The 288358-nt window shown below is 39.2% G+C and overlaps 2 protein-coding genes and 1 long non-coding RNA gene across 5 annotated transcripts; 2 read left to right on the top strand and 1 right to left on the bottom strand.

The window, feature by feature from the left end:
* Window positions 1-13671: 13671 nt before the first annotated feature.
* On the bottom strand, window positions 13672-23903 carry LOC308611230 (ferritin light chain-like; the record flags this gene model as incomplete). The annotated part of the gene is made up of 2 exons (XM_081260097.1): window positions 13672-15086; window positions 23861-23903. The coding sequence occupies 2 exons, from the start codon at window positions 23901-23903 to the stop codon at window positions 14416-14418; spliced, it is 714 nt and encodes a 237-aa protein (XP_081116223.1). The 3' UTR covers window positions 13672-14415.
* Window positions 23904-60975: 37072 nt separating this feature from the next.
* LOC308611236 lies at window positions 60976-238288 on the top strand. 3 transcript variants are annotated; one of them, XR_014014803.1, is made up of 7 exons: window positions 60976-61290; window positions 65114-65170; window positions 100362-100426; window positions 198595-198700; window positions 215799-215925; window positions 232324-232545; window positions 237755-238288. It is a non-coding gene; the product is annotated as an uncharacterized lncRNA (long non-coding RNA). The 3 variants fall into 3 exon arrangements; XR_014014802.1 differs by lacking the exon at window positions 65114-65170; XR_014014801.1 differs by lacking the exons at window positions 65114-65170; window positions 215799-215925.
* A 14796-nt stretch (window positions 238289-253084) lies between these two features.
* On the top strand, window positions 253085-285063 carry LOC308611234 (putative spermatogenesis-associated protein 31C2; the record flags this gene model as incomplete). The annotated part of the gene is made up of 4 exons (XM_081260100.1): window positions 253085-253162; window positions 253518-253578; window positions 253807-254629; window positions 284995-285063. Exons 3-4 carry the CDS (start codon window positions 253937-253939, stop codon window positions 285061-285063), a joined length of 762 nt encoding a protein of 253 aa, XP_081116226.1. The 5' UTR covers window positions 253085-253162; window positions 253518-253578; window positions 253807-253936.
* Between the last annotated feature and the right edge of the window lie 3295 nt (window positions 285064-288358).

The raw sequence follows: 288358 nt of genomic DNA, 5'->3' as shown, positions 1-288358 counted from the left end.
ACTCGTGCCGTTCAGATCAGCCCTGCATTTGCGGATGCCCACAGCAATCTGGCTTCCATTCACCACGATTCAGGGAATATTCCAGAAGCAATTGCTTCTTATCGCACTGTTCTGAAGCTTCAACCTGATTTTTCTGATGCTTATTGTAATTTGGCTCATTGCCTGCAGGTTGTCTGTGATTGGACAGACTATGATGAGCGAATGAAGAAGTTGGTCAGCATTGTGGCTGACCAGTTGTAGAAGAATAGGTTGCCTTCTGTGCAGCCTCATCATAGTATGCTCTATCCTCTTTCTCATGGCTTCGGGAAGGCTATTGCTGAGAGGCATGGGAACCTCTGCTTGGCTAATATAAGTGTCCTTCATAAACCACCGTATGAACATCCAAAAGACTTGAAGCTCAGTGATGGTCGACTGCGTGTAGGATACGTGAGTTCTGACTTTGGGAATCATCCTACTTCTCATCTTATGCAGTCTATTCCAGGCATGCACAATCCTGATAAATTTGAGATACTCTGTTATGCCCTGAGCCCACATGATGGCACAAACTTCCGAGCGAAGGTGATGGCAGAAGCCAATCATTTCATTGATCTTTCTCAGATTCCATGCAATGGGAAAGCAGCTGATTGCATCCATCAAGATGGTATACACATCCTTCTAAATATGAATGGTTATACCAGGGGTGCTTGAAATGAACTCTTTGCTCTCAGGCCAGTTCCTATTCAGGCAATGTGGCTGGGGTACCCTGGGACTAGTGGCGTGCTTTTCATGGATTATATCATCACTGATCAGGAAACTTCACCTGCTGAAGTTGCTGAGCAGTATTCTGAGAAACCGGCTTATATGCCCCATACTTTCTTTATTGGTGATCATGCTAATATGTTCCCTCAGCTGAAGAAAAAAGCCGTCATCGATTTTAAGTCCAATGGGCACATTTATGACAATCGGATTGTGCTGAATGGCATCGACCTCCAAGCATTTCTTGATAGTCTATCAGATGTGCAAATAGTCAAGATGAAATGTCCTGATGGAGAAGACAACGCAGACAGAAGTAATACAACTCTTAATATGCCTGTCATTCCTATGAATACTGTTGCAGAAGCGGTTATTGAAATAAGATTAACAGAGGACAAATTCAGATTACAATTAATGGATTCAGTATAAGCAAGGGACTGGCAACTACCCTGATCAACAATAAGGCTGCCACTGGAGAGGAGGTTCCCCATACCATTATTGTAACCACACGTTCTCAGTACGGGTTACTGGAAGATGCCATTGTGTACTGTAACTTTAATCAGTTATACAAAATTGACCCATCTACTTTGCAGATGTGGGCAAATATTCTGAAGCGTGTTCCCAATAGTGTACTGTGGCTGTTGTGTTTTCCAGCAGCAGGAGAAGCTAATATTCAACAGTACGCACAAAATATGGGCCTTCCCCCGAACTGTATCATTTTTTCCCCTGTTGCTCCTAAAGAGGAACACGTTCGGAGAGGCCAGCTGGCTGATGTGTGCTTGGACACTCCACTCTGTAATGGACACACCACAGGGATGGACGTCCTTTGGGCAGGGACCCCCATGGTGACTATGCCAGGAGAGACTCTTGCTTCCCGAGTTGCAGCTTCCCAGCTCACTTGTTTAGGCTGTCTTGAGCTGATTGTTAAAAATAGACGAGAATATGAAGAGATAGCTGTGAAACTGGGAACTGATGTAGAATACCTGAAGAAAATTCGTGGCAAAGTCTGGAAGCAGAGAACATCTAGCCCTCTGTTCAACACCAAACAATACACGATGGAACTAGAGCGGCTCTATCTACAGATGTGGGAGCATTATGCAGCTGGCAACAAACCTGATCACATGATTAAGCCTGTTGAAGTCACTGAGTCGGCCTAAATAATGACTGTGTGCCCAGGAGAATTACCCCTGTAGCTGAGCCTCAACCTTCTGGGGGAAAGGGAACTACTTTTTCAATATCATGTTGCAGATGGGTGACACACAATGATAAGAAATAGCACAGCCAGACTTGCTTCCTGCATGATCATGACAGGGAGAGACACAAGAGATGGGAAACTGCTGTTCCACAAGGAGATTCCATCGAATTTTGCCGCAGCCAGGTGTCTGGAAGGTAAGTCTGGAAGGTCTGATCTCCCTTGGTCTTCCAGGGGATGGATGGTTAGTGTGGAAGGGAGATGGAGATTGCCCAGCCGTTTTGTGATTATCATGGATTGATTGAGTCTTCTGAATTAATTTTTTTCTTTCTATTTTGGGTATGGGAGCTTTTAAAAATGTTTGGTTTCAGGTATTTTTATTCATGTGAAGTGTATATGATTCTCTTGAGATAAGATATTAAGCTGAAATATTCCTTGTTTTAGTTTCTGAACTCTACAGATAAATGGGGACTTTGCTGGTGTAGTCTTTTTATAGGTTTTATAAACTGCTTGAGCCTATATCAGTCATTTTAGTGTCTGACATAACGTTTGGAACTCTCAGTGCTTTTTTGGTTTGTAGATGATGGCTTCAATTCTTTTTCTGGTCCGTTTCCTTCTTCCCTTCCCCCCACTGTAAAAATTCTCCTGTAACTTGGCTAACAAAAAACCAAGTCTGATTCAAAACCTCCCAGAGTGTTTCTCTTAAACACATCATCTGGTGCCAAATGAAGATTCTTAGGAGTGCTTATTAATTATGAAGGGCACAGTTGTGGTACTGTCACTGATGATAAAAATAATGGATTTTTGGCCTAGAGTTTTGTCCTATTTCACCAGTGTTTTACTGTTGACTGCCCCTCTATGTTGCTTCCAAAGGTGATAGTGTGTGATAAGATGTTTACTTTCATTTCTAAAGTTTGTTTTTTTTTTAGGTGAGTCCTGTTCTTCCTTTTTCTTTCAGCAGAAATGAAATTCCAGGTAAGTATAAGTATTCAAATATTTGATCAGTAATTCACAGTTATCTCCAGTACATTAAATAACTTTCATCAAAAAACATGTTATAGGTAAAAAGCTCTGAAGGACCAGCTATGTATATGATAATTATGTTTCAGGCCTTCTAGGGTATTATATGTAATAACTTGTCTTCTGGTCGTGGTCTTGAAGTCTTTATGGATTCAGCCTCAGTAGTAGCGAACTGCACTGCTACTTGGTTTGGAGTACAAATTAGGCTTTAACCCTCCTGGAGGTTGAGTTTTTGGTATTGAAAACCATAGGAATGAAATTATTGTATTTCAACAAAGGATCGAGGGCTTGAGGCTTAAAGAAGCCAACATATGTGTGGGAAGCAGTCAGCCTTGAGAGCACCTTCGGACATGCCAGGCATGCCGCTGCTGCTCGAAGGGACTGTCCCTACTTGTTCCCCTCCTTGTTCCAATCCATGGGAGATAAATCACCAGGGCCCAGAAATCAGAAAGAAAGTAGAATGAGACAAGCAAAGCTGTCTCCCCGCTGCACATGCAGGTTATTTTGGATGATTCTGGGTTTATGGGTTTTCTCCCAGGGAAGTTAACCTTGAGCCGAGACAGTCATTAGATAATGTAAACCACCGTCTGGCAACCTTCCCTTTTCTAGTCTATATAATCTGCACCTGTAGCATAATGAAACTTACCTTGCAACCATCAGTTGTCTTGGTCCTTCTGACCCCATTCGTTGGTGCTACTTCAGTTCCTTACCCCGTCCCTTCTGACCCTGGGCGGTGAAATCCTCTTTCTGAGGCTGGTCCATGGCAAGTGGCGCCCGAACAGGGACCTGAAGCGTGAAGTCAATTAAAAGGAAAAGAAAGTGCAGGTAAGAGAACCCTTATGCAAAATATGTGTGGCCACGAGTAAAAGTGAAACTAATAGAGGCATAAGGCAACAGTCAGAAGTAAAATAAGATGGGGCAAAAGGGCTCAAAGGAGCGTGAATTATTTGCTCAGGTTTTACTTTCGATGCTTATAGCTCGGGGTAATAAAGTTTCTACCTCAGAGTTGACTGAATTTTTGCAGCATATCCATGATGTATCTCCCTGGTTTCCTGATGGCGACTCTGTGACATAGAAATCTGGCCGAAAGTTGGAGAAGATTTAAAAAATTATTATGAGTCTCGAGGGCCTACTCATACTGCTGTTGTTACATTTAGTTTGTGGAATCTGATAAAAATATGTTTAGGTTCTTCTCATGATAGTGTTGATTTGAATGTAAAGTCAGAAAAACATAAGCCTCTGACAGAAGACAAGACTGTATTATCAGCTACTGTGTTGCCACTTCCTAAACTGAAAGAGCTAATTAATTTAAATATTTCAGTTGAAGAGGAACATTTTGACTTAACCGATGAGGCTTTTAAACATAAAAGAGAGAGAAAAAAAAACATAAAAGAGAGAATCATCCTGAGGATGATCTTCTAATGGCTATGATAGATAAGTCAGTGAAAAAGCTGCACATTAGTAAGGACTGTCTTCCTCAAAAATCTACATCTGTAAAAATGCTCCGTCTCTTGCAACGTGCTGTATAAGCAGCAATAAAACGAGGAGAAGATCCTATTTTCTGTTGTCCTGTCATAGAAAGACCTGATCCTAATAATCCTCAACAGGCTATTAGGGAGCATCAGGCTCTTCCTTTTAAAGTTTTGAAAGATTTGAAATCTGCTTGTGCTCAATATGGGCCCACTGCTCCTTTTACTACTGCTATGGTTGACACTATTGCAGGAGAAGCTCTTTCCCCCGCTGATTGGAAGTCTATTGCACGAGCTTGTTTAAATGGTGGAGATTATTTAATATGGAAGTTTGATTTTTATGAACGGGCTGCTGAAGAAGCAGAAAAGAATGCTACCCATGATATTCCAGTGGATTATCATATGCTGATTGGGGAAGGACCATATATTTCTTTACAAGATCAATTAACTTATACCTTTGTTGCTTATCCTCAAATAAATCATTTGGCATTACAAGGCTGGAGGAAATTACCTTCTACACACAAAACTGAGGATCTTTCAAAAATGAGACAGGGACCTGATGAACCATATGCTGATTTTGTAGATAGATTGTTACAGGCGGTGGGGAGACTCATTGTGGATGGACTCACTGGTACAATTGTAGTGAAGCAACTTGCTTTTGAAAACGCTAATAATGCATGTCAGGCTGCGATTCGACCTTGGAGAAAACGGGGAACGCTGGAGGATTATATTCGCCTTTGTGCAGACATTGGGCCTGCTTATATACAGGGTGCTGCTATGGCTGCAGCATTAACTAAAGTGAGGTTTAAAAACAATCAAAAGAGAACAAAGACTAGTTTTCAATGCGGAAAGGCAGGTCATTTTGCTGGAGAATGTGGATCTTTTCATTGTAACCCTGCTCCTTCCTTCCCTACTCAAAAACCTCCAGATGGTCAGAAAATCCCTGGTTTATGCCCTAAATGCAATAGGGGAAAATGTTGGGCACGAGATTGTCACTCAGTGGCCCACAGGGATGGGACACCACTGTTGGGAAACACCTCCCGGGGCCTTCCCCGGCCCCAACAAATAATAGGGGCAACGTCTGTGTATCCTCCTCAAACTATCAATCAGACATTAACCAAAAACAAAAACATACAATATCTTCGCTCTCCAGAGCAACAGCAGGAAGCACAGGACTGGACCTCAGTACCTCCGCCAGATATGTATTAGCTCCTGAAATGGGTCCTCAGGCCCTCTCTATGGGCATCTATGGACCTTTACCCAAGGGTTTGATTGGACTATTATTGGGAAGAAGTAGTGTCGCCATGAAGGGTTTAACTATTATGCCAGGACTCATAGACTCTGACTACGAAGGAGAAATAAAAATCATGGCACAAACTATTAAAAATATAATAACGATTTCTCCTGGTGATAAAATTGCACAATTGCTACTTTTGCCCTTTGTACCTCGTGGACAAATTTTACAACATCAAAAGAGAGAAACAAAGGCTTTTGGATCATCTAGTGCTGCCTACTGGATTCAGAAGATAGGGAAAGAACGTCCAGAAATGAAATGAACCATGAATGGAAAGTTTTTTTCCGGTTTGTTAGACACTGGAGCTGATGTCTCTGTTATGACGCAGATGTACTGGCCTAAACATTGGCCCGTTAGTCCTATTATTACAGAACTTCAAGGAATAGGACAGCGTTCTTCTCCTATGCAAAGTAGTCAGTTATTATTATGGCAAGATAGTGAGGGCCATTCAGGATACTTCCAGCCTTATGTTTTGCCTGGGCTGCCTTTAAACCTCTTGGGCCAAGATATATGAAAAGAAATGGGAGTATTACTTTATAGTCCAAATTCTCAAGTCTCTAATATGGTGTTGGATCAAGGATTTCTTCCCACAAAAAGGGCTGGGAACAAATCAAAAAGGAACTGTCTATCCTATTGATGTGAAAATAAAAAGTGATAGACAAGGTTTGGGTTTTTCTTAGGGGCCTTGGATTCTCCTCCACTCACTGCTGATCCAATTACTTGGCTGAGTGATGACCCTGTATGGGTGGACCAATGGCCCCTCACAAAGGAGAAATTAGAAGCTGCAGAACAATTAGTACTGGAACAATTAGGGCATTTAGAAATTTCCAGTAGTCCTTGGAATACTCCTATTTTTATTATCAAGAAAAAGTCTGGAAAATATAGGTTATTACAGGGTCTAAGAGCTGTTAATAAAACTATGCTAATAATGGGAGCTCTTCAACTAGGCCTACCCTCTCCAACAGCCATACCACACAATTATCATCTTTTAGTTATAGATTTAAAGATTGTTTTTTCACTATTCCTTTGTTTCCTGAAGATAGAAAACATTTTGCTTTTAGCTTGCCTTCCTTAAATTTTAAGGAACCCATGAGGAGATTTCAATGGAAAGTATTGCCTCAGGGCATGGCAAATAGTCCTACATATGCCAAATATATGTGGCTCAGGCCTTAACTCCTGTGAGAAAAAGGTTTCCAACGTTATATTCATACATTATATGGATGATATACTTTGAGCCACTGATAATATTTCTTGATTAGAGACTGCTTCTCAATTTTTACAACAATCCTTACAATCATTTGGCTTGGTCATTGCCTCAGAAAAAATTCAAAGACAATCTCCATTTTTCTATTTGGGAAAATATATTGATAACTCTACCATTAGGCCTCAAAAACTGCAAATTCGAGTTGATAATTTAAAAACATTAAATGATTTTCAAAAATTACTTGGAGATATTAATTGGCTAAGGCCTTCCTTAGAACTTACTGCTGCTCAGTTAGAGCCTTTACTTGATATTCTTAAAGGTGACTCAGATCCTTCTACTTCACGCTCTATGACTCCAGAGGATTTCAAGCTTCCCAAATAGTTAATAGAGCTATCAGCTCTGCACAGTTAACTCGAATACATACTCACCTGCCCATGTCTTTAGTTGTTTGTCCAACACCTCATGTGCCTACTGCCATCTTATGGCAAACTGTTGGAATTATTGAATGGATTCATATGAAAACTACATCCTCTAAAGTTATCAACCCTTATTATGAACTTGTTATTAAGTTAATAATGCAAGGTAGAACTAGATGCTTACAACTTATAGGTATAGAACCTTCTCAACTTATTATCCCTTATTCAGTTAGTCAACAAAATTGGCTTTTTCAACATAGTAATGAATGGGGTCTTGTTCTTGCAGGATTTTCAGGTACCTTGGAATGCCATTAGCCTGCTGATAAATTGATCCAATTCAGCAAACTTAACTCTTATATCTTTCCTTCTATAATTAGGCAACAGCCTATTCCTCATGTACCTTTGGTTTTTACAGACGGTTCTTCTTCAGGAGTGGCTACTGTAATCATTGACGACGGAACAAAACTCATTAAACAAACTTCCTTGACTTCAGCTCAACGTGTTGAACTGTATGCTGTCATTATGGCTTCTAAACATTTGCCTTCTATATCTTTTAATTTGTTTTCTGATAGTAAATATCTTATTAGCTTATTATTTCTTCTGGAGACTGCGACCAGAGGATATACTAATGACCCTGAATTATCATCCTCTTTTCGTTTGCTTCAACAGCTTATTCGTTCCCACGATGGTCCTGTTGCAGCTCTGCATATCCGTGCTCATTCTAACTTGTCTGGTCCATTGTCTAAAATGAATGCGACTGCAGATGTTTTAACTCGATCTAAACGTGATCTTTATCCTGTGCATTTTCCTCCCCAAAATAAAGTTAAAGTTACTCTTCCTCCTCAATCTCTTTTCCCTAAAGCAGGACATATCCCAATTTACTGTCCTCCTCCTTTCCCGTTTGTCATGCTGTCAAGAATGGCTAAGGTATTGCATTCATTATCTTCATACTGTTGATACTCATGGTCCATGTCCTGGACACCCTCATATTATGGTAAGTTATGATCAAACTGCTTCACAAGCAGCACAACAATCGCATGCTTTACACCATCAGTCGGCGGCTACATTACGCAAACAATTTTCCCTTACTCATGAAGCCACCCGACAAATTGTTAAGCAATGCCCACAATGCTTACCTCACCTTCCTGTTCCACATTATGGTGTTAATCCTCGTGGATTATTACCTAGTCATTTATGGCAAATGGATGTTACTCATATCCCGTCTTTTGGGAAATTACAGTTTGTTCATGTCACTATTGATACTTATTCTGGTTTCCTCTGTGCTACAGCACAGACCTGAGAAGCTACTAAACATGTTATCACTCATTTATTACACTGTTTTGCTTTCATGAACCTTCCCCAAATTATTAAAACAGATAATGGGCCCACTTACACTAGTGTTGCTTTTGCAACATTTTGTAATTCATTACAAATTACCAGTATTACAGGCATTCCATATAACCCTCAAGGACAAGGTATTATACAACGTGCAAATAGATTTTTAAAGCTAACTATTGAAAAAATAAAAATGGGGGAATTATATAGAACAACACTACATAACCTTATAAATCGTGCTCTGTTTATTTTAAATTTTCTCACCGTTGACAGGGGAAAGGTTGGTGGCTGAGCCAAGATTGGCCTTTCAATCTCTGGAGGTCCTCGGGAAAGATCCGCTAACCAGCACTTGGCGTGGTCCTGATCCTGTGTTGATTTGGGGATGTGGTCACGTGTGTATATTTCCCAGATCAGCTCCTGGACCTCTCTGGCTTCCTGAGCGCTTGCTTAGTCAAGCAAATAGATGGCTCGCCACAGCTCACAACTAGTTCAGAAGATGAAGAAGCTCTGCATCTCTCCCGAAAATTTGACAGTGTTGATTCAGAAAAAGAAGAAGAAGAGGAGACCACTTGCCAGGACGACTCAAAGGAGTGATGTTCCAACTTGGGGACAAATTAAACAATTGGTTTCACGAGCTCAAGGGTTAGTGAAACAACAGAATAATCCTGTTACACCTGTGACTTTATTTTTGGCTATGTTGGCAACCATTTCGTGTGTTCCCTCTGTTAATGCAGCAACTTACTGGGCCTATGTACCTGATCCTCCACTATTACAACCCATATCTTGGTCTGAAGCAGAGTTTCCTGTATTTTACAATGATACTGTTTATGGGCCTCTTATTGGGAATATAAAACAAACCAATATGTCTGTAAATTATACTAACTGGTTTAGTACCTATCCTGTCTGTCTTAGCCCATTGAATCTGGAAACTGGATGTGTAAAGGCTATTAGTTATGAGCATACAGATGTTTATGAGGGAACGGATCAGTGAATTAGTTTGTCAGGCTCTCCAGGCATCCTTCGTTTTACAGGAACCAACATTACTCTTACATGCCCGGCTACCAGCCGACGAGAGGATCTTAAGGATACCATCATTTGCTATAAAAATGGGCAACCTATTAATATTAGAGGTTGAATCTCATATGCCTCACCACTTAGGGATTCCGCTATTACTATAGCCAAGGTTACAGGTGAAGATTCAGGAAATTATTTGTGTATGAAGCGTTTACTTGGAGGACAAGGGATACTTATGGCTGGACATATGGTTACTGTTCTTAAGAGAAAATCAAAAAATCAATTTCCTCCTTTTATGACCATTAACTTTCCTGGATCCAATTTTGAATGTTGCAATGCATCTTGGAATAATAACCAAATATGGTGTACTATAGATTATACCAAGGGGTAAATTCTTATCTCTTCTGTTCCCGTCATAGATAGGTTTATCGCATTTCAAAAGAACTGGGATATATGGAAACTAGCTCTAACTTATTCCAATACACCTGTTATAACTTGTGTTGCTCCTCCATATACACTTTTGATTGGTTCTATTAACATTGGTAATTCTTCCAAAGGAGGGTATAATACTAACTGTGTTCATTGTATTTTTACAGTTGTATGTTCCCTTCTGCAGGAACACAATCTGTGCTTATACTAAAGCAACCCATATATGTTATGGTGCCTGTATATCTGAGAGAACCTTGGTATGAAGATACTGGAGTACAGGCATGGGTGGAACTCTCTAAAGCCTTGCAGAGGAGACGCTTTATTGGGTGGCTAATAGTAAGTTTACTTGCCTTGGCTGCTCTGTCTGCTACCGCGGCTACTGCCCGTCTTGCTCTTTCACAGAGTATTAATCATGCTCACTTTGCTAATCAATTATCTCAAAATACCAGTCTTGCTTTATCTTTACAAAGTCACATAGATTTACAGATGAATAACAAGTTAGATGAATTTAAAAACGCAATTTGGGGGATTTGAGATCAGATGGCAGCATTAAAATTGAGGATGCGTTTAGCTTGTCATGAAAAGTATACATGGATTTGTGTTACTCCTTACAAGTACAATGACTGTATTTGGGAATGGGAAAAAGTAAAAATGCATCTGCTGAGTGTTTGGTCAGATAATAATATTAGTCTTGATCTTAAGAAATTAAATGCTGAAATTCAGGATATACAAAATGCACATCTTGATGATATTTCACAAGAAGATGTAATTAAAACTTTACTGGACCATTTAAAGTGGTTAAACCCTCAGTCGTGGATTACTGGAGGGTTGTCAGGATTTATTACCCTGGCCATAATTTGCCTATTATTGATAATAATCTTCTCATGTCTGTTTCGTATCCTCATGCAACAATATACTACTCTCGGCACTACGCTTCATGGAATTATTTTGCAGCAAAAATTAAAAAATAAACAAGGGGGAACTGAGGGAAACAGTCAGCCTTGAGATCAGGCTACGGACATGCCAGGCATGCCGCTGCTGCTCGAAGAGACTGTCCCTACTTGTTCCCCTCCTTGTTCCAATCCATGGGAGATAAATCACCAGGGCCCAGAAATCAGAAAGAATGTAAAATGAGACAAGCAAAGCTGTCTCCCCCCTGCACATGCAGGTTATTTTGGATGATTCTGGGTTTATGGGTTTTCTCCCAGGGAAGTTAACCTTGATCCGAGACAGTCTATAGATAATGTAAACCACCATCTGGCAACCTTCCATTTCTAGTCTATATAATCTGCAACCGTAGCATAATAAAACTTGCCTTGCAACCATCAGTTGTCTTGGTCCTTCTGACCCCATTCGTCGGTGCTACTTCAGTTCCTTACCCCGTCCCTTCTGACCCTGGGCGGTGAAATCCTCTTTCTCCGGCTGGTCCGCGGCACATATGAATAGATGTTTTTGTCTTGCTGTACTGCACATATGCTGTCTAGTAACAGATATTTTGTCTGCTAGTTGTGTTGTAGATTATGTCTTTCCAAAGCGCTGAGGCAGTGCACCTATTCTGTAGTTGCAGCTGATGCCTGAATGTATCCTAGCTGACAAATTATTGATTAATAAGGACTTGAATTTCTAAAGATTTGTACTGTTAACCAAAATCTGAGCAAGGAGTCTCAAATGTAATTCTTAGCCAGAATTACATGTTAATGAACCATTTAACAGTGTAAATCAAGGAACATCAGTGTAGGGATTTCTTTTCATTTATTTTTTACCTGTTTGAAATATCAGGTAAAGGTTGGCAGCTTGGTTGCAGATGAACGGTCGTTTGAAGTTCACCAAACTACTTAATGTGGAAGTCTGTGGATAACAGACTTCCAACGCCCTCAAGGCTGTGACCTTGCAGCCATTTTACACAGCACATCATCATCCTATAGGGATGAACCTTTCCCTGGCCTGAAAAGTAGCCACTCTGTTGAAGCTTTGCTTATTGTAACAGGCTTTTGTTTCCAGGTTACATGTCTGTGGAAGACAATTCTGAATAGAGATATAGATATTACTGGAAACTAATTGTTTTTCTATTATACTCTGCTTTATCAAAAAAGTAAAACATTTAAATTGTGCTACAAAAATTCAGATGTTGTCTTGAAATCTTTAAACAATAAATGAATGATTTGCCCTTAAAAAAATGAATTAAGCAGTTAAGCTGTTGGTCCCACATCAGACAAATCATCCTTATACCTCCTGTCAATATTGTTAACAGAGACTGTTATTTTATGAATCCTTATGGTCCCGTGATTCTTTCTTTCATGTTTCAGGGCACAGCAGGTGAGAGAGTGGATTTGTTAAACTGGGTGGGTTTATCCTTCTTCTATGCGTTCATTCAATTTTATGTTCATTTACTTACTATACACATATGGCAATAGAAGCTGCTAAAGCAATCATTGCTATTCTGCAAAACAACAAGGCACAGAAGCAGATGTCTTATTTCCGAGATTTCTCCCCCCAGGATTATTGTGATTAAAGATACTTTCCCGCAATTTCCTGGAGAGGACAATGGGCTACTCCCTGGAGTTTTTTTAATGACTTGGAGAAAGGCTCAAATATGCCCCCATTATGGTAATCCACCCCAGGGGCAAACCACACAAGAATATTATGAATTTATTTTATTTTTCTATCCTTGCAAAGGTAATACTCAGCTCATTAGAATATGAAAACTATACTGTCAAATTTCAGAATTACATGGATGAAGAAAATCACCCAAGTGGCATCATATCATGTGTGTTATAGTTGTACTGACTATATTGACTATATTAAATATGTTGTGTTAACAATGTATTGTATAACTCTATATTGAAAAGGCAAAATGCCGTACCTTATTTCAGAGAAAATAATTATGTTGGCAAACCCCAAATTGTACATTGTAGACAGGTCCTAGGAAAAGAAGATTTAATTCATAGTGGACAAGAGGTTAGCTTCTGTTTTCAGCCATGTGCTATTTCAAGAATTAAACATCATGAATAATACAGGATATAAGAGGAATAGTCTAAAGACGGAAAAGCACATTTTGATCAGGAAAGAGAATTTAAGGCTTAAGTCTTTATTTTTTTTTAAGGAAAACTGCCTTATTACTATGAGATAAGAAAATTGTTTCCTTCTCTTCTTCCCTGCTTTCTTCTTCTTCTTTTCTTTAACCTTTTTTACTTTGGATATTTGAATATTTGGATATTTGACCTCTAAGCTGAGATGACTGGAAATGCCTCCTCTGGGCACTAAATGCTGACATCTCCTGATAAGAGGGAAGCTGCAAAGTAGAAGAATTGAAGGTCAGTATGTTGATATTGGTCTCAAGCGCATTGATGTACATTTGTGTATTGGGGAACGGGAGTGAAGCTTGAGAGTGGGCCAGTGGGGAGGGGTAAATATTTTGTGATGCTGTCTACCTATGGGCTTATAAAGTTTACAGCTGCATTAGGAGGACCAGCATTACCATTCGCATGAAAAGTAGGGCAGACGTGAGTTGCAAAAGCTTCTAGCCATACACATAGGGAAATACATAAATGATACACCTTATTGCATTCACCCATTCACCCTCCCCTGTTCACGCTAATTGGAAATTTCTATCCATTTCAGAGAAGTAACACAACTATCAATCATTTTCCCTGGCACGAATCTTCCAGGAGGAAGAAAATGGAACACACCTAGCAGCAGAGCTCACGCACTAGCCCATGTGTCTTAGATTTAATATCTGATCACTAGCTGGATTGAAGCCAAGAGGTGGTTCACAAAGTTGCTGCATGTTAGAATCACCTGGGGAACTCTGAGACCTCCCCGTGCCCAGGCTCCTTCCTAGACCTACTGAATCAAAATCTCTGGGGCTGGGACCCAGACACCAAAGTTTCTCTTAAAAGCTCTTTAGGGGAAGGGATATGGGAACAGATGTATATGTATAACTGATTCAGTTTGTTGTAAAGCAGAAACCAATTAAAAAAAATATTTAATACTAAAAAAAAAAAAAAACTCTTTAGGTAATTCATACGAGCAGCAAATCTTGAGAACCAGCCCAATAACGAGAACAAACGTATTTCACACAGATAAAGTGGGGCAATTCATATGTTAAAAGAACATGAATATATATATATATTTCTTTTTTTCTCTTTATTCTGTTTGTGTTTCAAATAGGCTTTTTTTTTCCTTCTGCAGAAAGCGTTATTGTTTCCATTTGGTCCAAGGCTTGGGAGAGGGCTCCAGGGCGGTTACAAAGCTGCCTAGTGTCTGCAGAGCTGGGCTTCAGGCAGAAGCTCTGACGCCAGAGGGGCTCCTCAGAGGCCGCTGGACTTCAGAGACTCCTGTTTGTGCTTGAGCGTGAGCCTTTCGAAAAGATACTCGCCCAGCACAGCCTGCGGACCAGCCAGCCTGCGGAGGTTGGTCAGGTGGTCGCCCATCTTCTTGATGAGTTTCAGGTGCTCCTCCAGGAAGCGGCTCTCCAGGAAGTCACAGAGGTGGGAGTCTGCGCGGGCAGGACGCAGGGCGCGCAGATCCGATAGTGCCTGGTTCAGGTTCTTCTCCCGAAGAATGGCGGCTTGCACAGTGTCCTGGGTTTTACCCCACTCATCTTGAGAAGGCTTCCGCGCATCCTGGAAGAGGGCGCGGCCGCAGCACTTGTTTTGCATTTTCAAGAGTCGCTGGGCGCCCTCACACTTCTCTTCAGCCAGTTGGCGAAAAATGTGGCCCCCATTGTCCAGAGTCCCACTGTTGCTGTGGAAATAGAAGCTTAGAGAGAGGTAAGTGTCCACAGATGCATGTTGAACAGGCGGTGGATGGCGGCCTCCACCTCGATGGAATAATTCTGACGAACCTGGGAACTCGTGGTTGATCAGTGATAAGGAGCTAAGCTCCCAAAACGGTGTTGGCCTGTCCTGGAGGCTGAGGATAGCTGAGTGGCTGATTCCAAAGGTTGCGACAGGAAGCAATGTTGGAGGGTGGTCGGGGGCTGGAGCAAGGAGCGTCCCTGGGTCTGTTCATTCCAAACACTGTTGAAGCCAAAGACAGATCTGCAGGACTGCCGAGTGCACTGCCTCAAATAGGCTTTGATATAAATGAACAAGAAGTCCAAGCAAGGACAAAACTTACCCTTCCCCCCACCAAAATAGCTGGTGATACTAGGATCTAGATCTGGGAAGGGATTCTTCCATTACTTTAACATTCCAAGCCACTAGAGCAGTGGTTCTCAAAGTATGGTCACCTTGTAACCAAGCAGTACCCTATGGGGCCTTCCTAGGACAGACCCATCCCCCATAGCCTCTGCTGTAGTTCCTCTCTGAAGTACTCAGGTAATAGTATCTCAGGCATATTTCTTGAGTTTTCAGATGCTAAAAACCACCACCCAATGGAAGAAATTAACTCTTTGATGATCATGAGCACACAGCCCCCAGACCTTATGGCACCTAAGGATGGATCATGTTACCTGCCCTGTGGCCTCAACATCAGCCAGTCAGATGATTGTGCACGAGCTGATCACATTCCCTGGGACGTCCCTCCCTCACGTGGCCTTTAAAAATGCTTTGCTGAAATCCTTTGGAGATTTCAGGGTTTTTGGAACACGGGCCACCCCTCTCCTTGCTCGATCCTGCAATAAACTTTTCTCTGCTCCAGACTGCAACCTTTCGGTTTGTTTGGCCTCACTGTGCTTCAGACACACGAACGTGCATTCGGTAACAACCTGACCAGCTTTACCAGCGTCCCCTGATAATGTGTCAGATATTCAAGTTTTAGGGCCCTGTCCCAGCCCTATGGAATCAGCAACTCTAGTGGGGCTCAGTGATCTCTGTTATAACTGGCCCTCCAGATGATTTTTATTCACCTTAAAGTTTGAAAATATCTGCATTGTCAGCTGCCAAAGCGTCCACCAGCAGGTGAAGGGGAGAGACGCCTGGAAAAGATAGGGAGTAGCCAAGGCAAGTACAGCAGCATTTGCCGTGGTAGTAATGGAGAATGCCTTTTCTCCACTGGTTGGCACAGACTAGTATCTGGGGGCAGTGGCAGGGTTATTTAGGATGCTTTACATTTCAATGTAGAGTGACCTCTGTCCTGGTTTGCCAGGGACTCCCCCTGTGTGAGCACTTAAAATCTCATCCTGGCAAACCCCTTAGCCCTGGATTTGAAAAACATGAAATTTGAAATAACATGAAATTTAGGGGAAACATGATCTAGGTTTTGGGCAAGTCACAAGTGCTAATTAAAGCTAAGCAAGTATGGACAACATCTAGCCTTCTTTACCCCTTTGCAGGAAGGTAAATCTGATTGGGTGAAAGAACTTATTGTTAAGAAATCTTTGTAGAAACATCCCCTTCTGCTTAGTCCGCTGGTTCTCACTTCTGGCTAGACAATGGCGTCGTCTGAGGAGATTTAAAATGATTTTATTGGTTTAGGATGACCAACTGTTGGTGTGAGGGTTTTTAAAAAGTGCTTCAGATGATTCTAATGTGCAGCCAAATTTAGGTGCCACTGCTTAAGCTTTTGAACCGCTGCTACATATTTTCACCTCATCTTCCTAATGAGAATATCCAACTGTAGTTGGTTTGGTTTTTTTTTTCTTTTTCTTTTTTTTAACTGTCTTCTTATAAGATTTACTGTCTTAAATAAGATTGAATGTACAGAAAATCCCGCTAGTCCATCTGGTATAGATGGATCCTTAGAGTAATATCGTTAAGATATATACCATTTAAGTATTGTGATTGGCCTTTTTAAAATTAACATATGCATTGAATTAGTACCATCTGTTTTGAAGTTGTCACGTTGGGTAGCTCTACCTCTAATCTGCTGCCATTGCTAAATATCTGGACACCTCTTATTAGGAATTGCTTTTAAACATCTTTCGGGGTTAAAACCAAGATTGCTGTATTATTTGTACTGGGACCACAAAAACCTCACAAAGATCCCCCGCTGTACTTCTACCCCCATCTCTAACCCTTGGCAACTTCTAATCTGTTCTCCATCTCCACAGTTTTGTTATTTTAAGAATAATATGTAAATATCATCATGAATTACTTAATCTTCGGAGATTGGCTTTTTAAAATTTTTCCCTCGGCATCATTCCCTTAAAGTTCATTTCAATTTTTGCATATATTAATAATTTGTTCCTTTTTGTAGCTCGGTAGTATTCTATCATAAGATTTTATCACAATTTGTTTCAACATTCATCCATTGAAAGACATTTGGGTAGTGGCCAGTTTTTGGCTGTTATAAATAAAACTGCTATGAACATTTATGTGTAAGTTTCTGTGGGAACTTATTTAAGTTTTTGTTTCTTTTGGATAAATGCTCAAGAGTACAATTACTGTGTTGTAGGGTGAATCTACTTTTAGGATTAAAAGAGACTGTCAAGCTGTTTCTCAGAGTGGCTAAACCATTTTATTTTCCCACCAGTGGTGTGATATCATTTTTCTATGTACTCGCCAGCATTTGATGTTGTCACTATACTTTAATTTTCGTTATTCTCTGATATCTCATTATGGTCTTAATTTGCATTTCCCTAATGGCTAATGATGTTGAGCATCTTTTCATGTGCTTCTTTGCCATGTGTATATTCTCTTCCATGAAATGTCTGTTCCTGTCTTTTGCCTATTTTCTAGTTGGGTTTTTTTAAGTTGTTTGGAGAGTTCTTTGTATATTATAGATACAAGTCATTTGTCTCATGTGGGATTTTCAAATATGTTTTCCCACTGTGTAATTTGAGTTTTCATCCACTTAAAATGATCTTCTATGAAGCATTTTTAACTCATTTTGATGAGATCCAATTTATCAATTTTTGCTTTTATTGATCATACTTTCGGTGTCAAGTCTAAGAATTATTCACATAGTTCTAGATGCCAAAGATTTTCTCCTATTTTTTTTCTAAAAATGTCCTGCTTTTACATTTAAGAATATGATCCACTTTGATTTAATTTTTGTGTAAGGTGTGGAGGTTTAGGTTAAGGTTCATTTTTTTTTTTTTTTAAAGATTTTTTTTGACAGTTTTCCTTTATTTATTTATTTATTTATGGCTGTGTTGGGTCTTCGTTTCTGTGCGAGGGCTTTCTCTAGTTGTGGCAAGCGGGGACCACTCTTCATCGCGGTGCGCGGGCCTCTCACTGTCGCGGCCTGTCTTGTTGCGGAGCACAGGCTCCAGACGCGCAGGCTCAGTAGCCGTGGCTCACGGGCCCAGTTGCTCTGCGGCATGTGGGATCTTCCCGGACCAGGGCTCAAACCCGTGTCCCCTGCATTGGCAGGCAGACTGTCAACCACTGCGCCACCAGGGAAGCCCCAAGGTTCATTTTTTGTTTGTTTGTTTTTGTCGAGGGATGTCCAACTGTTTCAGTACCATTTTTTGAAAAGTGTATTGTTCCTTGATAGCTTTCACACTGCTGTCAAAAACAAGTTAAATGTATTTATGTCAGACTATTTCTGGGTTCTCTATTCCATTCCATTGATCTGTGTATCTAACCTCCATCATTACTGCAAAATCTTGAAATGGGGTAGATTAATTCCTCCCATTTTAATCTTCCTTTACAAATTGTTTTAGCTATTCTTCAGCCTCTTCTTACCATATAAATCTTAGAATAAGCTTGTCTATATCCACAAAAACCTTGAGGGCATTTTAAGAGTAACTCTGTTAAGCCTCTTAACTTGGGGAGAATTGACATCTTTATTATGTTGTGTTTTCTAATCCATGAACAAGGTATGTCTCACTATTTGTTTGGGACTTTTAAATTTTTCTTCATCAGCATTTTGTAATTTTCAGTATAGAGGACCTATAAATGTCTTATTGGGCTTATATTTAAGTATTTATTTAGGTCAGATGTAAATGGCATCACATATTTTTATTTAAGCTTCTACACATTTGTTGTTAATATATAATTTGATAAAACTGTGTTGAGTTGTACTCTAAAACATTTACAAACTAATATTATTTCTCAAGCTTTTTGTGGATTCCTTGGTATTTTCTCCATTTAGATTATCATCTCCTCTTCAGATACCGTTTTACTTTTCCTTATTTAATATAATAGTATATATTACTATTCAACATTCAGTAGGATATATTCCTTCCTATTCAACGTAGTAGGAATAGTCCTTTTATCTTTTAAATAAATGTTTTAAAAATTTAACTTTTAAATTTATGTATTTATTTATTTTTGCTTTATTTTCTTACTAGAACCTCCATTAATATATTTAATAAAAGTGGTGAGGGCAGATATCAGTGCCTTGTTTCTGATCTTACAGAGAAAGCATTCAGTCTTTCACAGTTAAATATAATGTCGGTATAGGTTGTTTGTAGATCCTCTTTATGAGTTTCAGTATGTTCCTTTTCTATTCCTAGTTTGCTTGGGGTTTTTTTTCTTCTTTTTTTAATTTTTTAATTTTATTATTATTATTTTACAACTTTATTGGAGTATAATTGCTTCACAATGGTGTGTTAGTTTCTGTTTTATAACAAAGTGAATCAGTTATACATATACATATGTTCCCATATCTCTTCCCTCTTGCATCTCCCTCCCTCCCACCCTCCCTATCCCACCCCTCCAGGCAGTCACAAAGCACCGAGCTGATCTCCCTGTGCTGTGCGGCTACTTCCCACTAGCTATCTACCTTACGTTTGGTAGTGTATATATGTCCATGCCTCTCTCTCGCTTTGTCACAGCTTACCCTTTCCCCTCCCCATATTCTCAAGTCCATTCTCAAGTAGGTCTGTGTCTTTATTCCCGTTTTGCCCCTAGGTTCTTCATGACATATTTTTTCTTAGATTCCATATATATGTGTTAGCATACGGTATTTGGCTTTCTCTTTCTGACTTACTTCACTCTGTATGACAGACTCTAGGTCTATCCACCTCATTACAAATAGCTCAATTTTGTTTCTTTTTATGGCTGAGTAATATGTCATTGTATATATGTGCCAAATCATGAATGGGATTGGATTTTGTCAAATGCTTTCTCTGCATTAATGGATAGGATCACATGACTTTTCCCCCTTAATCTATTGGATATGGTGGATTACATTGTTTGATTTTCAAATATTTAACCAACTTTGCATAACTGGAATAAATACCACTTGGTCATGATATATTATTCTTTTTATATATTTCTGGATTTAATTTGCTAATATCTGGCTGAAGATTTTTACAGGCAATTTCATAAAACATATTGGTCTATAGTCTTCTTCTTTTTATACTATTCCTGTCTGGTTTTGGTATCAAGGTAATACTGGCTTCATAAAATTAATTAGGAACTGTTCCCTCTACTTCTATTTCTTATCAAATCATGTACAATTGGTTTTAATTCTTTAAGTCTTGGGTAAAAGTGAAACACCTAAGCCTGAATATTTCTTTTGGGAGTTTTTATATGAAAAATCAGTGTTTCTAATGGTTACAGGAAAATTGAGATTATCTATTTCATCTTGGCTGAGTTTTGGTAGTTTTGGGTGTAGAAGCATTGGCCCATTTCATCTACATTTTTGAATTTAGAGTGTAGACTTGTTCATAATAACTTGTCCCTTATTAACCTGCAGGATATGTCATGGTATCCCTGGTTGCATATCTGATATCTGTGATTTGTGCCATCTCTGTTTTTACCTTTATCAGTCTTGCTAGATCTTTATTGATTAAATTGTTTATTTCCAAGAACCAGCCTTTTGTTTCATTGATTTCCCCCCCCATTTTCCTGTTTTCAGTTTCATGGATGTCTGTTTCATCTTTATTATTTCCTTCTTTCTGCTTGTTTAGTGTTTTTTCCTCTTCCTTTTTTACTATTGTAGTATAGAACATGAGATTATTGCTTTGAAATATTTTATTTCCCAGTTTAGTTCTATAAACTTCCCTTTTAGCATTACTTTCACTTCATTCCACAAACTTGGATCTGTTATATCTCCATTTTCTTTTATTCTATGCATGAAAAATTTTTTCCTTGACACTGTCTTTTTCACCCATGAGTTATTTGGAATTGTGATGTTTAGTTTTCATGTGATTGAAGATTCTCCTGTTGTCTTTCTGTTATTGATTCCTAGTCTGATTGCATTATGGCTAGAGAACATACTCTCTATGATTTTAATTCTTTTAAATCTGCTAATGTTTTTTTTATCACCCAGTATATGGTATATGAGTGAATGTTCCACGGACACTTGAATATGTATTCTGCTCTTATTGAGTGTGTTCTTTAAATGTCAGTTATGCCCTGTTGATTGATGATGTTTTCAGTTCTTCCATATCCTTGCTGATTTTTCTGTCTGGTAGTTCTATAAATTGCTGTGTTGAAGTCTCAGATAATAATTGTGGATTTAAAATTTTCTCCTTTTACTACCTTTTTCAGTGTTTGCTTCATGTATTTTGAAGTTCTGTTGTTTGGTGCACACACATTTAGTATCCCTAGGTCATCTAGGTGGATTATTCCTGTTATCTTTATGTAATGACCCTGTTTGCCCCTAATAATTTCCTTTGCTCTGAAATCTACTTTATCTGATATTAATTTATCCATTCCTGCTTTTTCTGATTAATGTTCACATGATATATCATTTTCATCCTTTTACTCTGAACTACCTATATCATGATGTTTAAAGTAAGCTTCTTATAGACAGTATATACTTGGATCATGCTTGTGATTTTTTAATCTACTCTTCCAATCTCTGTCTTTGACTTGGTTACTTAGATCATTTACAGTTAATGTAATTATCGCTATGTTAAAGATTAGGTCTACCATTTTATTTTTTGTTTTGTCTTTTACCTTAGTTTCTCAATCTTGTGTTTCTCTTATTTTGCCTTCTTGTGGGTTACTTAAACATTTTTAATAAGCCCATTTTAATTTATTTATTTATAATCATTTGTGTATACTGTGTGTATAGTTTTCTTAGTGGTTGCTTTTGGCATTACAGTATACGTATGTAACTTATCATAGTCTACTGGAATCAGTGTTTTATTACTTCAAGTGAAGTTTCAAAATTTTACTTCCATTTAGGTCTCTTAATATTCCCCAGTTTTAAAGTATGATTTTCTGTAGTATTTCCTTTCTCTACATTGAGTACCACATCAGATGGTGTCCTAATTTTTGCTTGGACCATCATATAGTATTTAAGAAACTCATGAGACTAATGATAGTCTCTTCTATTTACCCCATTTGTTTTCACCCATTCCATTGTTCCCCTTTTCTTTCTGAAGTTCCCAGTGTTCTGTTTTTGTTTTTTTATGTTTTCATAAGTGTAGGTGATATCTGGTCTTTCCAGTGCCATTGGATATGAGTTTCAGGAAACCCTGAGCCTGGCTCACTTAATGCTGCTGAGTTGGAGGGTTTGTATATGTGGGGCCTGTTGGCTCAGCAGATGCTAGCCGATTACACTAATGTTGATGGGACTAGTGCCACAGGAGGATGGGTTCCCATTCAGGCTATGCTGCTGCTACAGTAGAACAAGGGCCCCACTACTCCAAGTGTGGGGCAGTGACCTGCTGCTGTCACTGCTTTGTATTAGGCTGCTTTTCCTCCGGTGTGTGATGGGATCCCATGGAAGCTGCTGCTGTTGCTGTCAATCACAATGTCAAATTCATTTCAGAAATACTTAAGTATAAATATATAGCCTGGCTCTTGTAGAACCTCTGTATTTGTTTTTTATTGCTTTCATACAAATTACCAAAAACTTAGTGACTCAAAACAAGGTAAATTTATTATCTTACAAGTCTGACATTGGTCTCAATTGAGTAAAGTAAAATTGTTGGCAGGATCGACAGACGAATGGATAAAGATGTGGCACAGGGATTCCCTGGTGGCGCAGTGGTTGGGAGTCCGCCTGCTGATGCAGGGGACACGGGTCATGCCCCGCTCCAGGAAGATACCACATGCTGCGGGGTGGCTGAGCCCATAATCCACGGCTGCTGAGCTGGTGCGTCCGGAGCCTGTGCTCCGCAACGGGAGAGGCCGCAACAGTGAGAAGCCCACTTACCATAAAAAAAAAAAAATGTGGCCCATATATAAAATGGAATATTACTCAGCCATAAAAAGAAATGAAATTGAGTTTTTTGTAGTGAGGTGGATTGACCTAGAGACTGTCATACAGAGTGAAGTAAGTCAGAAAGGGAAAAACAAATACCATATGCTAACACATATATATGGAATATAAAAAAAAAAGAAAAAATGGTTATGAAGAACCTAGGGGCAGGGCAGGAATAAAGATGCAGCCATAGAGAGTGGACTTGAGGACACAGGGAGGGGGAAGGGTTATCTGGGATGAAGTGAGAGAGTGGCATGGACATATATACACTACCAAATGTAAAATAGATAGCTAGTGGAAAGCAGCCACAAAGCACAGGGAGATCAGCTCTATGCTTTGTGTCCACCTAGAGGGGTGGGATAGGGAAGGGAGGGTGGTAGGGAGATGCAAGAGTGAGAGGATGTGGAGATATATGTATATGTATAGCTGATTGACTTTGTTATGAAGCAGAAACTAACACACCATTGTAAAGCAATTATACTCCAATATAGATGGTTAAAAAAGAAAACAAAAGTGTTGGCAGAGCTACATTCTTTTCTGGAGGCTCTTAGGGGTGTTTCTGTTCCCTGGACTTTTTCTGCTGCCAGCAGTCACTCATAGTCTTTGATTCAGAGTCCCCTTTCTCCACCTATAAAACCCAAAATGTTGCATCGCTGTGATTCTGCTTCTATTAAGTCATCTCTATCTTTCTCTTTCTACAGTTGGGAATGGTTTTCTGCTTTTAAGGACTCATGCAATTAGATTTGTTCCATGAGGTACTCCAGGATAATCTTTCTATCTCAAGGTCTATAACTTCCGTCATATCTGCAAAGTCCTCTTCACCATGTAAGGTAACATATTAATAGGTTCCAGGGATTAGGGTGAGGGCATTTTTAGGAGCCATTATGCTGCCTACCACACCCTTAACAAGTGACCTTGAGAAAATGACTGAGATTTTTAAAGCCTTGCTTTCCTCAAACATAAAATGGAAAGAAAGATAACTAGTTAATATCATGAAAGTGAAACAGTATATATGAAATCAACTAATTCAGAAAATAAGATTTCTTCTTTTTCTTTATGATTTACATGATTCTCAGAGTTCAGTTACTTGAAGAGTTACTTTTTTTTAAACAGAACTAAGGAATTTCAGGGTTCAGATGCTGTAAGATTGTCTGAATTATCTGAGTAACAATTAGCTAAGCACAGGTGTAAAGCATTTGATTTACTCCCTAGTGTTCTTTATCTTCTCCTCCCACTAAATGCATATCCCTTGTCTAGCTCCAGCCAGTAGAGTCAGAGCTTGTTTTACTGTTTAACTAAAGTTCAATTTAAATTCTCTCTACATCTCCAGATTCTCAGCCCTGGTTGCATATTCTATTCACTGGGGAGATTTCAAGAACTACTGATGTCAAATTTCTACCTATCATGGATATTTGAGGAGGGACCTGGAATGAAATGCTCTAGCTTATGGCTTTGGGCGCCAAATCATGTTACCTGTAGAAGGTATCTTCTAGGTATGAAAATAGCTCAGATAAGTCAAATTTCTCAGTAAGAGATGACAAAACTATGGCTTAGGTGGTAAATTTTCCATGTCAATTTGTCTGGGCCACCATGCGCAGTTATTTGGTCAAATATTATTCTGGATATTTCTGTGATGGCGTTTTTGTGTTTTTTTAATTATTTATTTATTTGTTTGTTTATTTATTTATATTTTTGGCTGCGTGGGGTCTTCGTTGCTGCCCGTGGGCTTTCTCTATTTGCAGCAAGTGAGGGCTACTCTTCGTTGTGGTGCACGGTTTTCTCATTGCGGTGCCTTCTCTTGTTGCAGAGCATGGGCTCTAGGTGCACGGGCTCAGTAGCTGTGGTGCATGGGCTTAGTTGGTCCACGGCATGTGGGATCTTCCCAGACCAGGGCTCAAACCCGTGTCCCCTGCATTTGCAGGCAGATCCTTAACCACTGTGCCACCAGGGTAGTCCCTGTGATGGTGTTTTTGGATGAAATTCATATTTAAATTGGTGGTGGACTTTGAGTAAAGCAGATTATCCTCCATAATATGGGTGGGCCTCATCCAATCAGTTAAAGTTCTAATAAAACAAAGACTGACTTCCCTGTGGCAAAAAGGAATTCTGCCAGAAGACTTACAGAAATTGAACTGCAACTCTTCCTAGAGTCTCTAGACAGCCTAACCTGCAGATTATGAATTTACCAAGCCTCTATTATTGTGTGAACCAATTGTTTAAAATCTCTCTCTCTCTTTCTCTATCTTTATATAGATATGGATATAGATCTAGGTATCAATATTGATATCTAGATCTATATCTATCAATATATATGGGCACATTGTATACACCTGCTGTTGGTTCTGTTTTTCTGGAGAAACTTGACTAACATAGTGGCCCATATAAATAAAAGGATGAACCCAAGTTCACCCAGGTAGAAAGTAGTACAATGAGAACTGGAACTTAAGGCCTCATGACTCATTCAGCTGTGAACACTGACCCAGAACTGGGGTCCGCAAACTCTGGCCCACTGATCAGATCTCGCTTGACTCCTGGTTTTGTGCATAACGTTTTGCTTGAACACAGCCACACCCATTCATTAAGGTATTGTGCATGGCTGTTTCTGTGCTACAGCAGCAGATAGGCAATTGCAACGGATACGTATGGTACACAAAATACAAAATATTTACTATCTGACCCTTTACAGAAAAGATCTGCTGACCCTTGCTCTAGGATGCCATCTGATTTCTGATAGCCCCGAGGAGAATAATTCATGCACATTGGGATAGATTGTTAATCTCATGTCCTCCTTATGTCAAAGATCTCTTAAGTGCTCACCCTTGCAATAGCCAGCTTGGGGAGCACTGTCTGAGGATGCAGAAATATTTCTTGTCAGGTCTTTCCAATCCACACTGCTCCCTGACTATGGTTCTTAAAACCTATTTTTGAAAAAAAATTTATTGGAGTATAGTTGATTTACAGTGTTGTGTTAGTTTCAGGTGTGCAGAAAAGTGAAACAGTTATACATATACATATACCCACTTTTTTTTTTTTTTTTTTTTTTTTTGTGGCACGCGGGCCTCTCACTGTTGTGGCCTCTCCTGTTGTGGAGCACAGGCTCCGGACGCGCACGCTCGATGGCCATGGCTCACGGGCCCAGCCGCTCCGCGGCATGTGAGATCTTCCCGGACTGGGGCACAAACCCGTGTCCCCTGCATCGGCAGGCGGACTCTCAACCACTGCGCCACCAGGGAAGCCCCACTTGTATTTTTTTTTAGAGTCGTTTCCAAATAGCCCATTACAGAGTATTGAGTGGAGTTCCCTGTGCTAATAAGAAGAGCAGGTTCTTATTAGTTATCTATTTTATGTAGAGTAGTGTGAATATTTCAGTCCCAATCTCCCATTTTAACCTCCCCTCCACAATCCCCTGGTAACCCTAAGTTTGTTTTCTACATCCATGCCTCTACTTCTAAAACCTGTCTATTTTAACCAACTACCACTCATTGCTTACTGTCTCTGGCTTCATGTACTTGATAATAAATCTACTTCTTGTTCTATCCTGGATGACATGTCCCAAGGACTGAGATAATATCTTATTCTACATAACTTGTCCTTGATATTGTCTATCTTGGGGTCTTCATCTATGTCCCAAAGAAGACAGTCACACTCTGTCTTCTAGTACTACTAATAATACCACATTTTAGGGCATGAATTTGACCCAGTGCACTGAACTATCCCTTTAGAAGCTGTATGCAACCTGTCACTGGGTTTTAGCACAGGGGTAGAACTCAGATTAGTGTTCATATTTAAACAAATCTACTTGACCAGAAATCTTTTGTCTCACCATTTATTTTATTACACAAGTAACTTCTCTCTTTGCATCTATGATGTAAATATTTTTAATTTCCTAAATTATCTGAAAAATTATTTAGAGCTTCCATTTTAGTAGGCATTGGAATTGCTGTGTTAGGACTATTGCATTATTTGATTTCCAAATGTTAAATTAGGCTTCAAGCTTTGGCCAAGAGTAGACAGGAAAGGGTTTAAAAAGAAATGAAGAGTGGGAAAGACTTCTGATGCAAGGGAGACTTAATAAAGATTTGATTTTGAATCAATAATTTAAAATAAAGGTTTGATTTTGAATCAATAATTTATGTCATTGCAAAATAGCTCCCTGGTAAAATTCAATTCTTTGGTAATCATTAACTACAGAAATTAACAATCAAAATATGCAGTGATCTTTTTCATTTTCTAAAAACAAACCTATATCTAGATGAGAGGAGAATTCATTTCATAACCCAGGCTCTGGACTTACGACTGCAAGTCCAGTCATCTTTCAACCGTACCTGCTAAGTTTCTGTCTAACTTCTTGAGCATGAGATAATGGCTTCAGCTTTCATCCCCTTCCTCAGTATATAGCTTGGTGACTATGAGTAAGGGATCTAAAACTTGAGAACTTGGGTTCAAATCTTGACTCTCAAATTTACTGGTTGAGTACTCTTGAGCATGTTATCTGTTTTTGCCTCAGTTTTCTCATCTATAAAATAGAGATAACATTATTTCTCTCAGCGAGTTGCTATGAGGGTTAAAAGAGAAAATTCAGGGCTTCCCTGGTGGCGCAGTGGTTGAGAGTCCGCCTGCCGATGCAGGGGACACGGGTTCGTGCCACGGTCCGGGAAGATCCCACATGCCGCGGAGCGGCTAGGCCCGTGAGCCATGGCTGCTGAGCCTGCGCATCCGGAGCTTGTGCTCCGCAACGGGAGAGGCCACAACAGTGAGAGGCCTGCATACTGCAAAAAAAAAAAAAAAAAAAAAGAGAAAATTCATACAATGCAAGAATTTATCAGTTCTTGGAACACAATAAATACTGAAAAGAAATGTTAGCCGTTATCAAGGGCCCCTCATTTTATGGATAATAGAGATTAGTTTATATAGGTCTAATATTTACATATACATAAACATTTTGTACTTATATGTGTGTATACATTCTTCTTAGAAATTGAGCGTCAACATTCACACCTAAAAGTATGTGCTCTGTGAAATGTAGATCTCCTGTGTACAGACACAGTGCTATAGTTATCTATTGCTACATAATAAAGAAGTCCAAACTTAGTGGTGAAACAAACAAAAATTTTAATATGCGCCCAGATTCTGTGGGTCAGCAATTCAAACAGTACACAGAGGAGATGGCTTGTCTCCACTCCATGACTGATGTCTGAAACCTCAGCTCATGAGGATTCAAATGGCTGGGCTGGAATCATCTAGATAATTTAATTCACATGTGTGGCCCTTGAGATGGGATGACTTGAAGACTGGGCCCAACAAGGACTGTTGCCTGGAGTGCCTATAGATGGCTGCCCATGTGGCTTGGACTTCTCATAACGTGGTAGTTAGGGTTCAAGATAGAGTATCCCAAGAATGAGTGTCCAGGGTTCAAGCATTCCACGAGACTCATGCAAAAGCTGCATGACCTTTTATGACCTAGTCTTAAATGTTACATAGCATCACTTTCATTACATACTAATGCAGGCGTTGGAGACCTTTTTCCATAAAGTGTCAGACACTCAATATTTTAGGCTTTACAAGCCGTACAGTCTCTTTTGCAACTACTTAGCTCTGCTGCTGTGATGTGAAAACAGAGACAAACAATACATATACTGAGGAACATGGCTGTGTTCCAATAAAGCTTCATTTATAAAAGCCGGTAGAGGCCTAGATTTGGCCCACCAGCCATAATTTACTGACCATAATTTACTCTATTGTTTGAAGCCATGGAAAGCCTGCCTAAATTCAAGGGAAAATGCACACATCTGGATGTGAAGAATGGCAACGAATCTAAGACCCTGTATTAAAACCACTACATAAGAGGATCTGTCTGCACACCTTGTTTCTCCCATGTATGGTGGATATGAGGTATTGGGACATCTTACATCTCTGTAAGCCTGGGTCAATGTCAAAGTTGGAATCTGAACTCAATGACCTTGATTTCTGGAATAATTGGTAACTCTAATGATGATTTCCTTACCCTCCTTACCCCAATAAATGTACCACAAAAGATAGATTTCAAGTAAACAGTTGCTTTATGGCAGATTTTTATTGTCTCCATTGACTGAATTATTCCATTTTGGTTGGAAAGCATGAGTTTTGTTTCTTTCCTAAAGAGATCTGCAACTTTTCAGATGTGGCATTTCACTCTACTGAGGGGATGATGTAGGGTTTTATAAACGGCAAAAGCAGGGCAGGCTGAGTTCACTCAGATCATACTAATGCTTACAGGAATAACCGAAACTGGAACACAGGCTTCCAGGTTTTCCTGTCCTGTGCTCTTTCCGCTAGGTGCCATTGTCTGCTGGGCCTGGCAGTAATAAGTTTTGACCTTTACCTCTCTATGCTATTGTGAAGTGGTTTTGGGCTTTGTTAGTTTTCTCATGAGTTAGTACTAAATTGTGTCCATAAAGTAGGCTGAATTCCTCAGGGAAGGATGCTAGCTGTTACTGTGTTATTACTGCAAATGTTGTGTTGGTGACCTTTTTTTCTTTTATTTTGTCCAGTTGTATCCTGAACTTAAAAGTTATACTATCCAAAATGAAAGATGTGCATCTGGTGGAAAACACTAATTTAAGGGATGAAAATTCCTGATGATTGCTTCAGTCAACCCTTAATACACACTGAGCTTCATTAGTAAATAGACAACTCTCAGACCTTTCCCTTGGAAGAGGTCACATAATCAGGCTTCGTGCTGATTTCGCATTCTGTTCGTTAGAGATGGAGGAAATTAGAGTAATTGGCTGGTACAGGGAAAGCACAAAGAACTTTCTTCTGTTTTTGTGACGCATCCCATAATAAGGGTTGAAAATGAGACTGGAGGTAAGAAAGTGAAACTCAGAAGAGCAAAGGAGAGAGGATATTGTTTCTTTGAAAATATTCTTTCAGTGTTGGCCCAGAAGAAATATGAAGCTGAGGAAATTTTTTTTTAAATGATGATTTTTGTGTTAACGATGTGAGTGTGGAATTAGTAGGAATCAGGAAGCAAGCATCCTTTTCCACCAAGGACTTGGGAGCAAATGAAACCATAAATGCTCCCCGCTCTTGGAAACCCTTTTGGAGCAGTAATCAGAGAAGGGTAAAGGCAAAGCCTCAGGGCAGAGGTGTTCAGAGCAAAGGGATAGGAGGAGAACAAAAGGAGAGTGGATATTTTTAGAGCTGTCATTTTGAAATTTACCTGCTTCTGATTCAGTGCTGCTTTGCTACTGTGTTGGTCCAGTGGAAATCCTCAAAGCAGGAGCAGCCCTATTTTAAAATAATCAGGTTAGAGCAAGTGACTTGAATCCAGGTCTCTTTAGCTCAAGAGCACAGAGGAGAGTGTGAGGAAAGAGTGAGGCCACAAGGAATTGTTCACTGGGTACATTTTCCCCAAACCTCACTAACTGGGAGAAACTGACCACTGGATTATGTGCCTTGAAGGAAAGCAAAAATGTTGAAAGCAAAGAGTGTGGAGCTTGTTTAGAAAGCAAGCTCTATCATTTGGTCACCTGCTGATGATAATAGCATTGGCTGAGACCTGACCATTTAGAATGAAGGCACTTCTGTAGGTAATAAGTTGCAGGAGGGCCAGAACTGAGTATGTCTGTTTCAGCATTTAGCATGGTTTAGCATCTTCGAGCCCGGTACATTATTGGCATATAGTAGACTTAAAAATGAATATTTGTGGATTGTCTGAATGAGTGGATGGATGTGTGTGATTCATATCCTATTTGCAGGTCCTATGCCCTACAGTGGATTTTCAGTGTCAGATTGTGAAAGTATTTATGACGGGGATTGGTATTGTTCCCTATCTAATGGATAAAGATTACACATCAAAGGACTTTACATTGACATCCCAAAAGCCTCATAGGAATTACTTAACAAAAAAATAAAATTGGATTCTGTATAATTTCTAATTTATAAGCTGGCCAGAACACTGGTATTTCAGCCAGTCCTCTGGTAGTTCCGATGATGTCCCCATGATGACCCAGGCATAATCAGAATGGCTTTAGGATTTGGGAGCCAAAATGTTCCTCAGTATTTACTGCTTTGCTAGTCCATTTAAGAAAATGGACTATTGAAAAAATAGCTTCAGACACAATATGGCATTTTATGATTTAGCATAAAATCCGAGAAATATAGAGGTTATCTGAAGCCTGCAATGGTAAAGTTCCCTCTGCTATTATTGATGTTTTTGTCTTTGAACAAAGATTCTACATCAGTAATGCTATATATATATATATATATATATATATATATATATATATATATATATATATATATATATATATATATATATATATATAATGCTCTTCAGGTTAATTTCCTATTCTCTCTAAGGAAGTAATTGGTTGGTTGGCATGAGAGATGGTGTGGCTTCCAAAGGTGAAAAGTATTATTTTGTTGTAATTTCCAGCTACCTAAGGATGGGAGAGGCCCAGGACACTGCAGTCAGTATATTATGTGGAGCAGGTTATATTGTGGTTTATTTATGAACTTTTACATGTTTATTTTCTATTCAAGTTTGTGTGCTCCTTTTTGAGTTTTGGTAGATAAGTGTTTTGTAACTTTGGAATATTTCGAGTTATATATATATAACTTTTATATATATATATTTTAACATAGTAGTTAAAGCCATGGAGAGTGTACTAGTCTACCTAGGTTCAAATTCTGGCTTTACCCTATGACTTTCCTGTGGCTTCCTCTGCTCACCTATTAAGAGGGAGTATAATAAGTCTGCTGTGGTGAGTTATATACTAAGTGCTATTTAAGCATTTGCTATAATGATTATGTATACTCGAAGGCAAGGAACTTGCCCCTTGATCGTCTCTGTATTCCTAGTGCTTCAGAATTCCTAGTGCTTTTCTAGTGCATTGTCTTAGGATAGAGATAGCTCAGTATAGTTCTTCTCACTATAAAGTACTGTTATGTTGAAAGTCTTTGCTTCTGTACTAATAATCTATGACATATCTGCTGAGGACAAGGAATAGTTTTAAAACTGCAATGGATAACAAAAGATTCTATGATGTAATGCCTTTATTATGTAATTATAAAACTAACAAATGATCATGGTAGGAAATTTGAAAACTCCTAGACAAAATAGAGATCAACAAAATTTGGAACTTTCAGAGTGTAGTGTTGTCCATGAATATTAGTGCTTGCATATTTTCCAGGACTTTAAGTAGACTCTGCTTCTTAAGAGTTTATTCATGATATTTTATTTTAATGATGTTTTCATCATAGGGACACACACACAAAGAAATCTGTTAAAAAAAAAAGAAGGACGTGTAAATCAGTGATGTTTCAGATAGCCACATGAAATAAAGTGAGAAAGGTCAACAAGCTGAAAGAATGTGGAGTAGCATCTCCTTAATTGCTTACATAATTCTGATAATGACCTCTTTGTGGATAAAGTAATTAATGGGGAATCTAATTCAAGAAAAATGTATGAACTTCAAGTCTTCTCGAAGCCAAGTATTTCTTTCCACAAAAGGTTACTTTCCACGGCCGTGCTTCCTCATTACTTGACAGGGAAAGAGTATTGTATGGCAAAGGGTCTTCCCGAAGGAGGGTGCTTCCCACACTGATTGTCATAAATGACTTCGGAATTACTGTTGCTGTATTACCAAAATCTTAAACTAGGCTATTTTAGACAAATGCGGTCCTTAGTTAATTTTTAGAGCTACAAACTGTCAGAAGGCTCCGAAATAACAATTGCCTGGCTATTCTTCAGGGTGATCACAATATGGTAATGACCTTGAGGTATCACTAAAAAGCAGGAAGGTGTGACTCTTCCTTTGGTTCCAGGGTGAAATGCGAGTTGGAGTTGGAGTTGGAAAAGAGGCCGACAACCCAGTGATAGAGAAGGAAATGTGAGGTCATTAGTGAAAAACCAGGTTTACGTTAAGGTGAAGAGGCATGAGGAAATGGTCAACTGTTACAGTATTACAAAGATCATCAAGAAGCATATCCATGAATGTGGTTTGTATTGCAATCTGCTGAGAAAGAGACAAATATCCTGGCCTGGACTTCATGGAGATTATATTTTATTGATTCTGATAATAGATTATTGTTGAAAAGGGCCTCCTATAAATTATAACCATGCAAAGGCAGCAAGATAATTTGTTTTTTCTTTATGTATGTGTTTCTCTTTCCTACTCACTTCTCTCTTAGGGGAAGATTAAATCACAAAAGACAAAAATGTCAAATCTCAGCTATTCATTTTCAAAATGATGTTTTTTCCAAATTCAAATGGAGGCAATAGGTTAACTGTTAAGATTTGTAAGACTCAAAAAGCTAGATTTTTACAAATTGTAGCCAAATTTTATTCCATAAATAATAGCTTTGGAAAGAATATGTGATGATGCAAAGTTGGAAAAAGCTGGTTTTTCTTCCGTAAATGACTTCACCGTGTTGGCAGAAGAGGCAGAGAAGAAATCAAAGGAATTAAACATGGGGTGAGTTTTTCTGATAGGGGACTCTAGTGCTTTAAAATAGACTAGATAATCCTCGGGATAATCTGAGGGTAGAATAGACCAGTGCCTCATTTCCAATCTGGTAACCTGGAAGAAAAGAGTGTATTTCCTTTGAGGTCTTGAGAGGTTTTTCTTCTGCTTTGTTTTGTTTTTGGTTCATTTTGTAATCAACCTTATTAAGGTATCATTTACATACAATAAAATGCAGACATTTTTAGTCAACGGTTCAGTGACTTTTAATTAATGTGTACATTTGTATAACTACCACCCCCATAAAGATCGGTAACAATTCTACAACCCTAGAGAGTTTCCTCCTAGGCTTTTGCAAAAGATCCCCATCTCCCACCCCAAGGCAACGACGGATCTGGTTTTTATCTTTAGAGATGAATTTTGCCCAGTTTAGAATTTAATGTAAGTTGAATAATACAGTAGGTGCCCTTTTGATCTGGCTTCACTTGCTCAGCGTATGGTTTTTGAGATTCATTCATGTAGGGATGTTTTAAACCAGGATGTTAGCCTGGGTGGCTCATGTTGTCTGAAGGCACCTATAGGTACATCTGAGTCTCTGGCATTGTCACTGTCTGTTCTTGGCTCAGTATTTTCAACTTTACTGAGAAGCACAAGGTTGAAGTAAGGAAGATCATTGTCAGTATAATGGAGGTGAAGTGGGTTCTGTTATATAATATCCTCAGCATAAATTGACCTGCTTGGAATCATTGTGTTGATAATCAACAAGGATACTCTTCCTCCAAAAACCTTGATACTATAAAACTTCTAAAGGGCACTGTCCTAGGACTCTTTTAGTTTTCATTTTTTGGGAAACATTTCTGGAAAATTCAAATGCTTACAACCTGAAAGAAGCAATTATTCACCTGAAGGCTAACTCTGCTAAAGTTGAGTTGTCCGACCTTTACATGCCGATAGAACCCAAATAGCCTTGCAAAACAATGCTCTCTTATTGGATATGAGCATGTAGATTGTTTAAGATGGACGTGTATATGCAGTAAAGTGAAAAAACAAAGAATCTTTGAGTTTCCCTTGCTGGGTTTGTTTTTTGTTTTTGTTTTTTTTTCATTTAAGTTTCTATAGCATATGCTAATAGTTTAGGGTAACCTCAGGTTAGTTTTAGGTCCACTCTTTACATAAATGTTGAAGTACTCCATACCCACCTTTTTTCTACCTTCCTTCTTTTCTTCCACCTTTCCCTTCTAACTTCTTATAATCTTAATCCTGCATTTGTTGAGGTGGCAATTAGTGTAGGAAAATTGAAAGCAGTGTGAAATTTTGCTGTTCAGAATGCATGTTGACCAAATTCTATATTGAGAAAAGGTCTGAATTTACCCACAGTAACCCATTCTCAGCGTCTCTGAATAAAGGCCATAGAAACTGGGCTATATATAATATCCTGACAGGTATGTAGAATTCATAGCAATTGCCCTCAAAGAGCTTACCTAGCGTAGATGCATATGAATGCATTTAACGATTGCTTTATTGGCAGCAGTGCCAACCTACACAGTGTCTATTTTGTTTTATATCATTATCATTACCTGCTGTTTACCACTGTGTACATTCCTAATGGTGTGGTTTCTATGGCTTGTGTATTTCACGGCCCAATAATATGTAATTTATTGCACACTTTAGTGTAGAAGATGGAGACTCCATAAATTTTCGTGTGCTCTTTGCACCCTTTGGAATGTATTACATTGGGATCAGGCAAAGTAATAAATTTATTTCAAATGTGCGTGATAGCTAAATATCAATTAGGACTGATGGGCAATATTTCACCTTCCAGCAACATAACAGTTTTTAAAGACTAAGCCATTGAATGTGGAGTTCCTGAACATGGGACTCAGTTCACTGGGATCCCTTCTTAGAAAAATAAAGGAAAACTTGAATTGGATATGTGTGGCTTATTCAAGTAGTAACTAATCAGTTACATTTTGGTTAACTTAATTTGTCACAATCGTTTGGTATTTTATTAACTCTCTTCCCCTTCATTCCCTGACTCTCACGTGAATGGATCATGCGTATCTTAAAACACACTAAGTCGTCTTCCATCCCTGTTAATCTAACTACAAAAGCACACTTTCCTTATCCAATGTAACTTACTGTCTCTTAGAGTAGCTGTGCTTTTAATTCTCTACAAAATTAAAACCAGCAAAGAGAAACATTTTCAAGGAGCCAGCACATTGTAGAGCTTTAGAAAGAAGACTTTAGAATTAAGGGCAACTATATCATTTTATAGCTAAAGCACCTGAGGCCTAAAGTAGGAAGGTAACCATGGAGGTCAGGGAAAGGGGTTGAAGATCAGGTTTCAAGCTGAGAAAGAGTCTACAGGGACTCAATCTGAGCAGGTCAAAAACTGAAATGAGACCACGAATGTTCTGGGAAGGCTGGCATCTGGCCTCAAGTGTGGGATTCAGACAGGGAGTGGGCCCGGGGGGAACTGAGCTTCTGCAGTAGGCAGAGAAGTCCACCTCATCTCCAGAAAGTGCCACTGACATCAGGGAGTTGAGGGGAAAGAGCAGTGAATTCCAGTCCACCTGAGAAAGCAGGCCAATCTGATTAACTCTGAATTTAGGCTTATTTCACATACTTGTTGAGAAAGAACTTGGACAAGAGCAAGTCCTGCACAGCCTTTTTAAATCCATGCCCAGTATTTTCTGGTGGAGCTGCTTAAACCCTCCAAGTGACTCCAGTATTTTAATTTCACTCTATATTTAATTCTGACAGTTCTATGATTGATTATTTACTTGGCAAATAAGTAGAGTCACAAAAGAGTGTGAATGTATTTTACAGGATGAGGATGGGCAGAGTGGAACAGTCTGGAATAGGACACCAATAAAAAGGGATCTTGGTACATAAAAGCGTCTATTAGAAATGGAGAGGAATTCGCAAGGAAATTAGTGCCTGACACCACACCCTTCTCTCTGCATGTTTAGAAGCTAGTTTCTAATTTTATTTTCATAGGAGATGTCCCTGTGATGAATTGTCTTTTACCTCCACACTATTAATCACATGGACATATTGTGAAGTTTATGGGAGAGAAAGTATTAGAATTTGTCTTGAAAACAGCTATAAACATTTCCTGGAACAATCTAGGGTAGAAGGAAAAGGAAAGGAAGGTGGAAACAAAGGAGAAAGACAGCTAATGATGCTGGAGTCTCTCGCTGGGATTTGTGGTATCTCTTATTGAAACTAAGTACAGAAAGTCAGAACTTGACTGATTCTTTCTTGATCATGGTTTGTTTTCATTTTTGTTTTTTTCTTGCTCTCTCATCAGTTATTCCAGCCAGTGCTATGTCATTTTCAGTTTCAGTAAGCATTTTCCATTTGCATTATTCATGCAAATGTTGATTGAACTGATGACCCCGAGTTATCACGGAAACATTAGATACACCAGTGGATACATTTCTTAATTTTAGAAAAAAATTACCAAGTGAAGGTTAAAATAACTCCTCTTAAATTTGTCATGTTAAAAAAACTCCTCCTAACATACAATACCTCATTGCCTAACAATGCCAGATAAATGAAGAATTCCTATGTATTCATGAATGCAGGCTAGTCTGTATATTTTTTGGCAGGTATGACCGTTACCGAGGGTAACGGCCTGGTTTGCTGGCCATGTCCTGTCTCCTAGAAAGTTGTAGTTTCTGTTGTCTTTAAGTTGGTCCATTGGATATCAGAGGTGAATTTATAAAACTATACTTCCCTTTACACTTACTTTGTTTTGTTTTGTTTTGTTTTACTTGAAGTATAGTTGATTGACAATGTTGTGTTTCAGGTGTACAGCCAAGTGATTCAGATATATATATTTCTTTTTCAGATCCTTTTCCATTATAGGTTATTACAAGGTATTGAACATAGTTGCCTGTGCTATACAGTAGGACCTCGTAGTTTATCTACTTTATATATAGTATACACTTACTTTGTGTGATCCAGGCTGGTCAGACCACATGATTATTTTCACTTCTGATATAATTTTTTCAGGTCCAACCTCAAATCTTTGATAAGAAGATATTTTAAAATAAGTTTAGCATGTGTGTGCTCTAAATCCAACAGTAGTTATTAGAGATATGGTTTTACACTAGGTATTCCTCTCTTTTTTGTTCTTGGCCAACCAATTGAAAATTAGCTTTTATTTTCTGGTTGGTTTGCTAGATGTTTATGACTATAATAAAAGTCTTAAATTTTGTCTCATATCTTAAAACACAATCTGAATTAGCAATGGATATTGTGCTATACATAGGGGCTGTGATATAAATATAGTTTCTAACTTCAAAAACATATAACCTAGAAAGGAACACAGGCACATATGCAGCAATTATGGCAACTGCATTTGTTTACTACGTGAAATAGTACTGAGATGGATAAAGTGCTAGCAAGCCTTGAACAGCCAAATCAGCTTCAAAAATAGTTGTGCAGTTCTTTAAAAATATTTTTAACATTTTTCCAGCTACATATAGAATATAACAGCATAAAAACGGTATGGGTTTTATTTTAAGTAGTTAAGCATTTTGACATCCTCATAATGAAATTAAATCCAGAAGGAGGTTTCTCTCCATGATCTCTTGAAATGGTCCTTGATCATCCACAATATTTCCCATCATCACAAAGGTGATACCAAGGGCAGGGAACTCCAACATTATTAAAGTATCATAAAGCAAAGTCAATTTTAAGAATATAATGTCCCCAAACTGATAAAGGTCTTGACAGATAATTTCAAGGGAAGCATAAATTATTTTCTGTTTGTCAGAGGGCAAAAATATTTAGATTGAGTAAATGAATGGTAGAGTTTTTGAGTGGAGTGTCCTTAAAATATTATGTAGATCTGTACTGTCAACAGATGCTAGCTACGTGGCATTATTTATATGTAAACAAATTTAAAAATAAGATTAAAAATTCAATTCCTCAGTTGCATTTGCCATATTTCAAAGATGTTTATTGGCTCCATGTAGCTATTGCATACTGCTTTGCATAGTCCAGGTATAGAATATTTTCATTATCACTAAAAATTCTATTGAGCAATACTAAAATTATACCCAGATATTCACAGAGAAGGCAACCAAGTCTCAAGGAAATAATATAACTTCCCCAAAGTCACACAGCTATGTTTTTAAAGAAAAACAAAATGACACAAAGGAAATAGTAACAGAGGCATTAAAGAAACCCAGTAAGTTTCTGGAGCAGTCAAAGTAGGGTTTAAAAGTGCATACTTAGCTGTTAGCAGGGTTGAAGCTCTTGATGGTTGGTAAGATCTACCTGCCTGAATTTGGACATTAGCATTTTATGCAATGAATTAAAAGCAAAAAATCATTTCAACGTGTGGCTGCCAGCTCCATATTTTTAGCCACTGCCGTGCTTCCAGATTATGTTTATCACTTTCATATACAGGGCACCAGTGTGAAATGTGATGGTGTATCTGACCCCAGAGAAATCAAGAAACCTTGTGGGGGTTATGGCTATATTTGAAAAGGTTGATTTTTTAAATGCATCATGCAGACTGGCCCTGTTTTAAAAGGGATTCCTGCCATCAAATAATCAAAATGTAAACTCTCTTCTCACCTTGCAAAAGTCAAAGATAGTCCCTGCATCTTTATTATTTCCTTGAAATCCAAATAGTATTTTTCCATTCCCTAACTTGTTTTCCTCACAGTGTGATCAACTATTGCCAAGGAAAGAAAGGTTAGATTTATCAGTCAAAGTTTGCTAAAGGCCCCCTAGGTAATTGAACGCTCAGGAGAAACAATCCTCATGTATTCTTTTTCTGTTGTTTCAATAGCTTTGTAAAGAGTCATTTCAGTATGTTTGGTTCTGTAGCAGAGGTTCGGTGAAGCGCTTATCTTCCTCAGAGGTCCAGAAAGCCTGCGAGTCTGCGGGTAAAGATGGGTAAAGAGAGAGAGGGAAGGAGGATAGAGAGTGGCTCAGGGCTGAGATAAGGACAGTGTTCTACAGCCTCCTGGGGTGAGGCTGGGGTGCACAGATACCCACAACTAATCTAGACAGAAACTGAATAATCAAGGGGACGACCACTGTGAAGTCATGTGGTCACCTCTCCCTCTAGAAATAAACATTGCCCTCAGTAAGTCTCCTCCCACCCCAGAAGAGCATTAGGAAGGTCTGGAGAGGGGGATTATTGGCAGAAATGGAAAAAGCAGATTGAAGGGATTAGCCTGGAGCACAGAGACCAAGAAACCCAAGCCAGTAGGTGGAAGGCAGACTTTTCATGGAAGTCTCCAGGCCCAAGTCAAGTTCTGGGACCACCAAGTACAAGTCAAAGAGTGCTCATTTAACCCCAAAGGGCCCCCATGGGAGTGGAGGAAGACTGGACAGAGAGGGAGAAGGGGCCAATGAAGGTACAGTATTTACTATGGGATTTAACTCCTGAAAGGCCTCCCAGTAGCTTCAGATCTGCTCAAGAATCCTTCATGTCCTGCTGGTTTGCAGTGAGTGGCTCACAGCTTCAAGGCCTCCTCTGCCAGCTAGAGAACTATTTCAACCATCCTGCCTCTATTTTGGACTGTAGCAATGCAGACAGGAAACCTGACCCCATTTTCAGGTTCTAAAGAGAAATTCTAAGTACCTGAAAGACTAAGGAACATGGTGGCTTTTATTTAAGATGGGGAGCTAGAGAGCACATACCTGGACTTGGGCCTGCAGCAGCACCAAATTGCACCAAGAGTTCCCTTTAGTTTCTCTCGCATCTCTGTTTCTCCTTTTCTCTCTGCTGGATTAGCCACGGGGACTCCAAGTTCTTCATTGTGTGGTCCCGGTACCAAGATTCTCCTGGGAATTATAAAGCTATTCACCTTCTACACCGAGCACTTCTTATTTTTTCCCCAGCGACGTTAAGTCATCCTTAAGAGGAGTCAGGTGCTAGCTCTTAAATATATTTTAGTCATCCCTTTGTACATTAAGTGCTCTTTCTTGGAGACTGCTCCTGACGTGGCATTCACCGTGCTCTCAGCTGGCCTCCTGAAGTTCTGCCCTGCCTTCCCCACCAGGTACAGTTCAGGAGCTGCCTACCTCAGGGTGATAGGTTATCTTCTAGTTGCTTTATTCCTGTCCCTTTTACATTTAGAGAATATAATTTGAATACATAAACTTCTCTGTGACCACAGCTTTATTTGCAACCCACAGGTTTTGTTATGGCATATTTTCATTATCATTCAATTAATAAAATTCTAACTCCCATTGCGACTTTATCTTTGACCTACATAATGATCAGAAGTATGTTTTTAATATCCAACTATTTGGTAAAATATTGGTTATATATTTTAAAATTTCTTGCTTATTCGGAGTCTTGTTTTATAACTGGAATATAGTCAATTTTATAAATGTGCCATGTGCACCTAAAAATTTCTGCGTAATATATATATTCCATCATTGTTGGTGCAGTGTTTTATGTAAATGTAGGCCAAAGTTTTTAATGATGGTATTCAGATCTTCTCTAATCTGCTGATTTGTTCTTGTGGTTCTACGTTACTGATCTAGGTAATTTAGATTTTTCTATTTCTACTTAGATTTTTGGAATTTCCCTTCATCTATTGCATTGAAGTTTAGATTTATAATATATTCCTTGTAAAGTAACAGTGGGTTTTATTATCCTGCCTTATCACCAGTGATACTTTTTGCTTTCAAATCTATGTTAACATTAAAAAATCTTCTTCAATTTTACTTATTGTTGTTAGGACATAAGTTTTGAATCCTTAATTTTCAATCTGACTCTTGTCTCTTGTAGGTGGCATAGAGTTAGGTTTTTTGTTTGTTTCAATAATCCTTGTCCTTTAATTTGAGTATTTACAGTTAATGTATTTTCTTATAGACCGTTTACTCCTCGTTTACTATTTGTCCCACCTTGTTATGTTCTTTTTGCTCTTCTTTCTTCCTTTTAGATTTCTTCAAATTCCATTTTCCTTTGTATTAGCTTGTTATTTTTACCTAAGTAGCAGTTACACATGTACCATGACTTATTAGCTCTTTTACTGCTTCTCAAGCAATGCTGAGATCTTAAATTTCTTTTACTACTTTTCCTCTTCCATTTGTTTTAATGCATTCTAATTTTTGATATATTTTATTATTACTCTTTTGTGCTGTTAGATTTTAGTTAGGTTTATCCACTTATTTATCCTTTCTGTTATACATAATTCTTTATAAATTCCTTATTTTCGTCTGTGATAATCTTCCTTCTACCTGCAGGTCTCCCTTTATAATTTAATTCAGTCAGTTCTGATGAGAACATATTTTCTAAATTTTGTTTATCTGCAAATTTCTTATTTCATCTTTCCTTCCAAACAACATTTTCTCTGCCTCTAGAATTCCCAATGGGCAGTTCTTTTCTTTAGCACTTAAAAGTGTTATTCCATTATTTTCTAGTATCCAGTTTCATTGAGAAGAAAGCTGTAATCTTAATCCTATTGTTCCTTTGAAAGTAATCTCTCTCTTTTTCCTCGGGCTGCTTTTAAGATGTCATGATTTTCTTTACTATTCATGAATTGTACTGTGGTGATCTTAGGTGTGCTTTTCTTTGTATTTGTTCTTGTTGCATTCTTTAGTGCTTATTGAATTTATGGCTCCACATATTCTTTTTAGTTTTAGAGAACTCTCAGCTGTTAATATTTCTGAAATATTGTTTTCATCCCAATCTCTCTCTCCTTTTTTCTTTGGACTCCAGTTTACACATATGATAAAAATGTTTACTGTGGCCCATATGTCTCAAATGCACTTTTGTGTACTTTTTATTCTTTTCGTTTCCCATGTTTTAGTCTTAATATTGTTACTACGCTATCTTCCAGTTCACTTACCTCTCTTTACCTGTGTCCAATCCACTACCGAGTTTTAAATTTCGTATAATTTTTAATTCTATCAGTTCAACTTCAATCAGTTTATAGTTTCTAGTTGTCAAGTTAAGTTCTCCACCTTGTCATCTATTTTCTTGAACTTGATAATATTTACCAAAATATGTATGAACTTTAATGTTTAGGTCATCTATGATTCTGATTCTGTTTTGTTTTTTATTCTAATTCTCCTTTTCTTGGTAGTCTTGGTGGTTCTTCAGTGAATACCAGACTTGGGATATGACAAGTTGTAGGGAACCTGAATGACGTTACAGTTGCCCTTTGAACAACCTGGGTTTGAACTGCACAGATCCACTTATACATGGATTTTTTTTCAATAAGTAATACAGTACTACATGATCTGTGGTTGGTTGAATCCTCAGATTCAGAACCACAGATAAGAAGGGCCGACCATAAAGTTATATGTGGATTTTTGACTGTACAGGGAGTCAGTGTCTCTAACCCTTACCTTGTTCACGGGTCAACTATATTTTCTTGAGGAGAGAGTTTCCTATTCTTAGGTAGGGAGCAGAGGGGAAGATCACCTCAGTCAATGGACCAACTTCATACTCATTTTCCTTCTTTATAAGGTTCAGTGTAGATGTTGCATCAACCTTCCTAACACACAGACACACACACACACACAGAGAGACAAACAGAGACACACACACACACACACACACATATGTAGAGACTTTCAATGTCCTAATTCATATCATTCGTTTTCCATTGGGCCACAAATCTTTCATAGGTTCTGAACCCCAATTTTGTCTCTTCAGCATTATGAGCCAACTAAGTCTTTGCTTTGACTTCAGTTAGCTTTTGTTTGACTTCTTAGCATCTTGCCTTATCTACCTATTATACATGGAAAATACTGCAAGGGAACACTGTTGCTGAATCCAGCTCTGTTCTCTGAATCTTTACTCTCTCTGTGATTTTGGTCCTTAAAATTCTAGCTGCCTTGTTATTTCTCAATTCCAACTCTGGTTTCCTTAGTCCTATGACATTGTCCTAAGATCTACTGGCTTTTCTACCTCTTAGGAGCCACATTTGGTTTCTCAGACTTTTGCTCTTCATCAGTAGTTTCTAAATGACTGGGCTAGAAAAGCATGTGCAGAATATTGTTCTCACTTCAGTGAGTTTCTTTCTCTATTTTACTTTTCTAGGTCATGGCTACCTCAGTAGCTTTCTAATGCTCACAGTCCAATGTTGCTTATGATTTATTTGGCCTTTCTAGTACGTTTTCCTAAGGTAAACTGATATAGTTGGAAACAGAAGTTTGTACCCACCATTTAAAAAATTCTGTTTTGTCTTTCTATGAATTCTCGTTTTGTCCCATCTTCTGTCACTTTTTCCTACCCAAACTTCCCATTCTCACCGATAGATTATTTTAAGATTAAAAATTAAGATTTTTAATTTTTAATTATTTTAATTTTTAATCTTATTTTAAGATTAAAAATTAAGGTAATATGATAATTTTGAAAGGAATTCATTTTGCTTTGAACAAGAACACAGATTGGTGAATGGAATACGGAAGGTTCTTTAAGAGCTTTCTCATCTCTAAGAGTAGTATCCAAGCATCGGTACCATTATAAGTTTGTCAACTATGGAATAAAGCAGTCTTTATAAAATCAGCATTATTCAATAATCTCAAAAACTGCTTCACTTTCCTGCTCATGCCATGAATGTCCAAATGTTCAATAGGAGCAGAGAATCATGGGATGGGACGTGGAGAAATGGCCTGTCATAGTAACTATAAATATTGGAAGAATGAAATTACAAATAAAGAGGGTTTTCTATGAATATATTTGAAGTGTTTGTTCCTAAAGAACTTCTAGAATAAGACTCAGAAGTTTAACATAGAAACACCTCTTGATAAGTATGAAACTCAGTAAAATTTATCTCATCATAGTTTTTTCTTTTGTGTTATGTGACTGTCAGAGTCACACAAAACTGTGTTTTTCTGGACTTCACAGATCTTCTTATTTTTACTATGGGATCAGTGACCCTACATTTTTGAAACGTGGTAAAATCATTAAAATTGGAACATTTCCCCAGAATCCAGGGCATGTGACTTACATTTCTGTAGAAGGCAATATTATATTTCTGTCTATTTCTGGGGTAAACATTTCCATACCTGCCAATCCAATTTGACTAATGTATCGTTTTTACAGTGCATTAGTGTAAATTAAATGGTAAATTCAGTCAAACTGTCATTTCATACATCAAAAAGGAAAATCAGTCAACACAACTGTCTGACTGAAATGAACGAAGAAACCAATTCAAGGCAAACAACTGTCCCAGTAGACTTGTATAAATACAGTAGTGGTGTCATGTGCAGAATTAATCTTCCCTCACCCTTAACTGGAGAACACTCTGCCAGCCAATTCAGTCACTCAAATGATACTGAATTATAATATTCCAGTTTCATTTACTTTCAGTTACTGGTGACTGCCCTTCCTTCTCCTTCATCTGTCCATCAGTGGAGAATGTCAGAGCAGGAGAATAGTAATATTGGCCTATTGTAATGTACTGTCTTGAATTCTACAGCTTCAAAATTCTTAGGCTAACTCAATGATCTTAAAGAGTCTGGTGCAGAAAGGATATGTGAGTTAAATCGCAGACCACTGGCTGACCCTTCCAGCACTAACACCCCTTATTCCTGGTTCTAATATATCACAGAATACTCAAGAGGAAGGTTTTGAGTGGTCAGCATAAATATGGCTCCAAAGCAGGCACATGGAAAGAAATGTTGTCAGCCCTGATCCACTTTAAAGTTGACTTGTCTTTTACTCATAAACCAGATTCAGTGTGAATTCTGTTCTGTTAAAGGTTAGAGAATCTGTTGGAGGAGTGTGGCCAATTCTTTTGAATTTTTTTACTCTCTAACTTATTGTTTTTTTAACATCTTTATTGGAGTATAATTGCTTTACAATGCTGTGTTAGTTTCTGCTTTGTAACAAAGTGAATCAGCTATACATATACATATATCCCCATATCTCCTCCCTCTTGTGTCTCCCTCCCACCCTCCGTACCCCACCCCTCTAGGTGGTCACCAAGCACCGAGTTGATCCCCCTGTGCTATGCAGCTGCTTCCCACTGGTATCTATTTTACATTTACATATATGTCCAAGCCACTCTGTTACTTCACCCCAGCTTACCCTTTCCCCTCCCCGTGTCCTTAAGTCCATTGTCTACGTCTGCGTCTTTATTCCGGTCCTGCCCCTAGGTTCTTCAGAACAATTATTTTTTCTTAGATTCTATATATCTGTGTTAGCATATGATATTTGTTTTTCTCTTTCTGACTTACTTCATTCTGTATGACAGTCTCTAGGTCCAACCACCTCACTGCAAATAACTCAATTTCATTTCTTTTTATGGCTGAGTAATATTCCATTGTATATATGTGCCACATCTTTAGCATTCATCTGTCGATGGACACTTAGGTTGTTTCCATGTCCTGGCGATTGTAAATACTGCCGCAATGAACATGGTGGTACATGTCTCTTCTAATTACGTTTTTTTAAGGGTATATGCCCAGTAGTGGGATTGCTGGGTCGTACAGTAGTTCTATTTTTAGTTTTTTAGGGAACCTCCATACTGTACTCCATAGTGGCTGTATCAATGTACATTCCCACCAACAGTGCAAGAGGGTTCCCTTTTCTCCACAGCCTCTCCAGCATTTATTGTTTGTAGATTTTTTGATGATGGCCATTCTGACTGGTCACACAAAGAACTTTGGCATGGTGTTCATCATCTAGCTTATCCTAACATGCAGACATTTATGAGAGTAAAGTCAGGTCTTTGCCAGAGTGGGTTGCTTATTTGGGCAACTGGGTCCAATCAAGAAGGACAAATGTAGGCTGCCAGAGTAAATAAGGAGAGGAAAAACAAAAAGAACGAGACATATCATTCATCAGTGATTTCCCCCCCAATATTCTTAGCCTCCACCTATCTCCATCTTACTGGTAAACAGGAAGTAGACTGAACTATCAGGTAAAAGGTCTCTACAGAAACTGAGGTAATATAGAAAATAAAAAAATAAAATATAAAATTGTAAATTTTCTTCCTAAGGATAATTGAGATGATACTTCAATAATAATATAAGATCAGGGGAAGTCTCAAGAAATTTTAGAAAATTTGGATAAAGTAAGAAAACATCTGTTCACCAGCATCCGAATGTTTGAGAGACACCAAGACATGTGGGCCAAGTTCTGGAGAGAAGGGAAACACAGACGCAAGCTTGACATTTGGTGCAGCTTTTCTCCTTGGGGCATTTGCTGATTCAACTCATACAGCCTAGGAGCTGAAAAGCCAAGGAGTTCAAAAGACTGTATCCACAGAAGCCAAACGGCAAGAGCTCAAGCTAAAAGCAACAACTAATGGAATGACAAGCTACACGTATCCTTAGTCTCACGGGGCTGGGGGAACCATTACATTTAAAGCGTAACAAATACAAGGGTAGTTGGGAATAGGGAGAATACAAACTTTCACATGGTAATCCCAAAGGGCAACACCGTAGAGGAAGGACAAGACAGAAATAGAGCACCCTTCACACAGACTGAAAAACAGCTTTGAATGAGCTCAAACTGAGAATGGACTAAGGTTTCCAGTCCCTATAGTAACTGTCTGCCATGGGCAAAAGGAAATCTTTTCAAGAGAACAATAACAACATCCAGAATGTGGAGGTATCTTTATAGTTTCCTAAAATAAGTTAAGCCCAATTTTAATATACAAAATAATTGGACATACCAGGAAAAAGACTAAATGATCAAAAGCTCAAAAAAAAAATAAAAGAAAGAAAGAAAAAAGACAATATAAATAGACAAGGAGGACAAGAGTTAGTAGGCTTTGGTTAAAAAACAAAAAACTATGATTAAACAAAGAAAATAGACACACGGCAAATATGCATATGAAAAGATGCTACACATTCCATGTCATCAGGGAATTTTAAATTAGAACAATAATGAGATACCACTACACACCTATTCAAATGGCTAAAATCCAAATACTGAAATACCAAAGTTGTTGACGATGCAGAACAACTGAAATTCTCATTTGCTGCTAGCAGGATACTTGGCAGTTTCTTACAAAACTAAACATACTTTTACCATACAGTGATCTAGTAATCATGCTCTTTGGTATTTACCCATAGGAACTGAAAAGTTATGTCCGCATAAAACCTGCACATGGATATTTATAACAGTTTCTTTCATAATTGCCAAAACTTGAAATCAACCAAATGTTTTTCAATAGGGGAATGGATAAACAAACTATGGTATATCGGTCCAAAGGAATAGCATTGAGCAATAAAGAGAAAAGGCTATGAAGCCATGAAAAGACATGGAAGAAGCTTAAATGCATATTGCTAAGTGAAAAAAAGCCAATCTGCAAAGGCTACATGCATATTATATGATTGCAGCTATATGAACTTTTAGGAAAAGGCCAAAGTGTGGAGACAGTCAAAAGATCAGTGGTTGCCAGAGGTTGTGGGGAGGGAGAAAAGGATGGGTGAAGCACGGAATTTTAAAGGCAAAGAAACTCCTGTGTATGGTTCTGTAATGGTGGATACAGGTTATTGCACATTTGTCAAAAAATCATATAATGTACAAAACAAAGAATGAAGTTTAAAGTAAACCATGGACATTAGTTAGTAATAATGTATCAATATGGGTTCATTAACTATAACAAATGTCTTACGCTAGTGTAAGATGTTAATAATAGGAGAAACTGGGTAGAGAGGTAAGGAGGTATGAGAACTCTGTCCTTTCTGTTTAATTTTTCTGTAAACCAGAAACTGCTCCGAAATAGTCTGTTAACTGAAAAAACAAATCTAGACCTGCATACAAAACTTGCACGTAAATCCAACCACAGCAGCATTATTCATAAGAGCCCCAAAGTGGAAATAACCCAAATGGCCATTTACTGTGAATGGGTAAATGAAACATAGTAATATCCACACCATGGAATATTATTCAGCCATAAAAAGACATCAAGTACTGATGCATGCTACAACATGGATGAACCTTGAAAACATGCTAAGTAATTGTATGATTCCATTTGTATGCAATGTCCAGTCTAGACAAATCTGTAGAGACAAAGTATATTAGTGGCTGCCTAGGGTTTGGAGAAATGGGGGAGTGAGTGACCTATAATAGATTCTTTTTCTTTTGGGGGGTGGATGAAAGTTCTAAAATTGATTGTGGTGGTGGATGCATAACACATTAAATTGTACACTTTAAATAATATGGAAAGTAAATTATATCTCAATGAAACTATTATTTAAAATTATGATTAATGTATTAAGAAAAGGACAACATGTACAATTTAAGCAAAAATTATCTGTGAAATGCAACAAAAAGAAACTTCTAGAATTAAAAAAGCTGAAATTAAACACTCAGAAGATCGGTTGAACAGTACCTTAGTCAAACAAAAGAAAGGATTACAAATGTCAATTAAAAAATAACTACACAAAAATTTGGAGGGAAAATGATGGAAAACAGAGAAATAAGTACTTAAGACATATAGAGTATATGTAAAACACTGTGTCTAGCCAGCCCCAAGTCACACAGCCTAGGAAGGAGACACACAGCCTACCTGAATCACAAGAACTTCTCCAAAGTAAAAATGAGGTTCTGATGCCAGAAGTGGAAGGAATGAATTACAAAGAAATATAACAATGGTAAACTATAATGTAGATATACATCGGTAAATACATAGGTTCCCTGGGGTTGTGATCTGGTACAACAATAAAAAAAAAAGATAACACTCATAGTAGAGGCTGCTAGATTCTGCTGAGGAAAATGTCCAGGGAGGGAAGAGTTGATTTATTTCATTATTTTTTTAGAGTCCACATATAAGTGACATCATGCACTATTTGTCTTTGTCTTATTTCACTTAGCATAGTGTCCTCCAGTTTTATCCATGTTGACTTAAATGATAGGATTTTCTTCTTTTCTAAGGTTGAATAATATTCTATTGTATATATATACCATATTTCCTTTATCCATTAATCTACTATGGACACTTAGGTTGTTTCCATACCTTGGCTCTTGTGCATAATGCTACAATGAACATGGGAGTACAGATATCTCTTCAAATCATGATGATGTTTCCTTTGGATATATACTCAGAAGTGGGAGTGAGGAAGAACTTATGACACAAATCGACCATGTGTAAAAGATGTTGTAGGAATGAAAAAGTCTGAACACCTAGGAAGAGTGTGGAGTATTTGGAAAGGTCATTGTTCCAGGTCATATAAAGTTTAAAATTAGGACATTTCAGTGAGCCTGTGTGCATGAAGGCTTGCTTATATTTTGGGATTTGAATACAGTGCAAAGAAGTGTTGCTAAATTTTCGATCAACATCAAAAAAAGGGTGGAAATGTTTTTTCTTTGATTATGAAACTACAGGAGAGGCAAGCCTAGAATTCTAGGCCCACTAGAATTTTCCCTGATGATAGTGCTAATTTAGGAGAAGAAGAAGGATCCAAGGCTATAGAACAATTTTGAAAGCAAAATAAGACTGCCGAGTCTTCACCCAGTGTATGAGATTAAGTTTTAATGGCATATGATGAAGTGGCCATGACACAGCCAGCAGAACTCGTTGAGTTGTTGAAAATGGCTCTTGAAGCTATAGGAAATGGACAGTAGACATAGAAAAAGAACAAGGTAAATCCCAAAGAGTGGAAGGACAAAATTAATCAAGAGAAAAGTCAAAAATAGAGAAGAAAAGCAGTAAACTTGACAAATAAAACCAAAAGCTTGTTCTTTAGAAAGACCAATACAATAAGCAATATTTGGCAAATATGATAGAGATGGGACTAGCTATAAAACAGAGTAATTTTTTTTAATTACAAAAGAATACTATGGTAGCTTTATACCAACACATTTGAAAATCTGGACAAAATGGCTGATTATTGATTAGTTACATGCAGCCATTATTTACAACTGTTTTGAGTAGAGAATACAAGAAGCTTTATGAAAATAGAAAATATAATCAAAGATATACACCTTAGAAAGACATGAGTTATTTTCCAATGTATATAAAAAATTAGAAGAGTCCTAATACAAAAATCAGATATGGGGCTTCCCTGGTGGCACAGTGGTTGAGAGTCCGCCTTCCGATGTAGGGGACACAGGTTCGTGCCCCGGTCCGGGAAGATCCCACATGCCATGGAGTGGCTAGACCCATGAGCCATGGCCGCTGAGCCTGCGCATCCAGAGCCTGTGATCCGCAACGGGAGAGGCCACAACATGGAGAGGCCCGCGTACCGCAAAAAAAAAAAAAAAAAGTGAGTGACAACTTAAATGATATATGGAATATTTTGCTGACTTACAAGAGCATGCAGAATTAACTATGACCCAGTTGAAATGTTAATTTTATTTTAATGTGTATGTTGGGGTGGAGTCTTCAAGGTGCCAGAAAACAAGCATTCACCCATCCTGTTTGGAACTGCAGCACACAGACACCTTCAGTTACCAGTTCTGTTTATTCCACAGAATCATCTTGAGAAAACATACTGTTTTTTATGGACCTGGTATATATCTTAATTAGTTTGAAGAATTTCCCAAATACCTGTTAATATGTAGTTCTCCAATTCCAATCTTGCCACATCCTGTACCAGTGACACAGCACATACGAGTTTTATTTCTCTTTCTTTCTCTGGGTTGTTCAGAACCCAACGAAAGAACAATGGAATGTCATCAAAGAGATCAGGATTCTTGACTCAGATTTACCATAAAATAATAGTGTCCTCTTGGGAAAATTATAGTTATTCTAGGCCCTTTTCCTTTTCTTTCCTTTGACAGAGCTGCACTAGATGACCCCAAGTAACATTGCACTCTTTGCAGTAGTAGCTTAGATGTTATTGGTTTTCTGAAACAAATGAAGACAATGACACATGAAACTGTGCAACATCTGTGTAACTATGTGTTCTTAGAGTTGCCTCCATTTTACAGATGATAAGATGGCTGAGCACAGAAGTAAATGTTTTGACCAGAGGTTCCAGAGTAGATGGAACTGAACCACAAGTTTCCTTCTTTCCTGAAGCTCACTTAGCCAAAACATAGGCTTCTGAATATTAAGCTGTAAAGCATATTATCAGTATGCTTTAAAAGAAGTGGTTCTTCTGGGATTTCCAATTAATAGCAGGAGGTTTTGAAATTCTTCAAAGATCATCTAATTTTGTGAGATTTACAGCTCTATTTTCCTGTCAAGCAAGTTGTATTAGTGCCAATCATCTGAGCTTCTGGATGCTTCTCTGAACCTCTTGAAGTTTTCTTCTTGTTATCTGAAATTCATGCCAGATAAGCCTTTTTCTAGAGCGTATATACAGACTTGTGTATTTTTATACAGAAAAGCGATGCAGTGAGTCAGGACGGGGGTTAAGCCCTCATTCTCAGAGTGGTATTGAGCTCCTGGTGAAATATAATCATCATTTCCTCAGAATCGAAAAGCAGTTATCTCTAGTTTTCAATCCCATTAACTATTTATACATTTATGTATGATACATGTATTTATTGTACCTACTAGGTGTGTTCTCTTTGGGAAGTACAAAGCTCTTTGAGACATAGGTTGTTCATTTTTTTGTTTTCCCACAAATACTGTGACCTTTTGAGCAGGAAGGTCTATATTTTACTAACATCTAGAACCAGCAGTTAACAAGGTGTCTAAGATGTAGTCAATAAATATGAAATACATAAATGAACACATTTTTAAGGAAGGGCCAGGACATGAACAAATAGAAATTTTTCATTTTCAGTCACAAAGAAACCAGAGATATAAAAATGATACAGACAACAAGTGCTACGGTCATTCAAAGAAGGCATAGAATAGATACAACAAGGATCTCCTCTATGGCACAGGGAACTCTACTCAATATTTTGTAATAACTTATAAGGGAAAAGAATGTGAAAAAGGAATCACTGTGCTGTACACCTGAAAGTAACACAACATTGTAAATCAACTATACTTAAATTAAAAAACAAAGAGACAACAACAACAACAAAAAACCAAAGAGGTCTTAGAAGTTTTTATGAGATTCCATAAGAGAAGCCATATGAGGATGGGAGAGACGGCTTTTGAATCAATTCAGAGGAGAAGTCACAGAGAAACTTGTCTTTGACCTGAACTTGAGTTTCCATTAAGATTGCAACGCAGGGATATTACAGATGAAGGTAATCACATAAACTTACTATACTGAAACTTGCAGAGGCTATGAGCATTGTTCAAGATCCCAAAGCAAGGGCATTGTGGAATCAGAATTTTAAGTGAGGCCTAATGAACTAAAAACAAACAAACAAAAGAACAAGCCCTTTCTGTGATACCATGTTGCCTTTGAAGTCATTCTATTGGTGGGTTGGTAGAAACTGGTTCCAGTGTTTCTGGTAGGAATGACTAGCTCTGTCCCCCCACTGTCCCCCGCCCCCGAGTTGATCCTCAAAGTTTCCTTTAGAATGGACTTGCTAAAATGCAGACCTGCAAGTCTTCATGACGCCTGTGTCCAATCATTTCTCCTGCCATTGCCTACTTCACTTCTGGATTGTATGAACAATTCACTGTCTTCTTTTATGCTTTTCCCTCCTCCAAGAATTCCTTTCTCCCTATGGGGCACCTGGGAAACCCACTTCGGTTTTCAAACCTCAGTTTACATATTATGTCTTTTGTGCAGTCTTCTTTTTAGTGTTGTGATCACACGCTCCTTTTTGCTACCCTTGCACTTCTGTGTGCCTGATTGCTGCACTCGCTACACTGTATTATAATTGTATTTTTTACATATCTCTGTCTTCTCCTGGGCAACATTCCTTGGGGCCAGGGACTACCTTTTTTCATCTATTGATGTTGCCTTAGCATGTTACTTGTTGTGAAGTAGTTAGTTATAAAAATGAGATTTGATTAAATTGAAAATTGTTATGTACATATTAGTTATTATCATTTACAGATATAACAGGAAAAAATATTAATGTTGGTGCTGAAAGTTCACTGCTAGTAAATGGTGGTGGTACTTGACTTCACATATTATTTTCCCCACTATTTTATATCTTTCTACCTGATATGTCTTCTTTATTTCCATCTATGTTTCTTTATTACTACACCAAGAAAAACAGGGATAAGGGTAGGGCTAGGCCATACTTGGCTGGAATAGTAAACAAATTGTGTGGGGGTTTTGGTGAGAAAATCCTGAAGCATACAGGTCTGCATCTTCCCTTTGCTGCATGTGGAGGGTTCTGCTTCTAAAGACTTTTATTAGCAACTAATCAAGATGGTTTTTTTTTTTTTTTTTTTTTTTTTTTTTTTTTTTTGTGGTACTTGGACCTCTCACTGTTGTGGCCTCTCCCATTGCGGAGCACAGGCTCCGGACGTGCAGGCTTAGCAACCATGGCTCACGGGCCCAGCCGCTCCGAGGCATGTAGGATCTTCCCGGACCACTGCGCCACCAGAGAAGCCCCATCAAGATGCTTTTGCACAAGGCTCCTGATAAGCTTTTGGTATACTAAGAGTAAATCAGAGTTAACGTAGCTTCTGATTTCTTTTACCTTGTCAATGTGGATGATCATTTTTTACTGCTGGGGGTGGTGGTGGTGGGGAGTGAGGGAATGTTCCTTTCCTGCTCCTGATGTTTTAGTCCTGTCAAGAGAGCTCGTAGGGTCCTATTAGCGCTGCTTCTTTACTGACTCTGCCCCAGGATGATCAAGTGACTTATATTGAAAGCTTGAAAAGAATTAAGCGTGCATGCTTGCCTTGACTAATTCTGTTCTCTCCCTTGAGAGTGTGAGTAAGTGTCTTCTGTTTCTCTCATTCTGTGTATTACTAGTTAGTAAATCTGCCCCATTCTGGGGTTCAGTTATGTGATCATTTCATTCAAACTGGATTCTCAAGCCAGGGTTATCAACAGTAACAGGAATATTCAGCCCTCCATCTTTTCTCTTATTTTCTAAGTTATGCCAAACCAAATGGAATTAAGGCATTGTAGCTGATGAAAGGTAATTAAAAGACCCTAACATTTGGTGCATTAGCTGGGAACACTGAGAAATAAAAAGGAGCAGACATTTTGGAGAGGAAAATGTCCATGTGGAAAATATTTTGGTACTGCCAAGGAAGGTATTCCAGTGCCTTGGTCTTTAATGTATGGTGGGATGTTGGGACCTTTGACTGTTTGAAAATATTTAAGTTTGTGCAGTAAACTGCTGAAGCCTAGAAAAGGTTTAAGACATGCTGTATTATTCTCCCGTGCTTATTGTAACAGACTACCACAAACTTGGACGCTTAACACAATAGAAATTCACTATCTCACAGTTGTAGAGGTCAGAAGTCTGATATCAAGGTGTCAGCAAGGCTGCTCTCCCTACAGATGCTTTAGGGGAGATTCTATCCCTTGCCTCTTTCAGCTTCTGGTGGTTGCCAGCTTCCTTGGCTTGAGGCCACATCACTCAGTTTTTGTCTCTGTCTTCACATCACCCCCTTTCGGTGTCTGTATCTTCTCTTTTGTGTGTCTCAAATGTCCCTCTGCCCTTCTTATATAATAAGGACAATTGTCATTTTATTTAGGACCCATCCAGATAATATAGGATGGAAATCCCATCTCAAGATCCTTAATGACATTTGCAAAAACATTTTTTTTCAAATGAGGTAACCGTCAAGGATGAGGACATGGATATATCCTTTTGGGGGCCACCATCCAACCCACTATACCAGCCGTAAGATACTTTGATTTTGGCTGATGGCTGCAGTTTATGGTGTGGGAAAGTGGCTGTTTCTTTAGAGCCACTTAAGTAAAGGTCTGACATAAAGAAAAGGGGCATTAGGGAGTTGCAGGTGACTGAGCAATACCTGGAGTGGAATGAATAAGGCACCTGGAGGGTTTTTAGTATACCTGGCACTTGACTTGAGAGTGTGCAGGAGTTTACAGGGCAGAAAAGTCTCAGGCAGCTGTCCATCAGCCAGCTGCTGCAATAGCAGCCACAGCCAACTGTACCCTTCAGGTACAGTTTTTCCCAAGCAGGCTTGACTGAGACAAAGACTCAATTGTAAGGAAAACATGTTTTATAGAACTTGTCGGCATTGACACATATGGTCTACCGTAGGCTCAAGTGACTCCCCTTACATGTGGACCCAAGCTGACACTGGATTTGTCAATTATGTTGGAGAAAGAAATGTTCTCTTAAAGGCAGCTGCCTTTGGTCTAGGCAGTTCCATAGCAGAAGGCAGTGAACATGGCCATGGCGGCATAGGACTGTCAAATCTACGCCTCAGAACTGGAGGTGTAATGTCACTAGACAGAACCCATAATTAGTTCAGTACTGCAGTATGAACCACAAGGTCATCAAACAGGAAGGATAGCTCAAGAGTCCACGTGTGATAGATGCTCAGGGCTGTGCACTGCACATGGCAAATTCACAGTGACAAATCAACGTCAGGCTAAAAGATTCCTCCTGGTTCGAAGTTCGCAGGTCAGAAATTTCAAAGAAATGGCATAGACTAATGGACATCCTAGTGAGGCTAAAACCAAAGAGACTTTCTCTTTCTCTCAAATGCCATTGAGTTTCTGCTATGTTCTTTGGTCAAATTCTGTACTGGATTCTGGGAACAAAAATGTGCCTAGTTTCACTCTTCTAGGAGTGGGGGATTGGCTTGCTTTTGAGATTGTTTTTAAATTTTGGGGATAGTGCTGTAAAATCAAATTGTATCGTAGTAACTCTTCAGACTCAGCATGGTTCATGAGAGGCTTGATAAACTGATAAAACAGCCAAGGCCCTGAGAGACCCAAACCCGTATCAGTCTGTTCTCTGTGTCTGTGAGTCTGTTTTTGTTTCATAGACAAGTTCATTTGTGCCGTATTTTAGATTTCACATATAAGTGAGATCATATATTTGTCTTTCTCTTCTGACTTACTTCACTTAGTGTGATAATCTCTAGGTCCATCCACGACGTTGCTGCAAATAGCATTATTTCATTCTTTTTATGGCTGAATAATATTCCATTGTATATATGTACCACATCTTCTTTATCCATTCATCCATCAGTGGACATTTAGGTAGTTTCCACGTCTTGGCTATTGTAAATAGTGCTGTAGTGAACATTGGGGTGCATGTATCTTTTCTTTCTTTCTTTCTTTCTCTTTCTTTCTTTCTTTTTTTTTTTTGTCACACGGCATGTGGGATCTTAGTTCCCTGGCCAGAGATGGAACCCATGCTCCCTGCACTGGAAGTACGGAGTCTTAACCACTGGACCACTAGGGAAATCCCAGGGTTGTATGTATATTTTTGAATTAGAGTTTTCTCCGGGTCTATGCCCAGGAGTGGAATTGCGGGACCCTATGGCAGCTGTATCTGTTCTCTGCACGTCTCACATCAACCACCTGCACTGCAATCCTTGCTCTCAATGTCATCTTCGGGGAACCCAACCTGTGACAGGGACCTTGACAAGAAGAAATGGCTCAGGGAAAAGCTACCTGCACAGGGAGGAGATAGAGGCCATTGACCCTGGGGTGTGGCGGGGAGCGTGGGCACAGAGATTTGTCATTTCACCCCTGATACTCAGCCCTCCTGGTTGCCCCACTCTAGGTCACCTCGGGATACAGAGGTGACCTGGTTAGAGTCCCTGCCTGTGCAGGAATCTAGGGGCACCAGCGGGTCTGAATAATATTAGTGCAGGGTCTCCCCCACGGCACTGGGGTTATTTGGGGCGGGTCATCCTCTGCTGGGGGCCCCTCCTGGGCACTGTGTGGGGTTCAGCAGCATCCCTGGCCCCACTCATTTGATTCCAGGGGCCTCTCCACCCCAGTTGTGACCACCACAGATTTTCCCAGACATCACCAAAAAACTGGGGGAGGCGGGGGCAGGATGGCCCTGGGTGAGGACAGCTGTGTTGAAGCAACCAGCCTGGCCCAGGGCAAGGTCTGCCCCAATCCCGTCAGAGCCTGCATTTAGAACTGCCCCTTCCCTCTCCCACCTCCCCTGCCCTGCAGTGGTCTCCGAGACATCATCCCCATGTAATCAATCACACCTTCTCAGTTTACTGTCCCCAGCACCTAGAGGAGTGTCTGATGTGTAGTAGATGCTTCATAAATACTTGCTGAATAAAGGAGTTGAATAAGGGATGAGTGGATGAATGAATGAAGGTTACCATGGAAGGAGGGGGGAGATTCCCTTTCTGGCTCTCGGGGGTTGGGAGATCAAGTGAAAGATCCGTCCTAAATAGGCTGACCAGCCTTCTGGGGTTCCCCAGGAATGAGGGTTTCCCCACAGTTCCAATGCTCAAACCTGAGCGGTCCTGGGCAAGCTGGGGGTGGGTGTTGGTCACCCTATGTAAACAGTAACAATTCCAACTGCAATAAGAATGGCCAAGGACCTCTAGGGTCTTACTGACCAGGCAGAGTTCTTTACCTGGCAGGGAAAGTGACACAGGAGGGAGGGAGGAGTCTAAGGAAGAACATCCCACACGACAATGTGTGCCAATAGTCCTGGGCCCAAGGTCACACCTGACCAGGGCTTGCTTTTTTTTTTTTTTCTAGTTTACTTTTTCCCACATGGGTATGCAATTGTCCAAATGTCATTTATTTAAAACTCCTTAATTTCCCCACTTTCTGTCATATCAAGTTCTCATATATCTCTTTCTGGACCTTTATTCTATACCATAGAGCTTTATGTCCCATTCTTGCACCACTAGGGCTGTTTCATCACTCTAACTTTATTTTTTATTCATTTATTTTTATGGCCGGGCCGTGCGGCATGTGGGATTTTATTTCCCTGACCAGGGATCGAACCCACGCCCCCTGCAGTGGAAATTCGGAGTCTTAATCACTGGACCTCCAAGGAAGTCCCCAGGGCTTGCTTTGACATCCATCGAATGGTGGCGGGTGGACACAGGGAGCAGCTGTCTGTGAGCCATCCTGTGTAGAAATGCAGGGTGGAGAGCAGGACAGCTGGAGCGGGAGGGGAAGAGGCGGAGGAGGGAGGGAGGGTGGGCGGGCGAGAGACAGACAGAGAGTTTCCGGAGACAATAGCTCTGGCCATGTCCTGGGGCATGAAAACTGAAAATAGCTCCTAGTGCCCGGAGCCTTGGAGCCGCAGCCTGTGAGCCAGGGTGACTGGCTCTCCTCCCTGGTGTGTGTGTGTGGGGGTAGCTCTGGGTTTCTCAGGCTGGGAATGAGGTGCACGGAGCAGGGACGGAGTAGGGACCCTTCTCTCTGGGACCTCGCGGGCCATCCTTAGCTCACAAAGCTGAGCCACTCCTGGCCCTACGAGTGGGGGGCTTATCCTCCTTGTCCACTGGATCACACCCCCTCACACACAACTTCCCCGTGTGTGCTCCCAGCAGCCAAGAGAATCTGTTTTTAAAAGATTTGGGGTTGGGGGGGTAAATATACAAACAAGAGCAGAATGCATACTTTTTCAGAATGGGAATGGCTCTGTGTAACCCCTCCCCCAGGGTAACCACAGTCCTGACCTCTAACACCCTTGACGAGTCAGCCTTGGTCTGGGCTTGCGGACTCACGGAAGCTACCTCATCCCCTCCTTCAGACCCCGTCTCTCCCTCGGCGTCTTTGTGAGAAGCACCTGGGGAAGTGGCTCTGCTAGGCTGTTCTGCTGCTAGAACTCCACCTGGGCTCCACCAGGCTCCAGCCCCCCGCCCTGTGCGCCTCTCTGACCCTGAGGCACCTCAACTGGTAGGAGCGGCATCACCTTCCCTCCCGGGACTTGTGACACTTAAGGGAGACACCGAAAAGACAAGCGTTTGGCTCCCTGGCTGGCAAAGAGCAGGTGCTCAATTGTCATAAGTGTCCGTATCAGTGAGGCTTCTCCAGACAAACAGAATCCATAGGGTGTGTGTGTGTATATACACACACACACATACATATGTACATGCATACAAAAATATACAGCTGTGTATATATGCAGTATGCATACAGACATATACACATATAGTATATGCAATACACACATACATATATACACACGTATATAAAATGCATCGTTTGTATATATACAGTATGTATACACACATACAATATACGTATACATATACACTATACATACACACATATCAAATGCATAGTTTGTATATATACAGTATGTACACATACATATAACATATGCAATAGACACACCTAGGTACATATATATCATACATATATACACACATACAAAGATATTTAGATGTGTATATATACAGTATACATACATATATAATATGTGCAATACACGTACATACATATAGACACATATATACACCTACATCTAAAAGCATGTAGCATAAAAATATATATGTACTGTACATATAAATTCATCGTATATATACATATATATCATATATATAAGATACATACACATACATATACACAATGTATACACACACATACACACCTATATGTAAATATGCGCATGTACATACACATATAAATACATATGCAAGTGTGTCTATATATAGTATATACATATATACATATAATACCTATGCAACATATACACATACAGGTATACAACATATATACACACCTATATATAAATATACACTGTATACATACATACGTACAGTGTACATATACTGTATATATACACACACCCACATATCAATATATGGGTGTGTGTATATATACAGCATGTTCACATTTATAATATGTATACTATATATATACACATACATACATGTATACAATATATACACACAAATATATAGGCTTGTATGTATACTGTATATAGTACTTACACATATAATACAAACGCACGCACATATAAACATGTGTATACATATATATAATATGTATACACACATATACAAATTAATAGGCTTGTATATATTCAGTATTTTTACATATATAGTTTTGTTTTAAAGCGTTGACTCATGTGGCTGTGAGGCAAGCAAGTCCGGGCAGGACTCTGGGCTGGAGACACAGGGAAGAGCTGATGTCCCAAGGCCATGGGAGGAACAGTTCCCTCTTTCTAGGGAACCTCATTTTTCTCTCCAGTCCTTCAACTGATGGACGAGGCCCACCCACGCCGCGGCCTTGACAGTCTCCTTTACGCAAAGTGGACCAATTTCAGTGTTAATCTCTTCTGAAAAATACCTTCCTGGCCACATCTGGAATAATGTTTGTGGTTGCCGGGGCCCCACGCAGTGCGCACATGAGATTAACCATCCCCATGGCGATGATGACACTTTATTTTCTCCCTTGAACATTGTCCCTACTATTCCAATTAAAATGGCAGTGCCATGAGGGCAGGGCATTTCCTTTTTTGCCAGTACTGAGCGTCCGCGGTCTGGTGCCTAGCATAGGCTAAATACACGGCATTTTTGTGAACAGAAGCCGGGATTCCAGCTGTCATATTTAATGAGGAATTATAGTCTTCTTATTGGGGGGGGGGGGTGTCACGGTACGTCAAGGGCGGGAGTCGAACCCGCCACCCCAGGCCCCGAGGGGTCTCCTCGGGTCCCCACTTCGGGCCAGTGGGTGTGGCTGGGGGCAGCCGAAGACGTGCGTGCGTGCGTGCGTGCGTGAGAGCGGGCGTGTCCAAAGGGTGGGCTGCGCGCGCCGCGAGTGGTTCGGCCCGGTCCCCGGCTCATTGTGCTCGCCTCACGCAGGCCTGAGTTCGCAACAGCGCTGGAGGCCCGGGGCCTGTGACCACAAAGAGGGAGCCGGGGGCCGGACGGGAGCGTGGCGGCGGCGGCTGAGGCCCAGGCCAGGCCCCCTCCCCTCACCGCCCGCCTGCCTGTTTGCCCCGCCCCCGCCGGCGGCGCCGCGCCCCTCCCCCAACCGCTAGATTAGCACGGTGCGGGGGCGGCGCGCGAAGACATGGGGGAGAAGCTGGAGCTGAGGCTGGAATCGCTCGTGGGGGCCGAGCCCGCCGTCTGCCTGTGGCCGCTGCCGGTCTACGTAAGTGCCACCCGTCCCCTCCTCCCGGACCCCCGCCTCTCTTCCCCCACGGCGCGCGCTGAGCCCACCGAGAAACGGAGCGACTCGAGTCGCCAGACCTCCTTTGGAGCCCCCCTTCCGGCCCCGCCGTGGTTCTCCGCGGCCGTTTCCAGCCCCCGCGCGCAGGGTGGGCAGAGGGGAGCCGGCGCCGGCCGGGGGCGCAGACTCGGCCGCGGGGACCCCGCGCTTCTGAGGGGCGCCCGAGCCGGTCTGCGGTTGGCTCTGCAGGGCTGGGGACCCCGTTCTCCCCGGGCCTGGACTGCCGGCGGGCTTGCCCTTCTGTACTTCAGGATTTGACATGTAGGGTTTCTTTTGCCTGGTAGTTTATTCTTAGCGCTGTCAACGTGCTTAGGTATTTTTTATTTTATTTTTGAGGGCACCCTTTCCTCCCTCTCTCCAGTTTTTTGTGTTTCTGTTTTGTTTTGTTTTAGTTAGGCATTTTGTCCCTCTGATCTTGAGTGGGTGGGCTGGCAGGACACTTGGAGAGGAGGCGTGCTGTCCCCTGATCTCGAGTGGCCTTTGGAAAATGACACGCCAAAGGGAAATTTACACACAAGTCCGGTGATTCCAGAAATGCAGGGTGTCCGGCCAGGTGGGCGTCCGGCCTCTCGTCCCCTGTGGCGGCGTGGTGCGCGTGTACCTTGTCTCAGGGTTTACGCTTGGGCCCCGCAGCCCACCTTCCGGAGGGAAAGCGCAGCGGGCGCCTTGGGCCGGCGCCTTTGGGGCGCCCTTTCGTGCGCTCAGCTTGCGGGGGACCGGCCTCCAGGCGACCCGGCGGGGAAGCCCGCGCGACCCGCGCGTGTGTGTCAGTTTTGTGGAAAGTGTGTCGCGGCCGGGGTCGGGACGCTGGGACCGCCTGGAGCCGATGTTGACTCCGAGCCCAGGTTCTCCGCAGTTATCTGAGGTCCGAGGGTTTCCAGCCCTCCACTGCGCACTGGCGCTTTCTATTTTTGCCCTTCCTGTGCCTGGAGGCGCGGCTGAGCCTGGGCTCTGGCTTTTCCGGTTGGGTAACTCCAGGCGGCCCGGGTGGGCGGCCTGAGCAGCAGTGGGCCGGGCGGGGAGACATGCCAGGGGAGGGAAACTGAAAGTGGGGAGAACCTTAAGAACTCCAGCTGATCCACTTGCCTCACCTCCCCGCCCCTCTTACTGCATTTGTCATGCAGGGGATGGCTGGCCGGCACATTTTTCAAACTGTAATAATTTGTGTCTCCTTAGTAGCCGTGAAGCATAGTTCACTTGTAGTGCACAGTTGTAGGAGTTTTGATCGCCATCAGGCGGCAGAGCAATCCTGTCATGCCATTTGCTGCCCTTTGGCGCCAGGGTGCCTCTAGCCTCTTGGCCACTAATCTCCTCTCCGTCCCTAAGGTTTTGGCTTTTCCAGAAAGTCAGATAAACGGAACAACAGCATGTAGCTTTTTGATTCTGGCTGCTTTGGCTCAGCAAAAGCTATGCGATATTCCTCCCGGGTTTGTTTTTTTGTTGTTGTTGTTTTAACTCTTTATTTAGTTAGTTATTTACTTGGCTGTGCTGGGTCTTAGTTGCGGCACATGGGATCTTCATTACCGTGTGCAGTATGTTTTAGTTGCGGCGTGGGGGATCTAGTTCCCTGAGCAGGGATGGACCCCGGGCCCCCTGCATTGGGAGTGTGGAGTCTTAGCCACTGGACCACCAGGGAAGTCCGTCATCCCTGTTGTTGCGGGTATGAGAAGCCACTCCTTTTTCTTGCTGTGTTGTATTCCATTTTCCGTTTGTCCATTCGCCTGCGGGTGGCAGGACTTGTGGGATGTTTCCAGTTTTGAGGGGATCATGAATAAAGCTGCTGTAAACATCCCAGGGCAGGTTTCCATGTGAACTTGGGTTTTTACCTCACTTGAGAAAATACTCAGGAGTGGGACTGGGGTCTGTGCTAAGTGTATGTTTAACAACTCTTCTGCATCTTAGAAATTGGTATTTTTGAATATTGGAAGAGTTTAGAAATCCACTGTGACCCAGCACCCAGGCACTTGAAACGAAGTTGAACGTTCCTCTGGAGATGGTCACGTTGTCCCCGTCACTGTCTTTTATTCGAGGCAGAGCGAGGCCACAGATGTGTAACCCTTGTAAGGAAGGCCTCGTGTGTCCAGGCCCTGGCAGGACCTGGCTTTCTGGTGGTGGGCAGTTCTGAAGTGGAGAGCGTCTTTCCCTTGCTGGCCAGACCTCGCTTGGCAGGGTGCGGGGTGTGCTGCCTGCCTGGCCGGGCGCTCTTTCTGCCGGTCAGCAGCCGTTCCTGGTGTGTCTGTCCTACTACCAGGCAGGCGGTCAGGGGCCCTAGTGACGTGCTCAGCGAGCCGCAGCCTTCCTAAAGCTTTGCGGGTAATGTCTGCTACCCTCCCATTTCCCTGCTGAGGAATTTTGCTTTCTCATGGGAAGTGAGGGGGCCAGTACTTCATAAGAGTTCCTATTATGTGATGACTCGATGCTGAATACATTAAGAAAATGGGCTCCTTCCAGAAGCTTAACTTCTCAGAAGGTCAGATTTCGCATGTGACTGCACGTTTGAAACGAGTGAGCTTGTTTGTTCATGGATTCATTCATTCTGCAGGCACCTCCTGGATATGTACAGTGAGTGTTCCAGGGGGCGCGGAGGACAGTAGACAGTATTCTTTTTTTTTTTTGATTTTTGAATTTTATTTTATTTTTTTATACAGCATGTTCTTATTAGTCATCAATTTTATACACATCAGTGTATACACGTCAATCCGAGTCGCCCAGTTCAGCACACCACCATCCCCACCCCCCTGCGGCTTTCCTCCCTTGGTGTCCATACGTTTGTTCTCTACATCTGTGTCTCAGCTTCTGCCCTGCAAAGTGGTTCATCTGTTTGAGACAGCTGAGACAGCTTTGTACTTCCCGCTTCCAGGGGCTCTCGTGTGGGCGCTGCGAAGCGGGGTTTTAGATGGTGCAAGGTGGAAGGTGGGCACTAGAACCGGTGCCCAGTGCCCGGGTGTGCGTGCGCTAGATGGGGCATGCGGCCTCGGACTCCTGCCGGCTCGGTGACCCCGGCCGAGTGCTCTAAGGCTTCTAGGTCTCAGTGTTCTCATCTGTAGCATGGGCTGAACAGGACTCACTCTCTCTGGAGGTTACAAGGTCTCACTGTGTTAATGCTTGTAGACCCTACAATGTAGGACTTAGGACAGTTTGGAGCATCGTTAATTGTTCCACAGATATTACCTGGTCTGTTGAACGACTTTGCCTGGTACACGCCAAAGCGATTAGGAAATTGGTATATCCCAGCTTCATTTCCTTTCCATTAAAACAGGGCTCAGGAAAAAAAATTCTGTTTTTCAGTAGTCGTATCATATAGTGGAAAGGGCACTGGTGTGAAGGCAGCTTAGGATTTGAATTCCAGGGCTTATGCTGTCTGTGGCCTGGGCAGGTTACTTTTGAACTGCAATCCCCACGCTTGTAAAATGACATTAAAAACCACTCTTTCTGTGGGTTCTTAGAATTAATTAAGCAGGTTATGTGTGTCAAGTAGCCTGGCACTTGAATGAGTTGTCAGAACCAAGGGCTGCTGGAGACGATGCTTCCGCCCTAGGTAATCTCCCCTTCTACTGGGCGGCAGGTAGACACAAGCACAGTAGTCAGTGCTCTGGAAGAAGTGAGTTCTGGTGCTACAGAGCACAGAATCTTTTTTTAAATTTAATTATTATTTTATATTGGAGGTTAGTTGATGTACAATGTTGTGTTAGTTTCAGGTGTACAGCAAAGTGGTTTACTTATTCATATATCCATTCCTTTTCAGATTCTTATCCCGTACAGTTTGTTCCAGGCTATGGAGTAGACTTCCCTGTGCTATGCGGTAGGTCCTTGTTGATTATCTGTTTTATACAGAGTCGTGTGTCTGTGTTAATCCCAAACTCCTAATGTATCCCTCCCCCCCCCACCTTTCCCCTTTGCAGAGCACAGAATCTTGGAAGGGAAAGTTCAGGGTAGGCTTCTTGGAGGAGGTGCCATCCTTTCTAAGGATATGTAGAAGCTCCTGGCGTGGCAGGAGGGAGCAGTGTGTGTCAAAGTTTGAGAAATATAAGAAAATATGGCAAAACTAAGGTATAGGACTAGAACTCAGGGTTTGGGAAAGAAATGAGAGTTGATACTGGAAACCTAGTGGGGCCCAACAGAACGGGGCCTTGTTTGTCCTGTCAGAAGTTTAGATGTTTATCCTGAAGGCTGTGGGAAACCCTAAAGAACGGTGAGATGGACTTCTGGTTTAGAGACTCACTTGGACCTCCATGTGCAAGGCACTTGATTGGGTGCAGGGTGAATTGTAATCTAAGGTTTCCACTTAAGTTATAAAAGGTTGGACTGGATTTTGCAGATCTGAGAGAGAATGGGTGGGGCCTGGTGACCAGTTAGAAAAGGGAGGGCAGCAAGCGTGGGTGACAGTTTACAGCTGCATCTTTTTGAGAGATATAGAGCACAGTAGGAAGGTATTGGGGGTTGGGAGAGGATCTTACTTCATCTTCAGTGCTTTAGAGGGGCCTGGTAGACAGGTCTGGGCCCAAGGTTCAGATCTGGGCTTTTGGGGAGGAGAGGTGTTTGAAGGCATGGGAGAGACTTAGGTTACCCACAAGAAGATCCAAAGAATCATAGGTCTGAGGGCTTTTTAAGTGGGTATACTGAGGAAGTTTATAAGCTGAAAGAAAGCAGCCAGCAGAGAAAGGGTGTGAAGATCTAGGAGAGGAAATGATTGTTCATTTGTTTTCAAAAAGCTGAATACTTATCGTGTGCCTGGCCCTTTTCTAGGATCTGGGGTTCTCACCATGTGTTACCTCTTCTTCAAGGACAGTTCAACTCATTCCCTGGTGAAGAGAAGTCAGATTATTCTTTGCATCCCATTCAGGTGTAGGAACTGTTCTGTACCTCTGAAGGGACTTTACTTAACGAGAGTAATAAGTTAGAAATCAAAAGAAATTAGAGCTGGAAGGGACCTTAAAAGCCACTGTACTTAATTTTGCCTAATATTTTACATTGATTGTAAGAAAAATGCAGAGCCCATTCTCTTCAGAATTCCTTCACTGAACTTTCTTTATGACTTTCATCCAGTGGGTCTAGCTTGTAAATTTTGGCCTCCTCCTAAATTTGCTTCTTCATCCACATTACATTTTGCCCCGACTATGGTAGAAACTCCTGGGTGGTTTCGCGGCCCCTGGTCTCAGTTCCTCTAAGTTCATCTGCCTACCCGGGTTGAGTGATCTTCTAACATGACAAGATATGCCTAAAATAATGCTGCTAATGGCTTGCCCACACAGAGTCAGTGCATACTAGCCGCCCAGCGTGTGCTCTGCACAGAGGCCTGTAGTCTGAACTGTGCTTTGCCAAGCCTCCTGGGGCTCTTTGCCCTGAGGAAGGGGAGCTTTTTGTGATCACTCTCTTTATCTAATTGGTTCTTCAGCTGCGGGGCGCCTTTTTCTCATCAGCGGAGGCACCCTTACTCAGCCAGTGGTAGCCCCAGGGCCTCATCACTTGTGGGATACAAGCCATGCTCTCTCCCAGGCTTGCTTGGGCCAACATCTCTATTTTTATTTCTGTCTCTTCTCACACTTGGACCGCTGGTCTTTAGTCATCCCCACCTGCAGTATTTACAGTGCCCAGCAGGTGTCAGGCTTGAGTGTATTTGCACAGGTGCTCCCTGTGCAGTTAATGCACCTCCTACTCCAACTCTGCATAGCCTCATCTTTCTAGACTGTACTCCAGGGTTATCATGAAGCCGTCACTTAGATATAACTTTTGGCCTCCATAGGCACTTCTGTGCTTTATGTCATGTGATTGAAATTTTGACTTTATAGATCTTCCTCCTTAATGAGGCTTTAAGGACAGGAGTCATTTCTAATCCTTAGCACAGAGCAGATGCTTTTTAAAGGTGATAAAATGTATGGTTTAAATGACTCATTTTACAATAATTTTGCTTTAGCTTCTGTTAGAAATAAAGTTTCCAGATGTTGTGTTCCTGCAATAAGAAATAAAGATGTGACCTTCCAGTTGTGTAAAGCTCATCAATGCTGTGTAAGTGCGTCAGGTGCGCTAAGGAACGTGGAGCCAAGTGGTCTAGTTGTGAGAGAGACTTAACTATGTTAACAAAGGTAAGCCTCCATTGTGTCCTGCCAACATTTGACAGTTGCTTTTGGGCAAACTAAATTTATAAAATTTTAAACTGTTCCTCCCCTTTAAAGGGATTGAATATTTGGCCACTTTGGTGCACCTGTGTCTTGTGAATTGTCCAATTGGAGATGGAGGTTTAGAAAGTGAATTTTAGTCTTGTTTAAGTCTCTTCCCATCAGACTGGTCTCGTGATTTCCTACACACCATGTTACTTCCTGTCTACCTTTCCTTGGTGTTGTTCATGCCTGGATTGTCTCCTGTACCTGCTCAAACCTTGGTCCATTCTCATTTGTACCATGGAAGTTTGTCATGCCGGATACTGTCAGAACTAATTTTACTTAAGTTTGTGTTAAGGTGCAAAGCACACGTTTTGTATATTATCTGTTTTTTGTGTTTGTTTATATTTTTATGGTTTCTCTTCAAGAAATATTATGAGTAGGGAAATAACAAGATGTAAAGAGAAAAAAGTCATCATTCTCTTTTAAGTTGTTAGAACATCTACCTGCAATCATAATGCACTGTGGTATGTGTTAAAATAGGAAATCTGTGTCATGTCCCGTAGGAGCAGGAAAGTCAGTGGTGTTAGTGGGGGTGTGTCATGGAAGTAATCACAAAGCAGGTGACTGCTGGTTGGGGTCCTGAAACATTAGTGTGTGTTCCCTGTGTCCAGTAGTGGTCTGGAGGGGTCAGGAAGCGTGTCTTTCAATTTGAGGGAACAGAGGGTTTGAGGTCCTCTCTGTTCTATTGCTCTAGTATAGTGTACTGCATAGCAGCTCATAAAATACTGGGTTTATAGTTGATATTTAAATCGCTGATTGATCATCAAGATTGGGATGATGTATCATTGGAAATGAAAATAGGAAGAGTCTTATGCTTTTTAGGTTTTTCCTTTTTTTCTGATGTCTCAGAAGGCTCTTTGACGGGGGACTTTTTATTCTCCCATACAATTCCATGAATACTTATACCCTGGCACTTATTTTAATGGCATTTTCAATTTATAAATGTCTCTGAAACACATACTGTAAACTATTTGAGGGTAATGACCATGGCCATTGATGGCACATCTTAAATGTGCATCGTGTTAATGTTTGAGTGTCAAGTGGTCTACCATCAGTGCTTCCTTCTTTCACCCAGTTTTCTTCCTCATTTCTTTCTCCAAATTTGTCTCATTTTTCTACTCTCCCTTTTGCTTCTCTATTCTTGCTTTCTCTTTCCCATTGCATGTGTCATTCTTCTTCTTCTTCTTCTCCTCCTTCTGACTTCATTATTACGGCCAACCAAAACCTTTTCTAGGATTGTCTCTATCTTCCTTTCCTCTTCTTTGCCATCCACAAACTCTTACAGAATATTCTTGCTTGACTCCGTTACTTCCTAGCAAACCCATGTACTTCCTGGTCACTTTAGAACATTGAAAAGTGTTGGAATTTTTAAAAATAGGTAATTATAATCAGTCTTCTTTCACCTCTGGCATAAGACTCTTCTTCCTCAATCTGACCATTCTTAAATCTAGAAGTACTCCAGCTCATTGGTCTCCCTTACCCCCATGTTTAGGCCAAAGAACTTGTGAAACCTTAGCCCTGTTTAATACTTGAATTTATCAAAACATAAGAGGGCTAATTCTGCCTAAGGGCACCAAAGAAGAATAAAGACGCCACAAATAAACGTTTAGTCCAGATTTATAGTGGACTCTTAAGTGCCTAGTTGAGTGCTAACCGTTAACTCACTTGAACAACAGGGAGGTCATGACACAAACTAACATGTTAATTGTATAGACACTTCACTTCACCATTCCTCAATGTAGCTGATAAACTGCATCCAGTTAGCTTAAATAACATGAATGATGAATTTCCCTGTGTATATAAATGGGGAGTTTCTAAAGTTTTCGTTTTCCCTTTGTACAACTACTGACTGCCACCTCGCTTGGTCAGTGCAATAGAAAATGATGACTAAGAAACACATTGTCTCAGTATCAGTGGACATTATGTCCTAGTAGTGTATAAAAATCTCAAAATTCTTAATCTAAAAGGTAGTTCTGCCAATCTTATATCCTTTTCCTTTGTTAATATAAATATCCAATCTATGAAGGTCTCAGTTTCCTTACTTAGAATATGAGGTGGATAGATTTGCTGATATCTAGAGACCTTTCCAATTTTAATATTCCCTAGTTATAAGGGCTGAGCCAAATACAATGGCTCCCTTAATCATTAACCTTGCTCATGATGAAAGTTATCAGCAAGTTCTACTTGTAAGAGATCAAACATTCATATAGATGTATATTGTAGCACATTGACTTTTACAGAACTCAAAGAAACACAACATAGTTACATTCATAGACTTAAGGTCACTGTGGTATACTTTACAATTTTTCTTTTCCCTAGTAAGGAAATGTAGATCCCTAGGAAGGGATTTCTTTCTCTGCCTTTCAGTAATGTAAGCCTTTTATTATCTCTTGGATCCTAAAAATGGGTAGGGTTTTGGCAGATGGAGCTTAGGACAGACATTCCAGGTAACAGGGACAACACGAGAAAGGGCAGAAGGAAGAATGGATTTTCAGAAAGACTTGATATCTTACATGATGAGAGCAGCGTTTCACAATCTCTGTCCTGCAGAACACTGGTTTTAGATGATGTTAATGTAGTTACAAGACAGAAGCATTTGAGAAGAGCTGTACTCTACATCCCGACATGAAATTCAAGTTTCACTTTGTTACATTACATACTCTGAAAAGTTTTGGAGGAAGGAATTGATTTATTTCTGTTTAATTCAGTCTTACTCACAGTTACTTGACAAACCTATATTCAGCTGATGGGACTGTATTTTGTGAAAGGCCAATCGGAGAAATGGTGAGATGGAGCTTAGGATATTTCTCTGTTGGGACAGGCATGTGATTATTTTTCTTATAATTCTTTACTGTTTGTCGTAACAATTGTTACTTTGCAGGAGTCAGGTTTTGTTTTTTTTTTACATCTTTATTGGAGTTTAATTGCTTTACAGTGTTGTGTTAGTTTCTGCTGTATAACAAAGTGAATCAGCTATATGCATACATATATCCCCAGGATTCAGTTTTAAGCCCTCTGTTTTTACCTGAGTTATTGGGACTCTTAGAAAGCTCAACAGTCCTGGAGTCTTCATCTCTGATGTAGTTTCCAGAGGCTCCTGGCACTTACCACTATTTTCTCTTGATTCTTTTCCTCCGGCTTCAGACTTCTTACGATTATGAGCTGATGGTTTTCTCAGCCTCTAGTGTCAAAACCAGCTACCTCACTCATCTTCATTGTCTCAGTTACAAGGTGTAATATTTCCCATGTTTATATGTGTCAAAATATACGTCAGGGATTGATACATAGCATATGCATAATAAAAATTGTATTTCTTTTTTTTCTTTGTTCAGAGGTATCCAAACACTGGCCAAGTTCTTAAATTGAAAGTAGAGTGATCTAACTTATTCAGCTCATCCAACCATCAATGTTGAATATTTGTCTTTTTTCTTACACATGTTTCTTGTATTCCAATTGTGACATTCTAGAGCACAGTGAGTACATTTATAACTTATTACTGCATTACTACCTTGGCTATTCCTTGACCAAAATTTACTTCACACAACTGACAGCCTAATTAACCTACTAGATTTTTTTTTAATGTACGCATACATTAAAAAAAATCTAGTAGGTTAACTTCATTGCTAATAACTGAATTTTTACATCTCTATGCACCCATGTATGCAACACCAGATCAAGATATTATAAAATATTTCTAACACCCTACACGGTTCTCTGTTACTTCTTTGTGTTCCATACTCTCCCAGGGCAACACCTAAGCTGACCTCTATCACCATATATGACATACATGGAAAGACACAGTGTGTATTCTTTGGTATCTGGCCTCTGGGTACATATCATTCTAATCAGTAGTTTATTGTTTTATTGTGTTTTCCTGATTTTTTAAACCTAGACATTCATACAGTGTCAAAGTACCACTGAGTTCTTCATATTATTATGCTGACCTCCATCTTCAGGGGCTTTCCACAGTCTTCCATGTGTCTTTCCACCTCCTTTCTCTTCCGTCTAATTATGTTTCATTTAACCAACCTCAGCCAGCCTTCCCCCATATTCCCCAACACGTAGCACTCCTGTGTTCAGCCAGTTTTGTCCCCTATTCCATAAGCCCTTTGTGCCATTCCTGACACTGTGCCTGTTCCCTGCCCGGAAGGCCTGTTCCCTACCCTCTATATACTTGTTCAAGACTCAGTTTAAATGCTACCTGTTCTGAGAAGTCTTCTCAGAAGAAGCCAGTACTTTTTGGAATCCTTCTTTAATGAAATCCCATAGCAAGTGTAATCTGTCCTCCCTGATCTGGTATTTAATTATCCATTGTTCCTATCATATAGTGTTTGTTTTCCTTGTGTGCTGTTATTATTTATTGAAGCAGATTACAGTGACTTGAACCAGGAACTGGGTCATTTTCCTCTTCATTTTAGCGCAAGTTTCTGTGATATGAAGTTAAACTCTTTTTCCCTCACTTCCCATTCACCCTCAGCAGTTGTTAAACATGAAGTACAAGTGAAACTTATTGGTTAACAGGTTTTTGTGGTCCTTGTTTCTGGTCCCTAGGTCTAAGCTGCACTTCTGTAGTGCTAATTTGACTGATTTCTTATTGTCACATAACTCAGGAATTAACTAAATCATTACAAATTTAGCTCCATATAAGATAGTATAAGAAAAACCCAGTGGATATCAAAAGTTTTGGCCTGGAGGAGAGTGTTGTATGAGTCCTAGTTTGGTGGGACTCACACTTAATGATTGAGCCTTCCAATATTCCACTGTAAGTAAGAAAGAGGTATGCAAATATATGGTTAATATTTAACAGTGTTGATAGAAAAGAGAAGAGAGAAAGGGACAACAGGTACTTTGAGGGCCTTTTGGAATTCATGAGCAATTATGATTGGATGGGGAAAAAGAAGAACCGTGGGCTAACCTCCCACAAGTGAGGTCAGGAAAGAGAGAAGGGCTCATCTGGTACGCAGGTAGAGAGGTTTGACCTACAGAATCTTAGAAAACCTCAACAATCTGAGCAGCGTTGGCAAGAGGCAAACTAAAGGGCTCACAAAAGTCTGCAAAAGTCTCACACAAAGAACTCTGGCATGGTGTTCATCATCTAGCTAATCCTAACATGCAGACATTTATGAGAGTAAAGTCAGGTCTTTACCAGAGTGGGTTTCTTATTTGGGCAACTGGGTCAAATGAAGAAAGGCAGGTGTAGGCTGCCAGAGTAATAAGTAAGGAGAGGAAAAACAAACAGAACGAGACATATCATTCATCAGTGATTTCCCCCCAGTATTCTTAGCCTCCACCTTATCTCCATCTTACTGCGAACACAGGAACTAGACCGAGCAGTGAGGTAAAAGGTCTCTACAGAAACTGAGGTAATATAGAAAATAAAACGTAAAATTGTACATTTTCTTCCTGGGGGTAGTTGAGACGACAGTTCAGTAATCGCATAAGGTCAGGCGACGTCTACAGGAATTGTAGCAAAGCTGGACAAAGCAAGGAAACATCTGTTCGCTGGCATCTGAACGTCAGGGAGACACCAAGACGTGTGGGCCGAGTTGTGGAGAGAAGGGAAACACAGACGCAAGCTTGACATTTGGTGCAGCTTTTCTCCTCTGGGCATTTGCTGATTCAGATCTTACAGCCTAGGAACTGAAAAGCCAAGGAGTTCAAAAGACTCTAACCACAGAAGCCAAAGGGCAACAGCTCAAGCTAAAGGCAACAACTAATGGAATGACAAGCTAAGTGTATCTTTAGTCTCACAGGGCTGTGGGAACCATCACATTTAAAGCGTAACAAATACAAGGGTAGTTGGGAATAGGGAGAATCCAAACTTTCACATGGTAATCCCAAAGGGCAACACCCGTAGGGAAGGACAAGACAGAAATAGACCAGCCTTCACACAGACTGAAAAATGGCTTTGAATGAGCTCAAACTGAGAATGGACTAAGGTTTCTAGTCCCTATAGTAACTGTCTGCCATGGGCCAAAGTAAATCTTTTCAAGAGAAAGATAACAACATCCAGAATGTGGAGGTATCTTTATAGTTTCCTAAAATAAGTTAAGCCCAATTTTAGTATAAAAAATAATTGGACATAACCAGGAAAAAGACTAAATGATCAAAAGTTCAAAAAAAAGAAGAAAGAGAGAAAAAAGACAACATAAATAGACACAGGAGGACAAGAGTTAGCAGGCCTTGGTTAAAAAAAAACAACAAAACTACTATGGTTAAACAAAGAAAATAGACACATGGCAAATAAGCATATGAAAAGATGCTACACATTCCATGTCATCAGTGAATTTTGAATTAGAACAATAATGAGATACCACTACACACCTATTTAAATGGCTGAAATCCCAAAACCGAAATACTGAAGTTGGTGATGATGCAGAACAATTGGAATTCTCATTTGTGGCTAGCGGGATACTTAGCAGTTTCTTACAAAATAAACGTACTTTTACCATACAGTGACCGAGTAATCCTGCTCTTTGGTATTTACCCATAGGAACGGAAAAGTTCTGAAAAGTTATGAAAGTAAGAGCCTTTACAGTGAGAAAATTCTATGATTCTATGGTTTTTCAACTGATTAATTTGTGTAGTTCATCCATTTTACTCATTGAATACACTTAAGTATATTGTTCCTTGAAATGGCCATTCAAAGTTGTTTCCTGTGCCACACACTATTATTGTTAGGGTTGGTCCTGTGTAAATCTTACCCCCACTGAATTAGTATTAACCCTAAACAAGCAACTTTCTTCCATAAGGAAACAAAAAAGAGGTTCAGAAATGTCCAAACAAAGGTTTTCTAAAACTGTGTTATCAAATCTTATTTATCAAAAAACTTCAAACATAGCAGTATGAGTTCCCATATACCCTTTACTCAGCTTCCCCAAATGTTAACATTTTATATTACTAGAGTATAATTATTGAAAGCAGAAAGTTTACATTGTCACAATGCTACTAACGATTTATAGACTCGTATTCAAATATTGCCTATTGTCTTGTGGTCCAGATTCAAATCTAGGATCCCTTATTGCATTTGCTTGTCATATCTCCCCATTCTTCTCTAATCTAGGATAGTTCCTCAGTCTTTTTTTGTCTGTTATGACCTTGAACTAATGGAAAATCCTAGCCAGTCATTTTGTAGAATTTTTCTCAAATAGGATTTGTTTGATATTTTCTCATGGTTAGACTGAGGATATGTATTTCTTGACAAGAACACTTCAGGAGAGATATGCCATTTTCAGTACATATTAGAGGTGCAAACAAATCTGTATGTCTCACTACTGGGGATGCTAACGTTGATGACTTAGTTATAATGATAGCTGCAAAATCACTATTTTTCCCTTTGTAATTATTTGAGATTGTTCAAATATTCTGCTTCTTGTTTAATTTTCCCATACTAATCTTAGCATCCATCAATAATTTTTGACTCCATCCTTTACTGTGGTGTTTGATGATTGTTCATTTTCTATTCCCATCATTCCCTCTACATTTATTAACTATAATTTGAGTATAAGAAAGAGCTGTTCTTCTTCTTCATTTATGTATTTATCTGGTTATTTGTTTATATATATACATACATCAGTGTGAACTTGTGGATATTTATTTTATTCTACGGGTTAAAATTTATTACTATCATTAATAGTTTTGTTTCTCAAAGTGTTCCATATTTGGTCACTGGTACTCCTTCCAGCTGTCTCCTATATTTTTCCTACATGGCCATACAATTTTTGGAGTAATATCTTACTTTCTGACACCACAAAATGCTCCAGACCCATCTTTTACTTTCCTCTGTCTCAGCCTTGAATCAGTCGTTTCTCCATGGAGTTCTTGTTTCTTGCATTAATAATGGTATTCAGAAACCAGAATCTTGGTATGAGGTGGATTTATCGCTGTCCAAGCTACCTCATTGTGTTTTCAGCAGAGAGAGCTAAAAATATATATACGAATACATAAAAATATACAAGTATCTCTATTTTCATATTATCTATCTGGGTGCGTGTGTATACACACACATTATCTATCATCTGTCTATCTACATATATATATATATATATATAACTTCAAATTGATATATGAATTCAAATTGATACCTTGATTCCAATCTAACACCACAGGGTTTATTCTAGCCTCCCTTACCCTTTCCTTATTTGTAGCTCTTTTCTTTAACAATTAGAAACCTGATTCTCATTATTTGCAGTCTATTTATTCATTTGCTCAATTCTGGAATACACATAAAATATTTAAAAATCATTAACCTGTACATGTGTGAAAAATAAGTTTACTAACAAGTTCAATATTTGTGTACATTTCTTTTTGTCTTTAGCTTTTCAGTATATATTGTGCATGGTTAATTACAGTATATTAAAATACTATTTTCCAAAGTTACTTAGGTTAGCTCTTTCCCACCTCCTTCAGTGTGTTTTTTTATCTTCTGCAGTGTGAGAAAATCCAGTACTTTGTGTTCAACTCAGACTACCAAACCAGAAGTTCTAGCAGAAAAGGTGATAATCCATATGTGCACTAAGATCCCCAGGTGATTCTTTTCATTGGAGAAATATGAGGAACACTGCTTGACGTCTCTACAGCTAAGATGTCTAAAATGAAACTTCAGTTATTCCTTCTTCCAAACTGTCCCATCCTGCAAATCTTTTCTTGCTCAGTGAATGGTGCCATGATTCACACAAAAAGTAACTCAATGCAAAAACCTGGGAATGGTCCTCAATTCCTTCCTTTTCTTCACTTTCTGCATCGACTGCATCATTAGGTCCTCTGGAATCTCATCTCTCTCTCTCTCATCACATTTATAATGTTTCTCTTCATCTTCATTGCCACCATCTTAGCCACTACCATTTCTCCTTTGCTCTACTTGAACAGCCTAGTGTCTACACAACTATCTTTTCATTTAATTGCTTTCTCTTGCATCTAAGATAAAGTCAAAATCCTTAGCCTTATAGATTCTGGCCTTGCCTTTTCTTGTAAGTTGTATTTTCATACTTATAAGTGCAGGCACACTCACACACATGTATTGTTGGTATTGTTAGTTTAGGTTTTGTTTGCCCTCCCATCCTAGCATGAGAAAATTAAGAAACAAAGTCAAACCAAAAAAAAAAACTTTAAAAATAAATTTGAATAATATCCTTTCCCTCCAGAACAATTCTCTAAAGCAGTATTACCATTAATGGCAGTACAGACCAGAATTTTTTCCCTTAGACATAAAGGCATGGTGAAGAAGTCTCATTAAAAACTGGAATCTAAGCTTTCAATGTCAAATTCTGTCTCTAACCTTCTGCAGTAAGCCATAATGATTAAAGTATAGGAATCTGAATCAGAGGTCTGGTTTAGTAGAATCTTTTTTGTAATAAGCTTTGTACCTTAGACAAGTCATTTACCTCTCCATTCCTTAATTTCTTCATTTATAAACGGAGATGTTAAGAGTATTGATATTCAAGGCTAATGAAAAAAGAATGCATCTGAGTACTGTATCAAACACTTTAAAAAGTAACCAGTTCAGGTTCTCTGCCCATTTTTAAATTGGAATATCTGGGGGGTTTTGATATTAAATTGTATGATTTCTTTAGATAATTTGGATATTAACTCTTTATCAGATATATCATTTGAAAAAATCTTCCATTCAGTAAGTTACCTTTTCATTTTGTGATGGTTTTCTCCTCTCTGCAAAAGCTTTTCAGTTTGATATAATAACACTTGTTTAATTTTACTTCTGTTGGCCATGCCTGAGGAGATAGACCCCCCAAAAATATTGCTAAGATTGATGTCAATGTATTTTTCCTAGGGGTTTTGTGGTTTCAGGTCTTAAATGTGAGTCTTTAATCCATTTTAAATTTATTTTTATGTATGGTATAAGGAAATAATTCAGTTTCACTCTTTTACAAGTAGTTGTCCAATTTTCCTAACACCATTTATTGTCTTTATTTCATTGTATGTTCTTGCCTCCTTTGTTGTAGATTAATTGATCACATAACTGTGGGTTCATTTCTGGGCTCCCTATTCTATTCCACTGACCTGTGTCTGTTGTTATGCTAATACCATAACGTTTTGATTACTATAGCTTTGTAGTATAGTCTGAGATCAGTGCATGTCATACCACCAGCTTTGTTTTCCTTTCTCAATATAGCTTTGGTTATTAGAGGTTGTTTGTTTGTTTGTTTGGATGATTCTATACAAATTTTAGGATTATTTGTTCTAATTCTGTGAAAAATGCCATTGGCATTTTGATAGGGGTTACATTGCTTTGGGAATACATACAAATGACCAAAAGACACATGAAAAGATGCTCAATATCACTAATCATCTGGGAAATGCAAATCAAAACCACAGTGAGATATCACCTTACACCTGTCAGAATGGCCATGATCAAAAAGGGAACCCTTGTGCACTGTTAGTGGGAATGTAAATTGGTGCAGCCACTATGGAAAACAGTACAGAGGTTCCCCCAAATGTTAAAAATAGAATTACCATATGATCCAACAATTCAACTTCTGAGTATCTATCCAAAGAAAACAAAAACACTAATAAGAAAGGATGTATGCACCCCTCTGTTCATTTGAGCATTACTTATAATAGCCAAGATATGGAAGAAACTAGTGTCCATAAATAGATGAATGGATAAAGAAGATGTGGTGTATATATACACATATATATAATGAAATATTACTTAGTCCTAAAAAAGAATGAAATATCTTCACTTGCAACAACATGGATTGACCTAGAGTACTAGGTGTGCTAAGTGAAATAAGTCAGACAGATAAGAACATATACTGTATGATTTCACTTATATGTGAAATCTAAAAAATAAAACAAAGAAAACCAAAGAGAAACAAACTTGTAGATACAGAGAACAAACTGGTGATTACTAGAGGGGAAGGGGGATAGGGGACTGAGAGAAATAGGTGAAGGGGATTAAGTGGTACAAATTTCCAGTTATAAAATAAATGTCTTGGGGATGCAATCTACCGCATAAGGAATCTAGTCAATAATACTGAAATAATTTTGTATGGTGATATATGGTTACTAGACTTATCATGGTGACCAATTCAAATGTATTTAGATGTTGGATCACTATGTTGAACACTTGAAACTAACATAATATTGTATGTCAACTCTACTTCAATAAAAAAGTGACCAGTTAACATTAATTGGTATTATAATTACATTTTCTCTGCATCAAGGCACATTTTATTGATTTTTTCATTATAAAGTATAAAAGTACCTTTTACTTTCAAGATGAGTTCTAAGATTACTTGGTAATGTTAATGTGGTAATTTAAAATATGTCTAGATATAATTTAATTTTAATTGCCTAACACAAATATGTCTGATATTCACCATTATGAATTCAAACCTATGAGTAAAGATGTCAAATGAGTCACCACAACATTTTTGTGTATTGCCTCTCATTGAACCCTAAATGCTAACAAGACTTTTTGTTGGAATGAGGGATCAAAGTTTTATACTCTTTAAGAACTAATGCCATAGCTGTTTTATTTTTATAAATAAAGCTCTTTCCGTTTACTTTTTAGTGTACAATTTTTGAATGGCCTGGAAAGAGAAAAATTATTCTTTGGGCTGACAAAAATGATAAAGAGGCTCATTGCTGATGAAGGGAAGAAGACAGAAGAATAGAGAAAGAAGGATTTGTTCCTCTTCCAAAAGGGGGGCAAGATACTAGAGCTTTCTGCAGGGAAACTGAAGCACACCTTTCTTTCTGAGATTTGAAAGGAAGAGATCCCCTACATTTAAATATCTAGAGTATATCTTCCATTTAAAAATGAACCTAGCTAATCATCCAGTGAGGAAGAAAAGAGTAAAATAGCCTTTGACCAAGTCCTTTCTGTGGTGTTAAATGCAACTAATTATAATGAATATCACATATCTAATGAGTTCAAGAATTCCCCTTGGAAGAATTGGTCTGTCCTTTACAAAAAAGAGAGTTCAAGTGAGTTATTTGCATTTGGTAGGGAAGCTCTACTGTCTAAATCATACTCATTTAAAGGTGAAGTTCAGGGCTTCCCTGGTGGTGCAGTGGCTGAGAGTCCGCCTGCCGATGCAGAGGACACAGGTTCGTGCCCCGGTTTGGGAAGATCCCGCATGCCGCAGAGCGGCTAGGCCCGTGAGCCATGGCCGCTGAGCCTGCGCGTCCGGAGCCTGTGCTCCGCAACAGGAGAGGCCACAACAGTGAGAGGCCCGTGTACCAAAAAAAAAAAAAAAAAGGTCCTGTTCAAAGTCTGCCATAATTTGTTATTATATATGTAATTTTTGAATGTAATATACAGTTACATATGTATATAACATCAACAAGAAAGTGACCCACTTTAGAGTCAAGAAAACATATAGGTGAAGTGTAAAAGGGTTGGAATAGATATACCATAACAGTAACAACAAAACAAACCAAGACAACAACAACAAAACTGGAGCAGCTAAGAAAATATCAGAAAAAAATATATTTTAAGACGAAAATTTTTACTAGAGACAAAGATATTTTAAACTCATAAAATGATTATACCATCTAGAATGTATAATAATTATAAACTTATATGCACCTAACAACAGAACTTCAAAATACAATGAAGCAAAATCGACACAATGGAAAAGAGAAACAGACAGTTCTACAATAGTAGTTGGATACTTTAATACCTTTCTTTCAATAGCAGAACAGACAGAAAATCAACAAGAAAATAAAAAACTTGCACAACATTATCAATCAACTAGACCTAACAGCCATCTATAAAACATTCCACCCAACAGCATCAGAATATACATTCTTTTCAAATGCACATGGATATACTATATGCTAGGCCATAAAACAAATTTCAGTACATTTTAAAGGATATAAACAATACAAAGAGCGCTCTCAGATGACAACAGAATGCAATAAGGAATCGTTAACAGAAAGAAATTTGTTGAAAATCACAAATGGAAATTAAACAATATATTCCTAAATAATTCATGGGTCAAGTAAGAACTCATAAGGGGAATTAGAAATAATTTGAGATGAATTAAAATGAAAGTATAACATATTAATACTTGATTGGTCACACATAGTCTTTTGAAAAGCAGAGGGGTTAGACAAAGAGATCTAAATTAATTACAAAATCATTTATTATTCTGGGAATAAAAAGAACTGGGCTTAGTCTCAGTTTTGCCTTTCTTTATCTTTGTGTCTGTTGATCATCTTGGAATAGTCATTACATAGTCAGAATACAGTTGCCATCTCAGGAATCAAATACTGTTATCTCTAGGGCTACCATAACAAGATACCACAAACTTGTTAGCTTAAAAGAACAGAAATGTATTTTATCACAGCTCTAGAAGCCAGAAGATCAAACTCAGAGTGTTGAGAGGGCCATGTTCTTTCTGCCTCAAGGGGAGGATCCTTCTTTGTCTTAACCAGATTCTGGTGGTGGCCATCAATCACTGGTGTTGGCGTTTTTTGATTTGCAGCTGCATCACTCTGGTCTCTTCCACTGTTGTCACATGGAATTGTCTCTGTGTGTTCCTGTCTCTGGAAACAATTTAAATAGAAATTTCTATTTTTAAAAAACAAACTGTTGATTACTATGCTCTATTTAGATAGTTCCTCTAACCCACACCCACCTCCATTTCCCCATATGTATTTGAGAAGGAAAGAGGAACTCCTGTGAGCTATCCTATTGGAAAAAATCAATGATACATTGTTTTACTAGAGATGTCTCTTACCTAAAATATTTGAATTAAATATAAAATCTGGGGAAATTATCACCCAGTTTCCCTCTTCTAGAGGCATGATCTAAAAGATAGGCAGCAGAATATTTTATACCCATGAGGTTTGCTGACATTATTGATTTGATCCAGAATCTGTATTTTCTCTCTAAAGAAAACAGTATTCTCTCTTTCCTTTCTTTAATTTATAATGTTGATGTCTTAAGATTATTGTCAGAGAGGATGCTTGTAGTTCAAATGATTTGGCTGTATTTCACCAGTATTATTACAAGATAGTCAAACAATGGCTGGGCTCCAGTATAGACCTCAGTCCCTTTGTTCCACTGGGATACGGATGTGAAAGCCAGTGTTTCCTTATATTCCAAAGACCAAATAAATAAAACAAATAAATAAACACACAAAAAAACCAAGTAAATGAAACTATCTTAAAACCAACTCTCTTTCCTTCCTCATCCATGTTAATTCTCTTCTACCTAAAATTACTTCCTGGAAGTGATTTTTATGTTTCTTAGAGCCTCTTTATGTATATATCCACACTAATGCATATAAAACTGTTCCTTTTAGATCTTTTACTTTTTCCATTTGAAGAATTATTTTCACATGTCATATAGAGTTTATCCATTGTCCTAGATATGCATTTTTCCTGTGTATTTGAGCATCATAGGAAGATAAATTCTACTCTTGAAAATGTTAACTGGTGACTGAGACACAGAAAGCTATTCTTCTTACCATTTTTCAATAGTGAGTAGTAGATTCTGTAGGGGTGGAATTTTAAGATGTAAGTATACTGTTTTTCTACACTCCAATTACGTTCCCCTTTTCATAGAAATTGACCAGTGAAGTGTCAGAATCCATGTACATACAATCCATTAAGTTATTAGATACAACGTTGGTCAGAAAAGCATACTGTGAAATGTTGCTTTTATTTAAACTCCCACTATTTTCACTCCATGGTTTCAAGATTTGACTTCTTTATTGCCCTCTGGTGGTGGGCTCTGTGAACTGCATATTTACGGGTCTGGTGCACATATCTTCCTGGAGGTATTCAACTCCTCAGGTACAAGCTAAAGAGTAGATGATAAGAAGCATTCAGATTTATTAAAACTAACTAAGAATATCAGTAGCCTGACTGTTGTTTCTAAAAATATAAAATATTTATCCTTCTGTTGTCAAACAACCATATTTCATGAAAAGAAGTATAAATCCTTTTTTGCTTGCAATAAAAGAACAATAATTGAAGGTATTCTTCATTTGGACCAAGTACCTTCTCTGAAAATATAAGTTCAAATAGGAGTTGAACTTTGCAAAATATTCTTTAGTAAATAAAACTCCACATATAATTTCAAATTATCATTTAATTTTACCTTAAATTTAAATATCTATATTGACTTAAATGGTGTACTCTGTAATTTTGGATGATTCCCTCCTTTATATCTTCTTCCTCTCTTCAACAAGTAAAATACATATGAATGCCTAACGTGAGGTAGGGTATTCTCTGTGAAATAATGATGTTGGTATACTTGATTTTGACTTAGCAGAGGGATTGAGCCTCTGTGTTGGTGAATTCTCCCCAGGTGGTGCGTGGGGAGAGGGTCAGGCATGTCTCTGTGCTCCTGAAGTTTTCTCTGTGAAACTGTCAACCTCCAATATCAGAAATAACTTCCTTCGTCAGAAGGGATTTTCAGACATTAAAAGTTTTCTATTAAAGTGCAAGTATTTTTAAAATCTATAAAATATAGGGCATTATAAATTTTCTTTAGTTACTACAAGCTGAATTTTAACTGAGAAGACTGGGGACTCCATGTATGTGTACATGCATGCATGCGTGCATGTTTGTGTGCTACACACGTGTGTGTGTGTGTGTGTGTGTGTGTGTGTGTGTGTGTGTGTGTAGGTCTACTGAGGATACAGAACATATTCTGGACATGAACGAGCAGTGGTGTATCAGAAGGGAAAAGAATATAAAGGACCAGCTTCACCTGCTTAATTTGTCCCCTGACCTGGTGTCATCTTATTTTCCACCATCCTTTGCTGATCTGTATACTAAATACCCAGGGTTCCTGGGTACCCCCAGGTACCTCTGTAAGTTTTACAAGCCTATCAATATCCCATGTACAGTGGATGGAACCTGGACTTTTTGCCCATCTAGTTTTCTTTTCCCTCAGAGTTTTCATTTGAGTTATGTCATGGGGTAGGTACTGTTGTGAAAATTTGTGCTCACTTGTTAAATAGAAACTACTTATTTAACTGTTTAAACAAATAAACAGTATCTTAAGTCAGTTGCACGGCACCTCCAGTCTCCGCAAAGCAGAGTTACTTTGGGACAGGAAGTTCTTTTAGTTTCCCCTTAAATCAAAATACAAAGTTATTGAGCAATTCTAGGACCAACCCTATAGTTGCAAACTTGGGAAGAGATCACAGGATTCTGTAATCGTCTGCTTATCCCCTTACTGGGACAGCAAATAGCTCAATAGTTCTTATACTGAAGTTAAAAGGAAGAAGAATACCGGAACAAAGTCTGCATTTAAAGTCTGTGTCTTATTTTTATTTTCTCTTGGCACATAGTAGCTAACCGTTAAATGTTCTCTTGATAAATATTAAAAACACACAAGATACTTCATATACTAGGGGTCATAAAATTTCAACTTTTCTTTTGGTGTAGGGGTTGATGATGAAAAGTTTGGAAACTTCTGATCCATGTTAATGTTCCTGCTTTGAGAACTGCAGGGCGCAGCTTTTAGGTGGAAAAAGTTGCCAAGAGGACCAGAAGTAGAATAAAGACATTTATGTAATTCTTCCTTATAATTTCATTTATTGGTTTTCAGCATCTAACTTTGAAAAGTTGCCTGAGGCTGCCTAGGGTCTGCAATAATGATCACAGCTGTGCTGTCCTACCCCCTCCCCACACGTGGGAACAGAGCCTCCCCAGCAGTGCTAATAGAGCCCCATGGCTTTCCGCCCACCTCGGTACTGCTCAAGGCAGTGGCTTTTTTCTACCAGCCTCACCCTTCTCCATTTGAATCTTTTTCTTCTTTCCAGTTTTATTGAGATGTAATTGACATATAACACTGTATAAGTTTAAGGTGTACAGCATCATAATTTGATACATGTATATATTGCAAAATGATTACCACAATAAGGTTAGTTAACACATCCATGACCTTACACAATTAATTACGTTTTGTGTGTGTGTGTGTGTGTGATGAGAACATGTAAGGTCTACTATCTCAGAAACTTTTGAGTATGCAATAGGGTGTTGTTAACTATAGTCACCATGCTGTACATCAGACTCCCAGGATTTATTCATCTTATAACTGGAAGGTTATACCCTTTGACCAACAACTCCCCATTTCCTCCACTCCCCAGCCCTTGATGGCCACCATTCTACTCGGTTTCTGTGAGAGCAGCTTTTTTAGATTACACGTAAAAGTGAGATTATGCAGTGTTTGTCTTTCTCTGACGTATTTCACTTAGCATAATGCCCTCAAGGTTCATCTAAGTTGTTGCAAATGGCAAGATTCCCTTATTTTTTAAGGCTGAATAACATTCCATTCTACATATGTGCCATATTTTCTTTATTCATTTGTCTGTCAATGGACACTATAGAAACAGAAACCCACTCAGTTCCTACAAGTGTCCAAGGTAACAATAGACAAAATATGGATGTTGGTGGGTGTAGATCCAGGCAGTAGGTTAGACTACATCCCACAGACAGGAAGGCCACTATTTTAGGAGGAGCTGCTTTGAATATGAATCAAATAATAATTGATTTATATGTCACCAGTTCAGAACTAACTCATCTGTTTTAGACACCTCACCATAGATATGAAATGAGAATGAGTGGAAAAGGAGGCTTCTGAAGGCAAACAGTCATAAAACCCATTATTCTTCTGTAAAAAGGAGACTATACAGTCTTACCTTTAGAACCTCAAATCAAACAAAGACATGTAGCAGCCTCAGTAGGATATAATCACCACAGAAGAAATACAAGCAGAAGGCAGAGGAAAAAGAAGTGCCATTTGGTATGGGAATAAATAGCTCTGTATGTCTCAAAAGCCTCCTATAAACATGTCTGGGTGTCAATATAGTGTAATAATTAATATCCATAAACCCTGAGTCTTAAGAAAAAAGAACTGTATCTTTTGCTTTCTTTTAGAAAGGGACAGAAAGGTAACTATATTTGCTTTAAGAAATACAGAGACTTAGTGCACTTAAATATTTGATCAAATAATTTTAAAAATGTTTCTTACAGTATACATCATTTTCTGATGAAACGGGTAAAATAAGGTTCTAGGGTGTGAGGCAGGCATGAGGTATTATACACATTTTCTTTTCTGTCCTTTTGTAGCTGAATATCCTTTTCCAGGCCTAAAGAAGTAGTAAAATTATGCATCTAAGATTGAATAAAAGGTTTCATAGACCTATTTTACATATATGCCATTAGATTTCCACAGAGTTATTTCAGGCTGCTGACAGGCTGCTTGCTTGAGCTGAGACCCCTCTAAACAAAGCCCAGGAAGAAACTAACAACTGTGAAAGCCAACTTATTTATTCTGTGAGTAACTTGGCTGCAGAGCAGACTAATTACCCCTTTAACCACACTGTTTGAACTCATTGTACTTATCTGGGAATCACTATTCTGAAAGTAGAGAAGGGGACTAGGGAAGTTAAAAGAGACAAAAGATGTAAATATGGTCTCTTTGCAGAATCTCAAAGGTCAGGCAACAGGCTTATTTCTGATGGTTTTAAAAAGAGAAGATGAGCTGTGGTTTAAAGGTCCACTTTGGAATTCAAGTTCTACCTCAGATGTAGCCTGAATGCTAGTCTCCACCTGGAGTGAATCACTGAAGGATCATTTCTCAGCACATAGTCAGTGTTTTTAAAATTTTCATATGATTTTATCCCAGTGAATAATATTGATGAGGGATTTTGAAACTATTAAATTCCGCCAAAGGACTTAATTTTGTAATGATACCAAACCTTGGAAAATAAAGGAAGTAGAGATTGGTGAATCCTTGACAAATGATTAGAGTTATAACTGATTGTTTCATAAGGAAAGATAGGGAATGGATCATTTAGGAACCTGAATGAATACTTGGAATCTCATCTATTTCTGTTAAAACTACAGGTTAGTTGAGCTCAAAAATGTAGGTATAAAAATTGTGTTTTTTGGTAATAAAATTTGTTTTAACCCTTCTCTCAATTATGCATTTAAATGTTGACCAATTCACAAGTAACTGTTTACCGTCAATGGATTGGCAAGTGGCTTTGGGATCATTCATTTTATAGTCTGGGATTTCCAGTGTTATCTTTATTTTCTCATGTATACTCTATTTCATACATTTTATTAGCAGTAGTAGTAGAAATAGTAGTAGTAGTATCATTATTATTTAGTTAGAGTAGAATTGTCTCTATAACTTCTTACGGTCAGACATATACTAAGCAACACACATTTTGAAAGCACTGGTGTTGGAGTAAATTCGATGTTGATGAGACTAGTCACTGCCCTTAAAGGAGCTTGTCTTCTAGTTGGAAAGATGTGACATATACAATAATCTGAGGCATTAAATAAATACATGGGTCTGAGGGCAGAAGATCCTGAAGGAAGCAAGCTGCAAAGAACTCATTTTGAATCCTGGCATTAATATTGGCAGATCTCCTCACACCTTTTTAGGACAGTTATAGACAAAGCAGGTAGGACTGGAGAATACACTACAATGGCCAAAATAAGATTTAATGTCATTTCAGCCTAGGGGATTCTTTCTAGGCTTTGAGTATATGATAATTTAAATGCCCCCTAAATAGTAAATTTACTTTAATGCTGACAATGTAGAAAAGATATTTTGCTGCAAAAGTATACACAGTAGTAACAAGTGGATTTTGGAAGAAACTAATATTTTGTCTTATACTACACTATTGCCCTAGACCTAGCAGCAGCCTTTACTCTTTGTTGTTTTCTTCTAAGACTAAAGAGCCTCTTTATTTTTTTCCACCAACAGATCTCAGAGCAATCTGAGTGCACTGGCCAGTTGGGACACAATTATCATTAGAATTCTTGGCTAGAGAAGAAAGCTCCTAATTTAAGAATGGCTTTTTGCCTCCTGAGAGCTCAGAAGAGCAAACTGCAAGCCATCTATATTTATAAAACATGTTTTAGTATGGGAAATTTCAAACATCTACAGAAGTAAAAAGAAAGAAGTAGAAACGTTCCTCAATTGTTCTCATCACATGTCCATTTCAGGCCAATACATTTTCTCTGTATCCTCTCTAACTACTACCACCATAATCCCCAGCAATTTTAAAGCAAATCCCAGGTTTCTTTTTCTCAGTGAAAACGTCAGTATACATATTTCTAAAATGCAAGAACTGCCCTTTTTAAGCTCAACTATGTCATTATCACACATCCGCAAATAATAATAATTCCTTAATATCACCAAATAGCCAGTCAGTTCATGTTTCCTTGATTGTCCTATAAATGTATTTTCATTTTAATAACCATTATTTATTTGATTGCTGATCCAAACACAATTTCTTTCAAAGTATAGGTTTAAAAGAACTCAATTTGCTCATTTTTCTTGCAAGTATTTGTCATTGAATTCAAAGCATTCATCCAGTAGGGTTCCCAACTGTCTGGATTATGCGGATTGCATCCCCTTTATGCTTATATATTTATCATGCTCCTTTGGCCCATGTATTTACTGTCAGTTGGTAGTTAGATCTAGAGCACTGACATAATTCAGGTGTGATTTTTTGTCAAGTTTACTTCATAGATAATATTGATGAATTCCAAAAGGAACTATAAAGTGTCTGTCTTACTGTGACGTTGCGGCCATTAATGATCAATGTCTAGATCCATTAATTTCTTAAGGGTACCAAATGGTGATATTCTACTAATTAGATTATTATTCATTTACTAGCTAGAAGATGATTTCATCAACTACTTGGTTGCCCTGAGTTACAGTTTAATTAGGAAAGGAAGAATAAATGTTTCTTTTATTTTATTTACCAGTTTTACAAAAAAAGAAAAAACAGGAGAGAGAAAGGTTGACTCCAAAGTAGCTTCCGAAGATGACTAATGAGGTATTTTCTTTCTTTGTTGTTGTTTTCAGTGAGGTGGTTATAAATATCGATGCAGAGATTGTCCCCTCTTAGGTTCACGGATCCTGTTCAAGTTGGCTCCTGAGTCCTTTCCACACAACCACAGTAGTCTTTGAAGTCTTCCCAGCTCTCTTGTATGACAAGGTGTAACAGGAACATCTTGTTCGTTTCTTATGCTGGATTTGAAATCAGCTATTTCTCCAAGGAGGCATTATCCACTGTGTTTATTCAAACTTGTGTTGCTTCTAGTTTAACCTTCTCTCGGGACATGATTTTTTTTAAACAAATTACTTACTGAATTTTTTCACCTTTTCAAATCTTGCTATTCTCCAATCACTTCATTTCTGAATTTTTCTGATTTCTTTTATGTTTTTCTTAAAACCAGTTTCTATTCCTTTTAAAATTTCTTTTACTTTTTCCGCAATATCAGGCAATAAATTTCATTTGTTCTGTGGACGTGTCTTTCTGTCACGTTTTCAGGATTTGCTGGAACTTTCTTTTCCCCCTTCTTTTTTCTTTTTTCTTTCTCACTGATTTTCTACAGGATGTGAGTGGAATACTCTTCTGTCACTCATTTTTAAATGAAATAAGTTTCCACTTTAGGAGGGAATCATAGATCAGAATATAATTTCTAGCTTCAGAACTCCAGGGCTCACTATCTTCTATTATTTTCACAACATAATTTAAAAAAATGACCTTAAAATTTCTAAAATCTTCCTCCTCGGCCCTCCTCTGCCCATTTACCCAGGGCTCCTCTTTCTTGTCCTTGTTGAGTATGGGGATTTGTTCTGGAATGGTGCTTTGGTTTGATAGGTGTCAAGGTTTCACAGACCCCAGAACACTTGGCATCCTCAGAACATTTCAAAGTTCTTGCACTCAGCTGCAAAGTGGAGCCTGCAACGTTCACTTCCGGTTTCTGCCGCTGTTCTCAGTGAGTTTTTCAATCTCAGTGAGTTCGTGAACCATAGTAACCTTTGGCTCTCCTGAAAGAGAGAGAGAGTCCTTCCCTCGTCTTCCTCCCACACACCTTGGGATACACATATGTAGGTCTTTTTCCTGTTGTTGATTTGTTCCTACCTGGCTGTATGTTGCAGTTAATGTGGACACCTTGTTGTAGATGTTGTCTGTGGGTTTTTGATCTTGCTATCCTAGATGCTTTTCTTTCTTCTTTGTGGGGGTGGGGGCTTGTGTATTTAGGGGAGGGGTGGCATATTCAGGGATAAAAATCTTCTCTGTAGCCACCATCATTTCCCCAGAATCCTCTGCCATTAATATTTAAAACAAAATCATAGGAATCATTATCCGGATCCTTAGGATAATCATTACACTGTATCTGTCTTTTTTCCAGGCTTCAAGCTGCCTGTGGCTCCCCACGTTAGTATACTGACATGACTGGGCAACGCCTAATTTGACAGGTTCTTTCTGTACTACCTTCCTCCTAATCATGACAGTCTTGTACGCTATACGTAGTCTTCTTTACTGATAGGGAATTTAGAAAATACAGGAAGCCATGGGTTTAATAGCTGTAAGTGGAATTAATATATTATTTTTCTCAGGTAAAATATCATAAGACTCCTTAGGCCAAAGTTGTAAAATGAAATCGCAAATTTCCTGGAATCATTTTGCAAACGTGAATGCCCACATAAAGTACACTAGGACTTGAATCCAAGGAATAACACATTTTTAGAGCCTCCAGATTTATAAACTTAGTACAATTCTGCATTACTTCTTAAGGCAACTGAAGAAAATAATTTTGTGATCAAATAAATATTGATTTTATTAACATAGTTATTTTAAAAGTTTATAAAGCTTTTAAAAAATGTTAAGGCTCTATCAGCCTCATCGGTTGTTATTTCTTTTCTAGAATCTTGGAAAAAGGAACAGTCGTTTGAGGGGAAACATGGTATAAAATGGGAAGAGAATCTAACAGTGAAGATAGTTATATCTCTTCCTGTGTGATGAACTACTGCTATGCTTGGTGGTTTAAAACAGCAGGCACTTTATCTCCTCACAATTTGTGAATCAGCAGAATGGGCTGGGATCCCCTGGGTGGATCTATCTTGCTTTCACCTGAGGTGACTAGTGAGGCTGCCATCATCTGGTTGCTGGTCTGGGGCTGGTTGCTTTCACATGTCTGGCCATTGGTGCTGGCTGTGGCCTGGACCTATTCTCCACTAGGTTAGCCAGGCTTCCTAACATGTCAGGTTTCCATGAGGACGAGCCCTAAAGCACGAGTACTCTCCAAGCTTCAGCTCTTGATATGCCATTGGGCCAAAGCAAGTTATGTGACCAAACCCAGGTCAAGGTGGAACAAAACTACACAGGGTGAGAAAACGGGGGGGGAGGGGCATTTGCGCTGGGGGTCAGTAGTCTAACAAACTGCTGCAATAGCTATATAAAGAAAAGCACCCCGGAGGACAACTGGTAAAAAATAAATGCGTGCGGGGTGGGGTGGGGGTTTGGCATGGGGGGGCAAAGGCAGTAAACAGGGGCTACCAAAATCTGAAGATTCTGGAATTTTTGGAAAATCCACTGGGATTAAAGGAGTTACACAACCATGTTCTGACACCAGAAGAAAGGTCCCAGTTGAGCCTCAGGGAAGTCTAGCGCTCTTCCTCCATCGCATCAATTTCCACATTTCTTTGACTCAGCATATTTGTAGAATGAATCATGACTTTCTATAAATTTTTAGTTCAGTTTTTCAAAGAAATAGTGACCTCGCTTCTATCTGCTGTGCCACAAAAATGCCGTAGAAAAAAATTCCTTCTGTTAAATTGCTCACTAGGTGAAATTGTATGTGTAACCTAGTAACAAAGAGGTATTAAGAATCGCCACAGCCGAGCCGGCCCTCCGCACCACGCACCCTATAGCAGCCAGTGGGTGAGCCGGGAGTCGAGGAGGTCACCGTGGGAAGGAGGGGCGCGGGCAACGTGTCAGCCTCCTTCCGTCTCCGTGGAGCCACCTCCGGCCTCAGGTACAGGGAGTCGTCTGCGGCAGCCGTCGGTGGCCAGCCTTGCAGCGCTGTGTTCTAGGTCAGTAGCTTCCAAGACTCCAGTTGGATTCACTGGAGTAGGCAACGTGGGGAATCCAATGGCAAAAGAGCTCTTGAAACATGGCTAGCCACTCACTATTGCTGATGTGTTCCCTGATGCATGCAAAGAGCTTCTAGATGCAAGTGAACCCGGTAGTGTCTTCTGCAGCGGATGTAGCCGAAAAAGGTGACAGAATTATTACAGTGCATCAATGCGCTAGAAGCTTATACTCTAGCAAATGGAATTCAAAAAAAAGTGAAGAAAGACTATTAATAGATTCCAGTACTGTTGATCCTATGGTTTTGAGAGAATTGGCCAAAGAAGTTGAGAAAATGGGAGCAGTTTTCTCGGATGCCCCTGTTTCTGGTGGTGTGGGAACAGCTCGGTCTGGCAACCTCACATTTAGGATGGGAGGGGTTGAGCTGCTGTGGTGCATGGGCTCCCATGTGGTGCATCGTGGAGCTGTTGGGACTGGCCAGGCTTCGCAGATCTGCAAACACTTGCTGTTGGGTGTTCGTAGGATTGGAGCTGCTGAAGCTGTGAATCTGGGACTCAGGTTAGGGCTTGACCCAAAACTCTTGGCTAAAATCCTAAATACGAGCTTAGGACGATGTTGGTCAAGTGACACTTACAATCCTGCACCTGGGGTGATGGATGGAGTTCACCTGGCTGGTTACTATCAGGGCGGATTTGGAGCAACACTCATGGCTAAGGATCTGGGATTAGCATGAGGCTCTGCTACCAGCACGAAGAGCCCAATCCTTCTGGGCAGTCAAGCCCATCAGACCTGCAGGGATGTCGTGCGTGAAGGGCTACTCAAAAAAAGACTTCTCATTCGTGGCCCAGTTTTTGCAAGAGGAGGAGACATTCTGAGTTTGCCCTCTGGCTGTGAACACTGAACCATTGAAACCAAACTGTGTCTTGGAGCCCCTTATGGCTCACTCCACAGGAAAATGGGCTTAATCAAAGGTCAACTGTCTGCTTTTGAGTGTCTAGGTCAGGGGTCCCCAACCCCTTGGCCTCGGATGGGTACCAGTCCGCAGCCTCTTAGGAACTGGGCTGCACAGCAGGAGGTGAGTCGCAAGCAAGCCAGCTATAAGCTTCATCTGCCGCTCCCTATGGCTCACATTACCGCCTGAACCCCACACACCCCGCCCCACCTCCCCGGAAAAATTTGCTTCCAGGAGACCGGTCCCTAGTTCCAAAAAGGTTAGGGACCTCTGGTCTAGGTCACAATAGATCCTGGGATTTTTCACCCATTTTAAACTGCTTATTCTTTTTATCTATTTAACAAACATATCATCTGTAATTTTTTTTTTTTCTGCAAGCCACTGATGGTAACTGCTAGCTAGCTACCTGATTGGCCTTTTTCAAAAGTTTGATTCCTGAGCATCTTCAGCTAAAACGCTGCCTACTTCACTCAGGATATTATTTACTCCACTTTACAAATAAAACTAAAATTGTTTTCAACAGGATAAAATCTATCCTCGAGGAAAGAAAAGAAATTGGTGTGAGAAAAGGTATTAGAGAAAGGGGAAGTATAGTGAATTACTACCTGTGTGCCTCAGAAAATGTGTCCTGTTATCCCAGTGGTGATATTCTTGCATTGAGATTACTGGTTTATTTTCTAGGAGTTGTTAAAGCAAGAGAACTCCTTGCTGCATGTTATGTAATTTGGACTCTGTTACGATTATCTTGGTGTGCCCATCTTGTAACAACTTCCCATACTCAGCAAACTGTTTTTTTCATATTTTTGCTTCCTTGTACATTTTACTGCATATTTTTACTTCAAAAGAATGACATCTTTAGAACTGTTTCAGAGCCAGCAATGATATGTGCTTTAGATAATTATTACACTATGCTAAATATAACCATATTATTTTGAATTCAAATAAATTTCTATGCTGATAAAAAAAGAGAGGCACATTTCATCAATGTTTAAATAGTATCCTTCCTCCTCTAAAACTTAAAATAGGATTCAGTCTGAGTCCTAAAGGGTTATTTTCTTCAACAACAAGACCTGACTTAGGCCATTTCTTGGCAGTGGAATCTGAGCATAGAGGTCTCTGTCTGACTGCCCTTTGATTCTCACTCACAGTATCCTGGGTGAGTGTAATGGATGGGCGTGCCCTTATGACTTAGCCCACTGCTACTGCTCCTGATGAGGGTTAATGGTGTGGGCCACTTTAAATCTTGCCCAGCAAAGTGCTGACATCTGGGGTTTCCTATCAAGTTTACCAGATATTCCACAGTAATTTCATAATTTACACAACATAAAAACACTGATCTTGAGCTTAGGAAAGCATTTCATTTAAACAGATACAGAACACTACTCTACAAAATGGTTTAAAATTTGTGAGCAATTACATTAAATAAACTCTAATATAAATTAATCTAATACAAGTAAACTAATAGTTGCAAAGCTACTGGTCGCTTCAGAAGCGGTGGCTACGGATAACTTCAAAGTTGTTTCCTCAATGCATTAAGAGGCGAAACTATTTGCTGTCAACTTCTTCTTGGGGAAGCTTTTTCCCTTAGTTTGATGCTGATTCGCGTTATGAATGTATAGGAACCATTACTGGTTCTTCCTTTCCATATTCAGTGCACCATTATACTTCTATCCTCTTAAGATCTGGTTATCTGTTACTGCTACTGTTGGCTGGAGCCTGGCAGGAGGAAAGCTATCAAGAAAAAAGGTCAACAGGTGTTAAAGAGTTTTAGCATACTACTGAGACTTTTTATCTACCATAATCATAAGAAATAATAATTAAAATTACAGCCTGGTCAGTGAGACCTTGAGTAAATTGTGGAAGCATCCATGTTTCATACAGTTTCAGGGGATGGATATTTCCTGTTATTAACTCTATATCCTCTTCAACTGGAACAGAGAGACCTTTCTCTGTTGAAGCAGTTTTGTCTTTTTCCTGGGCATTTTTAGTTTTCTCTTATGAGAGACTTGTAAAGCTTACATATACAAACTTACACATACACGTATAAAGCAAAGAAGGGATAGAGTAGTCTTGAGAGGACACTGTTTTGTAGCAGGCACACAAGACAGAGATAATACTCCCTGATTGCATTTGCCTGCCTAGCCCCATCTCCTTTGTGGAAAGCATCAGCATTCTGACTGGTCTCTGCACCCCACTAGCTGGACGGAACACTGCATTGGCATTCTTAGGGAGCACTGATGGTCGCTCCGGAAACTGTGGTTAGAGCTTGTGCAGCCAAAGTGCACAGGAAAGAAACAAATATACTTCATATAACATGCTTACTCTGTTTTGCTTAATTAGCACTTATTCCCTGTAAAAGGCTGATTTCTGCTTTGACAGGGAGTAATCGAACTCTGTATTCACCCAAACCATAAAATTAAAGTTAACATACCTCAGCTTTTCATCCTACTGGAAGAAATGTATGAAATCTAAAGTTATTTTTTAATTGCTGCTGTTTAGAATGCCTGAGGCCCATTTGATGAACTTGTTAAAGAGCAGTGTTAATGAGGGTATTTTTCGTTTCTTTCTTTTCCGACCACAGCGTGAATTCTCAGCCCAAAGTGTGCCCTGTTACCCACAATAGAGACGGGGAAAAGTGAGAGTCTGTCACCACAAAGCATGAGACAACTACAAATACTTCTCTCCCAGAGTTAACATTGATGACAGTCTTTGTGGAAAAGGACTTCCTCTTTTTGCAGGAATACAGTAGAAATGCAAGTCGTATTCTCCATAATTTCACTACTGGAAAAATAATTTCATAGTACATATATATATGTATATGTATATACATATATATACATATATATATATATATATATATATTTTTTTTTTTTTGCGGTACGCGTGCCTGTCACTGCTGTAGCACTTCCCGTTGCAGAGCACAGGCTCTGCACGCGCAGGCTCAGCGGCCCTGGCTCACGGGCCCAGCCGCTCCGTGGCATGTGGGATCTTCCTGGACCGGGGCACGAACCCGTGTCCCCTGCATCGGCAGGCGGACTCTCAACCACTGCGCCACCAGGGAAGCCCCATAGTCCATATTTTTTATTGGTCTTCTTAAAAACATATACAGTGTTTACAGTAAGGAGTAAAAGAGAAGATTTTCAATGTGATATTTCAAGGAGCATTTTGTAAAGGCGGGATCCAGTCCCAACTTTGGAAAATTAACACACACCTATGAGATCAGAGAGTCACCTGCAAAAAAATTTATTATGTTTTTCTTTCATACTAGTTTCCTAAAGGTGCATTGTTACTTCTTGGTAATGTAATAGAAATGACTATATGGTGGCCATTTGAGGAAGAAGTAGCTCTTACATAAGTGTCTAGTGACCTTATCTCTTTTGATACGATACCTCTTGGTTTCAGAGGCTTGCACAGATTTCCTCTAAATGAATAAACTTAGTAAGATTTTCCTAACTATCAATTAATCTAAAAGTAGATTTAGAAATCTACTTCTGAAGCAGTTTTGTTAAGTAATTATTGGTCAGTTCTCTTTCTGATTGGTACTTTTTTCTGCAAAACAAATCCCTGTACTTAGAACAATTAATATCACCATCCCTGGCTCCTTGATTATTACACAGTGATGTTTCTTGAGAAGAAAGCTTACCCTTTTAGGGGGGAAACTTCAGTCCATGAAGTAAAACTTCATTAAAAGTAGATCTTCTAATGCCAGTGTGATGCAGATCAGTATCCCCTTTCTTTTGACTTTCCAGGCTGTGTGAAGAGAATGGTATGGTTTGGTTTAGGAAGGGTTGTAGCTTAAGGGGATTGCATTATGTTTCTGTGTCACTTTGGGGGGCTTTATTTCAATATTATATCCTGTTCTGTAAAAACACCATAGTCATTCTCTTACTTATTATTAAATAATTAAACGCTGCCCTTTGTTTACTTTCCCCTTCTGATCAGAAGACTCCTCTCCACTCTAGGCCTTGATCTGAGTTCCAATTCATCAGCTTGTAGTAGCTACACTTCTGGTTTCTGAAGTCAGACAGATATGGGTCCCATTTCTGTCTTCATCAGTTATAATTTATTCTCTGATATATGCATACCAGAGCTGGCAGTGACAAACATTTTGCTTCTCCTTATTTTCCCAGGGTTCTGTGCATTTTAATAGAGGATCACAATATTTTAAGTAGAGCTGGGATGGGGTGGAAAGAAAGAGCAGGAAAACATGCTTTTAGGAAGGTCTGAAATACAAATCACATGGAGTTAACTGCTTGAGAGAAAACCACCCCTACCTGAGTATTGTCAATAAAGTAGCACAGGGAGGCAAACGAATGAATTGTTCACTAAAAATATTTTTCTTTAGAAGAATAAAATTCACAAGAAAGCCTCATTGCAAATAAAATATATTTGTTTTCCTAAAGGAAGATATTTGAAAAGTCATAGTAAATACCTGCGTTGACCTTCTGTGTCCCTAGTGTTCTATCTCCACTAAGTTTTATGCACACTACATAGAGGAGGAGCCTGAGTCTCAAAGACCATAAGTAAGAGATGGATTCCAGAGCCTTTGCAAGGTCCATTATGCCCCATGACTTCCCATTGCTTGTGCTGTTCATCCAGATAGGTGCTTAGGATACCAGAATGAATACATCTCTTTCGAGAGGTTTTTAACAGACATTAGATACTAAACAAGTACAACACCTAACAAATAAAACAGAATGCTTTATTTAAAGCAGAAACAGAATAAATGCTCACCTAGTATCGTTTAAATCCCCTTTAAATTATTTTTTGAATCAACATGTTTATATTTGAGGGTATTTTCTTATTTTTTCCTAGTTCCTTTTACTTGCACCTCCTTTCTTTTTCTCTTTTCCCAACTGAAATGTTTGTGGTTTCAAAAGTAATTACTTCTTGAAGAAAGTTTTCGTGTATACTAAGTGCTACCTAATGGAAGCCATAAGCATAGAGTCTGCTAGCATTTAGAGTGGTATAATACACAGCCAGGTTGAATCAAGTGGGAGAGAAGGTTAATCGTTCTTTTAAACTGGCAGTGTTGCCGGAGGTGGATTAATATGCTTTTTGAATCTCTTATGTGCTGCAAGTCTCCTTGATCACAATCACTATGTTAATGGTTGAGGTTTTGAATTAGAGGTGTCTCCTGGGCTCAGCTGGGCCAAGTCCCTTCATCTCTCTGGCCATATTAGGTGATAGTTTTCTCATTTCAATACACGACCTATGTTAGAGGGAGTGTTGACTATACCAGGCTTTTAACGTGGGCACCCAGAAAGTGGAAGAATCTCTCTATTGGTGATTAATCATAACTCTTTTCACTGTGAATACAGTCCTTCCCTTAGGTAAGGCAGGAACACCATGAAAAATAGAAAGTTCTCGGGTGTCTGTGGAAGCTGGAGTGCTCTCGACCTGTCAGCTCACTGGCAGAGCAGGCTTCGTCCGGACACTAGAGAACAAAATGTGAAATTGGCACCAGCCAGCCTCTCCATTGCACAGGATATCCCTATTTAAATTTGACAACCAGGATATTTTACAATTTGAAATGCTTGTCATCTGGTTTTCTTTAGTTTTTTCTTTGGGTTGAAAAGACTGAGAAGCTTGTTAAAAAATCTGGAATTCTGATGGTGAGGCTTAACCAGATCTATTGAGTCATCAATCAGCAAACATTGACCAACGCTTACCATTCCCCCAGTTACTATACTGAGGACCCAGACATGTCTCAGATAGTGGCCTTGCTCATTCACTGTATTTACAGTACTTTTTTCTAAATGTAACCAGAGCTCAGGTAAGGACAAGACATTGATTTGAGTCTGAAGTAAACAAAGCTGACTGGTCTGATCCCTTCAGTTTCCAGAATTATTTTGTTTCAGGTAGTAATTTTCCCAGACGAATAGAACAAAGTTCTATTGTCTATTTATTTAATATTTTATCACAATAGTCCTTGCCCCTTTGACCTCTAGTGAGGAAACTTGCATAAGACACTGAAATATGCTTAGGTTCTATGGGTAAGTGCAGATAATGATATGAATGAAATTGAAAATGAAAGCCAAAGGTAGAAAAGGCAGTTCTGAATAGATTAAGTAAGACAGAGGTATTTGAAAAATCAAGTAGAAAAGATACCATAAGGAATGGAGAGCTTCTGGAAGTTTTCTAATAGGTGAGGGGTTGGTACATCTTTTTTTGTTTTTTTTTTCTTAATAACATGTCTGGCAGTTGTATGCCAGAGAAAGTTATAAGGGGGTTGACTATATGCATGCAGTCCAGTGAGAACACTGTTCCTGTAGGCCACTGACCGTGTTCTGAGTGTACATTCTATAGTACTAGAAATTAAGTTAGGAAACAAAGGGTGATCTGCTGTCATTTTAAATGAAATTTCACAAATGATTAGAGCTAAAAGGTGTCTTTTTTCACTCAGCCAACACGTTGAGCACGTACTATGGGGCAAGCACTGTGCTTATGGGTAAGAGATAAAAGAAAAAATAAAGGCCAGAGGAACTCAAAAGAGAGTGTGAGAGATGCATGAACAACTCATTACAATCGAATAGAGATAGGCTATTAAATAAATCATAAAAATATAAATTTGTAAAATAGAACTCGGAGTCAGTAACCCTTCTAGGGGATATTAAAGAGAATGCCAACAATGAGGGGGTCTTGGAATTAGGTTTTGAATGTCAGTAGGTATGTTCCACGTGGAGAGAAGGTCAGGGGCATACCAGGCAGAAGGAACATCCTGGACTTGAGAACCAACACAGTATATTTCAGTGATTGTAAAGGAGATTTTTGTTTGACTAGAGCGTAGGGTATAAGTTGCCAAATGGTAGAAAATAGAGTATAAAAGTTAGGCTGGAATGAAAGTATAAAGTGTCATAATTCTTATGATGAAAGATAGGTGTTTTCTACAAAATGGGTTACTTATAAATATTTTAAAAATAGAGACCCCGAGAGAGGAGCGCGCCCGAGGAGCAGCCCCCGGACCGGAGCCTCGGGAGCCCGGGGCCGGTGAGCGAGTGCCCACGGGGTAGGTGTTGCGTCTGCAGGCCTGCAGGCGGTTGTGGAGCCTGCGGCCCTTGGAGAGCAGGGCTTGGGAGAGCGGGGCTTGGCCCGCCCCGGGGCTTGGCTTTGCCCGCCCCAGGGCCCGCAGTAGAGCCACCGGGAGGGTTTGACCGCTTCCCGGAGGTGGAGGGGCCGGGCTGGAGGACAGGGCTGGCTGCTCCGGATGGGGCTCCCCTGGGACTTGTGAGCTCCGGGTGTCCTGGGGGAGCAGGGTCCACAGGCTCGGCCGGGACGTGCTGCGTCCTCCCCTCCGTCCAACCCCGATCCACCTCCTCCCCCTCCTGTCGCCGTCTTGACATCTCGCGCGTGTGTCTCAAGGCGCGTCAGCACCTTGGCTGTCTAATGTAAGCGTCCGCCGCCCCCCTGGGTTGTGCCCTGTGGAGTCGCCCAGTGTAATCGGTGCAGGATGAGTCTGCAGGGCTGCTGTCCTGCTGCCTCGGGTGAGGAAGGAAGCGATGGGGCCTGAGGAGGGAGATGACTTGTCCTAGATCCTCACCGGGTGTGCACGTGGGGTCGCTCACAGGACTCCAGACTCCTAGGGCAGGTGTTCTGTCCACTTAAAGTCAGTTTTAATAAAAGATGTTTTTGAGCGTCGCACGTAAGTTTGTAAAGTTTGTACAAATCATTGTAAGACTGAAAGGCACCTGAGTGTGTCCCTTTATTCTGGGTATCCTGTGGATGTTCTGATCTAAGTTGTTAACAGACTTGGAAGAGATAAACTATAAGCGTTTTTAAATTTCATATTTAATGACGGAGGTTTATTTTAATAGGATTCAATGTACACTCGCTACGGAAAAATAAAGTATCCCCTTAGGTACTACAGTCACGTGGGAGTTACAGACCTGAGGGTGGTTGCTCCCTCCTTATTCTCACAGGCCCTTCTGAAGGTGAAAGGACGGGTCTCCCACAGGTGTCTCCTGTGGAGCACGGGGCGGGTGCTTGTGCACCCCGAGCCGCTTCAGTCGTAGCTTCACTGCCTGCGTTTTCCTTCTCCAGGTCCGCCTCCACTGTCACAGTCCTGCACGTTGTTCCAAGAGCAGCGGAAAATGAATCAGCCTCTGGTGAGTTTTGCTGTTTTCGTATTTATCTGCTGCTGTTCCTTTGTGATAACACCTTGGGAGGCGAATAGTTCAAAAGTTAAAATGGGAAAGTAGGAGTAGGTAAAAGATGTGGTTAGACAAAGCGTAGAGGAGCAGGTCAGCACCAAGTGTTTCTGGCAAGTCCTACGTGTAGATCCCACGATCCTCTTAGAGCCACAGTACAAGCCTCGTGTTCTTGACATTGGTGGCAAAACACCATCCCTTGCTCGACTTACATGGTCCTGCCGAAGCACTTTTGTTCTCGGGCGTTAAAAGGTTTCCCTGAGGATCCCGCTGTAGGCCGTGAGCCTTCCTGAGCGACAGCCCCTAACGTGTTGACATTGGTGCCTTCCTTGTGCTTCCTGTAAGCCGAGAGCGTGCTGTCCAGGGAGCACTCAGTGCATATAACTTGTCGGTTCAGTAGAACACCGTTGTCACATAGGTACATTGTTTTCAGTGCTCAGTCGAGGGATGCAATGAGGATCATCTGGAAGAACAGCCTTGTCACCCTTCCAGTAAATTTCGCTCTTTGTCTCTTACAATCTCAGAGGTTCGCGTTACACACCATGCAGTGAGGTCTCTGGCAAAGATTCCTTGTTTCCCAGCTGAATTGTATCATGCAGCCTGCGGTCTTGGTTCTGCCCCTCCACGGAACCTGATCCGGTTGAGGTGACCTGGCATCCAGCATACAAAGCAGTGGAGATTTGCCAGTCGTCACCTCAGACCACTGTCGCCTTGCCATCTGCAGAGTCTGCTCTGTGGGTTTCTGTGACAGATCTCTCCTTGCTGTCTTCCTGACTGATTCTTTCCTCCGCCCTCTGTGTGTGTTGTCGTTTCACCCTTGGTCCATGACTCTCCACCCCGTCTGATCTCACCCTCTGGCGCTTTTCACCTCCAACTCTGTCAGTTCTCCCACCTGGACCAGATAGATGCCTCTGTCCAGCCACTTGCCAGCATCTCTATGGAGTTTGTCCAAAGGGCACCTCGGATGACTAGATCCAGTAGATCCAGAAATGATTATTTACAGCCCCCCTGCCCCTTGCCTTGAGCTGTTGTCCCTGGCGGCTCATCGTTGCATCATCCAGCCTGTCACCTACCCAGAAAAATGAGTTCCTTCTAAAGTCCTTCTCCATCCTCTGTTACCACGTTGTAGTGTGAGGCTTGTTAATGTCGTCTTCTAAATGGTTTTTATTCGTTCTCCTTCATCCCATACTTGTTACCATTAAAACAGCTTATCTGTTCATTCCTGTAGTTACAGAAACTTTTTTTCTGTGCCGCTACCTCTTTCCTCCAGCAGCTCAAGTGTATTCTCCACGCTGAGTATTTCTCCTAAAATATTAATCACAGCGTTTTGTCTGCATGTGGGAAGCACTTTAGAGGTTCCCTGGGTGACTGGACAAACGAGGTTGCCGTTCCGCGGAGCCATTAACCATCGAGCCCAGCACTGGGGGGAGGTCGTACCTCGCCAATGATGCGTTTGGATGGATCTGTGAGGTGAAATCCTGATCGGAGAGGCTTAGGAGAGAGGAGTGGGAGAACTGGGTTTGTTCTGGTCCCAACTTTTTCAAGACATTTTGCTGTGACGGGGAAAATAGAAACTGGACAGTAGCTGGGGTAGGAGCTGAGGTCCGGGGAGGATGTTGTGTTGTGTTGTGTTGTGTTGTGATGGGAGAAATAACAGTGGGAATTGATCCAGTAGATGCGTGTGGGGGAGGGGAGAGCTGCTGGCCAGCGTCCTGGAGTGGGGAGGGGATGGCAGAGCTGGGTTGCAGGTGGGGAAGCCCTCCGATGGCTTCTCTGTTCTCAGGGAAGCAGCTCCTCAGCTGAGGGTGAGGGTGAGGTTGGGGGTTTGAGGGGAGAGCAGAGCTCTGGGGCCCAGCTCCATCGTGACCATCAGCACACACAGTCCAGCCAGCTGGGAAGACTGTACTTGCCTTCCCTGCCTGAAAAGCCATCTCCTTTCATAAATGTGGGAGTAATTACTCTTTGGGGAGCCTATGTAATTACATGGGTGCTTCTCAGCTCAAAGCGAATTGAGTGCCAGTTCTGGCCACGGACATTTTCTGCTCTGCTGATGGAAGGATCCCCAGAGGAAGTGTCCTGCTTGCCTGGCTCTTGGCCTCGAGGACCCTTCACACCATCTAGTGTTCTGTCTTTTATCTTTGACATAAACATCAAATGTCTTCAGGTTGTGCATGTGATCTTAAGAAGCAATTCCCTGCTTCCAGGAGCTTCTGTTCTCCTCGGGAAAGGCACTTCACAGACGTAATTACAGGAGAGGACGGGAATCCTGCCCGTCGATACGTAGGGAAATCCAGAGTGCTGACAAAGCAGAGCCTGCTTTTATTTATTTATTTATTTATTTATTCATTTAATTTTTTTATTTGTTTACTATTTAACTTATTCAGTTTTGGCTGTGTTGGGTCTCTGTTGCTGCGCGCGGGCTTTGTTCTCTAGTTGCAGCGAGCGGGCGCTACTCTTCGTGGCGGTGAGCGGGCTTCTCATTGCGGTGGCTTCTCTTATTGCGGAGCATGGCTTCTAGGCATGCGGGCTTCAGTAGTTGCGGGTCCCGGGCTCAGTAGTTGTGGCGCGCGGGCTCTAGAGCGCAGGCTCAGTAGTTGTGGCGCACGAGCTTAGTTGCTCTGCAGCACGTGGGATGTTCCCGGACCAGGGTTCCAACCCGTGTGCCCACCATTGGCAGGCGGATTCTTAACCAGTGTGCCACCAGGGAAGTCCGAGAGCCTGGTTTTAAATGCATTGTCAGAGCACGTGGCTCAGTGACTCGGGGAAGGGGGACGGCCCTGAAGTGACCAGGACTTGGGTAGCTGCAGAGGTTGGCGAGGCTCTCAGAGCAGCGTGAGGTGGACTGGATGAGGCTCCTGAGGTGCTGGTAAGGACCTCCCTCCTTAGGATGTGGGCCTCCCGTCAGGAAGAGCGGGACGTGAAGGCAGGCAGACCCTGAGGTTGACTGAAGAGCCTCCCCTCTGTGCTGGTTTTGGTTTCTTCCTGTGCAGAAACTGAAACCTTGTAATTGGGACAGTGAGTCATCTGATCAAAAGATGTCATGTGTAGAGACTGTGGACGGCATGAAACGTGGGGTGGGGTGCGGTGGGTCAAGTCAGGGGGACTCTGGGCTCCAGCGCGATGCCCGACAGGAAGGGGCGAGGCCGCGGCGTGTTCCCGCTCATCCTAGGCCCCGGTAAGCAGTATGGACGTTCCCTTGGGGTTTTCTGACTCGTGAATGAGGTTGAGAGTATTTTCACGTGCTTAGAAGCTGTTTCTTCTTTTTAATTGGTAGACAGTGTTTAGAGCAGTTTTAGGGTTCCAGGAGAGTCGAGCAGACAGCAGTTCCCTACGCCCGTCCCTCTGGGTTCCCTCCCTCGGTAACATGTCTCGCCTGTGTGGCGCGTCATCTCAGTGATGGATCCGCACTGACACCTAATTCTCCCCTGGAGTCTGTAGTTTATATTAAGGCTCACTCTCTGTGTCCTACTGTTCAGGTTTGGACAGGCGTGATGACCTGCAGCCACCACTGCAGTGCCACCCAGGACCATTTCACTGCCCGAAACATCCCTGGGGGCCACCTGTTCACCCGCCGAGTGCCCCCAAGCCCCCGACAGCTGCTGGTCTTGTTACTGTCTGTGTATTTTTGCCCTTTCCAGAATGTCACGTAGTTGCGAGTCCTTCATTCTGTGGTCTTTTCAGACTGGTGTCTTTCTGTTTTTATATGAAGGGCCTGTTCATGTCCACTGCCTGTCTTACTGCCCCAATACTTTCTTGTTTTTGTTTTTCTTTTTGTTTTTGTTTTCTGCTGTACGCGGGCCTCTCACTGTTGTGGCCTCTCCCGCCGCGGAGCACAGGCTCCAGACGTGCAGGCTCAGCAGCCATGGCTCAAGGGCCCAGCCGATCCACGGCATGTGGGATCCTCCTGGACCAGAGCACAAACCCGTCTCCCCTGCATCCTTTGGCACTGGAAGGCTTCCAGAAGCCTCCCCCTTCCATTGCAACTGAGGAAGCAGGTCCTCAGCTGACGGTGAGGGTGAGGTTAGGGGTTTGAGAATAGGCAGTTGGAAGAACTCCTCAGTCTGGAAGACACGATGTGGGAGGGAATCTGAGTAGCTCATGTAACGTGTGTATAGATTATTCACTAAATCTTGAGTTAGCTCTTAAGATTGAGAAGAAGCAGCATTAGGGAATAATAAAGCAAGCTGTCCTCCACATCCTAAGACACGGTACCAACTGAGACTATAAATCTGCAGGTCCAGATTCATTCACAGATGGTAAGCTGATGGGAAGCTGTTACCAGAGTTAGGGGGGTAGGAAGCAAATTCCCAACTTCAGATGCTGTAGAGGGTAACGACCTGCCTCTCTCATGCAGGGGGAGATAGAATTCTCAGCTCAATGGCTCAGGACTCTGGTCCATTATCATGGCTGTTCTAATCTGTTTCTGAAGTGTTCTTTTCTACAGCATTTAAAAAAGTGACTGTATTATCCTGAACATTTTTATCAAGTAACAAATCAGCTGATATAAATGCATAAAGTTGGCTGAAAGCAGGCCAGGATTTCAAAGCCCCTTCGGCATGTCTAGGTTGGGCACACGTCATGGAGCCTAAGAGTTTATTTAGATGGGGAGTCTTAAAAAGCCGCAACTAAAAGTGACCATAAAATCATCAAACTTTAAAGTTGGAAAAAGGCTCATTCTTTTTCAAATGTAAAAAAGCATTAACTGAGTCATTAAATGAGCTTTTAAAAAAGCCTCCTGGCAAGAGAGTGACAGATATAGAACTTTAAACCCATGCCTCTGAGGCCAATGCTCTTTCTATCATAAAATGTTTCTCCCTAACATTTGTTGAATCAAAACACACACACACACACACACACACACAGACACACACACACACACACACACACACACTGTTAAGACCCAGGGTTCACTCTTCAACTTGCTTTCAACCATATGGAAACTTTATGGATTGAGTCTTTCAGATATTATTTCAGAGCAGATAAGCCAAATGCTATTTCTCTCACCTGGCTCGAAGCACTGTTTAGTCTTCTCCAACTGGGTATAATTATTCACTAGGGATCTCACTTATTGTTCAACACTCAAACTTGTGATGGCTATGCTGTGGACTCCATTGTCTTGAGAGGAAAGCTTACACACCAAAACATTTGGGTGGGTGAAAGGAACACAGGAGAGGGGACTAGAGGAAAGTTATCAGTGAATATGTAGTGAGTTGTTGCTTTTCTACCTTGATTATGCCTGACTGGCTATTTTTATTAACATGAGCTTGCGCTACATGCTTGATGCATGACACACGCAGACTCCCTTAACTTAGAACATAATTGTGGCACATGTATCTCCAGCTACAAATATAGATACCAAAGAGCCTAAGGAGCTCTGAGAGTCATATACCTTCATTTATTTTTTGAGTTTTTCTTTTTGTGTGAGAATTGAAGAGAAATAAAAGCTAAAAAATATCCCTTATTCACCTGGCAATTTCTTTTCATCTTCCTTTTCTCAGGTAACATCTCCTCTAGGAATCCTCCCATACCCAGGAAAAGATAGTTTCTCCTGCTCTTTACAATCACAACCCCCTGGGCAACCCTTTCTCATACCTTTTATAACAGAGTGTTGAATTGTGGATTTACTTGTCTGAATCTTCTTTAACCTGTGAGAAAATTGAGTGCAGGGGCTGAATCTTCCAACAGTGTATCTTCCAGTGCCAAGCACAAAAGAGTCAACTAACATGTAGCTTTAAAAAAAAGTATCTTGTACATATTGTAAGTGTTCAGTACATTTGTACATCAAATACATGAAATAATCAATGCTAAGAAATACAATAGGAAAAAAATAATGTTAAGGAGGATTTATAAATGAGTAGAAAGGGGATTTTAGGGAAGAAATCATGATTTAAGATTATTAGGTTTTTTAACCTGGTATAGGTTGAGGATTGCTACAGAAGAAAAGGCAGTTCAGTACTTTGAAAATGTGTGAAGTCTATATTCATTAGTTCATCAGCTAAAATAAGGTGGTATGCCCATAGCTGCTCATCTTTCAATTTTTTTCATAAATTTCAACTTGTTGAAAATATTTTTGAAACTAATTTTCTTTACCTTTTAAATTCTCTTGGAATTAAACATGGTGATTTACCACTAAGACCTTCAAGATGTATTAATTTATTTAGGCCACCGTAATAAATTTCAGAGAGAGTCTTTGTACAGAGATGCATTTTAAAAAACACAGTTAATCACCCAAAAGTAATTTATAAAGGAATTCAAATTTTAACCATTACTCATTAAAAAAAAGGAGAAAGGAATTAAATTCATAAAAAGTTGAACATTCTTAAATCTTCATACCCTACTCAATTTTCTTGTACTTCAGTGCTGCAGAATCTCTAATGCAGAAATCCTCAATTATATCCAGCACTTTCTGGCTTTTCCCTTTTCTTTACAAACCCTCCATTCTTTTCTTTTTCTTTTTTTTAAACATCTTTATTGGAGTATAATTGCTTTACAATGGTGTGTTAGTTTCTGCTGTATAACAAAGTGAATCAGCTATATGTATACATATATCCCCATATCCCCTCCCTCTTGCGTCTCCCTCCCACCCTCCCTATTCCACGCCTCTAGGTGGTCACAAAGCACTGAGCTGATCTCCCTGTGCTATGCGGCTGCTTCCCACTAGCTCTCTATTTGACATTTGATAGTGTATATATGTCCATGCCACACTCTCACTTCACCCAGCTTACCCTTCTCCCTCCCTGTGTCCTCAAGTCCATTCTCTACGTCTGTGTCTTTATTTCTGTCCTGCTCCTAGGTTCTTCAGAACCTTTTTTTTTTTTTAGATTCCATATATATGTGTTAGCATACGGTATTTGTTTTTCTCTTTCTGACTTACTTCACTCTGTATGACAGACTCTAGGTCCATCCACCTCACTACAAATAACTCAATTTCATTTCTTTTTATGGCTGAGTAATATTCCATTGTATATATGTGCCACATCTTCTTTATCCATTTCATCTGTTGATGGACATTTAGGTTGCTTCCATGTCCTGGCTATTGTAAATACACCTGCAATGAACATTGTGGTCCGTGATTCTTTTTGAATTATGGCTTTCTCAGTGTATATGTCCAGTAGTGGGATTGCTGGGTCGTATGGTAGTTCTCTTTTTTAGTTTTTTAAGGAACCTCCATACTGTTCTCCATAGTGGCTATACCAATTTACAGTCCCACCAACAGTGTAGGAGGTTCCCTTTTCTCCACACCCTCTCCAGCATTTATTGTCTGTAGATTTTTTGATGATGGCCATTCTGACCAGTGTGAGGTGATACCTCACTGTGGTTTTGATTTGCATTTCTCTAATGATTAGTGATGCTGAACATCCTTTCATGTGTTTGTTGGCAATCTGTATGTCTTCTTTGGAGAAACGTCTATTTAGGTCTTCTGCCCATTTTTGGATTGGGTTCTTTGTTTCTTTGATATTGAGCTGCGTGAGCTACTTGCAAATTTTGGAGATGAATCCTTTGTCAGTTGCTTCATTTGCAAATATTTTCTCCCATTCTGAGGGTTGTCTTTTCGTCTTGTTTATGGTTTCCATTGCTGTGCAAAAGCCCCATAGCAGTACTGTGAGTGTCACTGAAGCAAACTTGGGTCCACTTATCCACATGCAGTAAACCCAATCTACTGACACTGGGTTGTGGTGAAAGAAAGTGCAGTGTTTTATTGTAAGGCGCCATACAAAGAGTCCGGGACAGCTAGTACTCAAAAAGCCTCATTTTCCTGATGGGTTTCAGCAAAGTGTTTTTAAAGGCAAGGTGAGGGAGGGGAGTCCCAAGGTATGTGATCAGTTTGTGCACAGTTCTCTGGTTGATGGTGAGGTTACAGGACAGTGTCCCAAGGGTTAAGGTCATCAATTCTTTGGCTCCAGTAGGCCTGGGGGCTATGTGCTCATGGTCAGTAAGTAGTTAACCTTCCATTTGGTGGGGGTTTTAGCATCTGTAAAGCAGGAAATGTGCATCAAATACTGTGATCTATGTACTTCAGAGAGGAGCTAAAGTAGAGGATATGGGGGAGGGGTCTATCCTAGGAAGGCCCCATAGGGTTCTCCTCTGTTACATGAGCCCTGATGTTTTTTCCAAAATCCTCTTAAAGTTGAGGACAGACAGATTTGGTTTCCATTTTTTGCTACCAAAAGCATCCTAACTTACACACTTGGCATAAAAATACTCTACTAATTTGGTACCTGCTCAGAGGTCTTGCTCAGGGCTGTACACAACTCCAGCATGTGTCATTCACATTGACATTATTATGAATGGTACCCCCTGGAATTGTGCAGCCCCCAACCTTCATAGTTGTAAAAGGCTGTGCTGCTTTGTATCTGCTCATCTTTCCAGCTCCCCTTCAGTTGTCTTACATATGTGAGCTGCAGTTGAGTCAGTTCCAACTACTTTTGCTCTCCAGAGGAACCATGGTATTACTTGGGCTTTTTGTGATCACTTTGTTCCCAATGCCAAATACAGATTCTTCACAGTTTGTTCGTCTGACAAAGTCGTGTTTATTCTTTGATGCTCTTCTCAGATACCACCTTTACTATAAAACTTTTCTGGTCACATCATTTTCCTGCCATAGGCCCTAGGCACTCATAGTAAATGACTTTATCAAATGTAAACATAGCACTTTGTGTACATTTCTATCAGTGCATCTCATGATGGTTTTATGTTAGTCTTCTGTACCGACCTATGTGCTTTTTGAGCAAACAGATTTTTCTAATTGTGGCCTAGTAGAGGAAACCCTAGCACACAGCAGATGCTTAAAGGACTCTCTCTTTGTGGACTGTTTAATGTATTCATTAACACTCACAATTCACTGAATGAACCAAATCATTTAATATTTACAGTTTTCCACAGCAAGATCTTTTTCGACCCACCACCTAGAGTAATGAAAATAAAAACAAAAATAAATAAATGGGACCTAATGAAACTTAAAAGCTTTTGCACAGCAAAGGAAACCATAAACAAAATGAAAAGACAACCCTCGGAATGGGAGAAAATATTTGCAAACAAAGCAACTGACAAGGGATTAATCTCCAAAATATACAAATAGCTCATTCAGCTCAATATCAAAAAGTCAAACAACCCAATCAAAAAATGGGTGGAAGACCTAAATAGACATTTCTCCAAAGAAGACATACAGGTGGCCAACAAACACATGAAAAGATGCTCAACATCACTAAGCATTAGAGAAATGCAAATCAAAATGACAGTGAGGTATCACCTCATACCAGTCAGAATGGCCATCATCAAAAAATCTACAGACAATAAATGCTGGAGAGGGTGTGGAGAAAAGGGAACCCTCCTACACTGCTGGTGGAACTGTAAATTGGTATAGCCACTATGGAGAACAGTATGGAGGTTCCTTAAAAAACTAAAGATAGAGCTACCATATGACCTAGCAATCCCACTCCTAGGCATATATCCGGAGAAAACCATAATTCTAAAGGATGGATGCACCCCCAGTGTTCACTGCAGCACTATTTATAATAGCCAGCACGTGGAAGGAGCCTAAATGTCCATCAACAGAAGAATGGATAAAGAAGATTCGGTACATATATACAATGGAATATTACTCAGCCATAAAAAGGAATGAAATAGTGCCATTTGCAGAGATGTGGTTGGAGCTAGAGATTGTCATACAGAGTGAAGTAAGTCAGACAGAGAAAAACAAATATTGTATATAGTACCATTTATGTGTGGAATCTAGAAAAATGGTAGAGATTAACTTATTTGCAAAGCAGAAATAGAGTCACACATGTAGAGAACAACCTTACGGTTACCAAGGGGGGAAGGGGTGGGTGGGATGAATTGGGAGATTGGGACTGACATATATAACTACTATGTATAAAATAGGTAACTAATGAGAACCTACTGTATATCACAGGGAACTCTACTCAGTGCTCTGTGGTGACCTAAATGGGAAGGAAATCTAAAAAAGAGCAGATATATGTATATGTATGACTGATTCACTTTGCTGTACAGCAAGAAACTAACACAACATTGTAAAAGAACTATACTCCAATAAAAATCAATTAAAAATTTTAGAGTTTTCAATCCCCCATTATCACATATATCCAGATGCAGCAATATTTACTTCTTCTCTCAGTTGCCAATGTCAACTAAAAAAAAACCAAACAATACCAGCATAGTAAGGAGAAACTTTACTCTAAAGGGTAAGTGTGAGGAGGGGTGTATTGCAATTGGGGGAGGAGAACTATTGCATTAGGGAGAATGCTGTGACCCTACGATCTGCAAGCCTCTCAGTGGTTAATCAAAAGGGGTTTTTCTTCTCTTGAGAGGAAGTAACAGGGGTATTAAGGGTAGGGTGAGGGAAAATGGGATAAAAGAGTAGCTTGAGTGGATGGTAGATCAGAGAATATTTTACCCTGAGGTCAGCCTGTTCTTAGGAGAGATTATATGTTGACTCAGTCTGACAGTGAGTCAGAGTTCTGGAGCCTGGAGGAAGGAGTGAAACTTTACAGTTTGATTAATAAGCAGTTTGTTCCAATTGATTAGTAGGAATAAACACTTCAGATGATAATTTATGAGACAAAAAAAATGGCAATTTGGAATATCTTTGTCTAGCATTGCCATAGGTAAACAAGAGGAGGCATCTGTGGTGGTTCTTAGGAATAAGCTGTTTTCCACAAACAAAGGGCAGAGAGATATCTTAACTTTTGCTGTTTTCCAGGATTCGAGGGCTCAGGTAAAATTCAACATTGTCACTAATAATAGTTTTCAGTATCGAAGGACACAATTAGACTATATAAAACTTTGTTTTCGGGGCTTCCCTGGAGGCGCAGTGGTTGAGAGTCCGCCTGCTGATGCAGAGGACGCGGGTTCGTGCCCCGGTCCGGGAGGATCCCACATGCCGCGGAGTGGCTGGGCCTGTGAGCCACGGCCGCTGAGCCTGCGCGTCCGGAGCCTGTGCCCCGCAACGGGAGAGGCCACAACAGTGAGAGGCCCGTGTACCGCAAAAAAAATAAATAAATAAATAAATAATGTTACTGTAAGCTAAGGCAAGGAAGTCAAAGATAGAAGATTAAGAGAAAACTGCTGGGGAAATGAGCAAGCATTATTAAAAACAAGTGACAGGTTTGTATTACTCTATTGGAAGTAGCATATAGTAGTGGAAAGACTAAGGAATTAGTTGGGCTCTCCGTAAGCTATTTGAAGCACAGCTTTTCCAAAGCTAAGTAAAGTTTTCTCTAATCATCAGCTAATTTGTGGTTTCAAAATCCTGTAGTGTTCTTGATGCAGTTACCACCAACATGAAGCATGCCCTTCTTCCTAATGGTCTACTCCTCCCCTTCCTTGTACTATATGTGCAAAACAAATGACATATACGAACTCTTTATGTTCTCTTTTCACCCTGCTTTCATTCCACATTGCACCTAGATTTTATTTTCCACATCAGTAGTGGCTTTATAATTTCCAAATTCAAAGGTTTTTCTTGTCTCATTTACTTTAAAATCTCAATTGCTTTTGATTTTTTGCTCCTCACAGATGACTCTTATCTTTTTGCTGTAATTGTGTTGACTATGTACTACCTGTTACTCTTTTTACATATTTAGCAAATCAGTTTGTTACTTTGAGTGCTTCTTTTTGATTTTTCCCATTCCATTATTTTGGGTATTCACCATACTTCTGTATTTTGTGTGCTGGTTCTCCTCTATCAGACTATTGATTCAATTTTATGTTTCCAGCTAAAACCTACCATTGGATTGGCTATTACCTCAGTGGGAAATGGCTATGGTATTCATGTAATGTACTCTCACTAAAGCCCCAACTTTGTATTGCTAATTGCCTTCTAAATATTCATAAATGGATGTCTTGCTATTCCTTGAAAGATAGCTATTCAAAATCATTTTTCTCTCCAAACCTAGTCCCGCTTTCTGATTTTCTCATTCTTCTATCTCTGCCATAGCCTTTAGATACAAAAAAATTTGAATGTTTTTTCAACTAACACTCTGTAGGCTCCTTGCTATCCTCCTAGGCCAGGTCTTTGGGCCAAGGTAACTAGTCTCTGGATCCATTAGAAAGTCCAAGGGGGCAGAATTTTCTTTATGCTTTGTTCATTAATGTAGCCTAATCACAAAGGATGATAACTAGCTCAATTAATATTCATTAATAAATGAATGATCCCAAATACCCAAAGTTATCTCCTGTTATTTATTTTACTTTAATTACCAGATGAATATTTTTAATACCACTTTTGTATTGCTGCTTTTCTGATCAGAAACTTCATTTAGTCTATTTTGTCTCTTTTTTTCTGACTTTTAAGATTGTCCATTTTTCTATTCTAAGGAGGTCCTAAGAAAGTGAATTAGTGTTGTGGGTAAGAGTGAACGTACTGGAGTTAAACAGCCTGAGTTTGATTATTGTTCTTTCATTTACTAACTGGGACAGATATTTAATTTTTCTGTGCCTTGATTTCTACGTCTGTAAAATTGAGATAATGATCATTGGATTGATGTTAGGATGAAATAACTTAGTTCCTCTTAAGCACTCAAACAGTGCCTGGTATTTAATGAATGCTCAATGTGCATTATTATTGTTATTATTATTATTAACCTCTACATTTGAAAAGCGTCTGTATAGTCAGTGACATCCAAATGTTTAATACAACATATCCCATCTTTCAAACAAAATTTTACATGTAATCCCAATAACTTTATGAAATACAAAATAAGTGTGGCTTTGATTATTTGTATCCTCCGCTCTTTCATAAACTCATAAGTGTCCTTGACAAAATCCCCAAACTCCAAGAACTACAATTTAAAAACCACTGGTCTCAGTAACTTTTTTGTTAATATTTATTTATTTGGCTGCACTGGGTCTTAGTTGTGGCATGCAGACTACTTAGTTGTGGCATGCGGAATCTTAGTTGCAGCATGTGGACTCTTAGTTGCAGCATGCATGCAGGATCTAGTTCCCTGACCAGGTATTGAACCCGGGCCCCCTGCATGGGGAGCACAGAGTGTTACCCACTGGACCAGCAGGGAAGTCCCTGGTCTCAGTAACTTTTGATATAAGTATTTACTGATTGACTAAGTCATTTTGAAAACCAGTAGATTGTAGAAAGAGCAGGCATTTTAATAATGCATCTATTATATTCCTGTCTCCAATGAGGTTATTGTAAGACAAGAAAGTTACATTTGAAAATATTATCTAGCACAGAGAATTTATATCTATTTTAGTAAATTAATTTAGATAAAAGGAATAAACATTTTTAATAATAAATGAGGGGTAAGTTTGAATTAGAAATCATATTTAAGGAATCAAAGTATTGTGTTATGATGGTTGTCATATATAGAATAGATTATTTGCCCTTTGAGCATTTGGAGATGACTTAAAACATTATTTGTTTCTGAAGTAAGCCTATAAGATGTAAAAACCATTTTCTAAATGATAATATTGATATTAACAATACTTATCCTTTTACTTTCAACTCTGTAAGCTTAGTAAAACTTCAGACTTTATTGATATCCCCATATCTAAAAGATATTTATCTCTACTGCTTAACTGGAAATTTTTGAGAAAAAAATTAATTGATGTTATTAAAAGAAAGGTGTCATCTAAAATTATACTGTCTTATTCTTACAAAGAATTTCCGGAGTAATCCAATGAACATGTGACTAAGAGTCATGTACCCTTAAAGGGGTTGAGGACACGTTGTTCATGAGATATTTTAGTCCCTTCATTTTACAAATGAGAAAACTATGAGCCTGCTTAGCTAAGCAATTTACCAAAGATAGATGATTGCATATTAAATATTAAGAAGTATTAAAATCTCTGTTCTCAATCCAATACTCTTTCCACCATTTGGAAAATTAATCATACAGTCTCAAACATCAAAATATTTTTCCTGTATCCAAAAGAGAACAGAATGTCATGTTTTAGAACCCAGATGTCATATCAACTTAAAAAGCAACATAAAAAACAATTTTAAAATAAAACTTTGGATTAAGCAGATGATGACTGCTTGATTGGTAGTGGCTTATAGTGGAATATAAAGTAAATCAATAAGCAGAAATACTGCAGTTATCTGTTTTTCTGAATGTCAATAAACAGAGCTGTTCTAAGAAGGATTGAGAAATAGCAAAAGGCTGGTCTTTCTCCAATCTGTGGTTGTCTTTATTGAACTCCTTTTCTTTTTTCTTTGCCCTTTTAGGTGCCTCTTATCTCTGTTCTCTCCTCCTCCTACCAAAACTTCTTCTAGGAAACTTATATCAAACTTGTACTGAAATGTAAATGGCTTACAAGCCTTAAGGTGCTGCCTCTCCCAGGGAAGTGTGAGGAGTGAGATTTAAGAGGGGCAAAGAAAGGTAAAGTTATAGAATATATATCTAAATATGAAATTTTAAGCATCAATGAGGAAGAGAGTAGCAGTATTAAATTGTAGGAGAACACACTTCCCAGTGATTTTAAAACCATTGTTAATCTCCACAAAGAAACAAAAGCCAAACAAACAAATATGCAACAAATATAACAGCCAAACACAAAAACAAAAATAAAAAACCCCAAATTAATGGGACTTGACTATGTTGAAACTGAGATTAATATGTGAAGTATTGATTTCTCTAATAAGTTGATTCCCTCAGTCCATGAACATGCTATATCCCTTTATTTAGGTATTCTTTAATTTTTCTCAGTAGTGTTTCATAATTTTGCATATAGAAATCTCCATATCTCTCATTAGATTTATTTTTATGTGTTTCGCTTTTTAGATATTACCATCAAGAGCATCGTTTTCTGAATATCCTATTTGTTGTTGGTCTGTACAAATACAATTGATTTTTAAAAATACTGACCTTGGATTCAGCAACCTTGTTAAATTATCTTATTCAAATGGCTTACCTGTAGAATTTGTTTCAAATACCATAATGATTAAAAGATCAATTCTCTAAAACAATGTAATAAATCGAAGATCTCATACAAACAATAATGTTTTTAAAAATTCATACAGCAAAAATTGACAGGAAAAGAAGAATAAATATGTAAATCCACAATCATCGTGGGAGATTTTAACACAACTCTCTCAGTAGTAGGTAGAACAACCAGCCAAAAGTCCATGGAAGATTTTTAACACAAATACCAAACTTGATCAATTTGAAATATATAAAACGCTCTACGCAACAATAATGGAAACCACACTTTTAACAAGTATATATAGACTATATTACAAAATTAATTATATGGTTGTACATAAAGCAAGTCTCAACATATTTCAAAGACTGAAATACAATAAAATATGCTTTCTGACCATTGAGATGTTGAGTTAGAAATCAGTAACCAAAATTATTTAAAAATAGATCCAAATGTTCAGGAATTAAGCATTTTACTTAAATAATCCACAAAGTAGAAATCACAATTAGCATAAGAAAAGCAAAATTTTAGGTATACTCCCATGGTTTATTATATATGTGTGTACTCTAACACCATCACAGTTTCCCCCACAAGCATATGCACTAACAGAGTTTGTATCCTATTTATCTAGTTTCCTTTAGGGTCTGATAAGGCCAGTTGAAGATGCTTACTAAATGCTAATTGGTGTATCAGCAGAACTCTTGGTTTTAAGCAACATGATATAACTTAGATAACTTTAAGAAAATGAATTTATTACAATGATATAGAGAAGCTCACAGAATGGTTTGGAGAGTCAGAGAACCGTGGGTGTAAACTATCAGCCAGGAGAAATGTCTAAACTTATTTCATGGTCTGATGTGGTGAAGATGAGATTGCCACTACTGCTGGATTACTTGATTACCCTGCAGATTGTAATGCTGAGCTCACAAACACAGAACGTTAGATGCTGCTGGAAAGAGGATATTGCTTCCACTAGGGTTCTTTTGTGTGACCAGTATAGACTCTACAATTGCTGTTTTCCACTCACTCACTGGCAGCTTTTAATTGCAAATCTGGGGCATATGCATCCAACTGATAGAATTCCGTTTTTGTGCTAATGCCCTAGTTTCAAAGGAGGCTGAGAAAACAAGTACTTGAGATGTTTAGCTTCTATGGTGAAAGGTGGATTTGCCTCATAAAGAGGGAGATTCCTAAAACATAGGGAATGGACAAGGTTCATGCAATTTATCTCTGACTTTCAGGCAGACATGGGTCTTGCCAAGACACTTTGGATAGTCTATTTACTGATCTGTAGGTTCTCTGAGCATGATGTCAATAAAATAGAGGATAAGTGTGATGCCAGAAGGTCAAGGTCCCTATGAGCTAAGCTGTGATATAGAATGAAAAAGTTGAGACAATACAGTGAAATTAATACTGCTGCCTTGTGATTTGCAAGCAAATTGTTCTGATGTTCTCAGCTTTTTAGAGTAAAGGAATAAAAGCATGTGCCTAATCAATAGCTATCGATTACTTAGAAAGCAAAGCAGGTTCCTTAGAACCTTATTGATTTGTTCTAGTGAAGAGACCACATATAGAATAACGGCCTCAATTTGCTGTCTCTAGCTGATCAAATTTATAACAGTCTTCTGTTTTACTCCTGAATACTCTGACTTCTACACTAGACAAATTGAAATTTTAAAAGGGAATATGATAGAAATCACCAACCCTGAATTTGTAAAATCTTTAGTAGTGAAACTAATCACTGTGATTCTCTTAGGGATTTAATCATGCTTTTGATACATTATTATAATAAATAGAGGAAGCTCTTGGGGCTTTTATTGGGCTTCCTAATAAAAATATTATTCCCTGAGACATGCAGCCAAGATGGTGATTCTGCTTGTGGCTGAGTGTACTACTTTAATGATATACTAAGAAACTAATGAAATATTTATGGACATTTGGGGCATCCTACTAGTCCTACTAGGAGGCAGACTTAAGTCTAACTTGCATTTATCATTTCATCTTCATGTCTCCACCCTGACTAGTGGAGAATAGTGGTATTGCAAGTACCAAGAATCAATACAGTGAAGGCTAAAGAGGTTGGGATGGGAAAAATTGACTTCCATTTTCTAGGTAACTCTTCTTGGCTAAGTCATTACATGTCTCCAATCATGGCGAAAAAAATGTTACTATATATTGTAAAATTGACTTCTCCTTAGAACGATGGCAAGTGAGGGTTGGAGAGTCCTTTCTTTATTGGAATCTACCATTATATCCTCATCCCACTACAAAGAAGTCCAGTTCTTTTTCAGTCAATGCCCCATTCCAAGATGCCAATTAAACTCTCATAATAAAGCAGTCATCAGAATTAAATTTTTACTGTTATTCTATCTCAACCTGTGGATGCAAGAAGTAAGACTTTTATCACATTCACAGAAAGCTAATGATATTTTGGCATTACCTTGAGCTGGGAATTTAAGACTGGAACATTACATTCTTATAACATTGGTGTATCCTGTTGTCTTTATTTTTAAGTTATTTTATTAATTTATGAAAAACTTTATTGTGGTAAGAAAACAATATGCGATCTACTCTCAAATTTTTAAGTGTATAATACAGCCTCTGGCAACTATCATTCTATTCTTTGTTTCTATAAGTTTGACTATTTTAGATATCTCATGTAAGTGGAATCATGCAGTATTTGTTCTTCTGTGACTGGCATATTTCACTTAGCGTAACGTCTTCAGATATATCTACATTACTGCACATGGCAGATTTTCCTTCTTTTTTAAGGCTGGACAATATTCTATTGTATGTATATATTACATTTTTAAAATGTATTCATCCATCAATGGAAATTTAGGTTTTGTCCATATCTTGGCTATCATGAATAATGCTGCAGTGAGCATGGTAGGGCAGAAATATCTTCTAGATCTTGGTTTCAAATCTTTAGACTATCTACACAGAAGTGGCATTGCTGGGTCATGTGATAATTCTATTTTTAAGGTTTTGAAGACCCTCCATACTATTTTCTGTAGCAACTGTACCATGTTACGTTCTTACCAACAGTATACTGTAGTTCCAATTTCTCCACATCCTTACCAATACTTTATTTATTTTTATTTTTATAATATCCATCCTAACAGGTTCAGGATGATATCTCACTGTGTGGGGTTTTTTTGTTTGTTTGTTTTTTGGGGGATTTTTTGGTCTGCACTGTGCGGTATGTGGGATCTTAGTTCCCTGACCAGAGCTTGAACCTGCACCCTCAGCAGTGAAAGCACAGAGTCTTAACCACTGGACCACCAGGGAATTCCCTCATTGTGTTTTTGATTTACATTTTTCTGATGATTAGTGATGTCGAGCACAGGGTTTGCAAATGTTTTCTTCTATTCCATAGGCTGCCTTTTCATTTTGTTGATTGTTTCCTTTGCTGTTCAGAAGGTTTTTAGTTTGATGTAGTTCTACTTGCCCATTTTTGCTTTGTTGCCTGTGCTTCTGGTGTCATATAGATAGGACATCATTGCCAAAATTAGTGTCAAGGATCTTTTCCCCTATGTTTTCTTCTAGGAGTTTTACAGTTTCAGATCTTATGTTTAAGTCTTTAATCCATTTAGAGTTGATTTTTGTGTATGATACAAGAGTCCAGTTTCATTCTTTTGCATGTGGATATCCAATTTCACCAACACCATTTGTCAGTTCTGAGAAAGTGCAAATTTGGAGGCATAACAGTTTGTGATTTCAAAAAATAAATTACAAACCTACAGTACTCAAAAGAGCATGGTACTGGCAAAAAGACAGACTAATGGAACAGAATAAAGAGACTAGAAATAAACATATGCATATACAGCCAACTGATCATTGACAAGGGAGCTAAGAATACACAATTGGGAAAGGATGCTCTCCCAGTGCCCTTAGAAGTAACCATGACACCCTACAGATTTGGAATACTCAGGGCCTTCATACTTTTTGAAAAGATAAATTTATGTATTTATTTTTGGCTCCATTGGGTCTTCATTGCTGTGCACAGGGTTTCTCTAGTTGTGGCGAGTGAGGGCTACTCTTCATTGCAGTGTGTGGGCTTCTCATTGCCGTGGCTTCTCTTGTTGCAGAGCACAGGCTCTAGGCTCATAGGCTTCAGTAGTTGTGGCACACGGGCTCAGTAGTTGTGGCTCGTGGGCTTAGTTGCTTCCCAGACCAGGGCTCGAACCCATGTCCCTTGCACTGTCAGGTGGATTCCTAACCACTGCACCACCAGGGAAGTCCCAGGACCTTCATACTTTTACATGTGAGTTACTACTTGATTTTCCCTAGTTAGGTCACTAGTAGGCTTTAAGTTGCAGGAGACTCGAAGGATAATTTTTTCTCAACTTGTTTCTTATTGCCAACTAGAGATTTACTTTCTTCAGTACCGACCAGGCTAGATAAGTGATGACTATTTCCCCTATATCCTCAATGATCTGTTGTCTGTGATCTCTCCTGGTATCAATTTTTATGTTAGAGCAATCGGTGACTTACTCTGGGTTAATTACGTAGAAAATAAACTATTAAAAAGATATTGGACAGTTTATGGAATCTCTAAATAAAAGATTCAACAACCAGGTTTGGTGTTTGGAAGTTTAAACTTATGCCTAGGAATCATGCTGTAGAATTGGTCCAGGGAACAACCTAGTGCAAGAGTCACTGGGCAGAGACACTTCAGCTAGAACTACAAATATCAATGATAGGGGATGCTAAATACAGTAATATGAATCACTGATACATTTGTTCTGGATACTGAAAACAGTGTGTGCTTTCCACTTCCAGAATATATTCTAAGCAGTCTTTTCTTCTTGTCAGTAGCTTCTAGTCCAGTCTCCAGAATGGATATAACTGATTGTCAGAGCTAAGGTCATATGCTAGCCTATGGCTTTAAAGGATACTGAGAGATTAAGTAGCTGGCATTTTCAATCTCTATAACGAGAGACAGATTCTTCCTCATAAGATGGGGATTTCCATAACTTATACATGGGTTCACACACTGGACAAAAACGAGGAGTAGAACTCTCCATTAGAGTTTATTCATGAATAAATACCACAGAAGTCATAATTTTCTTTACAATAATATTTTGGAAACAAGAATAAGGAAGTTATCTATCTATCTATCTATCTATACACACACACACACACACACACACACACACATCCATATATGTATATATGGGTGTGTGTGTCTTTATAAATTCTGACTTTATATAAAGTAGGCCTTTGTTTTTTACTGTTACTGTTCTGAATGCAGAATGAGGATCCTTTTAGTTACAGAGAGGAAAATGAAAACTTTTTTCTGAACTAAACTACATGAAATGTGTACATGAAGATTAACATCATCTCTGAGGCAGGAACCTCAAAATTATACTCCTTCTCAATCAATGCTATTGTCAGTTCTTAGTTTTATTACTTATTAAAGGAAAATATATATCCAAGACATTACTGCAAATAAATATTTTAGAATATGTCTGGCTTTTCCTGTACAGTGAAAACATTTTTATAATATGAAATGTAAGAATAGATATTTTTCCAACGTAAGTTCTCATTGCATATTCTCACATATTATAACCATATATAATTACTGTTAATTGAAAAACCTGAATTAGATGAGTAAATTGTTAGAGCCAGTGGTAAGAAAATAATTATATATTGTTTTTAGCACAGTATGTAAATTTGATATTTAAGAAACTTTTGAGGGACTTTTCATCTAGCTAATAAGTGAGTTAATTAAAAACAGAGGAACGTTGTGAAGAGTGGCACCATGGTGTTTTTAGAATCCGAGGGATATGAATTCAAATTATTCAGTGATAATTTTTGAGATCCTACCACAGCCAGGTACATGGCTTTTACATTTTCTCTAGGAATTTCATTTTCATCATCTAAACAATAGATCTAAAACATTGAACTAATGAAGTTTTTGAGAGCAGAACAAATCTTAAAGGCAAGACACAAAAAGGTGAAAACCTTTCCAAGTAACTTGACTATGTTCCAGAGCAAAACTCAATAATATTTATAGAAATACAAAAATATTCATCACTACTACAAGGCAAAATTAATAAGTATGGCATCCAACCAAAGATTACCAGGCATACAAAGGGACAGGAAAAGATGAACTATAATAAGAATAATCACTTGAAAGTGACCCAAAACTGGCACAGATGTTAGAATGAGAAGATAAGAAAGTCAAAATAGCTTTTATAATTGTACCACACATGTTAAAAAAAATTATGTCGAAATATAGAAGATATCTAAAAGAACCAAATTTAACATCTAGAGATGAAAGGTGCAGTTATTGAGATTAAAACAAAGCAACAAACAAATCATTTGATAGGTTTTGTGAGTTTGAAACTTTGTTGTTTGAAAATTTGTTTCATTTGTTCTACCAGTCAGACCTGGTAGAAGAAACAGTGTTTCTGGGTAAGAGATGGTGAGAATACCAGTCCTCCAGTTAGTTCACTGTCACTCTCAGAGAGCTTAAAAGAGAACTCAGTGTGGTCAAACAGTAGCCCAGAGAATAAGTTGGAGGGGGTTATTGCTGGAAGTGACAAAAATAAGACATGGCTTCCACTTTGGGGTGTCTTCCGTTGTAAAAGAGGCAAGAATGAGGATGAACCATAAACTCTTCCCATGCTGAAGCCACAGAGTGAACCCATCCCATGTTATTAGAGGCCACTGATATCAGAGGCAGAAGACCAGGATCGTAATTGCTAATGGGCAGCTAATTGTGCTTGTAGTCAGAGGAGGGTCTCCCTCTTTTCCCCTTTTTCTTTTTAATTCTAAACTCAGGGTTATAATTAAACAAAACAGGAATTTAGAGAAGAGCATGTGGGAAGCTTTTTGGCTATTTGGAGTTGTTGCTTTGAACAAATATCCCCCCAATAAAAATAATAACATAATAATAGTAGTACATGAAATGTCCATATATTTACTTAAATGAATTCTTTAAAATTAGATGTAATTTTTGGTCTAGACTGCAAAAGCATTAAATTTCCCTTGTAGTAGTTACTGAAAAAAAATTAAACATTTAAATTTTTTTTACTTCATCAAGATTGAATTTCTCAATCAAACCACATATGATTAACCTGGTTTTCCAATGTATCTTTTATAACAGACACATAATCTGATAATAAACATGGCATTGTTTTCTAAATTTTTTTTAAATTAATTTATTTATTTTTGGCTGCGTTGGGTCTTCGTTGCTGCACGCGGGCTTTCTCTGGTTGCGGCGAGCGGGGGCTACTCTTAATTGCAGTGCACGGGTTTATCATTGTGGTGGCTTCTCTTGCTGCAGAGCACGGGCTCTAGGAGCGCGGGCTTCAGTAGTTGTGGCTTTCGGGATCTAGAGCGCAGGATCAGTAGTTGTGGCACACAGGCCTAGTTGCTCCATGGCATATGGGATCTTCCCGGACCAGGGCTCGAACCCGTGTTCACTGCATTGGCAGGCGGATTCTTAACCACTGCACCACCAGGGAAGCCCTTCTAAATTATTTTTAATGACATACATGATAGAACACGAGAGGACCTTGGCCCATTTAGCAACCCCCATACTTTTATTTTAATGGAACATATAGTTTAGGTAGAAAATATAGCCTAGTGGATTTAAAAAAAATGATCTTTGGAAATGAAAAATAATGGAACTGAAAGATTATGTATAAATTAGAGACTATAAGGATTTGATTTATTTGAAGTACAGAGTCCTTAAATTGTGCTTCTGGTTAATAAACTGGCTTTAGACATTGGACAAAGGTCTGTAATTTCTTCTACTACAGTCTGGTATTTCAAGAGCTACCAAGAAAACACTGCTGAATGGCTTTAGGTCTCAGAAGTTAAGACACAAGAGAAGTCAGATATCACCACTATGGTGGTAAATTCCCTCTATGCAAAACAATTTTAAAAATTTCCACTTCTCTCATTAGAATACCACAGTGCAGAACTTCCGTGGTGGCGCAGTGGTTAAGAATCCGCCTGCCAAGGCAGGGGACATGGGTTCGAGCCCTGGTCCAGGAAGATCCCACATGCCCAGAGCAACTAAGCCCGTGTGCCATAACTACTGAGCCTGCATGGCACAACTACTGAAGCCCACGTGCCTAGAGCCCGTGCTCCGCAGCAAGCGAAGACACCGCAGTGAGAAACCCACACACCGCAATGAAGAGTAACCCCGACTCGCCGCAACTGGAGAAAGCCCACGTGCAGCAATGAAGATCCAACGCAGCCAAAAATAAATAAAAATTAATTAATTAAAGAAGAAAAAAAGAATACCACAGTGCAATGTCATCATCTCCTCAAGAAAAAGTGCCATATAATTCTGTTCTCTGTCTTCAGTGTTACGCAGTAAGACAAGATCTGTTTTCTCCAAGTCCCCCCTCCCTTTTTTTGGTCATTTCCCCCTACTAGAAGAGAGCCTTAGCTTAGATGAGAAAAGAAAGTTTCTATTATCATAACACCAAATAAAGGCTATCAACATTTGCAAGAGAAATTTTGATTGTAGATGTTTAACTGAAAGATTAGAACATATTTCCGTAGGACCTTCAAGGTACCTGACCTCTCCCACAGCCTATCTTGCTGAGAAGATGAAAGGAGCCTATTGACTGCTAATCAAGCCTTGCAGAGTAAGAAGAAAGCTAAAAAAAACCAAGGTCATGGTGAAGAGGAGAAAAGTTAGGGAGAACCTACAGAGATGCAGCTTTAAGCTGAAACCTGTATAGACTTTAAATGGAAAAGAGGAAAACACTATCCATGCTCTCCACTGTTCTCTATGTGTTTTGTATTGTAAAGTAGGCTTTTCTTCTAGTAACAGACCCACTTTCATGCTCTTCCAGATATTCAAGTCTACATAAATAAGGATTTATATACTTGTGGTCTTGTCTGAGATTACTGTACTGTGACATAACATATGGCTGTGCCTCCATCTAAGACTACCATAGAAATTAGCCAAGAAATACTCCACCGTTTATCTAAACTACCAGATTGTTGCTGAGGAAGGGGAGTGCTCACAGCTTTTGTATATTGATGTAATGAATGCTCTTTCAGCAGGGGAGTAACTTGAGAAAAGTAGTAATCTTGGCCTGGAAGCACTGGCTGAGTGTCAAGTTTGAGAATGCATGGTTTAACATGAATGCCTAGGTTAATACTTTCTAGTGAGTTTATTAGTTTCCCATAGGAAAAATTCACAAGCTGTTATCAGGCTCTGAAGAGAGGGAAGAAGTCTGGGGAAGGTCATTTGTGTATCTGCATCATCCAAAATGGATGATAGAAGGGAAATTAGATCGTTTCTGAAGACAGAGGAAAAGTCCCTGAATGATATGGCAATATTGATGGGGGCAATGCAGTTTATCAGATACAGTATTTGGCTCCAGCTACATTTGAAACAGGGCTTGAAACTAGTGAAAAGACAGCCAGTAGGTAGGTACGTGAGAAGAAGAATGCATTATTTAGGAATTCATGATTCTCTGCCATAATCAAATAATTCATTGAATAGTTAATTGAGAGGATGGGTAAGGGAAATTGATTAAATAAGCTTTAGAGGAACTGATATAAATTATTTAGTGGTCAGTGTATATTATGATGGACTTAAGAGATTTTCAAGGGTAATTTTGACTTTACTCCCTTAAACAATATTTTCCACTGATTTTAGCACCTAATCAAATATCAGAGTAATATTTGACTCCAATTTATGGACAGATTTGAATATACAAAATCTTAAGTAACCTAAGAATGGAAGGCAAGTTTAAAGAGAAGTTATAAGGTATGAATACAAATTTTTCCTCTCAATAAGCAGTGCAAAAGGAGAACTACAGCTGTAGAACCCTAGAGTTTGTAGAGCTTTTCAGTGTGATTGAGCCATCAGAGATCAATGTTTTATGGTACCATAGTAGGAAATCCTATATTATGATATCTTAGTATCGAAGTTAGTAATCTTATTCAATTGTGATGGTATTGTAAAAGACTAAGAAAGTTAGGATGTGTGTGTGTTTGTACTAAAGGAAGTTGAAGAAGAAACTATTAATCATTAATTTACTATATCCCAAATTCAGAATTCAGAAGTTGGCATGGTATAGATTCAGGAATTTTTTTGTCTGTGTTAGATTTAAGGAAGGAGTGAATATTATTTGATACCCATAGGAAGACTAAACCTAAAGAGAATATAAATACTTTTTTCTAGGGAGATTTTTTTTCCTTTGAAAAAATGCTTCAGGGCAACACTAGAGTCTAAACTCTTTGGGGACAGTGGCTACTGGTGAGAGTATTTGGAAGTGTAGGTATAGTTAAATAATAAACTTGATTCTTGGAGTTAAGGACTCTGAGAAAGCAAGAAAAGTTACTTCTCTAAGGGCAAGATCACCTTAAGGAAGTTAATTTGAAAATGTCATTTAACAGGTGTGAGTTTTGACACACTTCAGTGAATATGTGCACCATGTTGTATATTGACAAGGGGAAAAAGAATTACTTATGTCATTAAGAAGACCACTTCTTACCAATCTGAAAGAACTAAACATATTTGGAGAGTTCAGATGGTATTATAATTGGTTCATCCAAGATTACTCCTAGAGTGAAATAAGTGGATTGGCATTCAGCATCTATTTGATCTATAGTCATTTCCCTTTATTCGAGGTTTCATTTTCTGCTGTTTCAGTTACCCACGGTCAACCGAAGTCCAAAAATATTAAATGGAAACTCCCAGAAATAAACAATTCATAAATTTCTGAGTAGTGTGATGAAATCTTGTATCATCCATCCACCCACCGGGGTATGGACCATCCCTTTGTCTGGTGTATCTCACCCCTTAGTCACCTAGTAGCCATCTTGGTTATAGAACTGACTGTCTCCGTATCACAGTGCTTGTGTCCAAGTCACCCTTATTTTATTTAATAATGGCCCCAAAGCAAAAGAGGAGTGATGCTGGCAATTTGGATATGCCAAAGAGAAGCTGTAAAGTACTTTCTTTAGGTGAAAAGATGAAAGTTCTTGGTTTAATAAGGAAAGAAAAAATCACATGCTGAGGTTGCTAAGATCTATGGTAAGAATGAATCTTCTGTATGTGAAATTGTGAAGAAGGAAAAATAAATTCATGCTAGGTTTGCGGTCACACCTCAAATTGCAAAAGTTATGGCCACAGTGCATGATAAGTGCTTACTTAAGATGGAAGAGGCATTGAATTTGTACAATAAGATATTTTGAGAGAGGAAGGGACCACATTCACATAACTTTTATTATAGTATATTGCTATAATTTTTACATTTTATTATTAGTTGTTGTTAACCTCTTACTGTGCCTATCTTATAAATTTTATCATAGGTATGTAAGTATAGGAAAAAAACACAGTACATATAGGATTCGATGCTTTCTGCTGTTTCATGCAACCACTGGGGTCTTGGAACGTATACCCTGAGGATAAGGGGGCTACTGCATTTTCTAGTGTACCTTCCTAAGGCAGAGGTTAGAAGTTAAGAAAAAAATATCCGAGACCCTCTTTCAGCTTGGGATCTTTATGTAAAAGAAATTCCACAAACTCAGTGCATTTATGTGAGACTTGGAATTTGAAAATAAGGAAAGGCAGTTATCCTGGTGCTTTAACTTTTGTGGCCAGCAAGCATCTCTATGGAGACATAAGTATTCATCTGTAGCATCATTCCTGTGTACTTAACTCCGTAGGTGGTAAGCACAATAGCTGCTTTTCTTTGTGAGTTTAGATGGAAAATGTATAGACTCTATGTACATTTAATGACAATTATGAAGCAATAACAATTGTTACAATCACACAGGTCAAGAAATGGAACATTGGCAACAACCAAGAATCCCCTCTATGCCTTGCATCATCACAAAACCCTCCTCCCATAGCACAAACAATAACCACTTACCTAACTTTTATGTTAACCCATTCATTGTTTTTCTTTGTAGATTTATTACTTATGTGCACATTCCTATAATACTGTTGATAGATATTTGTGTTGTTTTCTATTTATGGCTGTCATGAACAGTGCTGAACAAGATACATGTTTATATATGTATCCTAGTACACAGGAGAACACATTTCTCTAGGGAGTGAAATACTGGGTTACAGGGAAGTTTCAGGAATGAGATGCTGAGTCACAGAGAAAATATGTCCTTAAACCAGAAGATAATGACAAGTGGTCAAATCAACTTACACTTCCAGCAGTGGTGGTGATTCATATTTAAATTCCTTGACATTAGTTGTTATCATTTATTTTAATATTTCCTATCTAATCTGTGTGGAGTGGTACCTCATTATGGTGTGAATTTTAGTTTTTATGATTACTAGTGAAAATATAAATATTTTACAATTTTAAATATAGTTATTGGCTTTTGGGATTTGCTGTTTTTTGAAGGGTCTATTGAATTTTTGGCCTATTTTTCTATTGGGTTATTTTCCTTTGTATTCTTGCTTTTAAGAGTTTATTTCCTTTTTGTAATTGAAGTATAGTTGATTTACAATATTATGTTCAGGTGTAGAACATAGTGATTCAATATTTGTATAGATTATACTCTATTTAAAGTTATTATAAAATATTGGCCATATTTCCTGAACTGTAAATATATCTTTGTAGCTGATTTATTTTACACATTTTATACCTCTTTATCCCCTACCCCTATCGTGCCCCTTCCTCCTTCTCTTTCCCCACTGGTAAGCACGAGTCTGTTCTCTATAACTGTGAGTCTATTTCAGTTTTGTTATATTCATTCATTTTATTTTTTAGATTCCACATATAAATGATAACATACAGTATTTGTCTTTCTCTGTCTGACTTATTTCACTAATCATAATACCCTCCATGTCCATCCATATTGTTGCAAATGGCAGGATTTCTTTCTTTTTCATGGCTGAGTAATATTTGTGTGTGTGTGTGTGTGTGTGTGTGTGTGTATCATACCACATGTTATTTATTCATTTGGCTGGTAGCAGGCACTTAGGTTTCTTCCATATCTTGGCTATTGTAAGTAATGTACATAATGCTGCTGTGAACATTGGGTGCATTCATCTTTTTGGATTAGTATTTTCGTTTTCTTTGTATATATACCCGGGAGTGGAATTGCTGGATCTTATGGTAGTTCTAATTTTAGTTTTTGAGAAACCTTCATACTGTTTTCCATAGTGGCTGCACCAATTCATATTCCTACCAGCAGTGTACTAGGGTTCCCTCTTCTCCACATCCTTGCCAACATTTGTTATTTGTAGTCTTTTTGATGATAGCCATTCTGACAGGTATGAAGTGATGTCTCATTGTGGTTTTGATTTGCATTTCTTTGTTGATTAGTGATGTGCATCTTTTCATGTGCCTATTGGCCACCTGTATGTATTCTTTGGAAACATGTCTATTCAGGTCTTCTGCCCATTTTTAATTGTTTTTTTTTAATATTGAGTTTTATGAGCTGTTTATATATTTTAGATATTAACCCCTTATAGGTCATATCATTTGCAAATATTTTCTGCCATTTAGTAGGTTGTCTTTTCATTTTGTCAATGGTTTCCTTTTCAGTGCGAAAGCTTTTAAGTTTATTTAGGTCCCATTTGTTTACTTTTGTTTTGGTTTCCTTTGTCTTAGGAGACAGATCCAAAATAATATTGCTATTATTTATGTCAGAGTGTTTTGCCTATGTTTTCTTCAAGGAGTTTTATGGTTTCTGATCTTGTATTTAGGTCTTTAATCCACTTTGAATTTATTTTTGTATATGATGTGAGAAAGTGTTCTAATTTAATTGTTTCACAAGTAGCTGTCCAGTTTTCCCATCACCACTTATTGAAGAGACCTTTTTCCTATTGAACATTCTTGCCTCCTTTGTCTTAGATTAATGGACCATAAGTGTATAGGTTTATTTCTGGTCTCTCTGTTCTGTTCCATATGTCTGTTTTGGTGTCAGTACCATACTGTTTTGATTACTGTAGGTTTGTACTATAGTCTGAAGTCAGGGTGTGAGATACCTCCAGCTTTATTCTTTTTAAGTTCTTTTCACGTTTGGAATAGTAGTCTCTCTATTGGTTTTATATGTTGCAGTGATCTTTTCAAACTCTGTGGCATAACCTTTCTTTTAACTATCTTTGTGTTTTCTTTTGTTGGAAAATATTTCTTAATTTAATGTGGGTAAATACATCAATCTTTTCCTTTAAAGCTTATACTTTTTTCCATCTTTCTACTTTGTGGCTTAAAGATAGCCTCCTATATTGTCTTTTAAAATATATTTGGTACCGTTTCACATTTAGGTCATTAATCCATCTGGAAATAATTTTGTTTACAATATGAAACAATTTTAATTATTTTTTCTTCATGGATACCCTAGTGCTCAGCATTTTTTAATCGAAAAGTTTGTTATGTCTTTGTTGAGGTGCTGTGATACCTCTGTTATGCAGAGTTGCCATGTGTGTGTGTGTGTGTGTGTGTGTGTGTACATATACATATATATATGATTTTGTTTTAATAATACATGTTTTGGTTTGTTTTTCTGTGTCTCTATTAAGTCTTCTTTTGGTTCATTTGTTTGTCTCTATATCAAAACTGCACTCTCTTTGTTACTATAGCTTTATAAGAACACTAAATATTCAGTAGAACAAGTTTTCCCACATTTATATTATTCTTCAAGTGTGTGGTGGGCTTTTGTAATCCGTATAAATTTTTAAAGAAGTTTTTCAGGTCCAAAACAAAATCTTTGGCATTTTCACTTAGATTTTGCTTACTCTATAACTTAATCTTTAGAGACTTAACATCTTTTCACTATTAAGATATCCAACTTATAAACACAAAATGTATCTCTATTCATTTCTGATTTCTTCAAGGTCTTTGAAAAAGTATTATAATGTTGTCTGTAAAGGTTTTGTATATCTTATTGGATTTATTGCTACTTCAGCTTTTTGGTGCTATCTAAAAGGATTTTTTAATATCACTTTCTGTTTGATGCTATTATATAAAAATACAATTTATTTTTATTGATTTTTATCTAGAAATCTTATGAAACTCTCTTACAAATCCTAGCAATTTCCTGTACATTATTTTGTGTTTTCTCTGTACACAACAATATCATATATAAATAGAACAAGTTGTGTGTTTTCTTTTCTAATCCTTAGACATCTTAGTTCTTTTTCTTGACTTTCTCCACTGGCTAAACTCTCAAGTACAATACTGAATAGAGTGGTGACAGGGGGCATTCTTGTCTTGTTCCTGATCTTTAAATCTTTCATCATCTCACCTGTATCTATAATGTTACTCTATGGTAGATAGCTAATTTTCATTTAAGAAAGTTTCTGTTTCTACTTTGATAAGATTAGCTGCGGGTTTTTGTAAAATCACACACGACTGCTGAAATTATAAGAAACTTTTGATTTAATTTTTTTGTATGTTTAATTTTATTATTAATTTTGTTGTCTCAAATAATTTTGGTTGTCTGTCATGAAATTAGCCTTTTATGTAGGACTCAGTTTGCTTATATTATATTTATCATCTGTTTTCCTGGGTAAGGTTACCTCTAATTATCCTTTCTTATCCTGTCCTTTCCTGTCTTGAAATGAAGAAAATATTAAAAAGTAGTTGAATAGTGTTCCCTCTTTCTATTCTCAAAGAGCTTGTGTACTACTGGAATTCTTCCTTTCTTTAGAACACACTAGTGAAAAATCTTGGATTTCAGCTCTCTTCATGGTGAGAGTAGTGAGTGCTGATTCAATGTCTGTAATGTATAAACATATGTATAAATTTCTATTTGTGTTTGAATCTATTTTGATGTTATATTTTTCTAGAGGACTGTGATTTTTATAAAATTTAAAATTTATTTGAAAACTCTTTGTTCACTTTTTCCTTTGTAAAGTCTGTAACATGTATGTGATATATGACCCTTTTACCTTTCTGATATTGGTTTCTTGTGCTTTCTATCTTTTTTTTTTTTCTTTTTTGGTCTTGAGAAGTCCCTCAAGTAGATAGCCATTTTCATTAGTATTTTCAACAGCCAAATGTTAGCTTTTGAATTTGTATTGTTTATTTTCTATGTCATTAATTTCTGCTCTTGCATTTATTATTTACTTCTTCCACTTTCTTTGGGTATGTCTCTTGAAGATAGCACATAGTTACATGTAATTTTATACAATCTGACACTTATTTTCTTTTCATTTGGAGCAGCCAATCCATTTGCATTAAATGTAGTTACTAATTTGGTTTAAATCTTCCTTTTTTTCCTACTTGTCTAAATTCTTTCATATTTTTCTTTTTCTTCTGGAATCATGAAATATTTATAGCAGTCTACTTTTACTCTATTAAGTTTGAAACTGTAAGCTCTATTTTATTATTTAATGACAATTTCTGTCAGAATTTACTAAATATTTAGAACTGAAAAAAAAAAACCCTTGCTGGGAACCTGTAAATCAATACTTGTAATCTGTGTCACACACACACACACACACACATATTTGAAAGGAAACTTATTAGAAATTAATTAGCTAAGTTTGCAACATAAGAATTAAATAGATTGTGCCATAATAGAAGAAGAGATAATTAATAAAACAAGTAGGACAAACAGAAAACAAACTATAGAGGGTATCAATAATCACCAACTTGTAGGAGGACTCACACTTCACACTATTTAAAAAAATAGTGGTAGGACAGCAAAATGGCATCACTCAATTGAAAACCATCTAAGCAGTTCCTCCAACAATTAAACATGAACTTACCATATGACCCAGCAATTCTACTCCTAGATGTATACCCAAGAGAAATGAAAACATATGTTCACACCAATTGAAGAAGAATGTTTATAGCAACATTTTTCATAGTAGCAAACAAGTGGAAACAGTCAAAATGTCCATCCACTGAGGAATGGATGAACAGAATTGGTATGTCCATACAATGAAATATTACTTGGCTATAAAAAGGAATGAAATACTGATGCATGCTATCACCTAGATGAACCTTCAAAATATTATGCTAAGTAAAAAAGTCAGTCACAAAAGACCTTATATTGTATGATTCTCTTTCTCTGCAATGTCCAGAATAGTGAAATCTACAGAGACAGAAAATAGATTAGTGGTTGCTTAGAGCTTGTGGGAAGTAGGGTGGGAATATAGGGAGGTGATGCCTAAAGAATATTAGATTTGTTTTTTGAAGTGATAAAAATGTTCAAAATTGACTGTAATGATGGTTGCACTTATATGAGAATATACTCAAAATCACTGAAATCTATAAATAGGTGAATTCTATGGTATGTGAATTATATGTCAGTAAAAAATGGGATCTAAATAGACAGTAGAGAGGATCAGTAAACTTCAATTTTGTTTCTTTGAAAATATAAAGAATGGTATTTTTTTATGTTCATAGAAGAGGAAGGCACAAACAAAACTCTGAAAGAAAAGGGGTTTTATTTACATATATTTGGAGTTTTACTAATTATAGGAATAAAGTAAAGAGTATTATGCCATTAATATGAAAATTTATAAAAAATTGAATTGAAAAATAAAATTAGCACAATTGTCTTAAGAGGAAATAGAGAAACATAGTATACTAACAACTTTTACATGAATAGGATAGTCTGGTCAAATGTCTACAAATCAGCAAACAAAAACACCAGGACCAGACATTTTAAAAGTGACTTTGCAAATCCTTCAGGAGTCAAATTAACCTTTATCTTATATAAAATTTTTCAGAGAGTGAAACAAGAGGGTATACTCACTTTTTCAGTATACAATAGCCAAACCAAAATAAATAAATTAAATATACAACACATCCGTTTATAGAGATCAATAAAACTATTCTAAATAAAATATTAACACAAGATTAATTTATATGTACAGAAGCAAAAGCCAGTGGAAAATACATTTGAAAACAAAAAAAGAAGTGGAAAATGTCTGCGTACAAAATACAAGAAAATCTGTAATCTCTGAACTTGCTGGATACAAGACTGATGTACAAAAACCAATAAGAATTTAAAATATTAGCAACAACCAGTAAGAAAATGTACTACTATTACTAAATACTATTCCATTAATACGTTTACTATTAAGTAAAAATATCATTCACAATAAAATAATAAATATCAGGTATTTGAGAATAAATATAATAATGTGAGTCAAATATTCATGGAGAAAATGATGCTTTCTTAAAGGATGTAAAAAATTAAATGGAACACTTTATAATATTCTTTGAAAAAATGAATCAATATCTTATAATTGACCATGCCACTAACTTGTGTATCCATTGCTATTACAATGAAAATTGCAGTAGATATTTTCATAAGCCATGACAAGCTAAATCTAAAGTTTATATGGGAGAGAAGTGTATTAGGCAGAGTTCTCCAGAGAAACGGAAGCAGAGCCAATAGGACATGTGTATGTGCAAAAACTCTGCAGGGCAGGGCAACAGGCTGGAGACCCAGAGAAGAGCTGATATTGCAGTGTGAGTCCAAAGGCAGTCTGCTGGCAGAATTCCCTCTTTTTGAGGGGACGTCAGTCTTCTTTCTATTAAGACTTTCAACTGATTGGGTTAAATGTTAATCTCATCTAAAAAAAATTCTTCACACAAATATCATGAATACTGTTCGACCAAATGTCTGGTTACCGTGTCTTAGCCAAGGTGACCATTACGTATAAGTAGAGAGTTGAAAGTAGCCAAAAATTTTTGAAGAAGATATGAAAACATTAAGAAACATGAAGAAAGGGCAACCTATGCTACCTGATATAAACACTTAAAGTCATATTAATTAAAACAGTGTGGTACCGGCACAGCAAAGGTATAGACAAACAAAACTGAACAGAATATAGGGCCCAGGAACATAGATAGATTAAAAAAAAGACTAATGTGGTAACATTACAGATTTGTGGAGAAAGGATGAACCTTTTAATAAATGGTGTTGAGATTATTGGAAATTCATACGGACAAAGGGTTAGACCCCTATCTTAAAGAAATGAGAAAATAAATTCCAGTTCAAATCAAACATTAAATATGAAAGAAAAAACATTAATACTTTAAAAGCAAAATATGGATATAGCTTTATGAAATCAGGTTAGGGAAAGGTGTCTTAAACACAACATTTAAACAATCACAAAGTATGAAGAAAAGCTGAACAGATTATTTGACATTAATATTGAAACATTTCCACAGCAGTATAGACAAATGGACAAATAAAAACACAAAAGAATAAATCTGGGTGGCCACGAAAATTATAATAGAAAGGTCAGCCTGTCTATCATTAAGGAAGTTCTTATTTATCTACATTAGAAGCTAGGTGCATTGGAATCTTAATGTAGTGCTGTTTATAATAAGGTGGATGTTACCTAAATTCCCTTCTTAAAGGTAATTGATAAATTATGGTTTGTTCTCAAAAGTAATATTATACAGTAGGTAAATTGAATGAAATGTTTTTGTGTGTATTAACATGGGTGGATCATAATAACATAATGTGGATTTAAAAAATAAATTGCAGTTACAAAAAGAGTATGTAGGTTTACAAATATATGAACTGAAGGGATGGGTGTGTGCGTGTTTGTGTATGTATGTGAGAGAGAGAGTGAGAGACAGTGTGTGCATGAGTTTTTGTGTGTGTTAAATAAGAATATATATATGTAGTCAGATATGGCAACATGAACATAGAAGATTCACATAGCTTTTGGATAGAGATCTCTCTTAATGATTGGGGATAATCTGAAGTGAAATGCAGGAATCAGATCTTTGGAAATACGGTCAGGCTCCATGTGAAGTTTTGAAAAATTTACCACTTTAAATAAACATTTTCTTCTCTGAGTCTGTTAAGATTTATTGCAAGTTCTATCTAATGAGCTGTATAGTAGAATGAACTTTTCAAAGTATGCTTGGTAAGGGATAGATTTCAGATCATTGATTGTTCCCCTAAGGACTAAGGTGAGGAGGCTCCAAAGCAAGGATTTTGTCGATATATAAATCTGCTTTCTTGAAGAGCTAATTATTTGTAGTTATGGCAGTATAATTTATTGAAACTTTAATTTGTGTTTGTTTTCCCCAACAACTCTATTACCACCACTTCAAGATGGTAGTCAACATTTGCTGTTAATTACTTCAGGGGAGATTTGTGTTAGGGTGGAAAGCTGGTGATTCCTGGAATTGACAGATTTTCCTTTGTTCTTTGAAAAGCACAAATACTTTGAAAGAATAATGTTAGGTGAGAGAGAGAGAGAGAGGAAAAAGAGGAGAGCCATTGAGACTCCAAAGGAAGAGGGATAGATGTCCCTGAGGCTGGAGAGAGGGACATATCTTCATGTAGCAGGAGACTTAAACATTCACTATGGCAGTGTGAAAATAGGGCATGTCTCCAGAGATAGAGAAAGATTTCAGAAACAGTGGTTATGCACTTCATGCAAGTAATATGGGTTCAGGCACCAACTTTCCTGTTATTCCAGTTTATCAGTGAAGCAGTAGAGTCAGCAGATTTAAAGCCACCATGAAAGTTCAACAAGATATATCTTTTGTTTAAGGCCCAAATACAGAGCCTCTACCACACTTTCTAGGGATATTTTAAGCCTCTAGAATGTTCATGTGATCTAACGAAAGAAATGGATTCTTGAATGATGACAAACTGGTAGAATTTCTTCTTTGCCTGATGGGATGAGGGCTTACATTATTATTAAATTTGAAATAAAAGAAGTAAATGAGCCTCTTCTTGACCAAACACTTGAAATTCACTTTAAGGAGAATACCAATATGGTGTTGTAGAATAACAAAATCTCATGCAAGAAGGGAGCCTAGTGATCACTCGATCCAGCCAACCATTTTGTAAATAAGGAACCTGAAATTGATCAAATGTGGACAACTTGCCCGAACTTAATATTCTGGTAATTAATCAAGCTGCGATTCAAACTCAGGTCTTGTGATTCCAGGTCTAGTTTATTTTTCCCATTATATTAGGCTTTGTTTAAATAGATATAATTTTAAAAGTACATGATACCTTTACTCACTGTGGGACAGTATTCCAACATGAAGGTTTTATTTCTATTTGCCTTTCCTTGAACCTAGGACAGTTGAGGACGACACACACACACACACACACACACACACACACTCAGTAAATCTTCATTGCTTGGACTATCAATCCATTGGTATTTTAGCATTTCCTTCAGAGATATGATGCATCCTAAGAAGGTATATTTTCAAATAGCGTATTTCAGATGAATTATCTAAATGTGTGGGGGTTAGTTCCTGAAAATCTATTTCTCAGTTAATTGCTAGTTAATGTTTTTCTATTTTTACCACCTTAATCTGCTATCCTTTACCTGGACTCTTAAAAAGGGCCTTCTAAAGTTTCTTCTTGAATCCTTGTTTATTTGTCTATAGGAAACTCCCCATAGATAATCTTTTTTTTTTTTTTTTTTTTTTTTTTTTTGTGGTACGCGGGCCTCTCACTGCTGTGGCCTCTCCCATTGCTGAGCACAGGCTCCAGACCCGCAGGCTCAGCAGCCATGGCTCGCGGGCCCAGCCGCTGCGCAGCATGTGGGATCTTCCCGGACCGGGGCACGAACCTGTGAACCCTGCATCGGCAGGCAGACTCTCAACCACTGTGCCACCAGGGAAGCCCCCCCCCCCAATAGATAATCTTAAAAAAATAAATTAGGTCATTTTTCTCCCATGTTTAAGCCTCCAAACCCAACTCTGCATTGCACTATCCTATTGTAATTGAATAAAATCAATATTTCTCACCATTGACTAAAAAGCTTACATGATATGGCATCTCCCAAATACTCCTTTGTTTGGTCTGCTATGACAAAAATACCATAGACTGTCTTTTTCTGTCTTATATCACTTATATATGGAATCTAAAAAAGCCAAAGTCATAAAAGCAAAGAGTAGAATGGTGGTTTCCAGGACTGGGGGTGGGGAAATTGGAAAAATGTTGGTCAAATGATATAAACTTGCAACTGGTATTGATAGGTAAGTAAGCCCTGGAGATTTAATGCACAGCATGGTGATTACAGTCAACAGTACTGTACTATAAACTTCAAAGTTGCTAAGAGACTAGATCATAATTATTCTCACCACAAAAAAATGATAATTACGGGACATGATAGAGGTGTTAGCTAATGCTACTGGTGGTAATCATACTGCAATATACAAATGTACCAAACCAACAAGTGTACACCTTGCACTTACATAATGTTATATTTCAACTATATCTCAAGAAAAAATACTATAGGCTGGGTGGCTTAAACACAAATATTTGTTTCTTATAATTCTGAAGTCGTATTTCCCCCAAATACTACTTCACTATTGAGTTGTAAGATCATCTTACATATCCTGGTTGCCAGTCTATGTTATGTATATATCTATATCTATATCTATATCTATATCTATATCTATATCTCATGAATATTTTCTCCAATCTTTGGCTTTCCCTTTCATTTTCTAATGGTGTCTTTAAAAGTGCAGAAATTTACAATTTTGATGTAGTTATAATTTTTTCTTTTATAATGATCAAAATGCTATTTTTAAAATTCTGCAGTAACATGGTTTTAATTATAAATTGGAAAGCAGATAGTATGGGTATGTGATTTTGTATCTCACGCAGAATTTGGCAGTCTGGTAGCTTGTGAATATTTTCTATTTGTGCTATTATTGCATGTATGAATTTATTTACGATAAATATACTTCTGTGATACATAGAGAATATTTAAATTGTCAGGATTTGCTATTTCCCCATAACTTTTTCCTCTCAATACTCTGAGGACTTGAAATGTTTCCTTTCTTAGTTGGTACAAGGCCTTTGTTGAGGTGGGGGGTGGACGGGAGAGAGATATAAAGAATGTAAAGAATACAAATAATAGCCCAGGTTATTCTCTATGAGGAAGAATGAAAGAGGGCAGAGGGGCAGAAGGATAGGGAACAATAAAGGAAGGGTGAGGACAGGAGAGAAGGGGTAAAAGGAAAGAGCAGTCACTATCAGGAATGGGATTTAGGAAAGGGAGTGTGTAACAAATCGTTCGGAATCCTAGCTGTGTGCTGCCTCCATCTTTAAAACGAATCAACACGATGTTCAGTGCTTTCTGGAGGTTGGTTTCCGTTTGTGTGCATTATCATACCTAGGCTGTGATATATTTGACATCCTAAATTTTCATGGAGTTTATTTCCCACTCTTTGACATCTGTGTATCTTACTGACACAACTTGAGTACTTCCTACTTTTTCTCATGTCCAATCACCATAAACTCATCAATACAAGGGACTATCATAATGCTTTTGTGATATCCAGATGACTAATCTCCCTATGGGCTATAATATTATAGACATCGGGAGACTTGGCATAGCACTCAAGTAAGACAGAGTTTGAGTGTACTTCTGTCTCTGTCAGATAGAAGTAAACTGCTCCATTATCTTTGCTGTTTGATGTGGAGACAACTATTTGCCAGATCAATAGCTGTATATCAGGAGTTAGAGATGTTTTGATTTGTTCCAGGAAAAAAAGGCCCATTGGGGGCTTCCCTGGTGGCGCAGTGGTTGAGAGTCCACCTGCCGATGCAGGGGACACGGGTTCATGCCCCAGTCCGGGAAGATCCCACATGCCGCAGAGCGGCTGGGCCCGTGAGCCATGGCCGCTGAGCCTGCACGTCCAGAGCCTGTGCTCCGCAACGGGAGAGGTCACAACAGTGAGAGGCCCGCGTACTGCAAAAAAAAAAAAAAAAAAAAAAAAAAAAAAAAAAGGCCCATAAAATCCAGCAGCTTTGATTAGAATTAGTACCTCATTATCTTATGATAATCAACAATCATTGTCCATGACTTATTTGCCTTTTTTCCAGGCCAAACAGATTATTTAAATGGGGCAGGTGATGGAGATTACCATCTGCATGGTTATTTTAGTCTCTGCAAATTCCCCAGATATGTGCTATTGCTATTTTTTTGGTATTGTTTGCATGTAGGGACAGTTCCAGGAGCTTCCACTTGGCCCTTCCGATGTATTTTTTTCCAGTTGTGGCAAAATATGCATGACATAAAAGTTACCATCTTAACCATGTTTAGGTGTACCATTTAGTGGCATCAAGTACATTCACGTTGTTGTGCAACCATCATTACCATTCATCTCCAGGACTTTGTTCATCTTCCCAAACTGAAACTCTCTACCCATTAAACAACACCTCTCCATTCATCACTGCACCCAGACCCTGGCAATCACCATTCTATTATCTGTCTATATAAATTTGACTACTCTAGTACCTCATAGGACTGGAATCACAGTATTTGTGTTTTCGGTTCTGGCTTATTTCATTTAGCATAATGTCTTCAAAGTTCATCCGTATCGTAGTGTGTGTCAGAATTTTTACCTTTTAAAGGTCATTTAATATTCCATTGTATGTATAGACTACATTTTGTTTATCCATTCCTCTGTTGATGGACATTTAGGTTGTTTCCATCTTTTGGCTATTGTGAATAATGCTGCTAAGAACATGAAATTACAAACATCTGTTCAAGTCCCTGCTTTTAATTCCTTTGGATATATACTCTGAAGTAGAATAGCTAGATCGTATGGTAATTCTGTTTAATTTTTTGAGGAACTGCAATGGAGAAGGGTTCAGATTTCTACACATCCATGCCAATACTTGTTCTTTATTATTGTTTTTAATAATAGCTATCCTAATGGATGTCAGGCAGTAGCCGTTCTTAATAGCACTTACGTTGTTTGAGAGTTCTGTCATTTTCCAAGTATGTGTACTCCAAAAATATATTCAGATATGGGGAAATATAGTGTAGGTCACTGCACAGGATTTCTAGTGAGGTGAACTTGTGTCAAAATTCCAATTATCACATGGCTTCCATAAGCCCTATTATGACCTGAAGACCACAGTGATGTTTTGGAACCTCAGGTGTGTAAATTTATTTTAATAATCTCTGAAAAATTCTGAGTTTTCCACTTTTCTTTCTAAACATTCCCCCTGGAAAATTGTAAACCCCTTTGAGGTAGACCTGGAGAAAAAAAAATCACACTCTATACTTTTGACAGTGTTGCAGCAAAGTTTCTGAAGCTATTGTAGCCACCTGATCTCTGGTTTAGGTCTGGGCGAGGCTGTAATTTTCACTCCTGGAAAATCAATGCAGGTTTCTGCTCATTGTGCTTGAATTTTATTTTCATTTATACCGTTCAAGCCTGCTCATCAATGTAATTCCCAGTGTAAATGTGATTAATCTGTTACTGCTGGAAGTCACTTTGGGTCAAAATACTGCCACTCTGCCCTGCTGACCTTTATGATAATTGCACTCACCTTGTTTCTCATATTAAATGCTACCACTTAACCTCTGCTACTCTGTAACCCCATATTCCTGTTAAAAGCACAGGGGCCATTTCATTGGTGCTATCCCGCATTGTCATCTTTAGCCCACAGAAGACAGATGCCACAGAGGTTTTCAAGGATGCTTGTATTTCTCTCATCAATGAATGTCTTAATGTCTTGAAGAAGAGTGTTATCGATGACCTCTGTGGGGGCATAACTGTGGGATAGTTGAGTGGGTTTCACATACTTAATCCAATCCAACATTCCCATTTTAAGTACATGGATTCTGTCAGATAAATTATGGCATCTTGCCCTCTTTGAATGTTGCTGACTTTTGAATCTATGTTTCAGTCAGCCAAACAAGCCAACGATTAGAGCCAATTCCATCAGCTAGAGCTAATACTTTGAATCTCAGGTAAGTTCTTTATAATAAATTCAACCCCTTCCAACTTTATATTCCATCTTTCTCAGTCTAGCACTTATAAAACATAAGCCAGGGCTTCCCTGGTGGCACAGTGGTTGAGAGTCCACCTGCCGATGCAGGGGACACGGGTTCGTGCCCCGGTCCAGGAGGATCCCACATGCCACGGAGTGGCTGGGCCCATGAGCCATGGCCACTGAGCCTGCGTGTCCGGAGCCTGTGCTCCGCAATGGGAGAGGCCACAACTGTGAGAGCCCCGCGTACTGCAAAACAACAAACAAAAAAACCCAAAAAACCATATGCCACACACACATTCTACAGGTTTCTGCTGATACACATTAGCAGGATATAGCATTTCTTTTGATGTATATGCTAACTCCTACCAGGGTGGACATTATACTTGCCTCCTGGGGCCTGGTGGAATCTGACTGTAGTTATTAGGATGCAGTAAGTGCTGATGTGGGTGGGTCTTGAGAAAAGTAGAAATTTCCTTGAAAACTAACCTATTTAGATGAGGTCTTTAGAGATATGTTAAGTAAGGGAAGGTTAGTTTCCTCAAATGGGGAGGAAGAAGGGTGGCTTCCTTTGGCGAGGAAACCACAGGAAGATTTGGGTTAAAAATTTTCATATTAATCTGAGTCTGCCTACCTGCACTTATCCTAAATACTCAATATATCCTTATCTTAATACCCAGCTCTTCCTGATCAATGTCCTGATATTAATCTGTGAGACTTAGCACAGATGTACGTTGAACTTGGATTTTAATTCTGCAACTCACACTTTTAGATTTGAAACTTGATCCTCAGCCATGTCTGCTGTGTGGCTATAAGACATGAGAAAATTTTAAGGCCCTCAGTGTGGCTCTCTGTGTCTTCCCATGCCTGGATCTGAGAGTTTAAACACCTAACACCTTTTAACATTAAGTGTAAACATTTTCATTTTGTAAGCTCTCTGGTGCTATAAGAAGCAGCTAATGGTCCCCGTGGAGCTTGTAGTTACTACTGCTGTAATAGACAAAATCAGCTGCCGCTTGACATGTAAAAGTATTGTCTTCAACTGGCAATATGTTCAAAGCAAATATTGCTGGTAATTTATTTATTGCTTCCACTACTCGGAAGAAACACTTGTCTTTGCATTGGCAGTGGAGTCACTACTACATTCAAGCTCAAAACCTTATTCCAGAGTCCCATCTTGAGCATCTTTTTCCTGGGATTACTCATGCAGGACAGGAAATCTGCTTCAGGAAGTTTAGAAAGTAGATTTTAATAAAAGGAGCTTGTTTCAAAAGTTATAAAAGCTGGAGTCAAATGAAATAGGAAGGCAACCTAGAGTTTGGAAAGACTGAATCCCCTAAGCAGAACGGTAATGAATGTAGAGACTGCTGGTGGGTGCTGGGAACATGGAGGGAGAAGCCCTTGAGCAGGAATTGGACGCATGAGGGAGACGAAGCCTCAGTTGTACGTACAACTCAAAGAAAGAGGGCCTTCTGGGTTCTCCCCTATCCCCTTCTTCCAAACTCTCACCAGTCCTTCCTTTACTCAAAATTAATTGGAAGCTAGTTGCCAGTGAATCCTGGGAAACCGAGTTTTCAGGAGTCAGTCCTCTAAAATAAAAATCAGAGCTGGAAAAAGAGAAATAGTCTTTAAAAATTATTCACACAAATATGCCATCCCTTTACAATAACTTCTCACATTCCAGTTCACTTGTTCAAATACCCCACCACTATGATAGTACTTTGACGCAAAGTCTGTTTACTCCCTTGCTTTCTCCTGATACTGCCTTTGTATCTCTCCTTACTCTCTTACATTCCAGTGTCCATTATCTAATAGTGTGTTTGTCCCTAGCCCTGTTCCAGTGTCTTTTAGTTATGCTGGATCAACCCAAACCATTGCTTTCTCTTTTCTTGATCTCCAGCTTTCAAAGTCTTCCCAAGTAAAGTGTATAATAGTTTAGATGGTTTCCTTTATAAATTCATGATCACTAACCTAAAAGGTCCTTTAATATTGCCCTTTAATTCTGCTACATTAATCTGGACCCATCATTTCCCACTCTTTACAGTTTGTTCTCTCTTTCTGCACTGTTCTTTGTTTTTTTAAAAAAATCTTTATTGGAGTATAATTGCTTTACCATGTTGTGTTAGTTTCTGCTGTATAACAGTGATTCAGCTAGTGCACTCTTCTTAAATGGCATGTCCCCACCATTTGCTGTAATATCAGGAGATAATCTCTTTTAATTCACAGAAAAGAAAAGAAAAAACATTAGGAGAACTTTCCTGTTCATTAACATAATAGAGTTACTACATCTGCTGCCATCTTTATCTCCTTTGGTAATTTAACAGAACAGAAGCTCTATTCCTACTAAACCCAATTCCCTTACTCCTGATTTGGATTGCATCACCTTGCACTCTCTAAGGATCCTTATTTTGTTCAATACCTTCTCTAATCTGGATCTTTTCCACTATCGTTTTTAAACATTCTAAAATCTTCCAAATTGGGAAAAATAATAAAGAAGAGTAAAGCAAAAAAGAAAAGCAAAACCAAACTCACCTTTCTCCACCTGACTTCTATTACTAATTACCACACTATCTCTTCTTCAAAGGCACAGTTTTTAAAATAATTCTTGAAAATGTTTTTCTATATCTTGGCAATTGTGAATAATGCTTCAATGAACATGAGAGTGCAATCTTTTTGAGATCCTGATTTCAGTTCTCTTATACATATACACACACACACACACACACACATATATATATACATATATATATATACATATATCCATTCAGAAGTGGGATTGCTAAATCATATGATAGTTGTATTTTTAATTTTTCGAGAAGCCTCCATACTGTTTTCCATAGTGACTATATACCATTTTGTATTCCCACCAACAGTGTACAAGAGATCCAATTTCTCCATATTCTCTCTGGTGCTTGTTACCTTTGTATTTTTGAAACTAAGCATCCTAACAGGTGTGAGGTGATATCTCTTTGTGATTTTGATTTGCATTGCCCTGATGATTAGCGATGCTGAGTACCTTTTCATATACATTTTGGCCATTCATATGTGTTCTTTGGAAAATGTATATTCAAGTTCTTGGCCCATTTCTTAATTGAGTTATTTGGTTTATTTGCTACTTAGTTGTGGGAATTCCTTATAAATTTTGGATATTTACCTCTTACCAGATATATGATTTTCAAATATTTTCTCCCATTCCATTGGTTACCTTTCCATTCTGTTGGTTGTTTCCTTTGCTGTGCAGGAGCTTTTTATTTTGATGTAGTTCTACTTGTCTATTTTTGCTTCTGTGGTCTGTGCTTTTAGTGTCATAGCCAATAAATCATTGCCAAGATCAATGTCAAGAAGCTTTTCCCAAACTGTCCATCGACAGATGAATGGTTCAAAACATGTAGTATATATTTACAATGGAATATTTTCAACTTTAAAAGAAGAAGGAGGTTGTACCATTGTGGCAACAGGGATGAACCTGGAGGACAATAAGCTAAGTAAACAAGCCAGTCACAGAAGGACACATACTGCCTAATTCCATTTATATGAGGTACCTAAAATAATCAGACTTCATGGAAGCAGAGAATAGAATGTTGGTTGCCAGGGGCTGGGGAAAGGGAGAAATGGGGAGCTGTTGTTCAGCAGGTATGAATTTTCAGTTATACAAGATGAATAAATTCGAGAAATCTGCTGTACAAGTAGTGTCTGTAGTTAACAATAGTGTTAAGCACTTAAAATTAGTTAAGAGGGTCAATTTCATGTTAAGTGTTCTTACCACACACAGAAAAAATGGGACACAAGCTTTTGGAGGGGACAGATACGTCTATTACCTTGATTGTGTTAATTGTCTCATGGGTTTATGCATATGTCCAAACTCATCAAATAGTATACATTAAACATGTGCCATTTTTTGTGCATCAGTTGTGCCTCCATAAAGCTGTTTAAAAATGTTTATCTATATTTGATACCTTCACTTTATTACTTCCTTCTCATGCTTCAACCCACTCCCAATAGAATCCATCTTTTATTACTCCAATAAAAAGGTACTTCATAAGTTATTTCCAAATCCATGGATGTGATGTGAAAATTTTATCTCCTACTTACTTGATCTGTAAGTAGGATTTGCTTCTGTCTTTGAGACTTGATTTTCCTTGACCCAAAAACTCCTCTGGTTTTCCTCTAATCTCTGCGGCAGTTCATTCTCTATCTTCTTTGCAGGTGCGTATCCTTCTCCTCAGACATGAAATGTTGAAATTCTTCAAAATTCAGTTCTAGGCCATTATGTCCCCTCACTCTAGAACTCATAATATGATTTCACAGAAACACACAGCTTCAGTTACCAACTCCATAAAGTTTGGACATTTGTGTACCTGAGACCTCTAATCTGAATTCTGTAAATCCAGTTGCCTATTTAACATCTAAATCTGTTCATTTAAAATATACATAAAGCTAAATACTCATGGTCTCCCTAAACTACCGAATCTCTCCTCCTTCATTTTCATTTGTCTTAGTGTGTAGTGACACCATTCACCCAGTTGTATAAACCAGGCACCTAACAATAATCCTTGAGTTCAACCTCTCACATCAGCCACTATATCCTATCCATTATCAATCTTATCCATTTTACCTCCTAGATACTTCCTTAATCTACCTAATGTTCTCTATCTACTCATCGTTGTAAGTGGTCAATTAATGCATGAATATAAATTTCCCTGATTGCTTTGCTTGGTACCTATAGTTTTTATGGCAGAAAAATTTATATAAAAAAAATCCGTTCATCTTCCCTATATCTTCCCTTCTGTTCCTCCATCCTCCTGTCCCCATTTCAAGCAAGTATCCAGGACTCCGTAGAAACCTCTTCCTCAGGAAATATGCCATTTCTAAGCATCAAGGTGTGAAGGAGGAGATTACAAGGCAGTTGGAGGATTAAAAGCCAGTGAGTACAACAAGCACTGCCTGACACTACCTTGTTACTGGATAGAGCCTTGGAGCTGCACCAACTCATTAGAGGGATGTAGTTGAGAGAGATATAGGGAAGGCATGTAATAGGCATGGCGTATCTATCTCATCGAATATTTCAGCATCGCAAACATTATACAGGAACATTTATAAATGGGACATAAAGGTACAGGTGTCCCGGTCTCAGAAGACCAGAAGGACCTCCACAACACTTTCATGTTACAGGGTTTTTATACCACTTTGGTTGTATAAGGTACCTCTAATAATGGCTGAGTCTAAATTCTCTACCTGCTCAGTTATTTAAAGAATTAAATTCATTTAAATCAAGTAAAGAAACAGTAGGTTTATAGAAGCTCATAACTGCTTACTTTTTAAAAAATTTTTATTTATTATTTTTGGCTCTGTGTTGGGTCTTCGTTGCTGCGCGCGAGCTTTTTCTAGTTGCGGAGAGTGGGGGCTACTCTTTGTTGCAGTGTGCGGGCTTCTCATCGCGGTGGCTTCTCGTTGCGGAGCATGGGCTCTAGGTGCGCGGCCTTCAGTAGTTGTGGCGCACAGGCTCTAGAGCGCAGGCTCAGTAGTTGCGGCACACGGGCTTAGTTGCTCCGTGGTATGTGGGATCTTCCGGAACCAATAGAACGTTATATTCCTTCCTTTTATCAATTTTAAAGGTTTAAAATGCTTTCGATTTTTTTCTTCTTTGACAAACTCAAAGAAGGACTTTTATCTATGAGGTCCACACTTGGTATTCTCAGTCAGAAGTCATCTGCCCAAGGAGGGCCTAGCATCTGAGGCCAACAGTCACATCCATGTCCCTCAGATAGGACCGTGTATCCTGGAGCTCAGGCTCCAGGCTCTGCTCAGAGGCTCTCAGAGGCTCAGCATTGCTGCTCTGATCAGCCCAGCATAAAGGAAGGCTCTGTTGAGTGAGGCCTGACGTGAGAACGTGAGGCATGATCAAGCAATGGAGAACTCTCTTCTCCTGCAGAGATCCCAAACTCTCTAAATAACCCAACCCAGGGCCGCAAAGTTATGCTTGGGATTTTATCCTGCAATCTCCAAACGCTCAGATGGGCCATGGGCTTCAACTGGAAGCCTTAGTCCCCCCAGAACTACTGGCCTTGCCTGGCCTATGATGTTCTATCCTCTCCTTGAACTTCCTAACTTAGGTGTCTCTCTGACCCAACCAATCTCACTGAGAAATGTGAGCAGGGGAACAAGAAAATAAAGAATCATTCTTTGAGAGGCAACTTTTGGTTCCAGCTCCAACACTTAAAGAGCTTGAGAGTCATTACTCCAGTCTTTAGAAGAAGCAAAATCTGAACCAATTGAAAGTCAGTGACTTTTCTTGTAGCATTAGAGAATTAAGGTCACAGGGCAAATCACTCCAAAATCTTCATAGAGGGTGAATGTAGAGAATCATAGTTGAGGTCAGCTTACCTCAAGCAGAGGCCACTGGAGCCATAAATTGATAGGAACACTTAAAAGGACCCTTTGACAAATTGCTAGAGGATGCACATGGGCTAACATGAGAGCGAGAAACTCCTAGGGTCATTATCTTAGGGGGGCCTCCACCTATTCATGGGTTTCGCCTATGGGAACCCCACCAGGTTCTCACAGTGAAGAGCCATGAAAAATTCTGATGTTTCTGGTGGAGGAGTGGGGGAATGGGAAGAAAAGTAACAATTTTGAAAACATTCTGAAATATCCCCTGAATGTTCTCCATAACAGAAGCTTACTCCGCAGAGGAAAAGACTACCAGAGACTTATCCCACATGGGAGAAGGGAAGTTATCCAACTCCAGTTCCCTCTAGCTTTCTTATCTCTTCTAAAAAGTGAAAAGAAAGAAAGAGAGAAAAGAGTTAGAAACACCTGTGAAGAACGCAGGGACACAGGACCACTAAACGACAGATTTAATCATATCGCCTCCCCCCCAGCTCCTTACTACCACCTCAACAGGGCTCCAGTATGGTAACAGAGGATCATAGCCGAAAGAGCTGCAAGGCATAGGCTCTATATAAGGAGGAGACTTAGGGAAATCTGAAGACACCAAGGGAGATTAAAACAAGGACACTATAGGAAATTGAAGTCTCTGACATATACAGCTACAGTAAATATTAAACACAACCAACACCTACCTGGGTTAACATAAAACTTCACACTAAGGTCTGTTTACTTCAGTTCCTATTACCCAATACATTATGTCTGGCTTTTCAACAAGAAATTACAAGGTATGATAAAAAGGCAAGAAAAAACAGTCTGAATAGATAAAGCAAGCATCAGATCCACATTCAGATATGACAGAGATTTTTGAATTGTCATACATGGAATCCAAAATAACCATCGTTTCATGTTAAGGGCTCTAATGGAAAAAGCAGAAACATGCAAGAACAGATGAGCAATAAGCAGAGAGAGGGAAACTCTAAGAAAGAATCAAAAGGAAATGTTGGAAACCAAAAACACTATAACAGAAATGAAGAATGCTTTTAATTGGCTCATCTGTATATTGCCTATGGCCAGGGAAAGAGTAAGTGAGTTTGAAAATATGTCTGTCAGTAGAAACTTTGCAAACTGAAATGCAAAGAGAAAAAGAATTTTTAAAAAAACCTTTAACTCAGAATATCCAAGAACTGTGAGACAGTTTCAAAATGTGTAATATACATGTAATTGAAATACCAAAAGGAGAAGAAAGAGAGAAGAGAGAATAAGAAATATTTGAAGAAATAACAGCCCAGGATTTTCCAAAATTAATGACGGATTAACCATAGATTGTGGGAGCTCAGAGAACACCAAGCATATAAATACGAAGAACGTCTATACCTGGACATATTTTATTAAAACTGTAGGAAGCTGAAAGATAAAATCTTGAAAGAATACAGAAGAAAGTAATATCCTGCCTCTAAAGGAACAAGGATAAGAATTATGGGCTTATCATAAACCATGCAAGCAAGAAGAGAATTGAGTGAAATATTTAAAGTGTTGCAAGAAAAAAAATCACCCTAGAACTTTGTGTCTAGTGAAATTATCCTTCAAAAGTGAAGGAGAAATAAAAACTTTCTCAAACAAAAACTGAGATACTCATCAGCAGCAGATTTGCCCTGGAATAAATGTTTAAAAAGTTCTTCAAGGAGAAGGAAAAGGACAACTCAGCTCTACATAAAGGAAGGGCAAAGAAGGAATAAATGAAGGTAAAACAAAACTTTTATTTTTCTTATTCTCAGTTGACCTAATAATACTAATGATAGTGTATTGGGTGATTATAGTATATGGATAAGTGAAATAAATGACATCAGTGTTACAAGGGACAGGAGGGAGGAATTGGGAACTCTGTTATAATGGAACCTGCACTACCTATGAAGTGGTATAATGTTCTATATAAAAGTGGCCTTAGATTAGTTGTAAATGTATATTACAAATTCATGGGCAACCATGAAAATATTTTTTAAAGAAGAATACTTGACATGCTAAGAGAAGAGAGAAATGGAATCTTATAAAGTGCTTGTTTAAAATCAGAAAAGGCAAAAAAAGAGAAGAAGAAAAAAAGAATACACATAATAAATACTAAACAGTTACAGATATGGCAGATATTAATCCAACTATATAAAAAAATCACTAAATGTAAGTGTTCTAAATTCACCAATTAAAAGACAGACTGTCAGTGGATAAACCAAGATCCAATTATTTGTTGTCTACAAAACACCCACTTTAAATATAAAGACACAGATGATTAAAAGTAAAGGGAAAGAGAAAACTGTTCCATGGTAACACAGATGAAAGAAAGCAGGAGGAACTATATTAATTTCAGACAAAGCAGGCTTCAGAACAAGGAAAGTTATGAGGGATAAAGCGGGGCAGTACATAACAACAAAGGGGTCAACTCTCCAAGAAGACACAACAATCCTTAACGTGTACAGTCTAACAACAGACTGTCAAAATATGTGAGGCAAAAACTGGTCCAACTGCAAGGAGAATTCGGTGAATCCACTGTTATTTTTGGAGACTTCAACACCCCTCTATGAGAAATGGACAGGTTCAGCAGGCGGAAAATCAGTAAGGATATAGTTGACCTAAACAGCACCATCAATCAACTTGATCTAATTGACATTTGTAGAATACTTCATCCAACAACAGAATATGCATTCTTCTCAAGCACACATGGAGCACTGACCAAAATAAACCACATCTTGGGCCACAAAACACACCTTAACAAATATAAAATAGAAATCATACAAAGTATATTTTCAGACCATAATGGACTTCAACTAGAAATCAATTACAGAAAAATAGCTGGAAATGCCAAAATGTTTGGAGAGTAAACAACATGCTACTAAAACATGGGTCAAGGAAGAAATATCAAGAGAAAAAATATTTTAAACTAAATGAAAATTAAAATACAACTTGTCAAAATTTGTGAGCTGCAGAAAAAGCAGTACTTAGAGGGAAACTGATACCATTGAATGCATCTATTTGAAAAGATTTAATATCTTTGAGGGACTCTGGTTTGCTGACCTGATCGATTTCTCCCTGTTTCCAAAATATTGGGAAACATGAATTCCTCCTTAGGTAGCACAGTGCCAGAAGAAGGAGCCCCACCCAATACACAAAGGCAAGGATGGGAAAACCTAGGAAGTTGAACTGGAGCTCAGCCATGGTGCAGTAAGGCTCCTCAGACAAAGAAGATGGTCCAGATCATCAGAAGTGCGTTGCTGCCTCAAGCATCTGGGCATTGAAAGTGCACATTCTAGACTAGAGTTCTAGGCCCACATTACAGAGGTTAAGCGTAAACACCAAAGGTTCTTGAGGGTGAGGGAGGGGACAACACAAGAGAGAGAAACCCACAATCCTTCCCCCACCATCCAACCCAGCAGATCTATCCATCCCTCCAGGGCCCTTTAGATACCTCTAACCCACCTTCCAACCCACACATTTACATACCATATATTTACCTTAGTGAAAATTTCTATTTATTCCACACGTTACCCAGATATTACCTGAGACCCTTTTACTGCTTGGTGATCTACCTTTGGACCCCACATAATATTTAAAACTCTTCTATGCCAAGGGATTTTTACCTCCAAGCCTTCAACTACAGCTTCCCCTCATACATAATGTGTTCTCACCTGTATGAAGCCAGAAACGTAGTCAGAAGAAATATACGCCCCCATATCTCCTCAAAAGAATTCACATTCACCAAAAAGTGTAAGAGTGCAGAGTAGCCTGTACCAGTGAACAGGAAGCATGACAAAAAGGGAAACAAGGGCATGGCACACCCATGAACCTATGGCAAACAACTTAAAAAGCTTTAGTAGTTCTTTTTTTCCTAAAATCCCTCTTCGGCTATTTAGCCCCCTAAGGTTCTCAAATCTAGCCTCCTCCAGCCATACAGTGTCTCATCCTGCTGCTTGCTCCCTCTTCTGAAAAATCCCTCTCAAAACATTTAAAATTTTTTTTTTTTATTTTACAGAACACAACCCGAAGGCCCAAACACACCCTGATTTAAGGAGTGGGCTTCTCTTTAACATAACTTCTAATGAGCACAATATTTAGCAATACGTTTTAGCTTTTTGGAATCACACTCATGGTTACTTCTTCTATGAAAAGTTTTATGATTTTTTTCCCCATCTACTTTCTTACTTGCCACCAAAATTCCTGTTGGCATCTCCATACCTTTTTAAACAATGATGTCATTTTTGTTGATGTGTATATGTATTTATTTCATCTCCCCATGCTAGTCATTTAATAGTTGTAGCCCTTGTGCCTTCATTATTTAGATTATAAACTGCTGAAATTAAGCTGTGTCATTTCCTTACTTTGCTTGCCTGTATTCCCTCGTTGAGTCTGATGAATCAGTCTTGACCCCAGATACCTAATTCTCTCCCTCCCCTATGAGGAGGATACTAGTAAGGACAGCTCCTTTCTTTACCTGTCTTCTCCTGCAGCCACAGCTCCACTCTTGTCTGTACCCAAAAGGAGGGTCCATTTCAAGCCCACTCCATCTCACATACCTTCCTCCCTTGACTGCAGGAGGTGTATCTGTTCAGAAAAACCCCTCCACATATCTTTGTATCTCTGGTATTGTTTTTTTTTTTTATAGAAAGTTTGGTCCTGACTGTCCCTGAGGTCCCTAGGATTCACAACTGTAAAAACATCCTCTAAAGTCTGAGCAATATAAGCTCCACCAAAAGAATTTCCAGGATAGAAGGGGTCATAAAAATGACACATCAAATATATTCTTCAAAAAGTGGCCTTGTCATAAAAAAAGAAAGACTGAGAAACACTGATCCAGATTAAAGGAGACTAAAAACACATGGCAACTAAATGCAGTCTGTGATTCTGAATCCTGTAATGGAGGTTTTGAAAAAAAGCCACAAAGGACATTACTCAATAAATTGACAAAAATGGAATATGAATGGGAGATTAGTTAAAAGTTTTATGTCATTGTTAAATTTACTGAAGGGGAAAACTAACTGTACTGTATGTAAGAGAATCTTCTTTTTCTTAAATACACAATGAAATATTCAAGGAGAAGGTGCATGGTGCATGAAATGTATTTTCAAATATTCAGAAATGTATGCATATTTTTCATATATGTGTGTGTGTGTGTGTGTATTCATATATAGAGAGAGTGGAGGCAGGAAGGGAAGGAGACAGAAACAGAGACAGAGAGAGGAGAGAGATCTCAAATGGGTCAAAATGTTAGTAGGTAAGTCTGGATAAAGGGTACATAGTTTTTACCATCCATGCATCTTTTCCACAAGTTTAGTTATTTTCAAATAAATACATTTAAAAAATGGACCATTGCCTGCTGTCCTGGATTTTAGCTAAACTTTGGGATTTCTGCCTTTGATTCTTGCAGCTACCACCATCACCATACCCAAACCCCAGAAATGTGTAATGCCAGCTTCAAAAGTTTTCTCACATTCTGTCCCAGGCAAGAAACCTGGGACCCTCTGCACATTTCAACAGGATTTTACAAAATGCTGAAGAAGAGCACCACACCCTCACACCAACAAATGTTTTTAAATTAAACACAATACAAAAAAAAAAGAAGGAAAAAAATCAACGTGTTTACAGCATGGAACCCCTAGCTTTTCTGATCTGGTGCCACCAGGTCATCCGTCTTCTGGCGTTTTGTGGTGTGAATTGGTTTGCCAGCACTTCGTCTGCTCTGCTCACCAGTTACCATTTCTCCACCAGATTTCCATCTTCCAAAAATGTGTTGACATCTTTTGTTGTATCCTCTCTCCTTCTAGTCATCCTTAAGCACTTATTCTTTTTAAATCCTTTGTTTGAATAGTTTTATTGAGATATAGTTCACATACCATGCAATTTACTCATTTAAAGTGTGTAATTCCAGGATTTTTAGTATACTCACAGATATGTGCATCACAATTTTAAAAACATTTTCATGACTTCAGAAAGAACCCCGTAACCTTTAGCTATTACCCGCCACCCTTCATCTCCCAGCTCTAAGCAACCATTAATCTACTTTCTGTCCTCTCTTGGCTTCCCTATTCTGAATATTTCACATGAATGGAATCATACGTGGTTATTTGTGACTGGCTTCTTTCACTTAGCGTGTTTTCAAGGTTCAGCCATGTTGTAGCATGTATCAGTGCTTTTTAACGCCAAAAGTATTACACTGCATGGATATACCATATTTTATTTACCCATTCATCAGTTGATGGACATTTGGGTTGTTTCTGCCTTTTAACTCTTATGAATAATACTGCTTTGAACATTTGTTTACAAGTTTTTGTGTGGACATATGTTTTCATTTCTCTTGAGTACATACCTAGAAGTGGAGTTGCTGGGTCACATAGTAATTCTATATTTAACACTTTGAAGCGCTGCCAGACTGTTTTCCAAAACAGCTGCACCATTTTTCATTCCCACAAGCAGTGTATCAGGGTTCCAGTTTCTCCGCATTCTCACCAACACTTGTTTTAAACTGACTTTGTTTTTCTCGTCATTCTTGTGTGTGTGAAGTGTTATATCATAGTGGCTTTGGTTTTCATTTCCCTGATGGCTAGAGATGTTGAACCTCTTTTCACCTACTCTTACTTTTTTTTTTCATCTACTCTTGCTTTTAATGGCATTTGGGGAAAGAGAGAAGATAAACAAGTGTGTTTTATCTACTGTGTTTAACTCGGAACACAATAGCTCATTTTAACTATGTGACAGGAAAAATATTTTCTTGTAAATATTTGAAAACACATATAGTAATGTCAAGTCTTTATCAACATGCACAGTTTACTACTTCTATGCTCTCTGCATGTTATAGTTACTGTGTGATTAAGGGAAAGCAATATTGTGCACTGAATTTGACCTGTAAGATTACTTCTTATATGGGGTTGAGGGAGGAATTCATTCAAATGACTCCTTAGGGTTGACTAAAAGGCAGAGCAGAACTGATTGCCAGAGCCTCTAAAGCACAATGCTTTTTTGTCACCAATGCTGTGTACATCTGTTGTGAATAACTGTGTACCACAGGTGATAAGTATCAAAGAAATGTGAGAGCTCTGACATGGGCACATAGCATATGTCTTAAGAGATAGATGACAAGGTGTTTAAATGGGCTTTTGCACTTTAATCATAGTGTAAAAGATGGGATGTAGCACACATGCCAAATGATACCTGTGAAAGCTGGGTGAGGGGTGTATGGGAGGTTACATTGTTCTGTCTGCTTTCGTGCATGTTTAAACATTTTTTACTAAAAAGCTTTAAAAATAATAAAAGATGTAGAGTGACTCATAAGGAGAGGGAGGGAGCAAAAGGATACCTGGCCAGGGTGATCAGTCCATCAAGACTAGAGTTTAGCTATCTCTCAATAAGGAAATTTCAGGAAGTGTAATTCCTTTGACGTTGGGAAAGAAACTTCTTTCCATATAACAGGAAGGAAGAAGGAAAGGAGGAATGGGAAATTTTTTTTTTTAAGGATTTTGATGAAAATTTCCCATCTCATGACTTCTAGTTCCTCTGTGAATGGTGGTTTGGCACATCTGCTGAGCAAGTGGAGATGGCCTAAATTTGAGAAAAGTGAAGGAGATTTGAAATAGATTTGAGTAGCACTGGAGAGAAAATGGACTAAGGAAACAGTGACCTAAGTTCCATTTGTTTTGTTCACATGTTAGTAAGCATGGAATAAGAATTTGTGGAATGGCTGCATTATTTCCAGGTAGCATGAGGGCTGAATTTATCATGGCATCAGTAGACTTGATTGTGAGATTTAATCCAATAGTCATCAGCTACTTATGGGAAGGTATTTCTGGAAAAGGCAGAGATAGGGGATTTTGCCAGACGGGAAGGATTAAAGGTGATTGGATGGGACCTATTTGTAGTGGAGCTTTTTAAATGTTGCTTACCTGATAGACCACCAAGCCTACCTTGGAGAGAGAGAAAAAGAAAACAAGAGCTTGGTGGATAGAGGAAGAGTAAGTGGAAAAACGACCTAAAGTTGAAAAATTAACAAGTAGTATATAAGCTGGGAGGATGGAGGATGAGGCCAAAGGGTGGAATGTCAGACTGTATTATTCCAGATGGCAGAAGTGTTCCTGGTAATAAGCTCTACAGTGTGGCAGTGACTGCACTGGAATGGAAGTAAAAATGAGATGATGTAGGAACAGGGAAGCTGGGTTACTGATAGGTCTATCCACATGGAGGTTAGAGCCCTCCACCACTCCTCACCTCTTCATGTTCCCCACCCTGGGCCCCCTCCCACCTTTTGTCCCTCTCCCGGGGGCTCCACGGAATCTGCCTTCTCTGTGTGACCATAAGCTTCAGATATTGTAGGATCAATGTCATAACTCTGGATAAGAAAATAAAAGTAGTGAGAGAAGGCTGTAGTGGACATCTATTTTTGTTTTTTTGTTTTAACACCCAGTATCCATAAGTCTTTCTGGAAAAACTACCTCAGGTGCTCTATAGGATACTCACCCTATTTTTGAGTCCCAGTCTGTACAAGTAGAGTTGCCTTCCCTCTAGACCTCACTGTAAGGGTGGGTATGTGTGCAGCCTTGGCCAAAAACAGGAGGTCCATGGTAAGCCCCCAAATGTCTGATAACCCCAGTGCATAGTCTAGGACTCACCTCTGGTTCCTGAGCTGCAGGTATCCTGGGGAGGTGTACCACGGCTCCACCAAGGCTATTAATATCAGTGGTGGCACCTTCATCTTGATTGGTGAACTGTACACACTAAGGGCAATATCTTGTATATTCCCATCAAGCATAGATGGAAGGAAAGCACCATGATCACCTTCCCCAAAGAGGGGGATGCCATCTTGATGACATCCTTGGAGATACTGTTTTAGTGCTCAAAGACACCCCCATGCCTTTTTGATATAAGGCATCAGTGTGCCGTGCAGTTCTCTGGTCAGCCTCAAGGACATGGTGCTTGGATCAGATTGAGGAATGGGGGAGCAGGACAGGGTCAGAATATGGGAATGATGAGGCATGAACTTTGTTCCACCAGTAAGGACATTCTTTCCCTTCACTTTTTCTTTCTTTCCCACTCACTTTAAGACATCTTTTGCTTACTCTCAGCTGTATTTTACCCTGGGAGGTAGGTGGCTGCCTGGTCAACATTCCTACCACTGACAGCTGAGTGGTGTTTTCCTCTGCAAAAAAAAAAAAACCAGTCATCAACTGAGCAGCCTGAAAAAATACCCCGGGAGGGGAACCACTTCCCCAGGGTGCCTTTCTAGTAAGGAAACCTCCATGTCAAGTTTAAAGTATGCTCTCCCGATACATTAACATGACCCACATAACAGATTCTTAAGCAGCTGCTGTGCTGTTCCTGGACCCTACGGCAAGTAGCCCAGGGTCCAGTGGAGCAGCACCTCCGCCCAAATAGTGCCATTCAGGGTTCAGCCCCCTGTAGGAGCCTCTGGTAACTGAGTTCTAAATAATGATCAAGCTGTTGTTTCTTCTTCAGCATTATTTTCAGAAAGTATACCTGTACTTAACGCTCCTCAGGTATAAAAGACCTATCTCCCCTACTTCTCTAAAGGATATAAAACATTCAGTGAGGGGGGATATGTGGGCTGCTATACATTTTCATTAAGGCTAAGCTAAGCGGCAGAAGACAAAGCCCACCTCCTCAAATTTCATCAGGGAGGAAATGGGCTTTGGGGCGGGGCGGGGGTGGTGGCGGGGGTGGAAGGGGCACAATATCTATTTCTCAGCAAGAACTCCAGAGGACTGGTCACCTGTTAGCCAAAGCCAAAGGAAGCAATCAGTAAGAGCTGAACTATCTCCTTCCTTTCCCTTACACATAAGCCCTGAGTTACCCAAATCCCATGCCCCCAACACAGTACACAGTACACAGAAAAGATACACTATTATTAGATAAATATTTATTGGGGAGAATCAATAATCTCTACAAGGAAGGAGTTATTTCTGGATGGGAAGTCTTCATCCCTGGAAATTCTGGGGCAGTGTTTTCTGTCTAGACAGTAGAGACAGATGTCTGAACACAGGGCCTTCAGCAGTGCTGAGCGCAGTGGTGGGTGCCTGGCCAGCCTGACGCCTGCGGGTGGGGCTTGGATGGGGCACAGGCTCCCTGTGGGACACTGGTGGGGGATGTTTGTGACACAGTCGCTGGTCCTTGAATGCCACAACTTTCTGGGGGTGTCTCTTCTTATCTCTGATCTGTCTTGTACTACTTGGAAGATAACTCTGGCCAGCAAAGATAGCTTCTTGATGGCAGGACTTGATATTTGTCAGTTTACAGGAGGGAGCCCTGTGGTTGAAAGGATGCCCCTGGACAGGCTCTGTCCAGACCTGCACTTGCGCCTTTTGCTGAGTTTTCCTAAAGTGCACTGGGGAAGGAAGGGGCTCTTGAGGGTAGGTGACATCCATTGCATACTGACACCCCGGTTTCTCATCTAGGAACTTCCTGATGCCTGTCGCGATTTTCTGAGCTTCAGTTGTCCCAGTCAAGACAGCTCTACTTTTAACTAGGCCTCTGTTCTGCACAGTTGATATGGGGCTGTCCTTTTCCTGGGCATCTTCTTGCCTTTTGTATTTTATCCCAGAAAAAAGCCATTGCAAGAAGTGCTTCATTCTTTTTCTGATATGGCCTTCAGGAAGAGGCTGTCCCTTCTGTGATAGGATCTGGGAAGACTTGCTCGCAGGTGTCTTCTCTAGTACCATCTCCTGAGTAGGGAAACGCTTCCTCCTAAGTTGGGATGTCCCGAACCCTTTATCCCCTCGATCAAGCTCTTCTGCCTTGGGCTCCAGAGGGCTCACTCTCTTTGCAGTTGGTGGGAAATTCTTATCCTGGCACCTCCTTAAGGCATGTTTAGGGACCCAAGGTTCCTGCTGCTGCTCCATCCTGATTCCTCTGTCCTCCAAATGGACATTCAGCACCTGGGAAGCTCCCATGTCCCCACCTGAGACACCCTGGGCATGAGTCAGTGAGGCCTCGTAAGTCAAGTTATCTGAAGTAAGGGATGTGTCAGTGGGTTGGCCTTGAGCCTGGCTACGCTCGCTGTTCTCCAGTTTAAAGTTCAACTCACTGAACAGTTGTTCTTTAAGGTCTAATGATTTAGGATCTTGGGGAACTGGTAATTTGGGTGGGGGGCTTCCAGTGGTCACGGTAGTTTCTACTTTATTCTCATTCACATTTATCATTTGGGAGCTCCCTGGCTTGCTAGTTGCCAACATGTCACTAGTTTTCAATTGAAGAGTATCAAGCTCCTCAGCCGTGAATACCTCCCTAGACGATCTGGGCATTGAAACAGGTTCTGACTTCTCCACCTTTTTGCCCCGTAGCATTTCTCCTTTATCACTGGAACGCACACTCTTATGCTTCGGCTCATATCTGGCCCCAGCTTGCTTTGCAAGCAGCTTTTGGGGATATCTGTTGGCTAGTTGAGTCTGTCTATGACCTGCTTTCCCTGTGATGCAGAGGGAGACAGGCAGACGAGTCTGTCTGGCATCCTTAATTCTCTGAACACCCTCTGCCAGCCCACGGTTGACATCAGAGCGTGGTTGTCTCAGGACCCTCTGTCCTCCTTTGCCCACAGGTGAGGTGGCAGGGAGAGAACGATCCAGGTCAGGGGCTGAATTTGTTGTTCCCACTTTGTCTCCATGGAGAGATGCAGAGCTTCCTCTCAAGGACTTGAAGCTCCCAGATTTGGAGTCTGCCTCAGAAATCACATTGGTTGAGGAGGGCAAGTTGGCATGAGACAAGGACTGGCATGAGGCATCTTTCAATTTAAAGATCTGGATGGATTCAAGGACCTTGCGGGGAAGGGCCCACAACATCCTCATATGAAACCTTTTAATATGGGCTTCCAGCATCTGTTGTTGACTGGAATCAACAAAAGTCAGGTCCTGGAAGGTATTCAGGGGGTAGGCCTCACCCACTGATGATGGCAAACTTCTCTGTTTTGTTCGGGTGTGGGATTTCACAGAAAGAAGCAATGTTTGCTTGATAGCATGCCATGAATTACGCACAGTCTCAGGGAGCCGACCCTCATGTATGTCCTCCAACTTCTTGCTCAAATGTCCTTTTAGGACATTTTCAAGTTGTCTCCGACTTAGACTCTTTGCTGACACCCTTGAATTTTTCTCTGAGAGACTCACCATCTGACTGTTTAGGTCTTTCTCAGAGTCATACCCCAGATCCTTACCTGAAGAGCTCTTTGGGTCATTCAACAGGTGATCTTTTGGGCCATTCTCTAGGCTGTGTCCCACATCTTTCCCCACATCTTCCTCTAGCTGGAACATTACACCAGGGCTTTCTGGAAGTGAGTTCTCAGGAACAGGCTTCAGTAAGATGGCAATTGATTTAGATTGAGTGACAGATAAAGTGCAGTCTGGCTGTGGTGAAACAGACAGAGCTGGTGGTGCATGATGACAAGCAAAAGAATCGGGGTGATTCATTGCCTGGGACAAATCTGATAAGGGGTTGATATCTTGGGAAAGGGTGGGGTCAAGAGAGAAAATGGTATCCGGAGACAAAGTGGCCTCTCGTGGGAGAACAGGACCTGCTGTCTGAGTGTCACGTGGTAGGAGACGGGGAAAGGCAAGGGGTTGGGGTGGGGAGTAGTCCACAGGGAATTTGGAATCCAAGGAAGGAAAAGGCTCTGGTGCCAGAGAATGACCCAATGGGGAGGGTGAAAAAGAGTCAGCTAAGGGGGTCATTGGGTTAGGGGAGAGAACGGAGGTGGGCAGTGTGGTAGGCTCAAGCAGAGAGGCTGGTGTTAGGTCCCTTGGAGGGACTGTTGAGAAGGCAGGGGACAGAGTAAACGATGACTCAGTCACAGAAGCTGTGGAAGCCAACCGGGACACAGAGGAAGTAGAATCTTCCAGGGCCTCTGGGAGTAGCAGCCGACTGACCTCAGCAGTTGCATTATTACACACCTCACAGAAGGGGTCTGGACATAAGAGTTGACGCAAGCGGGTGGTGTCATCGTGCCGGCCCAGGGTGCTGCAGAAGACAGGAAGTACAAAGGTGCAACCAGGACCAGAACAAGGAAAGGGGGACCTGCTGGCCTGGCAGGGGTGGGGTCACTGGAAGCCTGCTGCCCCTTCACATTGCTCCACATCCATGAGTTCACAACATGCTCAGTAGCCCTCACCTCAAGGCCTTCATCACATACTCATTCCTATGCTACCCCCTGCCATGACTACAGCAGGTTGCACTGAATCCCTGGAATTGCATAGAACATGCTAAGGGGGGATCAGGAAAGAAGGGGAAAGAGTCACCTTTTCAGAATAGAAATCAGCTGCGTTTTCTCCTCTGTTTCTGTCTGGTGACATCTCCAACCTGAGAAACCAGGAGAGTGGGTTATATGTAATGAAGGTAGAAGCAGAGGGATAATAAAGGAGTCCCCTTATGGGAAACCCTTGGGATATTAGACTCTGAAAGACCCAAGAATTAGTAGATGAGGTCAAATGGTCAATGATATTAACATGTGTATGTTGCTTCTTGTAAAGTACTTTCACATGCATTTTATCTCATGTGATGCTCAAAACCACCATGTGAAGCCCAGAGATCAGTGTTGCCTTAGAGAGGGATCTGATCATCCAGGAAGTCAAAGGACTTTTACAAAGTCAGGACACAGAAGTTCTGACTCTTGACATCTCACCTGGCCACCTGTTGGGAAACACCCATTGCCCAGGTCCATCACTGCTTCATGCCCAGCGATGAGCAGAGCAGGGAATCTGAGAAGTGTCTCAGGCTCTGACTGCCTTCCCACAAGCCTCTCCTCTGAGAACTCTGGTCTCTGAGAGAAACTGTACCTAGCAGTTGACATCCTCAGAGATCAGGGACCTTGGATCTCCTGGAAAAGGCAGGAAGGGTCACCCTTGGAGAGTTCAGGTGGGATAGGCAGAACCTTACCTTTTGGTGTTCCACCTTTCCTTCTCCTCTTGGCTCTGCCCTGATGCTGAGAACAAAAGAAAAGAATGAAGGGCTGGGGCTCATTTCTCTCACTCTTCTCTAGGAAACTCAGATATTCATTATCCGTGAATAATATGACTCTCTTTTAATTAACAGAACTTTATGTTCCTTCTTTTTATCAATTTTAAAGGTTTAAAATGCTTTCCATTTTTTTCTTCTTTGACAAACTCAAAGAAGGACTTTCGACTATGAGGTCCACACTTGATATTCTCAGTCAGAAGTCATCTGCCCAAGGAGGGCCTAGCATCTGAGGCCAACAGTTACGTCCATGTCCCTCAGATAGGACCCTGTATCCTGGAGCTCAGGCTCCAGCCTATGGTCAGAGGCTCAGCATTGCTGCTCTGATCAGCCCAGCACAAAGGAAGGCTTTGTCGAGTGATGCCTGACATGAGAATGTGAGGCATGATCAAGCAATGGGGAACTCTGTTCTCCTGCAGAGATCCCAAACTCTCTAAATAACCCAACCCAGGGCCACAGAATTACTGTTTGGGATTTTATCCTGGAGTCCTCCAAACACTCAGATGGGACATGGGCTTCCACTGGAAGCAGCCACAGAGCACAGGGAGACCAGGTCGGTGCTTTGTGACCGCCTGGAGGGGTGGGATGGAGAGGGTGGGAGGGAGGGAGATGCTTGAGGGAAGGGATGTGGGAACAGATGTATATGTATGACTGATTCACTTTGTTATAAAGCAGAAACTAATAAAAAAAATGCACACACACACACACAAAATGTGGGAATAGAAATGGAAACAACAATAAAGAATCTCCGTTGGGGGCTCACCCAGGGCTGCTTACCTTTCGGATGTCTTTGGTTTTACTAAAGATAGATGAAAATGGCAAGCGCACCAGGTACCACAGGAACAGAAGAAGCAACCCCAACCCGCACAGGACGACGAGGTTTGGGTCAGTATCCAAGGATGTTGAGTCACAGCTCGGACATGGGTCAGTAAGCTGTTCAAAAATGAGAGAGCGTTCCATTTTCTGAATTCCGTTTTCTGAATCACAAGGCTGCTTGAAGTTACTGAATTTATTGAGCAGTCCCAGGCCTGCATCACAGAGCACTGGAGAGTCACAAAGGGTTTCTGAGTGTGGGGGAGGGGACAACATGGAGAGGGTGTGTCCACGGCCCCTCCCCCACCCACCAGTCCAGCAACCCCTTCCGCCCCTGCTGGGCCTTCCAGGTCCCTCTGCCCTACCCTGCCGTCCTATTTTCCAACTCCATCCTTTCATGGTTTCATATATTTACAGTAATGAAATTTTCTGCTTGTCCCATCGGTAACCCAGATACTACCTGGGTCCCCTCTACTGTTTGGTAGAAACTTGACTTGGGTCTCACCAATTCCACTGCCTTAAGTGTCTGAAATACTGTCTGGAATTTTTGCTTGTACCCACACATTTATACTCAGGATCATATATGTCCTTAAATCCATCTTTCCTATAGAATCTTTTCACTATGCAAACCCAGTTCTAAAGAACTTAAAAGTTCTTTTATCCAGTTTTGTGAATGTTGAATAGGGAATTTTGCTTTTTGTTGCAGTCAGCCGTTACCATCTTCAGTCAGAGGGGCTGACTCAAATAATTAAAATGAAGAATTCATTGTTCAACATTCACAAAACTAAAGTTACTATAAAATAAATGTAAATAATTAAACTTTCACGAGATCTTGAGGATAAGTCTGTAGCACTTATTTTTCTGAAGTTAGTGAAGCTTAAACTGCATAAAGACTTTTAGGACATGCTACACACACACACACACACGCACCCTTTGACAAACCAATCTGGTATTTTCAAATCTAAGAATAAAGTGTTTTCTCATTTTATTCCAATCTTCCATCTTTTGTTTTGACCCTACTTCTTCCTACTCTACCTAAAACACAGACAGTCCCTGACTAGGGGACATCAATTTTCTAACATGTGCACAAATCCCTGTCCTAGTCAGTTTGGGCTGCCATAACAAAACACCATAGACTGGGTGCTTAAACAACAAACACGTATTTCTCATAGTCCTGGAGGCTGGGAAGTCCGAAATGAAGGCAACAGCAGATTCTGTGTCTGGTGAGACCTACTTCCTGGTTCGTCAACAGCTGTCTTCTCCCAGCAACCCTGCAGAAAAAGTGGGTGAGAGAGCTCTGTGAGGTCTCTTCTATAAGAGCATTAATTCCATTCATGAAGGCTCCACTGTTGTGACCTAATCACCTCCCAAAGGCCCCATCTCCTAATACTATGATATCATATTGTTGGCCTTAGGGTTTCAACATATGAGTTTGGTAGGACACAAATATTCTGTCCATAACACTACCCAAAGGCTGTGCTAAGTCCTCTGGTGGCACCGTGGGACCCAGGAATGTCAGAGCCTTAGAGAAGAATCGAGTCTTGAGCAGCCTTACCTGATTATCCTTGTGGGCCCTGTAAATATCATCTTTTCTTAAGTGTGCCTTGCCACAAAGGTTGAGAAGCTCTGCTCTATATAATCATCCCCATAAATGTTTGAAAATCAACTACCTGCCATGCTTTTTTTCAGGCTCCTCTTGTCAGGTTTAAATAATCCCAGTATTTCCCTCCCCTCTTCCTACATCTTCCTTTCTAAACTCTTTATCTTCATGATAGCTGTTCTCTAAACTGTCTCCTAATTTCTCATGTCTTTCTTAAACTGTGATGCCCTTTATTTGACACCCATGGCCTAGCACAGTTACTTGATCTCCTGTGAAAGGGTTAGACAGCCTTCAAACCCACAGAGTCTTCTTTCAATTATGCAGGAACAGGTAACCTACCCTGAGGATAAAATCTGCCAAGAGGCACCACTTCCTCCTGACCTTGATATGCAGCCTCAGCCAAGTTTTCATTTAATAAATATTTCCTGCTGGAAACTAGGAGACACAAGTACCTGTAAGTCGCAGGCTCTGTCCTTAAGGACCTCATGGTGCAGTTTTAGGGGCAAGCCCTACACAGGTCAAGAGTTACATAACCGCACAGGAGAGGTCCCCCATGGCATTTGTGAATTGGCAAGTGATCTCTGGAATAGATCAGAGAAGGGACAGATGCTATGGGTGATAACTGCTCAGACATTTTATGCTCCTTAGGAAGGTATCCCTGCATGCCTCTCCAATTTTCTGATACAAATTAACGATCCTTGGAGAAGATGGTTATAGAAGAGCTTTTCTCTTTTAAAAGGGCACATGTTGGCTAGATATCCTTACATACATGTGTGTGCCTTGCGTGTAAAACTTACAAGAAGTTTCAATAAAAAGGCTTTTCCCCAAATGTTAATAAGATTCCTTTTCAGAACCTGGTAGAGCTCCTTCAAAATTGAAAGAAACAAAGGACTAAATGTACAGCACTTTTTTTTTCTTTCTTTTTTTTTTGTACCAACCACAAATAAACTCCATTGGTATTTAGTAGGAGAAGTTCACAGCACTTATCCTTCCTAGACTAACATCAATGATAAATTATAAATTTATTTGTCTAATTTATAGAACATTTTGCTTTCAGCAATCTCAGTGGATTTTCACAAACATCCTGTGATGTAAACAGTACAGGTATTATTGTGCCCATTTTATCAGTAAATAAAAATGAAGCTCAGAGACGGGAAGAAACTTCCTTAGATCGTTCAGCAAGTAAGTAGTAGAGCCCTGCCTACTAAATTCCTCACATTCTCAATGTTACTATTTTAAACAATATAAATAAGTGACTTCTTTAAAAGTATGCCCTGGTACTAAAATTAAAGTGGTTATGTGATTGAGAATATTCACTTTATCCATTAAATGAGGCCAAATTTGGGAAGTAAAGAAAAGCTATTTTTGGCATCCTATCACCTCTTAGGTACCTTTTCCTTTTCATTCTCAGCACCAGTATCTTGATAAGTTTTCTCTATTGCCCTCTTAAAACCTACTTTCAAGAACTCTATTACATATGATTCTCAGTAAGGTATAAATGAATAATAAAAGCTTAAAATGTCATCCCTCCCAGGAACACATGTCACACATTTTACATATATCTAACCCCAAAGCCTTGTAATAAAGCTCTCACCAGAGCATTTCAGGCAGCCATCCTGAGGTGGCAGTGGTGGCTTTCAGTAGAGTGAGATCTTCTCCTCTCCGCCCAATGACATCTTCCCAGTTGACCTTCGTCACTACACAGAAGTCTGGTCCCAGATTTCAGGCTGCACATGGTTAGATTATCCCCAAGAAAGAGTATTTTCGAAAAGCTCTACTAGAATAGTACACTGCCTATTGGAGGAGACTCAGTAGGGATAAGTCGTTCGTCTAGGATTTTCACATATCCTCAGTGCTCTCGCTCACACACTGGCCACGGTCCCAGGGATGAGCCACGTAGAGGGAGCTTTTTTTAGGTTACCAAAAAGCCTGAAGAACAACAGATTCTATTTAAAACTGAACTTAACACTGCCGCTTTAAGATGTTCTTCGTTCATACACACACCACACTTCCATTGAACTCTACCATGTAGTATTTCTAATAGAAATATCAAGAAAATAAGGCATTGCCTCTGCCCTCAGGCAGGTCATAGTTCAGTAAGTAAGGCCTGCAAACAAGTATAATAAAGTGATATGAACTATAAAAGAAGTAGGAATAAGAACACAATGAAAACACAGATGAAAGAGCAATTAATTCTTCCGCCAGGAGGGAAACGAGAGAGAGGCAGGGAAAATTTCAGACGTGGTGCCAACTGAGACGGGCCTTGTGAGGTCACCTCCTCCTCCTCTCCGTCCCTGCCCTGGCCATCTTCCTGTTCCTCACCACCTTCCTCCTCACCCTCCTTTGCTTCTTTCTTTAGACTTTAATTTTTAGAGCAGTTTAAGGTTCACAACAAAACTGAGCAGAAAACACAGAGCTCCCATATGCCATCTGACCCCCCCAACACCCCTCCACACACACATATAACCTCTCCCACTATCAACATCCAGCACCAGGGCTTCCCTGGTGGTGCAGTGGTTACGCCTGCCAATGCAGGGGACATGGGTTCGATCCCTGGTCCAGGAAGACCCTACATGCCACGGAGCAGCTAAGCCTGTGCACCACAACTACTGAGGCAGTGCTCTAGAGCCTGTGAGCCACAACTACTGAGCCCGCAAGCCATAACTACTGGAGCCCACACACCTAGAGCCCGTGCTCTGCAACAAGAGAAGCCACTGCAATGAGAAGCCCATGCACCGCAACCAAGGGTAGCCCCCGCTCACTGCAACTAGAGAAAGCCTGCGGGCAGCAAAGAAGACCCAACACAGCAGAAAGGAAGGAAAGGAAAGGAAAGGAAAGGAAAGGAAAGAAGGGAGGGAGGGAGGGAAGGAGGGAGGGAGGGAGGAAGGAAATTAAAAAAAAATGCAGCACCAGAGTGGGACATTTGTTACAATCATACCTACATGGACACATCATTATCACCCAGAGCCCATAGTTTACGTGAGTCAGACAAGTGTATAGTGACATGTCTCCACCATTGTAGTATCACACAGAGTAGTTTCGCTGCCCTGGAAATCCTCTGTGCTCTGCCTCTTCACTGCACGCTCCACCCTAACCCCTGGCAACCACCAATCTTTTTACTGTCTCCAGTGTTTTGCCTTTTCCAGAATGTCATATAGTTGAAATGATACAGTGTGTAGGTCGCCTTTTCAGATTGGCTTCTTTCACTTAATGATATGCATTTAAGGTTCCTGCATGTATTTTCATGGCTTAATAGCTCATTTTTTCAGTGCTGAATAAATACTATTCAGTTGTCTGGATGTACCACAGTTGATTTATCCATTCACCTTAGACATCTTGTTGCTTCCCAGTTTTGGCACCTATGAATAAAGCTCCTATAAACTCTTTTTCTTAACAAAGCACGTTGTTGAGGCATAATTCACATACCATATAATTCACCCATTAAAAGTGTACAGTTCAATGACTTTTAGTATATTCACAATGTTGTGCATCCATCACTACAATCAATTTGGGAACATTTTCATCACTCTAGAAAAGAAACTCTGTTCCCCCTAGCCTTCACCCTTCAATCTCATCACTCTCCCCAGCCCTAGGTTACCACGAATCGACTTTCTCTATAGATTTGTCAATTCCAGACATTCATATAAATGGAATTATACAATATGTGGCCTTTTATATCTGGCTTCTTTCACTTAGCATAATGTTTTCAAGGTTAGTCCATGTTGTTACATGTATCAGCACTTCTTTTCATGGCAAGTAATATTTCATTTTATGGATATACCACATTTTGTTTATACACTGATCAGCTGATGAACATTTGGTTTGTTTCCACTTTCAGCTATTATGAATAAAGCTGCTATGAACATCTGTGTACACATTTTGGTGCACACATATGTTTTCATTTCTTGCTTATTCGTTTTTGCAATAACTTAAAGTCACACTTTGTCTAAGTTTGTTGTTTTCTGAGATTTTGGTAATATAACCATATCAGACTCCCTATGAAATGAAAGCTTTGGAGTCTAAATGCAGTTTTTGTCAAATGTCTGGGTGCATCAATTTGCCCTCCTGCCAACACTCTCAAAATTAGCCCTTGAGTCAGCAGGAATGATGGTGATGCATAATGCTTAACATTTAAAAGTAATGAACACCTTATGTTCTCAAGTTCCTATTCTTAGAAAATCAGAGGAGGGTGTGCGAAGAGAAAGTGCAATCCAGCCAAAGTGAACATGAGCAAACCTATAACATATATAAAAGTGCATGTGTGGTCACACTAAAGCATTGGGCATGTGTCTGAGGATGAGAGTAGCCAAAAAAATGAGGCTGAGAAAGAAGGGGACTCAACTGTGAATGACTTTGAATGACAGTTTAAGAAGCCTGAACTCTGGACCAAGGGAGTGGGAAGCTAAGGTTTTCATAACCAGAAGAATGGCCTTCCCAGATCTCTGTTTTGGAAAGATGACTGGCAAGGTGACTGAGAGTTAGGGGGAAACATGCAAATTATATCACATAGGACTCTTTCTCTTGCAGATGATAGAAAACCTAATGAATTCTAGCTTGAGCAAAATTTTTAATTTATTGGCTTCTATTTCTCTATAACACAGGAGCAGATTCAGTTTCTGACTTGCTACCTCTTGGTTCTGCTTTCTTGGTGTTGACTCATTCTCAAGCCACTTCTCTTATAGTCCCAAGGTGGCATCCAGCCAGGAAAAACAGAATTGTTGTCCCAGTTTCTCAACCAAAGTTCCAACATTCAAGTGACTGGGACCAGCTCAGGTCATAAGAACACCCATGAAATAATTACTGGGAACCAGAGAATACTACTGGCCTAGTCTAGGTCAGTGCTACTCAAAGTGTGGTCCGTGGACCAATGCCTGTTTCCACATGTTTGTTACCATCTACAACAAGATAAGTTTAGACAATGGAATATTACTCAGCCATAAAAATAAACGAAATTGAGTTCTTTGTAGTGAGGTGGGTGGACCTAGAGTCTGTTATACGGACTGAAGTAAGCCAGAAAGAGAAAAACAAATACCATATGCTAACACATAGATATGGAATCTAAACAAACAAAAATGGTTCTGAAGAACCTAGGGGCAGGACAGGAATAAAGACACAGAGAATGGACTTGAGGACACGGGGAGGGGGAAGGGTAAGCTGGAATGAAGTGAGAGAGTGGCATGGACATATATACACCACCAAATGTAAAACAGATAGCTAGTGGGAAACAGCCGCATAGCACAGGGAGATCGGCTCGGTGCTTTGCGGCCACCTAGAGGGTTGGGATAGGGAGGGTGGGAGGGAGATGCCAGAGGGAGGAGATATGGGGATATATGTATATGTATAGCTGATTCACTTTGTTATACAGCAGAAACTAACACACCATTGTAAAGCAATTATACTCCAATAAAGATGTTAAAAAAAAGGTAAGTATAGAAACTGAGGATGGTTAGAAACTTGTACTGCAATTTGAGAGAGTCATTAAATTTAATAATAAAAACAGGCTTATCTTTTGTATGTCATAGTTTGTGTGTCATTTTTCCAGTGATTCATTTTTACTATATTATATACAAGTACCAGTCCACAGTGGATGGGGGTGTGGGAGATGAAGCAAACTGGTCCTTCACCACAGATAGTCTGAGAAACCGTGGTCTCATATACATGGTCCACTGTGAAGCCTGCGGGTGAATCAACATTCTGGAAGCACACAGGGAGACTTTGGGGAGCTCTTCTCCCCTCGCCATGAAAGAAGGCAAAAATAAATGTCCACTATAATCGGGATCTTAGTTGGAGAGAGGAAGGACATTCGCAGACTTACTTTAGCTCTCTTATTTTCTCAAGCTTTTGTCCACGTTGATCTGCCCTTATTCAGAGTCCCTAGTAAGAATTTACTCTGCATAAGCTTTGGATATGGCCAGTTTAATAGGCTAAACATTACATGGGCATTCACCTGCCTTGCCCATTAAAACTTGTATTACTAGAATCAAAGCATTTGAATGGCTCTCTTAAGCCATTAAGAGAAAAACAACTTTGAGCTAGAGTAACACAAGGTAATTACTAAGCTGAGCGAAATTCCTCTGCCATGCTCTTGGCACTGAGGTATGGAAACTCTACAGCCCTATAAGAAGTCTGAAGGAAAAAAAATGTTTTATTCAAATTTCAAGGGTCTAAGTTTCTCATTAAAAGTACATTTTAGAAAGTTGTTTTAAGTTAACTTGCTAGGGCAGTTGTACGGCAAGCAGACGGATGTAGCAATTTGTCAAACTGCAGCTTTCATCTCTCTTTTAAAATAATATGGAAACAATAAAAACACAATTAAAACTAAAATTAAAAAAGCATAATCTGAAAGAGTATTTTGATTTTTTTTCTAATTAAAGCTCTGCAATTAAAGTTTTGCTGGAGAACAACCTGTGTTTTTCAGCTCACAAAGGGCTAATAAATGCACAGAATTTGAGATGTCTGCTAAAACTCAGAGCTGGAAGTGACCTTGGAGAACCTTCTAGTCTGGCTTTCTCATTTAACAAATTGGAAACTGAGGCCAGAGCAGGTTTATTTCTTTTTTCCTTAATCCTTTCTTTCGCGTGTGTGCATGTGTGTGTTTTCTCTTGGTGTCTGCACATAATTTAGTCACTCAATATAGGACTTTCTTCTTTCCAGTATGAAGACAAGGACTCAACAAACACCAAAGTTTATGCAGTACTACCTCGAAATCTGCAATTTTTGCCTAAGTGAACTTCACAAACCATTGAGATAGTAATGCATTTTTGTGAAAACCAAATGGAAATACAGCATGTGCCTTCATGCCTTCTGCAATAAAATAAGCTGAATGTAACTTCAGTATTCTTTGGTGACCCCAGCTTAGTCTAATAAACAGCTGTGATACTGCAGAGGAGCAGGTGTAGGCCGTCTGGGACATGGACACATGTGCATTGTCTCCAGCAGTGCCCCACAAACCTGCTATCATTTTAAAAGTCCATCACCTGTATTTTAGGAGTTTACCTCTTTTTCATATAAACACAATAATTGTTTGCCAAATGTACATATGCAGTGCAAAACTGACCTATGACAGAACTGCCTTTAGCAGGTCACAGGGCTACCCTAAAAAGTTAATGTAGTTTGGATCACTTTTATCCCCTCAGGGGGTGAGGGAACGACAGGAAGGAAATGGAATATAACAAATAATATAAGATTTGGTGGGTACTTAATTTGTGCCCCAAACTTTCACTCATTTCATTTCTTAACTATCTTGTGAGAGAAGAAATAGTTCTCTCACTCACAGATAACAAGACTGAGCCCCAGAAAGATTAAATAACTTGCCCAAGGCCATAAGAGCTAAAAAGTGAAAAAGTAAGGATTTGAACCAAGCTTGCTTTGGTCCCAGACGTGCATCTTCAGTCCACACAATACTGTCTCAGAGAGTAGAGTCACTGCGTCTTGATCACTGACTTCATTTTAACATGCCAGGAGCTATATTTTGCTGTATAACAAACCACCCCAAAAATTAGTGGCTTAAAACAATGAACATTTTATTTGCTCATAATTCTGCAATCTGGGTTGGGCTTGGCTGGGTGACCCTTCTGTTGATCTTACTGATGGCTACTCACGTGGACTCATCCAGCTGGCAGGTCAGCAGGGGCCTGGGCTTGACTGAGACACTGGGATGGCCAGGCTTGTCTCTCAGGGCCTCTCCCTCTTATGTGGCTTTTCTGACAGCCTCTCCACATAGCTGTAGCAGGCTAACAGCATTCTTATAAAGCAGATCATGGCTCTGAAGAGAACAAAAGCAGAACTTCTTAAGGCTTGGAACAAGAACTGATAGAGCATCACTCTGCCACTTCCAGTTAATTAAAATAAGTCATACTCCCAACTCAGGTTCTAAGAAAGAGGACTACACAGAGGCAAATACTGGGAGATCACGGGCCAACAATGTAACAGTGGTCGCTATACTCTTCTTGAACTGTGGCACAATCAACTGTGAAAGTTGCTGTTTCTTCTATACCTTCCATTTTTCTTATGTGCAGTTTTTCACTCTTTTCCTGTTTGTTTCTCCACTTTCTCCTACCATTTCTTAGCTTTTCTGCGTTGTAACTGGCCTTCCCTAGGCAGCCACAAATAAAGGATGCCTCTCCTTCAGAGCAGTGAACTGACCAATCGCATCTTGTCAACCCTATTCTTCAGGTCATCAGTCTTTGTTAAAGTGTTCTACTGACAGAGGTTGCTTTGTCTAGGTTTTTGTTTCATCTTGTTTTGCTTTATAAACTGGGTTCAAAGCTGGAAGTCTAATTTAAAGGAAATAGGACATTACTGCCTCAAGAAGCAACTTAAGTGAGTACATTTAAAAGCTTCACCCTTATAAATAAAAGTTAGAATCTATCATACTCCTCTTCAGTTTTACCTGCAAGAAGGCAAGATGTCCAGTTCAATGGCCAAGGCAAGAAATCAATGTTTATCATGTTTTACATGCTTTAACTTCCTATAGCAGTCATTCACCAGGGCAGAGAAGGAAGAGAGGCCTGTAGGAATCAGATAACTTCCAGCATTACAATTCTAGTTCATAGCAGGTTGCTTCTTACACGTAGCTAAAATGAGATCCGATTAAATTTCCATTGAATCATTCAACCTATCTGATCACTGCTTTCTGCTGTCAGGAGAGTTTCAAGAGTACTAAGAATTAGGGCCAGGAGAACTTGCTGTACAGATACCACAAGCATGAAGAGGGCAAAGGAAATAAGAGAAAAGAATTGTAAACACCCAAGGTGAAAATTCTTGCAGAAGGGGATCATGGGTTTCCATTTGAAATACTGACGAATTAAAATGAAAGTTAAAAGTTGAAACGTGAATTACCCTTCAAGTGTTTCCAAATCCATTCACTGACAATGTTGATCATTGTGTCTTTTATTCTGCACCCTGAGGCCAGTCACTGGATCCTTGATTGTTGCATTACATCTCCACCAGACATTTAGGTGCAAAAATGAAAGGGGATTAAATTTAATTTGGCTATGAATTGCTCAAGTGAAGGAGGCAACTGAGATAAAATGTCTTTGTTACTATTTTAGACTAATTCATTGACTCTAATCTGTGTTCTGTCGTCACTAACATCAAAAGTTGATTGAAAATGGGTGTAAATTCATACATAAATAATACACAAGCTCATGACAACCCTCATAATGATTTACAAAGTCCAATAAATATTCTAAGAAAATTTGGAGAATCTGACTAGATTCTGATGTTCTCAGGAAGAAAAAATTGATAAGTTTATCAAAGAAATTTTTGAATGAAGAATATGAACGGCAGCCACACTAGATATTTAAGTACAGCATAAAGCTGAGCTGGAGGGAGTGGTGCCCACCAGCACCAGTGTCCACATGGTGGGGAGAGCGCCAACGGTGGCTGCCGCCAGTTGACTCTGTCCCCAGGGTGAACAGCAGTCGTCACCATCCCTCACCCCATGCCTCTCTGGGAAACTCTCCAAGACCAGTACGCATTTTTTGTGAGAAGTCTCTTTTAAAACTGCTTTTGCTATATCCCATAAATTTTGGCATCAACATGTCTCATGGTCTGCCTGAAGGACAGGGCCTGGATCTGACCCCATCTCTTCATCCCAACCTCCAATTCTCCCCCTGGACCAGCCTTCACCACCCTCAGCCTCAAGTCACCAGTCATGGTCTCCCACACGAGCTCCACGCTTTTTACCCTTTTGCTCACATGTTAGCTTCTGCCCTTTTATATGGAAAATAAACACTCTATGGTGAAAAAAAATAAGGCTATGATAATTAAAATAAGACACTACAGAAAGAAGGAAAAATATAAAGATATAGAACACACACTAGACAGTCCAGAATTGATTTTTTTTCCATACAAGAATTGGCTAGGAAACAAAAGTGACATCACCAGAAAGGAAGAACTATTCATTAACTTGTGCAGGAATAACTGGGTAGGAATTTAAGGGAAATAAAATTAATTTAGACCCATCTTTCCTAGTGTATAACAAAAAAAATCCCAGATATATTAAAAAGTTAAATATTTTTAAAACATCCTTTTCCAAATGCCTGCTCCAACAAGGTGTTAGATCTGTGAATTTAAAACCAAGGATGACTTCCTAAGCTTAAAATCCTTTTAAGAAATCATAAAACAAAAGACCAACTGTTCAGACTACATAAAATTTGAAACTTCTATTTGTAAAAAAAAAAAAAAAGGAGTAGCAAAACCAACTTTTTAAAAAGAACAACAGCAGATTGAGAAAATGCATTATTTTACTATTATAGCAAAAGAAAACATTTTCACATTTATTTTTGATTTTTAAAAAAATGTTTGTTTATCTTTGGCTGCGTTGGGTCTCCATTGCTGCGTGCGGGCTTTTCTTTAGTTGCGGCGAGTGGGGGCTACTCTTCATTGTGGTACACGGGCTTCTCATTGTGGTGGCTTCTCTTGTTGCAGAGCACAGGCTCTAGGCGTGCGGGCTTCATTAGTTGCAGCACGCAGGCTCAGTAGTTGTGGCTCGCGGGCTCTAGAGTACAAGCTCAGCAGTTATGACACACGGGCTTAGTTGCTCCGTGGCATGTGGGATCTTCCTGGACCAGGGCTCGAGCCCATGTACCCTGCATTGGCAGGTGGATTCTTAAACACTGTGCCACCAGGGAAGTCCCAGAAGTTCATCTTCTTTAGCAATTTATTTTCATACATGGAAAGGAAAAGAAAAATGGTTAAAAAAACCTCTAGGTCCTTACTGCATAGTTAATTCATGAAACCCTGCTGCGCCTTACTGTACTCCTTGCTCCACAGTATTCCAGTCATTTTATTTTCACATTGTCTGAAGACAAGTGTATTTATGGAGCAGACTACTTGAAATAGGAACTGTCCACTAAACCTTGAAAACGTAGTCGCTGCGTCTATAGCGGACTTACCATTCTGGTGCTCTCTCTCAACCCTGAAGCTCTTAGAAGAGACCTTTTATCCACTTTATAAGTATCAGGCCCAACATGACATATAAGCATTTCATAAAATAGTTTGAATTTTGGAATAATTTTGATTCAAATACTTGGATGCAGAGATGGAGAAATGAAGGAGGCAAGAAGGTATTATTCCTCTGTTCAGCCCCTTGCACTAGGTTTGTGTCCCAAGGAAAGAGGAGCATCTCTGTGTTTCTACATGGAGCACGGCCCTAAGGAGAGTGAAAGGCACACAGGGCTGTCCTGCCATCTTCAGGGTGTGAACCACTCTTCCAGGTTTCCTGGCAGACTAGAAAATATGGCTCTTTCATGGAGGGCACACAGCAGTGTCAGTGTGACAGAGCCATCCTCGGATACCTTAGCTGACACCTGACATTCCAGTGGCTGCCAAAGTGGAAGAACAAATGGAACATGTTTTTGAAACCCATGCAAACACCTCTGAGGATGCTCAGTGTGTGTGTACTTAGGGACCAAAATGCTACAACAAGACAGAACTATAAACCAGGAAATTTTTGCTTGATACCATTTCTCGAACTCTATTTATGCCCACAAATAGGTGAAACCCAAGGCAATTCAGGTCACACTGACAGATGCATTTGGCCAAGTTGGTACGTTGAATACCAACTGTTGAGTTTCTTGACCTCATCTGAACAGTTCTCTGATGTGTGTGGTCAAAGGAAGGTCACGGATCTCAGGAAAGCATCTCCCTACCACACCTGCTCTGTCTCTGTGTTCTTTGTTCCTGTAAGTCCCCAGTTTACTGCCATCTCCTGCCCCCGCTCTCCTTGCTGGCACAGGCTTTTTTGAATATGATGTGTCTCTTTCCTGGCTCATTCTTTGGCATTTCACTGAAACACCTGCTATCAGACCTCAGGAATAGGGAGAGTTATTTTTTGCCTGGTCAGGAATGAGCATTTGGTGGGAGTCATTTCTTTAGTGTGCAGTGCTCTGAACCCAGTGCTTTGGGTGTGGAGGTCCAAGGCATTTCCTTGGGGAATCTGGTCAGCTTCCTGGTATAGAAGACTTAAGTTAGCCACAATCCTTAAAGCAGTCCTATGAGAACATATAAAATACACTTCTATGTTAGAAATGTCCTAGCATTTTTGGAATTAGGTACTTTTGAGTGTTTTTATTCCATAGACATCACGGATGCCATATCTCAACTGCATTTCAATTACTGACTTATACTTCCACAGTATAAACTTTGTAACTTCTTGACCACGAACTAGGCTGAGCACTGAGCTTGCTTCCTTTCTTTCCCTCCCTCCCTCCCCCTTTCCCCTTCCTTCTTCACTCCCTCCCTCCTCTCCTTCCTCCTTCCTTCTTTCCTCCCTCCCTCCATCTCCCTCCTTCTCCTTCCTTCTCTCTCTCTCTCTCTCTCTCTTTCCCTCTCTGGCTTGGGTGATTGTTGATGCCATTCAGAAACAGAGAAGATGATCTGTTCAGTTTCTAATATGTCAAATTTGAATTATCTAAACAGGTAGAGATATCCTCTTCCCAGTTATGTCATACATAGTAGAAACTTTGTAAACACCTGTGATTAAATATATTTGGGGTCCAGTTCTGGAGCTCAGCAGAGAGGGCAGCCTGAAGATGTAAGTAGGGGTCTTCAACATACAGGGTGGACGACATGGGCATCTTGGGTTTAGAAGATGTCCCTTGGGGAATCTGCACAATGGGAGAGTGAAGGACAAAGCTCTGGGGAAACAGACCAGGGGCCGGCAGAGGACCTGAGAAAGAGCAGTTAGAGAAAAGTGAAGATAACCAGGAAAGAGAGAGGTAATGGAAACTGAGGGAAGAGAAGATGCAAGAGAGGCTGTGTGACAAAGAAGAAAAGGCCTGCAGTGCCCTGAATCCTGCAGCCCCCAACCCTGGCACCTGGGGGCAGGGAGCAATCACTATATAGTCACAAAGTTTGTTGCTTTTTATAGGGAGGAAGGACTCATTCAGAACCAGAATGAGCAACATTGCCCCCTTTAAACATTATTTTTTATTAATAAACCTCCACAGAATTAACAGTATTTTATTTTTTAAAAATGTGTCTCTTCTTTTTTTTTTTAACCATTATTCATCATCTCTTTGATTACTTGCTCATACCCAGTACACGTGTATAGGGGTATCAGAATTGAGAAGTGAGGGAAACCACTTTATTAACAAGAGAAGAGTGCTTATTCATATAGTTCCTTTAGTCCTCAGTCTTATAATGTCTACTCATTTTCAGATAAATTTCCCCCCTTTCCTTTAATGAAGTTATGTCATAGACCTGTAACACAGATTCTTTGCTTAAATGTAAAAACATTTAAAAGTAAATGTGTACTCCCTTCACTCATTTCTCCTACCACCCCACCCCCTGCCTCTGGCAATCACTAATCTGTTTCCTGTATCTGAGCTTGTTTTGTGTTTTGTTTGTTTGTTTTAGGGTCCACATATAAGAGAGGTCAAATGGTATTTGTCATTCTCTTTCTGACTTATTTCACTTAGCATCATGCTGCCCACCCATGTTGTTGCAAATGGCAAGATTTTTTTTTTTTTTTTTTGTGGTACGGGGGCCTCTCACCGTTGTGGCCTCTCCCGTTGCAGACCACAGGCTCCGGATGCACAGGCCCAGCAGCCGTGGCCCACGGGCCCAGCCGCTCTGCGGCATGTGGGATCTTCCCGGACCGGGGCACGAACCCATGTCCCCTGCATCGGCAGGCAGACTCTCAACCACTTCACCACCAGGGAAGCCCAAGATTTCATTCTTTTTATGGCTGAGTAATATTCCATCGTGTGTGTATGTGTGTGTGTGTATATATAATGTATATAAAATTCTTCATTCATTCATCCATTGATAGACACTTCTGTTGTTTCCATATCTTGGCTATTGTAAAATAATGCTGTAGTGAATATGGGGGTGCATATGTATTTTTGAGTTAGTGTTTTTGTTTTCTTTGGATAAATACCCAGAAGTAGAATTACTGGGTCATATGGTAGTTATAGTTTTCATTTCTTGCAGAACCTCCATAATGTTTTCCACAGTGGCTGCACCAGTCTATATTCTTACCAACAGTGCACAAGGGTTCCCTTTTCTCCACATCCTCACCAATACTTGTTATTTCTTGGCTTGTTGATAATAGCCATCCTAACAGGTGTGAAGTGATATCACATTGTGGTTTTGATTTGCGTTTCCCTGACGACTCATGACGTTGACCTCCTTTTAGATTACTGATTCAGTCTTCTTACTAGTAATTGGTCTGTTCCTATTTTCTACTTAATCATGATTCTCTCTTCATAGTTGTATATTTCTGGGAATTTTTATTTCTTCTAGGTTGTCCAATTTCTTGGTGTATAATTTTTCATAGTAGTCTCTTATGATCCTTTGTATTTATGTTGTACCATTTGTGATATTTCCTCTTCTACTTCTGTTTTATTTGTTTGAGTCCTCCCTTTTTTTCTTGGTAACTCTAGCTAAAGACTTGTCAATTTTGTTTATCGTTTCAAAGAACCAGCTCTAAGTTTCACTGAACTTCTGTATTGTCTTTTTGGTCTCTGTTTCTGCTGTAATCTTTGTGATTTCCTTACTTCTACTAACTTTGAGCTTCATTTGTTCTTCTTTTTCTACTTCCTTGAAGTGTAAAGTTTCTTGAGGTAGGTATTTATTGTTATGAACTTCTCTCTTACAACTGCTTTTACTGCATCCCCCAAATTTTGGCCTACTTCCATTTTTGTTTGTCTCAAGGTATTTTTAAATTTCTCTCTTGATTTCCTCTTTGACCCATTGGTTGTTTTGTTCTTTTTTTCCCATGTTCACTCTTGTTTTAATTATATACAGCAGAGACCCTGACATTCAGAGTACCAAAAAAATCCCGTAACTACTGTTCCTACCAAATAGATATTTAACATATGATGCTTCTTGAGAACCTACTGTGTACATGGGGCTCTGCTAAGTACGGGAGGGGGTGGTTACAAAGAAGTATAAGGCTTGCTCTCTGCCCTCAAAGAACTTACAACAAAAGGCTGATGAACTAAGGGACACGTTGGCAGGCAATATACAAGGTGTGATACATGTACAGGAAGGTGAGGCCGCTGTGAGGTGATGGAGTTTGAAATCCAGACTTTGCTGCTTATTAGCTGTGTCAGCTTGAAAAGTTACTGAACCCCTCTGAGCTTCACTTTCCTCATTTGTAAAACGGACTACGAAGCCTACCTCGAAAGCTTATCATGATGTAAGGAGCTAAGGCACATGGAAATCTTAAGGTGTCGTTATTATGGTTTCTCTGTGCTAGATACTCAAGAACGGCTCCTGGATCTGTGGGATTTGGGTTTGGCTTTGAAGAATGGATAGGACTGAGAAAGCAGAGAGTTAGGGAAGGAAGCCATTCACCCAGAGCTCTCCGTAGGCAACAGCGTGACCTAAGTAGTGTTTGTCTTCCCGCTCTAGTATTTCATTACCACATCCTTACCCGAAAACCCCCTTTTCAGGATCCTGTTTTGCAGAGACACGTTGCTGCCACGACCGGAAACTTTCCTATGCGCCCCCCTCAGAGTCAGTCCCTCTGTGCCTTCCAAGGAAGCTGCTGTCTCGTCCAATAAGCCAGACAAAGTGGCAGTAGGTCTCAATTAACTGATCTGTACAGTGGGGGTAACATTACCTCCCTTCCCTTCCTTAAGGTTTACTGTGAGAAGCAAACGATATCACTGATGTGGAAGCACTTTGTAATTGTGAGCTTCTAACTCCACAGGATGTCGTTAGGATGACAAACTCGGCTGCTGATTGAATCCAATTCGACGCTACGTGGAAAGATAGGCCTGACACAATATCTGGTCTGTAGGCTCTTTCTTGAGAAATGTCAAAAGGTATATATGATTAAATCAAAAGAGTGAAAAGAGATCATCTTTAAGGTCTGTTGTTCTCTCTTAGGGGAAAGTTTTTAACGTTTAAAAATCTAGAATCCATGACGTGTGCTTTGTAATCAACCCCCCAAAATGACCGTTGAGAGAAACGGGGTTCAGTCAGGCCAAGCAGGAGGGAGGAGAAGCACCTTGCCTGCTGCGGGTGTTGGGGGAGAGACCTGTGGACTGATGGAGTCTGGTAGCACTTGCCCGACATCTCAGCTGGTGGCCTCCTCTCTCACTAGCACTAGGCTAGTTTTCGCAACTCTAAAAAGAGCCGATTTTTACAAGCGTTTCCCAGTAGGTGGATTTTTTAGTTGTCCTTCTCTTTTCTGTCTGTAATGCTGTCTCCTTTGGGCAGTTTCCCCAGCACCTCCACTGGGTTTTATGACTGGATGGACATTGAGACTTTTATTCCTGTGGGTGTTGGGTTTCATTTTTATTCCTAAACCTTTATGGTCTTCTGGTCCCTTGCAGGCTGAAGCTTAAGGAGGGGCTGATTTTCCTAAAGCAGAGGCCGGTGGAGGCTCTTTGGGCTGAGCAGGAGCTGGAGCTGAAGCGGGAGGCGGAGCCGGAGCCCCGACCCATTGGTGTTTTAGTAGCATGTTGTTTAATCGCCACATAGTTTTGAATTTTCCATCTTCCTTCATGTAATTAATTTTGGTTTCATACCATTGTACCTGGAAAAAAGGTACTTGATATGATTCCAGTCCTCTTACATTTATTAAGACTTGTTTTATGGGGGGCTTCCCTGGTGGCACAGTGGTTGAGAATCTGCCTGCCAATGCAGGGGACACGGGTTCGAGCCCTGCTCTGGGAAGATCCCACATGCCGCGGAGCAACTAGGCCCGTGAGCCACAACTACTGAGCCTGCGTGTCTGGAGCCTGTGCTCCGCAACAAGAGGGGCCGCGACAGTGAGAGGCCTGTGCACCGCGATGAAGAGTGGGCCCTGCTCACCGCAACTAGAGAAAGCCCTCGCACAGAAACGAAGACTCAACACAGCCAAAAATAAATAAATAAATAAAATAAAATAAAATAAATAAATTAAAAAAGACTTGTTTTTTGGCCTAACATATTCTCTATCCTGGAAAATGTTTCATGTGTACTTGAGAAGAGTGTGTATTTGTGTTGCTTTTGTATGGAATTTTCTATATATACCTGTTAAGTTCATTTGGTCTAATGTGTCATTTAAGGCTGATGTTCCCTTATCGATTTTCTGTGTGAATGATCTATCCATTGATGTAAGTGGGGTTTTAAAATTCCCTACTATGGTATTGCTGTCTGTTTCTCTCTTTAGGTCTGTTAATGTTTGCTTTATATATTTAAGTGCTTCTGTGTTGGGTGCATATATATTTACATATGTTATATCCTCTTGTTGGAGTGACTCCTTTATCGTTATAAAACTCCCCTCCACTCCGCCTTATGACACACCTGGCTCTCCTTTGTGGAAGCCAGAGAGCCCCCAGGAAAGCAGACCAGATGATACCTCAAGCTGGTCTCAAAGAAGTAGAAGTTTGATCGGGGTTTTTCATTGTCCCAGGATCCTCCCTTATAATCCTGTCCCAGGTCCAGTTCTCTCCGAGGACATTGACTACCCACATTCCAGATGGGGATAAAGAGGAAATTGTCAGGAAGGATGGTTCTTATCAGCTGGCCACTGTCACTTTCACCCCTTATTTGGAGATGCTTATCCTGTTGTTCTTCTCCTATTACCTCCATTTCATTAAGGCTTTTTTTTTTCCTGAGGTTTTATCTTGTTCTTTCATTTGGAACATACGCCTCTGTTTCTTCATTTTCTTGACCCTCTGTTTTGGTTTCTGTACAGTAGATGAAACAATCGCCTCTCTCAGCCTTGAAGGAGTGGCCTTGTGTAGGAGATGAAGCTTGTTGTTCAACCCTGCCCCAATGCTTTTTTGTCTCTCAAACCTTTGTGCTTATGCAAGCAGCCCATTACATTTTTAATAACTCCCAGTAATTGAGAATGTGCTAAGACCTGTCAGCATCCCTAATGGGAGGATCTCAGCCCCTAGATTCAGGCTGTTTAGAAGCCAGACCCTCAGGCAGTGGCTTTTTAAAGTATGAAAAGGTACACAGATACATGTTTTGTAGGACCATAAGTGTAAGCTCTGCTGGCCAGGTGACCTGGCAGTCACAAAAATCAGGGCTCCAAACAAGTATATAAGCTCTTTCTGGGAGATACTGGTGAACTGGAACGAGGCAGAGGGAGAGTGCCAAGATGGCATCCACAGCCTGCATTCCTCATTCCGTAATTACGGAGAGCAGCTCCGTAATCCACTACATGTGTGCTGAACCTGAAGCCTGCCCCTCAGGCTGGAGCTCCAGGATAAGCCAAGCAGCCTCCTTCACAGATGACTGGGGTATGTGCATCAGTCTGCCTCCGGCTCAGTCCCTGGGCTGGCAGCCTGCCAAGAACCATCTCTCTGATTTGCTACAATCCCGTAGGATCCACAAATGCAAGTCCCCCTGTCCACCAGAGCCAGGCAATCAAGGGGCATCCCCTAGGCAGCAACTGCAAAAACTGGGGCGCCAGATACAAAAACCAAGGCAGTAGCCAAGTGTAAAGCTTCCTTCCAGGAGACACCGGCTCTCTGGAGGGCAGCAGAGGGAGAGCATGAAGACAGTGCCTGCCCTCCAAGGCCTCTGAAAAGGATTACAGTCAACCCCTAGATGTGTGTTTAATTAGAAGCTTGCCCCTCAGGCCACAGCCATGATGATAAGCTAATAGGTCTTCTTCACAGAAAGATAGGCTTCTGGGTCTGTTGCCTCTTGCTGTGCCCCGGGGGTGGTAGCTGCTGAAGAATTCTTTCTCCTTTGGTTGTGTGAGACCCACAAGTGTAAGCGCCACTGCCTGCCAGAGCCAGGTGATGGAGATGTGTACTCTGGCATCAGCTGCAAAAATTGGGGTATGAGCTCCTTTCTGGGTGACACTGATTTTTACAGCCCCAGGGGACCAGGAATGCAAGCTCCACTTGCCTCCAGAGCCAGGTGGTCAAGAGGTATCCCCCGCCCCAGGTGGCAGCCACAGAGATCTGGGCACCAGGCACATGGAAAGAGCTCCTGATGGGAGAAGATACTGGTGCTCTGGAGCACAGCAAAGGGAGAGTGCGAAGATGGCCCCACCAGTCTCCATCCCTGGAGACTGTTCCAGCAGGCTTCTAGAGGTGTGTGTTAAATTAAGATGCCTGCCACTCAGGTCAACACTAATATAAGCAGGTGAGCCTCCTTCACGTTAAATCAGGGCTTGATTGGCTGCCTCTGAGCTGGGCCCGGGGGCGGGTACATCTGAGCACAGGGCCGCTTTAAGAGCTGGCTCTCAGATAGCTACAGCTCTGCGTCTGAAGATGTGAGCCCTGTTGGTTTTCCAAGTTAGGGCTTTTGGGGGCTCGTCTCTCAGGTGCAGGTCCTAAAAGGTGAGGTGTCCAATGTGGGGTTCAAACTCTTTCCTTCTTGGGGAGAAGCTCCGGGTTTTGAGTTTTCTCCTGGTTGTGGCTCACTGGGGTGAGCTGGGGGTGGCGTTTATATCGAGATTGTATGCCCGTTTCCATGTGGTTTCCTTCTTGTTTGCCAGATGTGTAGTGGTCATTCAGCCGGACTTGGACTTTAGGTTTTCTTTCTTTTTTTTTTTTTTTTTGCGGTACACGGGCCTCTCACTGTTGTGGCCTCTCCCGTTGCGGAGCACAGTCTCCGGACGCGCAGGCTCAGCGGCCATGGCTCACGGGCCCAGCCGCTCCGCGGCATGTGGGATCCTCCCCGACCGGGGCACAAACCCGCGTCCCCCGCATCGGCACGCGGACTCTCAACTGCGCCACCAGGGAAGCCCTAGGTTTTCTTAAGAGAAAAATTTTCCGTATGTAGCTGTGGACCCAGTGTGTCTGTGGGAGGAGGTGAGTTCAGGATTTTCTTATGTTGCCATCTTGAAACGGAACTTTTCTAGACTGAATTTTAAACACTCTTCAAATCATGCGACAGCTTGCTGCCTACAGGTTTTTAGAGAAAGTCATAGGAAACGAACTTTTTTTTTTTTTTTTTTTTTTTTTTTTTTTGCGGTACGCGGGCCTCTCACTGCCGCGGCTTCTCCGCCGCGGAGCACCGTCTCCGGACACGCAGGCTCAGCGGCCATGGCTCACAGGCCCAGCCGCTCCGCGGCATGTGGGATCCTCCCGGACCGGGGCACAAACCCACGTCCTCTGCATTGGCAGGCGAACTCCCAACCACTGCGCCACCAGGGAAGCCCATGAAAGGAACTTTTTAAGTAGTATCAATGCTAAAAGAATTATCCTGGCGGCGTAAAACATTGTGAAGGTTTTCCAAAGTGCTCCTTGACACAGTAGGGCCTCCATGATTGAGATTTGAACTCCTGTGATCTGCTTAATACTGACAAGGTTATTCTAAGGGCTTTGTGCTCTCAAACATGAGCAGCATGTTATTACCCTCGATTTCAACGGAACTTCTGAAATGCCAAGAGTTTGCCTGCTGTTCCTAAGCTCGGAGAAATATAATCTGGTCCAGCAGGTCGGAGGACCTTACGTTTGGATGTGGCCCACCGTGAATGTGAAATGCTAAGTCTTCATAGCCAGATCATTTGAAATGGCCTTTCAGTTCTTAATTAGTAGATGCTTTCTCTACCACTGACTACCTGGGAGTGACGTGAAGGAGAATTTGCCTAGTTTGCAGGGGGGCGCCTGGGAGAGCCATTATCACTCACAGTGTGTTAGAAATGAAAGATTGAAGAAAAGCTGATTAAAGCCCCAGCAGCTGCCTTCACAAATGAACTTCAGGAGAAAAAGCAGTTTAGTGTAAACGTGGCAAGTCTTCATATTGGAGCTTGATGAAATTAAAGGCAATGCCAGGTAATATAAACCACTGTTGAATCTTTCTTTTATTAAAACTGGGTTAAAACAAGGAGTAGAAATTTGTCAGGTGCAGTAATTACTTTGGTACTTTACTGATGAAAGCTCTCTTGGGCAAAGCCCTCCTCATCTCTTTTCCATTTCCTCCTAAGTTAGACTTTCAGCTGCTAGAAGAGAATAAATATGAGCTAAGAAGAGGGTAACTTCAAAGCCTATCCATTTATGCATTAAATATTTCTAAGGGTAATACTGGTGATGTTTTCCCTCACTCAGTTGCCCTGAATTACTACCTTGAGAAAATTTCTAGATTATTTGGTCAATTATATTCTTAGGGGAACAGAGAAACATACATGTTGGTGACCATAGAAACAGGAAAAAAAAAACTCTGATGAGACAACATCTGTTGCATGTGAAAATACTATAACCCAGCTGTTGCGGCTAAAGCAGGAGATGGAAGAAGGATACTGGGGCAGTAATAGTGGGATAAAAGAAACTGATAAAGAAGAGAAAAGTCTGTGAGGTCCTTGCTTGTAGTGTGGTCTTTGAAGCAGCATAAATGTCACCTGGAAGAAATCACCTGTTAGAAATGCAGAATCTCAGGTCTTACCCCAGAATACTGAGTCAGAGTCTGCCTTTTAATGTGATCTGCAGGTGATTCATATGAACTTTCCAGTTTAAAAAACTCTTGATCTATGGGCAGCCCTATAGATGCCCATCTAAGTGCTATCAAAGCCAGGGAGACCTATACAATTCAGAGGATATCCACAGCTTCTCAGAAGGCATTTGCAGAGGGCATGCCAGTGGAAGGAATTACACATTCAGTGCTGGTGAAGATAGCAACAAATAGCTAGAGAAATAGAAATTCACAGGAAATCTTTAATTTTTAAAATTTTATTTAAGTGTAGTTGACTTACAATGTTGTGTTAATTTCTGCTGTACAGCAGTGACTCAGTTATACATATATCTATTCTTTTCCATTATGGTTTATCACAGGATTTTTTAAAATAAATTTTATTTTATTTAGTTTTTTTTTAATTTTTGGCTGCATTGAGTCTTCGTTGCTGTGTGCGGGCTTTCTCTAGTTGTGGTGAGCAGGGGCTACTCTTTGTTGCGGTGCATGGGCTTCTCATTGTGGTGGCTTGTTGCGGAGCACAGGCTCTAGGCACACAGGCTCAGTAGTTCTGGCTCGCGGGCTCTAGAGCACAGGCTCAGAAGTTGTGGTGCACGGGCTTAGTTGCCCCGCGGCATGTGGGATCTTCCTGGACCAGGGCTCGAACCCATGTCCCCTGCATTGAATCCCCCAGGCGGATTCTTAACCACTGTGCCACCGGGGAAGTCCCTATCACAGGATATAGAATATAGTTCCCTGTGCTATACAGTAGGACCTTGTTGTTTATCCATTCTGTATATACTAGTTTGTACCTGCTAATCCTAAACTCTCAATACTTCCCTCCCCTACCTCCACTCCCCTTTGGCAACCACAAGTCTGTTCTCTGTCTGTGAGTCTCTGTTTCGTAGATATGTTCATTTGTGTCATGGACAAGAAATTTTTAGAGTTAAGGCAAGAAAGCTCTCTGATTTAAGGACTGAAATGGTGCAGTAGTAGAAAGGAGTTAAAACTCTTTGCAGTATATTTACTTGCTATGAAAAAAGGCACCGAATGATCCAAACAAGGGCAGCAAGGCTGAGTGTGAGACGTGGAGCTACTGGAAGCAGAAGGGACACTCAGTACCAGGCAGCAAGACAGGGGTGTGGTCCAGGATAAAGATCTGCTTCTAATCAATTTTTGCTCATAGCTTTTGTAGTGAGGTGGAGTTAACAATAAACCCAGACCATGGTCATCCACGTTAATTCTTAGTAATTTACTGCATATCCTTATCTATTCCCATGTGCACTTAAATTAACTCTTGAATAAACTCTACATAATTTGTTCGTAAATAGGTTTTGTTTCTTCACAAGCGTGGGTTCATTTCCCAGCTTTTATATGCCATGTGACTTTGACCACCTGTATCTTAGCCTCACTTGCCTGTTTCTTCAGCTTTAAAATGGGGATAACAGTAGTACTCACCTCAGAGGTTTGTTTGAGAGTTAAATGAATTAGTACATGTTATTTGCTTAAAAGAGCACCTGACATCTAGTTAGGGCTTAATAATTATTAGTTGTGATTATTATAAAGTCTTGAAATAAAAGTATCCATTCAGATACTTAAGGAGAGGCAGCTGAACCAGGAGGATTTAACCAGCACTGGCAATCACTCTGCTAGGACAGATCACCTCAGTTAGACATACTATTTTTAGATGCTCCAGACCTTAAATATGGATAATAACATAAAAATCAGATAGGATTTTGAGTAGTCATAACTTAAATGTATTCTTATATACCTAAGGAATGAACTCCCTGGAAATGGAAAATCCATTACTTACCTTTGCTTCCAGAAATCTCTTTCATTTTCTTGGGTCCTTTCTATCCTTACTCATAGAAAGTACATGGAAGGCCAAGTCCATACCAGTAGTTCTTGGATAAATAGTGATAGCTGAAGTATTGTGGCTGAATTTCACTCCTTTAAAAATTGACTGAGGAATTGAACTTAATTTGTAGCTGTATTATGCATCTTGATCCATGTGACAGGAATGCTGGAAAATGATGTAGTGAAATTGTAAAATGTTTAGGATCAGCTGGATCTCATTAAGAATGAGCTATTTGTGCTTAAAACCTACTTGAGTGAAAAAATGTTTTTCTCAACTACTTTGCAGTAGTTTTTCACGTGCATTTGGAAGATTTTCCTCTTCCTGCTCCTTCTGCTTTCTTGAGGGGCATTTCTGCAAGGAAATGTCATTATAAACACCAGTTGTCATAGGTGATGGCAAGAATCTCCAAAAGCAATGCATGTGAATAGCTCTCCTTGAAGAGGCAGGACAGTGATGGAAAGTAAATAAGTTTGACCCATGTTATAGACCGGATATCTGACAACTTTTCCTTCTGGTCGTGGTTCTGCTCTGACGTTGCTGTCAGCCCCCTTCTCGAAGCCTCTGTGTCCCATCTATGAAATCTGAACTAAAATATAAAATCACATATTCAACCAACTTAAAATTCTTGGCCTCTGTGATTAGGACCCTACACAAAGGAATTATGAAAAGCATTTCTAACCGATTAGTTAAATTTCCCCTGGTTTAGGAGAATTGGGGTCAGGGACCAACAGGAGACTACCCTGGGGAGACATGCAGGTCTTTTCCTGAATATACTTTACTTGGGTAAATGTAATTTCTGAGAATAATTTCTTTTCTTGATTTTTTTCCTTCGGTCTGGGGCCATGTTGGTCAGCCTTTTTTTTTTTTTTTTTTTTTTTTGCGGTATGCGGGCCTCTCACTCTTGTGGCCTCTCCCGTTGCAGAGCACAGGCTCCGGACGCACAGGCTCAGCGACCATGGCTCACGGGCCTAGCCGCTCCGTGGCATGTGGGATCTTCCCGGACCGGGGCACGAACCAGTGTCCCCTGCATCGGCAGGCAGACTGTGCCACTAGGGAAGCCCGGTCAGCCTTTTCGTAATATGAATTTTTATTTTCAAAATGGACTTTCTCACATCTCTCTCTGTACTACTGAAGATGTTGACAATCTATACAAAACCAGGAGAAAGAGGTCTTTGGGACGCTAATGCATTACACTCAGTCTCTTGGCCCAGGTGGCCCAGGTTTGGTGAGGAGGACATGGCAAAGATGCAAGGAAGTCCTGAGCCAGCAGGGATTACTGTAATTGAATTCCTGGGCAGCCCCTTGCTGCCTTCCAGCCCAGGCACACGTGTTTGCCTTTTTTCTATCTTCTGGCTTCCATAAATAATCCGCAAAGTGGACAGTTGGCGGCCAGAAAATCAATTGGCCCTTATATCTTCTCTAATTAATTTCTCATTGCCAAGCATTCGCAAGGCATTTGTAGGGAATAAACTAACTCTTCTACCTGTTACGGTGCTTTTGATAGATGACAAGACATAGATAGATTCAGGGTGGAACAAACAGGTAAAGTTCTATAGCTGAGTACACTCTATCTGGACTTCCTTTTATCTTGTGTAACTGTAGAGGATGATGTTTTCCCAAATACCATATTATTAATATAAATAATAATTAATTTAAATATGTTATCTTTTTTAACTCTACTTTTTTGAAACTACATTTGTGTTGTGTGACAGAAACTGTGGGTATTATAAGTAAATAGAAAATAGGGATGACAAAATGAAAAGTAAACTCATAAAGTACATGAACATTCCTAAGGCTTTGAAACATGCCTGTGAGGAGACCAGCAGACACATATATTGGGTGCTCAAGAAATATTTAATGGATGAATGGAATTTTCCAAAACAGTTATTTGTATTTCTTCCCACCGTCAGCTTAGGAGATAACCTATTTGTTTTATACTTGCCAATGTTGTTCAGTTCTTTTCCTTTTTTTTTTAACAATTTAAGTGATATATTCTTACTACACACCTATGAGAATGGCTAAAATTAAAATATTAAAAATACCAAATGCTGGTGAGAATGTAGAGCAACAGGAACTGTCATCCATTGCTGGTGAGAATGCAAAATTGTACAGCAACACTAGAAAACGGCTTGACAGTTTCATATAAAGGTAAACAGATACTTATCATAAGACTCTGCAAGCACACTCCTAGGTATTTGCCCAAGAGGGATGAAGATTCGTGTTGATATAAAAACTCTACACAAATGCTTAGAGTAGCTCTCTTCATAATCACCCTAAACTAGAAACAGCCTAAATGTGGGCTTCAGTGGGCAAGTGAATAAACAGACTGCTGCATTCATGTGATGGAATTCTACTCAGCAGTATAAAGAACAAATTTTTGATGCACATAACAACTTGGATAATCTCAAAGGCACTATGCTGAGTGAAAGAAGCTAACCTCAAAAGACTACATAGAGCATGATTTTCTCAAGGAATCAGAACTACAGTTGACCCTTGAATAATATGGGAATTAGGAATGCCAACCCCCCACAAGTCAAAAATCAGAATATGACTTTAGAGTTAGCCTTCCTCATCCACGGTTTTGCATTGGCAGATTCAACCAACCTTGGATCGTGTAGTACTGTAGAATTTACCATTGAAACAAAAGTCCTATATAAGTGGACCTGCGCCATTCAAACCCATGTTGTTCAAGGGTCATCCGTATAGTGATGGGGAGTAGGTCAGTGGTTGCTAGGGGTTTGAGGCCAGGAGAGTGTGTGACTATAAAGTGAGAGCAATGGGGAGTTTTTTTGGGTGTAATGAAACTGCTCTGTATCCTGACTGTGCTGATGGTTACATGAACCCATACATGTGCTATAATTTATAAAAGTGTACCTCAAAAATGAGCCAATTTTATGGTATCATAATTTTTTTAACAAAATTTTTAATTAATTAATTGATTTATTTTTGCTGTGTTGGGTCTTCGTTTCTGTGCGAGGGCTTTCTCTAGTTGTGGCAAGCGGGGGCTACTCTTCATCACGGTGCACGGGCCTCTCACTATCACGGCCTCTCCTGTTGGGGAGCACAGGCTCCAGACGCGCAGGCTCAGTAGTTGTGGCTCACGGGCCTAGTTGCTCCGCGGCATGTGGGATCCTCCCAGACCAGGTCTCGAACCCATGTCCCCTGCATTAGCAGGCAGATTCTCAACCACTGCGCCACCAGGGAAGCCCCGGTATAATAAGTTTTAAAACGAAGTGAAAAAAACATACATTCTTATTGAAGACTGTTAAACAATAGGAAGCGTAAAAGTAAAATGGAGTCTTCACTCCTCACCTCCCTAACTCATACCAGGATGTGTATCCTTTCAGAGCTATCTATGCTGTTCTGACAGGCTGAGAGTTGCTGGGAAAGACATCAACTCAGGAGCCACATGGCCTTGATTTGTCCCAGCCCCACCACTTAATTGTAGCTTTGTGACTTTGGGCAAGTTACTTAACCTCTCTGTTTCTCATGTTTCTCTTTCTTACATACAAAATGGTGCTTATAGCTTGTTATTTACATAACAAGCACTGTAAGCATTTGCCATTTTTACTATAGGAACATACGACATGCACACGTAAAATCGGTTTGTATTTGTATCGTTTTGACATCTTTTGTTCATTTGACATTACATAATTAATATCTTTCCATGTCAGTATATAAAGATCTTCCCTACTTCTGGGAATTCCAAAGGCTGCATAGTAGTAGTCTATTATATATATATGAATTAAAATGTATTTAATATTACATATTTATAAATATATATTCAATACATTCATATTAAATTTAATATTATATACCCTATTTATAATATAATATATTTAATAATGTTCTTATTGATGAAGGCACCCTTTTTAACTTAAACTGGTTTTTTATTTTTGAAAAATTTTCTCTACCAATCGGATCCCAATGTGCTCGCAATCTTCCAGGATTTGTTCACAGTTCATAGTTCACTGCTTGTACCCTTTTCTCCCTTCTCATCCTCTTCTTCCCCTTTCTCCTTCTTTTAAAAATCTTTTCCATAAGTTCCATGGGCTTTTCGGGAGGCATTGGACGTGATGTGTGTCTTCAGTCCGTCATCTTGAATCAGAAGCTCTTACCTGCCTAACATCCTTTCTTAAACCCATCCTATGAGTCAGGGGAAGTATTGAGGCAGAAGATTGCAGTGCTTAGGGAAGAAAACTGAACTTAAGCCGGGAAATTTGAGTGTGAATTCTGCTTAGCCATCCATTAGCTGGCTGAAGGTGGGCATTCACTTCAGATTCTCTGGTTCTCAGTTTCAATTGTAAAATGATATGCTTAGACTAGATGAACTCTAAAATTCTGTTACCTCCACTTACAAAATGGTGACACTAAGGCTCACAGAAATGATTTGCCAGTGGTCATCCAGGAAGTGAGATGTAGACTTGAGTCTTGAACACGTGTCTTAGGATTTCAAATCACAGGTGCACCAAGCCAACCTGAGCAATGCCACCTCAAGAACTGAGAGTGAAGGGGACACATCTCTCTGAGAGCCATTTCCTACCATGTGTGGACGTGGGCACGTGTGCCCCCACACAGAGGCTGTCTCAGGAGGTCGCCTCGTGGCTCTCATACGCCTGCCCTCCAGTGGACAGAGCTGTGGTCTAGAACGTTGCCTGCTCCTCCTCTCGTGGGGCGGGGGCGGGGGTGTAGCTCGGCTTTGGCCCAGCACTGAGAAGCAGCCCTGTACAGATGGTGGTGCGGCTGCGTGCACAGTGGTCGGGCCTCCCAGCACTGGAGAGCATGGCTGAGCTGGTTCCGAACTCGCTCTGACAACATTCCTCTCCTGGCAGCCATGTAATCTCTCCTCCAGCCTTGTGCAAGCAAATGGCTTTGCAGCGGCTCCCCTCAGTCCTGGTGTAAGCAAGGTACAAGCATCAGGGCTGTGCCTTTGTATACATTTCCCTTATTTGGATCTTTCCACAAGGCCTTCCCTAGATGTCAATTTCCTCCTTCCTTTCCATGGATTTCCCTTTGGGTTGTATGAACACGGTTTTTCTTTTTAGTCAATATTAGGATGACTTTTAAAAATTTGCAGCAAAACCCCTAACTCCTCTAAACACACAAACAAACAAGCCAACAGAAAATCAAACCAGCAAACAGACGCATCCTACAAATCCATTAAAAGTGCTTCTTCAACACAATCTCATCAGCCTCTAGTTAGGGGACGGTGTACTTGTTTCTTACACGGTTTAAGAATTGAGTGCTCGTCTGTTGCCCCACACCTTTAGCTTCTTTGGAACATGAGCTTCTGGAGTGCTGATCTGTCACTTCATTCTTTCTGGCCGCCTCCTTCCTTCTCCTTTACCTGGTTCTGTCCATTCCCTGAGTCTCATGCAACTATACCATCTGGCCGACCTTTTGGTTACTCCAGACCAGCTGTTCTCAACTCTGGCTGCACGTTAGAATCACTTGGGGATTGAATTTGTCTTTGTTGGATTCTAGGTGTGCATATATTTAAACATACCTTAAGTGACCTGTACACAGAGGGGGTAAGAAATGGATAACATCTGTTAAATGGGATCAACTCCTTCCTTTTTCTACCTACCTAATCTAGCTTCTTTCCTCTTTCGGTGGTTCTCAGAGAGAAAATAGGGGGTTCCCTTGGGCGGTTGTTGGCTTTCAAGCCTTTGATCTGACAATGCATTCATAACTCTCTGGGAGTGTGGTACCCACCCTACAGGCTTATAGTCACTCTTAGAGGTCACAGGATGAACACGAGGTACAGCGTGATTTTTCGCTTGCTTTATAATTTTCTCTATATCACTCTTTCATTCATAGTTTAGAAACAGTAGATGAATTACGTAGGCTTTTTAGACTCCTCAATAAAAGGAGAAGGGGAAAGGGAGCTCTAGGTTGAAGAAATTTGCATAGAAAGAAAGTATGCCCCAGTCACTGCACATTTCAAGATATGTGATATCAGTATTTGAAATGTTTTTGAGTCTGGTTCTTTATAAAATACTTAGGGGCATCCTGGCTGTAAAGACACAAGGCATTTTGCACAGGTTGTATGTTTAAGCTCATGGGAAGAGAGTCATAAAGCACATCTTCCATATCCACCTTCTGTTGGGTATTGAGAAAACTCTTTTCTCTTCGTCTAAGCACCTGTGTTGAATTTGGTAGCTGTGGTGTTTGGACTGATTCAGCAGTAATTACTCTCCAGGCTAATTATGAGCTCTGTTGTCATTTTGCTAGATGTAATTAAACTGCATAGCTGGAGAAAGTTGGGGAACTCTGGTTTCCAAGAAAACTCTTCCCTGTAACTTGGCAAGGAGCTCAAGAGTGTCAACATAATCAGCCAATTAAATATAAGCTGGAAGCCCGATGTCCTTCAGGATGAGTTTCTATGAAGAAGACAAATGTATATTCACAAGAGGCACCTGCTGTTTTACTGCTGCCTTTTTGGAAATACTGCTGCTTGGAGTATTCTAGAGGTTTTCTCTCATTAATCCTCTTGATAGCTTTATTAAACAGGAAGCAGAGCAAACATTTTAGTCCCTTTCAAACAGATGAGATGATTAACATCGTGAAGGTCAACTGTCTTGTCAAAGAGCATAGTGACCACGGGTCAGAAGAAATTTCAGTAATGTATTTCCTTTAAAAATGTGATGATTGTCTACATAGATTTCTATAGCAACCATCAAATACATGATTATACTAGCATAAAGATATGAATTGGTGAATAAATTCTTTAAGTCTTTTGGGGCCAAGGTTCTGTTCCATTTTTTAGTCTAGGGTAAGGAGATACCCTAACAAACGTGGGTGTTGCTGAATCACACTGGCCTTGGCCTTGCTCAGAAGGGCCACTTTGAAGAGATGAGGAAGAAGGTGCATCTGGTCCGTCTTTCCATAAAAATCAGCCCTGGTAACCTGTTTGGCAAATAAGTTGCAGGCTTCCAATGCCTGACATAGGTAGAAAGACATATCGTACTTTGTTATTTTAAACAGGTTTTAATGCTTTATCTCTGAGCAGACTCTTTGCCTTGGTGTGCACAGAATACATGGTCAAGGAGAAAGCATTTAAAGCATGGGACAGCTACTCTCGTTGCTGTGTTTCCAAAAGCATGTGTGGGTGTGTACATGAGCTCCACCAGTGATACTCAAGAACTCAGGATGATTTGGGGAGGTACATTGACTCATATAGGTAGAGTTTTATACTGTTGGATATTTTTCATAGTTTTATTTATGGCAAGGGATTTCCATTTAAAAGAGTAAGGAATAAGAATGTCCTGTTGAAAATAAATTTATCTAAGTAAAACTGTGACCCATATAATTGTTAAATAAATAATGATATGGGTAACGTGTGGGTAGAGGTACAATTATGAAGGTGGCACTCGAATGACTAAGGTTTAGGTCACAGGGGCCTCTATCCGTTCTCTCCTACTCCTGGTAAGAGATTTACCTTCTTGATTCCTTTGCCTCTACAGTAATTCCATTTTGTTAAAGGTGGGTCAGATAAGAAAACTAATGTGTTGTACCATTAAGTCACAAATATGTATTCCGTTGCTATTGCAATAATGAAAAGATAAGGAAAACCACACTTAAACTCTGCCTTGAGTCTCCGAATTAATTTTAGTGCCCAGTCATTTGACTAACAAAAGTTTGGGTCTTACAAACATATGACTTAGTGCCTATAATAACCACAGATTATGATTATTCCCTGAGAGTGTTTCTTCTTTCCCTGCTCTGCTGAAAACAAACAGCCATAGTAAAAACTCGGTTTCTTCCTAACCATGGACAAACTAAATGGCAAGAGATCCAGGCTTTGCATATTGACTTTGGCTTTGGAAAAATAAGGGAAACTCTAAAGGACAATATGCCAGTCCACATTTCCTGACACACACAACACGGATAATCTCACTTACCTTGTGCTAAGTGAAAGAAGCCAAACTCAAAATGTTACATACTTGTTGATTACATTTATATGACTTTCTGGACAAAGTCAAACTATGGGGACAGAAAACTTATTAGTGATTGTCAGGGGGCTACAGGTTGACTTCCAAGGGGCAGGGAAAAATTTTCAGGATGCTGGAACTATTCTCTATCTTCATTATGGTGGAGGTTGTAAGACTATATCCATTTGTCAAAACTCTTAGAACTGTACGCTAGAAAGGGTGAATTTTACTGGCTGTAAATTATACCTCAATAAACCTGACCGAAGAACAAATAAATGTTCTTAGTGTTCCATAAGAAGAATTACAAGTAAAATATGAAATAATAGTCAAACCAAAACGAAAAGCCACAAATACCTGCAAATCATTTCTTGAGGGTGGAGAAAATCAGTCTCAAATTGCAAATTGATTTACCTTGATAGACAGCCTCTTAATCTGTATGTCTAGAGTGAAAATATCAAGTGTATCCTTTTATACAAACTGTTTCCATTCAATCTTTTTTTTTGTTCACAACTAGATTCATTTCAGCCCTACTGCTCCTCATAGTTTGAACAATTTATCATGGCAAAGCGTGCTTTCTCTGGTCGGGTATTATATTAGTACATCGCTGTCAATGATTGCCCTGTAGCAGTTTTTTTCATATAAAACACACTCTACCTTTGGTACAATTAGGGAATGCCTAAGAGTGGAAATGATGGAGAAATTAGGAACATATAAACTTTTAGAGATAACGTACTCCGAATTAGTTCGGAATGGCCAACTTTTAAAATAGTGTGATCAGGTACAGATAAGGTTTGTAGCCCCTCTTACCTTGCATGTCCCCCTGTCCCCATGCTCATGAGATTGTATGGAACATTTTGGCTCCCCTGGGTGTCTTCAGTCTGTGAGTTCCTTAGGAGCAAGAGACATATTCATTTTTGTATCCTATTTCCTAGCACAGTGCTTGTAGGAACTAAAAATTGCTTCTGAATGAATAAGTGAAAACTTATGGCTTTCTAATGATCTTAAATGAATCATTACCATGTAAAAACGGACGTTTGCAAGGAGTTGGGCAAGTGACATGAATTCTGACGTGCCAAGATGGACACATGAGGCCATATGTCTGTGATACTGTAGGTGTAGCTTTTCTTGGAGGCATGTGGCTGGACTTGAAGTCTTCTTGAAACTTGTTCTAGTTGCTGGTTGGTTAAAGTAAGAACTACTCAAAGCTTTTAATGCATTAATTAAAATTTGTTTAAAGTAGTATAATAATGAAAATTAAGTCATTTAGGAAAAAAATGATGCATTTTTAAAGGTTCCTCTGCCTTGCAAATATAATGAATTATCAAAGGTTACACATATTTTATAGACACTGTTTTCTTTCTTTTTCTTTTTTTTTTTTTTTTTTGCAGTATGCGGGCCTCTCACTGTTGTGGCCTCTCCCATTGCGGAGCACAGGCTCCGGACGCACAAGCTCAGCGGCCATGGCTCACGGGCCCAGCCGCTCCGCGGCATGTGGGATCTTCCCGGACCGGGACACGAACCCGTGTCCCCTGCACCGGCAGGCGGACTCCCAACCACTGCGCCACCAGGGAAGCCCTAGACACTGTTTTTATAGGACTAATTGACTTTCTTTTGAAGCACTGGTATATTGTTGCAATTCAGATCATTCCATAGTTCAAATAAGAGGTCCCTTTTCCTCATGGCTTTTTAGGGAAGTCTTTTAAAGTAATACATGAAAATCTGATTAATATATAGTCTGGTTTTCATAATTGTATCTGTTGTGATTCAAGGACTGATTTAAGATTTCTATTTCATTTTATTTTTCTTGTTTTGTGGCAATCACAGACAGTTAGCCATGTTCACCTTCTGATACCTATGACACAATTTTCATATCACAGAAGGCAGAACTCACCTTACCAAGCCCTCAGGATTGTTTACTGATTATAGACTCAGTTAATTCTTCTCAAACAGTGCAAACAGTCAAGGTCAGCTCCTTTTTGTTGATTTGTTTCCAAGAGGCCTCGTAGGATACTGCCCACCTCTGTAGCTCCATTTCACAATTGATCTTGGCTGTGTTTCCCTTCACACATTGTATTTATCATCATTTCACTTATCCCAGACTTACTAATCAATACACCAATTAACAAATATTTGCTGAGTTCTTTTTGTGGTGGCACATGATATTTATCTTGCCCAGGAGACATTGCCTTTCCTATGGTAACTACATTTAGGTTTCCCTTTGGGGCGTCTCTCCCTACATCTCTCAGTCATGTGCTTTGGAAGCAGCAGAGCTCCAGCAGTGGGCACATGACTCAGACTGGCCAATCAGTGTAGTCCATTTCTCTGGCCCCAGTGAATTGTGTGGTGATGGGCACATGACATGAAACAGTCCATTAGGAATGAATTCCATGACTTTGGACTAAAACTGTTGGGAAGAGAAGCTGTCTTTCTCCCAGGGTTACTAACCAGGTGCAGTATTTCTGGGGCTATCTTTAATCCCACTATTAGAGGATCTTTGAAGAAGGAAGCCAATATAGAGAAAACCAGACCCAAGGAATGGAGAAAGAAATTCTTATGTCCCTTTAAAAAGCCTGATCCGGGCTTCCCTGGTGGCGCAGTGGTTGAGAGTCTGCCTGCCGATGCAGGGGACATGGGTTCGTGCCCCGGTCTGGGAGGATTCCACATGCCGCGGAGCGGCTGGGCCCGTGAGCCATGGCCGCTGAGCCCGTGCATCCGGAGCCTGTGCTCCGCAACGGGAGAGGCCACAACAGTGAGAGGCCCGCGTAGCAAAAAAACAAAAAACAAAAAAGCCTGATCCAACTGTGTCTGAAGCTGATATCAGGCTACACGTGTACCTTAGAACATACACAATTTCTGTCCTTCACTAAAAAGGACTACTGGTTAAAATGCTCACATGTGCAAAGATTCTGAAAAATACAAATTTCTGGTTTCCAAGGGTTTACAATAGATCAGAAAGAATAAAATAGAATCATATCAAGTTAGCATTACTCTTCAAAAGTATGCTATTTTTTCTCACTATCCCTGAAATTATTCAGGATTGTTTGCATATATTCCTTTCTTCCAAGATAGATTGCAGAGAAGAGAGCCTGATCTTCTATTCACCTCCTTTTTCTTAATATCTAGCAAAGCGCTTGTACATGGAAAATAGTCAATAAATTTTTATTGAATTTATCTGAAAAGACAACTAATGGTACTCAGGGATTTATGGTAAATGAGTAGTTTAGATCATGACATCCTATTTTATGTTAAATCACATTTTTTGTCCTCTGGGCCAGGTCTTCATTCAGATTGCTACCACTAGATAATTTGTGTTTTGTTTTGCTTTCTTGAGCAAAGCCATGGCTCAATACTAGACAGAGGCAGCTTTGTGGGGATAGAAGAAGGGGAATTGAGAAAGCCTCCAGGGATTTATGTTTTACAAGGAATATGCTCCATTATCAAAATAATGTTAAATTATCTTGTTCACTTAACTTTAAATTGATAAACCATAAAATTTTAATGAGGAAAAGAGAGAGGAAGATTCACTCCCAATAATCAAAAGTATATGCAATAATAACATCTTGATCATAATCATTGTTTTTGACCTTTCCTAGCTCAAATAACTCAGCCACTTTTACATAGTTGCAGTGTAGAACCATTTTGTCACTAGTTAATTAGAACCAAATGCCCTGACAAGGTCTGATTCTTTCTTTATTCTCAGAGGTGTGAATCTTTTTTCTTCCTGGACCAAACTAAAGTGAACTTCGTTCCTGTCTGATATTTATCCAGCTTCAAAAGTGGAAGCACCTGAAGCTACTTTGTTCAAGGTAAGTGAACTAGATATCTGCAGTTAATATTTATTTCTTTTAAATTTTAATCGATACAGGCATGTGTGGTCTTATATGAGGATGCATATAAAACAGTGCTCAAAACAATGCTTTTATTACAGTAGCTAAGATTCACAGAAGGAACTGAAAATGCATGAGTGATATTCAACACCTCTATCTTTTTCTCTTGGGTTATGTCATTCTATAGGATGAAATAATGATGGTTAAAGTTTAATTCGTTTCTACGTTTTTTTTAACAACTTTATTGGAGTATAATTGCTTCACAGTGGTGTGCTAGTTTCTGCTCTATAACAAAGTGAATCAGCTATACGTACACATATATCCCCATATCTCCTCCCTCTTGCGTCTCCCTCCCACCCTCCCTTCCCCACCCCTCTAGGTGGTCACAAAGCACTGAGCTGATCTCCCTGTGCTATGCGGCTGCTTCCCACTAGCTATCTATTTGACATTTGATAGTGTATATATGTCCATGCCACACTCTCACTTCACCCAGCTTACCCTTCTCCCTCCCTGTGTCCTCAAGTCCATTCTCTACGTCTGTGTCTTTATTCCTGTCCTGCTCCTAGGTTCTTCAGAACCTTTTTTTTTTTTTTTTTAGATTCCATATATATGTGTTAGCATATGGTATTTGTTTTTCTCTTTCTGACTTACTTCACTCTGTATGACAGACTCTAGGTCCATCCACCTCACTACAAATAACTCAATTTCGTTTCTTTTTATGGCTGAGTAATATTCCATTGTATATATGTGCCACATCTTCTTTATCCACTCATCTGTCGATGGACACTTAGGTCACTTCCATGTCCTGGCTATTGTAAATAGAGCTGCAATGAACATTGTGGTACAAGACTCTTTTTGAATTCTGGTTTTCTCAGGGTATATGCCCAGTAGTGGGATTGCTGGGCCATATGGTAGTTCTACTTTTAGTTTTTTAAGGAATCTCCATACTGTTCTCCATAGTGGCTGTATCAATTTACATTCCCACCAACAGTGCAAGAAGATTCCCTTTTCTCCACACCCTCTCCAGCATTTCTTGTTTCTAGATTGTTTGATGATGGCCCCTCTGACTGGTGTGAGGTGATACGTCATTGTAGTTTGGATTTGCATTTCTCTAATGATTAGTGATGTTGAGCATCCTTTCATGTGTTTGCTGGCAATCTGTATATCTTCTTTGGAGAAATGTCTATTTAGGTCTTCTCATTTTTGGATGGGGTTGTTTTTTTGATATTGAGCTGCATGAGCTGCTTGTAAACTTTGGAGATTAATCCTTTGTCAGTTGCTTCAAATATTGGCAAATATTTTCTCCCATTCTGAGGGTTGTCTTTTCATCTTGTTTATGGTTTCCTTTGCTGTGCAAAAGCTTTTAAGTTTCATTAGGTCTCATTTGTTTATTTTTGTTTTTATTTCCATTTGTCTAGGAGGTGGGTCAGAAAGGTTCTTGCTGTGATTTATGTCATAGAGTGTTCTGCCTAGGTTTTCCTCCCTTTCTATGGTTTTATTAGATAACTAACATCATAGGTTTTTCATGAGACGGACCCCTGAAATAAGTTTGAATTTCAGCACCGCCATTTGTCAGAGCTGTTAATTGTAGACAAGTCACTTACCTTTGCCAGCCTGTTTTCTCATCTGTTCCTCATGGAGTTGCTGTGAGGACCAAGTATTCTAATGTACGTGAGGTCAAAGGACAATGGTAGTAGTAGCAAGAGCTACAGATTAGCTGGAGTAGTAATTCTGTACAAGCTTTCCCTATATCCTCCCTAGGAAACTTGATGTAAAGGCAATTCCATTTTTCCCCAATGTTGAATGGGCCATATGGCTGGCTAGGCCCCCTCTTTCTTCACATTCCACCTGTGTCCCTCAGGGATGTGTATGCGGTTGAACTGGTATCCTTCCAGGATGGAGGGAAACTGTTCTTCAGTTCAGGGTACCCCTCTAGGAAACATGAGAATGACAAATAATAAAAAAGAACCAGCCCCAAATGCTGTCAAATTGTGAGTACAAAACTAATGTTGGTTTTCATGTCGCTGAATTTTTTGTTAAAGGAATTAAATTCTAAGAAAACTAGCTTTGGTCAAAGAAGTTGACCCAATTTCATACAAGAAATAAGGATGTTACTGGGAATTGAACAGTTTATTGCTAGAATAATAAAGACGACAAGAGGAAGAATTATGGTCTCTTTTGTTCTCTCTTGAATCCCAGCTAGTAAAGTTGTGCCTGGACTATAAGAGGTGCTCAGTATATAATTATTGAATAAATGAGTGAATGCTGCTAAAAAAAATTAACAGGTGGACTTGGGCTGATTTTTAAGCATGATAAGTGTGCCATGTAAAATAAACTAGATAGAAGCAACATAGTTAAGCCAGGAAGCTGAAATTCCTCTTCTCTGAAGATCTCTAAGAGTAGGTTCAACTCCCATTTCTCCAAGATCCTGTCAGTTTACCTTTTGAAAAGAGGATAGGCCAGATATATTCTGAGGTTGAAAGGCTCTAGAACTCTCATGGGAAGTTCCATATATGTGTGAAAGGTCTTTCATCATCTTGGAACTTGGAGAGCTTTGCCAGGCACCACAAATATTTATCCACAGTTAGTCTTTTACCCCCAATCATGCCTTAAGACAGATTTTCCTGCTACAGATCCATTTTGTTTATGACACTCATTTGTTGCAAGCCACCAGTTACCTGTGTGTGCAGGTGATAATGACCCCAGTGATATTTATTCATAGTTCACTTTTCCTTCACAGAAAGCAGGAAACAGTTCCTCATTAGTATCTGGGCCATATGTAAATAGCTGAATGACATTGTTGCTTTCTGTCCGCAAAGGAGAGAAATTTTGCTCAGGGTTTCACAGATAATACTGATTTTTTTGTGTCCCAGATCATGTTCAGGATATCATCATACATTGTGGTTCTACTTTCCTTTTGAAAATAATGTAGTAGATCAAAGTACTTATTTCTTTTATGTGAATAATGCCTTATTCATTTAAACTCCTAATATGAAACAAGAATATTTATTAAAAGATTTCATGGAAATTTGGGGTAGAAAACAGTGCTCGTTTTATAAGCAATTGGAAATCAAATGGTAATTATTTTGAGAAAGAACTTTCTTATTACCATGGTGGGCTACTGACAATTGTTTAGGATAAGCTAACTAATTTAATAATTAAGTGACTATATTTGTTGCCCAAATCTCTGAAAATGGACGGGTTTCATGTTAAATGGTCTAATGTATATGAAGCCAAAGCACAATTTTTGTTGTTTTTCTGGTTTGATTACTTAATAGATACAGTACCAGAAACAAACCACAGCCTAGAAGCCCCCATCATAGCTAGAATACATCTCAGGAAGACATAATTGGAAGATAAGTTTGAACCAATGAAACCCACAGAGCAGAAAGATACCATTACAGATTTAAAGATCATATATCTTATACACTTTAAGATAAAGTTGATGAATCTGAAGGACCCAGATCAGTAAAACCAATTTAGTCACATTGCATATGTAAAGAAAAGACAATGGGTCTAGTGAAACTAAGATGACTAACATAGCAAAAGACTTCAGTGCTCTCTAGTTTGCTTTGAAGGTATAATTTATGAAGATGCTTTAAGGTCATATGTAATACAAATGACAGTATTTTTAGAGATATATTTGTGCTCTGTAGGATTCATGAGTAATAATGCCTGGAGCACTCCAACAAAGGTAGTTGCATGAATTAATGGAGCAATCTGGGCATCAGTCCAATAAAAATGTTGGCTGAATGCTTTCTTGGGGGGAAAAGATGCTGAGAACAGGAGAGTTATAAGCAATTGATGCTGGTTAAATAGAACATCTTCCTTACTCTTTTCAGCTTGCTTCTGAACTAAGTCAGCTGTGTGTCTTTGAGAGAGGAAGAAGAAGACTTTAAGGGGCAAGTTTACTTTAATGCAAAGAGTCAATTTTCAAGTAACGTACTTCTTTTTGGGTAGACTGACCTGAGTATGAAAACCCAGGCTTACTAGCAAGCCCTTAGTTATAAAGTCTCTGCATTTAATGCTGATATCTCAGCTTTATGCTGCACACTTCCTATAAGATCAAAGTACAATATGTAATTCTCAATTTCAATGCAACTACATATTTGAATAAATTTATTTTGTGTTGGGAACAGTGGGAAGAAATGGAGTCAGTTAACCAGGTCTAATAGGAAGAGTTCCCTTCTCTCTTGGCTTGAGGTCTTCCATGGGGACATAAAGAAATAAAAACTCTAGGCTCATAAGAACTTCTGTGTCCCACTTGCCAATCAAAAATAGAAGGCAACTGGTTGTCTTTAAGTGATTGGTAGTGGGCATGGAAGAAAAGAGCATGCTGTGGAATAGCTGGGCTGGGTGGAGTGTCACATGCTTTTTAGAATTGGTCTGAAGGTCACTCTCTCCGTTTATAGCCATGGAATGGATGGAGACCAAATTCAGTGTCAGAATGTTTGAAATCCATCCTTATTCTATAACTTTCTAGCCATGTTACTCAGGGCAGGTGGCTTAACTTCTCTGAGGAGAAGTTTAACTTTTTAAATTTACACAATTGGAAAAATAAAACTCTCCTCTGTGTCTTACAATCATTTCCTGAGACGCTATTGAAATAATGTATGCAGATGTGTTTTGCTGGTTGAGGAGAACTATGCCATTGTGAAGTGTGGACATTATTATTCTCTCTAATGGAAAGCTCCCTGAGGGTTTATACCGTTCATAAACCTCTTCCAGCTGCCTACTTTATTTCCCAAACCCTCCTCCTTTGGCTCTTCTTGTTGTTCTAATTACATCCAGGAGGACAACTCCATTAGGAATTAATGAGCTTTAGTACCTTCATTTGCCATCTGCTCCCCTCCCCCTTTTGACAAATGAAGGTGTGTCTCAGCCTCAAGACCTTATGTTGACTGTAGCCAGGCAGATGTAGCCAGCGTGATTCAGATGAGAAAGATTCTTTATTCCATGGTACCAAGGTCACATTTGGATTTGGTGCTGCTTTTGGAAGCCAGATGGCGACTGGAAGGTGAGAAGAGCCTCTGTTTAGAGCCCTGCTATGGAACACACTGGCCCCACTGGCATTCATTTATTCAAGCAGGCGTTTATTCATTCAATTAACATTTACTGTGTCTGTTATATGCCAGACACTGTGCTAGATGGCAAGGATATAAAGTTGAATGAGACGGACTCTTTTCCTTGAATTGCTCACAGCCTACTGGAGGAGATAAATACATGTATCCAGGTAACTATAGTGCAATATTTGATGTGCTCTAATAGTCCTATAGCACTGAGTCTAGGTTCAGATATAGGGAAAGTTAGAAGAGCTGAATTGCTCTCACAATTGGGGCTTTTCAGAGAAAGGACTGTCTTCTCAGTTGCCTCCATGTCTATTAGCAAAAGGAACTGGTTTGTGGACCAGTAAGTATCTAGTTGATAACCCCCAATTGCACATCTCTCTTTTCCTTTATTCCTATGTCTGCTGTGTCCAGTTTGGGAATCACCTAGGACATAACTGCAATACTGGAAAGATTTGCAAATGTAGAGAATAATAATCTCCCCATCTCTATTTATAATAACTGTGTACCATCTATTGTTTAATGAAGAGGGTGGTAATTAGGGTCCTAATAGATAACAGATGGCACACAAAACTGTTACAAGGGTGTGAGTACAGCCCCATAGGAGGGATTGTGCAGGAATCTGGGGCTAGGAGCAGCTGAGCTGAGACAATCTCTATGTCCAAAGGGAAGAAGAGAGGGATCAGTTTCAGGACCGCAGCAGAAAAAGGACCCCTGGAGAATTGGTCTTCTTGAGAGGTACAGTAACCTTCAGTAAAAGGTCATAGTTAGCCCACTTGGAGGCTATCTAGCAGGGAGAAAGCCAGGGAAACAAATCCCCTGCCTTCACTTTCCTCCTCCCTCCCTCACATCTCTCTGATGCTCTCCATGGCCCAGACCCAGCTAGAAGTCTCAGGGGCTGGGATCCTGTCAACCTCACCCTTCCAGTTCACCAGAGAAGGGTGGAGAGGGGACCTGGGAGGGCAAACAGAAGATAACCACCCAGGAGAGATCAGGATCCTCACCTGTAACATGACTGTGTAAGAATGTAGACTTGCCTGCCCCCAAAAGTTATGTTAATTATGTATATATGCATATATATATGTGTGTGTGAGTGTGTATATATATAACATAACTTTTTATGCACATTTTATTATGCCTATATATACACATATATATGCACATATATACATGTGTGTTTTCTTAAAATAATAGCACACAAGTTCTGTACAGTAAGTCCCCTACATACAAACCTTCAAGTTGTGAACTTTCAAAGATGCAAACATGCATTCGCATGTCCAATCACGTAAGTTCAAGTGTCTGGGGTAAATTGTCACGTGCATGCATCTTCTACGAGTGGTTGTGCTTTTGTGTAGTTTACAGAACTGTATAGAGGACAGTAGTACAGTATCTTTATTTCAAGCCCAGGCTGTCCAGAAGCAAGCGTAAAAGCGTAGGTAAAGTAGCTGGTACTACTGTACTTTTCAGAGTACTGTACTGTAAGATTAAAAATGTTTTCTTTATTTTTTCTGTTTGTTTTGTATGTATTATTTGTGTGAAAAGTATTATAAACCTATTTCAGTCCCGTACTATATAGCCGAGTTGTTAGTTGGGTACCTAGGCTAACTTTGTTGGATTTGCAAACAATTTGGACTTAAGGAACGCGTTCTCGGAATGGAACTCATTTGTATGTAGGGGACTTATTGTTTAACTTTCTTACTTGAGGTGCTTTACCAAACACTCTTTTTCTTTCCTTTTTTAAAATACTTTCTTAGTTATGGAAAATGTCAAACACACACATACATAATAAATCCCTAGATGCCCATTATTTTGCTTTAGTACTTATCAATTCATGACCAATCTTGTTTCATCATGCTCGCGTCCAATCTTCATAATCCTATGATTTTGAAATACATCCCATGTTTGGCTTTTGTTAGGCCAAAGGCATGTTAAAGCTATTTTTTAAAATGAATCCCCTTTCTCAATCACAAATTAAGCATATATTTTTAAGAGCTGAATCATAGGCAGTAATTAATATATTTTAAAAGGTCAGTCAGCCTCTCTTAACCCTAGATTGTTTTAAAATGATAAATGATTGCAAAACACAATGAATAACATGATTTATATAACTGTTTACTGTGTTATAGTTTAAAAATACTGGCTTATACCTTTTTTTACCTCTTTTTCTTTTCATTGTTTGGTAGTTAACTAAATTCCTAAATGACGATTTCTTCCGTTTTATTTATCCCCCACCCCTATATTGGGAACCTATCATGGGGTACCATTCAGTATATAGAACATTGTTCCCCTCTGATTTGTAATGTCCCATCTTCCATATATCAGATTTCAATACATGCATGGGCCTGTGTTGGGCACCTCTTTTTATTCTGTTGGTTTATTATTTTTTAAATCATTGTGGCAACATCATACTTTATAATATACTATAAAGTATCACTTTATAATAATTCTTCATATCTGGCGTTTGGAGTCTTTGGACGTATCCTAGCCTTTCTTGGCCCGCTCTTCCATATAAATAGGTTCAGCTTGTCAAACTCCATGGGGAAAAAATCCTATTGGTATATGGCAGTTGATTTCTAAAATGATCTGAACTACAAAACATATTTGTTGAGAACTTTGAAAGTTTTCTAGAAGTTTATGAACTGAAGGCTTCATGAGGCTTAAGACAAGCAGGAATAAAATATGATTTTCTCTTTGTGCATGTGAAGGCTTGATTAAAAGAAAAAGAATATATTTTTGTAATATTTGTGTGTCAAGCATAGGATCCATATCTTTTTGTTTAATGTAGTTTTCTACTCACTTTAAGATCTTTCTTTGCAATATGGGCTCTCAGTGACTAAAAAGGCAAGGTTGAGAAGAAATGAGAAATGATTGACAGAAGACCTCAAGAGCTCAATGGTCTCAAAAAATATGCACCATGGACCCAAGGGGCAATGCATAGAAGGAATATATTAATTGGCTGGTGATTTGAAGATATTAATGATGAAGACCATGGCTGCAATACAGCTGAGCCACCAGTCATTTAAAAATGTAGGATCTGAATGCTTAGGAATTGTATTAGTTATCTGTTTGCTGAGTAACAAATGAGTGGCTTAAAACAACCCAGGTTTTATGGGTCCGGAGTCCAGGCACTGGGTCCTCTGCTTGGGGTCTCACCAGGCTCTGATAAACGTGTTGGGTGGACCACATTTTCATGTGGACATCAGCCTTGGGGGGAATGCACTTCCATGCTCATTCAGGTCATTGGCAGAATTCATATCCTGGTTGCTCCAAGACTGGGGTCCCCAGCTTTTTGCTGATTGTCACTGGAGGCCACCCCAGATCCTAGAGGCAATGCAGTTCCTCCCTGTGGGCTTCTTCGGTGTGGCTGCTTGCTTCAGCCAGCAAGGAGGGTCTCTGGCCTGTAGAAGGCCCGGTGCCTCTTTTATGAGCTTTCACCTGATTAAGGCCACACAGGATAATCTCCTTTTTGATTTACCCTTTTGACTTGGGACCTTTATAACATCTGCCAAACCCCTTCACCTTTGCCATACTCAATTGTTTAGAAAAAAGTCACAGGTCCTGTCTATGCTCAGAGGGAGGTGGTGATCATACAAGGTGTCAACACCAGGCGGACAGAGTCATAGGGCCACGCTAGAGGCTCTTTGCATAGGGCTAAAATAAAATGGCAGAAAAATTGTCATCTGTGGTCACAGTTCTGGCCACCTGGTTCTTTAAAAGGACAGGGCGTTTCTGGGATGAGACCTGCAGAGGCAGAGGTGTTAGGGTGATGTGGGTGCAGCCCGTTTTGCCTTGTGTTTGTGAGAAGCAGAAGGAACACACATTGGCCTCCCCGAGCTTTCAGGGTATCTGTGCTGTAGGGCTTGGGAGCTTGCTGTGGGCTGTCTCCCCTTCAGAGCAGTAGATGTGGGGACGCAGACACGTGGCTCTGACAGGCAGGCAACACGGATCTCCTTGCAGTCAGCAGCCCAGGAAAGAGTTAAGCCTTGGCTTTTGTTCCTGAGCTAGGAGATTTTGATTAGATGCTTAATTGCTATTGGAACCTCGTGTGTAGGGTACACGCTTAGCGACCTGAGACAGTCAGAGACCGAATTTAGTACCTACTCTTAGGCCTGCTCCCAAGGACGAGAAGAAAAGGAGTTGTGAGGTACATTGTTGGCACAAACGCTGGGTGAACAATCACCTTCCTGGCCCAGCAGCAGTTTCCTGGTGCAGGTGATTCTGTGGCATTTGTGCTGTACAGCTCCCTTCACCTTTCTGGCCCCAGCCTGCAAAAAAAATTCTGGCACAGCAGGGAATTAGTGCCTAATGGCAAGAGAAAAGGAAATTAGCATTTCCTAACAGCTAACCAAACACAAAAGCGTCCCCCAGCCTTGCACGGAACACCTCTGACCATCCATCCCTCTATGGCCAAGCCCTGCACCTTACAATTTGTGCTTAATTATACAGGAAAAGAGAAATCTGTTTCTCTGGGAGAGCCTCTGAGAACCTGTTGGGGAAAGCTTTCAATTTTAATTACAGAAGAAATACTGGCTGAGGCAATGGTGAAAAGGAATTACCTTTCCTTTTCTTCTGATTTTGCAAAACAGCTGGCAGCAGACACTGGCACATAGAAGGTGTGTAGGAAATGTGGGTCCAATAACTGAATAAATATGTGAATGAAAAAACAACTGTGAAACACTTACACAAGAATATTCTTCTTTCAAAAGAATAATGAAAAATAATTTCATTCAATAAGAGTCATTCTTAGTTACTGATACATGACTCAGTAGTTCCCATTCAATTTAAAATGTTCCATTTTTTTCTGATACTTAACAAGTCATTAATTGAATGTTGCTCACTTTTAAGGCCAATCTGTGAGACATTATTTATCCTGTCTACTCTAAAGTTCCAGCATCAACGCAGGCGGGGCTTCACCATGTACTGATCATGGGACCTTGGCCTCTCATTGCCTCAGTTTTCTCATTTGTAACATGGGTATAATAATAGGCTTAATTCATAGGCCTATGAGGAGGAAAACCTCATATATATTTGTGTGTGTCTATATATATGTATTTAAACAGTGTCTTAGAATAGTGTCTGGCACATGATAAGCATTACAGAGTATTGACTGCTGCTCCTAGTACTGTTATTATGAGAACTAGCTGTTGAGAATAATCCTTCATATACTGGTTTATTCCACTCAAGATAAAGGAAACTAATAGAATATTAGAAATCAGATTAAACACAGAAAGCCAGTAAAATATACCAAGACAGAAGATGATGAGAGTGTAAAAGCATAGAAGAAAAAAAAAAACGGTTTTTGTTTTTCTTTTTCTTTTTTAAAGAAGGAAAAAGCCTAGAAATAGGACAAAAACTATTCGTTGGCTATACTGACATGGAGATCGCTGGTGACCTCCATAAGTAAAATTTCAGGACAGTGGGCAAAGAGATTACGGTGAGAGAAGTCAGATGGATGTAACTTATAGAGTAAATGGGACATGAGGAAATGGAAACAATATATGAAGATAACAATTTTGAAAAGTTCAGACATGAATTGGCTAAAGAAGATATGCAGGGATTAGGGGAGGAGGGAGGCTTTCATGTTGCACGTATAGTTTTTAACATTTTAAGTTGGAGTTACTAGTCTAGAATGAGGTTGAATTTTGGCAAGAATCATTCATAAGGAGTAGATGGGTTGTAGAAAATGCAGTGCTGTGAAGTACTTGAGAAGATGAGAAGAAATGAAATGCTATCTGTAGTGCACATGGACTTTTAACTTTAACTCCTGTAGTAAAAGGGAATACAAAGATCAATGCAAATGCTAATGGATTAATGGATTTGGCAGTGGACTATTATGCATACAATAATGTCCTTTTTCTATTCCAGGATTTCATCCAAAACATCACATTACCTTTAGTTGCCATGTTTCCTTAGGCTCCTCTTGGGTTTGATAACTTCTCATATTTTCCTTGGATGACCTTGACAATTTTGAGTAGTTAGTTTTTTGTAGGATACCCACTACTAGAATTTGTTTGATGCATTTTTCATGATAATATTGGGATTATGTGTTTTGGGGAGGAAGACCACAGAGTAGAAGGGTCATTCTGTAAGATCACATCAAGTGTACGAAGTATCAATATGCATTATGAATGCTGAGGTCGACCTTGATCACCAGGCTGAGGTAGTGTTTTTCAGGTTTCTCCATCGTACGATTACTGTTTTCCCATTTTCATGCTGTACTTTTTGGAAGGAAGTCAATATGCTCAGCCCACAACTAAGGAATAGGGAGTTATGCTTCAGATGGAGTACTACATAAACTATTTGGAATTCCTTTGCACTGGAGATTTATCTATTCTCCTGCATTTATTTATGTATCCAATTATTTATTTATATCAGAAGAACTCATGGATTTTTATTTTATACTTTGGGTTATAATCTAATTCTACTTTAGTTACTTTGTTCCTCAAATTGCTCTAGTCCTGACCCTTGTGAACTCTTTTCAGTTGGCTCTTGTGCCACTCTGAGGTATCCCCATCCTATATATTTTTTTGGAACTTTCTGACACTATAAGATGGTCTTGTCTATAAATCTTGTATATTTACTGCCCCAGTCCTAGAATCAGCTATTTCTTCAAGGATAACTAGGTCTTTTTAGTGGAGAACGGTATTAGACAGGAGGATCTGGGTGTGGGGTGTACTAATTGCTGCTTGGATGTCATTGCTTCTAGATCTTGTCAGGTGACAGAGCAAAGAGATAATATGTGTGTACATGACCCATGTATAGGCACATATCTATAAGTATCTCTCTACATAACCATGTGTATTAAGGTAATATGAAGCAATATTAAGCTAAACATGAACGTATATTGATGTTTCCAACTTTAATCTGTTACCACATAGATCATCTTAGCCTCATCTCTTGCTTATCTTTAAATTTCAACTCCAGCAAAACACTTGGCTTTTAGAAGTATGAAAATCAAATTGTAGCAACTTTGGGAAGCCACATCATCTAGCAGAATAATTCTTAAAGGGCAAGGTGTATATCATCAAATTTTAACTTACAGTCAGCAGTACTTTTTAACATCAGTAGGCCTCCAGACCTCTGCTTCCAAGAAGATGAAGTAGCCCATTTCTCCCAGGTTCTCCCACTTAAAACTAAAACCTTGAACATAACAACAAACATAGGAAGACGCTGAAAGGTGGAAATGAGAAGGCAGACTTAACTAGGGACTTTGGGACTTGAGGAATAACATGGTGATGAGTCCCCTGTGTTTCCTGTTGCTTCCCATACATCCTGGAGAGGCTATTACAGGAACCCCCAATCAATAACCACCAACAGAACAACAGACAAAAAAGCTTCCGAAAAAAACACAAAACCCTGTTCCCCCTAGCCAAAGTATGAGGAAAGGGGTTGCTAAAGACAGAAGACCATTTGGGCAATAATATACACACTACTCGAGCCAAGTGCCAGTGGAATATACACACTACTCGAGCCAAGTGCCAGTGGAATATTGCACCCATCCCCTATGTCCTGTCGTTTCAGTTGGGCCAAGGTAGGATTTGATCTTCCACACCACCCCACTCCTGCCCTCCAGAAGAGCCAGCGCTCTGATTCCCCACCAGGGTTGTTTCAGTGTGGTCCAGTGGTGAGCTGAGCCTCCACCCCTTTCCATTAGCAAACAGACTTTAAAAGGTGGTGCCTGACAGGCTAGTTAACACTGGGCTGCCCTCACACAGTCGTGGGGTCCAATGGTGGGACTTAGCCTCCGTCTCTCCCTGACATCAATAAGAATAGGATGTTACAGGTTGGAGGGAGTAGGCACCCCACTAACCGCCAACACATGGTGTCAGTGAGACCCAGTGGGGTGCTGAATCCCCATAACCATCCTGAGGCAGTAAGACAGAATGAGATGGCACAAGCAGGGCTAGTTGGTAGTTCTCTTCCTCTTACCTTGGTGTCAGTGGGGCAAGCACGTAGCTGACCCTCTACCCACACCCGGCATCAACAAGAAGCAATGAAGTGGGAGGAAGGACAGCAAACACTTCACTTCTCCCCTCCCCTGGTGTCAAGAAATCTACTGGGGAGATGAACTTCCACTCCTACTAAAAGGCAACACAATGATATTAATGTTCCCACTTTTGAGGGGAAGGTGTCAGAAAGGCCAATAGGAGCTGAACTTCTACTTGATCTGTCTTCAGTGAGACAATGTAAGTGCCCACTTTTGCTGGGGTATCGTCAGTAGGGCCCAATGGAAATCTGTACGTAACCTCCCAGTCCTCATACTACGCCTCAAATAGGATGACTTCCTTCTAAAAAGTAATAATAAAATTAAAATGGATACACAGTCACATAATAACTCACAATGTTGAGAATACAATGGAAAAATACTTATGACACCAAGAACCAGGAAATCACAGAATAAATGAGAAAGGACAATAAACATACACCAACACTGAGATAAAACTTCTGTTGAAATGATCAGACAAGGATTTTAAATAAGCTGTCACATAAGTGCTTCAATTAGCAATTATGTTTTCCTTGGCAGAAATGGGAAAAATAGAAAATGTAAACAAAGAACTAGAAGCTATAACAATAAAAACAAATGAGAACAGTAGAACTGAAAACTACAACAATCAAAAAACTTTGCTCAAGAGTAGAGTGGAGATTATAAAGCATAGAATCATGAACTTAGAAGAGATCAATACAATGTACCACATGTACAGAGAAAAATAGACTGAGGGGTAAAGATGGGAGAAAGAACAGGATCTCAAGAACCTGTAAACAGTAACAAAAGCACTAACATTCGTATCATCAAAGTTCCAGAATGAAAAAAGAGAGCAAGTAGGACTGACAAAGTATTCAAAGAAATCATGACTAAAAAGTTCCCAATTTTTTAGAAAACATAAACACAAATTCAAGAATCTGAACAAACCCAAAGAGGAAAAACGCAAAGATATCCTTGCCATGACGCGTCATAACTAAACTTCTGATAAGTAGAGACAAAAAAAATCTTGAAAGTGGACAGGAAGAAATGATGCATTACTTATTGAGAAACACCAATTCCAATGACAGCATATTTCTTGTCTAAAACTCTGGAGTCAGAAGCATTGACATAACATTTTTCAAGTGCTAAAAAAAAGAACACTCAGCCACAAATTCACACTTTCTATATCCACTTTCTTGTTTGACTTACGTTAATGGACTACTAACTCATCTTTCTATATCCGGGACTGCCATCACCCTTCTCCAAAAATCTAGTCACAGCATTTCCAGAGTGATCTTTCTGAAAATGAAACAACTTTTTCTTATAAAAATACCTGATTGTGTTATGAAACTTTTCTCTCTTCTAAGTTACCAGTTAAAATCCTTCAATGGATTCCCATCTTTCTTGGAGTAAAATCTCACATCCAAACTCTCTTTGTCCTTTTGGGCTGCTGTAAGATTATGGTGCAGGTTGGGTGGCTCATAAACAACAGGCATTTTTTTCTCACAGTTCTGGAGGCTGCAAGTGCAAGAATAGGGTGGCAGTATGGTCAGATGAGGGCCCTCTTCTGAGTCACAGACTTCTCATGGTAACCTCACATGGCAGAAGAGCTTCAGGAGCTCTGGGGCGTCTCTTGTATAAGAGCACTAATACCATAATCATTTCCCAAAGGCCCCACCTACTAATACTATAACCTCTGGAAATTAAGATTTCAACGTATAAATTTGGAGGGGAACACAAAGACTACACCACAGCACTTCCTATACATACATGGACCATTCATGGTCTGGCTTCTACCACCCTCTCCATTGTCTTCTTTTCTTACACTCCAGTGAGCATTTCTTTTTTTTTTTTTTTTTTTTGCGGTACGCGGGCCTCTCCCTGTTGTGGCCTCTCCCGTTGCAGAGCACAGGCTCCGGACGTGCAGGCTCAGCAGCCATGGCTCACGGGCCCAGCCGCTCCGTGGCATGTGGGATCTTCCCAGACCAGGGCACGAACCCGTGTCCCCAGCATCGGCAGGCGGACTCTCAACCACTGCGCCACCAGGGAAGCCCCAGTGACATTTCTTATACTGATTATGAATGGAACTCCTTTCTGGACTGATCCTTAACCATTCATTTTCTGGCAAACATGAATTTATCTTCTCTTTTCCTCAAAAATTCACCCTTCCTTCATGTTACATATCCATTTCCATTGCCTTCTACAGGAAGCCCTACTGATATCCCCCATATACTACTGTCCACAGCATGAATTAAGGTCTTACCGTGTCTTCCTATAGCACTCTGTAATAATTTTTACGGTAACTATGGATTTTCTTATTTGAGTGTCACAATACATTGACTTCTAGGTGGCACGATAATGATTTTAGTAACAGTAACACTGGTGCCTAGTTTAACCCATGGCCTACTTTAGGTGTTCAATAAATGTTTGTTGAATGAGTGAATGAATGAATGAATGGTCAGTTTGAAATCTTAATCATGTTACTTTTCAAAAATCTGTTAAAAAGATACCCACAGTTTTCCAGAAGATTAGGGACTTAGGATCTTCAACTTGATTTAATAGAGGAAATTTTTACTCATACATCATGCTTAAATACCTCAAAGTAAAACCATTAACCCAGGAATTTAAGGTTACCATTTGGACTTGCAAGCCAATAATTAATATCTCCTGCCCCCACTGTATTAGATGGTTTCAATGCTCCACTCATATCTCCCCAGCACTCATCATTCCAGTATATGCTGATAGACTCATGCTACCACCTGCAATTATCCACCTTAGGGCAACCAGAAATGTACAGGAGTTAATGTATCTGGGTGTAGCTTTCAACCAAGGACAGAGGGGACTGGAAGATAAGTACTTCAAGTTTCTCACCAATTCTTGGGATAACTCTGAGACATGTTCTATAGAGTTTCACAGAACTCCCCTGAAGTACTGGCAGCAGTTTCCTGCAGGAGTAATTGATTCAGTAATGCACCTCTGTTGGCTTCCTTCCATGCCTCCATTCTCAATTCCCACTCCACTTCTGAGTTTTCTGGAAGCACCTCCCAGATGCACAGTTGGCATTCAAATTATTGCCTCAGGTTCTGCTTCTAGGGGAATTCAATTTATAGCCTCCTAACAATCCAGTGCTCCTTACAGAGCCATCACTGGTACAAGTACCAAGGCATGGCACATTATGTATCACCCCTCCTAAATCCTAATATTTTGAAACAGATAGGAAAGAGCACGACCTTGAAGAGAAAAATCGTTTCTATGAGAATAGCCAATGGACAAAGGGAAGGAGAGACAGTGCCATTTGTTTTCCATTAATGAGAGTGTGAAATTTATGGGCAGATGGTCTAACAGGTGTGACTATAATTTGAGGGGCCTGCTCCCTTGGTTACAGAAGACTGCTATTGTTATTATTATGGAAGCACAACCTCATGACTTTATTGCTTCACTTGATGTAGCCTTTTCCTTTACCCTTAAATCTTTCTACATCACTGAATTGCAGCCAATAGATTTATTTTCTCCCTATGGCTCCATCACACAAAAAAGACACACATGTGCAAACACACACACACACACACACACAGAGTTTTGTGTATGCCAGTGCTAGAAAAGACAAGCTCATGGTGCATGTATGCGATGGATATTGTACATTACAGGTCCCTGTGAGATAGTCTTCTGCAGGTTCGTATGTTTATTTTATGAATAATTAACTTTAGTAAAGTTAATTTCCTGGAGATCTTGATGAAGACTGAAGAAAGGAAGTAAATTTTAAAGAAAAAGACTTAGAAACTTGCCCTTTTTGCCCTCTCTTTGTGTCTTAATGAACAAAGGATAACTGGGCCTTTTTGAAGTCTTTGCTTGAGTTGAAGACACAAAATGCAACCTGTACTCTTATCATAATATGTTCAGTTTATGAGTACACAAACTTATAAACTGTGAATTTCCCTAAAGTTATTAAACCATGTAGAAGATGTTTGCTGGGACATTTACTTAAAACCAAACAATTGAGGTCTATATGTCCAAATAATTTCCTTCTCTCTTGCTGTCTCCATTTCAGTTTCCTGAGTTTCTGGGAAGGCCTTGTTTCCCCAAAGGAACGATTTCTGGTAGAATTCTGGAAGTCTGACCCAAGAAAAATAATCCAGTATAGCCAATGAATTGAAGACAAGAAGGTTTCCAATCAGGTAGGAACATTTAATCTCATACATTACAATCACCTTAAATAAGGTGTGCTGATAGCTGGATATGATATAACTGCTTGGAAAAAGATGCATATCTAACCTACCCCACAAGGAAGTTGTTCTCAATTCCCTTAGAGGTTGTGATGTTTATCAGAGAGTGCCTTGGGGGAAAATGAATACAATAACAGTATGATGCTTTTTTTTTTTCATTTTTAGCTCATTGTTGCCAAGTACACTTGGTTATCTTGGTGCCTGTGGTTTAATCCCAGCAGGTTAGACATGTGGAACAGCACATTAACCCTTTTTAGTATTTTCTCACAAGATTATAGGTTGTCTCCATGGTCTTCTAGTTGCTTATCAAAATTAAGCATCATGTCTTCTAAGTGAGTAATAGCCCCAGTCAGTGTGAGGAAATCAGCTTGGTTCTTATTGGGGCACAAATTCTTGGTCTTGGCACAAAGTGGGTTCACATAGGGAGTTAGAAGGAGAAGAATGGGGCATGCGAAAGGGGAGTTCTGTGTTCTCATTTACCTATGCATGTTGAAACTCCACTAACAGTTTTATTTTCATTAGCAATTTGTGATAAAAACTTAGGGTAAAGGGAATAATGAAGCTGTGCCATTATATGGCAGGACAAAAGATAGTAGTGACATCAAAGTCAGGGCCTATCCATCTCATTTGCAGTTATATACTCAGTGTTTAGCCTAGCATTTGACCCCTCATCAGTATTCAATAAGAAGATGCGTGTTGAATGATTTAGGGATGAATTAATGAATGAAAAAAGTTAATATGGTAGAAAATGTGTTTTATCCTTGTATTTTCGTGTGTTGACTTCTGTATTTCAAGACCCAGCACTGTAACTGACACATAGAATATAAGCAATAAAATTTGCTGAAAGAATGAATGAGTCCCCACAATTCTAAGAATAATTTTAAGACCAACACAGACCCCATATCTACCATGGTCTATGACAGAAGTATCCAGAGATGAAAGCCTGATCTCAGCTAGTGGTAGAGCTGACAGAATTTATCTAGTTTTAATAATTTACAGCTCATCCCATTACATCTAGGCATAGTACCTACGTGAGCCATACAATTAAATGTGGACTGAAAAAAAATGCACAACCTAAAAGTTGAGAATTATGTTTTATTTGGAGGACATACTGAGGACTTAAATCAGGAGACAACCTCTCAGATAGCTCTGAGGGACTGTTCCGAAGAGGTAAGGGAGGGCACAGGATATTTAGGGGTTCTTGCAAAAAAAAAAAAAAAACCCAGGTAGTTGGAACATCAAAAGATTACTGTTAATTAAAGAAACTAGACATCTTAATTAAATAAATTTAGCACTTTTCTATATATGGTGAGATGCAAGAATCTGGTCTCATGGAAATCATTCCCTTGATATGCACTTTAATTATCTAGGGCCAGTATCCTGTGTTCTCCATCCTGAATCCCCTCAGGGTGCAGCATTGGGGGTGGCTTCAGTGGCTGATGGCTTGATGGCTATAACATCCTTTGTACTGATACCGCAGGCTACATTCTTTGTCCACGTAAATGACTTGAATATGGATAGTAAATCTGTGGATTTGCAAAACGTAATTCTTGGAGCATTTTTAGAAGGACAAAGTTAAGGGCAATTTCAGAATCACTAGCAGCTAAAATTGCTATTTATACTTTTCCACCGGTAGGTAGTAATCTGTTGTTGCTATCTTCAGTATTCCCAAGGGATAACAAAAGCCATTTAATTCTAGAAAGAAATGTAAAATTTAGCACAATGCAACTTCCATAAAACCAAACACACAAACACACACCCAACTCTCGCAGATATGAAGTAATAATCTAAAATAGAATCCTGGAACTAATTGCAAAAAAAGAGCAAATGTACTCATATTGGATTTTATTCTTTTATTAATGTTTGAGATATATATATATATATATATATAGGTATTTATTAATAAAATTCAGAGTTGCTATATGGAGAAATAGCTTTGTACCAATATTGTCTTTGTGTGTGTTTATCAGTAATGTATGAGATTGCCTCCTATGCTCCTTTTCCTTTATTCTCTTGCAGGCAGTAGATGTAGTTATCAGTTGTTTTTAAAATTTCTAGGCAGCCAAAGGGCTAGTATCACTTAAATAAAGAAGGCAAATTGTCCTAAAGTAGGAACAATTTTCCTTCATTATGGAACATAAAGTCCTCCTATGAAGGGGGAAGAATTTCATAGCTAAAAGCTTTCAACTACAGAAGATGTATGAGTAACTATGTATGTTGTTTCAAAGTGGACTCTCTATAATTAATGTCTAGGGGTTATCTTTGGTATATAATGGATTTTGATTTTTTAAATATTATTAGATAATCTACAAAAGAATATATTTAATTGTATGTAAGTTATGAGAAATAATAAAAACTCCTGCAAACACACCACCAAAACTAAGAACTAGAATAAAAACTGCTGAGTCTTCTCTCTGTTCTCTACCCTGATCCCACCTTCCTGCTTTCACCAAAGAAATCACTCTGATCTTGGCTTTATGTTGAACATCCACATAATTTTTATCTGATTTTGCTTATTATTGAGATTTATAAAATTGATATCATACTTTAGTCTTCTGTGCTTGCTTTTTTTACTCAACATTATGTTTCTAAGGTTCATCCACTTTACTTTAACTAGTGTTCATTCATTTGTACTACTGTATAATATTTTATTGTATAAATACAAGAAAATGTGTTTATTATTCTATTAATGATATTTGGGTTTTTTGGGGCCTATTACGGACAGTACTTCCATGAACATTTATTTTAATGTTTCCTGGTACACATGTGCAAGATTTAACATAAGTAAAAGAGTAGACATACTAAGAGTAGAATTGCTGAGTTGTAGGGAATTCAAATATTCAACTTTAAAAATTCATGTCAAAATGTTTTCCAAAGTTATGGAATCAATTTTCAGCCCTTTTGCTCTATAGCTTCACCAGTTAGAATGGCCATTCTAGTCTTTTGTTCCTTGTATTAGTCTGCTCAGGTTGTCCTAGCAAAATACCTCAGATTCAGTGGCTTAAAAAACAAGAGATTTATCTTCTCACAGTTCTGGAGGCTGGAAGTCCAGGCTCAAGATGTTGGCAGTTTTGGGTCCTCCTGAGGCCTCTGTCCTTGACTTGCAGATGACCACTGCTTCCTTGCTATGTCCTCACATGGCCTTTTCTCTGTGTGTATACATCCCTCTTATCTCTTTCTCTTCTTACAAGGACACCAGTCATATCAGTTAGGGCCCCACCATTATGACCTCATTCAACCATAATTATGTTTTTAAAGTCCCTGTCTCCAAACAGCCACATTGGGAGATGGGGCATCCACATACGAATTTTAGGGAACACAATTCAGTCCATAACAATTTTAATTTGTATTTCTCTAATTACTGATAGGCTGAGAATCCTTTCATTTGTTTAACAGTTGCCTATGTTTCCTATTCTGTGAAGTCCAGAGAATATCTTTTGTCCATTTTTCTACTGTTTATCTTTTTCTTACTTATTTGTATTGTTTTTTAAATACAAGCAAATAATCTTTGGTCAGCTATATATGACACAAATAAGTTATTTCATACCTTCTAACATTTTTAATGTTGTCTTGTGATAAATAGCGGCTCTCAATTTTAATGAAATCAAATTTATCTTTTAGCTTAGTGTCTTTTTGTTCTACTTAAAATGTCCTTCCCTAGTTTAATGCTACCCAGATATAGTATATTTTCTTCTGAAAGTTCTAGTGTATCTTTGTTTTATATTCAAGCCATTAATGCACTTACAATCGACTTGTCTGTATTATCCAATTTCTTTGTTTTCTTATGAATAATTAAGTTTTCCAGGACCATTTTGGGATGAATGGATTTTTTAGGTGTGTCTGAGCTGTTCTTGACCATTCACATAAATTTCAGAATTGGCAATCCTGTAAAACCTCTATTAAGTATTTTTATTGTAATTGTATTGACTATATAAATTAAGTTGGGGAAAAATTATACCATTATGATGAGTCTTTTCAATCCATAAACAAGATGTTCCTCTCCATTTATTTAAGACTTCTTTAACATCTTTCAATAAGGTTTCATTTTCTCCATAAATGTCTTGCACATTTTTATTTAGATTTATTCCTAGGTAGTTTTTTTTTCCACTTTAAATAATTTTTAAGCTCTCTCTTTGTTCCTGGTTTATAGAAATCCAATAGATTTTTGCATCTTGAGCTTATATCTACCATCTTGCTAATATTGTTTTTTAGTAAGAGAGAGGATTTTCTTAGCAAAGAGGAATAAATGTAAAATTAAGTAAAAAGGTTATGGGTCAGCTCTGGTCAATAGAACTTTCCATGATAATGGAAATGTTCTTAGTGCTGTGAAAAACTACAGCCATTAGTCACATGTGTTTTTAAATTTTTAAATGTAAGTTCAATAAAATTAAAATTTCAGTTCCTAAGTCAAACTTGCCCACATTTCAAGTATTTAATAGCCACTTGTGACTAATGGACACTATACTGGACATTGTATCTCTAGACTATTAGACTGTGAAGCCATGGCGTCCCGGGATTTTATCTTTGTCAATGGCATAGTGAGATCTTTTATGTGACAGTTATTCTGTTATTAAAAAGAGAAGTTACTTAACCAAGTCATCCCTAACTTTTTGAAATAATCCAACATAGCTTTCACCATCCATGAATTTCTTGAATCATATTTATGTTTCTAAACTATTTCTTGTATCAGGTGTTCACTTTGTACCAAGTTCATTGTCCTAAAATGGCACATACCAAAGTATCAAGAGGTTCCCTTATTCCTGATAAGCTGTGATTGGATGAAGAAGACCTTGTTACCCTGCCTGTCTGATTTTTATTATAATCAGATGTTAATCTGTACCAGTCTCCATATTCAAAATTCACCTTCAAAATTATATGTTATTTACATGATGGTTGTCTTTATTTCATTTAGCTAGTATCATGACCTTATAAATGCAGTTTTGGTCATTTTCTACTAAAACCTCATATTTATCTGTGTGGAAAAACATCTCCTACTTGTTTGCCCTCTTATAAACTCTTCCTGTAATTTAATCCTCATGAGCTTTATTTCCCCTAATTGTAATTACTTAATATTTTGTAAAACATTTAAGAGATCACTGGTATGCTCTTTTTTTCAATCATCTATACATTTAAACAGTGTGTTGCAATAAGAAATAGTACTGGTAATCAGAAGACCAGAGTCCTAGTTTTACCCGTAAAAATGAACTATATGTGCATTTAAATAAGTTTTATATAAGGTTATATAAGGTTTATTCTGATTCTAAAATTGTTATGATTATTTAGAAAAGTATGTTTGAAATATGGCATTATTCAAAACCAATAGAGGTTTGAAATCTATTAAAAATCTACAAAGAATTCAACTATTTCACCTTTTTCCCTGATTTGATATTAAACTATAATCCTTCATCTTTCACTTACAGCATGCTGTAGCTGCTGTTGACACAAAGACAAAATATAATGTCTAAATATTGTGTACTTGTTTTTTAAATGAATACTTTTGTTTAAAATTGTCTTTTACATAGATTCTTGATTCCCTTTTCACAACTTTTCCATTCCCCATGCTACTGCAATCAATCACTCATGATAGAAAATTATTCTCTTTTCTGTTTGCTAAAGCTCTTTTTAAAATACCAAGTTTCAAATGATCATCAATTCAAGAAACTTTGGGAAATGAACCTCATCATTTCCAGAATGAATATTTTGTTTCACTGGCTACCAGGACACCATCCTCTCCTAGATTTCTCCCCTCCTCACTCACCATTCCTTGGCAGTCTCCCTTGGTGATGCCTCCCATCCCTCAATGTCTTTTAGAATGCCCTAAGGCTCATTCCTGGCCCCCTTCACTCTCCATCTACCTTAACTACTCATGAGTTTTAATCTAGTCCCATTACTTGAATGGGAAGATGACTTATGATTCCCCAATTCGTACTTCTAGCCCTAAGCACTCACCTAACCTCCAGACTCCTAATTCCAATTTCCCACTAAATATCTCCAATCTATGCATAATAGACATTTCAAACTTAGCAAATAAAACTAAATATTTTGCTTTGATCCATCCATTGCACTCCCGTTTTTCCTGGCTCCATAACTCATCCAGTTGCTCAGGCCAAAAATGTTAGATTCATCCTTGAACTCTCACTTTCCCACAATTCCTGTGTCCAGTCCATCAGAAATTCTTGCCAGTCTAACTTGAAAATACATCCTGAATCCACCTACCTCTCACCTTACTCTTGCCGTCTTTACTTACTCCAAGCCATCATTGCTTGCCTCATCTAATGCAATAGGCAGCCTCTTCCACAACCTCCTTGCTTCCTCCCCTCTTGCCCCAATCCTTATAGTCTATAACCAATACAATAGCCAGAATAATCACAAAAAAAAACATGAATCATATCACATTATTTCCCAAAACCTGTTCCCATCACTTTAGAATAAAAATTAAACTTTTTACCTGTCCCACATGCTTTATTCAGTATTTCTTCTGCCCTACTCTCCAAGCTCGTTTACTACTACTCTTCTCTCACACACACATCCAGATTTTCTTTCTGCAGTGGCTTTCCCAACATCAGGGCCTTTGCACTTGCTATTCCCTAAAACCTGGAAGATTTAAAAAATCTGTAAGGTTCCTCCAAGCAAGATCTTAGAAGGTATTTACATTTCATTTTGTAGAGACATTTGGTAGAAGACATTTTTGCAAAAGATAGATACATTTTACTTTGGCGGCTATTCACACATCTGGCAATTTCCAAGTTGGTTAAATAACAAATGTGAATTGATGAAGCTAAAATAAAAGAACTGTAGTTGGTGAGACCTATGTGTTTTAAACCGTGAACTTTGAGGAATTGTAGACATGCAAACTCCACCATGGTTTCAGTGTTAATGTGTGAGAATTAGCTAAGGTATTTTCCAAATACTCATTACTCTCTAAAGAGCTTCTGGGCAGGAAATCAGAACAGGGCCTGTGGACCTGAATTTTATCTAGTACCACAGTTGATTCTGTTGCAGGTGGTTTTCAGTCAGCCCTTTGAGAGACACCAAGCTGGGGTATTTGCCCAGATATGATTACCAATGGTCATGCAAGTCACCAATGAGATACAATCGAGAATCAACAAATGACTGAAAAGAGTGACAAAAGAAGAAGAGGATCCAGTAAGGATCAGTAGAGACGCTATCCCAAGCACTCTTGGCTAGGAGTTTTACACATCCATTCATATAAATGGATGATAGTTAACAGCCAAATGGCACTGCACATTTTTTTAAGTTGCTGAGTATTAAAGTGTATGGCTAAGCATCATAAGTTTTGTTAAATTATATTTTGGTTGCTATAAAATTAGGTGTACATTGTGTGTCATAGATGTAGGGATACAGATGTGTAAATATATGTCATTGTTTCAGTTCTTCAGCTGCTACTTCATAATGTCTTTGCAACTTCTAAATGAAGGGCCTCTTCAAATATTGTTTAGAAAGGAAAGATACCTGTTCATCCCTGTCCACCTCCCTTTCTTCATCCCCTTCCTTGTCCCTTCCCTTTTTTTTTATATCTTTATTGGAGTATAACTGCTTTATAGTGTTGTGATCCCTTCCCTTCTTGAACAAATTAGTCCATTAAGTGAGGTAAAATAACCCTTTGTCAGCATGGGGGAGGTGGGCATTCAAGGGACCAAGTGACTTGGCATTGGGTCTCAGAGTCTGAGAAAGGGGAGAGGATGTCTGCATAAGGGAGCCTGGAGTTGACTGCTGAAGTCTGATTCGTGTGAAAGGGCATCCACATGAGGAAGTGGCCTTGGCAACCACTGTGTACAGATTGTCCTAACCCGTGCCAGGTGGAGAAAATGTGTGGGTGGGAAAGTGGCAGCTACAAGAATTTACTTAAATACAGGAAGATTGATCAAATAATTAAGGATATTAAGAATATGGTAATCAGTGTTATTTTAATATCTGTGGAGGGAGTTAAAATATGAAAAGGGCAAAAACTAGAATGAAAGGGTGTTGAAAGGGAATGGAGGATGTTAATGTGAACACATGATTTTCAATATAGAGACATTATAGAAAAAACATAGACTATATGTATGCATATGTTTATGAATGTGTTTGTGAATATGTGTAAATGGTTATGAATATGTGTTTTCATATGTGTGTATGTATATATGTACATAAATCCCCTAGCTCTGCCTATTGAGAGTACCTGGGACCACTGCTTCCCAAGAGCAATGAATACACCTAGTGTCCAGATCTTGGTTTCTAAATACAGCTCTCCAACTGAAGGAACTAAAGGTCTTTGGAGAAATGGCTGATTCTAGAACCGCTACAGGGAAAATATAAGATGACCCTAGAACATATTATTGTTTCAAGAAGTAAGGGATCAGCCATAAAAAGAAGCGAAATTGAGTTATTTGTAGTGAGGTGGATGGACCTAGAGTCTGTCATACAGAGTGAAGTAAGTCAGAAAGAGAAAGACAAATACCGTATGCTAACACATATATATGGAATCTAAAAAAAAAAAAAAATGTCATGAAGAACCTAGGGGTAAGACGGGAATAAAGACACAGACCTACTAGAGAATGGACTTAAGGATATGGGGAGGGGGAAGGATAAGCTGTGACAAAGTGAGAGAGTGGCATGGACATATATACACTAGCAAACGTAAAATAGATAGCTAGTGGGAAGCAGCCGCATAGCACAGGGAGATCAGTTCGGTGCTTTGTGACGTAGAGGGGTGTGATTGGGATGGTGGGAAGGAGAGCGATGCAAGATGGAAGAGATATGAGGATACATGTATAACTGATTCACTTTGTTATAAAGCAGAAACTAACACACCATTGTAAAACAAGTATACTCCAATAAAGATGTTAAAAAAAAAAGAAGGGAGTTATCACAGAATAATTGGGAAACATCAAAGGATATAGAAGCCAAACTGAAGGGGTTTCCACTGGACAAATCTTGAACAATCTCAGCCTCAAAATAAATAATGGCAGAAATGTATTATACTCAATTGAATAAAATAGGAGTCTATGAGTTCATACTGATTTAAATAATTAAATTGAGTAAATTATGTTTGATGAGGAACAGGATATTTACATAATTACAAAGTGCCTTACCACAAAAATTATTAATAATGAAGGAGAAAAAAATAACTTTACAATGGAGAAGACTGGGTGATACACCTTAATCAAATGAGTCACATGATATTCCAGTAAGGTTACAGGTTAAAAGTTTGCCAAAATTGTTTGATAGGAAGCAGTGAGAAGAACAGAGCTTCACCACTGTGTTATTCCTGCCAACTACACATATCCTGAATAATCATGAGACAAATACAAACAGCTAAATCCTACAAAATAACTGATCCATATTCTTTAAAACTTTCTAGAGATTCAAGGGAAGCCTGAGAAAATTTTCCAGATTAAAAAACTAAAGAGACAGGACAACTAGATGCAACATGTGACACTGGGCTGATCCTTTTATTATGAAGGACATGATGGGGATAATTGACAAAACTTGAAAGGGGTCTGAGGATTAGTAGCTCTGTGGTCATGTGTCAGTGTTAATTTCCTTATTTTCATGATTATATTTGGATATGTGTTTGTAGGAAATACTAGAGGATTTGGGGGAGACATTGCATTGTGTTAGCAACTACTCTCAAATGGTTTGGGAAATAAATTATTTTTATTGTCATTTCAATCTTTCTTTAATTTTCGAGATTGTTAAAAGAAGGCCAAAAAAAGAGGAGTAACCCTCCTTTTCCTGGCGACTGCCATAGTTAAAAGCTCAGTTTACAATGGTGGTCAGTTTTTCAGTCTATTTGTGCTAATTTCTGTTACTAACAACATAGCATCTTATTTTCTATTTGAGGTTTTTGGATTTTTCCGAATTATGCTTTTGCTTTTTATTCTATCAAATGTCTATGAATTTGATAAAGTCCTCGGTATTAACACAAAATCAGTAAGATTCATAAAAATAAAAATAAGTTCTTGGAGAAATTTATAAATTTCTACCTGCATTCAAATTGGAGTAAGTTGGCAAGAAATTTATAAGGGGAAAATACTATAAGGAGCACTCCCATTCAGAAACTCAAAATGGTTGCACGTGTTTATCTTGTAAGAGGTCTGTGATGAAACAGCAGGATGAAGGCTATATGTCCAAACTTAAATGCAATCTTTTAAATCGCCTTTCGTGTCAGGCCATGTAAGAACTGGGCAATTCAAGAAGTAAATTAGAACAATTCTTATTTTCAATAATTTCTTAGGTCAACACTTAGAATAATGAAACACTTATCTTTAACTCCAAGAACTCTGGACAGTTATTAAAGCAAATGTGTTGTCCTACTGGCCTACACCTGGTTACAAACAGCAGTACGACTTCAGAAAACCCTGGACACTGAGTGGGCTTTCTAACTATAGCTTTTTCTTTCTATGAAGGTGTTTTACAAGAATGCTATCTTTTGTGAAAATGTGGCCTTTAGAAAGGGTACACTAAGGTCTGTGACTTTTAGACCTAGAAAAGATTTGAAATATTTTCTTAGCCTGGGAATCCACATTTTAGAGGCATAGAAAGAGAAACCCAATGAAATTAAATATTTTGCCCACCATCAAATGGCAAACAAGTAATAACGACAGCACTCAAGCCTCTGTCTTCTAAATCCATTGAATGCAGCATAAATAGATTTCAATAACTGCTGATTTTCATTGTCCTCAACACTACATTCCTTCTGTGCCTTATACCTCTTCTTTTAAGAGGGATGACAACATTATCTGCAAACTTTATCTATAACTATTTTTTTTTTAATTTTGCTGTTTTGTAAACTTTTTGTTTCTATGTTGAAAACGTGTAAGGACATTTACCTTCTTTCTTGAAACACCTTTGCCTGCATTTATCACATTTTATTGTTGAACTATCGTGTAGCAATAAGTACAAAAGCGCCTCTAGTAGAGGAGATAATATCAGAGGCAACAAGGTGTGTGTATGGGGGGGCGGGGTTAGAGTTGACGTACCTTAAGGGAGATGAGGAGAGAGGGAAGAGAATAGAAAGTTTATTTATTTGAAAAAATATGGCAAGTTAGAGAATTTTGGCTAAACTTAATACAATATAGCTTTCCTTAACTTAAATTCCGGGTTAACTTCCACTCTTTACATTGCCACAGACTAGGGAATAAACAAAGCAAAAAGATTTTTGGTACCACCATTTTGTGTTAATTTCATAAAGATTTCTACAAGACTTTTAAAAAATAAATTGCAAAACGAAAGTCTTGTCTTTAGCTTATTTTCCCTGCATGCTTGCACTTTAATAAGTTGATAAATGGCATTTAAACTCAATAGTTATGATTAATTCTGTCCCACAATTTTTAAAAGCACTGGGGATTGTGTGCGTGTGCATGTGCCCACCTTTACAACCAGTAAAATAAAGTTCTTGATCCAAAAATTATTATCACTTAGACTATTGAATAAAATCAGATATGATAGAGGGGCCAGCTGTTGGTAGGTTTAAAAGTCACCCTAGGTGATTAATTCATGCAGCAGTGTTGCACGTCTCTCTTTAGATGAAGCACTTAGAAGTAGAACCAAGCATGGATCTAATTTCATATCTGAGATGTGTTTTATTTAGAGTTCTTTGGCAAGTGCTTGCTCTGTGTGTTTTTATAGTCTTTGGTTGTGCTATAAAAATGTCAAAATTATGAATTAACAGATATGCAAAAGTGAAATCCTAGAAGATAGGATAAACATGAAGTCCTCTAATTATCACTCAAATAAGTTTGGTTGACACAGAACTGGGAATCAGATAAAGACATTAATAATTCATAATGCTGAAGTTAAAATCTTCTAGTTACAGTACAAAAGAAATCCTAATTTGTACCACAAGGTAATGAATTCAGTACTTTTCATTTGTTAAACATTTGCTTATTACCCTGCACCGTGCATATAAAACTGTTCCCAAATTTGGAGGGCAAACAGGAAAAACAGACACTCTCTACCCTCAAGTTGTTTATACTGCAGTCAGTGAAATTTCTCTACTTTGAGATCTTTTAATTCCTCAGCTCATTGTAACATCTTCTTCAGATGAATTGTTTTTTATTTGTTAAAACCAATGTTTAGCACTTGAAATAGTTTCTTCAATGTTCCTGATAGTGAAATAGAGTCATCATGGTAATTTCCAATACTAATTATAGAGTTGATAGGAGAAATGCTCAAGATTGATAGTAAAGTGATTTCAATAATCTACAAAATGTCTTGAGGTTTCCCAGATAACAACTTGTCTCCCAGACAAAAATGCACTTATTATTTATCTTCCAAGCTTATAAAAATTTTTGTACTTTAATCATATAGAGATTTTACAACATCTTTTCATTCATATTTTAAGATATTTTGTTCAGTAGATTATCTCATTTAGAAACTATTGATTTATATATACATACTATGTAAATATTAGTATACATTTCCCAATGACTAGATTAGTGCTTTCTTAACTACTTAAATTTGTTTAATTCATATTGTTGTTCTTCAGCATTTCTTTTACTCACTGGAGCCTATCCTACTGACTTCAAAAAGCCTGAAAAATCTGAAAATCCCATTTAAAGTAACTGTATGGAAAATCTTTAAAATAACATATAATAATGGTAGAGAAGAAGTGTATTGAACATTGTGCTGAGATTATTCCATTAATAAAGAGATTAATCAATAATTCTAATATTCAGACATATAATCAAAATGAAAAACAATCATAATACTGAGCAATGACATTTTCAATAAAGGGAGATATTAAATATTGTATAGGAAACTAGAATCTGCAAAGCAGACAAGTTGGCAATGATTATACATATATTTAAAATATGTTGAAACAGTCATAGACAGTTTTTCTTTTTGGCTGAAAAGAGGCATATTGAAGTGTTTAAGCACTACTTCAACTGGAAGAGATATTTAGACACTATACAGAAAACACGATTGCAGAAGAGCAGATATTAGCAGGTGTGTGAATGTGTATGTCTTTTTTGTGTGTGTGTGGTACGCGGGCTTCTCACTGCTGTGGCCTCTCCCGTTGCGGAGCACAGGCTCCGGATGCGCAGGCTCAGCGGCCATGGCGCACGGACCCAGCCGCTCCGCGGCATGTGGGATCTTCCCAAACCGGGGCACGAACCCGTGTCCCTTGCATCGGCAGGCGGACTCTCAACCACTGCGCCACCAGGGAAGCCCGTGTATGTCTTTAATTAATGTATTTTCATTCATTCAAAAAGGGAAGAATGCCAAATTTACTTTAAAGGTGGCATTGTGATATGTTAAAGTTCCATTCTTAGACTTTTGCTGCTGTTGCTGTTCCTTTAGTATTCACCAAAGAGTACCGTCCTGTCATTTATCCAAGTTAGAAATCTAGGAGCAATCCTAGGATTCTCATTATAGGGTCCACTACCCTCATGCTCCCCCCTCAATAAGTAACACATTCTTGGCTCTCCTATATAGGAAAGCTGTCTCCAATGTACGCCTGCTCTGTCACTCTCCGGGTCCAGCATCTCTGCCTCAGCCTCCCATTGAAGTCACTTCTAGTTCATTCTGTGCAGGGCCATTTTTAAACCTTCCTCAGTCCTAGGCAATTGCCCTTTTAGAAGCTTTACCCTAAATGTTATCAAATGCATTAAAATGTGCCCAAGTCACATATCCAATATAATTTAGAGATAACTATATGAAAGCTGAGTAACATTGCTGTTGTAGTAATATTAGTTGAAAATATTAATTACACAAGTTTTGATCTCCATTTTGCAGATTTGTTTTCATATTCTGGAGCCATTTTTTTCAGGTTCCAAACAATTTTCTAAGTCCTTCTCAAACTCCTAGTCCCTAGTGAGTGTGCTTTTACTGTCACAGGGTTGAACAGCCCAGACAGCAAGATGTCTGAAGATGAAGACCATCACAGGGATGAGTAAATCAGATACGTGGAAGTTGGAATGCAAAGTGTTTGTAGAAAAAAATATACAAATCAAGGAAGAAATTGCAGTGTCAATTAATATGATGTATATCAGATGATAGTATTAAAAAGCCAGGTGAAAATAAAATAACTTAATAATGTACCTATTTGTCTGATTGTTTACTAGTGATATACTGCTCAGTGTAAGGTGAGAACCACAGATATTATCTTCTGGAAAAAAACCCTTTAAGCCCTAACAGTTTCAATTTATAAATTTCCTCTCTAATAAATGAGGAATAAAATAATTTACAATAAATTAATTATTTCCTCTTCTGAAGGTACCAATACCACAAATTCAGTCAGAAGATGGATCAAGTTTTTCATACATTTCTCTCATTTCACATTTTTTAAATAAATGAGACTATATTTTGTCTAATGACTACCAGAACAACTATCTGGAAACTGTGACTTCATTATATGTGAGAGAGTATTTTAGGAGATACAGATGTATATTTAGATGGAGATATAAATACATAGCATATATACACAATATTTAATCAGACACAGGAAATGTCGGATAGCTCCAGAGTGGTACACCCTATGTTCTGAGCTGCTCCGAAATGCAGTTCCTTTTTTTTTTTTTTTTAACATCTTTATTGGAGTATACTTGCTTTACAGTGGTGTGTTAGTTTCTGCTTTATAACAAAGTGAATCAGTTATACATATACACATGTTCCCATATCACTTCCCTCTTGCGTCTCCCTCCCTCCCACCCTCCCTATCCCACCCCTCTAGGTGGTCACAAAGCACCCAGCTGATCTCCCTGTGCTATGTGGCTGCTTCCCACTAGCTATCTGTTCTAATGGGAGTTCTCTGGGCACAAAGGGCACTATTTTCTGTAATGAGATTAGAAGAAAGGATTTGCTAATAATTGCTTCTATAGCAACTAAAAATCTTGGAATCCCACCTTTCAGCATTTTGAAAATCTTAAAGGGGATGTTGTCAGTAACAAAAAAATTGAAGACTGATTATGTATTTAAATTAATGATTCTTTAAATTCATCTTTTAAATTGATTCATGCTTCTCAGAAAATAAAATATGCTAATCCGTATATCCTTTTTCCACTGCGTAGGGCAACTATATCTAAAAACAAAAATACTATCATTTTACTTTCCTTTACTATATTCCTCCACAACTTGTGTTGTACTTTCATATTTTCTTTTCATTCTGCTAGTGAGATATATATCCATATATGTACGTATACATATATGTTTATATACACATAATATTTAGATTTTAGATATTTGCATTATGCAGGGCAATCCATAAAATGGATAGATGCTTAATTTTAATACCATTGAATACAATTTTCATAATTTTATACTTTAATTATTTTTGGAAGCACAAACCAGAAAGGGTAAAGCAAACTTGAAATGGAAAAAGATGACCAAGCTGGCATTTTGCATTTCAGACTTTATATTTGGACTACTCAGTGGGACAGATTATCATAACAAAATTTTGCTTTTGCAGGGAGGTCAATCTTTGCTTCTGCATTGCCTCATCTCTTTTAATCCCATCCAGTTTATTTTTCATCTCAGAAACTATATTTTTCATCTCTAGGAACTCAATTTGGGTTATTTTTATATCCTCTGTATGTCTATTTAAGATGTTGACGCTTTCCTTTAAACTTTTTGAACCTATGAAAATTAGTTATGATAACTGTTTGAATGTCTTTGTTTACTGATTGTACCCTTTTTCAGTTTGTTTTCATTAATTAATTTTTCTCCTTGTTATGGGTTATATTTTCCTTCGTCTTTGCATCCCTAGTAATTCTAGATTGCATGTCAGATATTGTGAATTTTACTTTACTGGTTGCAGGGCGTATTTGTATTTTTGTAAATATTTGTAACTTTGCTCAAAGAGGTAGTTAAGAAATAGTTTGATCATTTTGAGGCTTCCTTGTAAGCCTTATTAGGCTGCAAGTGAAACAATTTAGTCTAGGGCTAATTTGGTCCCACTACTAAGCCTATACCCATTGAATACTCTGTGTACTGAATACTCTAGTTGATGCTGCATGTATTAAATTATATCAAAACATATTTGTATAATCTTAAAGCAATAAATGCAACACATAAAAATATAAAAAATTTTAAAAATTAACTTTTATTAAATAAAACAAAAATGTTTTCTTCTAGTAATTGTAGTATTTTAACATATTTAAATACTGCATCCCTATGAAATTCATTTTGTTAATAAATATGAAAAGAGAATCCACCTTTATTTTTCACAGGTGACCAGGGACTTGTTCAAACACTAACATTTAACTGTATTACACAAAACATTATGCCACTGGTTTTTATGGGTTATCATTATAATTAACAGCTTTATACAACCGTTGTCTTGTGCTGTTTGTTGTTCAATGTCTAAAAGTATTGTTTAATATATATATATTTTTTTACTTTTAGCAGTTTAAGCCAGGAGAGTAAATCCAGTTCCTGTTACTCCATCCTGTCCAGAAGCACAGGTCTTAAGTGAAATTTAATACCAAAGGAACAGTTCCAAATTTTACAACGGATCTATCACTGGTTGTTAGCATATCTTCCCACACCCAAGACACCAAGATACCTTCTACTCACTGTTAAAGCTTTATGATGAGCAAAACTTCCACCACTGTGCTTCCTTAGCATGTGAGTATATTTTTAACTTACTGGTTATATATATTCTCTAATTATCCATTATTTTGTCCTTCTTTTTGATTAGATATTGATATCCACATTTTTTTTCTAATAGCTCACAGAAATTTCTCTCATTAACAACACCAATAGAAATAACAATAAAAATCGCCTTGGGGGACCAAATTTATATCACATTATCAAGTTTTTATTTTGCTCCCATAAAACTTCTGCAAAATACAACCACTGTCTATCATCAGTATCATTAGAACAAAACCAAGTCATTCTAATCTCAAAAGCACAATATTTTATTTAACTTAATAAATTTCACATTATAAAAATTTTCTCATAGCATCATCCTTAATTCCTCAGTATTCACTAATACTGGGGGATTTTTCTTTCAGTTATTTGAGACTAAGGATGATTTTATTCATCTCTACAACCTGGTATATATATATGTACAATGTTTGTCAAAAGGTGGATATTCAAAAACATTCTTGACTAAATTATGGTAATTCATGTGATCAGTTCTGCAGTTCTTAAAACTTTAAATTACTTGTTAATTCTAAGAGAAAGTCAGATAATTTTTAGAAGGATTTCCAAACCATGCTAAAGTGTCAGCCTTCATTTCCTTGTGTGAGGGAAACAGGAGAGAAATAGATGGTTTTAAAGTTCTCCAAGCTTCTGTGTCCTTTATACATCCACAATTTTAATCCTTATCATTTTCAAGATTTGCTAAATTATTTGAGGTGATCCATTCTCTTATTAAAGTTACATATTTTATGTCACATACTGAGCATATGAACAAATAACTTACTGATAAATGACAATGCCCATAACATCAGGTTAATCTGATTTCCATGAAATGAGCTATAACTTCAAGAATATTAATTCATCTAATAAGGGTGATGATTTACATAATGTTGCCTAAAATATTTCTCTTGATTATTTAAGAGAGTTTTCCTAGGGGAAAATAGCTGGGAAGTCTATAGAAAAAAAAAAATGACAACCATGATTAATTTAATTCCAGTCTAAAGGACTCCATATATAATGTATTTGAGAAAACCAAGTCACTATTATAGATTCCGATAAATGGTTGTATATCTGAGATATTTTTAATGTAACCCAAATTATAAGAAATAGTTTTTTGGTATAGAAGCAACCACTCTTTTACCTAAAGGAAAATATAAAATCTGAGTTCATTGAAAATTTGCCTCATTGCCCTCTGTTAGTTTGTGCCTGCCCCATCCTTAGGGGCCCAGTTAAGGACTATTCTATCATCCATACATCAGAAGAGAATGTCTGTGTTCTATGTTGATAGTCAGTCTAAACAAATATTTATACAGTTGAGATCAGAGATATAAAATGTCAGTTCCAAATCCACCCATGATGGCACATATACCAGACAGATGACAAAGGTTATAAAGGCCTGTGAAATACTTGAATCATATTTTGCAACCCTTGAAAGAATTCAAGTTGGAGATTAGCAGAAACCAGGCTCAGTTCTGTCCATAATCCCCTTTATCTGTCTTCTAGCCAACAATATGAAAACCTGAAGCCAAGCTGACAAATAGAGTGTGAAGGGCCTTCTACTGCATTTAAGAAAAAACTGAGACTTGCTATAGGTAGAAATTATTTTTCTATTACTATTATTGTTGATGTTGTTGTTATTCATAGAAATAATGAAAAAAAAGCCTAAATAACATTATTCTGCTGGATTCTTTACTATATGCAACACAATAAATTAACTCGCTTCATATTACACTGGGCATATAACATGAAAACATGTGCAGAGAACAGAAATCAGTATCTGTACAGACAAATGCCCCTGTGATAGAGAAATCTATTATTTTAAGTCCAGACAATTAGATCTATTAAGGTGTAAGAGTGTTTCAGTACAGTCCTGCTAAAAGTAAACCTTAAAAGTAAATCGAAAAAAAAAAAGGAAAACTGATGCCAGTTAGATACAAAATATAAGATTATGCTATGTATATGGGACAGGATAGAACTCTGAATGCACTCACATGTAGGGAAAGCAATATTAGTGACAAATCAACTAATGTCCTTATTGAGCATAGACGTTCCAAGAAGGGTGAAGAGTACTGTATATTAGATGTAAGACTCATAATATTCAAGTTAGTTGTAAAAGAAACAAGGTAAATGCTTTCAGTCAATAGGATAGGCTGAACTGATATTGAGAATCCTTTCTTGCAATCTGAACACACAGTTTGTTATACTTGTGTTTTCTTTTATATGTTGCTTTTACATGTAGCAACACATAAAAAGAAAATGAACAAGCTTACAAAAAATGGGGGGGGGGGGATCCCCAGTCTCAGGATTTAAGGAGAAAAAACAAATTCAACATTAGAATAGTGAGGAGGAGTTGAAACCAAGAAATTCAAGGGGGCCCTGGAAATAATAAGCCTTGTTTTTGAGGGCTGGCTTTAAATATCTGTTGTCTTATCAGAAAACAGGTAGATGCTGTTGTCTTATCAGAAAACAGGTAGATGCTGGAAAACAATAGAATAATATCTTCAAAGTACTGAGCACATACAGCTGTCCAAATTAAAATTCTACACCTCATTTTAAAAAACTACTCAAGAACAAGAAGTAAAGAAATTTTCATTCATAGACAAAGAGGAATTACCACCCACAAACTGTAACAACAACAACAACAAAATGACTAAAGCAGTAGCAGCAGCTATTGGAATTGTCTGAAGGCATTAAAAAATATTCTGATGCCTGAAGCCAATACTTGGAGATTTTTTTTTTTTTAACCAGTGATCTAGGCGGTGTTTCAATAATGGGAGCTTTAAAAAGTTCTCACATAATTCTCATGTGTTTTAGGCAAGATTGGAGACCATTGTACAAAGAATGTTCTTCAGTAAGAAAGAAAATAAGCATAATAAAAAGAAGTAGGAAGGTGCACTGAACAGTGACCAGCAAAGAAATTTGTAATGTTGGAATGAATCTGAATAACGGTTGAGTGTAAAAAATAATAGCCAATGGGGGTATGTACAAAGTAAAACTAAAACACTAGATAATATACTGAAATACTGGAGATCAGATTTAAAATTTGAGGGGTCCATGAACTGCTTAGGAGGAAGATGAGATAATTAGTTTTAGACTTTTTCAAGTTAGAAATATATGTCAAATTTTTCAGAAAACACTAATAATGAATACTTCATATATGATTCATAAAAAGGTAGACCATAAAAAGAGAATGAAAAATGTGTTTAAACGAAGTTAGTACCGGGAGGGATGAAACATGGAAAAATAAAGGAGAAATAGATCAATAATCACAATACATTTGATCACAGAGACAATAAAAATAAATTTAAAAATTCCAGTTTATGCTGCTTACAAAAGACATATATAAACTATTTTTAAGATGCAATGCAATACTTCACTCGAAATAATTAATTATATACATGATAAATGATTTTTAAGATTACATATTTGGCATGATGACATGTCTACAAATTTTTAAAACTCAAAGCAATCATGTGTTTTTCATGGATTCATTTGCATATAGTAAAAAGTTCAAGCATGGATTCAAAGTATTTATATTCAATTCATGATACCAGTTATCTAAGAAGAGGAAAAATGGGACTGAAATGAGAATAGAGAGGAGAGAAAAGAAATGTGTGTGTATCTGTGTGTTTGTGTGTGTGTGTGTGAACACACGTACAACAAATGTGTGCTTCTTTCACAGCATGATTCACTGTATTCCATCACAATATTAAGAAGATTTCACACAATATGGGCATCTCTGCAGAAATTAAAATTGTCCCATGCTTATGTGTATTGGGCAATGAGCTCACCTTACTATTTCCATCCATTCTTCAATTAAAATCTAGAAATGTGAATGGGCTGTTAGAATTTAGTTAGTGAGCCAATTATCTTTACAGAACATGCTAGTTATGCACAGCTTTTCCTTGGCTTAACTATGTTTTAAAATAGCAGGCATTCATTTTACGTCTTTAATTGATGGCTATCACACACAATTAGTTTGAAATTTCTTATCAATATGCTTGAAATATACTTGGTTGAATCATTGGAGTAATCTTTTTTGAACTTACCCAAAAGTATGTGTTTAGCCTTCCTAAACACAGTGGCACATTTCCAAGTACAAAGTAGTTGCATTAGAATTATTCCTAATATGAAGACATTCAATATTTGTGGCAACAAATTTTCTCTTGAAAACTTAGCTTCCAGATGGAAGAAAAATAAGGGTAGAAATGTATTTAAAGGCAAATTTGAAGATGAGAAATCAAAATTCACATTCCATAGTGAAAGAAAAAGGGTTAGTAATTACAGAGAGAAAGGCAAATACAATGCAAAAATTATTGGAACATATTTTGCTCAATTACAAACAAACTTACATGGTAAGTTGTAGCTTCCATTATTGCACCAATTTGTAGCATATTTTAATATTTTCATTTTGAAAGGAAAATTTTAAAAAGTCATCTATTGTTTTTTTAGAAAGTATCTAGAGTGGTTGAAGTGAAATAACTTTCAGAAAATGTGTTAAAATGGGGCTACAAAAGACTTAGGAGGACATAAGCTTGGTTCTTATTATGGACAGTTTGCAGATCAGCCATGGGGATACACATTATTTCCAATTTAAAATGAATGATGATTCTATACACATATATATGCATCTTATCATATTGATTATAAACCAAGTAAAATCTCATGAAATCTAAGTATGTTTGAAAAACTTAAACCTATTTTTATGTTTTTCCAAACACTAGAAAATGAAAGCAATTTCTGTTGTTTGTCATTTTCTTTTGGACTCTCTTGGCTTCCTGAAAATGATTATGTCAAGATATTGGAGAAATATTCATAGGAAGCAACAGAGGCCATGAGAATAGAGACCTACACTGCTTCCTCATTAGAAAAAATAAAATAAAAATTCCTGTCTATCCATTTCAAATTACACTCAGGGATGCTTATAATATAGAATTTGAAAGTTGAATACATACTAGTTGTCAAGTAGTCAGCCCCGTTGATTATTCATGCATTCCCTCCTAAGTATGTTGTTCTTAGAATTCAGAGGGGTCCTTTAATCACACCCCCCATCTTGACCACTCACATCTCCAGATTTTCCTACTTCACGGCATATTGGTGTTTAACTTATTAAACAAATATTTGTTGAACAATTACTATGCATGCTAAGCAAAGGGGATCAAAGATGAATGAATATTCATTTGTCTTTAAGGAGACACAGTCTACTGGAGAGAGGCAGAACTGTGAACAGATGACTGCATAAAGAGGCAAAGTCAAGTCTTATTTATTCAGAGGAAGAAGTCCCCGTGATCAAGCAACAAGTAAAATCATTTCAGTGTGCAAGACGTGGATTTGTGATTGAAAATGCACAAGCATATTTATTATCCATCATAGATGATCACCTATTATAATCAGGGAGATTTCTTAATGGCACAGCATCTAGAGGAGGACGTCATGCATGAACCTGTCATATTCAGAAAGTAAGGAAGTGGCACAGTGGGAACAATTCAGGAAAGTAAATAAAGATGACAGTAGGTTTTAAATCTACTTTACCTGTTCTTACTATTATTAATCTATTTGGGCAAGTGGTAGTTTTCATTGATGTTAGCATTTTTTCATCCACGACTTGAAATCAGACATTAAATATTAATATTATAAAAATATTACAAATGGAATTCATTCACAAATTTATAAAAATAGATCAGCACCAGAGACCTATTTATTGGAAACAAAGTAGGTAGAACAATGAAACTCATTTATAGTTCCTCCTCAGCCAAAGTGGACAGAAGTTTTATATGTAGAGGTCAATCCTGGGCCAGAGGCTATTTAATATTTTCATCAAGTCTAGGATGATAGAAAAGCATGTGGATTTAGTCATTTACAGTTCTCTTTAGTTGATAAGACTGATTAATACTTTGTCAAGATCAAAATTCAACATGACCGTAATATGACCTTGACAAATTGGAGAAGTGGTTTAAAACAATGCAATTTAATAAGTCTAAGGGTCAGGTATGGGCTTTAGAGGGATTGGGAAGGAAATGGAAATTATAATAATGTAGGTGATACCATGCCAGTGAGAATGCATTTGTGTGTGTAATATAATATGTAACAAATAATATTGAGTATGACTTGAGTCAAGAATATAGCAATAGCTTTTATTTTTTTCTCTCTCTCACCATGGCATAGTGCTTACTCACTCACAAATATTTCTAATACATTTCCTCAAAATTTCATCATTAAATCCTGTATCCCTGCTGATAAAAGTAATTCTAAGATATATAAATGAAGAGAAGGGTATAAAGGTACAAATAAGTGGGTGAATATTCATGAAATTACTTTGTATTGTGCTTTACAAATACGATTTATGCATTTATCTTGTTACTAACACATTCATTCATTCATTCATTCAGCAATCGTTACATATTTATAGAACTTCTACTAGGTCCCAGGCACTGCATTAGGTGCTGGTAATACAAGGTGTGGAAAAGCAAGCATTGTCCATATTTCTTAGAGCCTGCAGTCTAAAGAAGAATTACTAATTGTAGTAAATATAGACAGGGTACTGTGAGCCATGGAACAGGGAGCCTTTCTCACCTGGAAGGATGAGGAAAGGCATCCCTTGTGAAATGTCTTCTTAACTGAACTATGACATAGGTAGCCTAAGGGGACAAGGGAGTAAAGGAGTAAGTATTTCTTGCAAAGGGGAAAGCAAGTGTTAAGAATTTGAGCTTCAAAAAAGGAATGCTTCACGTTGATATTACAGTCTCAACAAATACAATTAAATTTCTGGTTGTTAATACATTGCATAAAAGTGGAGGAGTGGATTTCTGCCCAAATTAGGGCATATAGTTAGGATTAGAAATGTGCTCTGTGATATCAGTGACTTTAACATTGCAGTGAGACTGGGAGAAAAAAACGTACAAAGAGGCTATCCTCTGGACCCAATGGCACTGATGTACATCAAGGCTTTTGCTGAAGTAGAAAACCTGCTATTGATATTGAGATGCTCTTGAATGAAACAATGACTTCAAATAAGAGTTCCAAACTGAAACTCAGAAAGACCACCAATCTGACATGACTTAAATTTGAACTGCTTCTCAGATAGGCAATTTATACTTTGGGGTAAATGGAAACTGGGCTTGGTTTCACTCATGATATCAATGACATTTTGCTATTAAATTTGGTTTAATACTTTCATTTTACAAATCCCTAACTTCAGAAACTCTCTAAGGGAAAGTAAGGGGAAAAGGATAGGACTAACTTGTTTAGTTACATTACCTTGAATTTTACATTTAAATTGAGCTGCGCTATCTCCACCAATGCTTGACTAGAAGCCTGCACAGTGAGTAGTTGTAATGGAGGAGATTGGCTCATTTTAATGGCCACATCTGATGGATCTCAAAGAAATTCAGGTAAAACAACTCTCTGCATAGTTCATAGTCAATTATTTATACTTACAGAAAAATGCCAAAGCCTAGAAAACTTTAAATGGTGGATAATCGGCAACATTCACATTTTTCCTTGAGGTTTTCAGGATCGTACAAACACATTTAGGCTTTGAAAGACACGTTTTGGAACTTTACTGGAGGTATTCTAAGAAATACCTTCATGTTAAAACAATCTCCAAATATTTTAGGAATAACTAGTATCTCTCCGTAAATAATTTATGCCTTAATTAATTATTATCATTGTTAGAAATTAATACTGAAGTATTTCAGAAAAATGACATATTAAGAATGTGACACTGCTTCCATGTCATATAAGAGCATGAGGATATCTCTATTATGAAACTTACTGCATTTTGCTACAACGTTTTTGTCTATCTTCTCTTCCAGATTACAAGCTTCTTAAAAAATAGACTGTGCACAGATCTAACCTTCTGGCCTACATTTGCAGCACTGGAGACTACTATTGAAATATTAATTCAAAGGATATTTTAGAAAACATTATAGACAGAACTCTACCATAAAAGAGCATATATAAATATAGCATATTTTCTGATGTTATTGAATCATCTTAAATATTGGTTAATGCAAATTTCAATCTCTAAGGCACTTCTACAACATACCTGAAAAATGATTGTCATCTTGTACTTGAATGTCCTCACTGAGAAAGAAATTGCCAACTCAGAATCAGTTTGTTTCATTTTTAGGAAGCTCGAATTGTTAGAAAACTCACTCTTAAAATAAGTTAAAATCTCTCTTCCTCAACTTCTATGCATTTTCTTGGTTTTTAAATTAGGGGCAACTTGATCTTTTTTTGATTTGACAGCTCTAACATAGCTAAAGCTGGCGTTCAGGTCCTTTGCCCACTTACCTACTCTTCATAATTATTTTATTAAAAGAAATATATTGTGGTATAATATAAAAAATATACTAACTTGAATGTCCACTTTAATGAATTTTGACAAATGTAAATATTTTGTAACTCTGTTTCCATCAAGGTAGACAATTTTCCTATTACCCCCCTTTGCAGTTTTCCCTTTCCTCTTTGCAGTCACTCTCTACTCCATATTTGATACAGGCAACTGCTGATATGTTTTCTGTCGCCATAGATTCATTTTTCCTTTTCTAGAAAGTCATATAAACAGAAACATAAAGTACATACTCTTGTGTGTCTAGCTTTTTTCTCAGCATAGTGTTTCTGAGATTCATCCTTGTTGCATTCCTCATAATTCTATCCTTCTACTGCTGTATGATATGACATTGTATGGATAGACCACAACTGGTTCACCCATATAAATCTTGTTGGAGATTTTCTGATGATGGCCATTCTGACCGGTGTGAGGTGACACCTCAATGTAGTTCTGATTTGCATTTCTCTAATGATTAGTGATGTTGAGCATCCTTTCATGTGTTTGCTGGCAATCTGTATATCTTCTTTGGAGAAATGTCCATTTAGGTCTTTTGCCCATTTTTAGATTGGGTTGTTTGTTTCTTTGATATTGAGCTGCATGAGCTGCTTCTAAATTTGGGAGATAAATCCTTTGTCAGTTGCTTCATTTGCAAATATTTTCTCCCATTCTGAGGGTTGTCTTTTCGTCTTGTTTATGGTTTCCTTTGCTGTGCAAAAGCTTTTAAGTTTCATTAGGTCGCATTTGTTTATTTTTGTTTTTATTTCTCTAGGAGGTGGGTCCGAAAGGATCTTGCTGTGATTTATGTCATAGAGTGTTCTGCATATGTTTTCCTCTAGGAGTTTGATAGTGTCTGGCTTTACATTTAGGACTTTAATCCATTTTGAGTTTATTTTTGTGTATGGTGTCAGGGAGTGTTCTAATTTCATACTTTTACATGTACCTGTCCAGTTTTCCCAGCACCACTTATTGAAGAGGCTGTCTTTTCTCCACTGTATATTCTTGCCTCCTTTATCAAAGATAAGGTGACCATATGTGTGTGGGGTTATCTCTGGGCTTTCTATCCTGTTCCATTGATCTATATTTCTGTTTTTGTGCCAGTACCATGTAAATGCTGGAGAGGGTGTGGAGAAAAGGGAACCCTATTGCACTGTTGGTGGGGATGTAAATTGATACAGCCACCATGGAGAACTGTATGGAGGTTCCTTGAAAAACTAAAAATAGAACTACCATATGACCCCGCAATCCCAGTACTGGGCCTATACCCTGAGAAAACCATAATTCAAAAAGAGTCATGTACCAAAATGTTCACTGCAGCTCTATTTACAATGGCCAGGACATGGAAGCAACGTAAGTGTCAATCATCGGATGAATGGATAAAGAAGTTGTGGCACATATATACAATGGAATATTACTCAGCCATAAAAAGAAACAAAATTGATGTATTTGTAGTGAGGTGGATGGACCTAGAGTCTGTCATACAGAGTGAAGTAAGTCAGAAAGAGAAAAACAAATACCGTATGCTAACACATATATATGGAATCTAAGAAAAAAAAAAAAAGGTCATGAAGAACCTAGAGGTAAGATGGGAATAAAGACACAGACCTACTAGAGAATGGACTTGAGGATATGGGGAGGGGGAAGGGTAAGCTGTGACAAAGTGAGAGAGTGACATGGACATATATACACTAGCAAACGTTAAATAGATAGCTAGTGGGAAGCAGCCGCATAGCACAGGAAAATCAGCTTGGTGCTTTGTGACCACCTAGAGGGGCGGGATAGGGAGGGTGGGAGGGAGGGAGACGCAAGAGGGATGAGATATGGGAACATATGTATATGTATAACTGATTCACTTTGTTATAAAGCAGAAACTAACACACCACTGTAAAGCAATTATACTCCAATAAAGATGTTTAAAAAAAAATCTTGGATATTGTGGTCATATCCAGTTTTACCTATTATGAATAATGGTGTTACACATTTTTGTGAACAAATTTGTGTGACCTAAGACTTCATATCTCTTGGATAAGTATGAACTATTAGGTAATTGCTTGGTCATATGTAAATGTATATTTAACTTTAAAGCTTTCATGCTACAAGCCCATTAACAATGTATTCATGTTTCTCTAGGTCCACACCAAAACTTGATATTAACAGTTTTTTAAATTTTAGACATTATAGTGGTACGTAGTGGTATCTCATCATAATTATAATTTGTACGTCTTTGATGGAGCAATCTCTAATATATATAAATAATATATAGTTAATATATATGTTGTATACAATATATGTAAATATTTTAATTAATTTTTTGGAGTATAGTTGATTTACAATGTTGTGTTAGTTTCTGCTGTACAGCAAAGTGAGTCTGTTATACATATATCCACTCTTTTTTAGTTTCTATTCCCATATAGGTCATTACAGAGTACTGAATAGAGTTCCCTGTGCTATACAGTAGGTTCTTATTAGTTACCTATTTTATATGTAATAGTGTGTGTATATATATATAAAATGTAATTAGGCACTTAAAAATAAAAGGAAGACATGCAAATAGCCAATAGGCATATATTCATGGATACATATACTTTACATTTATATATATAAAACATATCCATAAATATATTTTTGCCATTTTCTCCCATTGGATTGTCTTTTTATTTTTGAAGTGTAAAAATTCTTTAATCTGTATATGAGTTCTTTGCCAGATATTGATATTGCAAACCTTTTCCAAGTTTGATCTTTCCTGTTGATTTTCTTAATTTTGATTTTTATTCAGCAGAAGTTTCCCTTTCCTCTGTGGCTGTCACTGCCTTGTCAGGGTTGGGTTCTGATCCCTAGTCGTTGGAGCAGAGGCCCTCAGGTCTGTTTCTTAGCTGTGTTTCTGATCTGCGGTGTGAGGTCGGGAGGACTGGAGCACCCCCACTGGGATAGAAGCCATTGAGTATTCCTCCTCTGGAGGTGTTCACCTGTGGGTATGCTCTGTTTTGTCTCCTTTCCGCCCATTGTGTAGGCTTACAAAGTACACTGCTGTTGGTACTGCTCTCAGTCCCACCTTAACCGTGGTTATGGCGGCAACTGGCCCTGGTGACTCAGGCATCATTTTCACCAGGCCACTGGCCCAGATCCACTGAGGTCAGGTCCCAGGACTGCAGTCATTATGTACCTGGACCCACTATGTGAGATACGGAGGCAGCTCAGACTCTGGCCTGGCCAAACCCCAGCATGTATGTGCCCACAAAACCCACAGCTGCTAAAGCCAGACCTGTCTCAGCTGCAGGAGCACTTGTCCATTGGGATGTTCCCAGGTGCTGAATTTAGGAAGCCATCAGAGGAAGTGTAATGCCATGATTTGCACAGCCATGAGGAGAGATTTCAGCTCTTCTTCCTTAGTTGCATGTTCCCTGGAACTCAGCTGTGGCTTCAGCCCCATCTCTGCATGTGGGCCACCCACTGGCGTCTGCTCCCAAGGCTGCTGGAGCACACGAGCTTGTCAGGCAGGAGGATGTAGAAGCGGCAATCAGGGCAGGCAGGCTGCCCAGGTGAGAGGGTGCTGGGTGGCTATGGGATGTACGAGCCTGTCAGGCAGGAGGGAGTCAAGGTGGCAAGCTGGGCAAATGGGCCACCCAAGCAGGAGAGTGCTGAGGTGATGATGGCTGGGGGCCCGTGAGCCACTCTGGCAGGAGCCCTTCCTAGTGCCTGTGGAGGCAGGGGCCAGTGCGTGAGGAGAGAGGCTGCAATGGGGGCCCCGCCCTTTGTGCATCACGCAGCAGTGGCACTTTGCTTCTCTGCTGGTCTGGGCTTCCTCCAGGAGCATTCCTTGTTGTGGAGCTCCTCACTCCTATCCCCTTGAGCTGTCTCCTCACAGCCAACATCATTCCCCTTCCTGGGTCTGCTCTTCAAACCCCACATTCCAACACTCAGCCCCCGTGTGCACCAGTGGTCCCCAGTGGCCGGGGCATGCAGAGCTGTGGCCAGACCACTTGTGTAGGCCTCACTCTCTCCTGCCTGCCACAGACTGGTTGCTGCACTGTTCTCTGAGCCACCAAATTTCTCCTTCTGCCCCAGCTTCTCTCCCCGCTGCTTCCCCAGATGCGGGGAACCTCTTCTCACCTTCAGCTCCGCTCCCCCACCCAGGGTCACAGGTCACGTCCCACTTCATCTGCTCTTCCTTTTCCCTTCTTCTTTCTTTCGTCCTACCTGCTTACGTGGGGATCTTTCTTGTCCTTTTAGGTGCCTGAGGTCCTCTGCTAGTGTTTATCAGGTGCTCTGGGAGAATTGTTCCATTTGTAGATGTATTCTTGATGCATTTGTGGGGAGATATGAACTCCACATCTTCCTACTCCTCCGTCTTCTTGACTGACTAATCAGCAGTTTGAGTTTTAAAAGGCCACTTTTTCCCCTTTTTTAACCTTGGTTTCAGGTTCTACCTAATTTAGCTAATTAGGCTCAGTCTCAGGTCATTGTGGTCTGTATTTACATTTCTGATTTGTACCGATTTGCGAGACAAAGACAGTTGCTTTTAATTCCCCAAAGAACTGGCCTGTCACCTAAATAATATTAAAAGATTGATTTGCCCAACTACGTTTTCTTTAACTTGCTTTTCTGTATCAGTGAGAAGATTTCCAACTAGACTGAAATTTCAGAATTCTATAGTCTAGAACTTTATGGTTTAATTGATCATACCTTCTAAACTTGCATAAGGCATTCAACAAAGACCCTCTTTCTGAGTGCACAGGTTAGACCCAGAGAAAAGTCTCCATTATTTATTTTTATTATCCCTTAAATATTAGCTGTCAGTTCTTACTTTATATTGTATAGGCTCAGGTAATCCCACTGGTTTCCTTTAGTATGTTTAATTAATATTTCCTTCATATGCCGTCTTATAATATCAGGCAGGGGAAGAATTCCCCAGTGAAACATGTCTATCCCACACAATATAATTAGGCAAAAGAGAGGTCATTATCTTACACAATGCCCATTAAACATACCAATTTTTATAAAGACTCTGGGGTCCCCAGAGAGTGGTTGAACCAAGGGACTCAGGCACTTTTGTCAATCTTTTAACTTGATTAATTGGTCTAACTTTTGCCCCAAGTAATTGTTGGTCAGGTATCTCAGTGTAATTTTACGTGTATAAAATTTACATGTAATAAAATATACGTACTTTAAACTGGGGTAAATAGAGCAGACTTGTTTGGGTCTGGCCCTTTAATGTTGATGACAAGTAGGAGATCCCTTTGGCCCATCCAATCTTAGGTAGTATTGTATCCAATCTTTGATTTATCTCATTAATGTCTGTTTTATTTATCCCACTTTAAAATAACCATCTAAAGATTTCTTATTCATTTAGGAGAAGTCCCTTTAAAATTTCCACCTTGTTGGGAAAAAGTTTTTAGGCTTTTCCTTCAGTTTTTTTCCCTGTTACTTAACCTAATTAACAATAATTATTCTAATGTTTTTATTAGCATCTGTAAGACCCATTTAGGGGAAGCAGAGACCACAAATAAGGTTTCCCAAACCAATTTTTTGGGTTTGTTTGAAACTAAAGGAGTTTTTAGGTTAACCATTATATGACTAATTTCCAGCATTTCCGCCCCCCCATAGGAACCAATGAAACAGCTGTTTATAATGAGAGCTCTCTAAAAATTTACCAATTTAGAAGTTTCTCCAATTTGAAGGATCCATCATCTGGCCATAAATGAGGTATACCTTAATAGTGACTCAAACCAATAAGACGCAAGAGGCTTCCCCACAAAAGAGTGTAAAGGATGCTGTCTAAATAAGATGCAGAAAGTTTACTCCCAAAAGTAGTTTAAGAAAGTAATGGTCTTTGTTGTACAGGCTGACACAATGAAGGTTAAGATGGCAAAAAGCCCCTGAGAGTCGTACAGTCAGACAAAAGACTGCTCAGAATCCCAGTCTATTTGACTGGCTGCCAAATGTACACCATATAAGTACTTTTGGATGGTAGTGACCAAGTTCTCAAAACACACACACACACACACACACACACACACACACACAGAAGAATATCAGAACACTTACATTTCAAAGACACAGGAAGAGAAATGCAAGTTTCCCCTAGAAAGCCTTTTGTTTTTTTGAAGTCAGAATTCTGAAAAGATGTTTTTATCGAGCCAGCTTTTTCTAACTTAACTGCATATGCAATAAAAGAGTCCTATCTTAGTCATTTTTAGGGCAAGATTTTCTTTAAGTCCCAAGTAAGTAAGCACTTGTAAATGTAAATTTTGTATGGACATAAACCTGGCCAGGATATCCGTTGGAGGCTGGAAATCTGTTGTTCCCTTTTCTTTTGTATTGAAAGCTAAGTTCCCCATTCTGAGTTCAATTTGTGAAGATCACTTTTATTTTGACAAACTCTATTAAAGTAGCCAATTCAAGGAAGACAGGTTAGTCTTCCACCTAATTACCCAGTCCAACTTTTACTCAGTGTCTTTCACCTGAGCAAAGTCTCCCCAGTCTTTCAGCTGAGGATAAACCACAGTGTCTACACTGAGCAAGATCTTCCCAGTGTCTTTTAAGTGAGGCTAACCCACTTGAGCAGAAGTCTTCCCAGTGTTTTTCTACTGAGGATAAGCTCTCAGTGTTTAAACTGAGTAAAAATCTTCCCAGTGTCTTTCACTGAGGATGACCCAAGTACTTCTTCTTGAAACCAAGTTTCAAGGATAACCTACTACTCAAGAGAAGAGTTGAACACCACTGAATAAAACTTAGGATCATCAACCAAAACTGGAGATCCAAGAACCAGGAGATACTCACCCAAATTCGCCTGGACTCTCTGAGAAAGCGGACAGGCCCAAGAAGCCTCTGCTGGTGCCAGGACTCTGGATCCTCATAGAGTTCAGGCAAAGAAGAAAAGTCTGCTCTGGGCCCCTTCATTGGTTGCCAAGACTGCTGACTGAAAACTATGCACAACCCAAAAGGAGAATTATGTTTTATTTGGCAGATTTTCTGAGGACTTAAGCCCAGAACACAGCCTGTCAGATCACTCTGAGGAACTGCTCAGAAGACCTAAGGGAGGAGTCAACCCAAACCAGGTAGTCAGAACATCAAAAGGTTACTATTAATTAAAGAAAACTAGACATCTCAAGTTAAGGACTGTAGCACTTTTCTATGTATGAGAAGATGAAAGAATCTGGGCTCCGTGAAATCATTCCTTTGATATGCACCTTAACTCTAGAATCAGTACCCTGTTTTTCTCCATCCCGAATCCCCTCAAGGTGCACAGTTGAGGGTTCCTGCTTTGACATCTGACTTGATGACTGCAACATCCTTTGTCTACTGATATGGCAGGGAACATTTTTCATCCACGGGTAAGAAATTGAGGAGAAAATTAACATAATTCAAGATATAAAACCATTACAATATTAAAAATTCCCAAATGTCAAACAAACATAAGTACCCTTGACCTGTAAAATGGAAGATGCCAAAGAAGGGAAAAAAAGAAACAATAAAGAAAATGTAGAAAATAAAGCATAAAATAAGATGGCAGAAATCAATAACAGTAGAACAATAATTAAAGAAATCAAGGTAAATGTTATCATAAGATTTTTAAATTTCCAAAAAAAACCCCCACCAAACAAAACATACTGAAAATAAAGTAATAGAGAAAATTTAGGGAGCAAATATGAATGCAAAGAAGACCTGTTAGGTAGTTAGTCAGACGTTAGCAGCAAGGAGGTGACAGTGGTGAGAAAGACAAGAAGAAGAAATTGAGTCACACGCAGCCGTCTGGGGACTCTCCCTTGACTCCACCCAGAACGGGAGAGACTGTGGTCTGGTGGTGGGCAGCTTATCCTGATAAAGAGAGGCACAGTAACACAAGGGGACTTCTCCAGGCTGTGCATGCCCAGACCAGACAGGCGTATACCCTATAGTAAATCCAAACTCATTATACCATAATTACCATAAATTACATGTGGTTTTGCCCCTCCCCCCACCCAGTAGGCATTTCTTGGGGATTCAAGGATGAGAGCATGCGCAGCAGAAAACTTGTTACATAGCTCAGGACTGTCAGTCAAATAATGATCCTTGTCACTCACCCCCGCCTCTCTGCAAAATGCTCCTTAAAAGCGCTCGTAAGGGGCTTCCCTGGTGGCGCAGTGGTTGAGAATCTGCCTGCTAATGCAGGGGACACGGGTTCGAGCCCTGGTCTGGGAGGATCCCACATGCCGCGGAGCAACTAGGCCCGTGAGCCACGACTACTGAGCCTGCGCGTCTGGAGCCTGTGCTCCGCAACAAGAGGCCGCGATAGTGAGAGGCCCGCGCACCGCGATGAAGAGTGGCCCCCGCTTGCCACAACTAGAGAAAGCCCTCGCACAGAAATGAAGACCCAACACAGCAAAAATAAATAAATTAATTAATAAAAACTCCTACCCCCAACATCTTCTTTAAAAAAAAGAAAAGTGCTCGTAAGCCTTTATAGGAATGCTGCTTTCAATTTGCAGAAACAGTACACCCATCCCCCCCGCCATCCCGAGAGTGTACCTTTGCTTCGATATACTTTGCTTTGGGCTTGCTTCACTTCGCTGAAATAGCCTGTTCTCAGAAACAGCCTGCTCTTTCTCTCTCCTTCTCTCTCTCCCTCTCTGAGAGTGTACCTATGCTTAAATCAACTTCGCTTTGTGCTTAAGCTTAACATGGTAGTTTGCTTTCCTTTGCTTACTATCATGGAACCAAGATAGCTGGTCCAGGCCTTCCACTGACCTCCTCGGTTGAAGCTATTTTGTTACAAAGCATGTCCACATGGTGACAGACCTAAGTCTAAATTTTGATAAAAGGTTGAATTAAGGTGAGAATATCATATGGGAGGAAAAGACTGTAGGAAAAATAGTAGATGTAGGAGATATGTTTGTGAAAGTGCACATTCATGGCAATATAGCCAAATAACCTCACATGCCCACGTTCCCACTAAAACTGTATAAAATTATGACCAACAAGCAGAGAATACACATTATTTTAAAGCCCTCATGGGGCATTAAGACATATTTACCATGTGAATCCTTCAGTGAATCTTGTGTTACTGCTAAGGGATGTCATAAGGGGATTTTGTGTAAGACTCAAAGCTCCCTTTCTATATGGTTCAGGCTGGACTTGAAGCTTCAGGGGCCTGGGAGGATGGGGCAGGAAAGTCAAGGCACACTCAGAAAAGAGAATACATCCATAACACACTAGGAATATCTGAAGAGGCTGCTCAAGACCTGGCTCAGCCCCAAGGGTTGACCCCTAGTCCTACTCTTCACCCTACAGCCCTTTAGGGTCAGGACCTTGGCTCACCCTAACCCATTCCTAGCTTCCGGGTATAGAATGAGTGCACATGTCTGAATGTTAATGTTCTCTCAAAATTTACATGTTGAAATCCTACCTCTTAAAGATAGGAGGCGGGGCCGTGCAAAAGTGCTTATGAGCTTTCATGAATGGGATTAGTGCCTTATAAAAGAGACTCCAGAGATATCTCTAGCCTCCTCCCATCATATGAGGATACAGAGAGAAGGCTCCAGCTGTGAACCAGGAAGAGAGCTCTCACTACGAGGTGGCCATACTGGTGACTTGATCTTGGGCTTCCCAGCCTCCAGAACTGTGGTAATAAATGTCTGTTGTTTGTAATCTACCCAGTCTATGGTATATTGTTATAGCAGCCCTAATGGATTAAGACCACATATTTCAAAATTTATCTGGAGAGTGGGGACTGTCTTATCATTGCAAACTAAGAAGTTGGGTTGAGACAACATATGAAAGATTTTTTTTTAAGTAGAAAAGTATGGATTATTGGATTTGAAAGTACTAGATTGGCTAAGGAAAATGAGTACGTGTGTGTGTGCGTGTTTGCAGTGTGTCCCAAAAGTTTTTGTGCAGTTTAAAGATTTACTAACTCCAGAATTATAAACACTACAAACTTACAAAAACATCATTTGAAGGTTTAACTGTTACCAGATGCAAGTCTGTGTGCCTGATGCACAGTGAGGCTAAATACTGAAACATCAGAGTTTGAAGCAGAGAAAGGTTTACACAGTGCCATGCAAGAAGACATGTGGCTCATGCCCAGGAAAAACCCCAAACTCCCTGAAGGCTTTCAGCAAAGCCTTCTTAAAGGCAAGGTGAGGGAGGGGCATGACTAATTGTTGCAAATATCTTGGTGTTGGATCCTTTGTTCTAGAGGCTGGCCAGATGGGTCAGATCCTGGTCAGGTCATGTGTTCCTGTAAACCTCCAAGAAAACAATTATTATTCTCTGTTCTGCAACTTTTTATCTCCATGAATGGGCTCTTAAAAGTCAGAGCCTTAGAAATAGTCTATCCTGTATATTTCAGGCTCTAGGCAACATTGTTTTACAAAAAGTGCAGAGCCAGCCTGGATCACAGGGATGGACAGAGCTCAGGCAACAAAGCATAAAGATTAAAGTAAAAAAGATCTCATGTGGAGGCAGATTTGTTCTTCCCTATTACATAGCTATTTATAATTCTTTCATACTTATGAATTTTGAAAAATAAATTATTTTAATTTTTGTGTGTAGTTCCCTCTGATAGAAAATGAGGCAAAACATACACTATTCAAAATTCACAAAACTAAATAAGTGTAAAAGAAATTCAAGTTCTATCCCTGGGTTTACACAAGACACAAACATGATGCGGGAAAGTTGGAGCTGAGGACAAAGGAAATCCTGAGTAAAAATGTCTGTGAAACAGCTAGTCTTCCAGGGTCAGCTTAAGATGTTCAAGAGTTATCAAGTTGGTGGGCCTCAAGTAAAGGTCTCTAATGGATGAAGGAGCCAGGTTCCAGATGGAATGAAGAGAAAATTGGCTAAGGTCTCTCTGACAGGATGAGAGTAGTTGGAAGGAGGGATCTGGAAGCCCCAGGAGGGTGCAGGTGTCTGTGGGTCTGGATGGGAAGGAGGGGCAGTGATTCAGCCTATTTCTCTTATTGCCCCTCCCCCACACTCAGGAGCCCTTTGTGACAAGGCCACAGCTCTGTGATGCAGGCCTGGGGTTCTGCCATCAAGCAAACTCCCAGTGCTCTGTTGCCTGAGGGCAGCAATGCAGTTCAGAAGATGGAGAATCTCTTTTCTTTGAAAAACACTGTTGCCATCTGGCTGAGATCCAGCCCAACTTCCTGGGTGATTGATATCATCCTTGGATTCCTGTGTGGACTGGGGCTCTTCCTAATGTTACTCCACTGCTTCCAGAGTAATCTATTCTTAGCACCACCTAGGAAACATGGAAACATCAGGAAGGTAAGAAACCTTTGGCTTAATCCCAGCAGAGATTCTCTCTTTTTTTCTTATTCTTATTTCCACTTTTCTAAACCACGTAGAGAGACTCCTGAGATGGGAACTCTCAGAAAAGTATAGAACATCATCCTTCTAGGGAAAAGCCAGGCCAGAGAGGGGTTAGAGTGGGCATGAGGATTTCTAGCCTAAGATCTTAGACCAGGAGTTCAGGTATGGTAGAGGGCTCCAGGGCAAGTGCCAAATGCAGTGACTAATGGTTAAGGACTGGATTACTAAGAGTTCAATCTCTGCAGGAAGGCTGACCCCTGAGCCCTGGTTCACCAGCCACCTTCCCACAGCGGGTGTCTCAAGTGAGACCTTCCTCTGTGTTGGGGCTGAGCCCCTGAGAGCCTGAGAGAAGAGGCTGGACTAGAGGTCTGGCCTTGGGAAGCAGAATCCTATCTGACAAAGCTCACGTGGGCATTTAGGTCTGAGAATGTGTGTGTTTCTTGATCAGAGGAACAGTGACAGAAGAAATCTATGGTGATTAAAACTTAAAAAATCCTTCTTGGGCTTCCCTGGTGGTGCAGTGGTTGAGAGTCCCCCTGCCAATGCAGGGGACGCAGGTTCGTGTCCCGGTCCGCGATGATCCCACGTGCCACGGAGTGGCTGGGCCTGTGAGCCATGGCCGCTGGGCCTGTGCGTCCGGAGCCTGTGCTCCGCAATGGGAGAGGCCACAACAGTGAGAGGCCCGAATACCCCCCTGCCCAAAAAAAAAAAAAAAAAAAAAAAAACCTTCTTTGCACTCTTCAAAGAAGAAAAACTGAAAAGATTGTTATCCACTTTAAAAATAAGTAAAAGGGGAAAAAACCCCACAGAGTTTTAGTTAAATGTAGAAAGTCATGTTGTTCATGAACACAGCTTGCCTAGATAGAGGACAGTGAGAGTTGGGTGTTAGCCCCTCACTTTTTCTTATCTCTCAGCATCAAGTAAAGCTGAAGGGGAGGAGCAGGAGTAGGAAGAAAAGTGGATCTTTGAAAGGTAAGCCTTTGCCATTCAGCCCTGCGTGACCCAAGAGTTAGCTTCCATCTCTCCTAGTCCTGAGGCCCCAGCTTCACGGTCTCTGAGAATGCCAGTGGCAGAGCTTATTCCTCAGGAAACAGAGCCTGAGCCTAATTAACAGAGCCTAATGAACGTGGAAGCACTTTGCAAAGGACAAACCCTTTTCAAGTGAGACTTACCATCACTGTCAGGGACATGTGGCCTTGGACACTGATACTTGGGCTCCAGAGTCTAATCCTCCAAAGATTTCCCTTAAAGGGCCATTGCACTCAGCCTCCTGAAAGGCTCTTAGGCCTCTGCCTTCACCACCATGACCCAGTCTCCTGATTTCCAGCTTTCAGAGATTGCCTGGAAGAACTGGAGGGGACTCACGACCTGGTTTCACTTCTGCAAAGGTAAAGAATCTTTCCCCTTCTCTCCTGGGTCGTCCTTCCTCCCCGAGCCTCTAATGTGACCCCAGCCCTGGAAGGGGGAGCCATGGGAGGGCGTGGCTAAAGCCCTAGGGTGAAGGAGAGCAGGGGCATTATGAAGTCAGTGTGGGGGCAGAGGAGGGTTCTTGGGCTGCAGGTGCCCACCCCTGCCTGTCCTGTCCAGCCATCCTGGCCCCATCTGCTCTCCTACAGCTGCCTGGGGAGGCTTCCTGGCAAGGGCAACTTTCATCAGCTCTCATGTCCAGACCCTCCTGGTGAGACGTGCAAAGCAGTGCCTGCTGGAGCCTGTGGAAGATACTGCTTGAAGGGTTGGGAACCCTGCATGAACACCTCCTGTAGGGTTTCCTTCCCTGATCCAGACACTCGAGAGGTACTGGAAGCACATATTAAAAGGTTTTGGGTAAAGCACAGGTGGACCCGACCCCTCAAGGTCCTCAAGCCCATAAATCTCTTTAAGTCGAAAAAGTTCCAACCCTCCACCATTCTACAGTTTGCCACTTCCCCTTCAGCCACCTGTGTATCTGGGTCCCACTCAAAAGTCAAGTGTGCTGAGTTCCTGGAGAAACCTCCTCAGGCTCATTCAGGAGAGAAGGTGATAACAGAAGAGTCAGTTCCTACCGTGAAGAGGCCTCTCCTTGCCCCCTCAGCTGTGTGTAAGGAAATCCAGAGTGCCCTGGGAGCGATTCCATCTGCTGACTACCATGGGCCCTCAAAGGCTTCTCTGACTGGACAGGAGGACAGGCCACCTTCTCAGTCCCTCACACTCAGCCTTGTGGGCAGAACCTGGAAGAGTGAGAGTGTGGAAGGGGTCAAGAGGGACAGCCTAGAGCCAGGTCCAATTTCAGCAATGGTCAGGAATGAGCCAAGAGAGGAGAGTGGTGGTCAGGCCTCACGAGACCCCTGCCATAGGGTAACAGTGATGGAGGTGAACTTAGGATCCCCATCTTTGAGAGGTGAAGAGGCCAGGGAGGCTGTGGAGGCCAAGGCGTCTCCTGCTCTTCAACCACAGTCTAGTGTTATCTTGGAAACCAAAGTGTTGACAAAATCCCAAACCACAAATGTACATATGAGGAGTTTAGAGGTGCCAGGGGCCAGTAGAAGTTTCCTACTACCTAGACTGTCTGTTTTCCAACATCCAGGTGAGCCATGCCTTAACATGGAGGTTGCTAGTGAGTTTAACTCCAAAGTAAAGGTACAGTCAGACAACCAGCTTCAGGACTTTCCCAAACACAGGTTCCTTGCTGCAGACAACTTGGCTTCTCAGGTGCCTCAGTGCCATCCCCAGAGAGTCCCCACCAGAGACAGGTTAGCTTCCCAGGAGCCAAGTGGCCTTATGGAAGCCCAAAGGAGCCACCTAGGGCAGCAGGAGCCCAAAACTTCAAAACTCCAAGACTCATGGAAGAGCCAGAGCAAGATGATTGCCCCTACTTACAAAAGAGAGGACTGTAGGAGGCATAAACCAGGAGAGCATGAAGAAAGGTTTAAAGAATTAGGGACCTCTCAAGCTGGAAGTATGAGCCGCCCTGCCCAGGTCAGGGGAATAACAGACTCTATTGGGAGCCGATGTCTCCAGCTCATGCCAGAGAAGAAACATAACCCTACAGAAAGCCTCTTCAGAAAAAGGATGAGGCTATTTTTAAAGTGGATTTTCCCCAAGAAAAAAGTCAATGGTCGAGATGCTCTGCAAAAAAAAAAAAAGCCCATATCAGCCACTGCCCAGAGTCACGGATCAGTCAAAAGCAGATCAACCTTGAAGAGTGAGACTGCTGAGGGTCAGGCACGCATGAGAGCTGTTGGACAGATCCCAGAAGAAAAAAGAGCAATTCACCATGGACTTCATGCCACAAAGTTAAATGAACACAAACTGGAATTCCAAGTCCCAGTATGTGGGTGCTTCTGCTACCATAGGCTTACCTCCTACCCAGAGCAAGGGAGAATGATGGGTTCTACAGCCTGTGGTCATAAAGCCACCTCCAAGGGCCAGAGTTGTTCTATCAGGGAAAGGGAAGTCAGACACCAACATAGTTTGAAAAGTGTAAGGTTCGACGATGAGCAGCTGGGCCTAAGGTGCCTCCCATCCTTGCCCCCCAAGAAGAGTTTGTTTCCAGTTAGTACCTGCCAGTATGGGCCAAAGAGTCCAGGTGCCCCAGCCCGCCATCAACACTGTCCAAGGCATTGTCATCTTTGGGGAGGTGTCTTGCCTGGTCGACAGTAAAATCCTTCTTTAGTCTTCCCTTTAGTAGGAAAACATATCTCCAAGTAAAAATTCAGTCCATGTAGAGAAAATGATTTTCTCATTAGCACATCCAAGATATTTAATGTTCCCCAATACATATATATATATATATATATATATATACAGATTTTTTTTTCTAATAAAAACATAGTGTAATGGCTGCTGTCTGTGCTGTGCACTTTGTCTTCTAGAAGGGAGGGGCATGGAGGGAGGTGGACAGTAGCATCACAAGCTTGCTCCTTGTCTCGTGTCCCTTCATTGCACCTTATGATACTGTCATTACACAAACCAAAATTACTCTAACAATGAGATGGGAAAAACCTATGAAACCCACACCCAAGGACCTGGTTCAACCAGTCTTTCTCCTTCTTCTATGCTACTTTGAACTTTATGCAACTGTAGTGGATAGGTTTACACGATAGGGCCGGACATTGCAATTCAGGCTCCAGGAAGTGTCAGAGCCAAGTGGATGGAAGTTTGGGGGGAATAGAGTATGGGCTCTGAGTTCAGAAACAGGAGAAATCTTGCCCCTGGATCTCTTGGTAGGGAATATCCAACATCTGCTCTTAAGAGTTCCTTCTCTCTCTGCTGAAGGCTGGGATTGAGATATGCCCTATGAACCCCTTTTAGCTTAGGCATAATAAAATGTACAGCATCACCCTCCCCCACCTCTGTTTTTCCTAGACTTTAGAGCAGCAACAAGGATGGCATTTCCAGCTCTGTGTGTGTAGGTGGGGGGAGTATCAGGGAGGCTGCTGAGGGCTGTGTTGAGTCCAGTCCCATATAAATGAATGGCTATGTTCATGGGTCACCTACCTTCCACTCTATGTTAACCCCAGAGAAGGAGTTTTGGATGAATGGAATAGGGGTGTGACTGTGGGTAGTAACTATCTGATGGTCAAACACTGTGAATTTAGGGTGGGATGTAGGTGTAGAAAAATCCCTGGATCGAAGGAAGGAGGCAAAGTGGTACCAGATTCCCATAAATGTGCAGTTCTGAAAGAGCAGCCCCCTGACATACAAGCACCATCTAAAGGCCTAAAGGGGAGGAAAAGTTAAGGGTCCAGTAGCTCATCATGGCCCCACCCCAGGGTCTCTACCCTATTCCAACTCTAAGATCACAGACCTAGAGAAACCACCTTTAGGTCAAAACAGAAGGTCAAACTTATAGAAGTAAAGCAAATCAGGGAAGGTTAATCTCTTAATACTATATTTAATAAGCTTACACATCCTCACCTCTTGACTTTTAGGAAGGATAAGTTAACAATAGGTGTAAAAGCCAGGACTAGGGAACTTGGGATGTGACTCCTAGTCTGGTGACCTTCACATAAACACATGGCCCAAGGACTGCTCCAGGGGAGAGGTGGGGACTGGCCTGTGATTGTGTAGTAAGCCTTGCCTGTCTCCCAGTCCTTGATCACCCCAGAGCCTGGCAGGTGAAGAAGCAATCAGACAGGATTTGTGGTGGTGTGGAGGTGACCTGTGCAAAGTGGATGGGGCAGGGTGCAATCCAGGGGTGTTCCACTGATCTGCTTCTGGCACAGCTTTTCTTGTCTCCTGACCCCCATCCATATGGAAAAGCAGGGAGACGAGGAAGAATTTCTCTAGAGTGATTTGGTGCTTCCTGCCATGTGCAAGGCTCATGGTGGACACAGCTCCAGGTGGTGTCTTTCTCATTGTGGAGATTTCTGTTCTAGCTGATGCCCCTGATCCAGATGACAACAGAAATGGACCCCATCCCCCATCCCTGTCAGGCCCCTCAACACGTGGAATTGCTGTGACCTGGGGTGGAGGGGGCAGAGTGAGCACAGGACTGCTCACACCCCTGGTTTCTCCCTGGAGCCAGGCCCTACCTCTGGGCCCCAATTCCCAAGGCAGCCTCCAGAATAGGCAGAGCAGTGAGAGTGGAGCCAGGACTTGTGGGAGGGGTCGGTACCCAGAGGAAAGAGATGACAGGGCTGGGACCTGAGCCTGGCTGCTGCTGGGTGCTCTCAGGGGCACCCAGAAGTGAGTTCTGGGAATATGGGGAAGCTGGACTTGGACCCCCCTGGCTCCTGCTGGGAGGGTGCCACAGACAGGTGATGCTGATGGAACAGCAAGAAAACAGAAAGAAGCAAGTCCCTTTGCCCTTCTCTTGCTGCTCCGTCTTCCATAAGGTACAGTAAGACAAGAAATTGAGAGACCAAAAGAAAAAAAGAAATGGAGAGACCCAGAGACAATACACAAAGACTTCACAGACACACCTCCCAAGAGAGACTTCTCACGCAAACACCTTTCTCAGAGATCACATACCGACACCTCACACAGGGACCTCATGTTGCTTCACAGACCCTCAGACAGAAACCTAGCCCAGATTTAACAGATTTCCCAGAGATACCTTCCAAAGGGACCGCATACAGAGACTTCACACAGAGATCTCACCCAGAGACAACACACAGAGACTTGGCACAAAGACCTCACAGAGACCTCACATCTATTCTTCAGTATCCATTGACAAGTCTTTCTTAGTGAATATGAAACCACTTAGCAAACTGGCAGCATGATAAATATATTATCAGTTGTGCCCCTCTGAGATCCACCAGACACTCACTGTCAGCATTACTCTAAATGGGGAAATGTTTGAGAAGTTTTGTTCTTTGGTAATGTCACTGCCTCTGAACAAAGGAATTATACATTCCAAATGTAGATTTTCAAATTTCATTCTTAGGTGTTCATTAGCTTGAAAATCACATATTACATTATTTTATTTTTATTTATTTTAGAAGAATGAAGAAAATAATGTTTATTTCTTAGAAATGCATGTAGTACTCTATTTTTTTATTTTAAAAGATTTTTAGTGGAGTATAGTTGAGTTACAAATTTGTGTTAGTTTCAGGTGTACAGCAAAGAGAGCCAGTTATACATATACATATGTCCACTTTTTTAAAAGATTCTTTTCCCATAGAGGCCATTACAGAGTATTGAGTAGAGCTCCCCGTGCTATACAGTAGGTTATTATTATCTATTTTGTATATAGTCGTGTGTATATGCCAATCCCAATCTCCCAATTTATCCTTCCCCCCTTATCTCCTGGTAACCATAAGTTTTCATTTGTACCCTTTTTTTAGGAGAATCACAAATGTTAAGCACAACTAAAACACTGTCAGTCTCCAGTGAGAGAAAATATTTGTCCAGTTTTAGTTATCATCCAGTCAAATGGTATCTGGCACATTTTTTACTTTATTGAGGACAAAGCTTAAACTTGAGATGGCTTACTTGTTTCCTTTGGGAACATAAGAAAAAACTGCAACAAAGGTACTCTAGGAATGAAATAAACCAAGAAAGAAGCATCCGGACTCACATTCACTTCCCAGAGGGCTGTGTAACTAGCACATTATTTTGCACATAATAGCTTGCATTAGGTTTGTGAGCTTTGCTTTATTTTTTAACAGGCCAATAATCATGTGAGGATTTTTCACAAGTCAAATTTCTGCTTTTAAATTTTACATTCTGGCAAAATTATGCTTCTGAATATTATTTTATTTCTTAAAATGTGGTAATGCCCTAAAATGATATCACACAATCATAACGTTCAGCTAACATACTTAAAAAGATGGGCTATTAAGGATTCATTCTTAAATAATTCTATGAAATGCACATTTTCTAAGACATGCAGTTAGGATCCATTTTATATTCATTATAGGGTTAACACATTGCTTAAAAAATTTTTGAAAGATTATAAAATATATGACTTAGCCTATGGTTGACATTCTACATGTTACCTCATAAAATTACTGAGGGAAGGATATCTTAATATCTGAATTGAAGGTAGTGTACATTTAATCTACATCTGGCTTATAACAGTGAATAATGAAAGGCTTTCATTTATTATATATCTCACACTTTCCAAAGGGTACACTTCGAAAAGACTACTGATTTCTCACTGCTAATAAGCAACCTATTGCCCTTGCCTTGGTAAAATCTATCTTAATGACAGCTGGTTGTCTCCCAGATTATCCATTGGTATTACAGCGTCACGGTCTTTTAAGAGGAGCAGGGCTGACACGAGGACTCTTTGGGCTTATTTCTACAAGAAATTTAGTTTTTCTATTCTCCTAATTAAACAATGTATAATTATTAATTTTTCCCTTTACTCCTTTATGTCGTTGAATCAGAAAGCAATGGACTCTGGTCCCGTATGTCATCTAAGACTCTATCAGATCACTTTTGTTTCAATAGTGCAGCTTACTCAGGTAAGTTTACTGATCAGAACCAAATGGGATCAATTAGGAAAAAGTTCATACAGGAAAATATCCTTTTCAAAGTTGACTATTTTAACACAGTTAAATAAGCGATTATTTTTTAATCCTTTGAGTTAAGATTGTTCAGGGTGGCCAAGAAAGTCTGGAAACATGAAAAATGTCCATAAAAGCACTTTATTACTATAATACGTTGAATGTGTTGCTCCTCATTATTAATTCACAGTTCATTAAGCTGGGCAAAATTACAATGAACAATGTGCATTAAAGCAAAATTCCCATCAACCATTTTCCATCTGTCGTACATTGTGTCAGATGATTTGTGTGTCTAATTTTCATGGAAAAACTTGTACCTTTACTCCAGAATAAGAAATCAAGGGGGATCAATCTATTAAAAAGATATTAATATTCCCAGACTCTGTGGCCTTCCGTATTTTCTTTTTAAGAAGATTCACCTAGTGCAAATCTTATAAATATTTTTACCATTTAATATGCCCAGACAAAATGGATACAAAAATTAGATAAAAGAGAAAACAACAAAAACAGATTCCCTTTGTTTTCAAAACATTTGATGTTTACATCAAAATATTTTGTTGAAAATGAAGTGATTTTTAATCTAGAGTTAAAAGACACTACAATGATATTTAGAACATATTACAGATCTGGATTTTTACAAATAGATTTTTATTTAAAACAGGTCTCACACTGATATCAAGAAACCAGGCACTCTAGAACAAAATGTGGAGAGATGGCAATTATGCGATGACTTCTTAATACTCCAAGGGAAAAAGATTGTTTCCAAAGTAGTCCATCTACAATATTAACCCTTAAGATCTACTCCCCTTGATAGGTTTCAATATTATTTTCTGTTTTATACACATTTACTTTATAATTAACTCCTATAGGAGGACATTTCTGGAAATGTTCCCAGATATCTACAGCCACACTTTCTGTCATGATCACACCATGGAAAAAGTAGGGAACATCCAGATCCTGATGATCCAGGGGTTTCATAATTACCCCTTTGAGGTCAGTCAGAATCATAATCATTCCCAGAACAGGGTCAGTCTTTACATTTGTGCCCCTAGACATGCAGATTGTAACACTACCCACCCAAAGGCAAGTTGTCTTCCTTACTCAGGTTTGCAGGGGCACCACTCACTGTGGTAGCTAGAAGAGTCCGTTGCCCCCAGCCCGGACCTGCATTCTCTACTCTCCACAGACACATCGTACTACAGATATACCAGTGGCGCTGATGAAACTTCCAGAAAGCTATAAAATAATGCATGCCAGGCACGGTAGATGAGGATTTAGAAAATGCTAACATCTTCTCTAGGAAATAAAGGTGACATACCTATGTGGCTTTAAGCATTTTTGTGCATTAGCTGGCGCCCTGGATCTGGGAAAAAGCATCTGATTTTAAAGTTTCTCAGCCTCATTCTCTGCAATGAAATCTGAAGCTCTTCCTTCCTTCTCTGAGTCCAGAAGCTGGAATTGATACAGTCTGCTCTCTGTGATTTGTCTCTACCATTTGTTTCCAGTGACCACTTCAACTCAGATATCTCTCAATTCAGGGATCACTCCTAAACTTCAGGACGAAGGTCACTGCCCTTTTTATTCCCACCACAATTTTATGCTAGTAACCCTTTACAGTGTCAATAAATTTATTTTGTAGAATGTGCCCCCTGGACTCCACCAGCTAAATCTGTATTGTGGGCAAATCATTTGTTACTTAGCTAAACAAATTTTATAAAATCATATTTCATAAAATTGTATTTTATAAAATGTTACTTTCTTATTTTATAAAATTGGTAAATCCAGGGATTTAGGCTTAATTCTTATTTTTAAAAATGTTGGTACTCATTTTGCCAATTTTTCTCTTTTTACATGTATCAGAAAATATGTTAAAAACTCAACTGTGAAGATACCACTATTTTTATTTTTTCTCACTTTTTGTACTTAACTTTTATAACAAACCTTTATTATTGCCCAGGAAACAAGAAAGTTTGTTCCTTGGAAAACATCAGTCCTAAGAACATACTAAGTTAAAGCTTAGTATGTTAGATCTGCGAGTAGCCTTGTCTTTTTTTTTTTTTTTTTTTTTTTTGGTACGCTGGCCTCTCACTGTTGTGGCCTCTCCCGTTGCAGAGCACAGGCTCCGGACACGCCAGCTCAGCGGTCATGGCTCACGGGTCCAGCCGCTCCACGGCATGTGGGATCTTCCCGGACCGGGGCACGAACCCGTGTCCCCTGCATCGGCAGGCAGACTCTCAACCACTGCGCCACCAGGGAAGCCCAACCTTCTCTTTTTTTTAATGATGCTTTTTTCTGAATTGGTTAAAAAAAAAAAAAAGCCTTAAGGCTTAGGAACAGAAGCAAATTGAGAATTAAAATCCAAATCATTCAAATGAAGTTTGTCAGAACAGTTTGTGTGTGGAGAGGACAGCTTCTGGGCACTTCAGAGAAACCAGCAGGACAGAATTGAGAATAGCCAGCACCTTACAGGGCTTCTCACAGAAATGCTTTAATGCAAAGAGGTGACTAGATTTCACAGGGAGACCAGGGAGAGGATGCAGAGATAATTAAATCACATTCAAGCACCTGTTTACCTGGGAGGTAAGTTCCTTCATATTGTGGTCAGATGCTGTTTAGGGGGACACTGGTGCAGGGGAGGTGTTGGGAGGATGAACTCTTTTCTGAGTGATTTTGCAAGTGTGAAAATTCATCCAACAGAGATGCTAGAAAAATTTGCTCCTAGTAGCGAGTGTCCAACATGATATTTTGGGACAAAAATGTGTATTTGGAAGAATTTTTCACAAAAGAACAGTGATGGGAGGAAAAGATTCATATGGGCCTGGCTAGTAATATTCTTCCTTCACAGTTTTCTTGTGGGTTCCTGAGGCCTGTTGTGACTGCTTGGAGACCTGGACCCCAAGCAATGGCCCTCTTTGTCATACTCAGGGCAACCCAGGAAGTTGCTTGTCTGAAGCAGAAAAGGTTCTCCCTTCCACTCATGTCCTCTTGCTGATCAGATGAACACATGGCATCATCTACAGCTGAGAGGTGTTTGTTAACTTCCTTTGTTTCATAGGACACAACTCATATATACTCTACAGTAATGTTTATCACTGTCTTTTATAATCTCAAGGTAAGAAGTAATCAGTGTTAAAATCATTCTACTGGAATAACAAAGCACATGATTTATTTTTTTTCCCTAATAGTGATTGTATTTGTTTGCTAGGGCTGCCATAACAAAATACCGCACTGGCTACTAGGTGGCTTAAACAACAAAAACATATTTTCTCATAGCTCTAGAGGCTAGAAGTCCAAGATCAAAGTATCAAGTTTAGTTTCTTTGAGGTCTCTCTCCTTTGATGGCTACCTTCTCGCTGTGTCCTCACATTGTTGCCCCTCAGTCTGTGCATGTCTGTGTTCTAATATTCCCTCCTTATAAAGATACAAGTCGGGCTTCCCTGGTGGCGCAGTGGTTGAGAGTCCGCCTGCCGATGCAGGGGACACGGGTTCGTGCCCCGGTCTGGGAAGATCCCACATGCCGCAGAGCGGCTAGGCCCGTGAGCCATGGCTGCTGAGCCTGCGCATCCGGAGCCTGTGCTCTGCAAGGGGAGAGGCCACAACAGTGAGAGGCCCGCCTACCGCAAAAAAAAAAAAAAAAAAAAAAAAAAAAAAACAAATATATACAAGTCATATTGGATTAGAGTCCATCCATATGATCATTTTACCTTAATTTTCTCTTCCAAAGCAGTATTTCCAAGTAGAAGTTAAGCTTACTGTACAAGCAATCAGGTATTTAAAAAGAGGCATTGTGGGCCTCCCTGGTGGCGCAGTGGTTGAGAGTCCGCCTGCCGATGCAGGGGATACGGGTTCGTGCCCCAGTCTGGGAGGATCCCATATGCCGCAGAGCGGCTGGGCCCGTGAGCCATGGCCGCTGGGCCTGCGCGTCCGGAGCCTGTGCTCCGCAATGGGAGAGGCCACAGCAGTGAGAGGCCCGCATACCGCAAAAAGATTAAATAAATAAATAAATAAATAAATAAATAAAATAAAAAGAGGCATTGCTATGGAGACAAAAAAACAATGGTTAATAATTGAGGCAAATTTCATATCAGTTTTTGAGTTCTGAGGGTAGACAGTTGAGAAGATCTCTAAATGTCAGGGTTAAAGCATCTTTTGTAGTTTGAATGTCCATCAGATGTTCAGGTAAGCTTTCTGAGTTGTCCATATAGCAACAGGAATGAAGAAGACTGTCTAAACATGAGCTGCTGTGGAGATTTCTCTGAAGTTTATATTAAGATATCTACCTTCAGTATGCAGGAGTTCAGAAAAAAAGGCAGTTTTAGTTTCAATGGTTCCAAGTCAAAAGGGTGGGAGAAAATTTAGAAACACTAGTTTGGAGAGTTGTAGTCAGGTAGTGGAGGAAACTAGAAAAATTCAGGATACAGTCCAGTTTTCAGGTAATTAACAAAACTTCAAGGAAAATTAATAGCACTAGAGTCTAATATCCACAATACGTATTTTGGTTTCTATCGAAAGATAATTTTTCTCTCTAAAATCACCCTCATTTCTATCAAAGATAGCCAAATTAAGACAAATTTGTTTGCAAAATAAGTCTAGATTCAATACAATTGGTCTTATTTATATAAGTATAGCAAGGATCATGATTGACCATATAGGCTTGTTTTTTATTTTTATTTTGTGCTTTTATTAAGAGAATTTATTGCCTGTCTCTCCTCCCAATAGCTCAAACATGAAGAAGCAACATCAGAGGAAGACAGACAGAAAATGGCTCTTTGAGTTTGTCCTTCTTGGCATTGGTGAAGGAAGAGGCAGCTTTCTCAAAGTTTTTATCTGCTTAATTGGATGTAGTGGAGAAAGGGAACAAGGAAAGTCAGAGGATAAGTGAACAGGCTCTGCACCTACCAAGGATGTGTTATCCTCCTAATCGTCCCAGTAGGAATATTCCATTCATGTTCTTTGATCTGATCCTTGCATTGGAAGACACTTCTTTTTTTAATCTCTTTTTTTAATTTAATATTTATTTTATATTGAAGTATAGTTGATTTACAATGTTGAATTAGTTTCAGGTGTACAGCAAAATGATTCAGTTATACATATACATATATCCATTCATTTTCAGATTCTTTTGCCGTATAGGTTATTACAGAATAGTGAGTAGAGTTCCCTTTGCTATACAGTAGGGTCTTGTTGATTATCTATTTTATATATAGTAGTGTGTATATGTGAATCCAAACTCCTAATTTATCCCTCCCCATACATTTTCCCTTTAGTAACCATAAGTTTGTATTTTAAGTCTGTGAGTTTGTTTCTCTTTTGTAATTAAGTTCATTTGTATCATTTTTTCAGATTCCACAGATAAGTGATATCATATGATATTTGTCTTTCTCTGAGTTACTTCACTTAGTATGATAATCTCTACGTCAATTCATGTTACTGCAAATGGCATTACTTCACTCATTTTTATGGCTGAGTAATATTCCATTGTATATATGTACCACATCTTCTTTATCCATCCATCTGTCAATGGACATTTAAATTGCTTTCATATCCTGGTTATTGTGAATAGTGCTGCACTGAACACTGGGGTGCATGTATCTTTTGGAAGTATAATTTTCTCCAGATACATGCCTAAGAGTAGGATTGATGGATCATATGGTAGTTCTATTTTTAGTTTTTTAAGGAATCCCATAATATTCTCCATAGTGGTTGCACCAATTTACATTCCCACCAACAGTGTAGGAGGACTCCTTTTCTCCACACCCTCTCCAACATTTTTGTAGTCTACACTTTGTAGACTTTTTGATGATGGTTACTCTGACTGGTGTGAGGTGATACCTCATTGTAGTTTTGATTTGCATGTCTCTAATAATTAGCGATGTTGAGCAGATTTTCATGTGCTTTTTGCCCATCAGTATGTCTTCTTTGGAGAAATGTCTATTTAGATCTTCTGTCCATTTTTTTGATTGGGTTGTTTGCTTTTTTGATATTGAGCTGCATGAGCTATTTGTATACTTTGGAGATTATTCCATTGTCAGTCTCATCATTTGCAAGTATTTTCTCCCATTCTGTAGGTTGTCTTTTTGTTTTGTTTATGGTTTCCTTTGCTGTGCAAAAGCTTTGAAGTTTGATTAGGTCCCATTGGTTTATTTTAGTTTTTGTTTTCTTTCCTCTAGGAGGTGGATCCAAAAAGATATTGCTGCTGTGAAAGAGTGTTCTGCCTGGATTTTCCTCTAAGAGTTTTATAATATCCAGTCTTACATTTAGGTCTTTAATGCATTTTGAGTTTATTTTTGTCTGTGATGTTAGAAAATTGTTCTAATTTCATTTTTTTACATGTAGCTGTCCAGTTTTCCCAGCACCACTTATAGAAGAGACTGTCTTTTCTCCTTTGTATATTCCTGCCTCCTTTGTCATAGATTAATTGACCATAGTTGTGTGGGTTTATTTCTGGGCTTTCTATTCTGTTCCGTTGATCTATATTTCTGTTTTTGTGCAAGTACCATACTGATTACTGTAGCTTTGTAATATAGTCTGAAGACAGTGAGCCTGATTCCTCCAGCTCCATTTTGCTTTCATAGTATGCTTTGGCTATTTGGGGGTTTGTGTTTCTATACACATTTTAAAATGTTCTGTTCTAGTTCTGTGAAAAATGCCATTGGTGGGGGCTTCCCTGGTGGTCCGGTGGTTGGGACTTCACCTTCCAATGAGGAGGATGCAGGTTCGATCCCTGGTCAGGGAGTTGGGATCCCACATGCCATGCAACCAAAAAAACACACAAAAAAACAAAAACCGAAACATAAAACAGAAGCAATATTGTAACAAATTCAATAAAGACTTTAAAAATGGTCCACATGAAAAAAATCTAAAAAAAAAAAAATTCCACTGGTAATTTAATAGGGATTGCATTGAATCTGTAGATTACCGTAAGTAGTATACTCATTTTGACAGTATTGATTCTTCCAATCCAAGCACGTGGTATATCTCTCCATCTGTTTGTGTCACTTTCGATTTCTTTCATCAGCATCTTAGAGTTTTCAGAGTACAGGTCTTTTGTCTCCTTAGGTAGATTTATTCATAGGTATTTATTCTTTTTGATGTGATGGTAAATGGGACTCCTTCCATAATTTCTCTTTCTGATCTTTTGTTTTTAGTGTATAGGAATGAAAGAGATTTCTGTGTATTAATTTTGTATTCTGTGACTTTACTGTATTCATTGATGTGGTGTATCACACTGATTGATATGTGGAGATTGAAAAATCCTTGCATCCTTCGGGTAAATCCCACTTGATCATGGTGTCTGAGCCTTTTAATGTGTTGTTTGATGCACTTTGCTAGTATTTTGTAAATGAGTTTTGAGTCTATGCTCATCAGTGATATTGACTTATTTTTTCTTTTTCTGTAGTACCTTTGTTTGGTTTTGGTATCAGGGTGATTATGGCCTCATAGGATGAGTTTGGGAATGTTTCTTCTGAAATTTTATGGAATAGTTTCAGAAGAACAGGTGTTTAGTGTTCTCTAAAGGCTTGATAGAATTCACCTGTGAAGCCATCTGATCTTGGACTTTTGTTTGTTGGGAGTTTCTTTTTTTTAAAATAAATTTTAATAATTTTTTTAAATAAATTTATTTATTTATTTTATTTTTGGCTGCATTGGGTGTTTGTTGCTGTATGTAGGCTTTCTTTTTTTAGTTGTGGCAAGCGGGGGCTACTCTTCATTGTGGTGCATGGGCTACTCATTGTGGTGGCTTCTCTTGTTGCAGAGCATGGGATCTAGGCACGTGAGCTTCAGTAGTTGTGGCATGCAGGCTCAGCAGCTGTGGTTCGTGGGCTCTAGAGAGCAGGCTTAGTAGTTGTGACCCACGGGCTTAGTTGCTCTGTGACATGTGGGATCTTCCTGGACCAGGGTTCGAACCTGTGTCCCCTGCCTTGGCAGGTGGTTTCTTAACAACTGCGCCACCAGGGATGCCCTGTTGGAGTTTCTTCATCACAGTTTCAATTTCAGGACTTGTGATTTGTCTGTTCATATTTTCTATTTCTTCCTGGTTCAGTCTTCGAAGGTTGTACCTTTCTAAGAAATTGTCCATTTCTTCTAGGTTGTGCATTTTACAGGCATATAGTTTCTTGTAGTAGTCTCTTATGAGCTTTTGTATATCTGTGGTGTCCATTGTAATCTCTTTTGTATTTCCAATTTTATTGCTTTGAGCTCTCCCCATTTTTTTCTTGATGATGCTGGCTAATGGTTTATCAATTTTGTTTATCTCTTCAAAGAACCAGCTTCTAGTTTCATTGATCTTTCGTACTGTTTTTTCTCTCATTTATTTCTGCTCTGATCTGTATGATTTCTCTTTCTACTAAATTTGGGTTTTGTTTGTTCTCCTTTGTCTAGTTGCTTTACGTATAAGGTTAGGTTGTTTATTTGAGATTTTTCTTGTTTCCTGAGGTAAGATTTTATCACTATAAACTTCCCTCTTAGAAATGCTTCTGCTGCATCCCATAGGTTTTGGATCTTCATGTTTTTGTTTTCATTTGTAGGTATTTTTTAATTTTTGTTTTGATTTCTTCAGTGATACATTGGTTGCTTATAGCATATTGTTTAGCCTCCATGTATTTGTGTTTTTTACAGTTTTTTTCTTGTAGTTGATCTCTAATCTCATAGCATTGTGTTTGGAATAGGTGTTTCATATGATTTCAATTTTCTTAAATTGACCAAGGCTCACTTTGTGGCCCAGCGTGTGATCTATCCTGGAGAATGTTTCGTGTGCACTTGAGGAGAGTGTGTATTCTGCTGCTTTCAGATGGAATGCTCTCTAAATATCAATTAAGTCCTTCTGGCCTAATGTGTCATTCAAGGCCTGTGTTTTCATATTGATTTTCTGTCTGGATGATCTGTCCATTGATGAAAGTGGGGTGTTAACATCCCCCAATACTACTGTGTTACTGTCAATTTCTCCTTTTATGGCTATTAGCATTTGCCTTATATATTGAGGCGTTCCTATGTTGGGTGAATATATATTTACAATTGTTGTATCTTCTTCTTGGATTGATTCCTTGATCATTATGCAGTGTCCTTCTTGGTCCTTGTTACAGTCTTTATTTTAGAGTCTATTTTGTCTGCTATGACTATTGCTACTCTGGCTTTCCTTTGATTTCCATTTGTATGGAATACCTTTCTTTTACCCTCTCACTTTCAGTCTGTGTGGGTGTCTAGATCTAAAGTGAGTTTCTAGTAGGCAGCATATATATGGTTCTTGCTTTTGTATCTATTCAGCCAGTCTATGTCTTTTGGTTGGAGCATTTAGTCTATTTACTTTTAATGTAATTATCAATATGTATGTTCTTATTGTCATTTTGTTCATTGTTTTGGGTTTGTTTTTGTAGCTCTTTTTTCTTCCCTTCCTCTTTTGTTCTCTTCCCTTGTGGTTTGATGACCATCTTTAGTGTTGCATTTGGGTTGCTTTTTCTTTGTGTATCTATTGTCGATTTCTGGTTTGCATTTCCCAAGAGGTTTTGATATAGCAGAGTGTATATATATATATGAAAAGTTGTTTTAAGTTGCTGGCCTCTTAATTTCAAATGCATTTCCAATATCCTGCATTTGTACTCTCCTCTTCTCATGATTGCTTGTTTTGATATCATATTTGTGAGTGGATGACTTCCTACCTTTACTGTATGTTTGCCTTTAATGGTGAGCTTTCCCATTCATAATTGTCTTTTTTTCTAGTTGTGGCATTTTCTTTTTCATCTAGAGAATTTCCTTTAGCATTTGTTGTAAAGCTGGTTTGATGGTGCTGAATTCTCTTAGCTTTTGTTTGTCTATAAAGCTTTTGATTTCTCTGTCAGGTCTGAATAAGAGCCTTGCTGGGTAGAATAATTTTGGTCATAGGTTTTTGCCTTTCATCACTGTAAATATATTGGGCCACTCCCTTCTGGCTTGCAGAGTTTCTGCTGAAAAAAATCAGCTGATAACCTTACTGGGGTTTCCTTGTATGCTATTTGTTGTTTTTCTCTTGTTGCTTTTAATGTTTTCTTTGTCTTTAATTTTTGTCAATTTGATTCATGTGTGTTGGCATGTTCCTCTTTGGGTTTGTCCTGTAGTTGACTCTCTGTGCTTCCTGGACTTGAGTGACTGTTCCTTTTCCATGTTAGGGAAGTTTTTGGCTATTATCTCTTCAAATATTTTTTCAGCCCCTCTGTCTCTCTCTTCTCCTTCTGGGACCCCTATAATGTGAATGTTGGCACATTTAATGTTGTCCCAGAGGTCTCTTAGACTGTCCTCATTTGTTTTCATGTTTTTTCTTTATTCGGTTCCAAAGCAGTGATTCTCACCAATCTGTCTACCAGCTCACTTATTTATTCTTCTGCCTCATTTATTCTGCTATTGATTACTTGTAGAGTATTTTTCATTTCAGTTATTGTTTATCTCTCTTTGTTTTCTAAAACTTCTAGCTCTTTGTTAAAAATTTCATCTATGTTCTTGGTCTGTGCCTCCATTCTTTTTCCAGTTACTTGTATCATCTTTACTATCATTACTCTGAATTCTTTTTCAGGAAGATTGTCTATCTCCACTTCACTTAGTTGTTCTTCTGGAGTTTGATGATGTTCCTTCATCTGGAACACATTTCTCTGCCTTCTGTGTTTGTAGCCTCCTTTCCTCAGGCTGCAGGATCATGGCTCCTCTCACTTCTGGTGCCTGCCCCCTGATGGGTGAGGTTGGTCCAGGAGCTTGTGCAGTCTTCCTGGTGGTAGGGACTGGTGCCTGCCCACTGGTGGGTGGAGCTGTGTCTTCTCCCCCTGGTGGGCAGGGTTGTGTCAAGTGTTGTTTAGAGGTGGCTGTGGGATCAGAATAACTTTAGGCAGCCTGTCTGCTCATGGGAGGGTCTGTGTTCCCACCCTGTTGGTTGTTTGCCCTGAGGCATCCCAGAATGGAGACTGCAGGCTATTGGGTGGGGCCAGGTCTCAGTGCCCAAATGGTGACCTCCAGGAGAGCTCACACCAAAAAATATTCCCTGGGTTCTCTGCCACCAGTGTCCTTGCCCCCACAGTGAGCCACAGCCCACTTCTTCCTCCCCAGGAGACCCTCCAAGACCCTCAGGTAGGTCTGACCCAGGCTTTTATGGAGTTACTGCTTTGCCCTGGGTCCCAGTACACATGAAACCTTGTGTGCACCCTCCAAAAGTGGAGTCTCTTTCCCCCAATCCTGTGGAGCTCCTGCCCTCAAGTCCCACTGGCCTTCAAGATCAAATGCTCTGGGATCTCCTCCTCTCATTGCCATGTCCCCAGGCTGAGGAGGCTCACGTGGGTCTCAGAGCTCTCACTCCTGTGGGAGAACCTCTGTGATATGATGATTATTTTCCACTATCTGGGTCGCCCACCCAGCAGGTATGAGATTTGACTATATCATGAAAGCATCCCTCCTACTATCTAGTTGTACTTTCTTCTTTGTCTTTGGATGTAGAGTGTCTTTTTTGTATGTTCAAGTCTTTTTTGTTGATGGTTGTTCAGCAGTTCGTTGTGATTTGGGTGGTTTCATGAGAGGAGGTGAGCTCACGTCCTTCTACTCTGCCATCTTTGTCTCTACCCTCTCTCCTGAATATTACTGTGAGGAGTCCTGGCTTCTTAAAGTTCAATTTTGATTGAAATTCATGAAGGACTTCAGGTTTTACCTCTGGTCAACCACTATCTCTGCAGAATATCTCCAGGGTTAGAGGGAAATCTCCCATATAGGCTCTTTTAAATCTGCTTTGCTAGAACTTTTTATAAGGAATTTCCAGATTAAACTTTTAATAGTCCCTTGAGACTAAGAAGCCAAGCCAATCATTTGACATCTATAGATTTGGGTGAATTCTTCTCCTCAATGTCCCCCAAATATTCTGAGGTTCTTGCATTTGCCAGAAAGTGACCTTCCTCACTCAACTAGTAAGGCTGCTGCGAACTCTAAGCAAGGTACCACACTATTTTACCAAGGGGCTTTATTGGCTCCATGAAGTCAACCTTAGTTTCTTAAAGCTGTTTGGTCAAACCTAAGTTTATGTATATCTCTCTCAAATATGACATTCTAGGCAAAAGTTTAGTAATATAATCAATGTTTGCAATTATGTGCTATTATAAGAACAGATTCTATTGAAATTATGCAAATAACTATATTGCCAAGAAAACAAGAATGTTCAATGAAAGCTTCTGAATTCTGGAGGAATCGGGTAGGGAGAAAAAGACAAATGATTCAATTTTGCTTACAAGGGTATAATTTACCAAACTGCTCTAAGCTTAAGAGAGAAAAACAAATTTTCCTACATTTGGAGAAAGAAAACTTAAAAAAAATAAAACCAGCAATGTTTCAAATTTAAAAATCATAGGGCTTCCCTGGTGGTGCAGTGGTTGAGAGTCTGCCTGTGATGCAGAGGACACGGGTTCATGCCCCGGTCTGGGAGGATCCCACATGCCGTGGAGCGGCTGGGCCTGTGAACCATGGCTGCTGAGCCTGTGTGACCGGAGCCTGTGCTCCACAACGGGAGAGGCCACAACAGTGAGAGGCCCGCGTAACATGAAAAAAAATCATAAAATGGGGCTTTCCTGGTGGCACAGTGTTTAAGAATCTGCCTGCCAGTGCAGGGGACATGGGTTCAAACCCTGGTCCAGGAAGATCCCACATGCCGCAGAGCAACTAAGCCCACGTGCCACAACTACTGAGCCTGTATTCTAGAGCCCATGAGCCACAACTACTAAAGCCCACGAGCCACAACTACTGAAGCCCATGCACCTAGAGCCCATGCTCTACAACAAGAGAAGCCACTGCAATGAGAAGCCCACGCACCACAACGAAGAGTAGCTGCCATTCGCTGCAACTAGAGAAAGCCCACACACAGCAACAAAGACCCAATGCAGCCAAAAATAAATAAACTAAATAAATTTATTTTTAAAATCATAAAATATTATAACCATCTTCTTCAGTTTACTTAGTCCCATGGAATTAATTCTTGTTTTGTTTGATCTTTTGTTAGAAGTTTTATGAAACCATCAATTTCTCCATTAGGGTTTTGTAAATTCTTACTCAGTTCAGTGTAATGATTTGAAATTCATCAGAAACTTGTGTTCTAGAATACTTGTTAGATCCTTTTCCATGAATTTCTCTGAACATGAAACACATTTTCAGGAAGCTTTTGTAAAAGCATCTGAGTAAAACCATTGTCTAAGTAATAAAAGACAAATAGCCATTACTAAAAATTGGATTCATTCTAATGGAATTGACAAGAAAATTTATCTCTGTGACACAAAACATTTAAGATAATAACTAGAATTATGACTGATAACATTATACTAGGACATATCCAATTTTAGGAATTTCAAATACTTTCGAGAACATTTATATTAATAACATTCACCCTTATGATATAACCTAGAGTTGATGATCATTTATTTAGCAATGCTTCCCATATAGGTAACATACCAAATAAGCCTAATGAGTTTCATAGCTCTCTTTTCTAATAAGATGAAACAAATCTTTGAGGGTGTTCCAAGGGGCCTCTGGAAAACCTGAACATTATTTCCAGGTCCATAAGACTTCATTTAGAATTTGACTTGGGGGAAAATCTACTTTTTCAAAAATAAAAATGTTTTAAAACACTTTGTCAAATATGATCATATGTCACTGTGAATTAATATTTAGTTATCTATTTAATCAAAGTGACAAAGATTCACATGTAAATACAGATAGTTAAATAGTGTAAAAAGACTTAGCTCTTTTAATATTGAAAGCACTCAGTTTTTCTTCAAAATTATCAAAGACTCATCAAGACAAAATGTACAATATTTGTTTTGCTAGACAGATTACATTAAATGTAAAAAAAAGTCTTTGTTTACAATTTCTCATTAAGAGCAGACCAATAATTAAGAAAATTTTGCAAAAAGAGAGAAAAAACAAATTTTAATTTTCTACCAGCTTACTTTGGATATTAAAACTCAATCACTTTATTAAATTCATTCCAATCTTAGACGTGACTACACATAAAATTCCTTTCTAAAGATTCCTTTTTAACAAACCTCTCACAACTTTCTCTGCCCATTTTGATTTGTCCCTTGTTCTCTTTCCCATTTAGAATTTACCAGCTTTAGGACAAAAATGACTTAACAAAGTTTTTACATGAACAAAAACATCTCCATAGCTTCCACTTTTTCTTACCCCCAAACATATTCTAATTTCCTTATAATTCCTAGTAGCTTTAACCACATATATTATTTACAATTCTTAATCCTTTGAAGCTTTAATTTTTTTGTAAAGATAAAGTTAAAAATTATTAACTGTGTAAGTATTTTGTGGCTTGGCAGACTTATAAATACATTTCATAATTTCTAGAAACATATTCTACTTCATAGTACAAGCTTTTAATGAAGCACAAGACATGTTTACTAATAGAACCAAACATATTTAGTGTGTAATAAGAGGTCAAAGGTAGGTAAACTTAGACTCGTGCAGCAATTAATATTTCAGTATTTTGTCTTAGTTGGAAATGATCTAGACATTCAATTCATTTAATTTAACTTAGCAAAACTCTAAGGGTACAATTTATCAAAGACATTTTGAAAACTATTTAAGTTGACATAGCAAAAACAATTATTGCTAAAAAAAGTTTACCTAAAAGAATTCTTATCTTATGTCTATTTAATTAATTTGTTCTTAACAATCACTCAGATTACTCATGACATATTCATAAGATGTTAAAGTAGTGTTAGCCATCATCTTAAATTATTATTATTATTACTGTTTTCTGAGAAATTTTGTAAAAGAGATAACATGAGCTTATTTGACTTTTAGTAAAACTACATAGCATAAAGCTATTATACTTAATGCTGATAACTCTTAAGATATGTCTGTATTAATTAAACCATTAAACCTGAACTAGATTTTACTTACCAAAAATTATCCAAGATCATGTGAATTTGAAAAATATTTATATTCGTTTTTGTTATATTTTTGAGAATTTTTAGATTGCTTGTTGGAATAAATTAAGTTTACTCACTCAGATAGCTACAGTCTTTTATTAGTTATGGAGAAGACTTTTAAGTCTTCTTGCCCTTTAAGTGTACTTGCCCTTGATAAACAATTTTAAGGAGACTGTGATTTAGAGTTTGAGCAAGAGAGGGTTTTTTTGGTGGTTTTTGTTTAAAAAAAACACCTCTTTCCTTTTTTTTCTTTAAATTTTAGTTTCAGGTTCTAACAATTGAGATAATCTGGGCTCAGTCTCAGGCAATGTGGCTGTGTTTACATTTCAAAAACATGGTAAGATTTATAACTTTAAGGGACAGAGAAAAAAATGTAAATTTTCTTCTGTGAGTTTTGGAGTGTATTTTTCTATTATCATAAGTCTCAGGGTAATTATTATTTTAAAAACTTTTTCTTCTTAAGTACAGGACAATTTTGCTCCAATTATCCTCAACTTTTATAATATGTACAAGAATTTGAGAGGAATAGCTTTCAGGATTGGTGAAGGTAAATGGGCCTTGACTTGTTCCTAAGTTGCATTTCTGGTTTTGTAGAGATTTGGAAGACAAAGATAGTTGTTTCTATTAGCTCTTGAATATTGGCTTCCAACTGATCTTTTCCTAAGTATTTGTAGGAGGGCCTAAGGAATTGCTGAGGAGATGGGGCAATTTTTAAAATTTTTCTTAAAAAGGGGAATTCACGTTGGATCTTTATTTTAAGTCTAATTTCTCTTATTTCATCTTAATAACGATTCCCTGAGGCTAGCTGTTATACATTATTTTTCCTTTCAATTTGATCCTTCCATAAATACCAATATGACAGCTGTTTATGATGAGAGCTCTCAATCTTTTAATCTTTAATCTTTTAAATACAGCAAATTTAAAGGAGCCATCATCTGGCCATTGAGGAGTAAGACCTTTCATTAATTTCAAATAGTGACTCAAATCAGTAAGGCTTTTTATGGAACGACCCAGAGGTAACTTTTCAGGCTTAGAATAAATCGTTACCATGGATGAAATAAGCATACTTTCAGATGGAGAAGGCACGGATGGTATAGCCCCTATAATGTGAAAATTCATTTCCAAGGATAATCTAAGAAAGCAAAGGCCTTCATTGCACAGGCAGTAAGGGTGGTATAATGCAAACTGTGTCCCTGGTCTCTCCTGGGAATTTGAGGCACCTCTGATCCCAAACCTCCTAATCTGTGACATCAGGCATATGCTGCTGGAATGGGACTTTTCCAACACTTACAAGGTAATGAAGGTTGAAACAACAAAGGCCCCTTATGGACTGGGTCCCCTTAGGACAAACTCCTCTGACAGCTGGCACAACAAGACTAGAGTGTGCTGTTTATGACTTTGCGTCTCAGAACCCCAGTCAATTCAACTGGTTACCAGATGCACCCCAGTAAATACACCATCCAGATGGTGGAGACCAGAGAGAATATTCTCACTGGACAAAAAGCCAAACTCTCAGGACATCGAAAAATGCAGAAGGAAAAATCTCATCCAGTTTTTATATAGAGGACTGACAGCAAAGTTTGTCTTAATAGGCACTGGACTGGAGAGAACTGTTAACTCACCAGTCTGTGAGGCTGTCTCCAACAGCAGGCTTATAGGGCCTATGCCTGTACTCTGCCCTATGGTTCTTTCTTCTTATGAAACATGACTCAGGAGACAGAGACAAAGAAAAACAGTGACTATCTCTGGGAGGAAAGGATTAAGAAAAACTGAGACGAGATGACTCATTTCCAAAAACCAGATTTTCTATGTCACAAGGATCTTGCTCCATAAGTATTTTCTTCTGCTAATCTAAATTTAGAGAGAGAGAAAAGGAGACTCTTAAGCACTTTCCCGCCCACCAGACCTTACAGGCCTGGGAAGTTGAGGAGATAAGAAATTTTACCTTCTGCTGGCCTTTGTCATGTGTCCTAGGATCTCTCAGCTGCAGCAGTCTTGTGGTGGGAAGCAGGGTTTAGCCAGCCTCCTGGTTGTCTTGTCAGCTGTTGAGGAGGAAGAAATGTCCCTGCCAACCTTCTTGAGTTAAAGAAGTAACAAGGTTTATACAGCCATCTTCACCCTGCATTCCCTATCTCTGGTGCTAATGATGTCTTTCTACCTCCTGGTAGAGGGAGGGCACCAGTCACATGAGATATTAATTTCCTGCTTTCATGGAGACAGATAGGAAGGTCAGTGTGTCTCTCTTGCATCAGTCATTTCTTCAGTAACTTTAATTCAAAGTAATATTCCACTGAGGCATATTTTGGAGCATCCTGCCCTGGGCACCAACAAAGTCAAATGGTTTAGAGAGAAAGCAAGTCCCTTTGTCAGCAGTGACCTGTGCTCATGGTGATTGTTATTCCATCTCCACAATACCGTTGGGCTGGGTGCTCAAGAAACAGAGCTGTGAAAACATGGCTCCTGTCTCTTATAATTTATAGTACCAATGTTTCAAAGAAAAACTTTTATTTAGTGCCTCCTTTGTGTTAGACAATAATGCTGGTATATTTTCAAGATATACAAATAATAGAAAGAGACATGTATGGTACTTGAATTGTAGTGAGACATTAAAATTTTTCCCCCAAAAAAATCTTTTTCTTTATACTTATAAGGAAAAAAAATGTAGATTCATTTTGGATAAGATAAAGAAAATTTATGAAGGGATAAATCTAACCTGAGAAAGTAGAAAAGAACACAGTACACAGGCTCTGAGCATTCTACTCACAGAAAATATTGTCCTGTTCTTTTGCAATATGGACTTGTTCCCCTGTCCCTATGGCTGTCTCTTCCCCCTCTCTGTTTCTGCCCCTCTTCTCTCTCTCCCTCACACATACACACATTCACTCCCCTACAAAAAAACCCATTGACTAAATGCTAATTGGCAGGCACTGTGCTCAAACTGAGGCTACAATGGTGAGTTAAAAACAGAGATTATTTTTCCATCCTCATCAAACGTATATTCCAAGATGGAGAAAGTGAATACTAACCAAAGAGTCACACAACCATAATATTGCAACCACAACTAACAACCATAACCACGGAGTTAAGCTAGGCAAGCCACTATTGTCAGCTTTCTCTCAACCCTCAGTAGAGTGTGTTCCACTTAAAGGCCTTGAGTAAGTCAATATTCTGTTGAGAAAATCCAGGAAATTTCTCAGTCTTCCACATCTGAAATTATGCAGTTTCGAATGTTAGGAACAAGAGTGAGGGGAAAGGTCATTCAGAACTGCAACTAACCAGTTTCTCTCTTTCTGACTGCTGCAATAACCTCCTAGTCTATCCTGTGTTTACTCCCGTTCCTCTGGCCTGTTCACAGAGCTGCCAAAGTGGTCCCTTAAAATTTAAGCCTGATTGTGCCACTCTAGACTCAAAATCATCCAGTGAATTCAATTTAATTACAATAAATCCAAAGTTCTCACCAAGGCCTCAAAGTCCTTTTTGATCTGTTCTCCCCTTCTCCCATGTCTCTCTTGGCCTCATTCCTACCACTCTCCCCCTTGTTTTCTGTAATCCAGCCAAACTGGCTTCTTCTCCAGCTTTTACTAAAACACTACTTAGTAGACAAACAATTTAATTTAAATTGGGCCAAAAATTTAATAAGACACTTAACCAAAGAAGACACATGAATGGTAAATAAGCAACATTTTAAAATGTTCAGCATTATTAGTCATCAAAGAAAAATTAAAACCACAATGCAAATAACTTCACATCTGCTAGAATGACTAAAATTAAAAAGATTGGTAGCATCAAATGTTAGTAAGGATGGAGAACAACCAGAAGTCTCATACATTCCTGAAGAAAATGTGAAATGATGTACTACTTTGGAAAACAGTTTGGCATTAATACAACCCCCTAATTTCACCCCCTAGGAATTTAAATGAGAAAAATATGTCCACACAAAATTTGTACATGAACGTTCATAGAAACAACTTTATTCATGATTGTGAAACTGAGTAGGATCCTGTGGGGCCTTCCCAGTGACAGACTCCCAGTGTTCCCTGCTTCTTGTTTGTAGAACAAAGCGTTAGTCTCCTAGGCCTCCCTTGATTTCCAAAGAGCAGTTAATGATTATAGAACTGACCAAATTCAGAAACAAAGGAAAAGCAGTCAAGCAAGAAAAGTAACAAGAGATTGAAAAACAGTGTTGTCTCTATCCCTTTCTCCTCAAGGGATATAGATAACAGTCTGACACATATCCTTGATGTGGTGCTCCAAGGACAATGGTGCTTCAAGGACAAAGGACAACCCTCTCTGAAAAAGTGTCAGCGTTACACCCCTTATCAGACCCTTAATTGCCCTCCCCACCATGTTGTGATGGTTATGAAATTCCTGAGCCCAGCTGGGCGATGAGACCTGTCCCAAATAAGAAAAGGCACCTTCCCTGTCCCACTGCCACCCTATAAAAGGAAAGTATATGTGCCTCGACCAATCAGTAAATGAAATTTTCAACTTGGAGCATTCCTTTGTTTTCTGGCTATAAAAACTGATCAATAGCACATGTTTGGGGTCGACTCCCCCAGACTACTAGGAAGTCAGCCTGCTGTTCTGGCAGAGACACTTTCCTCTAATAAATTTTATCTTCTTTATGTTCCGCCTTGTGTCTGGAAATTCTTTTCCAACCCACGTATGGACCACGACACTTGAGCGTTTTCTGTAGACGCTAAGGCTCTCCACCTGATGGAGGATTTGACTACATGCTGATCACAAGCATGTAGGTCCCAGACTGGCTGGAACAAGAAGGCTGATGAATAAGGTTCCCAAAACATCACCCTGTCACCTCTCCACCAACTAATCAAAAGAATGTCCATGAACTGATAATTCACCCTGAGACCCTCACTCCTAATGTTGTCTTTAGAAACACTTGCCCAAAAGTCTTCAGGGAGTTTGGGTCTTTTGAGCATTAGCTGCTTGTTATCCTTGCTTCGCATCCTGCAAATAAACACTGTACTTTCCTTCACCACAACTGGTATCAGTAGATTGGCTCTGCTCTGCATTGAGTGAGTGAATCTGTGTTTGGTTTGGCAATAATTTGGGCAACCATGAAAGGGCCACCATCCCTAGTGGGCATCTCAACCATAGCACACTGGCCCCTGACCAGTGGCAGCTCATGGATACGACTCAGCAGCTGCTTGAACACCTTTGTCTCAGAGATGGCCCTGAACACTTGCCACTGAGCAGGCATCATTGGCCCATGGCACTTTTGATTTCTGTGGTAAAGGGAAAAAGACACATGCTTTGCTGGTTGAGATTTCTCTAGTAAGTAGTGGAACTTGTGTGTGATAATACCAGGGTATTCATTCTCTTAGCCATTTGGGTCTGTCAGTGGCTAAACATTTGTTGGGATTTTCCCTTTTGGGCTTAGGAGTTTGAAACCCTGAGAGACTACATTTGTTTGTTTGTTTGAGATTTTAAGATTACCAGCCATAAACAACTGAGAAGGGGTAATCAGAGCTCTGTTTCATCTTATATTCCCTATGGTGTATTTTGCAGAATTGGGAAATTCTTAGCTCTTAGTTTCACGGGCTCATACCCATGAAAAGGAGAAGGTGATATTTTTCTAAAATCATGTGGTCACAGTATTCTTTAGGCTCTGGAGAATAATGCCCCAGATGGGGCACTTTTTGACATTCTAAAACTTGTTTTTGCATATGAAAAAGCTGGCTTGTTAAAAGTATCTCTTCACTCTTCTGACCAGAAGGAAACAAATCTTACTAGGAGGAACTTACATTTTTCTCCCTGTGACTTTGAAAGGTAAATGTTCTACCCTGGGCTCTAATGTACTCTCACTCACTCTTGTCTATACCATCGCCAATTCCTGAGACTGAGGGGGGAAAAAAAGGGAGAAGAGTCCTTTTTAAACTCAGGCAGGAAAACTGTGAGATCTCGTTTGTCTGGAATGTATGTATGTCCATGTGTACATTATAAATATATCTCTTTTCCTTTGGATGGTATTATCAAAGTTAGTTTGTAAATGAGCTCTATTTAATTGACTTAAAGGAAATTAAGCACTTACAGAAATGCTCAGAAATATAAAAGAAACTAAGTTGAATGAATTTCAGATTCATGTGATCTGAAAAATATTCAATATTAAATTTGGGATAATGGCTGACTTGGTCTAATGTCTCATAAAGTTTTCTTGGGTAATCTAAACATAATTTTTGAGAACAAGTGAATAAAATAGAGGTAAATGAGACAAGAGTTTTTAGGTGAACTCTGGGAATAATTATGTTTTAGGAATGTCTACTTAAAAATAGCTTTTCTGGAAGTTTTAGTAACTTGAAATTTTAGAGTTTAACTAAATTAAGCTAAATGATGAGAATTCATTGAATATCGAGGTCTTTTCCAAATAAAATAATATACTGAAATATTAATTACTAAACATTGGCTTCCTTTTACAGAGAAAGTAAAGATATTTAAGACTATTAATAAATATGTTTGGTGTCACACTGAGACATTTTCCATAAGAAAGTACATATTTTTAGAAATTATAAATAGCATTTATTTATAAATTTGCCAATCTACAGAATGCTAATGTAAAGAACAGCTCATAATTGCTTACTTCTTAATTTTCACTAGGAATTTAGGTTTTTAAGACTTGAGAATTCTAATTAAATATGTAATTAAAGCCACTAGAAATAATGAGAACATTTTCGTATACAGGGTAATAGGAGGTGTGTTTTCATTAAAAGAAGGTATGAAGAATAGGAATTTATTTTGTTAAAGAAAAAGGAAGTAATTTTGTCTGAAAGCTGGTTATTTCTAAAGAGGAAATAAAATAAAGGGCAAGTTAATATGAATATAGAAAGTTGTAGATTTCTGGGGAAAAAGTAATCTTTAGAAAGAAATTCTATGTGTTGTCAGGACTCACTAAGATTAGAATGAATTTAATTGAGTAAATGACTTTTAAGATTAAAAGTAAAGTGGTACAAAAACTTAAAATTTTTTTCTCTCTCTGTTAAGAGAAAAAAGTTTTCTTGGAATATTGATTTGCTTTTGATTAAGATTGTAAATTTTCTTTACCTTTTAAATAATCTGTTATAACTTTCTGTACTTGCTTTTAAAATCTTTCATTGTAACTTTGCTTAAATGCATAAGCATTGTTTCACAGTGATCTGTAATCCTATTTGACCAAGTGTCTTGAAACTTTTTAACATTTTGGATAAACTTCTCAAGGATAGAATCCTAATGAAAGATATTTTGACCTCTAGATACCTTTGGGATGTTTCAGAGGACCCCTAAGTCATCTCAAAGAGAGATATTAAACTAATTAGGATGATTTGGTATGTTATGGGAGGCACTGTCAATTGATTAGAGATAAATGTATCTACAACCTTCTTAGGTTATCCATTTAGATTATACTAAATATCATTAATATAGATATTCTTATCTTATATGAAATTAAATAAAATTTCTAAAATTTGAATATGTCAAATTTGTATGTTACAGAAGTAAACAATTTTTTTTTGTCAATTGCATTTTAACCAGCTCTTTAACTGTGTCTTTTTAAGTCTTTTTATCATTCATAGATGCTTTTGCAAAAATGCTTCATCTTCAGGAAGATTCATACTAAAGACTTTCTGACAAGTGCAGGTTTCTGATAACTTTCAAATCATACTGTTGAATTGGGTAAGAAATTAAAGAATTCTAATGGAAATCCCGATGGTTTCATAAAGGTTAAGGCTGCAAACTGTAAACAGCTCAAATGTTCATCATCAAGTGAATGAGTAACTCACATCAGCAATAAAGGGGAATGAAATCTTAATATACATAACATGGATGAATCTCAAAACATGCTGAGTGAAAGAAAACAGGAACCAAATACACACTGTTAGATTCTATTTATGGAAATTTGAGAATGGGAAAACTATAGTCACTGAAAGCAAATCATCATATCACTTTTTTAGGAAGGTGAGGATTGACCACAAAGGAGCCTAAGGAAACTTTCTGGGTAATGGAAATTTTCTGTATCATGATTGTGGTAGTGATTACACAACTGTACATATTTGTCAAAATTTATCTAACTGTGCTATACACTTAACATGAGTGCTATTAGTTGTATGTAAATTGTACCCCAATAGGGGTGATTAAAAGGAAATATATATTATGTATGACATATAAATATATCTTTACATATATTACCCATATATCATGACAATAGAATAAAATATGTTCTTAGTGATGAAATTGCCATTTAGCCAACATCCAGAATGCCAAACATCCTTATTTTTTTCTTGTTTTTCCTTTCTCTATCCTTTCAAAAAGCATCATTTTTAAGAGTCACATCAACATTGCTGATTAGATTTGCAGTAATTTGAAAACACAGAAGACATTCCTTTTAAAAATATAAACAAAAGCTTCTTTCATCTGCTCTCTAGATCTTTTTATTCTTATGCCACATTCTTTACACCAGTTGACCAATTGAGTTAGGCACTCATTTCCTTTTGCACAAATCTTTGTTGTGTTTCTGCTAGCTCTGCATTAGGGACTATTAAGGAGGAAAACCACTGACACAAAATGGTTTCATTTGTGCTGAAGCCCACGATACCACGCATATATTTAATACCTAACCTACTTGCAATTTCGACCTTCACCAGAAATGTTATCTTAATTCTGAAATCTGGAATTTTCTGGTCGGCACCAATATGGTAATCTATCACAGGGGCCCTCTCCATCTCCCCCAAACCAAGAAGAAGAGGCAATCTGCATGATAAACTCAAGTTTATCTGCATGATAAACTTCCCTACAAAGAGAAGATAGTACTGGTCCCAAATAACCTTTTTTTTCTTTTGCTAATGACTTTCTTGCCCACCCTCCTTTCTATAAAAACCTTCCACTCTGTAAAACTTCTCAAAGTGCCCTTCTATTTACTAGATGAGATGCTGCCCAATTCATAAAGCATCAAATAAGGCCAATCAGATTTTCAAATTTACTCAGTTGAACTTTGTTTTTTAACAAGACATGATCTTAAACAAGATAAACATTGCCCCTGTTTTCATCTCAGGTGGCCTCAGCCTGCAGCTGCTTGAAGCAGGAGTTTGGTTCCTGGCCAGAGATTGAAGTCAGGCCGGGGCAGTGAAAGCACTAAATCCTAGCCACTAGACCACCAGGGACTAGTGGCCAGTGACAAGTTCCTGGCCTGTGTGCTGTGTAGAAATGAATTTCCACAGAGATGGAAAGTAGTGAAACAAGTAAAGTGTTTATTAGGAGGACAAAGAATACATGTGGCTAGACACATGGGCGGGCTCAGAGAGAGTTGCGCTCACTTGGTAGTTTGAATCACTTTTATGGGGAATTTCTTCCAGGTTTCCTTTGACCAATCATCTTGCTTTGCCTGGTTCTGAGTCCATATTTGGTATACCTCAGGGTCCTCCCGTGTTCATGTACATCTCTTAGCCAAGATGGATGTGTGGTAGTGGTGATATGGGTTTGTATCCTCATTACAGGCATAATGAAGTATTTAGAGGTGAAGTATAATATCCTCAGGCTAATATCAGATTGTTTGATAAAAGAGACATAGGTGTGTGTGAGTGTGTGTGTGTGTGTGTGTCTGTGTTTGGAGAGTGAGAGAGAGAGAGAAAACTGGCATTGTGGTACATTAATAGTTGATATATTTATTCATTATACTGGTCTTTCAACTTTTCTTTGAGTTTGATACTTTTCTCACAAAAATGCAAAAAATAAAATATGAATTAAAAGTTTGGTTTAACTGCTTATAGACATTATCAACTGTATGTGTATTTATGCGATTTTATAGATTTTAATATTTCATCTTTTTTCCATAAATAATTGCATACCAAAAATCTATGGAACGTCAATTTGAAGGAAACACTCTAAGTATGAATACCAAAAGTGTTGCGTGTAGTGAGTATCAGCTCATGTTTTTTTGTTATGTATACAGATGATTGTCAATGAATCTATCTGTGGACTCAAGGGACATTCTGATATCAGCATTCAGTTCTCTCCTTGAGTCCATAGAATAAATGTACAAGAATCATAGTTGACTATGAAAGAGAGTTTGACTTAGAATAGATTTTCAAGAAAGGTTCACAGTATTTTTAAAGAACAGTAGTAAAATTAATGCTAGAGTAGATTAACGTCTGTGAATTTGGATTTTTTTTCAAGTCTTGAGATATTTCTCTCCAATTAATTTCACGGAATTATTGTATAATGTGTCACCCAAGTAGAACTAACTGTAACATATGGATGTTCATACATTATTTCAATTCTGTTTTGTTCTTTTTATACTATGCAATCTCATTATGAGGACACTGCATAATGATAGGTTTTACTCAATCTCACGGTAAGCTTAATATTCTCTTTTCATATTGTGTGAAATATTGCGGTTTGGGGGGGAATACATATTACTTTTAGAAATCATAACCAAATCGGGTGTATAGAATGGATTGAAATGGGAATTAAATGATCGGGTTAAAAGTATTCTAGCAAGACCTAGTAACTGGAAAGAAAATATTTTTAATAAAAACGATTATTTTGTAGTTTCATTTTCATTGCTAAAGCATATATTTCACATTTTTATGTTCAAAAAGCTAAAATTTCCATTGTTCTTTCTTTCACCTTCCACACTTGAGAAACCTATTTTTCTGTACCTGCGAGTGTCCTACTTTATAATAGTAACGCAAGTGCAATTCTGATAGCATTTATGCTCTCATAAAAATTGGCCTTCTGGGCTTCCCTGGTGGCGCAGTGGTCGAGAATCTGCCTGCCAATGCAGGGGACACGGGTTCGAGCCCTGGTCTGGGAGGATCCCACATGCCGCGGAGCGGCTAAGCCCGCGAGCCACAACTACTGAGCCTGTGCGTCTGGAGCCTGTGCTCCACAACAGGAGAGGTCGCAGCAGTGAGAGGCCCACGCACCGCGATGAAGAGTGGCCCCCGCTTGCCACAACTAGAGAAAGCCCTCGCACAGAAACGAAGACCCAACACAGCCAAAAATAAATAAATAAATAAATTTATAAAAAAAAAAATTGGCCTTCTACTCTCACCTGTCTTAAAAATTATACTCTTAGATTAATAGATTACCTTCGCATGCTAGATATTTAATAGTCTCCCACCAAAGTTATATATAATTGTGCACCAGTAATTGTGCACTTTAGTCATAAAAGCTTTGGTTCCACCAGTGTTATATGATGTCACTTTCTCTACAGAAACTTTTATTTGCAAAAATAGGTCTACAGGATTCACGTCAGAATCATATTTAGAAAATTCCTCAGTCTACAATTTTCTGTAGTCTAGCAGTTTTCTGGAAAGACATCTAACAAAGCAATTTTTACCTAATATACTGATGCTGGTTAATTGTTTCTTTGGTTTTTAATGCTCTTTAAGATAGCTTTCTAATTATGGTACATATTTTCACATTTACTAATGTTGAGGCACTCTGTAGCACATAACAGACTTTATTATAGTGGTTCACTTCTTGGAAGACAATTGTGCTATTTTGTGAGGAGTTTATGTTTATGATAATGGCTTTAGTTTGCAAAGCTCATTCATGTGAATTATTCATGTCAACACATGTTTAATGTGTACTTACTATGTCCCATTTACAAGGTTATGTACTAGAGATAAAAGGAAAAGGAGGAAGAGAGAAGGACTGGTCCAAGGAGGAGGAGAAAGCATGATCTAAGACTCAGGACTTAGTAAAGGACATTGATCCATTACAGTTTTTTTTTAACTTTTACTGTTTATAACTATTTAAACTTTATAAAACAGCACAGAATCACTAGTATATCCAAAACTCAGAGTCAAGATGTGATTTTTCCCTATTTGATTGGTACCTTGTTTTAGAATAAAATATTAGTGATACACATGAAAGCTCTCAAAGTCCATGGCATTTTCCTTGCTGCTTAGTTACACACTGTCTAAAGTTTGACTATACTCTAGCATCCATATTTTTGTAAATCAAGAATTTGTTTATAGTTAGAAATCCTATTCTACTCTTTTATAATTTGAACTTGCATAAATAATATATTTCCTTTTGTAACTTGCATTTTTCATTCAATGTTATGTTTTTCCCCTCAACAGATTTGGAGTTTATCTATTCTAATTCTAGATTTTTAATAATTAAAGGTCTAACATTCCTACTTGAGTAATCACAGTCTTATATTTAATAGCTCTAACCCTTACAGAAAGCAAAATTGATGAGTTTCAAAGCATTGGTTCTGATTGTATTTTATATCATCTCCATGTAATGATCATCTCTATTTTAATTGTACTTATTTATTATTATTATTATTATTTTAGTTTCTAATTTCTTTTTTTTTAACATTTATATTGGAGTATAATTGCTTTACAATGGTGTGTTAATTTCTGCTTTATAACAAAGTGAATCAGTTATACATATACATATGTTCCCATATCTCTTCCCTCTTGCGTCTCCCTCCCTCCCACCCTCCCTATCCCACCCCTCTAGGTGGTCACAAACCACCTAGCTGATCTCCCTGTGCTATGCGGCTACTTCCCACTAGCTATCTATGTTACGTTTGGTAGTGTATATATGTCCATGCCACTCTCTCACTTTGTCACAGCTTACCCTTCCCCCTCCCCATATCCTCAAGTCCATGCTCTAGTAGGTCTGTGTCTTTATTCCCATCTTACCACTAGGTTCTTCATGACCTTTCTTTTTTTCTTAGATTCCATATATATGTGTTAGCATATGGTATTTGTTTTTCTCTTTCTGACTTACTTCACTCTGTATGACAGACTCTAGGTCCATCCACCTCACTACAAATAACTCAATTTCGTTTCTTTTTAAGGCTGAGTAATATTCCATTGAATTGCACTTTATTTTTGACTTGGCCCCCAAATTAGTCACACAATTACACAGTGTTTAACAGTTAAACTTCTTGGATTTATCTACATGTATATCACTTTCTTTGCTCAGTTTGTTCTTTAATCCCACTTCTTCACGGTGAGTTTAATTCCCTTCAGTAAGAAACCTATTCCTTGGAAGTTTTAGTATTGAAGATCTATAGGTAGAAATTTCTCTCTTTGTCTGAAAATGTCATCTCTTTCATTTTTTAATATGGTTAGTTAAATGTTCTATTCTAGGTTAAGAGTGATTTTTCCATTAGTACTTTAAGGATAGTGCTTTCAGTTATCTTCTGGCATCTATTGTTACTGATGAGAAGGTTGCTACTAGTCTCATTGCTCTTTTTATTTGATATTCTTTCTTTCTTCCAAGTTGCTTTGTAGACTTTCCTCTTTGCCATTATGTGATGTGGTTTACCAGCTGTATTTTAGCCTTGG

Source organism: Mesoplodon bidens, assembly GCF_964165515.1.
Source record: "Mesoplodon bidens genome assembly, contig: HAP1_SCAFFOLD_329, whole genome shotgun sequence".
NCBI classification, from domain to species: domain Eukaryota; kingdom Metazoa; phylum Chordata; class Mammalia; order Artiodactyla; family Ziphiidae; genus Mesoplodon; species Mesoplodon bidens.
Note: the sequence above shows the minus strand (reverse complement) of the source record. Positions and strands in the feature narration are given on the sequence as shown.